This window comes from Lonchura striata, chromosome 3 (assembly GCF_050655825.1).
Source record: "Lonchura striata isolate lonStrDom1 chromosome 3, ASM5065582v1, whole genome shotgun sequence".
In the NCBI taxonomy this organism is placed as follows: domain Eukaryota; kingdom Metazoa; phylum Chordata; class Aves; order Passeriformes; family Estrildidae; genus Lonchura; species Lonchura striata.
Genome location: NC_140705.1, coordinates 105,701,729 through 105,937,630, shown reverse-complemented (window position 1 = coordinate 105,937,630; position 235,902 = coordinate 105,701,729). Strand labels below are relative to the sequence as shown.

The 235,902-nt window shown below is 39.3% G+C and overlaps 1 protein-coding gene and 4 long non-coding RNA genes across 6 annotated transcripts; 2 read left to right on the top strand and 3 right to left on the bottom strand.

Annotated features, from left to right (window-relative positions):
• Positions 1 to 513: 513 nt before the first annotated feature.
• LYPLAL1 (lysophospholipase like 1) lies at positions 514 to 26,708 on the bottom strand. The gene is made up of 5 exons (XM_021550347.4): positions 26,601 to 26,708; positions 22,431 to 22,530; positions 11,565 to 11,734; positions 1,367 to 1,482; positions 514 to 772 (listed from the first exon to the last, which is right to left on the bottom strand). The coding sequence occupies exons 1-5, from the start codon at positions 26,683 to 26,685 to the stop codon at positions 533 to 535; spliced, it is 711 nt and encodes a 236-aa protein (XP_021406022.3). The 5' UTR covers positions 26,686 to 26,708; the 3' UTR covers positions 514 to 532.
• On the top strand, positions 22,527 to 37,384 carry LOC146768051 (uncharacterized). The gene is made up of 2 exons (XR_014954027.1): positions 22,527 to 26,288; positions 27,383 to 37,384. It is a non-coding gene; the product is annotated as an uncharacterized LOC146768051 (long non-coding RNA).
• A 10,579-nt stretch (positions 37,385 to 47,963) lies between these two features.
• Positions 47,964 to 132,387, bottom strand: LOC110479103 (uncharacterized). Its single transcript, XR_014954026.1, has 3 exons — positions 120,814 to 132,387; positions 87,066 to 87,156; positions 47,964 to 84,529 (listed from the first exon to the last, which is right to left on the bottom strand). It is a non-coding gene; the product is annotated as an uncharacterized LOC110479103 (long non-coding RNA).
• LOC116183361 (uncharacterized) lies at positions 100,160 to 111,813 on the top strand. 2 transcript variants are annotated; one of them, XR_004147964.3, is made up of 3 exons: positions 100,160 to 100,203; positions 101,819 to 111,197; positions 111,616 to 111,813. It is a non-coding gene; the product is annotated as an uncharacterized LOC116183361 (long non-coding RNA). The 2 variants fall into 2 exon arrangements; XR_014954028.1 differs by having other exon boundaries at positions 101,819 to 111,478.
• A 69,329-nt stretch (positions 132,388 to 201,716) lies between the features above and the next one.
• Positions 201,717 to 218,288, bottom strand: LOC146768050 (uncharacterized). The gene is made up of 2 exons (XR_014954025.1): positions 217,408 to 218,288; positions 201,717 to 214,600 (listed from the first exon to the last, which is right to left on the bottom strand). It is a non-coding gene; the product is annotated as an uncharacterized LOC146768050 (long non-coding RNA).
• Between the last annotated feature and the right edge of the window lie 17,614 nt (positions 218,289 to 235,902).

The window sequence follows — 235,902 nt, the reverse complement described above, 5'->3', positions numbered from 1 at the left end:
CTTCGAGGCAAGTTCATTCCCACATGCTGAGAACGCAACTGAAGCCAGTACAGTCCCTGTCACTAAACTAACTTGAATAGATGTATGCATTTGTACAAGGAAAACTGTATTATTTTAATAATTGGTCTTTTTGTTGCTGCAATGTCATTAGAAACTACCATGCCACTCTATATTTTTCCATCATAGAATATCTTCCTGCTGAATCCCCCCCATCCAAAAAAAAAAATTATCTGGGAGATTCACAGCAATGCTTCCTGAATATTGCTTTGATTATTTTGGAATGCTTTTAATATTATCAGTCAGTATTTTTTGTAGACTGTGTGCTTAAAAACTGGACAAGAAAACAGAAAAAGAATATAATAAAGTGGGGTTTAGTGGTCAGCATAATTTTTCACCTCTTAGGTGAACTTTATGGAATAGAGAAGTGTCTGCCTGAAGCTGTGCTTATATAAGGGGTATTGGACACCCATATATATGTTACACATGATTTTAAAACTATGAAAAATCAGAAAATATGAGGCTGGATCTTTGTTTATTCATTTGCCTTTGGGGCTTCAACAGGCAATTTCTTTACAATCCAGGATTTTAATTTTTCTATTTCAGTTCTGTTCAGCTCATGATTGAGGTTTGGAAAAGTATGAAGTGATGTTGATACTCCCAGAGACTTTAACATCTTGTTGGTCTCTTCACCCCATGAGTAAAGAACTAGATCATCAGCAGTTCCATGGCACTGAAATAATTCTGGAAGAGCACTTTCATTTCTTTTCAAAGCCTAGATGGAAAGGAAACATTGTCAGACATACTGCCAAAAATTTAAAAGGAATATTTACAATTACACGGTGACAGTTATCACACTTACTGATCTACATTTTAGGAGTCATATTGTACTGTCTCTATAGAAGTAAACAAGGAAGTACTGGAAAAAACTGCCCTTCAAATTCCAGTACAATAACTCCTGACAAATGATAGGGTTTACTTTAAGGTCTATACCCCTTTCCAAGTAAGAGAAATGACAACATGACAGCAAATGGAGCTTGTGAGTATTATAATGCAGCACATACTTTAAAAGAATACTTATGCTTACACAGACTCTTTAACAATTAAGGACAACTAGTAAAGCATTTCATTTGTTAATCTTTTTCTACATTTCAATATTGTACTGCCAGTGCAAAAACATGCAATAAAACATTATTTAAAGACAGCTTTAAAGCCTCACTTCCCTAATATTCTGATTATCTATTTCCAGAAATGGCGTAAGTTTAGAATGTGAAACAACTGCCTCAGATGTATAAACATGTATACTGAATTTTAATCACCATGTTTTCCATGTAGATAGGTACATTTTCTAAAATTACTACACACTCACCTGGTAAACAGCAGAGTCTTTATTCAGAAAACTGGACAAGGCAAAGACTCCTGCCAGATCCTGATGAAACCTAAAGGCCAAATGCATTGCCATTCCACCTCCCATTGAAAAACCTCCTAGGATGCAACAAAAGAAACAAAGATTTTTCTGTAAGTCCTTGTAACCCAATGTACAATTTATTATCTTCAGACTTGTTTCTTTTATAAAAATACAATAAAAAACCCATCTTGAGTACCATTAAGTTTACAAAGATTTTACACTCACAGAATCATTTAGGTTGGAAAAGACCTCTAAGATCATCAAGCCCAACCTATGACCCAACACCACCTTGTCAAGTAGACCACGGAACCAAATCCCCCATTCAGTCATTTCTTGAACACCTCCAGGGACAGTGCCTCCAGCACCTCTCTGGGCAGCCCATACCAATGTTTAACAACATTTCTGTGAAGAAATTCCTTCTGACATCCAAGCTGAACCTTATGTGGCATAGCTTGAGGTTTAAATCAAAGCATGATGCAATTAGGATATTGGATAGCTGAAGCAGTGCTGAAGATTCATTACTGAGAGAGGATAAAAATGCCATTATGCCTTTACTTCAGAAGCCATTTGTGTATGGTCCTTACCAGGTAGCTGAATACTGTGGCCATACATACTCTGACATTAACAAAGTAAAACTCTGTGAACAGGTAATTCTTACTGCTTTTTGTACTCAGATTTCTCCCCTAGGCTTCACATATGAAAGATCTCTATTGTACATAATCAATGAGCATTCACATTAAACTAGCATTGAGGATATTTTTGTTGTTATACTTTGAGATATATAATAAATAGGGAACAAATGCAATGTACTCCCCCTGAGCTCTAACAGGCTCTCTGAATTAATGGTCTTCTGTGGTCCATATGTCTCTTCAACTACATGAATTCCTTACTGAAGATAATTCCTCAGAGATGATTTTTATATGACAAATGCTTATTCATTAGGAAAGAAATCCAGACTACCACATTACTTCACAAGGACACAGTACACAGGCTATTATATTGACTGAATCCAGATAATGAATAGAGTGAAGTTTCCTTTATTTTCTTATACACAATCTGGTCACTTATTTAATTTCCTTTTGATCATTCTGAAGAATGCTGTCATCCCCAAACCCCAAAAGAAGCACTTGTACTCTAAGAGACCATTCTGCATTTGCTTACAAATAAATACAGACAATGCTTTGTTAACAAATAAAACAAAGTCCATTTTAAGTATTTCAGATTACAGGAAGAAAAGCTGCATTGAAAAGTCATTACTAGTTTGTAAATGATTTAATCTTAAAATTTTGTACCCAGTTAGTCACAATCTGGCACACTGTCTGCAATTACTCACCAGCAGTCTTTGACAATGCAGTCACCTTCTGTTTAGAAGAATATTAGGTAATGGTTCTTTTATGTGGCTCATACTACTACAAGAAAATGCAATACAAAGGACAAGCTCTTTGAATTTGATTTGCATGGGAGTACCTGAAGTTTATCACCTGATACCACAACAATCTCTGAGTAAATGACATATGGTAAATGCTTCAAAACCAACAATTTGAATAAGTATGATGAAGACTATTTTTTCAATTACAAGAACCATTTTAGTATAAGTGTATGCTTGACATAACACATAAAAGACATTCTCAGTCAAGAACTTCTACTAGAATTCAAATTTTGGATGAAGGAAAAATAAGGGGCAGGTATAGATATTACACAAAACAACCATATGAAATGACAGAGCATAAACAAAACACAGAAGTACATGTATACAGATGATCTCAGCCTGAAGAATACATAACTGTACAGCATTGTTAAGCAGATTGTGTCAGGAGTGTTAGACAAAATCAAAATGACACAGCAACATTTCATCCTTAATTGACCTTGCAGAACTCTGCAAGGTCTTCACCAATCTACTTCTCTACTTGAGACCAATCTACTTCCAAGACACACAAAGACTGTGCACAGAAGTTCAGAGTTTGCCAGTAGATATTAAATTTAGAAGTATGTTCACTTTCAGTTTTCCCCTCATGCCTATTTTAATGAGAACTGTGATTAATGCTTCACAATAGTTAAACAGGGTTAGCTCAACAATGCTCACATGCCAGTTCAGGAAAGCACCTAACTCTTTGTGTTAACTTCCCTGACTCACCAAGGAGGTTTATGTGTAGACTAATAGGGGAATACACACAGAAGACTCAATTATGTAAAACACTTCCAGTTGCAGAGAAAGTTCACTCAAGGATGCATTTATGACCTCAAATCTGCTTCAGTGTAGTGCTGATTTTTAGGTAATAGCCCTCTGCAATAAAAATAAAGCTGTTTTTGACTCACCTTGGCAGCTGAGAAAGATCTGCTCAAATCACACAATCATCACACTTTCAAACTAAAGAATTTGAATCTGAAGGAAACTCCCATGCAATACTTCACTAAAATTAAAACATTCATTTCTGGAATATAATCTCTAACTAATTTCAGATAATCTCAGGCACAGGATGATGTAACACAATGTGACCAGAAACAAAATTTCTCATACCGAATTCATTCCTCATTGAATAAAACAGAAACCCTCACCACAGTTGCCATTTTTCAGTGATAAAACATTCCTTGTAAATAGCCTTAGGAGCCTTGTAAACAAAACTCCAGCTCACTTTTGTAAAAGATCTTGATTTATATTATTTTGCTTCCCATTTGTATGAAATGATAACCTGAAATGATACCCTAATAATGACACTTCAACATTATATGGGGTTCAGGAAACCAAGTATTTACCTACTGTCAAACTTCAGATTTATTTGTTTCTTTGTACTTTGTCTAACAGTGTTTGTGTTTGCATCTCAGAAAACACTAACTTTATTGTCAAGCACAAAGGTTTATTTTGTATCTCTTGACCTGTATACATAAGAGAATGCTAAAAACTGCCTTCTCCCCATGCATCACTTTAGTGGCTGCAATGAGCTATTACTGAATTCAGAAAGTTCTTTAGGTGCTCAATCTTATTCACAGAAAGAACAGCTCTCTAGCACACACAGGTTTGACATTGCCAAGTGCATCCTGAATCATACAGACTTGCCTATTTGTTATAATGATTATGGAATTAGGAAACAGAAACATCTCTTTTTCACTCTTTTCAGTAAACTTTAACATGGGGAAAAAATAGTTATGACTCATATCTAGGGAACAAATTTTGAAGAAAAAAAAGAAACAGGAGAAGCTAAACCCCAGATTTTGATGAGATTAGGATTTGGACTTGGGTGTAGGGGTGTAGTTTGGGGTGTTTGTTTTAAGCAGTATTTCCTCACTAGTTTCTCTGTATTAGTTGTTCATCTTTCCTGTATTTCTTCCCATTTTTCAGTACAGCTTTGGTAACAAAGTGACAAGAAATGAATCCTCCAGCACATAGTACCTGTGCCAGCACAGCACAAGACAAACACTCTTCTGTTGTATAAAGCTACACCAGTATAGTCAGAAATTGTCTTGGCCTGTTCTGATATTATTACAATACATTACATACTCTTGCCTCCTTTTCATTCCATTCTCACAGCGTTTTTCATTCTCAATTTCTCCTTTTTTAGCATTTCAACTTAAGAGTTGCTTTAATCAGTTTGTTATCAGGAATTTCTCCCTAAAGTTACATTCCAGTTTACTTTCCCCTCTCCCTAGGGACTTTGTGATTTACCTTCTATTAATGGCAACAGCAAAACCTTGTTCTACACATCATCTGCAAAGAAGCTGACTTTCTGTTTTGACCTCCCATTTTCATCAATGAATGGAAGTATTATATACATTTAACAGTGTTCACAAATGAATATCAGCTAAGAGTACAAATGCCAGTGGAACAGCAAATTCCCTTCTCTACAGAACTCGCTGAACACTGCTCCTGTGTTAAGTACTCAAACATGTGCTTCGTCTCAAGTGAATTTCCTCACAGCATTGATTTTCTCCTTTTAATCTCTTAATGAAACTTCATCAAACCCAAACCTGGCACACCAGCAGAACTGCAATGAATGGTTTCCACCTTTGATAGCCTTGTTATTTTGGTTGTTAATTAGTCTTTACAAGAGCAACAAACTTGAGATTCTTTACAAGAACAAAGGCAACTTCCCTTGAGTGGCTTAGTCACTTGCTCTTGTTAGGAACATGAATCAATTTGCTCCCCAACTTTCTCACCAGTCAAAACACATTTGAAATGCATATTTAAGTGGTACAACTATTACCACTTTCTTGTAAAAACAAGTGCACTATTGTTTCTAACATATCAACTCGCAGTAAAACCAGAACCAGGTACATTTTATTCTCAACTGTTACAGGTAATAGAGGAGAACCCAACATGTGTACCTAAGGGGTTGTAATTTTTTAGCATTGGAAGAAAAATAAAATCCATGTAAAGTCTCAAATCAACTTTTATTAATATGTTACTCTGCCAATCTATGGCTTGCTTCATTTACCCAGTGTGTTTTCTTGGTTGTTTCTAGAGAGGACAGCAGTGTCCTGCTGTAACACTTACCTGTCATTTTTACAGTCAGCATAACTGCACAACATGGGAAAAAGGCAGAGAACAACCTATCCTTTATGCTCACAGCATTTGTGACTCTAAACTGAATCACAGGAAGGAAAGTGGAAAATAGCTCTCTAAAGCAGAGTAGTGATGCACAGAAACAAGCTGCTGTTCTGCAGAGCTGTGAGCCTTCTGTTAGCAGAGATCTTTTAGAATTCAGAAAAGAAATGGTAAGGATTTGCCTAAATAGAGCTGAGCCTGCACTGGCACATGACAATGGAATAGCAAATGTTGTGAAGTCTCATTTTTCTACAATTCTCTTGGCACAACTGTGAAGAAAGTACAGGTTAATTTGTACCCTGTGGCATGTCTGCACAACTGTCATGCATTCTAAAAGCCCATCCATCCATTTAATTCTGCACTGAATTCAGGCATTTATTAAAGATGAATAAGGACATGTCTTCAACAGAGTTCCTAGTAAGGCTGAGAAGATCAGAACTTGATTCACTTTATAATTATTTTCTTACCGAAGTCATTATTTTATAGGCAATGACAATATCCCAATTGAATTATTTTATTAGTTTACTTCTGTGAGTCTTATTTACTCCTAATCTTCACTATAATTTGCTAAACTTGACTTTCACCATATGGGAATGTGTCATCTTTCAGAGTCTTTAGAACATTAATATTGAATTCATCAAATGCTGGGAAACAAAGTAACAAGTAATGGTCTACTCTTGGTTAAAATTAGCATTGTACTTCCTACTGAAAGACCTATGAAGGAAACAGAAAGATTAATTTGTTAATGTCTTTTTTTACTTCCTGATGTGTGAACTAGAGTAGCAGAGATCCAAAAGAGAAACATGGTCAGTTAAGATACAAAAAGAAAGCCCAAAACCAAGAGGAGCAAACATTTACTCCCAAGTATAAATGCAAGTCAAATTTACACTAATGCACTGAAGATTAGTAAAATGTTGCAGGTATTACGGGGCAGATGGACTAACAGTACTGCTTTCAGCCCAGCATCTCAGGCACAATTTAGATAAAACACAAAGCCATGTAATGGGAGGTACAGAAAGAAAATTCTCATTTGAATTGCAGAGACAAACAGCAAAATAAACCCATGAATTTACTCTGTAAGAACAAGGCAGTAAGTACCTCTGAATGGAAGACAATGTCCTCCTAATAAAGACAGAAGATACAAAATAGGATGAGTGACAGCAAAAGGCTTAGGAGCCAAAAACATAAAGTGCCAAGATTGTGGGTGAAATAGATGGCTCAACACTTCAATGATTTATTTGGAAGTTTTTATCTCCACATATTTATAGGATCTGCTCTCTGGGGTGTCAAAGCCAAGATATTTCCTCCCCATCCCATTCTCACACACACTGAGAGAGAAGGAAATGCTAATATTTACAAGAAGCACAGAGCTTTCATGTTACTTCCACCATGGTTCAGTAGCTATGTAAGAAGTCTAGCAATAAACAAAAAGTGGTTGTGTGCCTCGTGTTATTGTTACAGCACAAGGGATCAGGAATCATGCATGTGTTTTTTGGCATTTAGTCAAATCTACAGGACTGTTATGGAAAGTTTATTTTCACTGGCTGCTTACATGAGTAACTACAGGTGGCAGAAACCAACGCGCTTGGATCAGCACTTCTGCACTACACAAAAAGTGACCTGTGAAAGCAGGAAAGCAGTGCTAAATTAAGAACAAAAAAAGAACAAAAAGACTGCCTTTCACCAAAGTGTAGTTACTATAAGAGGGCCATTTCTTTCAAGAGCTTTTATTCAAGATCTTGAACAAGATTGTTGAAATCCTACACAGTTTTCACTGAAATGGACTTATTTTACAGGGTACTGTCACTATGGAAGCAGTTAATAAAACTCAAAACAACAGAACAAACAGCACAAGAAAACAAAAAGCAAAAACACCGCCACCTGAAAAACCAACTTAGCTTTAGATAGAAAAAGAAATTATTGTCCCATATTTTAAACTGTGGCTTGTTTGGAAAATCTAGCAATGAATTCAGGCATTTATAAAGAAGAAATACATCCTGTTTTTAGAGAAAGGATATTATCAAAGCTCCAAGTGTCAAAATTTGACTAAATTTATAACACTCTTTTATCTCCAAAGTCAATACAAACCTACTTACAGGACTATTTACATGGAGTGCTTTAGCCAGGAAGACCAGTAAGAGTAACTCAACAAGAATGTCTGGCTAAAAAATAAGTACCATTATCAAATTCTGGGGATGATATTTTTTTTTTTTAATAATTATGTATTGCTGCTAGTCTCCTTTTCTTCCTCCTCCAAGGTCAGAGGAAATAAAGCTTAATCAGAAGTCTACTTCCTTCAAAAGACTTCTGTTAAAAGGAAAGCAACTTATGAAACTGTTAGGAGACAGGAATGGGTAGATAAGCCATGTCACAAAATTAATACGGATGTTTTAAAAATAAGACTTCCTTTAGATCCAGCAAAGTAAATAATTTATTTCCTTAGAAGTAGATTCACAGAGCAGCTGTTAAAAGCAAGGCTGCACCAGCATTTTCCTTGATAAGGGAGAGAGGAGTGGCACTGTACAACCTGGACTCCATCCTCAGCTTTAGAGTTCTGATCTAGAAGCAGTCACTTGTGAATTTCAGAGATATCGAAGCAAACAATGCAGGCTACAAGAGAAAATGCTCTTACTGTCCCACTATCTTGAGCTTTGCAGAAAAGCCTGAATGGCTCAAGAAGGGGAATCATCCCCCAGAACAGCAGGTGCTGGGCTTCTTGTTTTCCATGTTTGAGAGCCCACTGCTGCTCCCCGTTTCTTCCCACTCGCTCACCTTTGCACAGTGCTCTCTCAGATCTTGCCTTCTTATCCCACACCTCTGAGCTGTCAGCAGCTGCCCACCTTCCTGCTTGCCTAACACCTCCCTCACCCTCATCCAACAATATCTGATACTCACCCTCAGCCTGTAATTTCTGGTCCTCTATTCCATATAAAACCATAACCTTCAATCTTGTTACGCTCCTCATACTCATTTTGTTTTCTTTCCAGTCATTAAAACTCCCACTTACTACAAAATGGCCACTCAACTCAATTCTCCTTAACCCTTTAAGGAGTATTTCATTCCCTGGAAATACCTTCATATGACCACTCTGCTCTTTGGTTTCTGTGACCCTCCCCAAAAAGGCCCCCACTGTTCTTCAGACTCCCAAGTTCTCCAGGGGCTTCTCTCAACTAATTTGTCTCTTTTTCCATAATAAGATACGTACCATTATGGGTCTCCAACATTACTCAACAGCACTGAATGCACTATGAATTCATAGCAAAATTTCACCCTGGCTTCACCTGCTATAAATGTCAATTTTTTCCCTTTAGCTCACAAAGGCTGTCTCCTCCAACTCTATGGTACCAGCAGTGACAAACTCACTGTCTGCACACCATCTGTTACCTTAGGCCTCATCTTATTGTACCAAAAGGATATTCCTGACATTTTCCAAGAGAAATCTAAAAAGCTCTGACAAAACTTAGTCATCTGACATTCTAAGCAAGTAACCAAACCTTCCATTATCTCCTGTACACCAATCTTCTAAACTCAGAAAAATTTCAAGCCACACATTTCTCCTTTTTGAGTTGACATTACATTTTGGTGTGACATACATTACATGCCGACTTTCTTTTGATAAAAAAAATCAGAGAATGGTTTGCGTTGGAAGAAACTCTAAAGATCATTTTCCAATGATCCTGATATAGGCAGGAAGTCCTCCCACTAGACCAGGTTCCTCAGGGCCCCATCCAACCTAGCCTTGAACACTTCCAGGGATGGAAATCCTCAGCTTCTCTGGGCAATCTGTTCCAGTGTCTAATCTAAACCTGCACTCTTTCAGTCTAAAGCCATTCCACTTTGTCCTATCATTACATGGCCTTGTAAAAAGTCCTTCCCCAGCTTTCTTGTGAGCCCCTTTAGATATTGGAGCGTGCTGCAAGGTCTTGCCAGAGCCTTCTGTCTGAATACTATAAATCTGCACAGTACCTTTACAAAAGTCCTAATTTCCTGTAAGAAAGACTGCCAGAAAATGGGCAATTATTTGCACGAAGTCTTAAGACAATTAATGTCACCTTTATGCATAGAGACCTTAGAGGATCTCTAAGCTTCATTCTTCACTGGTTAATCATCATTAACCAGTCATACACTGGTTAATCATCAAAAACAGCAGAGAAAAGGCACAAAGTTCTTGTGGAAGAACACTTAATCTTGTACAGCCACAAGTGATACAATTTTCCACTACCAAGTCTTTTATGCATCCGTATGAATCCCCTCTGTACTTCGGACAAAGTAACTCAGGGCTGCCTTATTTTGCTTCTTGCATAAATATTGGACTGAACCATGAGGATGCATGCTTGCAGTCTCTGTCAGGTGGGGAAACAGAGCTCTCAAGAGTGACAAAACAAGTACAGTTATTTCTGATTTATATGTGTGGAATGCAAACACACAGAGATGGGGACTTCCAAAGAATCTACGGGATGAAACACTCAGTGCATGCCAACTTCCTTACTCTGCTTATGCCTTGGAAAACAACCTTCATACTTCGCAGTCTGGCTATTTCTAACTTTGAAGGCTACAGAGAAAAGGAAAACAGCCTAGTAGCACACTGGATCTGTACATAGAGCATCTCCCAGCTCACTCAACAGCAAAGCACCTGCACTTCTCCAGCTGCTTCCAAGCCAGCAGGTATAACAACACAGGAAAGACAGATCAAAGGGATTCTGTTGACAGCCATCCAAAACAATGCACTCACTCTGCAGCCAGCGCAGTGAGCCAGAAAGGGAAAGCAAACACAGGCCTTCACAGAGCAACATGAGGCTGGACCAGGAAAACACACCAGGCTGAATGGTAGTGGCTTGGCTGTGCATTATTTTGATGGCATGACTCAGTGGGACATACATTTATAACATCCCACTTTAAGAGTTTTTTCCCCAGCCCAAAATAATTTGTGGTTTAGAGATGGGACAAGGAGCCAAAGACTTGTGAATTCTCATTCCCTCTCTGCCATAGGCTATTTCATCACCCTCAACTCCTGTGCCTCAATATCTCACCATCTATTTCAATGAACTACTGTGAAAGTTACTGGGAATATGTGGAAAGAGAAATAAAGATAGACACATATGAACTATTACAGCTAATGCTTTATTTGTTATCAAGTGTCAACCTTTAGTGCTATGTAACATGCACATTTTTCCTGCATGAATTAATTTAACCCAAAATGATTAGAACAGTAAGGAAAAGTTCATGATTATTTATATGCTACAAATCCATTCTCCAAAATGCACGTCATTTTTGGAAAGTGTATTTTTCCATCCTTGAAAAGGGCTTAAAGGAAATAGTAAAACTATGTACTTCTCAAAGTAAATCACTGCCCACTCTATTTTAAATAATGATTACAAATGACTGTTGAAAATAAAAACAGTTTTACATTTTCAGGATACTGCTTACAGTTAGCCACATTCTCCACCTGGTATGGGTTTAAGAAAGGATTCAGTATTGTTGAGGATCAGCTATGGAAAAGGTTGTTCAGCAGTTTCAAGCCATGATCATGACTATTCAGGATACAGTAAATTCAAAGAAGATAATCTCTCAACCATTAAAAAACCATCAGAATAAACACATTATAAATAAATCTCTTACCTATGAGTATCCTGTTCTTGGCAATGCCATTCTTAACCTCATCGTTGATCAGGTCTGTAAGGCCCTGGCACATGGAATCAATGCTTTCAATGTGTTCAGGACAGTCATTACAGATCTTGTACCTGTCAAACCACACATTGGAAAAGGCTCCTTTCATAGGTGTATATGGCCTAGAGTGATGGAAGGAAAGAAAACAAATGATTACCCAAGCACAGGATCAAAAGCCTTGATCATATGTAATAAATAAAAAAAAATCTCCAGCAAAGGAGAGAATAAACCTCCTTGAGGTCTAACTCCATTTATATCCAGTCATGTTGCATTTCCTTGCATTGAAGTCATGGTCCTTCAAGAATGAAGCCAACATTTGGAAGCTATGTAAAATGCAATTTCCAGCCAGTTAAATGTTAAGGTTGGTTAGGTCAGCTAAACATTTTAAATCTTAAGACGGTCAAGATTTTAAATCTTAAATCTCAATCCCAAACAAAGGGTTGAAATCCATGCTGGAATATGAAAAACTGAAGTAACTTCTAAACAAGACAGCTCTGCAGGAGCTAACTTTATGGAATTCAATTGCCTAATTCTTGACAAAACTGACAGAGCATGGATATTATGAATCTCTAGGTATTAAAAATAACCTGCCAATTTTTCTTTCTGTCAAACAAATACAGACATCCTCATCTTAGTGTGGTAGGTATCTTATAAACATAACAGAAAGAAATGCCATGGGCTTACTGGACTGGTGTACAAACAAGAGTTATGACACTCCTTGCCATAATACTGTGCTGTTGGAATGTCATTTTAAGTGCTTCAAGAGGCTGCCCAAACCCTAGATAATCAAGAAACCTTCAGTTCAAAGAAGCCTTTTCTTTGGTTTTAAATAAAGATGATTAATAGAGCCCTGGAGTCCCAAGAAAGGTGATCTAATTGCCTTGCAATGGCTCTACAATATATTACAAAACATACTGCTATGAGATCGACCATCTCAAACAAAGCCCCTTGAAACCATTATTTGCTATGTTCAACCAGGGCAAATTCTTCACTTTTACTTAAGCTTAGCTCAGATTACAATCATCATCCACAAAACAGACAGCTCTTGATACATTTCTGGATGGGAACACGCTGAAAATGTTAAAGTTGACTTCTGTGCTGTCTCTGGAATTTTTTCAATGCTAGGATTAAAGAAAGCCACAACTAACCTAAAATGAGAAAGCCACTAATTCAGTTATTCTTTTGAAGGAACAAATTCTGCCTTTCTTAACACCAGAGAGGCTTCACATATGTAAACATCTATTTCTAACCCAGTACTGCCACTAGGATGAGTGTTCAGATAGTACTATTTGGACTATTCAATCATAAAAGTAAAAAATGAGAGACCATAGGTTCTGCCTATATTGTCATGAACACAAAAAAAAAAAAAAGCCCATTACTTAAAAGTTGGCAAGGAAAATTGAAAGAGGCAACAAACAACAGCTGAAAGAGGCAACAAACAGCAACAGATAGGTACAAACAGAAACACTACAGGTTCATCTTTTTCAGCAGAGCTTCAGGGTACCTAAAATGTACTATTATTGAAAGTGTCATACAGTATGTGGTCAAGTGTCTGAAGTAATCCCTCATTTCCAGAATTCAAAACAAACTGTATACTCAAGCACCAGAATTTTAAAAATTGAGCTATTCATTTTCAAGCTAGCTCTTACTCATCTATTAAAAAGCTAACTCCAAAATTAAAGGAAATTCAGTGGAAAAATCTTGTATACCCAGCAACTTAAAGCTGCATTTCAAAATAGTATTAAAAATGATGTGCTTTCTTGACTGTCTTTATTTTGGAATTCTGTCTCCAGAAATTAATTGATCAACACGTAAGAAATAAGATTACAAATATCTAATTAGAAAAGTCAGTTTCTAAGAGCAGACATTCCAGCCAAATCTATGAAGAGCAGAATCAATGGAGTTTCCAGAAGTCACCTGGACAATATGATGTACAACAGACGAAATGCCTGGGCAAACAGCATTTAATCCATTATTTTAGCTTCTCTCAAACACTTTTACAGCAATCCTGGTTAAAATGCTTAGCAGTCAGAGTGGTTCATTTTCTAGTAAAGTGTGAAAGATTTTAGTAGTACTACAGCAGGTTGACCTGGATTCATTATTACAGCAGGTTAAACTCCAGGATTTATATGAAGTATAGATATATACACATACTAAATTACAGCAATTAAATTTACATTCCATAAATATTAAAACATGTTTCCCCAAAACTAAATGACAAGATCATGACATTTAAAACAGATCAAAATTCATCACGAGATTATAATACTTGATCAGATGTTGAAGCTCAGGACTTCTCCCTGCTGTTTTTGCAAATTCTTCATAAGACAGATGAAAGACCAATGTCTTTCAAGCCCACAGGAAAAGACCCCAAAGCAAACAGACAAGTGGATTTCAGCTGCCTCAAAAACATCCTTGCAAGCACTCTTGATTTCTCAGAAATGCATTAAAAATAACCTTTACATAAAGCTGAGAAATAAGATTCTTTTAATGGTTCACCCAACTGGTACATCTGTTTTAGTCATTCACCTTTTTCTTTAAATAATCCCTTTATTAGTTGGCACACTACAACTCAGACATTACCACGGTAAACAAATATGTTTGGCATGGAACCATCTGTACAGCTCCAAGAATACAGCACCAAATTTTTTCATACAATTAAACCACAAAAAAAAAAAGCCCCAAAAAACCTATGTTACAACGACATGAGAAGCTGGACTGAAATATGCAAAAGCAAAAAAAAAAAAATACAGAGTGGAGTGGAAACTACATCCAACAAGATCAACATGGTCAGTTAAGGACAATGTCAGACCAAATAATCAGCTTTAAGTTTGGAATTTTTTTCTCTCTCTTAAGTTTAATTAAAACTCATACCATCAGTCCATCTGTGTCTCACTTTCTTTATTCTCTTTTTAAAATTATACTAGAAATAAAGCTCTGTGTCTCTAATACTGTGTGCCATTGAAAGTGGGAATGAAAATAGAGTCCCCCAAGTTGTGTGGGCATTTTTTCTCATTTGGTTTTAAGGGGTGTGTGTGAGTATGTTTTGTTTGTTCTGGAGTTCATAAAAGATTCATATCCATATAAGAAAACAAGAATCAAGAATCTTCTCTCTGTGTAGATCCAGCTTCCAAACTTGTATCCATTTTTAAAAGACACTTGAAAGTTCAATTTGTACAAATTTCTTTCTTAACATTTAAAAGTTAGGAGAATGGACAGCAAAGGAGACATGGCTGATATCAAACATCATTTAAGAAACTGTAGGGATTAGGAGGATTAGAATCTTTAAAATACTACCTGATATCCCCAAATCACTCTAAATAATGTTTTCTGATTAGTTTAAAGCTCCTTTTTGTAAGGGCATTGCTAGAGATCAATATACCTCTTGCATGAGAGTGCAGTCTCAAGAAGATCCTATGCAATACTTCAATGTCTTGAAAGGAAAATATATCCTGTAATATCTTTGTAAGCACTTACCATCCATTTCATCTCAGACAGAAGTAATTTTGACTGTTGATTTCACTGCAAAGTTTCAAAGTAATAGTATTACAGATTTTACAAATTCAAAACGGATTAGGTTCTGCTACCCTGAGTTCTGTAGCAATGAAGAAAACATGATGAAAAATAGGTAGCAGCAACACCATCTATCTCCACCTTTCTGAAGCACAAATATATCCTCTAGACCTTCTTACTCATGTTTAGAATTGTGCCAGCTAGTCTGAAATTATCTTAACAGAAGTGAAGGGCAACCCAGTGATGCTACACAAGGTTCAAATTCAGATCTCAAACCATGGCAAATTTAATCTCCAAAATGATGCTATTAGCATCGTGATTCACATAAAACTAAAGGTGGTTTTGTTCATTACCCAATAAATCACTGTCCCTATCCCACATTTTAAGTTAGACAACAAGCCAGCAGTTCTAGCTGCATTAAATGAGACAGCACATTGATAAATGGCAAGTATTCTTCCCTGAACTCTTTCTCCTGACACATGATTGTATCACTGCCTTCATGCTCAGCACTACCATCACCTTGCATTAGCAGACACAAACCCAGACCATTGGCTTCCAGACAGAACTTCCAGAAATGTCAGACAGAACTGGAAATTTATAGTGAAGTTTGGCTTCAAGATTGAAATAAAAACAAAGAAAGATAAAAAATTATTGAAATCCTCAATTCTTCCTGCTTCCCAAACTCATCTCCTCTCAGTTAGGAGGTAGGGCCTCTCAAATTGTAATGTTGTCTTTCAGAAGACTGTGCATCCCTCTGAAAAAAGCTATAGGGCACGCTACCACAGGAGTTCCACACTGCTCTGCTGAGACTCCAGCTGGAGAACTACACCCAGTCCTAGAATCCTCAGAACAGGAAAGACATGGACCTGTTGGAGCAGGTCCAGAGGAAGGTCACAAAAATGATCAGATCACCTCTTCTCACAAAGAAAGGTTGAGAGGTGGGTTTGTCCAGACTGAAGGAGACAAAGCTCCAAGGAGACCTTATTGAAGCCTTCCAGTACTTAAAGAGACCTACAATAAAGATGGGAACACACCTTTTAGTGGGACCTGCTACAATAGGAAAAGGAGAAATGACTTTCAATTGAAATTGGTTGGATTTAGACAAGATATAAGGCAGACTGGTTTTTACAAGAAGGGTGCTGAAACATCAACACAGGTTGAATAGAGGTGGTAGATGCCCCACCTCTGGAAACATTTTAGGACAGTCTGGATGGGATTTCAAGCAACACAATCTAGTTAAGATGTCCCTGCTCATAAACTAGATGACCTTGAAAGGTCCCTTCCAATCCAAAATATTGAGTTCTAGGAGCAAGTCTTAACTCTCTTAAAGCTGATGGCAGGTTTTTCTAAAGTAAAGCAAATTACTCCCTAATCCCAAATTCTCTCATAGCATAATATCAGTGCTGAGTTTCAGTACTACATTTCAATAGAAAATTTAGGTCCAAAATATACTTTTTTATTCCCACTGTCTGCTTGAAGCAGAAAGCAAATTTTAAAAGAAATGGGGAGGAAAATAGAGAATCCAGCTAGTCAAATAAGAAGTATAAATCAGAAACTCTATTCCAAGGTACATCTTAAAACTGAGAGTCAGCATATCTTAACAATGAAGCTTTGTGGTATGATAACAGAGCATATGATGTGTCCAAAATTCAAGCAGCTTTAACTTAGAACTATACTTAAAAAAAATCACCAAAAGGAAGGCAAGAGTCATCTCCATGAGGAGCAATTTTGGCTGCTCTCCAGAAAAGGCTGTGCCTGTTCACTCAACCACATGCAAATGCTTTTGATAGAGTTGTTCTGGATGCACATTGTCTGAAATGAGAGCTGACTGAGCCAGTACAGAATGGTCACCTGAAGAAATACTATGCTGACAGCTTTTGTTACTTGAGACAAATCTTATTCATTCAAGACAAAGGAAGCTGCAATAGAGTCTGGCATAAAACTCAGTGGGATAAATTGTTTCTGTTTCTTTCTTTTTGTGGGTTTGCTGGGTTGGTTTTGTTGTTGGGGGCATTTTGTTTTTTTGGAGACAGTGGTGCAAATTCTGGGGATTGGTACTAATCAGAGAACAGCGATAATTTTATAGTTGAAAAGACCATAAAAGACCTTTAATATACATTACCAGTTCCTCAGCAACCAATAATGGCTGCCTTACAAATTCACTGAAAGAAAGCGGCAAGAGGCAAACCAGAGTCCAATCTACATCAGTTCTCCATTATGGGGTCTGAAAGGCACTCTGGGATTCAAAGTGGCATCTTTCACAAGCTGGTGGCAAAAAACACTGAGGATGGATGAATGACACTAGCTAAGCACAGAAACCTTTGAAAAGACTGTAAAGCAAGAATACAGAATGGCACATAACTTGGAAATCTACAACTGCTTGCTGGAAGGGTGATATAAAACCAATTGTCTCCAATTCTTCCGTACCGGAAAAGGGTTGAGAGAAGAAAAACAAGATGAAGGATGCCTAAGAGCACAATACAGTAAAAGAGATTAGAAATCCAAGATAATTTCCATCATGTTTTAATTTGTTTTCTGCAAGCATGACTACAGTTATCTCTGGCAAGTGTTTAGTGCAACCCATGTGTTATTTAGCATCTGATGTAAGCATTAGATATATGCAGTTTTCCTCACCTAATTCCAGAGCAGAAATAAAAGGAAAATACAAAGTTTATCCAAGCATACTTCAAGCATTATTATGCAGAATATGTTGAATTTCTATTTAAAGGAGATGAAAGAACCACCCCATGATACCAACCCAAACCTTTCCCATTTCTCCCTCAAGCTCCCACCTTTAAAAAAGACTCCTTTGTGTTAAATTTATGAATGAGGTTAGGCCTTACAAAAGTCAAGGATTAATAACGTGTGCTTGAGCCAAAAACAGTATGATAGGCACTGTGCATGCTCCCCTCCAATCCATCTCAAGTCCGAGCTGCAGTACCCCTGCTGCTTTTCCAATCCGAGGCCTCTCACAGGCAGAGGCTGCCAGAGGAGCTGAGTGGTGCCAAACTGTCTGGTGGTTTTGTGATACAGCCAGATGGGGACTATGGTGAGATGAAGCTCATTTCCACCCATGAGCTGAGCAAAGATGTGAATTTAGGAGAAAACATGGAGAAGTGGGCCTTTTAGTCCTTACCAGACACATAATGATAATGGAAATTAGAATAAATTGGCCCCCTCCACTCCAGATAACAAGTTCTGAACAGAGACTTACATCCCACAGAAAGGTTTGTTGAGTGAATGTCAAAAAGATCCATGAAATAGCCAAAGTAGCATTTATAGTTGATTTTCTGACTTGCAAAAGAGAAGGACTGTCAGAATGGAATGCAAGACAACGCAAAGAATCCTTGGCCTAGATTTTTTTCAGGGAATTATAGAAGGCAAGGTATATGTATTAAAACAAGCAGAGCCTAAGTGGTTTTAGATTTACCACGTTAGCTCCTGCAATGCCAATTTAAACTATCACTTTCTATTAAAAAAAAAGTTTAAATTGGGTGGTATTCAGTTCTGATTTAGAAACTCAATAGAAACCTAATGTTTAAGTCACAATTGTAGCAGCTGAAACAGTATTTAAAGTTGTAGGCATCCTGACCCAAATAAAAAGAGAAAAAGGAAACCCTTTCCTTTAAAACTATTAGTGTAGACGTGGCTTTAAGGATTGCATCAGCTACTAGGGCTCCAATTTGAGCTTGTTTTTTTTAAAGATATATATTAGTATTACAATTGAGAGAAAATAGAATTCTGTCATGTTTAACAAGTTTAATCTATGTGCAGAAGCACTAATCTTGACAGAAAGCTAGATACGGTTAAAACAAGTTCTCTACTCATTTTTAAGTATTCCAGTATATTAAAACCAGAAAAAAAAAATAAAACCTCCAAGCAATGTATAAAACTTTTAATTTGTAAAGCAAAATTTGCATACCCCAGGTAAATGCACTTTATTTCCAAACATATTCCAAATTCACGTGTCAGTACTCTCACTACATCACATCAAGCTTTCGAATACACATATTTTTTCCATTTTTATCTAAGCAGGCTTTTTACCATATGTGATTTTTTTAGTATTTTTGCAGATTTTTCTTTTTTACTTGTAAATTTCACTATCGACATTCTGTTATTTTTACTCAGGACACAACCAAATATGAGACTCGTTGCACTTTCCAATGTGATGGGGAATAAGTGAGACAAAATGCTGCAAACACTGCCTGTCCAGGGGGCATCAGGTGATTGTTCTCTGCACAAACCCTGAATACCACAAAAATTATTAAAGAAAAGTAAATCTCTTTTGAAAAAAGATGAGTAAAAAACCAGTTTTATAAAATGCAGTTCAGTAACATTCCATTGCTTTTACCCATAATCTTCTCTAGTGTTTGCCGAAATCAATGCTAGTGAAGCCAAAGAACATATTTCAGAATTCTTCCTGATTATATGCTGGACTGGTTTTCCAAAATAATTTTCAGATACATTGACTCTTGAATCAAAGCATGTCTGAACTTCTGATGCTGTACAAATTAAAAATATGCATGTTTAGTATAACCCAAATCCATCCTCCGCAAAAAAAAAAAAAAAATAAAAAATCAATATTGTGTTGAAAATCCACTGCTTTTCAAAACTCTGTTGAACAGACGCGAATAACGTATATCTATGGATCTATTAATTTCCATCAAAAATGTGAGGAGGTATTCCTGACCTGCAGTTAATCCTGCCAAAGCCCCCAGCTTTGCAGTTATATCATCAAACCTGCTTTCACTGGCATAACTACTTTGACAGGGAACATTCACCATGCATGTGCAAAGTTATCCTGGAAAAGACAGGAGCTCAGAGCATGAAGTACATCCACATTAACAGTATTGTGCCAGAAGAGCACATCAGCCAATCCTAGGAGGGTGTTGCCAAGCTTCAAGCTTTTCTTTGATTTCATCATCAGCACACGAACCTGTAGGCAAGTTTTGAACTGACACTGCAGTGGCAGGTTAGACAGAGGCTCTGTCTCAGCAGCCTGACTTTCAGCCAGCACATTCCTCAGCCTCTGTGTGGGCAAAGAACTTGGTTTCAGAATCTTCTCAGCAGATCTGCATGCCCATAAGCACCCAGCTATAGGTCTCATTAACAAGGAGGCTGAATTCCTCCCTTGCTGCCAGAAACATTTTGAATTCTTATTAAAATATATATGCATATAAATATACACATACATATAACCAACATATATATTCAAGTTTAATTACTTTAATGTCTGCCATTCAAGTTTGGAAGTTCTAAGCCTTGCTTTTATTTTCTGTGAAAGAAAGGAATGCAACTGTTACAAAATAATTTCAAAAAAGCATAATGTGGTTTGTTCTTGAATACCAAGACAATATGAAATAGGTCTGTAAATGCTTTGTTATTTTGGTTTCAACCAATGACATGTATCATCAAACTTCAGCACTGCTGCAAACAGTGGCAAACTGCTTAGGAGCATCTGTTTTATTTTACTGTGTCAGCTAGGGTTGTTTATCAGTAAGAGAGGGCTATACACAAGAGCTCTTTGCCAGTTAAAGACAAATAGTGTGAGTATTTTATATTCTTTGAATATACAACTTTTCTGTTCTGCTAAAAGCCACTTCTGAATCAGCTCATGCGTGACTCTACTTGGTCTAGAAAAGAACAAGAATAACCTCAATTTAAAAAGAGAGTGAAATAAACTGTTTATTTGCATATTTAATAACAACAGTATTTTCAACTCTGTTTACCAAAGTACTGAAATTCGAAGTCATAATATAAAAACAAATTCCTTCATTTGTGTCAGGAGATGCTGCTGGTTAATCATTGTTTACATCTGTAGTAACCCAAAGAAACCAGAACAAGAAAAGGACTGGACCTCAGAAGTGCAGTGGGATGGAAAAGTCAAGCACTGGCCCAGCAGATGTGGTCTCAGGTGCTCTGGCTGCATATAGCATAAGGAGAAAAATAATTTCCCAGGGGTGCAGCTCCCCCTGCATTTCCCCAGTATCTGCTGTGCTGGGAGGGAAGCAGTGGATCCCCTCAGCATGTGTGATGTGCCACTGGTAACTCTAGCATCACTTTAGCCTGTCACCAGTGAGGTAACAAGCACATTATTTACAGAAAATGGGATTCACTCCCTGCTAACCCCAAATACACTGCTTCAAAGGCTTCCACTCACAGGTTTCATTTTTCTGTAACACAGTGAATACATTCACACTGCAATCTCTCAGTTGCTTTTCCTGCCCAAGTAAATAATAAAAAATACATGGTTAAGGGAAAGTTGTTTTTTTTTTAATTTCATGTATTAATGAGTGCCAGACAAAATCTGCTATTATACTTGTTTACACCATCCAAGAATTTTTTTCTGACTTTGGAACCTCTACACCTCAAAAGTCTATGTCACAATTTCCTTTTATGTTCAGTATTAATCCACATTTATGCACAAATTCAGAAAGAAACTCAATCCCATTACCTTTCAAGGAAACATTTTCCTAACTTAGAGCCACAGACACCTCAAAAAAATTGTATTAGGAAAAATTAAACATCTCTGAAATTTAGTATTATATATTTAATATATGTTACATACATAATATATGTAATTAATTATATATTCCATACTTATTATTATCTTTGGATAGCTATGGGGGTGGGTGTCCAACTTTTAGCCACTAGGTTTGATTGCATAAACTTTCAAATTCCTGCAGGAAAAAATTTTAATCTATACTTCCATATACCACTGAACACACAGTGTCATTTAATAACAAGACTTGGGCTCACAGCAAATGTTGAAATCAATTCTCTTTGAAATAGCTGGGCCAGGATTTAAACAAGAAGTAATGTGCATTTTTGAATTCCCAGTCCTTTCTCCAGGAGCTGAGGATCTTTGACATCCTACTTGCCAAACAGACCACCCACCTTCCGTACTGAAACCTGGCACAAAATACAACACAGTACTTTAATAGTTAATATATGAGATTTATTATGGGTAGAATTATGATCTGGATCATGACTCTCTAATGCCACTACACACACATTGCAGGATTATCTTCTATTTATATGAAGGAAATGGAAAGCTACTATAAGGACAATATCCAAATTTCAAATAGAGGCTGTGACTTCTGGGAATCATTAATAGAGTCTTAACCACTTAAAATCACAGCTCCTGGACAACAATGCATCGTTGAGCTTCAGTTTTGTCAAAAAGCATATACATGAGAAAGAAAAAAGAATTATTAAGACAATTTGTACTAATATACAGAACTGTATTTTATAGCACTGGAACAAAGGAACTTAATCCTACAGTTACAATATATTAAATGGTACCTGGCAGGAGCTGTAGGGTAAATTACTTTTATATGTTGGAATGCCATGTCTTGATTCAAAATTTGTTTTATCCATGCTCTTGCTCCTTGGCCAGTATCACCTGTATCACACAGAAGAGCACAAGAATTATTCTGTGCATTTAGAGAGAAAATTATACAATGTCAATTATACTTTAGATTAACTTAATTTCAAATTATTAAGTTAATATACTAAAATGCTAAAACATAACTTTCTTGAACAACTTCAGTCCTCTTTCCAATGTACTCAAAACTTCCTAGAAAAAACTACTTAAGATATCCCACAACATAAGTTTAATCAATACTTTGCTACATTCAATGATTTAAGTATCTCCCAAGCACACACAAGGACCTACCTCTTACTTACAGTTTACCATATTTGCTCTTAAGTGATAAACAAAAATCTTGATGAACATCGTAAAAAGTGATGTAAAATAACTGTTGCTCCCCTTAAAAAGCTAGTTACTTTTACTAGAGATTTTTATGTTAACCCACTTCAGAACCTAGTAAAAAAGATCTTCACTTTTCATTATGCTAACATTGCACATAAGCTTTTCGGGAAAAAGCGAATTTGTAAAGAGGTTCATTTAAAATATCTAGCAGACTCTTAAAGAAACCTTAACCACACAGTTCTGTTTGAAAATTAGTTGAGATCCACTCCCAATTTGTTTTTTTTCCAAGTCTTACCAATGCAGGCTATGGCCCAAACCCCTGCAGACTGAAGTGCAAGGAACAGGATGAATTCTTCTGTAGATAGCATTTGCTCCTTTTAAATAAATACACATATATACACACCAGACAGTGTCTCCAGCTTGTCTTTGCACCACTAGTATCTTCAGCCATAATTTCACTGCCACCTCTCTCAAGAGCAGGCACAAATAAGTCCTCAGCATAACACAATACTTCAAGCTTAAGCAAACTGGTCCATCAAGGAATATATTTTTACAGTAGGAAGGATGTTCAACCTAAAAAATTGCGTGCTGGCTCAGCAGACTGGAATTTCACTACCGCCACTCATACTATAGGACTTCAGTCTTGCTTGAAGTTGAGTTTCCCACATATTATCAACTCAAAATGCTAATATTCTCTATTATTTTCGCTCAAGTTGTTTGGTTTGACTTTAGAACTCACTCTATTCTTTTCAATAAAATGGCCAAACCAAAAGAAAAAAAATACCACTGTCCTTAGCCAGGCTTATTGGCACATTACACGGGCTCATTTGAACAATCCCACATGAATATACCAATTCATTGTTAAAACTATTATAATTCTCCAGTGGAGAAAATCTGCCTTAAGCACTCTAACAAAATTCAGATGGTTTTTATATACAAACATAATTAATGTATCTTCAAAATTAAAACAGAAGACAAGTAGGACTCAAACCCAGCAATATTTTTCCTGTTAAGCACAATTAGCATAACTAGAACTAACTGTTCTCTGACCTAAACACTCCATGTGACAAATAAAAAACAGGGTTGCAAAACTGACACAAGTCTTACCCTGTGCTAAGTTAAACAGTAAAATCCAAGTTATCTCCTTAACTGGATGCTTCAGAAAATACCCCCACAAGCACTTTGCTTTATGCAAGTACTGTGATCTGAAGTCCAAACACACTTCTGAGTCTTTTCAGACACTCTTGACATACAAGGGTTTCCTCAAGGCCCTCGTCACCTCACTTATAAATAATGTATCTTAGGCTTGAATTAACATTTTTTCTATACACTGTTTGTTTTTTTTTTTCAGTTAGAAAGCCAAGGTCTAAGCCTTGCAAATACTTGCACAGAATGAACCCTCAGGTAAATCAACCAGCTATCCCAATGATGACAGAATTGGGACTTAGGTCTTGACAAATTTCTTAATGATGTAGGATAAATCATTATTCTATCATTTATTCCCACCTCTTCAACGTCACAAAGATCTGTAGAAACATTTATTGTTATTGAAGACAATTTGTCCATTCAATTTGTCCAGAAAACTCAGTAAGAGAAAATGTATGACCTTCTGTATCAAGAACTGTCATGGTCCAAATGCTACTCAAACATGAGCACTTGTATGCTCAGATAATGTATTTTGATTTGCTAGGAACAGAACTTGGAGGAGAGGGAGGAAAAGAGGAGACCGTGACATCAAACAAAACCCAACAAACCTCCTGAAATGTTAGTCTTTCAGGCTCTTCTGAAATTTTGGCATTATATGTTCTGAACACTACAAAAATAAGCAAATGATGGGTGATTCTGCTTTGAGTTAGTTTACGAACTGAAAAAGACTGATGGCAACTTTATTATCTTCTTCTCCATCCTCAAGTAAAATATTACTTTCTTTCCTTTCAAATATAGTTTGTATTTCCAAGTTTTCTTTCTCTGCAAAGTTAAAATTTAACATGTAACATGTAGACTGGACATTAGGAAAAACTTATTCACCCAAAGGAACAGGCTGCCCAGGAAAGTCACTGAGTCACCATCCCTGGAGGTATTTAAAAGATGTGTAGATGTGGCACTTAAGGACATGGTTGAGTGGTGGACTTGGCAGAGTTTGGTTAATGGTTGGACTCGATGTTCTAAAAGGTCTTTTCCAGTTTATGATTCTGTGCTAGTTACAACTTGCAAAGTTGTAATCCTCAGCCTAAAAAGCTATGACATACTTGCTATGTCCATTTGCTTTTCCTGCCAAGCTACCAAATGGAACCTCTACCTAAATCCAATGTATAGTACCAGGGCTGTTCTAATACTTCTCTATACCATTTTGCATTTGCATTCTGCATTTGTCATAGTTTGTCTAGAGCAAGCATTATGTACAAAATGGATTCATGCCATTTGACTGGCACTTTCCATACAAGTGCTGCACAAAGGTTTACAACTCGGGTTTACAGGCCAGCTCACAGCAACAGAACTGTGGTGACTTCTGTTTTAAATTCTATTCTGTGGAACTGCTAGAAACCAAATAAAACCACCCCATTACAAATATTATGAACAAAATAATATATATAAAAAAGGAAATTGTAGAGTATTTTAACCACATGTGGAATCAACCTCTAACCATAATCTTCCCTTACTCCTCCAACATTACAGAAAATTATTTCCTCAAGCATTAAAGCATTAGCATTAACAAGAGAGCTGAACATAAACTCTTTCACTTTCATTCTTTTACTCACAGAATTTTTAAAAAGCAAAATTCAACTAGATTATAAAAATGAAACTAATTTAGTAAGGACACACATCTTTGTAAAACTAAATAGAAGCACCAGCTAAATGCAAAAGTAAGCAAAATACCGGGAAAGTGTTGAGTTTGTTGCCATATGCACATGGGAAGTTCAGTGATATCACTTCTCAAGGCCTTGATCTAATAAAGACCTAAGATTACTGGGTTTTTTTCTTTTCTTTTAACGTAATGTGGACCTTGTTATTTAGCTCATTAGAAACAACTTGTATAAGGAATGAAACCCAGCAAAACACATGCTCTGCCCTCAGACCAGCCACTGATGTAGGTAACTCCCCTCTGCAGAGGGTGGCCATGAAGCCAGTCTGGACATGGACAGGGCCCTTCTGAACAATCAGAAGTTAGTAAATGGCTTTTAAAGGGTGCCAACAGTGCTCTCATGCCGATTCCAAAACAGCAAGAGCCACTTTAACTGTGAAAGTCATCCTCTGAATACGGCTGCCCTCTGAGAGGGGCAATTAGGGAGTAACAGGACTCGAGGAAACGCTGTGAAGTGTAAGGTCGGGTACCAGGGGAAGGATTTCCACCCAGAGGGAGGCTGGACACTGGAAGAGGCTCCCAGGGCAGAGGCCACAGCACCAGGCAGCCTGACAGACTCCAGCAAGCCTTTGGACAGCGCTCTCAGGTGCGACTCTCGGGGTGCCCTGTGCGGGGCCAGGACCTGGCGTGCCACGATCCCGATGTTCCCCTTCCAAGCGAGCACGTTCCGTGATCTCCCGGAACGCGTGCGTCCCCTCATGGAAGCCGGTTCCTGCGGGACCCTCTCCGGGCACCTTGCCGGCCGCCGCCTCCCCGCCGCGGGTAGAGCGGCGGGGACAGGGTCACCTCACACCCTGCCCAGCCCCGCCCCGCCGCCCCCTCCCGCAGCACCGCAGGGCCGGCCCTGCCCGCTTCGGCCGCTCCCGGGGCGCCCCGAGAAGGGAGGGAAGGCAGGCACCTGAGCCGTGCAGGAAGATGAGGGAGGCGGTGTGCCGGCCCGCGGGGGACACCACGCTCCGCTGCAGCGCCGCGGGCGCCGCCATGCCCGGCGCTCTCCTCCTCCTCCGGTTCCGGGCCTGCCTCCGCCCTCCTCCTCCGCTGAGGCGCCCCGGCTCTCCTGGCAGCGGGCCGGGAGCTCTGTCGCTCCGGGCGCTGCGCTGGCTTAGCAGCGCTTGTTCGCAGGCGGACTCGCTGCAGATGCCGTGTTTGGCGGTGCTCTGTGCAGGGACCGGCCCGCCCCTTGGGTGTCACGCGTGGCAGAGAGAAAACCCCGCGGGCGGGTGCCCCGGTGGACTCCCTGCCTTTATTCGAATAAAGTTGCAGGACTCCTCTGTCTGGCGTTTGTGGAGTTTCCTGTCACGCGTGAGGTGTCGGGCTGCCGCAGCCCTTCAAGGGCAAGGCCAGGCTGCGGCAGAGCCGCGGGGAGCCGGGGGATGCTGGCGGCTCCTTCGAGCCGCAGCAGGGGCCCGGGGCACCGTGAATAAGGTCCCGCAGACATCTGAAACTTGTCCGACCTCAGTCCATGTCTAAACACAGCCACCCTGATGCTCTCGCTAGCCTCTACTGCCGCAGACATCTGAAACTTGTCCGACCTCAGTCCATGTCTAAACACAGCCACCCTGATGCTCTCGCTAGTCTCTACTGACCTGCCTTACGGGTATGAGGAGTAGGAGCTTACTTTTGCACTTTTAGGTAACCTATACACGTTCAAGGTCATTTTTTTTTTTTTTTCCCTGCTAGTGCTGTGCAGATTAGCCACCTGCTTTAGCGCTTTGAGGTCTGCGACAGTGGGACAAGGATGGGCGGACGAACGGCGCTGCTGCCATTTCGCTGGCCAGGTGCAGCGCGACCCGGGGTGCGCGGATTAGTTTCGCAGTTCATCACAACGCGTTTTGGCAAGCCACAGCGGCGCACCTGCTAGTTCCTAAAAATGTAATGAAACCCTAGCCTCTTGAGGTAGCACGTTATTACCTTCAGAATGGCCCATGGGTTAAGTAGATGAAACATCAGCGTGTGTGTAGTATGAGGAGCATGCTGTGCTTGTAGTTCTGTTCAAATTACTGTCCTGACTGCTCTATTCCTGTTTATTTAGGCCACGAAACCTTAGGGCGCTGGTTATTTTGCTCCTCTAGAATGTATGCAGCTGTATTTTTAATATATCTGAAAGTGTTCTGCAGTGAGGCCAAGAAGTAAAGAGAAAGAAAAAAATCTGATAGCTGGGGAAATTAATAAATTGCATGGTGGGAAGAATGAAAGATAGATCTAAAATTTTCTATAGTGTCAGTTGTCCAGTTGAAAACTGCAAAATCTCAGCAATGTAGTGTCAAAATAAACAAGTCATTATTGATGGTGTTTAGTAGCTTAAGCCACACCTTTCTTTTACTTCCAGTACACAATTGTACTTCCACCACAATTGTGGTGTTTGAGCCATTAAGGCTCATTTATTTTATTAGCTTAGAAGGAAAATTTAGTTGTTATTATTATAGGACAGAGTCACTCATTTAATGATGCTTATGTGCAATATTTTAATTTGTCTTACCATTTTTCATGAGCAATGTCATTTTTTGAGGGTTATTGCTTGTGAAGTGTTACTAAACAAAGATCCATCAGTGATTTGTGGCTTTTGGACACACTTTTCAGCATCATTATGGGAACAAACCATGATCAGGTTTTTTTAAACTTATAAATTCATTCCCTGCCTCTGAGTTACAAACTTGGAGGTACAAGATTTCTTTGTGCCAACAAATAAAGCTTGATGCCAGGAATAAAACAAAGAATACAATATCACACCATGCAAAAATAGTACTCAAAGTTTGGAGGATTTTGTGTATTGGTTTTTGTTTGGTTTTTTCCAAGAGAAACAGGTTTGGTTTTGGTTTTTTTTTTTGTGGGTTTTTTTTTGGTCCTAAAAAAGGACAAAACAAATTTCCATTGAAACTTGTGAGAGAGTAGGAACTCTGAACAAACATAAATGGAAAAGCAGAAATTCGAATGACAGCAAATATACTGTAAAAACTTGTTATTTATACTTGAGGAAAATGTTTTCTTAAGTTGCTTTTGAAGTGTATTGATTATATTTTTATTAAAGGTATTAAATTATATTTAATGATTTATGAAATTTAATTTATTTTTTAAAACCCCCTTCAACCCCACAGCAAAAAACCTTTCATAGTGTAATGGGTCTGAATCTAGTTCTCAGTCTTGGCCAGTAGATGATTCTTTTGTTTCTGGGAGTTTTCTGTTGTTAAAGAAATAAGAGCCCCCTTCCCTGCCAGTTTTGCTTTCTACCTAAAGGAGGGGAAGGACGAAACATGCCTGGAGTAAGAACTAGAAAAGGGTTATACTTTTTCCTGGGCCAGAGCTGTAAACCCAATGAAGCAGAGAGATGTAGCCCATAGAAATCATGACTCCTAAGACCTAGCCTAACTAACTGAAAGGACTCTCCTGAATGAATTAATAGTATGTTAATAACTGTAAAAGATTATAGGCAATATGGAAATACCTTGCAAATTTTGTTAAACTAACATATGCTTAAGTTCTAATGCTTATGGTGTTTTACAAGTCTTTCACTGCTGACATGTAACATCTCCAAAAGGAATTTATTACATTTCACAGCGTTAATAAAATGTGATTCCACACTGTTAAAAACATATTCTGTTGCAATTGCTTCTCTTTTTATTTTTTTCCTGGTATTTATGAAATAAATGGATTACATTGTGACTAAATGTGAAATAAATGTGGAAATGGAAATATGTGGCCATATTTAAGTTTTCCAAAGAAAGTAAACATTAACTGTGAGCTTTTGTTTTGTTCCTTAGGATGGGCCCTTGCTCTAAGTGCTCACTGATTGGGTTCTGTACTCTCACGCTGACTCTGCTCAGAAGAAAACAGAAGACTTTAATTTACTTGAAACCATTTTTATACTTTTTCTCATTTAAAATGGCTTTGCACTTTAGAATTGACTTTTTCTGAAAGCAGGATGTTGCAGAGTAATTTTTATGTTCCGCATGTGTACATATATAACATCCAGAAACACTGATATAGCTGTATATGCAGAGCTAAGGCTCTTGCATTTGATATTGAAAAATAGTTTTCAGGTATTGTACAGTTACTGTTGGGTTTTTTTAGTAGGTGAGTTGATCCACAGATGTTTCAGTGGTGATTACAAAGAATTATATCTGATTTTTAATTGATTGTATTATAATACTTATTATATTACAATGTAATTATTATATATCTAGGTGATTTTGACAGAAACAGATATTTTGGTGTGGAAATAAAAATATCAAGTGTTTGAAATTTTTCACATCCCCCCTTTATTTCTTTCTCAATAGTGTGATGTCATCATCACTGTATCAGGAGGTGGCATAATTGAGTGAAGTTATCCTATATTTGTTTTCTTCATTATTGAGCATTAAAGTTAAATACTGAATTTGACTTCTTTGTGCATTTCTCCCCTCTCCTGCCCTTCTTCCAGGGCTCAAGGGTCTATCCCCTATTTTTTAGACCTTCATGCCAGTTACTGTGGTCTGACAGAAACTAGAAACTGTCCTCTAATTTGCAGGTGGTTTCCTATATTGGAACTCAGTGGCAGTCATTTGACATAGAATTTGTATTTTTAAGTTTATGATTTCAGTATACACCTTGGCATAGTTTATTCTGAAAAATTATTGTCAAGAGCTCTTTGCACAACTGCCATAGCAGAGGTAGGAAGTGGCACAGAAATTATTATTCAGGCACACAACCTGATCCTTGAGAGAAATACCAAAACACAACAAAATTATGAGGTGTAACCAACTTGACACATAAACAGGTAAACTGATGAAGGATCTTTCATTTCCCATGGAGCCAAATGCACAAATGGAAGACTAGTCATTCTCAAACCAAGTCAAACAGAAATGTATTTCCATTCAAACTTTTTAAATAGTTGAGTCTTTAGAAAATTATCAACTTTCAAAATACATAGATTTTGAAAATTTGTTTTCTGTCCAATCAGAAGTATGTTTTTGGGCTGCATTCTCCTGTTCCTTGGATAAAAAGACCCCTGGCTGGACTACATCAATGATATTGTGCATCATAGGTAGGATTTAGTATGGAGTTGAGTAAGGGATATCAGTCCACAAGAAAAAAGCAAGTCTGAATACTGTCTGGCAGCATGAGATCTTGACCTAATGCTTCTAGTTACTAGAACAAGGTAAACAAGTAATAAATTAACAGATCATGTTCTTCTTGGCCCAAGAGACAATCAGTATTTAGGGCCTCGTGAGATAGTTTTGCTAGCAGGAGCCAGATATTTACTGAATGCTATCTGTTTAAAACAAACAAGGGCTCTATCCCAGGGACAACAGGAGGCTGCTCCTTCCTTCAGGAATCTGAGCCTTCACCTAGCCAACAAGCTGCCAAAACCAACCCATGCTTGGCTATTTTTGTGGTGCTTGTGTGTTTCTTCTGCTTGTTCTTTGCAGGAGGTTTGCTGTTTCTGACACATTTGCATCCACTCAGCTGCTGCATCTTCAGGCACCTTCCAGGCAAGCTCCTTGGCCCATCTTGTTTAGCTCAGAGCCTGCTAGAGCCTGGAGATTCCTTGGTTCCTTGACCCAATCTCCCCAAGAATTTCACAGACATGCTCAGGGCTTACCAAAATCATATTAAAAGTGTTTTCAGCAAATAGTGAAACTACTTTCATTAATATGTGGACTAGTGGTGTCTGCCTTTTATTTAATATGTTGGTATGAATGGTTTTACATGGGTATTTCAAACACTCTTCTCCTGGGTAGTGAACTCACCTGAGAGTGGAACATATGCAGAAGACTGAAGTGCTGTGGAAGGACTTGGCTCCATGGGGAATGAAAGATCCTTCATCAGTTTAACCCGTTTATATGGAAAATTGGTTACACCTCATAATTTTGTGGTGTTTTGGTATTTCTCTCAAGGATCAGTATTCTTGCATGTATGTTACTGAGGACAACTCTCAGGTTATTCTTGCCTTAAAAGGGCATACGAACTATGAGTGGAGAAAGAAGCTGTGAAAACATGAACCTTAAAATCCAGACATGCATGAAAATACTCCCAAGACTGCTATTTTAAAACTCTTAAAATTTTTATTTCATTTTTAAAATTCTGATTTGCAAAACAGAAATTCTTGGAATAAATAGGAATATTCTAGTGAGGTTTCTGCATGGAGTTCATAAATGAATGTGCCCAGAGCACTGCTGCCCCATTTTGCTTTCATGTGTACGTGAATTGAGCATAATGAACATGCCACACTCTCAAATAACATAGCTATGCTAGAAAGCTCTCTAGTTTTCTCCACAAAAATGCAGTCTATCCAACTGAAGCATCTTGTGCCAATGTGGAATGCTTTTGCCAGTATAAATTGGAAGTCATGAAAGAGAGCTTTGCTCATATAAATATATTGGCAAGACTTAATACAGTCACAAGAAAATCTACATTTGCTTTCTTAATGCTAAAATCTGGTTTTGGTTACCTTACTGTCAATCTAGAGTAACTCTCTGGTTGATCCAAAGGTGAGTTGAATGCAACAAGAGTCTTTTGGACTCACAGTCTTGTGATGCTACTGAACATGGGAATGGCAGAAGGTGCTTTTTAAATATGCAAGTAGAAAGTAATCATGTTCACATTGGTTTTGGTTAATTTACCTTTTCTGAGCCTGAGCAGGTGAAATCTAGAAATTTATATCAACCCTGGAGACATATAACACAGAACTCCCTGACAGAACTGTTGCTTTCTTCCTGCTTTCATACCGGTGGGACTTTGTATGGCTTCCACATTTTGCCTGTTACTTGTCAAGACTGGGGTGTAGGTGTGAGCAATTTTTTGTGCCAATTTACATGATGCCATAAAGCAGTGTTTTTCTTTTTTTCAACATTTATTAGCTCAGCTCCTCAGCTGTACAGTACCACACCCTGGGGTGAAACTTAGAGAGGGATAATTCTGACAGATTTACATAGGTCTAAATCTGTAGCATTTCATTTGGGAAAATTGATATTTTGTTCACATTTCCAGTACAGTGGTGGTGACTATTTGACAAGCTCAATCACTAAGACCTTTGGAAGACTGGAAATCAGAGGGTATCCTAAAGATACAGTTCCACTTCCAGACAGTGCATTAATGGAGCCCCCATTTCTTTAAATTGAATGTGCTCTGTTTTGTATCACTGCAACAAGTTCTTCCAAAACAGTGTGCAGCTTGTTTATACAAAAATATGTATACAATACCAAGGTAGGGGGAAAGTGCAACACTGTACTCCAGGTTTTTGAGGTAATGTTTATGGTACTTTAGAGTAAAACACTTTGTTGAGTCTTTTTCATCATAGACCAAGGGTGGCAGAAGGACATGCACTATGCATCAGTACATTTTTCCTACAGATGATTTTGTGCTTGAATATGAAAGCAGGGTACAGAATGACTATGATATATACATTCTTATATTTTATTTATTTTTGTAAAATTAAATATTCCAAAAGAGTAGTTCCGTAACAAGTAGTTCTGTTAACAAGTTCTGTATGTGCGTTTTTTTTCTGTGTGCTGAGGATAAAATCTGTGGCTGGTCCTCACTCTTTTGTTTAGTTGGACTTCACATATCTTTTTCTGAATCTGCAACATTGTCCCTTTTCTGTAGTCAGTAGAGGCAGTGAGTCTTTTCTGTGGCCTGTAAAGAATCTTGGGTTCCGCTATGTCCATGAGCTCAGCTATATCCACCTGAAATCTGGACATCTCAAATTAGGTGACATTAAGCACATCCTAGGTTTCAGCTTTGGTTTTATATTGTTGGATTCCATGTCATGGGCATAGCATTATTAGCAGGTTACTGAAAATTATGTCACTCAGAAATTTAATTGGGTCCAGTTTGGATCTGTAAACACTCTTGGTTGGAGGGTGGTGCCTGAGTGGCCACAAAATAGTTAAGAGCCAGTTCTGTCATATCTGAAATGTACCTACATTTTTCAAATCAGCACCATCAAGCTAGCAATAACAAGGGTTTGTTTTGTTTCCTGAAGCAGAGGAACTATGGAATTGGAGTATGAAAAATATGAACAGGTCACAGTAGAAAGGTTATCCACGGGGTGTTGGATCTGCTCTAAGCACACCTAGCTGTAGGGCAGATTTTCCATTACATGTCTGAATGAATTCTCACACGTGAAATCTGCAAAACCAGCCACCTCTGGATAACTCCATTCCGAGTCAATTAACACAGAGAGATTTATGTAGAAAATTAAATAATTTGATTTTCAGACAATGGGAAACATTGTGGGTTATGTTTGCATAACATTATCAGTGTTTTCAGAAACAATTGCAAAGAGACCTAGGCATGCATTATATGAACAAATCTGGCAAAAGGTGTTCTGTGTTATATGGGTGCAGATTGCTAAATGTTGTCTTGAAATGTGGACTGTATTAGATACCTGTGAGTTACAATAAAATTTGATATATTAATGACATTAGAACCACATTGGTTTATAAGAACTGACTCAGAAATAATTAAATGTTCTCATTACGAAGTTCCTTGTTTGGATTCCTGTGTTTTCCATTATGCAAAATTTAACCAATATTTTCAAATTAATTGTGTATTCTTTCAGATTCAAAGGGAATTACTCAGCTGAATAAATCCTGCTGTAACTAGGTCCTATCCAAGTGAAAGCCAGTATTATGTGAGAGCAATTACTTTTCATTGTTCTTTGCCTAAACCATGGTATGTTGGGAAGTTTTGTGTGTTTGAATATGCTAATTATTGCTCCCTTTGCTCTGTGGTAGATGCTGTTTTGCTATACAAATTGGCTCAAGAATCTGAATGTTTTTGTGATGTGCTAGTTGCCATCTGCTTTGGAGATACTCCCATTCATTTTTGCTGGAGTAACAGCAATAGTGTTTTCAAATGTTGATACTATAAAAATGTAATGTGATTGGATTTGGACAGGTGCCTTAAACAGACCACCCATCATATTTACTTTGCTGCCTGTCAGAGCAGGAAATCACTTGTGTAAAATGTTAAAGTTCTTTGAACTTCCCAGATAGATAGTGAATTATTTGTGATTCATATTCAAAGAGACTTTGATAGTCCTGAAAAAGTCCTGCTTGACTAAATCCACCATTAAGATCTAAATTTTCAAAGCTTACTATTTAGTTTGGTTTGATTTTTCAGTTTCATAACTGTTTTAGCAAAATTTTAGCTCAGATGCCTTATTTTTGGTGGCAGGGGAAAAATAATCTTGTGAAAGAGTAAGATGGCACAGTATAAATTGATTAATATTATTACTCTAAGTCAAATGAAAAGCAAGCAGCTCTGTTTATACAGTGACTAGATTTGGTATAAAAGGCATATCAAAAATTCTGTATGTATATATATATATATATATATATATATATATATATATATATAAACAAGGATGTCTAATGTGGGAACAGATGCTTAGATATGGTGTGGGCACTGAGGCATAGATTTTTTTATGTCATCAACATAGTTGAAAATCACTGGGTTTTGATCCAGTAAAAACATTTTACCTCTGCCAGTCCTAGAAAAATAGCAAAGTCAGGGTTCACACCACTAATACAAACTACCTACACAATAATACACACTCATTCATGCCTTAACCTATTTAATGTCTTGGTTTTGCCTTAATGGTAAACAGAAGCAAAAACTTTGACTGGAAGTCTTAACTATTCAAGCATTAATGACTGGAGGTGACTGCTGGAAAATATCTGTAGAAATATAGGGTAGAATACAGGTGGTTGAAGGAGATTGAAATATAAAAGATCACAGTGAAACAGTGTATTATCATCGCAGACTGAAAAAATTATCTAATGTTGCATACAAAAAAATGTATTTCACAGCAGGACCATTTCTTGTAGTAACTGATATCACTATTAACAGAAATTGAATAATGGAATGGCAAACAGGAAAAAAAAAAGATTGAGTGAAAACTAACATAACAGAGAGATAGGATCTTGTTGTCTGAAAGGTTAGATGCAATTAAAAGTAATTCACTTAAATTATGGCACTGGAAGATTGGCATAAATAAAAGGAGGATTTATGATGGTCACTCCTGCAAAAATATGAGACTTGGAGTTTAATTTTTAGGTCACCTTATAAAAAGAGCAAGCTTCTTATCATATAAATTCTCAGCTATCATTCTTGAAAAAAGTGTGATGTAGAAAAGGTTTGGTCTGTGAAGATTCTCATAAGGAGCAATTGAATCTTTAAGGAACCTCAGAACTGTAAAAAGATTTTGAATTTCATATTGGCTGGTGTTGTGCCAGACAGGAAGTGAAGACTTAGGTGTGGTTGTTTTTTTTTCTGTAAAAGAGATAGTGTTGACAATTATTAATAGGAAAAATTAGGTCTCAAGAGAGGATGGCCTAATGGCAGAGCTATTAGCTACGTCCAAAAAGATGGTCTCACATCCTTGCTGAAATGTTCAAATTACATGAGAACACAGTGTGCTTTCCCAGATGGGTGAAAGAGAAACATAATCATCTCTGCCTTTAAAAATGATGACAGAAATAGCTAAGAAAATTATACCTCAATTATCTTGATCGATCTCGTAATAAACTCTGCACACAATCTATCTGTCTTTTCTAGGAAGAAGGTCAGGAAGAAAAAATAAGCCTTTTTTTAAAAAAAAAAGAAGACCCAGATGATCTTGGGGTGAAATTTTTTCATGACTGTATCTATTTATTAGAGATACTGTGGAAGCAGATGTGGCTGCTATAACATTTTAAGTGAAGCAAAAGTTCAGTACAGGATGAAGATATTTTTTGTCATGGTCTTGTATTATAATTAATAAAATCAGCAATTTGTGGTGAAGTCTCACCCAAAATATTGCAGTAACATTTTGCACAAGCAAATCCTGACTTACAATTGCTCAAATGTTGGTTTGAATTTGTAAGGATTTCTATTTAGTTTTGGTTACTAATCATCACGTGGCTTTTATATTACATGTTTTGCTATTCAAATACTAAGAATTAAAAAGTCCTGAGGCCCATAAGATGGTGCAAGCATTTACCTTGTGTTGGCAAGAATGGTGCAACTCAGATTCTGGTGTATTATGTACACATAACACAGTAACTGCAAGTGAAAATTTTCCTTGTACTTCACTTAAAGAAACACTGTAGGTTTTGAACTCTTTGTAATCTTATCATAGGTGGTTGATGGTAATTGGATGATAGGTAGAGAAGTGATCTAGAGACCTTTGGTTTGACGACAGTGCTCTTCTCATGAAACAGGTGAATTAAAAAATATTTTTGAAAAGTAAATAAGGAGTTTGAAGTACTGAAAGGATTTTACAAACCAGGTAAAATATGCAGAATGAGAATGAAATGTCCTGTTATATCTCTTTTAAATTGATATTATAGGCAGTGAGCTTGAGAAGATAGAATTCCACAGCAATGGAACATGGAAAAAAGTACATTTCTCACATCATTTTTGCTTACTTTTGTTCCATGAGATCATGTGTGAACTTAACTGTACTGACTAAATAAAGAAATTAAAGATTTAAATGTAATCTTTCTTGTTCAACAGAATGGGCTGTGTCACATTTTTGCTGAAAAGTACTGGAAACACTTATCTTTCTGACCCTGATTCAATTAGCTCAGAATGCTGAAATTAGATTGTATTGTCCTCAAATGGGCAACTGAGAGAGACAGAGTAGGGATGTTGAGTACACACAATCATTGAGTGTTATGTTTTTTAATTGAAACAATAATTAAAGTCCTGTTGGATAGATTTTGGAGTTAAATCCTCTTCTATTCCTCTCTGCCATTCCATATGGAAAATATTCAAAATACTAAGTGGGACTCTTTGGCAAAGGTTTTTTGCTGATTCTCACATTGTATGATCCTTTGTAGTTCTGAACTTCAAATTTAGAAAGACTTCAAAAATCTTGGCCACAATTAAATTATTATACTTTTGAATCAGCTGAAGTGTTCAATATTAGAGCTTTCTTGATAAAAAGGTAGGAGAGTTGCTGTTTTAGACACCCTGATTTCCAAGTTTTGCCATCACCTTTCAGCCTTTTGATATATGAAGATGGGCATGTAGACTTACTAAAGCTTTCAATTTTGCTATGTTTTATTAGGGGAAAAGCAAGAAAACTTTAGTAATGCTCAACTTTGAGTAATGCTCAAATTCTCTGCTGCCTTTTCTTGTTAAAAAGATGGGGGAGGAAGGTGGAAAGAAACATAATGGCCTGTGAGTCAAAACCACAGGTTTTGATCTACTTTATGGGGCATAAAAGTATAACTTTTTCATAGTGACATGTAAAACAACTATCAACATTTTTAATATTACAGCAAAGCCCTTGCTTCATGAAGTCACACCCTAATATTTTAGCAGAACAGGAAACTTACAGCTTGCATGTCACCATGTACCAGAACATTTGATAACACTACAAAGGGATCTGTTTTACCAAGCTGGTTCTGATCCATGAAATCTCTGACGGCAAATGGTTTCCCCCTTTTAAAATTCCTAGTGATTATTTTTTTCTCAATACTAGTGTTTTTATATTTGTTTCCTAAGGGTATCCAGGTGTTTTTGCTGGAATAATGCAATTTTGAGAGATTTCTTTTCTGCATGCCAAATTCACTGAATTAATCACCGTGGGTGAATGTGGCCCAGCACTGTCCAGCAGCAGTAATGAGATGCAGCTTCTCAGTGGATGCTTTCCAAGCTGGCAGGGGGCAGTGGGGAGTGACAGCCATCACCATCTTCTACTGGTTTAGCTACTGGACATGGGGCCAGAGCTGGAGCACCCTCAGGCCAAAACACAGCCCAAACTCCCACATCCATGGGCGGTAATCAGCAGTCTTCCAAGCAAAGCACTAATGAAACCCTGTTGCTTTTTGCCCCAAGACAGTCTGTTGAGAACAACATGAAAACTTCTTCTGAAGACTGGGAAGAAAAAACTGGGCTGAGGATTGTCCTCTGTGTAAACAGAGGGCTGTCATCCAGTGTGTTTGGGCAGTATTTGAATGTGTCAGCGCTGTGCTTCAGGGCAGAAGTTAGGAGAACTGAGAGAGCCTAGAGCTGTTGAAGGAAAAAAAAAATCAAATATAATTCCATATATTTAGTGATATTAAGGATTTAACACTCCTTTCAAAGGCTTGTCAAAATGTATGTATATTGGGCATGGGGTACATGTGATTTTTCAGCTTGTCTTTAGAGAACCACACACTCAGCAAGTGTAAATCAATGTGGCTCCAATAAAGCAAATGAAAACCAAAAGACAAGCTCAGAGACAGGAATAAGTTTCAAAACTAGTGACAGAACCACTACTTTCAGGTTTTGGATTTGGGGTTCAGAGCTAAATTTAAGTAGCACAAATCAGTTTTGAGAGGCCAAGCAGGTTTTTCAAACCAGGAAATATTCCTGACAACAGTGATCTTATTTCTGAAAGGTTGTCGTCCTTCCTGAGTGGTCAGGTGTAATATGTGCCAACATCTTCAACAGTGATAGCTCATAGTAAGAAATCAGGACTTGTTCCTGCAGACCTTGTAAGCGTGGATGTACTTAATTCCACTGTAAGTATCTGGCTTTGGCTTCATATACTTATTTTAATCAGAAGAATGAATAAAGTAACAATAATTAATAATAATAAACAGTTGCTTTTTCTCAGTTGCTTTTCTTACATATGAAGCCTGCTCATGGATGTGCCCAAGTGTTTTAATTTTCTGGTTATATTTATCTCATTTCTGTTTTTCAGTGGTTTATATTTTTATTTACAATACAAAAATACTTATAACATGGTTGCAAATTTTTATTGTCCTGTGCCACCATTTATTCCAGGTGTTTCATTATCTTAGTGAACTAGGTTCTTACTGGATTTTATTTGTGTTTATGTTTAGAATGCTTCTGCCACATTTCATGGCTGTTGGGCTTCTTGGATGGGAGGATATTTTACCACATACATCATTATCACATCTATTAGGTCATCTTAAATGTTTTTTGTCTTCACTGAAAATATACTTAACACACAACAGGTGTGGAGCCAGATGGGGAGAGAAAGCATAAAGGAAAAATACTGGTTTATCCACTTCAGTGCAAGGTCTGTCTGTCTCCATCAAACAGCACAAGCGTATATTGATGCAAAGGGAGGGCGATCACCCTCAGAGCCCACTCCCTCTGTAAATCCTCTGCAGAAGTGCTTCGCTTTGAATGTCCATATGACAGAAGAGAGTAATGTAAATTAAGGAAGTCTTCCAGCTTCAAAAATTCTGCATCGCTGTCTGCCACTGATAGCTCTTCACAACCTGTTATGTTATACTGATATTTAATATTTTCTTCATGCTTAGGTTTATGGTTTTCCTTTCACAGACACTAGGTGTAAACAAAATAAGTAGGGAGTTACCTAAGTGTTCCTGAGCTGCCTTGGGATTTCTCTGGAGTATGGGTTGTTAAATCATATTGTAATGGCTTTATAGTGAGTGCCCTGCTGTTTGGCATCAAGTTGGGCTGAATTTTGTAAGTGATCAGAAAAGAGTGAGTCCTAGTGATTCACAGATACCAGAAAGGCATCTTTAGAATCACTGTGGCCAGGTGAAATTTGTAGGAGTTTCATGTCTTCTCTTACAAGCATAGGAGCCTGAGCCAGCTCCATAATCATAATCACAACTGGGAGAAAAGGTGGAGAAGTTGGCATACTGTGTCCTGCCTTTTGTGTCTTGTTGTCTACCTGGTGCAGATGAATGTCTGCCCATAAAAGAGTAAAGAGTTGCATTTCAATTCCTGTAGGACTGGGCTCTGAATCAGGAACAGTAACATAATTCTTGTTTTTTCCCTTCCTCCTCTTTATTATTATTAAACCATTTCCTTTGTCCCTGTTTCTCATTTTTTGTGCATTTTTAGGAGACCACTATTATATTTTCCTATTTCTTTAATGTGAGTATGTCTAAAGAGCTCATTGTTGTCAGTTGAAATATTTATGTAGTTTAGCATTCAGTAATTCCATTTGCTCCTTTAATTTGATCCTTTAACTTACTTCTGCTTATTTTTACATACAGTGCCTCCAAATCCTCTGCACCAGATTTGTTTATCTTTTTAAAAAGCTTTCAGCTTTCTGCTTGTAAAACTCTTTGCATTTCATTCCTTACCTAACCACAATGGCCTATGTTGCACTTTTCCCTGTTTAGGTTGAAGTGGGAAGAATTTCAACTGCACTTTTTCCAACAGTTGCTTAGACATTTCCCACTTTTCCTCTAGTAGCTTTCCCACAGTTAGTAGAACCCCAATCAAAAGTGCTTTCTATTCTTTTTGAAGTCGGCTGCTTTATTTCTCTTATGCTTTCTGGTAATATTTTGTGACCACCTTTGACATTTCTCACCCATCATAAATGTTTGGAAAAAATGGTATATTTTGTGTATGTGTATGAGTAAATATGCACATGTATGCACACACACAACTATATTTAACCTTTTTTTTTTTCTTTCTTTCCTCAACTCAGCTTTCAAACTTCTTATATTCCACTGTTGTGTTTTGGGGTGTATTTTTTTTAACCACTGCACTGTTTTTTGGTTTGGTTTTTTTTTTGTGTGTAGCAAGAACTATTAGTGGGAAGAAGAGACATCTGATACAAGGCATCTGTCCAATCCCTGGGGATATCTGACTAATTGGACAACTTGGTGTGAGTTCTGGCACAGGCCACCAGCCCAGATGTTTTGGTGGTATGTAGGACAGTGAGAAAGGAGTGATGTTGAGCTAAGGAGGGAGAGACTGTAAACAGAAAACATTGGATTTGTTTTTCCTAAACAGATGAGTGCAGAATTGAAGCTGCATTTTAGAGCAGAAGTCAGAGAGTTACAGAAGGCTACCTGGTGGATAGCCTCAAAACCCATTCACTGAGTTACCTGTCACTGTCACACTGCCACCATCCCACAGCTTCATGTCCCAAATTTCTGGAAGTCAAAGAAGATAAGCACATTTGGTGCTTAGTATTAATAGGAACTGTAAAATCTTCAGCTGATCAACCCTTTCAAAATCCTTGGGCTTAATTAAGCTCTGTGTGGCTCCAGTTTTATGCTGGCTTGGATCCAGTAGTTTCACTGACAAAAAAGAGGATGAATCAGGCTCTTGAAGCATTGTTTAATGAACTGATTGTTTAGAAAGGCCAACTGGAGCAGGGGCACGAGGTGGCTCGAGGAAAGATTTTCTGCTCTTGTGCTTGTTCTTCAAGGCTGTGTTTCCACATCAAGGGCATGCAGTGGACAGGACGTGCAGTTTGGTCAAAGCCAAAAGCTGTGGGCTGTGGGCTAGCTCTTCAGCTGGTTTGAACTGGCACAGCTCCCTTGAAACCAAGTTTTAATTCATGGAGCAATTCCAGTCTTATATTTGTTGGGGGGAATCTGGCCACTGGTTGTAGTTCCCAAACTCATATAATATTTGTTTATTTTCTCCACCCAGATAGTGTCTCCAATGTAGCTTTTTTCCCACATGACTGCCGTGTTGCACATTTCTCTTTGAAAATCAGCCTCCAATGAGTTGTTCCTTGCTAATTTTCAGGTGTTGACCTGAGAAGTAGTGGGTTGCAAGCACGGCATTTCCAAACACCCTTTGAAAACCTGAGCAGAACTGCAGCAAGTAAATATATCTGTTATAGTAATGGGAAGGAAACATATTATAAAAAGGGGAATAGAAAGATTCTAGGACTAAGTAAATAGAATAACATGTCCCAGTGCATGAACTTGATAGAAGGGGCAGAGATAAGATTCACAGAATACAGATAGGTTCACCAGCTGTCATAAAACCAAATGATGCATAGTTTATTTTGGAACTATTTTTTTTTAATGGTGTGTGTGTGTTAAAACAAATAAACAAAATGTAGTTGTGAAATACTGTATGTCTAAGCATACCTGTGCCACATTTTGTTTCTTATGCAGCCTTTATTGCTAAATATTAACTGTGTTTTCCTGCAACTGGATAAGGACTAGGTGTTTCTGAGCAAGAGACATTTTGAAAGAGCTGCATTATAAAATGTAGAGTAATGTAGAGTTCTCTTGGAATATTATCAGATTATCAGCAGGTGTTAAAAAACCCCAATGATTTGTTTCTTTATTTGGAGTTCTGGGGTTTATTTTTCTTTTTTTTTTTTTTTTTTAGAAAGGCAATGTGGCAGTAACACTTCTTTCATAAGAGAAATAACGTCAACAGAAAGCTAAACAGCACGTGTCTGTAGAACATCTGCTCTGAGAAGCCACTTGAAAAATAACCACTCAGTAGCATGATAACAAAACATCTGTGAAGCACTGGGAGGAATATTAGCAATGGGAGGAGGCAAGGAAGGACAAGTGAGGCTGGACCCAGATCAGGGACAGACATTTACCAACTGGCAGCGCCTCTGTTACTTCTTGCATGACTTCATCTATATGTAACGTTCTGATTTTGTCAGAAGCAGGGAGGGATGTGGCAAGGGCAAAACTGAACAGGGTGGCCATTGTCTTACCAGGTGTGAGGCTGAAGCCTCAGCTTCCCTCTTCATCCAGTGGAGGTATTGGGATGGGAAGGAGAGAGCACAGCCCTGGCCAGGCTCCGGGCAGGCAGCACAGCATTTTGTGTAACCAGAACCCTGTGATCCTTGTTTGCCTTTGTTGTGCTGTACATGCTTTATTAGAAGAATGCTGTTAATATTAATATTGTATATAAACAAGCCATCTGCCTTCACTAATCTATTTGAAGATTTTTTTCTTAGCACTGGCAATTAGGTTTCAAAGCATTTATGGAACACTTCTTTGATGAATACTGGGAGGATGACACATGGCAGTGTCTTAACCATTAAGCAGACATTTGGCTTTAATTGATGTGCAGATTATGCTCCCTTTTAAAAGTGAGATAGTTAGTGTTTGTTCAATTACACCAACACAACTCCTCTGCAACTTTTAACAAAGAACACATACTACTGAGACATTTCCCACAGCATAGCATGGCCTCAAAACCCCATTGGTTCACTATAGAATAAACAGTCAGGAATTCCTGGAAATTAAAAAACAAAAACCACATGGACGGTAGGAGAAAATTAAATTAGTGACCCTAGGTAGAAGCAAGTAAGATTTTCAAGTATCCATTCTGTTTCCAATCTTATTTATTCCTTTTCTGGTATTAATCAACCTCTTAGATTTCCCTTTGGATCCGGCTTTTTCCATTACAAATGTAAGGATATTGTGGAATGAAAACTTCAATATACCATAGGTTGTATATTCTAAATAACACATGCAGAGGTTGCTACATGTGTGTAAAGAGTACAGGTAAAGAGCTGAGTATGTCTCTATTTAAAGAGGAGGTCAGATGCTGTACCAAGAGAATAGATCAGATACTGGCAAACTGATGGATCAGTTAATTATGAGATGCTCTGCCTACAGGGAGAAAAAAACAAACCCAGACCACCTTTTATAGACAGTTACAGATCCTACTTCATGAAGTAAATAATGAAATAGAAGAAAGGAGAAACTGTGACTAAAAGCCAGGCATTTGAGCCAGGTTGTTTTGTCACCCTGAACAAATTATATTTGCTCATTTTCCAAAAAAGTGGAGCAAATATCTCAGCTTCTTCAAGCTACTCTAACACCAACTAGTCAGGACTTCCCCCAGGAAAGCATTAAACATGTCTTAATGAGTCCAGTGTTTGAACACCTCCTTATTTCAGTGGATTTAACCATGGAGCAGCCTAACAAGGCACAGTTCTGTGAATCACAGCCTGAGGGCTGCATTGTAATCTGGCTATAGCCAGGGCAGATACTTACAATTTATTAAAAACCAATTCTCTTTCACCTATTTCCAGCTGGGAGAGCAAATCATAAGACAGTAAAGCAAGATTCTTTGGGGGGGAAAAAACCTTGTCTATCTGTGGAAAGCAAGTTAGCTTGATCCTTTGTTGTTTTCACAGGTTCAAGTTCAGAATATTCTTCCCAAATTTTCTCTGACATGCACAACACACCAACCACATGTTTTAAGACTTAGTTTGCAACCTGATCTGCCTAGGCAGACTTTCTGTTCCTGGGAACTACTGATTTTTTTGGCCATGTCATGGAATGGAGACTTCCAGCAAAGAGGAGAACAAGCCTTCAACCTAAACTTAAGATGTTAACTCCTGTCATCTTCTGGGTAAGGAGATGTTCCATCTCCACATGTTTTTTTTTTCTACCTCCAAATGCTTCCATCTCTCTTGCCTGCTGGTGATTGGAGAATATGGTGTTTTTGTGATGTATTTTGGTGTTTTGGATGGTGTTTTGGAGCATTTATCTGTTCTGAAGGTACAACACGTCTAGAGTCTATCTGTTCTGAAGGTACAACATGTTTAGAATAACATGTGCCTCTACAGTTTTAAAGTAAGGCCAGTTAAGTTTCAAATTGACTAAACTGACCCCTTACAAATCTCTGTTTCAACTCACATCTTGCTTCATTTCTTTTTGTCAATTCGGTCTCTTCTGCAAGCTAAATAAAATTTAGGAGTGTCCAAACAATCATCTGTACCAGTTTAAATAAGTTTTTAAGAAGTATATAAAGCTCAGCTGAGTAAGATTTTGTTTAGAGTTAGGAATGCAAATAGTAAAATATAATAAGAATTTCATGACCTTATCCCTACTTTCATCATTTCTGTGTTTCTTTCCATTCATTCTTCTAAAATGTTGTGTGTACTGGAGTGTGTACAGCACTTGACACGTTAATGAACAGATGTTCATTCAGCTTTTTGGTATGACCAGAATGTATATATATTTTTGGTAATAAAGGGATGAAAAGAAAATTTGACCTTAACTGTTAGAAAAGAGTTATTTGAAACGATCCCAAAGTTTACTAAGCTTTTTGAAATCTAAATAGCACTACTTGGTAAAGTTTGATTTTCTCCAGATTTGTTGCCTTGTCCTGTATTGATGACAAATATTGTCTTCATCACCTGCAACATTTTCAGTTCTTCACAGGGATACAGAGGGAAGAAAATCTCTAATGCTAATAAACACACAAGCCATTTATTTCAATAGTTAGTAATTGCTGTATAACGATTTACAAAAATTGCACATCCTCTGTTTAACTAAGGTTTTGCCTGTGATCATCATAATCAGTTCTGCCTGTTTGAAGAAACGCATGCTTGCACAGCTTGAAACATTTAAAACCTTTCAAGTCAGGCTTTGGCACCTCTGATGGTATGTACTGTGCTTATGACAGTTAATCATGTGAACTCAACTTTTTTTCTCTTCCCTTTAAACTTGGTAGATTTAAGGTTATCTTTTTTTCCCCTCATATTATTTCTTCAAAGTTAAGTTTCCAGTGCATGAAACTCCTTGACCTGGAAAATAAACACAGCACCACATATAGCACTGTGGGATAGCAAAAGAAATCTGACCTAACTAACAAAAGAGACACATCAAACAATGAGGGGCTGATTTTCCATGGTGCTTTTAGCAACACTTTTGGAGTACCTAACCACAGGGATGTGTCTGCAATTGTCTTCAGTGTCCAGTGCACTCCACAAAGGAGTTTTAAAAGTCTGGTCCTTGAATCTTGAGTGACCTACCTTTAATTTCCTCAAAGTAATAAAGGTTGACATATATTACAGACTTCAGTGGAAACAGCTGATGTTTATTCCCTCTGAGAAAATCAGACCCTGCAGACCAGAATCTGCTGGTGAACTGGGCTCCTCTCACAATAGTGAAGGTGTCTAATTTTATACCTGTGACTCTTCCAGTGCTGCACTACCTTTTTTGTGATTTTTACTTTCCTAATACTCATGTACAATTTTTTTTCCCTATGATCTGTGTTGCTTCTTTTTCCTTTGGCTGCATGGTTTGAGAAGAGTCTGGTTCTGTATTTTCTATGGTCAGCCTTTCACAAGGAGTGGCAGACAGAACTTAAATTCCAATTTTAGACTCCTTTCCTTCTGACCCTCTGGATTTCTTCTCTTACTTCCATGCTCCAGGCTACGGTGTCTCTCCATGGCATTCATTCCAGTTTGTTGATGTCTTTCTTGAATGGAGTAAGGGACAAAAAGAGCACTCCAAATGCACCCTCAAGAAAGCCAGGTGCATAATTTCCAAAACTATATTTATTTTGTGCTATGATACTTACAAAATCCCTCCATGTTTCGTAGAATGGGATATTCAGATGATGTTCTCAAGGCACTCTAGACACCTCCACTGGATGCAGGGGAACACAGCAGGAATGGCCATTTTAGCATGACTGATAGATACTGTGTCCTGTATTTGAGCAAGCTGCAGATGATCCATGGAAACAGAGATCCTGAAGTAACAGAGCTGCCCTGTAGCCAATGTTACACTGGTGAGCAGTATTGCTCTTATCAGTCCTTTGGCTGTCCTGTGTCAGACCCTCTGTTGGAATTATGCTTTCAAATATCAGTCAGGATCTATCTGGACCAGATATGAACTGGGAAGTGACCTCAAAGAGGAAGTTTGCATGAGCTCTGAATAATATGATCCAGGTCAGTTCTGCTCAATTACATAAAATAACCATTTCAGTGATGGAGTAGCCACTAGTCATATTAAGATATTAGAAAGATAACAGATAATATTTTCACATTAAAGAAGGCTGAAGGGTACCACAGAAGCTAAAGGACTCTTGTAACTTTGCAAGTATTTGAATAAAATTTGCATATGAATTCTCATGGCAGTTGCAAGGCATAGGTTATGGAATAATTCACATTCTTTGGAACAGGTAAGTTATGCAAGAGATAATCAGGGCCTTATGCTCAATATTAGTTTCTTCAAGGACTGCAGGGCAATATTCTCTCCTTAGACTGTGTCAGAGTGTACTTCACCATTCTGATCCACAGTATAAATGCCCACAGAATGTTTGCATCATCAATATACCTTATTTTTTCAGAGACAAAAAATTAATATAATGAAATATAGAAGTTGCTGATTTTCCCCTAAAAAAAGGCATTTGCTTAAAGAAAAGGTTTATTCCCCTATGTACACATCAGGCTCCATTATGAAGCTGGAATAGGAGAGGATGGTATAGATTGCCCCTCTTTAAATGTAGAAATTCAGTGATTTCTTAAAATCAGATTCTCATAAGGCCTCTTTTATCTTTGCTGCACCATTTTCTTCATGCGATTATGGCAACTTGTCTTAGATATTTCTCTCTCCTTTGAATAGTGCCTTCTATGGGGTCTGGCTTGATGGGCACTCCCAGTTGCCACATCAATGGAAATTCTATTGTGAACACAGACACATGTTGCTAATACATTATTACATTTTATGTTTGTGAAGTATTTCAGTTGTTCAGCAGAGAAGCAAGTTAGAAATACTGAATTTTAAGCATAGGGATTGTGGCACTTGAGGAAAGGTTTGCTTCTAACACCATTAGATTTGTTTTTCCATTCTGTTTTTATTGGGTGTAACTGATGCAAAAAAAAAAATTCAATTCAAATTTAATTTCAAAACAGCATCAAAAGGTAACATTAAGTACTGGATACATGCTTATTAATAGCTGTTCTTTGTCTCCTGCAGACATTATATCTGTATTAGAGAGATGGAATGTGGATTGTACAAATTTTAGTGAGATTGCTTGAAGTAAAAGCAACTCAAACAAGTTGATGTGTTGATGTGAAAGAATGGCATACTGCAAAAGATTGTTCATATGACCAAAATAGTGTCAGCACATGAACTGCAATCAGGTTTGGTTTAGCCCTTTCTGATGGTGAACTGTTTTTCTAGGTGATCAGAACAAAATTTTTGTGAACCAAGACCGAATGTTTGCACTAGTAGTTCTCCAGCAGAGTTATCATAAAACAGACTTGTCATTATATGAGGTTTTCTTTACATTGTCTTTGGAAAAATGAAGGGGAACAGGAAGATTGTACAACTGCTTTGCAATGAGATGTTATCCTGGACAAAAATTTGGAAGAGAAATGTGACTGTGCTTTCAGAAGGGTCTTACAGAACAGTGGCTTGTTTCCCAGTCTGCACACTCACACAGTGACTAAGTACTGTAGCACATCAAGGACATTTTCTAATGGTAAATTAACATGATTTAGGGGAATTTATAAGGAACTGGATAAATTAAGATATTTTTCATCTTGTCCCGTACCAACCTTGTAATTTTTCCTCATTTAGCTTTCCATTTTGTTAAATACCTCACACAATGCTTCCAATATAAATCTTCTTAGAAGATTTATTGTTTTTTGAGAGGAGCTGGAGAACAGCAGTGTGTCCTTTATCATACCTTTACAGTGTTGCCTGAAACCCAGCTTTGCTTATTGAATTATTCCACTTTATCACATATACTTGGACACAAATAGACTACTTTAATTCGGGAAAGATTCATGATAGACATAGCTTGCTGATTTAATAATCTCTGGGTCCTAAAAGGATGCATTTCAGGGACCAAATTTCCCTCTTTAATTCTGCTTACAGTTTAAGTTGTTGACATATATTAAGTAACTTCGAGAAGGTTTGCCTGAAAATTTACTAAAGTGGCTGAACTCATATGTAGTCAGCATTTCTTCATCACACAGACATGCACTATTCATACTGTGACATTTGACTCACATTTAGCAACCTAATTATTTTCTTGCATGGGTATATGTTAAGCCAGACGCAGGGTCTGAAGATGTTTGCTGCCTATGTACATCAAAATAAGGCCTCCTTTCTTTTCTGTGTTCCTCATTAGCCTACATTTTGAAGGGATATCTTTCATTTGCAATGCTTTACAAAGCTGTGAATTCAAGGAAGTTCTTTTTTTTAATGCTTTTCTCTAAGTAAATAGTGGCTATCCCGGTGCTAGCCACCAATAGCTGTGGGAGCTGAGCTGGTTTCTGCTGTGAAAAATGGATAGTCAATGCTGATGAAAGGAATCCCACTTATTCCAGGAGGCTAAGGTGTGCCTTGAGGTGGAGCACCTAATTCTACATTATTTATTTCTCCCAGTCTCTCCATGGGGCCACAGTTGGAGTCTTGGTTAGTATCTACGATTTTTTAGATAACTAGTTTGAGATTCCAATAATGTCAAACTCACCCCAGCTCAGGATATATTGTCCAAGTGCAAAGGTCCATAAACCACCTCTTCCTCTTAAACAGTGTTTTTCTGGTAGCTACAGCTGAGTAATTGGCCAGGCTATCTGTTTAATTTTCAGTCTTCTCCAAGGAATCTTCTTGGTGATGAGATTTTTCCAGTGAGGGATGCACAGTCCTTCTGTGTGCAAAGATTATAACAGTGGTTTACACCTGATAAATATTTCAGCTGGGAAACATCCTTAAACTTTCTGCTTTTGGCTAAATGGGGTTTTAATCCTCAGTTTGGATACACAGCAATGATAGTTGGCCATTGTCAGGATTTAACTTGGTTAATGCAGCTTCAGAAACAAAGCAAACACTAAGGCACATCTGAAAAGGGAAAGTCTCAGACCAAGCAAGGTAATTTATAATTTTTGTACATGTTATTGGTAAACACATTGGAATGGTATTTGTGTATGGACTGGATTCCTGTTTTTCAAAGTCTGGCACATCTCACTTCCACAGTTTACATACAGTTTAAATTCAATGATAACTGGTAACATATGCAGCAACTAGTGACTCTCTAATTAGTATTAAATGGATATAAACCTGAGTGGTAACTCTGGAAGGTGATCTGAGACTCTGGATCATAGAGGATGAAGGATTCTGTTCTGTTACCTGTATGGAAATGATATCACCTTAAAGCTACACAAAATACCAAAGTACCCCTTCCCCTCATGGCTCCTCAGTCCTTAGCAATCATCTGGGCTTGTTGGCAGGTCCTGGGTCCTGTTTGCTATTGGCACTTGCCCATCACAGTTAATCTAGGGGCTCCTCATGTGCATGGACTCACTGCAGTTGCATCACCTGCAGACATGATGGCTTTGCCATGGTTTTGGGATGTCAGCTTTTCCATTGTCTGCTTTTCCTCACAGATATTTCTCTTTCAAGCTTCACAGTGCCCATCCTGAATCTTGTCTCTTTTCCTTGTTCTGTACTGTAATTCTCACAAGGCTGTCCTTCTGAGAAGGCTTTTGGATAGCTGAGGCTTGACTCAGTCCCCGCTGGTTACTCAGATCACTTTCCAGCAGTTCAGGCACTTTGCTGCATCTTCTCTTCTCTGATACACCAAGAGAAAACATCTCATATTGTTCCAGGCAAGAGGATAAGGTAATACTGTTAAAAGTATTGTAGATAATGATTATGTCATAATTTTATTTTTTTTCTAAGATTAAATCTTAGAAATTGGAGGGAGGTCCTGTAATACACGCCACAGTGGCCTGTTGTTTCTGCAAATTACTTTTGTCACCTTTATTTGCTAATGTGTATGTTATATGTGATGTGTTGACCTGAGTCAACAGTCTGGATTCTCATGCAGGAATGTTTGCAATTGATCCCCTGCTTTTTAGGCTGTGTCTTCCCTAGGATTTGGGTAAAGACGTCATATTTCTTGTGAGCATTATTGTATGCCAGGGCACATATATAATGGAAGAAAAATCTAGTGTTAAATAAGGGATGAGGCTGAAATTACAGAGCATCACCTTGCAATTTCACAGAGGACATCTGAGGAAGAGAGGTGTGGCTGAGAGATTGCTATGAGGAAAACCCATATTTTCTCATGAATTTTTACTGTACACGTAGAAGTGAAGTGTCCCTTCACCCTTGATTCAACTTTTCATTTCTTGCTTTATAGTTAGATTGTAACTTCACTGTTTGAAGTTATAAGTGTGAAATTAAGGTGCCTTATTTTATGCTGTAAAAGGCTTCTGCTGCATAAATAACAGTGAAACAAGGAGAAAATACTTAATTGGAACATGTTAATAACTTGGACAAGGAAATTAGAGTTTCTGTCTGATTCCTTCTGTCATGCACTTGTCTTTTCTTTTTTGAATGGTTGCATTTATCCTTTTCTTTTGTTTGTTTCAATAGTGATCTTTCCTACCTCTTGCTGACTGGGCTTTGACCAAAGACTAATTTTCTGTATATTTTTATATGTAGAAATCTGCATGTAGAAGTTTGGAGATCCTTAAAAAAAAGATAGTTCTGAAGTGAGGTGTTATCACATGATTTTTTCCACCTCCCCATGTGTCATCTAACATCAGAAATATATTATTTGTCCCTATCACCAAAATGCTGTAGTGAAAAGATAATAAGAGAGAAATTAAAAACCAAATAAGTTGAAAGTGAACAGCATTCCCTACAAACTCTGACAGCACTTTTTGAATTTTCTCATCTCTTTGAAAAGATATCAAAATCTGCAGAGGAAAATTAAAAGCAGTTTTGGCTGAGCAATATTCATTTATCCTAGAAGTTCTGCAATTTTCTTGGAAAATTAAGGAGATTTAAAGCTAAGATTCAGCCACCTAACTTTTGACCCATGACTAATGCCTAGAGAGAAGCCTAGTCACTCTGAGCTTCATTTCCAAGCAGTCAGAAGAGATGTAGCATGGACTTGGCTGAAGGGAGGAGAGTGTAGTTTCCTCTCAGATATGCTTCAGTGTTTCATAAAGGGCCAGCTGGGATATTTGGAACAGAACCCGTCAGCGCTACCGTAATAGGAATTTAGCCAGAGGGAACACTGCATCTTCAGGCCCTTCTAGGTTATAATCTCCTGCTTCATAACACTGTTTTTTCAGACAAATAGCCTGGAATGTTGTCTAAAACACAGAACTGAATCTCAGCAGTGGTCTCCATCATATTTTTATTTGTGTGTCTCTTCTTGAAATATCACTAACCTCATCTCCATTGCTCATAGGATCTGGATTGTGTTTATGAATATGTATCTAGAATGTAACTCCTTCTAAAAGTACTTTGTGCAAAAGCTGCTTGGAGGTCTCACTTCCAAGGATCAAATTCAGAGGATTTCCAAACTATGACCACAGATTGTGTCAGTTTTCTGTAAGTAATACAGTACTTCATTATTGCCACAGGGGGTACTGTTGGCTTAATTTTGTACTTGAGTCACTGCTGCTGAAATTATTAAGTTAATGATTTATGCTCCTATGATACAACAATCTCTAGTGTTTAAATTGGTTACTATGTTTTGTTTACTGTTTATAACTACCACAGTTTTAAATGCCACTAAAACTACTTGCCAGCTTGTATGGTTTATTTTTCCCTGCAGGTTTTTACAAACCACTTATTGATATAGTGGAGGGGGAAAAAAAACTGTAGTGATTTATGCTTGAAAAAAAATCCCAAGAGCTATGAATTAACCACTGTTCTGCTATATAGAAAAAAAATAACACTCTAGCAACATTGAACAATGGATGTCAAAACCTACTTATTCTAGCACTAGCTTCTGGTTTTATCATAGTGGAAAATTTGAGTACTTTTTTCTTTCTTTTTCTTTGAGTACTATGACTGCATCAGTTTGGGACCATGAGCTCACTAGTTTTTCCCCAGGGTTCCTCCTCATCATGCCATGTTAAGTACTTGATTCACTTAAACAGACTCATGTTTTTTAAGGTGGAAAAAATGTCCTAGAATTCAGTTCTTGACAGAAGGTTAGCTCATTTAGCTCCTGGTGCACACAGAAAATTTGAGAGGCTGATTTACAGCTCCAAGGAAATCATCTGATAATGAAGTTCAGGTAGATTCTGTGCCTCTTTTGCTTTAAGGAAAAGAAGCACTCTTCTGGTTTTCGCTGGAGAAAGCACAGAGCAGTGGGGTCAGAGCTGAACTGTGTAGGGCAGGACAAGAGGTTCTACCAGGGCATTACAGCAGTTGCCTGACAGTGGGCACTTCCCTTCACCCTCTGGGTGAAATTGTGATCACAGTAAAGCAGAGAAAACTATATCTGGTATCACATATTAGATCTCCTTGTTGGCAGCTCTAGTGCCCATTTTGGGTTTGCCTCCTTTTCTTGTGCCTCTTGAGCCACTGCTTCCACTGCTTCCAGCTACTTCCTGGTAGGTTTGTAATCAAAACAAATCTAAGGGTGCAAGCTAAATGGGTTTATGGCAATATGTGAAACACACAGGAGAACCCTTACAGATAGTTGGAATCACAAATTCCACCAACCTGCTCCATCTCCATCGATACACAGACTGTGGATCCACATCTGAACAGCTTTTCATTCAGCAAAGAGGTCATACTGCTGTTCCACCCCTCAGCCTTCAGTGCTTCAGCCACTGGCCTAGCTCCTAGCAGTTTCAGACTGTCCAGACAGACAAAACTGGATGGAATTCATTAGGTGATGCTGTAAGAGACATCCCAGTAGCACTACCAGACACCCCTTTATGCCCCACACCTGGGCTGGGATTTTCCCACTGTTGGGGTCTCTGGAATCTAATACCTACCCTTACTTAGACTGCCCTAAAATGCTCAAACACAAGACAGAGTGATGAGCCAAAGGGTTTCAAGTAGAAGAGAGATATTGACAAAGGTAGAAAATCAGACACAAGTACTTTTAAGACAAAAAAGAACAGGATGCCACTTCTATACTGCAATATAATGTAAACCCAAGTACCTGTAGCAAATAAAGGCAGAACAGGGCTGAGATATTTCTGTTGCAGTTTCCCAGCAGAGGAGTGGCACAGATCCTGTGCACAGGAGACTCGGTGCATTTGGGGTCCATCTGACTCACCACCCGAAGCAGTACATCCACCTGGTGATCTGCACACACATTTGCCTGGGGCTGCTGTACATCTGGCAGCCAGAGAGCTACCTTTTCTCTGGGCTCACTTATCCAGACAAATGGGAAAAATTATCTTTTACTACCCAGAGAACATTTCCAGGCAGAAGGAGAAGGATATATTCTGGGAAACCCAAAACATTTAGTACCCCCAGCTAGTGACGCAACCTGTTAAGTGTGGCCTTTCACAAATTCATGTGATAGTTTCATTAACTGGCTGCATGTAAGCAATTTGAAGTCCTGAAATCCACAAAAGAAAAGCCTCAAGCCCTACCATAAATGAATGTAGGCTTAAGTTAAGTTTTAGGTATGTTTTCACGTGCCTGTTGTGATCTTTCTGTGGATCGAATCCATCCTTCTCAACAAGCACTGCAGGGAGAACAAAGGCATTTAATGTCATGTGGGAGGATTTCTCTGATAGAAAGAAAATTTTAGATGTGGGAGAGATAAGAGCATCTATTCACAGAGAAGATGTGGGGGGACAGGAAAGGTCAGAACACAGCTTTGGGGAACTGCACCCAATCCTGTAAACCCTTCCTGGTATGGACTGGGAGGAAATTCAGATGTGAGTAATTCCTCTGGAGATTCCTTTGAAATGCCAGGATCAATATGACCCTCCAGTGCATTTCAGCAGTGAATGGTGGGTGTCCAGGATGCCTGGATTGTGGGAGATTCTGTCTATTCATCCTATACACATACACAGAAAGTGCTGTTCTGTGGGAGCAGAAGTCCATGAGTGCTGCTGTCCAGGCTCTTGTTAGGGAATATATCTGCACAGAGAAGCTGGCAAAGGAAAATGCATGCAATACTCTTGCTTCAGTAGATATCTTTTTAACCTAGCTGAGCATCTAGTCAGAGATGAGCTGCACTTTTACTTTCAAAGACATTCCTTGTGAATGTTTCCAGCGCTGGAATTCTGTATATGTGATATTTCCTTTAATAAGGCATCCAGGAGCTGTTTTTCAAGGAGATGTGTAAATATGGGAGTCCACCATGCAAGGGAGGTCATATGTAAAAGATCTGAGAACCTGCTGGCAGAATTATCCTGTGACTTTATTTTTATAGGACTTGAACGTTTTTTTTTCCCCTCACAGTTTATAAAATAACACTAATTTGTGTGCTAATGTGTGGCCTGTGAAAGGTGTGTGAAAGGTCTGCTTAGCCTTTTGCACAGAAAAGACTCATCTGCTCTGATTTAGGTGATTCAAAACGCTCTACAATTTTCTGTGGGTGAAAATTAACTCATATAGAAAAGTATCCATGGCAAGAAAAACATGAAAAAAAAATCCTTTCTGGCATCAGGGAAACTTTTTCTTTAATACATTGGGGTGCTACAACCATGGGAAAATAAAGGAAGGCGATAAATTCAAATTATGAGCTATCTGGAAACACCTCTCCCACGTGCAACACATGACACACACCTCTGGAAGGACTAAATGAAAGATCTCAAACAGAACAAGTAAGAAAGGAGACTCATTGTAATTCTTTCCCCTTGAGGGTCTAGGGTGAAATATTGATATAAAATGTAGGCGATTGTTTCTGTCTGTGATGTAAAAGCTTGAGATGGGAACCTTGTGTTTCAGGAGTAAAAAAAAAAAAAAAAAAAAAATCTAAGCACAACAGAGTTCCATCTCCATTACTCTACTGGGAAGATGGTACTTCCTAAAGCACTCAGAGCATCAAAAGAGCAGGGTCAAAAGAAGCTGCAATCTTCTCAGATGAAATTGTGCTCCTAAAGAAAATAGGGAAAGTCAGTTTTCAAAAATTAATTACAACTTTTCATTGTTTCATGAGTTTTATTGCATCACTGCTAATCAGCCAGAAGAGAACTGTATAAAAGAGCCTCCAGTGAGGTATGAAGTGTTTGGCTGTTTTTACCAAGCAATAAAGTTGTGTAGAAACATGACAATAAAAAATTGTACATTTTTTTTATAATTCACAACTCCCTTTTTTAAAATTCTGGATGTAAATTCGGCCCTATTAGGTAAATGAATGTATAATTATCCTTTTCAATGCATAATTATGCTTTTAAAATATTTAATAATGTTCTTTGTAGTTTTTGCTGTATGAGGAAATATGAATATTAAGTTTGAAAATATTATTTTAGCAGCTTTCATTCTAATAAAATAATAATATTCTGGAATGGCAATTTCAGAGCTTCCAGTTAACTCTGAAAACCCTTTTTACATGGATCTCTTCTCTGTGACCAGTGACAGGACCTGAGAGAATGGCCTGGAGCTCAGTCAGGGGAGGTTTAGGTTGGAAATCAGGAAAAAAGTCCCTCCCACAGAGGGTGGTTGGGCACTGGAATGGTCTTCCCAGGGATGTGGGCACAGCATCAGCCTGAGAGAGTTCAAGAAGCATTTGGAAAATGCTCTCAGGCTCATGGTGTGATCCTTGGGGCTGTCCTGGGCAGGGCCAGGGGCTAATGTGGTAATCCTTGAAAGTCCCTTCCAACTCAATTCTGTTATTCTGTGCTTCTGTACATCCTATGTTCAAGAAATTTGCATAAAGAATTGTCTTTGAAGACTATATTGACTTGTAAGCTTTTTCCATTCTGTTGGGAGGAAAAATCCCAGTCAGAATGTAATTTGTTTAGCAGTTTGTATTTTCACTAAAGTTGGTGGGAATTTAATTTCTGTCTAGTATTAAATTGTTTTAAACAACATCTGTTCAGCCCTTGTGGTTTTATTCTGGAGCTGTGATCATCATTCGAGCTGAGAACAAAGGAAAATACTTTATTTTCACTTTTATTTACTGCATTAAAATGCCTTTGTCACTTACCAAGTGAGAGGTTTATGCTCTCCCACTCTGTCTCCACTCCCTTTCTCCCCTCCAAGTCAGAAGCTCCTGTTATTTTTTTCCTTACCTTAGGTGTTATCTCTAAAACCAGGTTTGAAGTAAACCCTGGCAGCCCACAAGCTCATTCAGATGTATGGCACACTGACTCTTTGAGCATATGATTTGCTACCTCTCCCTATATTGAACTCTTCACTCTTACTCATGCTTTCTGTTTCCTGCCCAGAAACCAGTTTTAAGGCTTATAATACTTGTACAGTCCTCTCTTTCTCTTTTTCTCTCTCTCTTCCTCCCTCTCTCTCTGTGGTTTTTAAAGGTTTTCTGAGAACTTCATTACCCCAGCCATTATACAGGGTTGTGCAAGAGGGAGGGGACCACAGAAGGTCATCCTCCCTCCTTGCTGTGCCTTAGGGAAACCTCTGTGCTGGAGGCAGCATATGCTCTTTTACTGGGGCTTAAATCGGAATGAAAAACGTGTTCATTTTGTATCTTGGTGTACCTCAAGCTGTCCCCCAATTCTTATGCAGTGAAACAAATCCTCTCCCATCAGAGAGCAGAATGGATTGAAGAGGTGCCTAGGTCCTTGTTCCCTTCCTCTTGCATATTTTCCTAGTAACTGGGGGGGAAAAGGACTGAGAAAAGCAGGAGATGGAAGGCAGAAGTCCCTTCAGTCACTTTCCAGACAAGGATGACAAAAACTTTGTGCTGAAGCACAGAAAGTGGAATTCATTTTAACCTCCCTAATGAGAAATGAAAAGTAAACAGTGCTTCAAGAACAGCATGACAACTATCAGTAAACAGTTAAAACTTGTATAGAGGAAACCAGGTTGCATCAAGTTACCAAATGTTTTCTATAATACTCTATTCCTCTCCTGTGGACAATTAGGAAGACTGTTCTGTATTGGAGGACTAGTGTTGACAGCACAGAGCAATGGACATTTCAATGAAAAAGTTGCTGTTTTCTTCCTCCTGAGATCCAATAAAGATTTTATACATTGGGTTTTCCCTTATTTCACTTCCATTATGATTTTAAGTACAGAATGGTGTTATTTATTTATGATACACTGTCTGTTTGCATGAATACATAACTATAAACAGGTACTTTCTTTTTCTATGGAAGCTGTGTCAATCTTTTCCAATTACCTCTTACACTGATTTTAAACGAACTACCAAGCAACTTTTAAAAATAGGCTCAAGCTATAGTTACATGACTTTGCACCAATTTTTAAGTCTGTATTTGATAATTTATCATACACAAACAAATCATTTGCCAAAGGAATGCTAATAAGGCCTTATTAGATTGTAAAATCACTTAGTCAAACTCTTCTGGCTTGTCCCCCACTAAAATTGCTATCCATGGAAATAATTTTAACTACAGAACATCTGCCCTTCTCTTGGTCTTCCATATTCTGCACATCTTCTGAGCCTGACTACTGTCCTTGGTGGCCATCATGTGCATGATCTCACTTTCAGGCCTGGGTAACCAGGTTCCCACAAGTAATCTGGCTGCTAGTTCCTGAGCTCAGTATCTGTCATTGTCCTCACGGTCAGGAAAATACAGATTTTAGTACTGAAGTTCTTTGTTGTCAAGTCTGCCCTCCCTGCCTTTCCCCAAGGGTGTCTCACTTCAGGTCAGCCAGAGGAGAGGAAGCAGAAATGTGGATATTTTCCCACCCTGCTCAGAGAGCTCAGGTTGATCACATACTTTGGATGTTGGACCTAGAAAGAGTTGTCCAAATGGACCATACAGATTTCTGGAGAGACAGCTGTAATTAGTTTAGTATTACAGCAAATCCATGGCTCCTTCCCAAGGGTAGAGTAGCCCAGGGAGCTGTTACAAGGAGCCTTCCAAAAGGTGAGCTGGTCCTCCCTGGGAAGGGCCCATCACAGGGGTCTCTGGCCCTGCTGCTTAGAGGGAAAATGTGACATACACACAACAGATCCAAATTAGGCTTGTCAGTTGTCCTACACAGTCAAGGCAGCAAGACAATAAAATAATTGCTAAAAAATCCATTTCTGCCCATCACCAAAAATTTTCCTTTCCCCAGTTTTAGAAAAATTGCAGGCAAAGATATTCCCTGGGATATAACAGTGGGAAAAATAACAAGTGCATGGAAAGCGAACCATTGCGGACAATGGTTCTGTCCTGTTATAGGTAACCCTCTAGGAATAATGTCACAGAACTATTAAGCAAAAAATTATCAAGTTTTCCAGGGTCCTGATGGTCCTCCAATAGAGTATAATTTTCAGAGTTTTTTTAAATCTAATTACCTAAATGCTGTGCTATACTTTTCAACTGGCCAAGGAATATTTGTACAAGAAATGGTTCTGATTTACCAGACCACTTACGTAGATTAAGCTGCTACCAGGAATCCAAAGCTGGACATTTGTCTCATCTATGAATTAGGTGATCAGTCAAAACTGCCAGAAGCCAAAGCTAAATCTGATCATTAATTATTACTCATTTGAAATCCAAGAAAATAGAAAGTCCCTACATAATTGAAGTTTCTGGTTGGGATCAAATTAAATTCTCCAGTGTTTTGAAAAGAGTACTTTTGGAAAACTTGCAGACTCTCCTGGTACACCATAATACAGAGATCTGCTAGCATTTTTCAGAGCACACAGATAACATAAAGAGAAAAGAATTGATTGAAATATAGATACAAACAAAACTCCAAAACAACAGAAAAAGTAGTGCTTTTTTGAATGTTCCACCTGAATTCTAAAGCCCATGGGTGGCTGTCTTGGTTCTAAAGATGTTTTTGCTACTTGAAATCCTTCAAAGAATCAGTTCTAAACTGCTTAGCAACAGCCTTCATTTCCCAAAGATAGAAATTAAAATTCATTTGGACTGACACAGAAAGAAAGAGGGAGGGGAAAAACAGGTTGCTTTTTTCATACAGCCTTAAAAAAAATTGTGTATTAATTTGACTCAGTAAAAAAAGATGCAATAAGAAGAAAACAAAAGGGAGGGAAAAGAGAAAGTAAGTATGGTTTTAATTAATAAAGTTTATGTTTTAAAAAATAGAAAACAATAGAGTGAATGATCTTGTAATTAATTAATGATCCTTTAGAAGGATTTATCATGTGCTGCCACTAAAATATATTTTAAAATATTACTCAAGGAATATATGGGAAAAGCTACAGGGTTTTAGAGACTGAATGAAAGGATTTAAAGCATTGCAGAAATTTCACCTGTAACACGGTGTGCTGAGTGTTTAATATCTTACATTGTCAATAAGACTGGTGTTCAGGCAGAGCTACAGTTGGTGTTGCAGTTGTAATTCATCACAGATGGGATTAATTTGATTATATTTATCATGCCTTTGAGATTAAGCAACAGAGGCTGGATAGGATCCTCAGCAAGTGAAATCACTGATGTTTTGAGTATGGTCTCTCACTTTGTTGGTGGGCAAGTGGGCAGACACTCTGAATGCTGGATGCTGCAGGATGAGAGGAGACAGACTCATCCTGTGTCACTGCATTGATTCAGTGCAGTGTGAGAAATGCACTTGTGTAAAGCTCTAACCACTCTCCTCCCTGTAATCTCTGAAGGGCTGCTCTGAATCACACCAGTGAATCATGGTCCTTAGCAGAGCAGGGTCTGTCTTGTCTGACTTCAGCAATGCTCTTTAAAGTCTGTCAGGAATCAATGGAGAGAGGTAGGAACCCCTGCAAAACCTTGTATGGAATTGACTGGACCAAGTAGACCAGAGGAGGAATGACTCATTTAGACTGTATGCCTAAAATTTAGGTGGCCAAGCTGGTTGAGATGATGTACAGTCACTGTGGCTGTACCAGCTGGAGGATTAATGGATCACTGCTCATTGTGCTGTCCCACCACAAGAGTGCCTTGAATATGGGAGCAGTGGTAGTGGTGGGAGGATCTGGATGTGGAATCACTATACTCCTTGGAAATCCTCCTTTAGTGGAAGATTTCCCAAGACAAGGCTTATTGGGGCAAGTTTTGTTAAAAGTCACTTTAGGAGGACAAAATGAAAGTCCTGATTTTGCATGTGTAGGATTCCCATGTCATCAGGAAGCTGACAGAGCCTTAATCCATGCCGTAGTATACACCAAGCCTTCAGTGGAAAGCTGAGACTAAGCCTCAAAATATAATCAAAACCATAAGTTGTGTCAGAAAGCTGCAGAGGCTAATCTTTCGTTTTGCTGTTTTTCTTTTACCTCTGTGATGCAAATGGACCTGTCAGTTGCTGCAGTGTGAATCTGACCCCATTTGAGGTTTATTTTTGCAAAGAATAGGAAGTCTGTTCACCAGGCTCTGAAGATGTTCAGACTCTGCTTGTCCCTTTGATCTCCAAAGTAGGCTGGGCTCACAGCCTCAGTGTGTATTGCCAAAAATTCTGTGACCCCACAACTCCTCCTATTAATAAGATGCCATCTGGTTTATAAGGGTGAGAGTAAATTCAAATTTAAAGTGAGAGGCATACCTCACAATGTGGGTAAGTTAATGCATAGTGACAAAGTGCTGTCAGTAGTGTACAGCCCAATCACATGGGCCACACATATGTAGCCATACTTTAGAAGATGGGGCCAGTTGCTTTGCATTTTATCTGGGGAATCATTATATTAATAGGAATCAACCAGAAATCAAGCAGAAAGCAGAGCTTTAAATGTAGAGTTCTTTTTTTTTTTTTCCCTCTCTTTTATGATGTTTCAAATAATCCTCATTCCTCAGTAACTTCTGTCAGCCAGAGTTGTGTGCATTTTTCAGCTATCAGTTTTTGAAGGAAAAAATGTTGGGAGCTAGTAGCATGGTTTTAATTGGGGAAACCACCCAAGAGCTCACATGTGCAGCTGACCTAGGTTATCTCGCACCCGTGAATCAAATATACCCCGCTACAACCACACTGGAAATGAGAGGCCAATTCCTCTCTCACAGCCTCCAATGTGAATCAGAAATCATTATTTTGAAGGAAGAGCAATGAGGCTGTGTAAAAGCAGCACAAATTCCTGGAGAAAACCCAGCAGAGTTACTGGTAAGAATCAACCCTCTACAAAACTGAGTCCTGGGAGTTCCAAGCATTCTCACACACCCAGATGATGTTGGAAGTAAAACAAAATCATATTCCTCAGCTTTGCTCCTGTGCTGAAAAGAGAGACAAAAAAAAAAAAAAAAAAAAAAAAAAAAAAAAAAAAGAACTAAAAGAAAATAAAACCAAGTATTCAAGTATTTTGGAATATCAGGAAGTTTTGTGTCAGTAAAAAGGGGTTTTTTAAATACATTGAATTGTAGAATTATAAAATATTAAGGGGTTAAAATGAGGGGTTAAAGATCACCTAGTCCCAGTCCCCCTGCCTTGGGCAGGAACACCTTCTACCAGACCAGGTTTCTTAAGACTTTATCCAACCTAGTTTTAAACACTGCCAAGGTTTGGGCTTCCAAAATCTCCCTGGGCAACCTGTCCAGTGTCTCACCTGGGATACACAGAACTCTTTTCTATTTTCTGTACCGGTCCCTTTTCCTACCAAATAACTGAAGGATCAATTTTATTCAAGCCTTAGATCTCAGCCTTACAAAACCTTACAAACAGGTTTCCTTGCTCCCTCTCTCAGGCAATACATTCACACTTCACCCAGTCCAACCAAAGCCAAGCAAGAATTTTCCATCAACAACTTGTACAGAAGATTCTCACAAAGCAAATGATACTTTTGCTGAGCTGCAGCATCTTGTGTTGTGAGAGGATGTCTACTCCCAGAATACAATGTGTTGAATTGAATATTAAAATTCTGCTTCTTAGCTTGTTTAGTCAAATCCACCATATTAACATGAGATACTAAAGAAATACATGCTAAGGATAGGACAACTGCCAACAGACCACATCTTTTTCATGGCTGGGCTAAATGTTAGCTTTCTGAAAATGGTGGTAGGGGAGCATTAGTCAAGTGTGAACTTTGATTAAGAAAAACATCACTTTAGATGAAAAGAAAAAAAGAAAATGTGCCATTTACAGGCAGTGTAGGTACAGGATGCAGTTGGAGATGGACGGGTACTCATTTGCAAATACACTTGCATTATTAGTATCTATTACAGAACAAAGGGTTGTGATTGCATTCAAGACTGTCAAATAATGTTCTCTGCATGTGAAAGCAGTTGATTATTCTTTCAGAAGGTGATGCTTCTTTTTCCAGCTTCCTCCTTGAATCTATATTGTTACAGTCTCTCAAGACACACAGACACCAGACAATTTCTAATCCAGTTAAGAGGAACCAAATCCACACAGGTGACTGTGTTGCTTCCACATGCTGTTTTCCATCACTTTCATTCGTGTTATGAACATTTGTGGATGAAGGAAGAAAGGAGTGAGTTGCAGATGCCCTCCCAAGCTGCAGAGTCTGAAGTTCGAGTCACTCTGGCTCCTGCAGAAGAGCGTGATCCAAAATCCAGCAAAGCGAGCAGGAGACTCTCCAGTCATCTTCCCAAAACTCCACAGCCATTTTATCATGTAACTCAAGATCTCTCTGGTGGATAGAGAAATGGCCAGAGCAGGCTCTGGGGTTGGGAACAGCCACTTTACATTCCATGTCTGTACATAATACTACTGGAAAGTGCAGGAAAATAATAGTAATTCTAATTTTGCTTCCTAACTAACAGCATTTCATTTTCCCATATCCAACCTCAGATGCTTCTGTCATGGCTTTGTTGCCCATTTGTATCCAAAGAAAAGTGCAGAAGAATGAGAGGCACACAGAGCTAGGAGTAGGTTTTCCCATGGATCTCCCCGATGTAAATGGTGGGAAGACCACATGAAAATATTTATTGCAAAAGTTTCTCTAAGGGGTTCATGCTGTAGCAATTCCAGAAAACTCAGAAAATTAGCTTTATTGCATGTACCTCCTCAGGAGATTTTCTTGTCTGAGGACATTTTATTTACAAATTAGACAGCCTGTTCTGCCATGGATTCTTAATGCAGCTCATTATCTGTGCTGAAGGCCCCATTCAAGACTCACCTGAAAGATTTCAGTTATGCTTAAAACCCGAGGAAAATGTCACCTAAAGCCCATGGGGAATGTGATGGGTTCCCTCATACCCACCACAATTATTCTTCACATGCTGTGAGATGCATCTGTAAAGTCTGAAAACAAGAATCTGTCATCTGGTTTTATTTTGTTGTTCTTGAGAATGCCAAGTTGATTCAGCAAGGTCATGCATGGTCTAAATATATGCCAATAACATTTTTGTTGTTGTGAAAATCATCTCTAGATTTATGACTATGAACAATAATCTAGTTTAAGCTCAGTTTTCTAGTTCTGCATGCTATTTTGAAAATAAAAACAGTTACAAACTTTGAGCTTTCAGACCAACCTTGAAGTTGGCATGAAAATGCACATGCTGAGCTATCAGTTTCCTAATGTTTGTACAATGAATATGTTCCCTTTTCTTAACCCTGCAATGTCCTCACATTCAAGTTGCACTTCTTGTACATCCACTCTGAAGGGTACTGTTGTGCTTGTGACATATTTACACACTCACAAAGGAGGTGGTTGTGGTTGAATCCTCCCTTTTTGCTGCATTTCACTGAAGCTCCAAAGAGCAATACTACACAAATGTAGTTCCTAGAGGCTATATTGCAGCTGGATATTTTTCAAAGCTCCTTGAAAGCCGTGAGCAAACATGTAAAAGTTACAGTGTGGAAGTTAATGGTTTTGATCTGAGTTTCAGTAATATCAATATTACTGGAATAACTTTGGTGACCACATAAATGTATGCATATTTGTCTTTAGAACTTGGTTGTAGTCCCATGTACCAGGGTCCCATACAGGCAACAGAAAGCTTTTACAGTGAGGTGTGGCAGCTGCTTAATGCTGCGCAGGAAAGCACAATTTAGCAGAGTTCTGCACCAAGCTCTGCTCTCAAACCATTTTTGCAGCTCTTCAAAGGCATTGATTTATGTGTAATTAAAACATATAAAATTAAAGGGTGATTGGAGAAAAAAAAAATTACAGCCAGCTAAAATCAAAGGATTTAAATAGAAACAAATACATAATTATTTGAAACAGTGTTTTTCATGTTCAGCAGGTTTAACAATAACATTTTTGAGAATGTGTCAGGGGCTGCTTCATGATCTCAGTCTTTGGTATGCAGATTTATGTTGTTTCCAAAAGGTGACAACTCTTCATATGGAGGGCCCTCTAATTCATCATCAGTTCAACAACCAGCTCAGACAGGCAGATTAATAGGATCATTCTAAATTTAGTTTGAATAATTTTTCTAAAGTGAGTGCATAATGGCAGCTGAAAAAATGCTAAGATTACAGTGCACTTGCAATGAAAAATAAATTAGTTTATTGTCTCATTTTAAAATGTGTCAAGTTAAAAAAAAAAAAAGTATGTTATTGCTTTAAAATTACAAAAACACAAGGGCTCTTGTAGTAGTAATCCCTGGAAATTTTTTTCCCATAATGATGCAGTGAGCAGGTGTTTTATATTCTGACCAGAATCAAATAACACAGAATCACAAAACCAAACTGAGGTTAGAAGGCACCTCTGGGGTTATTCCTCCTCAGGTGCAGGACTTTCCCTTTGCTTTTGTCAATGTCCATAGTATGTCAGACTTGGACCTGATATCAACCCTGGGTGCACAACTTGTGACCAGCCCCCAGCAGAATTCCTTGCTGGGCCCAACAGTTCCTCAAGTTTCCAGCCTACCTTGCTATCCATTTATCCAGTTTGTGTCTTTCCTGTTTGTCTGTGATGAACATGGACAAACAGCCTTGCCAAGGTGAGGCCAGTCAGCACAAACTGCTCTCCCCTCACCCATCGACACCGTGGGTGACTCAGTGTGATCCCCACATTTCAATGTTGGTGCCCCAAAAGCATCCTGCCTTTTGTATGTTTGGAAATGGTTTCCAGGAGGATTCTCTCCGTCACCTTCTTGGGGATAGTGGTGAGGTTGATTCCGATTGGTTCAAACTTCAAACCAGTTCTGACCAGTGCTGACTGGTTGCAATCGGATAAAACTGGTAAAAACCTGTTCCAACCAGTTATGGCTGGTTCTGACTGGTTCAGATTGGTTCCAGCCTGTTCAAACTGATACTGAATTATTCCGACCAGTTCTGATTGATTATGGCTGGCTGGTTCAAACCAATTCTGAACCAGTTGGAACTAGTTGGAGCTGCCCAGAACTGGTTGGAACCAGTTTGAACCAGCCTAAACCAGACAGAACCAGTCAGAACCACCTGGGATTGGTCAGAGACAGTCTGAAGCAGATAGCACCAGTAGGAACTGGTCTGAACCAGTTTTAACTGGATGGAACCAGTTTTACCTGAATGGGAGCAATTTGAACTAATCAGAAGCAGTTTGAACCTGTTTGAACTGGTTGGAACTGGTCTGAACCGGTTTGAACCATTGGTGATGTCAGCCTTGTAGTTCATGGAAAGAGCTCCACAACCCTTGAATTGCCACTGCTCAGCCATAAAATGGCCAAGAACTGAGTGTGCAGGAAGGTCCAAATATTTCGTCAGCCCCTGAGAAGATCCCTTCATCCAGGGGCTGAAGCTCATTGGCAGCAAAGGGCACTGCTCACCCTTCTCTTGATCTATGGGGAAGTGCTTCTGTTTCCAGACTCCCCTTCTGAAACATTTCCTGAGAACTAAAAATGTTTAAAAAATGTAAAAGAAAACAGCTACAGAAAAACGATATTAAAGAAAATTCCAAGCTGCAGTGAATGCCTCCAGCCAAATTTCTAAACTGGGCAGCAGAGTGAGAGGAAATGGCAACATATTTTTGCAGCATTTACACTTTTTATGCTACTGCTGGCACACACAGTTTTATGCCTGTAGAGAGAGCAAAATATTGGAGTCAAAACCTTCCCTGTAGATCTGAGAGCAGAATAATATTGAAGTTCAGGTCCTCGGTGTAGGTCTGAAGATACAGCCCTGCCCTTGAGTTGAACTGCCTGTATGAGGCTGGGAGGGGTTTCTGGGAAAGCTGGCAGTGGAGCTGGGATGAGCGAGCGAGGCTGGTGGCTCTGCAGAGGGGACAGGCAGGTCCCTGTGGGGAGGCCACAGCCAGCTGGCCAGCCCAGCCTGTGGCCAGCAGCTCTGCTGAGAACAGGGAAGGGAGTGGGAAGGTCCTGCTGGGAGGATGCTGAAGGTCCTGCTGGGAGAATCCTGGCGTTGTTCAGGACTTAGGGAGAAGAAGAGGCAGAGCAGGTTGAATGGGAAGCCCGATTAAACCCAGCATTGTTGCTTTGCAGTACTCAGAGGAAACACTTTTGTTTGTTTGTTTGTCTTAAATTTTCACCTAAGCACCCTGAGTCCCTTTGAAACTTGTTTAAAAATGAATGAAACACAGCATTAAGTGTCTAATACATAAATCAAACCATTACTGTAACTGTGGAATGATCAGTAGAGACAAACAGTCTCTCTTTAGTTTGTTACTAGCCTGGAAAAAGCATTAATTAGCACTAATGAATCACCAGAGCGATGACTGAGCCAGGTTTCCAGCATTGCCAAAACACAAGCATGATTCAATTAATGCTGAAGGTTTTAGTACATGTGTTTTTATGGAACAGTCTTTTGACACTAGTGTCTTTTTAATAATCTTTGCAAATCTCTTCCAATATTATAGCGTGCAGACTGAGCTTCCCAATTTACTGCAAACAATAAAGAGTCAGAATGCATCTGTGACCTCCTTTTGGAAGAAATATTCATCTGGGTAATGTAATTATTATGTAGATTACTCAAAGTTAATGGTATTTTCTATTTATGCTGGATTTACTGCTGTCAGAGTTGATGACTGACTTGCACTAAAGTTTAGCTATTGGCGCAAAAATTAATGTGTTATTTAATTTAATTTAAAGATTCCGAGAAACTGCTCCTAGTGTGTAAACAAAATCTTATCAACAGACCTCCACAACAACTTGTGTTTTCATTGGTAATCTCTGCAGTTCAAGAGACAGAGGCCAAGCAGTGCAATCCAACTCAACAGGGGATAATGTGGAATCATCCTGAAGAGATGTGGGAGACCAACTCTGATTCTTGCCCAATGTCCTCAGAGCAGGGGGAAAGGCAGTGCAGCCTCTGCCTTTGCTGTGCACAGTTTCATTCTCTTCCGGCAGACTCTGAGCTCAAATCAAAAGGTACTAGAAAGTACAGTACCTGGACCATGGGGTGCAGCTGCTGCTTCATTGCCATCCTGGACTTGCTTATTCCTTGATACTATCATCTATAGGGACAAGATTACTTTCCAAACCCTGAAATGCTCAAATTTTCAGATTCAATGTGAAATGGATTTCTCTCTGTCATCTGTGAAAGTGAAGGTAGATGAAAGCCTTCCTGGTTAAAGCTGGCTGAGAAAGAAAGTAAAAAACAATCTCCAAGGTGGTTATTTCCTGCTGAGTGTCAGAAGCAGACCCAGTGCCTCCCTCTGTAGCAGGAGACTCACTGAAGTTTTTTTCAACAGTCTCTGCCTTTCAAAAGAGACTCAAAATTCCTTGTTTTGACAGAACAGGCCAGTTCATGTTCCTAACCACCCACAGTGCTTGGAGTGGAGACATCTCACAGAGTCTCTAAGTATGCAGAAATGTAAGCTTAATGCCAGCACTCACCAAACATGAACTACCAATGCATGTAACCTCTTTTCTTGCCCTTCTTCCATGTTACCTTCAAGGCACTCCATCCCTTAGCTAAAACTGAAGCTGCTTCCCTCAAGGGAAGTCTGGAAGGGCACCCAAAGTACTGGACAGGCAAAGGGAATTCACTGACTGGGGGAAAGGAACAGCTCTGGCAACATGGGAGCTTTACATTTCCCCCTGATTAGTAATTTGAATGTACTGTTGAGGAAAGGGCATTTGCATTTTCTCTGGAAACACTTGACGTTGTCATTAAGACCATGAACTGATATTACTACTGCTAAGAGGACATGGAAGCAAAATTCCCTCATGCAGTGATGGTCTATTGTTATATTTTGTTATTTGGTTTGTCCCTGTTTTTCCCTCATTTATGGCTTCATCCCAAGTTATCTCCCCTTCCCTAAACATCAATCCCATCCCCACGCCTCCCAAATCCCTAGAAATTTCCTTGTCAATCCTCATATCCCCTCCCTGGCACCTTGTCTGTCACTTGACTCTCCAGCACCTCTCTCTAGAAGCTTCCACGAAGGGCACAGAGTGATTGGCCAAGGGCCAGGGGTCCCCCCTCCTCAGCTCCTGGGTATGTTGTCCTGCCTGTCAATGACTTCATGTCCCATCCCCTCTATCCCCCCGTCGGTGGATAGCCAAACCCCTCCCTTTGTTTCCACCCCCTCCGAAAAGGCGCTGCTCCACTCTCCTCGGGGGCTTTCCAGCGTTGTACCCCTGAGGCCAGGAGCTCCCCGAAGCTACCAATAAATCTTGGATTTATACAGCCTGGATTGTCTCCTCCTGATTCCCTCCCCATCACCGACAGTGCCTTGTGAGGAAAGGGCTCACAGCCCTCAGCCGCTCTCCTGCACTCCTGAGCACCGAAGGGTGGCCCCTGCAGCTGCTGTGCTGGAGCCAGCATGGAAGCACCAAGAAGACTCTTGGTGGACACTGCAGCATTCTATACCAGAAACATTTATTTGAATCTCTTCGTCCTTCATCCGCTTGAATTCTGAACTGTTGAATAAAGCAGTATAACGAAGCAAAATCAAATCTGGGACAACGCACAAACGCAGCACAATTTCACATCCCAGATGGCCATCAGCTCTGCCCATTTCCAATTGTCTCAGGCTTGCAATCATCTACTCATCTTCCCTGCTGCCAAGGCTGCCTGCTGAAAGTCTCTTTTCTTAAGAAAGGCTAAGCAATTACTCAGTGGGACTACATGAGGCTGTCAGCTCCTCCTATACCACTAACACTGGGCTTGTTGTAATCTTTTCCACCATTAGCCAAAATTTCTCAGCACTAACAACCCAGATGTAACATTAATTTTGGTCTGAAACTGAAAACAGGAGGAATTAGGCCACCCAGCTCTGAACTAAGGACAAACTTCCCAATCTATGTGTTGTCCCTATGAGAAAAGTAGGGGTCTCAGTTACAGCTGGGAACATTTTTGACATTTGGTATGTCTGCACATTCTCACTGCGAGGGACAGATTGTCAAATTCTGCTTCTAGTTACATGCATGCAGCCCAAGTGAAATCAGTAAATGATCACATCACCGGCCTCTCCACTGAAATCTAGATCTTTTATGAGCTTTGATAACAGATTTTTTTTCTGCCTACTGTCACATAAATAAAATAGGAAATCACATTTTAAAGGATTGCAAAATAACTTTATAAACACAGTGCAAACCAAGAAAACATGAGCCTTAAAACAGGTAACCAAATGCCTTCTAGTAAAACCTGTTGGCGCTGGTGTGGTGTATTTCTGACATAGCTTTAATTACATGTAAATGTTGAATTTGAGATACTTCATGTGAGGCTGAAACTTGAGAGGAAGCCTAACTTGGTAAGCAAAAAAGACTATGTTAAAGAAATTATTTACAGAACAACTCCAAGACCAGCTGAAGGTCTCTGTACAGTAATTTCACAAAGCCTACTGTTTTCTCCAGTCATCCTCTGTAATGTATAAGCTCCTTTCTGTAGCCTATGCAGAGGGCTACAAGTCTGGATGTTACAATTTTCCATTGAATCTTGTCACTATCCCTTAGCTCAGGTGTATTTTAATGAAAATCCTCCTGTTTGGCTTGGGGGACAACATGTAGAAGTATCAGAAATGATGTTTTCCCTAAAACCCAAATTGGTGTTATGCCTTCAGATGAAACTATCAACCCTCCAGAACAAATGTTTTTTTTAATAACAGGAAAAGGCACATTGCAGCCATCATGTGCACTTCCAGCACAAGTTTTCTTATCTGCAGTTCCTGTGGGCTACATTAGTGCCTCCTCTCCTTTCGACCAAATGCTCAATCTATTGTTCCATTCATCAGAGCAATTCCCCAAGACAATACTTGTGTGCTTTCAGTATGTTAGTAATCAACAATTTTCCCAATCATATTGACTCTGGGGCAGCTATCCCTCACCATGTCCCAGCTGGAGAGTGACAAATGAATGATGTTTTTTAGGAGATGAAAACATTTTATAAGATCCTCATACACAAGACAGAGAAATATTTAAAATGCACAGGACTGGCTTAAAACAGTAAAAAGCGACAGTAAAAGCAACAATTATTTGATGTTTCATCATAGTTTAAGGGCTTTCTGACAGATTAGCACTACCTGTTATAAGACCAGATAAAGTTTGAAATACCTGAAAATTAATGCAGTTTCATTTTGATTAGGACAGCAGCAAATCACTTTATCAATCTAGGCAGCTTTGTTTTTTCCTAGATATGATATAAAAGCAAATCTGTCTTATCTTTTTTCCAAGACCAACTCTCCTTGTAGAACATTTCAGGAGAGATTGTCAAGCTTGAAGCCACCTATGAAAGCTTCTGCTCTGTGATTGTCTCTCTTGGAACAACATAACTTGGTGGGTGTAGGTCATGCTTAACCAGAAGTTTGGGAAGCTGAGCTCTTAAATGGGTGCATGGAAAAGCAGTGGGGGTTGGTCTCTTCTCCCAGCTAACAAGTGACAGGATGAGAGTAAACAGCCTCCAGTTGTGCCAGGAGAGGTTTAGATTAGATATTAGGAAAATTGACTTCGCTGAATGGGTGGTCAGAGGTGGAATCAGGCAGCCCAGGATGCTGGTGTAATCACCATCCCTGGAATTGTTCAAAAAAAGGATGGATGTGGCACCTGGGGACCTGGCTTAGTGGTGACCATGGTGGTGTTGGTTAACAGGTGGACTCAATGATCTTAAAGCCCTGTTCCAACCTTACTGATTCTATAATCCTAACTACAGAAAAATAAAAAGTAGTAGCAAGATGGTTTCATTTTTCTTAAGAATGGTCAAGGGTATGAAAATAAGATCATTACTTTTTGGTGAGTGATTTTGGAAAAAGTGAGCAAATATGCCAGTGAAGATGCAGTTGGTAAAAGGCCGGGATGTGTGTATGGATCTGAGTTGTTATATGTTGCACTAACAGTCAGTATTTCACTTCCAGCAAGAGTGAGGAGCACAGCAAGGGAAATGCTCCACTCTAATTAGGCCTATGTGTGTGTGTTTATGAAAAAGTGTGATGAGGATCACATGGAAAACATCATCAGTGCTGAATCTTTTAGGTGATGTTATCTTGACTTTTCAAAACAAATGCAATAGTCCCTACTAGTTAAAGATTTTCCCCTTAGGTACCATGTTTTTATTTTTCTTGTGTTTCTGTGGGGATTTTCCCAGCTTCAGCAGGGCTTTGCAAGCACATATGAGTGAAACATTCCCATGGTCACAAAAGGGAAAGGTACCAAGTTGGTGAAGATTTCTATAATGAGATACTTTTATCCTCATTTTACACCCTTACTGCAATAAAGATAAGCTGGGGGATGAAATTTCAGATTCAAGCCCAAAGCAACAGAATCAAGAACCCATCTCATCTGCAACCTCAGGGTTTGCAGAAGTAATGTAAAGAAGTTCAAAAGGTAAATTTAGATCCAGGAGCTGCTGAAATCAAGGGATGGGTTGTCATTTCTCTGCAAGGTGACTATAAAACTACACTGTGATCTTAGTTACAATGTACATGGATACAATAACTACACTGAGGTCCAGAGTTGCTCTGGCTTTACAAGCAAAGTAACAGCCATTGAAACACGGGACACAAAGCACATTGCCCTTTTAAATCTAAAAATCTCTGCATAAAATGCATTAAAACTGCATAAAATCTGCAGTGCTATGTTGTTGCAGAAAACACTTCCTGATTGTCAGGAAACTGGTACTGCTTGTATCTGCCTGCAAGGAGGACTCCAGACTTTCTTACTTCCATATTAAAAATTAATAATTTTGTAGTTCTTCATGATAACTTAAAAATGCTTCAAATATGTAGGCCTAGGAAATGTTGACTTTCAAGTTCTTAAAATCTTTGCTGATCATAGAAGTTATCTGAGTGAAAATTAAGGGTTTAGAGAGACTGTGTAAAACACTTTTCTTCTGGAAAGTAGAGGTCTTTTCAGGAAAAGCACTATGTTAAGAAACCTTTGTACCATGGCTTTTTGTTTCATATTATGACCAAAAATTTCAAATCAAGGCATTATGTGTTGTGCATCCTGGTACCATGAGACTCTTGAGAGTAGCACCTGCAAGACACCACTTTTCATGTGTGTATGTGTACTAGGTAAAAGCAGTGAATTGCTTCCATTTCATAACTTAGTTAAATTATAGAAAAGACAAAAATTATGTTTATGTTATGATAAGCACAAGTTGTGAAAAAATGGCTAAAACCAGGGTTCATCATTTTTTCATCTGTCTTGTTGATGCTTGTCAATTCCCTGTAATGATGTGTCACAGTCAGATCCACTGAATGGCCAATTTTGTGAGTTTCAAAACAAGGAAAAATGCGCCATAAATTTTTTACGTATTCTAACTGACTGTAAATGCGATTGAATATGTGGGACTTCCTCCAGCTTTGTTCTTTGGTGGATTGCTATTAGCTTACATTCGAAGTCTTTGTTGGCCACACATTTCACATTGTTCTTCCAAATGTAATAATTTCTTTCTTTTATCTGATCTCCGACAGTCTCTCTGTTTTCATCAATATTTGACAGCAATTCCCAAAGATACAATATAGTCCATTCTAATATCCTTGTGCACACTGTCTTCTCCCTTTGAAATCCAATACCTAAGCAGTGAAATAATTTATTGTGCCTTATTTAGAATTTTATTTTTTGCATGTGTTTTGATACTGTCCCTTTGAAACGAAAGTTATTTGGAAATTTAAACCAACTGTTCTCAAAACATAGTAATGAAATATTGTTCAGTCTGCCTTCCTTTGCAAAGGGAAATGCAATGTTTATCACGTTTTCTTTCCATGCATTGTTTAAATATTTTTCACATTTTACATCCCAAGCTCTAATTTTATCTGAATGTACAAAACCCAATTTACATTAACCACCTGAAAGTTTAAAAATAATCAGTCTGTACAGATCAGTGCCATCCTGATCACTGGACCTTTAAGACTGAGGGGTCAAAATTGGAACTGATCTTTCTTCATCTGTAATTTTCTGGCAAGAGGAAAATATGCCATATGTAAAAAGCAGATAAATTAGTTTTCTGAGTAAGCATGACTATCAGCATTATCCCTGAATGCACAGATTTAACAGTGAAGATGATATCTTTTCAAGCAACCTATAGAGAAATACTGGATTTTTCATACCTGTCTGAAAGACAGGCATTAATTAAATGCAAGTTAAGAGGTTCTGTTCAAGGACAAAGTGGTAAAAGTACTTGATTAAAAAGCAGATTAAGTAATTTAGAAATGTATTGATATTTTTTAACATTAGAATTAAAATTCAGAATTCTGGATCATATTCTGTTGTAATGAATATGGAGATGCACTTACATTTGCAATAACAAAAATTGTAAATGTATTCTTTTAACTCCTAATAACAAACTTATAAATTCTTACTGCATTGAGAGAATGAGAAAAATTATTCATTAGATGCTATAATTAATAATGATTTTTAAAATGTGCTTTTCAATTGTGAGGTAAAGTATTTCTCTGTCTAAATTAAAATAATATTAATATACTAACCAGTATGTAGAATAAGCCAAAGTACTTTATTGAAGTCCAACAATAGAGGAAATATCTATGGCAGAGCTGAATAGATTAACTTTTTGCCCAAGCTAGAATAGCTCTTGAAAATTAACATTAATAAGAGTTTTTACCAAAACAATTTTCAAACAGAAATTTAATTTTAATTTAGAACTATATATGTTGCTACAATAATTTAAACAAATATCTGTTTTGAAAAAAAGAAACAAAACAAAGCCTTTCAGTAATGCCAAAGTTATATCTATCTTGATTTTAAATGTTGACACTTTTTTGTATTAAAAACCAAAAAGTTAAAGATGATCAGCTCTCAACCAAAATACATACTCCTTTTATCTAGATAAGATGTTGCTACTGACTTCAAACATTTTTTAAATTTGTATTTCATGGGAGTTTGGAGGTCTTGTTCCTTTCAAAGTAGCAGAATTTCCTTTCCAATGACAAGCCAGTTCCTGCCTACTCAATTATGCTGTCCTGGGCTTAATCTTAGTCCTTCTGCTCGGAAGAAAGCTTCCCTCTTAGGCATCAAGAATAAATTGCCTTTAGTTTTCACAAAAAATATTGAGGAAAGGGTGAAAAATATCTTGCTGCATTACAGAAGTGGTAAACTGGGCTCTCTTTTTTGGTCAGGTTTTTGCCAGATCTCTGATACTGAGTGATTCCTTCAGTCTCTAGCACCTGAGTGCTTGAGTGGTCTGCAGTTGTGAGCGTGCTGGCTGCCTGAGGCAGGATGATTTTGATTTTCTACCAAGAAATTTATATTTCTCAGGTAGCATATTCCAGCTCCATACTGACTGCCAGTATCGCTCTTCCCCATGTGCCCCCTCACCAGACCTGACCAACTGTAAGTGCTGTGTTTTGAAACTGGTTAACCTGTTTCATCTGCTCACATGTGGTATCATTTCTGCTCTGTCTTTTTGGGGCCCACAGAGCAACTGTGCTGGAATTGGATGAAAAGAGTTCTTCTGGAAGGGGAAGAAACTACTGCCTCTGCAGATCTGCTCGTTTAAAGAGGGAGGTCTCCCATTCAAGCTGCAAGGGATACCAGCAGCCTGAGCCATGGCATTTTCCATGCATTTTTCTTTCCATGAATGCTGAATATTCCTATAGCATTCCCTGAGTTATGTGACCACTGACTCAGTATTTGTCTGGGTTTGCTACCAAGAAGTAACTTCCTGCAACCTGGTTCTCCCTTGGCAGAAAGGATTAAATATTTCTGGATAAAAGTTTCCTATTCAGGTTCTGGAGCAGGTCCCTTGAAGAAGAGGAGAAGTTTTGATTTTAGGTATTTAAAGGGTTTCACAAAATTTAAATTTCTACAACAGTTCCTCTATGGAGTCAGCTGGTTTAACCATGAGCTGTGAAAACAATTACGTAAGAATTGAATTTTCAATTCATATGTTGAATAACATTGAATTTTACTAAAATTCCTGGCATTAGGGCAAAAGGAAGAAAGAGTTTCTGTGCAAAATGTACAATGAGATACAGTCCAGGAAATGTCTGCTATCCCTCCACTCACACCACAGTTTCTGGGGAGAAGGAAAGGGGGGAGAAGGCTTGGTTTATTTATAATTTACATTCTTTCCGCTCTTCTTTGGTTTCCTTTTCCTTGTGTTGTTCTTTTACCTAGTGAGCACTGTGTTGGTCCTCTTAAGCCTTTCAGAGTTTGGGACAGTCAGTTTGCTCATTTGAATCAACACTCAAGAATTGTTTGGGATTTGGCTTTAGGATTGTGCAGAAATGCTCAGTATTTTCCAAAGAAACAAGAGAATATGTGTAATTTCTACACCCATGAGTCTCAAGATGATGTGAATTAGCAAAATCTGGGAATTGAAGGTATGGCATCAGGGATAATGGCAACGAAAGGGTTAGATGGGAGAAGAAATTAATCCTGGCCCGACACTGGCACTGCTGGCAGAATCAATGGTATTGGCCATGGAAAGAGACAAGCAGAAACAGCCTGAGAAAGCAATGTTTATTCTCTTGTACTTGCTGGGCTACCCGGAATGAAGAAATATAAAACTGATTGAAAAGGAAAGAACAAACATTCCAAAACTGAAAGCACATTTTGAGCACCTTAGATTCTTGTTCAAGGGTTGAGTTTGTTCATCTTGCCTGTGTCTGAATGAGTTTGCCCACCTTTAATTTGCATCATATGTTTTTGCTTGTGTACAGTGGAAATTCTGATCTGAATTACATATTGCACAGCATTATTGCCATAAAAAAGTCTGGAAAATAATGGAGAATATCTAAAAAAAAAATCATTTTAATTGAATCAGAATTTTAACGTTAACTAGTCAATATTATAGGAATAACCATTAGAACAGCACAGTTTGGCTTGGTGTTTATTATGCATGTCCACTTAGTGATGCTTTTCTTCCTGGAATGGAAAACTTCTATAGCACTAAATAAATTTGAGACCTTGAGCTTATATTTTGGCATCTTTTTAATGAATTCACCACCCAGAAAGTTTCCAGGGTCACAATAAGACTTAAAACTTCAAAAACATGTTTCTTTGTTATTTTTTAAGCTCATACTCTGACAGTAAATTATTTACGACATCTTTTTGGATGTGAAATGTTGCATGTCTCTATAAAAATTTTGACTTTTTTTTATTCAGTTCCAAAAGATAGAAGAAGAACGTGTGTGAGGAGGCACAAAAACACAAAGAAAAGCTGTTCCAAAAATACTAAAACAATTTATTTGAGTATGGTGATGGTGTCAGGCAGTGAAGCACTAGGTGTGAACTTTCTGTTTTGTTTACATGAAAATGAATTAAAGAAACACAAAGTATACTGTAAGCTCAGCAAGCTCAGTGCTTTGTGTGCTTGTCTATGCATATGAATTTATAGTATTATAGTCCTTCACAAGCTTGATTTGTGGTACTTAACATGGAGTAGGTTTGGTTTCATGATACACTGAAAAAAAATTGTCACGTGGTGTTTTGTTGTGCCATAGGTGAAACTCCTTTTATTGTAGACCTCCAATTAATGCCTAAACAAACCTGTGTTGTAGAGTCCTTTTAGACCTTTCATTTTTGGTCTGCATTGGAATATAAAGTCATGCAAAATCTCTGTTTCTAAGGACTATAAAAAAATCTTTAGCATGTAAGAAAAATTTTCACTCACTAAATAAAAATGACATTTTGATTCTTTTTCCCCTCCCTTCCTATTCTAGGGTAAATAGAATTATGACTATTTCAAGCTCCATTTAGACCTGGCAAATGCTTAAATTACATAACATATGGAGGGTGGAGAAGGTTTTTAATCTGTTCAGAATTAAAAAAAAAAAAATAGAGAAACTTATAGGATTGCTCTATTTATGTTGTGGCAAGAGATAAGAAAGGGAATACTTACATCACCAGAAAACTTCTGAAGGAGAAGAAAGTGTCTTATGGAGAATTTCACTCAGCATTAGTTACTTACAAATTACTGCTTCTCTGCTAAAGCACTTTACATGTTTCCTAGACCTCATTAAAGGCATACTCTTACCCTGTGTCTATTCCTCAGGAAATACAGCATTCTAGGTCTGCTTCTCGAGATTATCAGTGCTCTCTAATTGAGGTGTTGGAGATAAACATGTTCAAGCCAATTGCAAACACCTCAAAAGACTTTGCACAGTCCAGGACAAACAGCTGCTGTAAACTGGCACAGCTCCACTGACCTATGGGACATCAGTGGGGTACAGCTGATGTACAGCAGGTGGACATTTGACCTCTCTTGTTGACAAAGACTAACTGTGGGCATCATGGTCAAAATATTTAGGGCAAGGAAGTCAGGTGATGTGTCCCATCCTCAGTAAAATATATATGAGAGAGCAAATCAAACCAAAATCAAACCCATAGGCAGGTCTGCTCCATCATTCTTTACTTACATGAATAGAAGAACAAAAGCATACAGTCACTATTCCTTGGAGCTTGATGTGTCTCTCTCAAATGGTTTAAGCAATTATACTTTTCATGTATCTGTCTAACACATAAATTGGTGCTTCCTGACCTGTCCAGCGCAAAGTACCCGTCTTACACACATCATCCATCTTCGTGTGAATGAATGAACTCTGCTTTCTGAGAAGTTTGGAACACTGGCTTAAACATTTTGTGGAGTGAAATCTTGGTTTTTCCTCCACAAAAGGAATAGGCCTTGCTATAAAGCATTGTAGGGACCAAGTTCTAGTCATAGACCATGTGGGTCACCAGCCCTTGAACTGCTGTGTGTGAGCACTGCTGAGCCCACCAGAGAGCCTGAGTCAGGATTTCTACCTGACCACACAGTGCACAACAACTCAATCCAAGGTAGCTTGGGCATTCTGCATAATTTTGTCCTCTGGGGTGTGGACAACTATTTTAGATGGTGCATTAGAGTTATCTCCATGGCTGCTAGATTAAGAAGTGTGTCAGAGAAACATTTCAGCTCCAAATCCCAATGAAGAGTCTTCAAATCACAGGAAAGGGACTGACAGCTGGCTGCCCAGCTCTCCAAAATCCTGACAGGAGCAACTCAGCCTGATCTTATGACAAGCTCTGGTTATGCAAGAGCATAGGAGTATTGAGGAGGGTTGGGTCCTGGGAACGGAAAGCAGAAAGGAAAGTGGGAATATATGTCTCTGAACTGCAATGCTCCTCAGTGTCTTGCTTGGTTTGTGTCCTGAGTGATCAGAGCTGTGAGAATGCCTTGGGAAACCGAGAATTGGTCAGACTTTTAAAAGAAAATAGCACAGGACATTTTAGAAATATATAACCTTTCCTAGCTGCTTCACAGAGGAAATGATTCCTAAGTATCCCTTATCTTAAAATTAAATAGGTGGCGATGGGAGAGAAACAGAACAGCTGTGTAGAGGCTGTACTGAAAGAAAACAGAAAGGATTGTGTTCTTCTACGCTGTCCTGCTGCTTTAAATATAATTTTATAGGCAATTAAAAAGTGAAGTAGTGATAATAGTCTGACAAAATTCTTCCTTATCTTTGCTCCCTGACTTTACCTATCACTGCAGGAAGACCAGTTCACAGCTTGACCATATCTTAGGTTGCAGCATATGAATCACTATTCTCCAAAAAGGTATTATTTACTTAAGAGTGATTAACAGGGATAAGAAGGGTCAGGGTGTTCCACTTCGTGCTGTTAGATGAACTAACTTGATGATAGGCATAATGCAATGAGTCTGGGAGAGCTGTACTGTGTGCCAAAATGATCCTATGCATTATCAGATCTTACCTACCCTTGTTTAAACTAAACATATTTGGCAGCTACTCAGTTACAATTTCCATATGGTGCAGTATCTTCTGAGCAGCAACTTGAATCAGCCTTTTTGAAGTGATATTTTGAGTTCTTTTCCTGCAATCCATATTTCTCTCAACAGTGAATGCTGAGTGCAATAATAAAAAAACCTAAGGAGTCTATGTGCTTTAATTAGTCTGTTCTTGTAGCTATCGTTATTATTAATGGAAGACCCATGTTGATACCCAGTGGGGAAAAACCAAACAAACAAGCCTTTGAAAGGCCATTTCATTTTAAGAAGGCAAACAAATTACATCATTTGACTTAAAAAGAAGAAAATTGATTGATCTGATTCTCCACTCACCCATGTCATTTTTCTACCAGAGTAACAGAGCTGATGTAAGTAGAACTTTCCAGGATGAAGAACAGAACAGGGGAACAGACACAGGGTGTGTATTTATGCAAGTCTTTCAACATCAGTTCTGGGATGGGAGGGTGATCAGAGTTTGGAAGACAATTCTGGAAGCTTTTCTGAGGACACTCAGTGTGAGTGCATTTGCTCAGCCCATGTAGGGTGGCTATTTTCTGAAAGAAAGACAGGGTAGAAAGAAATAGAAGAAGGGTGAAAAATAGTTTAGATCTGGAAAGGCTGGGATGTGAAACACATGTCATAGGATGACACAGTGGGATGACAGACTGGATGAATAGTGAAGGAAGGAACATAGGAAATAATGAGTTGGGGGCCCATGTTTTTGGTTGGCGTGAGCTTATACTTTATTCTCTTCCTTCCAGCCTCCTTCCCAAACTCTGCAGGACAATATCCTGATTTCAGTACAACTCCTCAAAAACCTGGAAGCATGACTGGAAAACCAGATCATTTTATCCACTCACATGGGAACTGGCTGAAATAAAATGTACAGCAAGCCATTCTCCAATGACTTGTGATGTGAGAACAGGGAGTATGGGGAATGGGCAATAGTGATGGATTCATTCCTTGGCAGATCTTCTTGGCCATTTCCTTCCACACTCTACAACCTCGGGGAATTTAACAGCTCAGCTACTCCAAGCCTCTGGAAGTTTTGTTGGAGCAGGAAAAGTTACGCCAATTTCTGTTCCTTGCTACACCAACCAGTGCTTTCATCTAGAGCACATTTTGATCCAGAAACTGTTTTTGTTAATTATCTCCTCAAAATGCTTTGATTTTTCTCATAGATTTGAAAGATGTTGCATGCTGACCCCATGATGACTTCCATTCATGAACTTTTAATATATTTTTTCTGTCTATCCATATTTTAATCTCAAAACTCATGCAGCATTTCTGCAGGTTCCTTCCAATCTCTGCCAGGTCATTGAGGAAATCCTGCTCATTAGATTTGGTCACCCACAGTGTGAGAACTTCACCTCAGAATAATCTCCAGAGCACATTTCCCTGTTCCTGCAAGGGACAGGGACTTCATTTCCTGACCACACTCAGTTAATAATTTTATCTATTCGGCCAGAAATGCTAATGCTCTTTGAATAGATCATTTCCTTTAGCTGGAAAGAATTTCTCTGGTTTAACTAGCAGTACAGGAAGCAGTTTTACATAGATTTGATTATTTATTATTTCCTATGAGTGAGCAGCATATCCTGTGATATGCTGTGATATGATTTCCTAATTAGTGTGTCAAGTGTAAATTTCATTAGAAGGAATGTCAAAGCCCTCACTTTTGGCTTAAAATACTAAGTACGAAAATAGTTTGAAGTCAGTCAGAAGTCTTTCCTCCAAAGCACCTTTGGCATTATGTTCTTGTGTGACTTAGCAATCTTTGTAAAGTATAAAAAATAGCAAAAATGAATTTATCTTGTGTTACTGTTAGAGTTCTCCTAAGATGGAATATATAGTATTGAAAATATCCCTGTGCCACTATGCTTTGCCAAAGGGATAGCCAGGAAAGAGGCCAGGACCTAGAATGCATCCCTCAAACACAACACTAATTACCACCCATCTTATGCTAATACTGGAATATACCTAATTATCTGCACCAATCTGACCTTTAGGTCAGGTGAGGATTCATGACAAAGAAGAATTAAAAATTTTGGACCCCTGCGGTGGATCACTCTGTGCTCAGATTCACTGGCTACAAAAGGAACAGGAAAAAAGTGCAGGGGGGACATGATATTGTGGTAGGGGTGAACAGAAAGAAACTGAGGTATGGTTGTGTTTAAAAGTGATAAAAGAGAAAATAATAGAGTATTTTCCTGGAATTTTCAGGCACTTCTTTGTATTTTGGACAGCTGCAATTAAAGTTGCACTCATCAGATATTTGTGGTCAATGAATTCAGCACTCTATCTTCAGAGTAAATCTCTGGATTCCTCTTCTTTACAAGGAGACCGGAACACTGTTTCTTGGAAACACTTTTAGAAAAAAGCTCTGTTTTCTCAATATTTCCTGCTGAAAAGCCATCATTTTTCACCTAGGTCTGCTCCTCCTCAGCTTTGTGGAGGGGGACTCCCCACATTTGGATTCATTTCACTCTGGGACTGGAGATGCATCTGTTCTGGTGGGCCTGGTTCATGCAATCCAAAGGCAGCCTGGGTTATGTTGGAAACTCAGGGATGTGCTCTGGGGCTGATGTGCTATTGACTGTGTCCTTCTCTGACACACACACAGAGTCAGTAACAGCAATTTTATAGAGTAATTCTTCCAGCCTTTCTTCATTTCTGTTAATTTTCTCGGAAGTCTTTGAAGCCAACAGTGTCAAGCGCTGTCTGAAGCATTCTAGGTATTATACCATTGTTGGTACTTTGCCATTTAAAGTAAGAAAGTTTCCTTTTTTTTGGCTAGTGACATGAATTGTCTGTAAATGCATCCCATACTTGCATGAGGCTTTTTGCCATTTTACCAGATGGAAATTTCATATCTAATTTAATGTCCATTAGGTCTTTTTCAGTGCCACTGCTTTCCAAGTATCTCCCTCCTATGAAGTTCATATTAACTGCCTGCCTGACCTCCCCTCCCACTATACAATTATCTACCCCTTCCTCTGCCTGAAGACCTTAAAACAAAACCTGGAATTAAATATATGCATATTTAGTGCTGTGCACTCCTGATGCTTGTGTTGGATCCACCGACACCTGGTGAGAGCAGGCTGTGCTGGGATCAACAATGGATAAACAAGAGGCTGCTGCAATCAGTGTTTCCCTACTGGCAAAAAGAGGAGGAAGGATCATGCCAGGAGTGAGGCGCAGCGGGGTCACAATTCTGTTTCCCTCAGGAGCTGACAGCGCTGAAAAAACGTGTATGGCTGCTGCAGGCGTTACTGCTCTGGCCAAGGTGGAAGCAGATTTTTTCCACTTCCTTGCACAGCACAACCACTCCATTAAATTAATAATCCAACCCTCAATGCCGCAGATGACAGAGGAGGCCTTTGAAACCTGACTGAACAAATGCTTCCAGCACGCAGTGAACTCTGGGCGCACACGGACTCCTCTCTCCATCAGGGAAATCACTCATTAGCCTGGGCTTGGATATCCTGCTGATCCGGGGGCCGGTGTGCAGCCTGTCAGCAGGAGCTTGCTGGGGACTGCTTTGTTTTGTGCCCATGCATTTTTAATTCCCTTCTGCCTGCCCCTTCATTAAGCTGCTGTTTCTTGAAGAGGGGTTCAGACCTTCCCAGGAGTGCAAGGGCCAACTTAGCTCGCAGCAGAAAGTGGGGAACATGCTCACCGCCGGCTTGGGTTCTAAACAGAGACTAGGAAAGGAAATTTATCTTCTACAAGTTATAGTGAACAAGGAAGGGGATGAAATTCATATAAGTCAGGCACAGGAGGGGTGAGCAATCCTGTTGAATAATCATCTACATAAGCTCCACTTAAGACAGATATTTACAGTGGAAGAAGGGCTGCATGGGGGTTGAAGCATAAAAAGACAATTTATTTTGCACATTTAGAAATCTAGACAGGACCATAATAAGTATTGCGAGACTGTTGAAATTACCACTTACCAAGAAAATCGTATGTGCTGATACCAGGTATTACCAAAATATGTCTTTACTTTAGAATCCAATCTTGAAGTATTTGAACCAGCAACCCAAGCTAGCATCCCACCTTAGAGGAACCTAATCATAAACCTGGGTGAAGGATCCTACAGGCTCCAGAGGGTCTGTTTCTGGGGAAAGAGCACAGGTACTACATGTGAGGCTGTGAGCCTGCACACTGAAAACCCCAGGACATGATTCTGCTGCAGGAGCTCTGCAGCTAGCACAGAGCACTGGGAATAGCTGGGTGACTTCAGGGGCTCTCTCCAACCTGGTTTTCACAGTATGGGTGAACAACCAGGATTCCTCTAAAGATGCCTCAATGCATTGCTGGGTTCAACCTCTGCAGGGCAAAACCTCAGCCTTGTCATTTAAATATTAACTGTTGTATTAAACAATAGTCATTGAACTTACACCCCTAATTTATTATTGGGGAAGGTCTTGCTTTGCCATTACTAGGGAATACATGCTGCAAGAACTCACAGTTTGACAGAAGAACAGGGAATCTGATGAATGATGAGGTTTACTTGCACATTTTTAATCCAGCCTGAATGTAAATTTCTTCAGCATCCAGGGACTGTTTGGATCCAGTTTTTCTCCAGGCCCATCTCTTCTTTTTTCAGATGACTGTTATTTTTTGAAACATAACACTGTGCAAATAAAAGTGAAGCTGTACTTGATTGTCAAGAAATGTATGGAGAACATCAGTAGTGTAGGGAATATATGCTCAGGGAATAAGCCTTCAGCAGGAATGCTAATTTAGTTATAGTTTTTTAAAGCTGACTGCAAACAGCTGGGTAGCATTAACTGTATTAGGAAAACAAGAAAGGTGGAGCAAAAATCTAGGGGACTAAGGTATGGCAGTGCCAAATATATGGAAAAGATTTGGGATATGTCAAATGTACTGCTGCTGGACCCACACTGTATAAGGGTGATATGGTATGAAGCTATCTCTGGGATTTTCTAGCACACTGAAGGACTTGTGGAGCAATGGCTGTGGCTTGTGACAGGCACTCTCTTAATAACATGGGAGAGACACAGAAACACTGGTAAAAATAGCATGTGCTGTGTTCTTCTGTAGAGTCTTCAGTCCCACTATGGATGAGATCCTGACAGTCCTTTATTCTTCTTTTACACACATGTTGCAGCTACTTAAAAAGTCTGCAGATTCAAGGCTGAGATATTAGGTTTAAACTACATGTGTTCCAGCTGCATAGCACTTACTTTGCACTTTACATTTTCCAAGAGCTGTACAAATGTTTATTAATTAGACTGAATCCCAGCAACACCACTCTCACAGTGGTTAGAGCTTTTCTCTGTTTTTTATGGATAGATGGAGGCAAAAAAACCCTCAGCATCAGACTGCAATACTTAGCCTCATGTAAGTAGATCCATGTTCATGCTGTTTCCATAGCTCAAGTGCAAGTTTCGTGGACTGTGATGTTAAGCAAAAATGCTTTGTAAGGAGCTGGTTACTAGTGTGAGTAAGATGTTCAAAGTATGGCCCTTTTGTGGTTTGCCCAAGACCACACAGTGAGTTAGGAGCAGAGCTGGGATTTTACTTCCTTTAACTGATTTTCTCACAATTGTGGTTTCATTGCAAACTTCTTGGGTTACTTTCACATTTTTTCTATTGCTCAATGTCTCTATACCTTATTTTAGATTGTTTTTTAGGCTTATTAGAGATGGGCTCGAGGTGGGACAGCAGATGTGTTGCTTCTTTACTCCCTGGGGACATGAAGGTGTGTGTACATTCCACCAATTGCCCATTTATCTACTTGTGGAAACAGAACAGCTGATGTAACAACCCATGAGAGGTGATTGAAGCAACCTTTCTTTAGAGCTAGACACCTAATCAGAAGCAATTTGTCCACTGGCATTCATGTTTTTATGTTCATGTATTTACTCTTATTATCATGTTCTTCATGTGTTTCTTCACAAGATGACCATTTAAAATGCATTTGAAATACCCATTAGGGAAAAATTCTTTTTTTGCACAGATTTGCACAGAATTTTTTTAGAAGGTTTTAGCTCTCCTCCCAAAGAAATGGCTTATAAAACTCACTAAGAAGTTCATGTTTCAAAGCATGAAATCAAAGTGTCACCAAGAAAGTACAGTGACCTGTACTATGTATTACCACTTTCAGGCCATTTCTGACTGCTTATCCCTTCACCTCTGCCAGAAGTTACCGTTCTGTCAGATCTTCTAGGTTAAATAATTAATTAGGAGTTTCTTTAAAAATAATTAAATAGAAATTTCCTTAGTCTCTGGCTTCCTCTTTTGCACTACTGTTAAAAAAAAATGTAAAAAGCCAAACTGTAATAAGTTTCATGTTATTCTTAACACCCTAACCATATCATAGAGCTGAGCTAGGAAGCAAAGGGAGACAGAGCTGAACTGGCAGGACTTGGAGCTGAGGACAGTTTCCTTTAGCAGACACAGAAACAGGGAGCAGGGATGGGGAGGAGACTGAGGAAGGCACTTGCTGTAGCTGGGTCAATAGTAGCAGATGTAGGTGGGCCAAGTGTGCCCAAATTGTATCACTAAGTATAAAATTTGTATTAAAGTTTGGTTTGGAATTTGCTTTTGGAGAGCAGTTGAAAACCCATTCTCTAAAATTAGCTTTTAGCAAGTATTCCTGTTTATAAAGTTCATTCACTAGCATGTTTATGGAAAGTGAGCCCAGAAGGGAAGGAATGCAGTAAAAGTACATTCATTTGAAAATTCAAATAAAAATATTTGCTTTGAATCAGAGGCTTTTTTCAAGCCTTCTGTGCTCTTTGTCCAGTTTCTTAGTACTTTTGTTGTCCAGCAAAACAGTCACTGTCCTGAACTATTCTCATTACTGCACAGTACATGTGAGAGAAGACTCCTGCCTGTTGTGTTGGTCTTGTTTGTGAGAATGGGAAATTGTTATTTAAAAAAAAAACACCAATAAAAACAAAACCCAAAGAGACAACATCTCCCAGTCCCAAATTCACCCCCCATTTTGGGAAGCTGAGTATCAGCAACAGCTGGGAGCTGTTACTGCTCCACAGACAGTATTGATAACACTAAATCCAAAAAAATTAATCAAGCCTTCACCAGACTGACTTAAAATAATGAGGTTCCTAAACTGACACTTTTAATTTGTCTTCTGGATTCTGAGCAGGGCTCACTAAGTAGTAATCAGTGAATAGGATTACCTTTTAATTTTCCTTTAAAGTTTATGTTCTCCGCTGCTGGCTGCTTGCTCCATCCTGCCCCTCAGGCATTGTTCAGCCATGTTGCCGTTCCCTATTTGGTCAAGGAAGGAGGGAGAAAAAACATGAAAAGAAAAGGAAGGAAATTACTGGAAAGAATAAGAAAGTGGCCCAGGAGGCAGATCAGCAGAGTAATGGAAGTGAAAATTGATGTTGTTACTTCCTCAGCTCCTTACACATCTGGTAATGCTAATCAGATCTCAAATCCTCTGAGCAGTCACTTCAGATGTTGATACACATGGGGTTGATGATAATGCACTTGGATAACTGGGAGAGTTGAGTCACAACATCACTGTTGTGTGGGATCCTCTCTTATCTCCTTGTCAAGCAGCGCCAGGTTAGGCACTGGGTCACGGTGGGATAAAGGAACCTCAAACTGCCCGTAGGTCTCCATCCTCAGGGAAAAAACAACTCTGCTGCCCTAATAGTCACTTTCTGGATTGAAAAGCACTTTGATCATTTTGATCTTAACATCATATGTTGAGAGCTGCATAGCTGCAAATGCAAAGTCATTCCTCTGATTTTATTGTATCTGCTCAGCATGGAGCCAGATTCCATGCAGTAAGAATTAACCTTGTTATCTGTATTAATTACTTCTATTTGGTTACTTAAACACACAAAGTCTATCTAACTTCTTATCTCTATTAGTTATGAAGGGAGACTGATGAAATCCCTTCACAAATTATATTAGAAACAAATGTTTTCCACCAGCTTTGATCATTTTTTTATTGGCGAGCTCTTTATTTTCATCCTTTTAAGTAAGAAAGACCACTGTGTAAGGAGGTGGACCAGAGCTGCTGATCTGAACACACTGATTTTTTGAGATCTTTGGATCCAGAAACTGATATCTAAGAAAAAATAAATACATTGTGAGGCAAGGACACCCTTTTATCTGAGCCTGTTTCAAGCTCTACAGAGACTGAGATGTGAAGGGGAGCACAGGTCACCTGATTTCTCTTTCAATGTTTTTTATGAAATAAATGTAATGGATTTTTTTTATTTCTGCTAGCTAGGCAGATCTGCAAACTACCCAGGAGACAATGTAAGAAAATTGGCCTGGCAGGGTCATTGACATCTCCAGAGATGTGTTAATCCAGTACCTTCTGCAAACACTAGAAGAGTGTCATTAAGAGTTTTAAGAAGTCAATCAAACCCTTTCCCACATTCATGTGTCTTTAGCTGCGTGTGGTAGGAAAAGGATCCAAAGGGTTTTCTCTCATGTGTTTTCTTCATGGTAATGAATTGAACTGTTCTCCAGCGTCCTAAAGCGTTCACTTTAGGGGTTTCATGGTACAGAAAATTTAGTGGGCTTTATTCTGTTGCTGTAAAATGTGCAAGAGTTACTGTTCAAAGATGTATTTAAAGTTCTCCTTGCTTCACGTAAGAGCTGGTGAAAAATCATAATTTCTGCTGGAAATAGTTTTACATTCCATATCTTGTTCAGTCACCTCCTTGTTTATCTACTAATTTATCTTCAGAAATAAAACTACTTCAGAAGATGCTATTTGGTTTGTGGATTGTTCATTTATTTAAAAAAGAAAAAAAATAACCAGTGTTTTCACATGACCACTATGAAGGATAAAAACCCCATTTTCCTCTGAGTTCCTCTTTCTCTTATTCAAAAGAGAACATCAAAGTGGGCATTTACCTCAGCAACTGTGAATTGCATATTTTAGGGTTTTACTGTCTTATATGCTATCTTTCATTCTGTGCATTTGGTGAGGATCTTAAAATGCCTTACAATATCTTCACATCATGAAAGCTATTTTGTAGACTGAAAAAGTTAAACCAAACAAAGCTCGTTTCTAGCAGAGTCAAAATTTCTGGACTAAAGTTTAGAAGCCTCCAACTGCACAAAGCCATCTTCTTTTGTATGTACCTCCTATAATATGGTACAGTCATATTGTTACACATTTATGGGCACTGATGACTCCTACTTTTTGGACAGTCTGAGTGCTCAACATTTCAGAACAACTTTATTCCTTCTGTTTCTCTATCCCAAATGACAGCTTGTAATTCTCTTTGGTGATGGTAATACAGAATTTGGACTTTCAGACTCTTGACCGCCTTGATTATATCCAGCAGATAACAGGAAGTCCTATGTCCTTCAGTGATAGAGATGGAGTCTCTTCATGGATATTTGTCAGCTACTTATGTTTCCCTACTGTGCCTTCCCTCAGATTACTCTCCAAAAACATCTGTGCAATTATGCCATGTGATTCAGAGTCTAATGGCTTACATGCCCTGATTGCCTCACTAAAAAAAAAAAAATATCTGTGATTTTTCATTGGTCATATCAGAAAGATTTTCTTCAGCTGGATGACTTTTGTGCTCCACTCTTTGTATTCAGCTTCAAGTTTCAGTCCAAATGAACCCCAAGTAACAAAAATCTCTTAGTCCCACATGGTTTCAATACAAAATCATGTTTTGTGTTCATTTCAAAATAGGCCCAGGTTAGTTCAAAAGATTCATGGACCTTGGCAAACTTTTCAAGGAGCATGATTTAAGTTTCTGTGTTTGTACTGTGTGGTTTTATTGTTTCTCATGGTCTCAGTTAGGAATATAACATGGATTCACTCTGCATCAGCTATGCTGATATCTGGCCTGCATTTGATGGTTGATGCTCATGTTTTGATTCATATCTACCACTATTCTTATATGCACAGCTGAGCACTTGTTTAATCTAAAAGATTGACTTTCCTTAGATCAATTAAGAATTTGGTTTCACTTGTAAAATAAACACATTCAGAATTACAGATGGAGAAAAAGACATCTAAGGTCAAAGAACTTAGGAACTTGGCAGATTCTCAGAGGAACTATATCAAAGAAACAAATATAAACTCTTTAAATATGTAAGGAAGGCTAGTTATTTGAGTTAGAGACAAATTTGGTTGAATTATGAGCTTTTCAGAGCCTTTGAAACAAGGAGGAAAGATGCAGAACTATCCACATCCACGTCCTCTTTCCTGATCTCAATTTCTTGGGATGCAATGGTATGACATGGGAAACAGAGGGGTAAATAATGTTTTCTTGTTTTAATATTGGCAAACTAGAGTTTACCCAGGTTTTTAATTCATGATCTTGAGTATCAGCCAGGTATTTGAGACATTTTTATTCATCCCACAGAATGTGTTTCTACTGAATATTACTGCATCACTGTAAGGATCTATGTTCTGAAATTTGGACTCTGATCCAAATTTTCTCCCTGTTTGGGGGGGCTTTAGATTTTGCTTCATAATTAGGGCTATTAGGAGAGATGCACTGATAATTATTTGCATTTCTATATTCCAAGTTGTTTCCTAAAGTGAACCAGAACTCAACATAAAGAAGCACTGGTTTGCTTTTCAATTTCTGCATTTCTGTTTTTTGATATCACGTTCCCTTCCAGTCAGAGCTCTGCTGTTTAGGTACTACTTCAGCAAGAAAATATGAGAAATAAAATCAGAGTGAAATAAATCTATCTTCATCTCATTTCTCTCTGCCATTCACAGATGTCAAGTGAATACAATAGCTCTTTGAGATGACGGACCCATGTGGGGCAGCAGCTCCAGTGACCCGAACACCACGGTGTACAATTCTGCAAAGATTCCATAGCAACTGCAGGAAAAAAATGGTAAAAGCTTGGCACAAAGGTATACTTTCAAAAGCACCCCTTTATTTATATAAGCATGTGTACACATTCCTTGAGATAGCTCAGAAGCAGGAGATTTTGAGGTCTCACTGAACAGTGTGTCAGTCATTACCCAGCATGGAGATGCATTTGCAGCATTGGCTGTAGCTCACACAAGGAGGAGGACTGGGTGTTACAGGTCTTCTCCCAATGGTGTAGCTAAAATCACCAAATCACCTCCTCCTGGTGCAGCTGGAAGCAGTGCTCCTCTCTGCCTGGTTCAGATTGCTGCTTGTGTTTTCAGTTGTAGCTGGCTGAAAATGTCCTATTTTATAATTTTTTTTTTTTTGCATCAGTAAATAGGGTTTCATCAGCAATTACATTTCTCAGAAGGAAATGCAGAGGTGCAGCTCCTCAAAAGAGGAACCCTTATCTTAAGAAGTTTCCAAACACACCTTTGCTCTCTGTTTTGGAAATTTCATAAGAACTTGTGGATCAGTTTCTGGGTCTTACTCTGTGTGTCTATTTATGCAAAGAGGCGTTTCAACCCTGATTGTGTAAAGGGCATGACCATGGACTTCCAATCAAAACCAAAATGGCAACACCTCTGAATCAAAACCTGTGTGATCTGGAGCACTTCTGGCAGCTGATCAGCCTAGGGAGAAAATGAGCAATATCAACAATTTATCTCCTTAAAGACCAGCTCAGGGCCACCTTGCAGTTTAGAAAGGGGAAAATTTGGATGCACAATTTGCTGGATAGTCTCTGAAAATCCCAAAGGCATAATCCTAACAATCTTTTTCCAGTGGAAGCCGTGGTCGCTCCAGAGCTTGTCACACCCTTTGGCAGCAGCACACAGAGGCCTGGCTCTGAGCAGACCACCCTATTTCCTGGAAGCCATTTACTGCTGCAAGTCACAGGAGACATAAAACTCTTTCTAGAGGACCTGGAAGAATGTAGACCTAACCCTATTTTTTGTCACCCTTAGCTGGGTTTGGTGAGAATTTACTTGGCTAAACTGGCAAAACTATATTTTTTCTTCCAAGAAAAAAATTCAGGGGAGAAAAAGGATTGTAGGTTTACATAAAAGTGAATTAGAAACACAAATCTATATTTTCAGCAGGATAAATACAAGCAAAATGTAGCCTGATACTTTATTAATTTTCCATTTTAATTCAAATTTTCAATATTTTCTGTTCAAATGTAGTTTAAAGCCAGTGAATATTCATTAAAACATCTTAGTGCCAGTTTATGAGTATGTTATGAACTACATTATTATTTTTTATTAATCATTTATTGGTGAACTGAAAGTTCAAGAGGTCAAATAGAGTGGGCATTTAATAGCTGTTTTTCACTAAAAAGATCATTTTTTCAGCAGATTCGGTTTGTAATGAGAATTAATTTTTGTGTTGAGTTCTTATCAGTTTGGGAACGTTTGACTCCCACAAGCTGAGGAGAGAATGTGGAGGGAACACTGACAACCAGCAGTAATTCTTTATTGCCTTCCTATGTGATGTACATTTGGTTTCCCCAGGATAACTAGTGTCATGCTTGTCAGCAGTCCATAAAACAAAGCAACCCTTCTTTACCCTTCCTTTACGTGCCTGGAGCCCCACCAGTTTCTAATATCTCAGGATCCAACAGAGTGCTTGTAGCCTTTACCATGAATGCATTTTGAGCTTCTGTGGTCCCTGTCCTCAGGGAATCTCAAAACATTTTATGTATGCTCATGATTCAGTGGACTCTATAGTATTCCCAGGAAGTAAAATAAATTAAAAAATATAAATCCCTCGATTTGGAGAAGCATGTGTCAGAGGACCCTGTTAGCTGTGCTCGTTAAAACAGTCAGCACAGATTCCAATATCCAGAGCAAGCAATGTGCAGCTCCTGCTCTCCAGCCCCCCTCCTGTGTGAGCTGTTAGTCTTCACAGATGCTGATGTGGCTTCCTTGCCTGTCCTCTGCACTAAATTACCTTTATTGGCTGTAGGATACCAGAGTGGATTTCCTCGTGTAATTGTGGGTTTACATCTTTCAGCACAGGTTACTTTTCTTCATGTCTTGGCTCTCCATCCTTATCTACCCCAGAGCAGTTTCTCAGCTAATGCTTTAATAAATTCACATTTTGGTAGATCAGAGTCCTTCTAAAGGAAAAGGTGCAAGTAGAAATAAAATGCTGAAGGTGAACATCTCAAAGACAACAGAGAAACAAAAGGAATAGATGCTATCTCTTGTAGTGACATTTCTTAAAAGGCTTCAAAAGTTTCTGGAATCTTCTCACCAAATTCATCCCATCTGAGTGCTTGCAGACATCTATTTTTAGAGTAATGCCTGAAGTCACAGGTGCTTCAGGTTTTTAGAGAGGATATTTTTACAAGGGCAGATGGAAGCCTGGATCTAACCCTGTATTTCAGGTTAGCCAAACTCTCACAGAGCAGGGATAAGAATAACTCTGGGCTACACCAAGCAGTGTCATGGGGGCATCCAGGACTTCAGCCTCCAGTCAGTGCAGTGAATGAGTTTTACTGACACAAACACAGTGAGTAATTGGGCTTTTAAGCCTTTCCAGAGAGCAGAGCTAGGGGTGCAGGTGGTGGTGTGAAGGTGGAAGCCGTGGCCATGGAGCTGTGCAGGGCTGCTCCTCCGTGCCAGAGCGCACTCCGGCGGGGCACTCGCTCCGAGCCACAGGTGTTCTGCACTGCACAAAGCCTCCACAGATCAATCACAAATGTTTCTGTAACTATAAAGAGGATTAAAAGGATTTTTTAACATAGTGGGTCGGCCCCACTGCTGGTTAGATTGCCAGCATTTAGCAGAAGAGGGGGAGGCCAGGGTAGCGGGGTGGAGCGGGGGCTCTGGGGAAGCCACACGGTTCCTTTCAGGGGGGGTTTATGATCCTAATGTGGATCTGTAGCACTTTCAACTGGAACTCATTAAGAATTCATGAAGCAGAAAATGTGAGACGCTCTGGAAATGAGGGCTTTGAAAGGCCAAATGTGAGCTGTAAATAAAATAGAGTGGGTATTCAATTTTGGCTATTAACTATCTCAGAATATTTTCTCAGATCAGCAGATCAAGCTTTCGACTAAAAACCTACTTCTAAAAACAAAAGGAGATATAAAAGGAATTCTACAAACTCCTAAGGCAGAGGGCAGATAAAGAGCATAATCAGATATTGTATGTCTCAAAAAACATGAGAGCTTATTGATTAGAAGCACTGAACAGTGCTATTCATTCTGGCTCTGAGCAGTATACCAAAGCATATGTTTATCTTTAGGCATGTTTTGAAATCCCATTGACTTCAATCACCATTGACCCCTGTTACTGAAATGGGACCCTTGGGAAGACACAGCTTTCCTAAATATTATGTGTATAAACAAGAGAATCAGGAACACCCACACTTGAGAAAGCCAGCAGCTTAAGCGGAGTGCACCAGGATCACTTAGAAGTTACCTTCTAACTTTATCTGCTACACGTTGGTGGTGCTGGAGCTATCAGTCATTCATCACTGTATTTTATGGAGGCCAAGACCTTTGTAAGACAACATTTTATCTGCTGCTCTATTCATTTGAGGCCCTCTTTAGAGAAAGGCCTCATTCCCTTCATTTGTCATTGCTGCTTTAGGACATGGACACCAAGTCATTTCAAGAGTTTGGGGGTAAGTGAAGTGTTGTACAAGCTTTGTAGTGAGGCCCCTTCAGGAACAAAAGTGCAGCTGTGTGCCAGATGAAGTAACATCACCTGGTTTGCAGCCTCGTTCCCTCCTTTTGCAGGTGCAATTTTGTGCTGGTGTTTAAATGCAGCCACAATATTTACCCTAGCTATGGTAATTTTCCATTGGAAACTTGGACTTTTCTGCCAGAAGTGATTTGAGCATAATGGTCTTTTCTCCTTTGTCTTCTGTGTTGAATTTAGTGAATATTGATGCTACTGAGATTTTTACTCAGAACTCTTCAAGGATAGCAGTCTAATCCATTATTTCAACAGTGCAATAATAAAAGAATAATTGTTTGCTAGCAACATATCAATCAAAAGTTGGGATCAAATAGTGAGGAACATTTACAGCAGATCTAGAAAAGCAAAGCCTTTCTGTGCACCAGGCCAGTCAGTGCACAACACAATTTAGTCTGAAGAAATCAAGAGTATTAAATCTGGGAATAATAAATCAAAAAAGGGAATAAAGTCTCTCCTGCTTATGGGAACACCTGTTAAAAGTAAACTGAAGTTAAACAAGCAACTCTCAGAGGAGCTGATTATTGCCCATAATTTTCAATGGTGGTTTTTCCACTTAAAAGAAACACTTAGCAGCTTTCAAGAACATGTTAAAAAATTCACTTACAATTTTAATGCAAATATTGGTCTCTCTGGTCAGACTCCTCAGTTCCTGCAAGGGGTGAGGGTTATTGAACATATGAAAAAACTTGAAAAACTCTGAGGACTGGACAGATGAAATAGGAACTAACTGGTGTTTTACTGAGATTTCATCAGCATTTCGGTAGAGCTCAACATTGTTTTAACAGAAAAATAGCTCCTGGAAAGAAGAACAGGGGCAGCTGATGCCTGAGCAAGATGATGACTCATTGAAACATGAAATTTGATTCTTTTATGCAAAATATTCTGATGTTCTTTAAAGTATATGAAAAAAATAAGAAGAATTCAAATGTCAAAAATAGTGGTTTGAGTATAAGCAAATTTACAGCACACATCAAATATGAAAATTGCTTTGCAGTTCAGGTGATTTTGCATGTATCTACTGACACATTTGGGGAGTGCTTAATATCGGTTTGTCTAGAATAAATTTGGTCTTAAATTTAAGAGGTTTCATGTCTGAGTATCTGAAATACCAAAATTTCATCACTACAATGGTTAAAAAAGTTCATTTACATCAGTTTTGCAGTGATTAACTTGTTATAACTGAGTGTTGATGTTTTAGTTTGCTGGGAGATTATAACTGCATTGGGTGAGAAAAATTTCAAGCTCAAGATTTTAAGCCCATAAAGTCATTGAAAAATATGTGTTGGGATAGAGTTTTTAAAGATAATTGGAAATCCCTTTCCAAATCACAGATATTCAATAAGGTGCCTGGAGGTGTTTATGTTATATCCTGAAAAAGACCATATTAAAATTATTATTGTCTAGATTCTGGGGGACTTTTTGCCTCTTGTAACTACACTCATCCCTGATAAATAGCCATAATGGGCCTTCTGTAAATCTGCCCCAAATAAGACCCCTTTTTCTCTCTCATTTTAACACTTAATTCTTTCCCCAACACAGAATCTGGTAATATCTTGGAAAATGTGGACTGATAAATTTCTGAATTACCAGTACTGCATTTTAAATATTTCAACTTTGTATTTTATCTTGCTCTTTTAACAGAATTTCCCTCATCACATGAGCTCCTTTCATTGTCCTAACATTACATCACAAGGTTCAGTTGCTCTGACTTTATCAGCAGGACGTTGTTTTTGTCCTCTCACACCTGCCTATATCTTTTGCTTCCCACTTGTGTATTCTGCTCTGAATTCTCCCAGATAGATTAATCTCATTCTTTATATGCTTTTCTGCATCTTGGATTTGCTCCTTCTTTGTGCTGCCCCTTCCTCTTAGGTTACTCACTGAGAATGCCATCAAGTTTGGGGTAGCTCAGCTAAAATCTTGTGTTCCTCAGCAAACTCTTTTGGCTATGAGAACAGTCTTATCAAATGGCTCACAAAGCACAAACTAAATTTCTTTTACATCTCAATTCTTGGCAGAAGGAAAAAAAAATGCAGTTACAAGAATTGTAGTTAAAGCATTTGTTTCTATATTTTTGTTATGGATGGTTATTTAACATAAGGTCTTATTGTGCCACACTTGCTGAACCTGAATATTTCTTAAAAGGCTTCACCAAAGAAAATGTTCTGCCTTCATAGGTGATAAATATTCACTTTTTTGTGTCCTGAATACTTCAGTTCTTGGTGAAAAAGTTTTAGCCTCACTAAAATTAAAAGAGGTGATCCTCACTTTGGATCAACCCAGATGGAAACTGTGCTAATTTCATGTGGCCATCCCACAGCTGGCAGAGTCCACAGAGTGCCCAGCAACCTCTCCTCTGAGGCTGGGGATGTGGCTGAGCAAACAGGGCATAGTTATGTCCTTTCTGACAGGTGACTCAGAGGCATAACCATGGTGACAGCAGTGAGGTGTCTGTATGTTCTTCCTTCTGCTGGGTTTTGAAAGAAAATTAGGATGATGTGAAAGTGTAAATACTGCCTTGTGTTTTCCAAACAGACCAGAAACAGCTGGTGCAATGTTGTTGGAAAGACTGCTGAGGTTCTTAAAAGGTTTTGTACAACCAGGGTGCTGTTCATTGTGCTCTTTATCATTCAGAGGCATTTCTTCTTACTTTCCTGGTGAATGGGGAAGTCTCTCATACAAACTGCTCCGCTGCAAGATTGCTGTGAAAGAAATGTAACAAGGGCAGAAGGAAACTGCAGGTCCTTCAAACTAATGCCAATGTGCAGGATTCTAAAGTATTGCCAGAGAAGAGACAATTCTGGCTCTACACCTTAGCTCATCTCTGAAGACTGAATGCAATGAAGGAGAATGGGATGTATTTTGGAGTCAGATACTGACATACTTGGTGTCATGGAGGGATTCTTTACTCTCCCAAGTGGAACTTCTTGCTACTTCTTTTACACATCTAAAAATGGCCTAAGTGTTAAAGCAAATATTTTGTTGGGTTTTTTAGAGAAGATCTAGCAAGGTAGGAGTCCTTGCAGCACCTGAGTTTTAAGTAGCACTCTCAGATTTTCTTGCTGGCCCAGACACCTTGCCTGAGAGTGCAATCTTCAAGGATGACAAGCTGGGGGCTTTGCTATGATCACCCCAAAAATCTGGGGTCCTGTTGCTCAGCCACACACTGAACAGGGAGAGTGGAAGCCATCAGAGTTCATAATCCCCTAGGAGCTGTGACAGTGCACAAGGGGGAGCATCCATGGTTTTTCTGGTCTCCCACCACAAATCCTGCCTTTAGCCTCTTGGTTTGAGGTGCTGTCCCAAGGAATGGAGCCACACTTTCGCTCTTTCTTCAGACTGGTGCAGGAGCAGGGTGGCAGGATGAACTGTGGGATGGCAGGCTGGGACAGTCGGTGCTGCGGGGCCCCTTCCCTGTCACCAGGAAAACATGTTTTCCAGTTCTTTCTGAAACGCAATCATCGCCCTTAGCAACTGGGTGCCTTAAAATGTATTTATTACAGCTCCAGAGAAAACAGTAGTTTGCTTTTATATATGGACACCATAGTGACATAACAGTAAACTTACAGCAATTCTCTGTGTTGCTGCCATTTACAGTGGTTGCCTCAGGAACTGCAAATAAAGTTACATGTTTTATTTGAGCATTTGAAAAGGGTCACTGTGAAGTAACTTAGACCAAAAATGCAAGCTTTGGTAGGAAAGGATAGAAAGTCTACAAAAGGCTCCATTAATAGGAGTGGTTTTGAGATTTTAAAAAAGCAAAGGTAAGTTAGAACTTATAAAAAATAATTTTGCTATGTTTCCCTGTAGCATTTGCAGTCTATCACCAAGGGTGTTATATTAGTCAGACCACCAGCAAAGAAAGGAGAAACAAAGTTGATTATGTCTTTTCAGCTTTTTGATTGTACAAAAAACTTCAACATCATTGCTGTAAAAACGAGTATGATTTTTTCAATGGTATGATTTTCAAACTTTGAATGTCATCAACTCAAAGCAAAAAAAAGATAAGAAAAGATTGCGGAGTGTAGAGTTTAACCAAAACCTTTTTTTTTCCTCCCAGCTTTCACAAATATGGTGAGTTTGTAGCTTTTCATATTTGAATGCTTCAGTGATTTGGTTGAAAGAGAGAAACCTATGAACTCAGTGAAGAACATTTAATATTTCCATAATACGGCCATTGTCCATCTGACTTCAGGATGCACTCCAGACCACATTCCATTTGGTTTGCTAGTTCTAAATCCACAGCAACTGTCCTAAATGTCAAGTCTATGGGTGTTGTTATGATCTGAAAGCAGACCTGGTTCACCAGATTTTAGGGAAGGTTTTAGTTACATCATACTCCTTGTTGCTGGACTTGCACTTCCACCAGTTGCTGCCAAGCAATTGCATTAAGTCCAAAGATTTTTTTCTGAGCAAACAAGATTTTAGCAACTCCCACAAAGCAGGATTCTAAAATAAGAGTTTTGACATTTTGAAGAAATTGATCTGTGTTCTAGACTGGATCTATTCTACAGAAGAAGATTTGCATTTGAGTAATCCAGGCTAAGAATGAATGATTTTGTAATCTTTATATATATAGAGTTAATGAATACTGCACTTTGATACATGGCTGCATTAAAAATAGCGATTACCAAGAAACAGATTTCACATATTCCAAGGAAAAAACAGCTTCTGCTGTTCTTTTGCAGGCAGAGCGTTTGTAGAATATAATTTAATGTCATTCAAAATGAAGGGAAATCTATCAACTGCAGAGGTAGAAGCTGCCTTGTACCCTATACTATGAGTTTAAAGAGATCCTAATGCTTTACAATATCCATAGCATATCATCAAACTGACTGTGTAAAGATGCATAAGATTAATTGGCCACCCACTTCTTCAAACTTCATATTGCTGATAATTAAGCATGTGGAAAGAAAAGCAAGGTTTAATGACCCTATTGGTGTAAACTGTCCCATAATTATCTGATCTAGCCACACATTAGCCTCTTCTGCAAGGACCAGATACGTGAGTTTCCTTTCTGCTCCAAGAAGGAAAGACAGGAGTTTCAGACCACCCATTGAGCTGTCTCCCTGTGATGTTTAGGGCTGTTTCCCCATTTGATGATAAAACCATAAGGTATTTGTGTTCCACTGTGAGGACATGTGGCACTATTTTAGAAAATGCTTGCGTAACTTTGACCACTGAAATATACAGAGTTAAAAATAGGCCAGCATTCCAGAAATGCCTTATTCCTCCACATCCACAATGGTTTTATCATGCAAAATTCAGAGAAATTCTGGCAAGGAAATTAATCTCTTTATTTCTTATAACTACAGAAGGAACAGGCAGGAGACATTTGGGGATGCAGATTTAATTTAACAGATATTGCACCTCCTTATGCAATATAATATTTTAAATATTCATCTCACATGGTAAAAATAAAATCCAGGGTGGGGGGTCACCTAAAAAAAGGAGATCAAGCGAAAGACAAAAATATCCATGGATGAAACATAAAACCAGAAGGTGATAAAATAATTACAGATACTCAAATTGGTGAGTTTGTTAGGAGTCACTGAAAGTTTTAGGAAATCTGCTTGAGCTTTGTTTACTTCAGGGCTTTTTATTATCTCCATGGGAAAAAGACAGAGTTGAAAAAGTATGTTGCAGCAAAGAGTCAAAAGGCTTCAGCTGTCTTTTCAACACTTGTATTTTTAATAATGGAATAAGAGAGGAAGAGGGGGTTAGGAAGAACAAAAGAAGTAAGTAAATGATTGTTTGTTTGTTTTAAAATAGAACTGGTTTTGAAGTTGTGCTTTCCTCTTCCTCTCTGCATTCATGATATAATTTTTTCCCTCTCTTCATTGTGCATTTGCGTGTGCTACATTTTGTTGTGAAAGATGCACAGCCTTTTTCTTGTCTTGATTCTAAAGGTTCCAGAGTTAATACTCAGCTTCCTAGCAGTGAATGCCACTGGAAGTATCCTAACTGCCAGAAATGTCATGGTGTGCCAGTTGTGCATCCCTTTTGCTTCTTCCTACTCTTGTGTATCTTTTTGTGTTGATGAGGGGGCAGCATCATCTCCCCTTCACAAAGCAGGTCCAAGATTCAGGCTTGATTATCCAAAAAGTCTGACTCTGAGGAACTCTATGTCCTTTCCACACCTGTATTTACAGAATCATAAAATCATAGAATAGCTCAAATTGGAAAAGGCCTTATTCCTGAAGAGTCTTTATCTTTATGAACACCATACAATGTAATGCTCATACAGTGTGATGAGCATTGCATAAAGAATTAAAAACCCAAGTCATGCTGCCTAAAGGACTCGTATGAAATATATCTGTTAGGATAGATATCTGTTAGGATGTGATTCAGAAAAGCCTTAGGTTGTGAAATTAAAATGGGAACTGAGCAGAGCAGAAAAATGAAAGGAAAAAAAAGTGGACCAAAATCACAGGTATGTTGAATAATGAACAGGAATGATATCTGGAAACATGGCACCATTTCTTCAGGTGGTGTCATTCAGAATGAGTGATTGGACTGTGAGTGTGCTTGGAGTAGACAAAGGAAAAAGGAGGTCAAATCAAGCATCATGGGCATGAAGGAAGATGGAAACAAAACTTGTGTGTGTAGAAGATTAAATAGGATGGAGATAAACACTGTGGGATTTTACAAACAAAGATAAGAAGTTTATTTTCTATGCAGTAATGGGAAAATAGTTAATAAAAGAATCCAAAGAGAAGAGTGCAGTCAGGCCAAGTCATGAATAGGATTCTACCAGCAATGTTTTAAGTGGATGGAAAGAGGATGCAGAACTATGACAATGTTTATACACCCCAGAAGATGAGACTTGCATTCCAAATGAAAACACAAGAAATTACAACTTTCTGCTTTCTGGGCAGACAGAAAAAGTGAATATTTGATACAGAAACAGAAGTTGCAAGACAGGGAGATGGTGTGCTGTGGATGTATCTGGTTTTCCAGATCTAGGAACTCATTGGAAATGCTGACTGTAGTCTCTTCACAACCAAGGAGTCCATTGCTCTCCATTGGGATGTTTCATTGGATTCCCTGTCAAAAAAAAGCCCTAAATATTGTTTTGTATAATGAAGGCAGTAATACAGACCATTATACTAAGCCAGCCTGACACAGTATCAATAATTCTTTTTTTGCTATTAATATTTGCTATTGCTATTACTATACTAAAGCATACATCCTTTTAATGAATACATCCAGAAAAATCAGGATGAATAATAATTCATATTATTCTGCTTTTGTCTGCTCCCCAGTTCATCAGAAAAAAAATCTATCACAAAAATATTTCAGTATGTAAAAAAATTCTACTTGACCACTTTTTTCTTTTTATGACACATATAGAGCAGTACCAAATAGTAAAAAGAAGTTATGGATTCCAGTAATACAGGTGTATGAGGAAATATCAAAAGAGTTCTCCCACAGTTTGCTTGAGAAAAGAGGTGAGTGTAATCTTTCCAACTGTTTGCTGGAACCATGTGATGTAGTGTTAGCACATCTAAATATCTGTGTTTGTGATTGCACATATCTGGAACAAACACAGTGTGTAAGTGTGCTAAAAAGCCTTGGGGATTTTTTCCCAGTGTTTTTAATCTATTGAGATTATTGGTTAATGGAAATAAAAATGTTTATTGAAAAGCCATGCCTTTTATTATTATTTTACTGTGCTCAAAAATGTGAACCTTAAAATTCTAGAAAATGTCAATGAGCTGACTCTTAAAAAAGAAAAAAAGGTAGAAAGGTATTATACCAAGAGAAGGATTGCCACAACATCCTGGAGTTTGCAGGAGCTATTAGAGTTGTGCCTCAGATTGTCTGAGCGTGCCTTTGCCATCCTTCCAAATGACACAAAACAAGGTCCCCTAAATTCACAGAGAAAACATTACTCAATAAATGCTTTGGAATTTCCTTTAAACTGAGAAACTACCAGCTGCACAGATGTGAAAAAGAAAGAGAAACAAAAGTATGGGACCCTATTCTGGGGGCAACTGAACATGAGATTCACAATGGATATATTTGGTATCTGTATTTTATTAATTGTATGTGTTTATTTTATAAAAACAACCTTTCTTCATGATCATAAAACTTCCTTTTGCTTTGAGTGTGTCTCATGCTTATTCAGGAAACAATAAAAATTAGCATTTTTATGGAAAAGATAAATTCCTATGAATCAATATAACAGGCAAGTCTTGAGGAGCATCTGCAATGACTAAACCAGCCCAGGTGTGTTTTATTCAAGCTCTGCCATGGTAGGAATGAAGATTTTCCCAGGTGGACATAGTTCAATGCGTCACTGGGAAGGAGCTGAGAAGGAACACAGGACTTTTGGAAATATTATATAGGAAATTTGTGATACTTCCTGATTTCCACATGAAGAAAGAAAAAAAAAAGTTAAGAAACCTCAAACAGAAGTCATAATGTAGGACAAGACCATATTTCAAGAGAGATCACAATCCCACATTATTATTGAAGTCCCTAAAGGAGGCCTAGATGGAAGGGACTGTCCACAAGGACATGCCATGATAGGACAAGGGATAGTGAGGTAGAGCTCAGCAGAGATAAATTGAAAACTACTAGTTTTGTTAACTAAGAGGAACCACTTCATTAAAGAAAAAGGAAATATTAAATAGTTCCCTATATTTAACCTTCTATAGATGAAATTATGATTAGAGTAACTTTTAGTTAGAACTCCAGCTGTGTCCAATTACACAAATGAGAAGTCAACCTTGGGAGCAATATTCATGAGATAGAGGGATCAGCAAAGGGTCTCTATGAGCACTCCTAAAATAACATGCTTTTTTTTCCCTCTATCACCTCCAGGAATCTGGAAATGTTTGGGCAACATATATTCTGCCTAAATGCCAGCCACCAAATAGAAATGAACCCTTAGAAAGTTGAAATGGGAAAGAAATTAAGGTAACTGATTACAGGAAACATAGAAGCCTTTAATTTTCTTTATTTTGGGGTGTTTTCTCTTTACTTTCAAGACTTTGGTTCACTTTCAGAATAACGGTACCAGAGACAGCATTCATTAATACGAGATTTTTTTTTTGTTTGTTTCACGGTAAACTTTTCCAGCTGTCTGTGGTGACTGTCCAGGGGGATTTAAAATTATTTTCCACATGATAATGACTAGCCAACTTTCCACTGTTCTCAGAAAAAGGAAATGTCATTTAATTGTTGCACATAAAATGGCTTCTGCTGTGGCTCTCCTAGACTGTTGATACCTCACATTTTTCATAAAGCTCTTCAGACTAACATCAGAACAGAGAAAAGATGCTGGGTGTGAAGTAAGATTCTATTATATCCTATGTGGTCCAAGCATAATGGTTGTGAAGCAATGATTGCATTATTTTACATATCTGTGCCTGACCATGTGGGGGATAATTTGTAGAGAAGACCAAAAAGAACCATCCAAGGGACCAGGCTGCAAGGAAAAATAATGGCATTTTGTTTAGCCATTTGTGTGCAGTCCAATACCAAGACTATGAAAAAAATCAGATGCTACTGTGCAAAATAAAAGATACCCTCCCTCAGGAAATGAGTGGGTCCTTTTCTGAGGAGTTATCTGCTGTCAGAAACCTGAAAGCCACTATCACAAGGCTGGTGATTTCAGAGTGTGACAGCTGTCATGAAAATTGTCACAGCCTTTGCCTGAGAGGGCAGGGAAAGGTACACCACAGCAAGCTGCAGCCCAGAAAAGCTCCCATAGAGATGCTGAATAATTCACCTTCTGTGGCCAAAACCATTACCCCAATGTTTGAGGGATGGGACAGAATGAATTCATTCTACTTCTTTCCCAAAATGAATTTCTTACCTGGATGGGTTCATCTTGCAGACTATAGCATCTCTTGAATTGTATTACCTTTGAATGAAAGGTTTTTACATAAGTTCCTTTCTACATGTCATAAACTTTCATATATTTTCATCTTTGTATTACCTGGGCTACATCCAATATCTCTGTCACCTTCAGACAGCTCTTTCTTTTAATTCACATTTCCATCGACATTTCTGGCAGGCCTACAGTGAAATATTCCGTAGCTTTCATGAATGTGAGGAATGTGGTGGTGAACCACAGGATTCCCCCACCTACAGCTCCCCCTTTCAGCTGCCAGCTGCTTGTCAGATTTTAATTAACAGGAAAGTTGCTAGGAGTTATTCATGCTGGTTCCCTCTGTTCCTCTCTGGAGAATTCCTAAGCAGCATTCAGAGCATTGAGCCTGCACTTTCTCCTCTTTAATGCTCTTCTTCCCAGCAGCCAGTGAAAAATGTAGAAAGTGATGAGTTTCTGCATCCAGAGCTCAGTTAACAGAGAATTATGTCCACCAGTTATGGATATGGCACATAGGGCCTCCCTTCTTTCCACTTCCCCCTCCTGTTTCCTACTCAAAATTAATGAAGAGGACTTCAAAAAGATTATGTCTGCTCAACTGTAGATATATTCTTAATTTTTTTTTTTTTTAATAGTATCAGGAGTATAACTGGGGTGAAAGCAAATATGGGCATGGACAAGTGAAGTTATCACTGGAGTGGAGGGAAGGCTTCTAAAAGCATTGTCTTTAGCAAAGTCACAGCAGCTCATGATGAGAGTTTATTTCTCCTCCTTCTGGGCAACCCCTGAAACACATACCTGTTACCTTTTTTTTGTTTTTTTCTGCCTGTCACTGGGATTCAGAATTGTTTGGCCAAGTAATATCTAAATGCCCCCAAATGTCTAGGATCGTATCAGGAAGTCTGAAGGACAGCACAGGAGTACAAGAAAGTGAAAACTTGTTGCAAAATATCATCATCCAGTGAATATCCTGAGCTGTAGCCTAGCCATGACATCTTACTGAGAGCAGTTGGATGCTAAATGGGAAGGTTACACTTCTCACTGTTGGCTACCAGCCTTTGAAAATTATTAAAAGTCAGCAATGTGCAGCAGTCATTCTAAGTGATCCAACAGAGACTCAGAGAACATGTCTATACTCAGTCTTAAAAGGAAATAGCAAATGGTAAACAGTTGGTTACAACAGATAGCAATTTAATAGACATATCTTTTCTTGATAAGCTGCAGATAAAATCTGATGTACTGTGGAACCCCAAGGAACTGTCCTATACTCTGAGTGTAAGTTTCCATCATAATCCCTGTTTTGATGCCCTCAACCAACCCTTCATTATATATTTCTGCAAAGAGCTCCTTCTTGTGTAATGTTTCTGCTATGTGGAATCCAGCCAGAGAAAGTCTGGAAAGAAGGGAGGGAGAAGAAAGAAGCTGGAGCTTATTCTCACAGGTGTCATTAAAAGAAAGGACTTTGTAAAGTGTGATATCTTTTTTGACACATTATCAATCTTTTTTAAGGCAGTTTTTACTGTGTCTCTGATTTGCACTTCACTTTATTTATAGTTTCTCCTGGTCATTTTTTTTTAAGAACTGGAGTGGGGAACACAGCATTGGTTCAAATTTTGCAAATGGCTTTGTGGCCCCCGCTGCCTGGGCGCCTCCATAGAGCTGATGGTCTAAGCATTTCTAGTCCTGAGAGACAGTAATGGCCCATCCTCTCCCTTCCAGATAAAAAGTGTGTCCATTTGGGTGAAACTTGTCCTATATTAAAAGAAAATGAAGCTTCTTAGTGATCCTTCAGTTCCTCCATTTTATACTTAATGGCAAGAATGAATTCCCTTCCCTCATTATTAATATCCAGGGTACTTCCTCCACAAGCACTATGAGTAGCCATCAAATAAACATGGACAGACACTGCAAAGCTTTGCAGACCTATCCTGCAAAAACTTTAAGGGCTGATATCGTGAATCCTAAATAGTCTATGAGAACCAACCATGTTTTTATAAATTCTACAGGTGTTATACTACCCTGTGACCATCAACTCCGCCAGTCTTAACCCATTTATAAATGTTTTCCCTGCTTTTTGCCTGTGCTGGAAATGATACTGCAGGAAGTCTTTAGGTGAGGGTATCTTCAATCCAGCCCTTTCATACCTATTCACTAGTAAAAAACGGTGGTTTGATTGGTAAGTTTAATGTGGAGGGTGGGTGATGGCCTTTTCTCATGGCCAGAGAGTGTGGAGTTCATCTTTGCAAGCATTATTTGCAGTAACAGCCTCATCCACACATCCCTCTGATCTACAAATTTATTGTAAATAGGCCATTGACAGCAATCTAGCAAAGCAATTGTAGGCCTAAAGCAGTGGAAAAGTAAAACACAGAAAGTGTCATGGGAATAACAGGGCCAGCTCCTGGATGAGATACCAGCATGTGTAAGAATGAGAAATGGCCTCCAGCTCTGTGGACTCAGGGCTGCAGCCACAAAGCTGCAGAGTTCCCCACTGGGGCACACAATGGCACAGGATTCCAGGAGGGCAAAGGGGATTTAGGCACACAACTCCAAAGCTGACCAGGGGACTCACCCAGGTGGCCCTCACTGGAAATCTGACTGGAGTTCTGTATGGCAGAATCTCTCCTGGTTAGGTCTGAAATTTTCATTCTGTGCAACTGCATGCCTACATTTGTTTAGAGAACAGAAGCTGGACAAACTCCAGTCTATGCCTGACGAAATTCATACACAGAGGATGATTTCAAATATTCCAAATAAACTGCTATTGGCCTGGCTTTACTTTGAGGCTACAAGCTTCCATTCATCAGCAGTCTCTTTTCACTCTTTGTTTTCTCCTTTGGAATGTTTCTGTAAAGCAGCTTATAAACTTTTGGCTTTAAATAAAAAGATGCTAGGGTTTTTTGTTGTTATTTGGATGGGATTTTTTAACATCTATTGCAACAGCAACTGCAAGGTCTCTACTTCCACCAGGATTCCCCCTGAGAATTAAAACCACAGTCAAACAAAAGAGAACAGAGAACAGAGAGGACAGAGAGGACAGAGAAATCCCCTACAAGCCTCTGAGGAGACCGACTCATCCCTTTATCAGCTTTTGGCCTCTGTGTATCCATCCCAAAGACGATTCAGAATGTTCTGAGGTTGTCCCATGCAGGAGGTAGTGGTTCTGGTGTTACAAAGGCTCTTCTGTCAGCTTCACAGCTGCCTGAAAATTGGATTTTATTTCATCAGATACTCCAGCTCTGAAAGGGGGTTTATCTTTCATCATGACATTGCATGTGTCCAGCCCGTCTGATTCATACTAATCTGGCATTCTTTCTGTTCATTAGGTCTTTAGCTAAAAAAATAAAACATAAAAATAGAAATAAACCCAAACAACAAAACCCCCAGAAAACAAGGCTAGGACTATGTATTCAAAATTCCTTGTGTACCCCTCAGTTTAGGGTACATTTTAATTATTTAGGTCTAATGGCAGCCATGCAGTGTAAGTAGTGTAAGTAGGAGCATACGACTTGTCTTATCAGATCAGACCATTGGTCCATGAAGTGTTGCACAGTGAATCCAACACCTGATTTGTGAAAGGAAGGCAAAAACAACTGAAGTATTATCCCTCTTAGCTAAGTCTACAACGATACCCCCCAGGAAAAAATTCCTCCCTTGCACCTGTGGTGATCAGATCTCTATACCCTAATTAAAAAGGGCTTCTCAGCTCAAACCATGCAAAGAAAGAATGTATGAAAATTGATAGAAAAAGGATAAAACCCAGGAAGATGCCAAGAAGCTTGGAGGGACTTTCCATTTATCAAACTTATTCACAGGTGGTTGCAGAGTTAAAGGCAACAGAAAAAAGTTTGAGCACTGCAGGTACAGTATGAGAAAATGTTCAAAGTGCTAGCACAGCACCAGCACAGTAACTCAAAATAAAATGTATGCATGGGGTCATGTGTCTCTGACCTTTACTTGTCATACAGTTTCACTGCAGACACTAACAGGGCCTCTAAAGGCCTGACTGACACAGATGTGGTTGTTCTGCTCCTATTTTAATGACAGTAAATTAATACTTGCTTCTAGATAGCAAATTAATCTGGAATGTAGTGGCCTCTTTATGATGTCATCCTAAGTGCCCATTGCATAGCTGTAAGGTCATTGTAAGGACATGTCTTTTGGGGACCTGAAAGTGTCTGCAAAATGCAGTTTTCATGGGAAGCTTAATCACTTGAGATGTTTAAAAATCAGTTCATCTTAGTTCCCTTTCAATCATCATGCAATCTGGAATTAGTATTCAAAAAATGTAAGCTTTTAGGACTGTATAATGAGCTGAGTCCTCCAACATATGCACTAATTACTTGAATAAGAGAATGTCATTCTGTAAAATAATAAATGAAGTCATCTTTTACTTATGAGAACTACCAGCAGGATTTGCTCTGCAATGCCCTTATTTGTTGAACTTTTGGAACACAGGGCTCTGTACAGAATTGTGTGGTCTCCCTTATCATTGTTGTTTTGCATCCCTTAAATTCAGAGACATTAGCAGGGTGTGGCTTTTTTTCCATTAAAGGCTGTTTTGGGTAACAGTAATCCAAAATCTATTTTGTTATGCTAACAGCTAAAGGCCTTGTAACAATAATTTCTGTTTGGCAGCATCACAGTCAATTTCATTGATGTTAAAGTTGTTTTAATTCTCTTTTTCAGGAGAGAGAAAAGATCCAGTAATTCTTCTAAGATGATTTCTCCATACTTTTCATCTTTTACCACAATAGGGATTGCCAGGGAACTGTTCAAGAAAGAAATGCAGATAAGCAATACCACCACCAGAAGGAAAGGGAAGAGGAGGAAAAGAAAGGCAGAAAATACTTGGGGATTTTTGTCAAACTCAAACAAAAGTAAGAGCAGCTGCAAACTGGCAGAAACAAACAACTGTGTAAACCAAAAAATGTTCTAGCACTTGTATGGATACAGAGGTACTGATTCACCACTTACATGATATGCAGATGACTGGTTATAAACTTTAATGTGTGTGATAATAGTAACTAAACCCAAGGTGTGTGACAGTAGTGGACTAAGCCATAGCCACACACACACAATGCAGAAATTAGTGATTATAACAATGATAATATGACCTTATCCTTATATTCTTCAACTCTTTGCTTCACCCTATTCAGCCTATCAGAGAGCAGAGCTAATGGTGTGTTTTTCAAGGTATTTTTAAGTACAAATCAGAATTTGTAAGAAATTTTCTGGAGCAACTCAGAAATAAAAAGACCTGCTGAAGAAGGAAAAGGTTGTGGAGCAGTTCCCAGCCTTGCCTTGCACATCCTGATATCCTCCTGCCCATCCAGATGCCTCATGGACAACTTCTAGCCTGGCCACCAGGTCTGCAGGCACATGACACAGTGTGCTCCTGCTGCACCTGAGACTCATCTTGAGGCAAAGGAAGGGGGAGAGGCTAGCAGTGAAGAAAGCTTACTAGCATGCTTTTAGGAAATATATAACAGGCATTCTGGGTTCACAAATCCTTTACTCGTGGGATTTGTGCTCCTAAATCTTCAAGGTGCTTCTGGAAATATTTCTTTTGAAATATGAATGCACTCATTTTGGGAAACTCACCAAAATGTTAATAAATCCTAAGTCAGTAGTCTCACACCAAAGTCGACCTTCTCTGTTACTGCTAGGAAGGAGAGTTGTTGGCATCAGTTGAATTGAAGGGGATTTCCTTTTGTTTTGCAATGTATGTGCAGACAAGCAGGCACCAAGCTACAAGTGAGTAACTTTCCCACTAATCCTCCAAGGCGTGTGACAATATGACCCTGAGCTTTTACAACTAAGAACATTATGGTATGTAAATATTATGAACATATATGGTAAGTGCTGTACTTGCTGAAAAACACAGAAAATTATTCCCGGGAATGCCTAGCTGACCCTAAAGCTACACAGATTATTCTTTTTTTGTCTTCAGCATTCATCTCTGTTCAAAACCATGATGATATATTAGATGCGAGTTCAGCAAAGCAGGAATTTTGTCTTGCTGCCTTTATTTCTCAATTAGGATCTGTTTTATTTTGGGTATAAATAATACAAATGAGAAATAAAAAAAAATATATTGTGTTGTGTTTGCCACTGCATTCTTTCCAAAAGGGAAATAAATAATCACTTGTTGAACTGAGAACATTTTAACTGCTAGCTGGAAACCAGAATGTCACTAATTGTGCAGCACACATCAAATGATGACAAAAAGCGTGACTTGTTCTCTGCAGTCACGCACCAAAGCAACTGAAGAAAATCTGTTATTATTTCTTCAAAAATGTTGTGGCATCCATTGAAGTCACTAGGATATGGGAAAAAAATAAAAGAGAAAAAAGTATATTGTTTTAAGTCTCTCGATAGAAATTTCATGGCACAATAGAACGTCACCTCTTTTTGATTAATATATATCCAGCATAAAATAAACATATTATAAATAACATTGATAAAACATATCAATGGGCACTGAAACAATGTGCAAAACCTTGGTTTATTTGCATAGAAGAGCTAGGATGAAGCAGATGAGGAAAAAAGTACAGGGGAGATTTTGCAGTGGAAGAGTCATGAGTATACTTTCAATAACAGTCTCAACAATTGCAAGGGCCATGTACCATCTGCCTGCTTAATAGGAATATATTATATTATGGAGGAACATGACAGCCTTTGAAATTATTCATCCCTTAATATGTGTATATATCTCATTAAATTCTTGCAGTTCTCACTGCGTTTTTTCTGGATTTGCAATTCAGCTTTCAATACACATAGAGACTTGGAACATGCATCCCACAGAGGAGTCCCAAGAGTGCAGATTTATCCATGGAATTATGCCAAGAATAAATTAGACTATGGACCTCAGAGGCATCACTCACAAGGGTATGAACTACTGGCTAAGTTACATAGCATCTGTACTTTGGTTATTTCCATTTACTTCTGTTTTACTTGATTAGATTCCAGCACTTGGTAAACTTATCTCTTTTTTTTAAAGAATATGTTTGCATATCAAGTAAATTTTTAGCATCCTTGCTCAACACCTGCAAAATGCTCTTAATAAAAAGGGAACTTGCAACTTTGCATGTAGTATAGGAAGAACCAAAATTCCACTACATCTTGGGAAAAAGCATTGGTTGAGGGAAGAATATGATGCAATTATCCAAGTGAGCTTTTAATTAAGATGAATTTAACTCCTGATGATCTCAGCAAATTTAAAACTCTTCCAGTTTCTTCATCATGCCATTATTGGTTTATTATCAGTTTGTTTTTATAAAAATGTTTGTGCTATTTTTTTTAATAGAGGAAAGAAAAAGACAGCAGTTGTGGAATGAAATGGGACCAAAATGGTTTTGAAGCAAGGAATGGCTCCTGCCACCATTTACTGAAGAATGAAGAGTTCAGTTTTTAAAACTGGAAATAAATGTATGTTTCACACAGACTGGAATTTTCAATATGTCTGAGCTGTCTCAGAAAACAATTAATAAACAGAAGTGATGTATCTCTGGGTCCCAAATTGCTGGTGGTGTTTTGGACCATTTGAAGATTTGTAAGGATTTGCCCTTGTGAGCAATTATGTCCTTAGAGGGAAGTCCTATAGAAATCAGAAAGGTTTTTCCTTTTAAGGTCTTTTTCCAAGCCCATTGATGCCAAGGGAAGAAAAAAAATCCTATTGACTCTGTAGGCTGAGTTCAGGCCCATGAAGCAGTCAGTTCAGTGGCAACTAATTTTTCACTTCTGACAGAATATTAGAATTGCTCAATTGGTTAAAATAATGTGCAAGTACTTCTGCAAAATTATTTCAGGTTGTATTTCACTGTTTGTTATTCTTAAGCTCATGTCATCTGTTGTTCACGGATATTCAGGCTAACTTAGAGTTTTGTCATGAAAATGTTTAAAAATACCAGAAGTTCAAAAGTTTTTGGACAAATGATCAATCATCTGGAAATTCATCACAGAAGTCCATTATACAGTAGCTGTCATCATTGCAGTCTTTTGTTTAAAGAGTATCAACCACTCAACTGGAAGCATGAACTGCATCCAAGATTTGTGTTAAAGCTAAGGTTATAAATCACCTTCTACAGAAAAGAAATATTTCTGGACACCAAATAATCAATTACATAGATTTTAAAAGCCCTAGAGGCTAAAATTTGAGTGTCAGTACTATTTTTTCTCACTAAAGCATTAATATATAGACATGTATATACAGCTACACAAACCATACAGAAAGTTAAGTATTATGTTAACAAGATGGCAAGAACTAAATTAAAGCCTACCCTCAGCATACCAAATTTCATCCAAAAGCAGCTCACACAGACAAGATGTTTGTACCTAGAAGTATATCAATTTTTGATACAGCTGTCTCAGAAGCCAGGCTGGTTGTGGCTCTGCAAAGTTAGGACCATACTCATCTACATCCAGTTGCAGGATGTGAGGCTCCAGCAGGAACAGCAGGATGGAACTGCTGGCAGTTGACAAATTGATACAGAAAAACAGCAGAAAAGGTACTTTTTTTTTAGTAGAATGACTGTGACTAATGATGGGCAGACACCACTTGTGCTGCTCTCCCAGAAGGTGGTTTCCATAATTCCCAGCTCATGGGTGCACAGGACAGCTGAGAGCCAGAGTGTCTTCAGTGGTCACATCCAAATACAGCAGAGCTCACCATGAATCAGAAACCTAAGGCTGCATGCCAGATTTGTGAGATGTAAGCAGTTTTAAAATGCAGAATTCATGCCAGATAAACCCATACTGAATGACCATGGAAAAAGCAGGAGCAGTAGGGTGTCAAAAGGATCTTGGGTGAAGATGGGGTTTGGGCTGAGTGGTTTTATAGCCATACTTGGTGAAATAGAAATGGAGTTAAACTGCATTCTTCACTCAGAGATCAGGAGGGAGTTCCACCTTTAGCTCACTCTCTTCTTCAGAGCTGCACAATAGGGTGGGTTCGTTGTTGTGGTTTTCCACACTATCCAGATGCTGCACACGTTGAAATTGGCTGGCAGGAGAATACTCGGCTCAGCACAGAGATGTCCTGACCTAAGAGAACAAATCCTGTGTTCCAGACTCCCACACACTGTGGTCCTGCACATGCTTCTCTGTTGCACAATAATCATATTAATTTACCTCTCCCCATCCCTGCTAATTAGTTCAAATTCTGTGTTCAGTGCTCAGTAATCCAAAACTGTGACTTCCACCCTGAGGGCCAAAGGAATCTTCTGATAGATTTTTCTCTCTTTGTTCCTTACAGATTATAGAGGGAATCAGAGAAGTAAGAACAAACAATAGAAGATATGCTCTCAAGTAATGGAGATCACCCCACTCTTTCTTCAGTCCTGTGTAATAGGTGTACATAAAGAGCAAAGATGTTTTCTGGTGAAAATTAATATTCCTTTGTGGGAGTCAGAATTGAATCTGAATTGACATTGATTTTAAACGCAGATGCTGGCAGAGTAAAATTAATTTTCAAACACTGAAGCTTTCCCTGGTAAAATATTTAAGGCTGCATTTTCAAGCTAGAAGGAAAAAGTGATGAAAAGTTCTTAAAACTGAAGAAACAAAATCCTTGATTTTGATCCAAAGCCCTGCAAAACAAGATCCTATATTGAAATGGCTAATCTTAGGAGAATGTAGGGGGATAAAATGGGTACTTTCCTTCCTCTCTTCCTTTCCCCCCTTTATTTGTTCAAGCTGCATGTAATATGCCATGGGGGATTTTCTGCCAAAGATGTCCTTCACAAGCATTTATCCCATACTTTATTCTTCGTGGTGCTGTAAGGAAATAGGCACTTGGCAGCAAAAGGCATGACACAGCACCAAGCAGGGCAGAGCAGAGGTTAGCCCAGGTCCTGAAAGTGTCATAGCCCTATTTCCAGCCTGGTTTATACTGTTGTGATGGCTCTCAGGACTTCAGATTTCTCTTCTGCATGTTCAGCATTGCAAACTCTTGAACAATGCATTATAGGCAAAGAATAAATGGTTCTGTACAGTCTTAAACTTCCTTTGCACATTATCTTAGGAGCAATGCCTGTGCTTGGTCAGACACATTTTGTACTGTGGATAAAGCAGCTGTGGTCCTAACTTGTTCTTCTGTGCCAGGTGAAAATCTAGCAGCCAAGGGGTAATTATATAGCTACTACTGGATATTATTATTATTATTTATTGATCATACTGTTAAAGGATCCATAGGCTTTAAATGAGAAAAGGTCCGTGGTGTCTTAAGTAGGTTCTGATAACTAAATGAGGCTTTTCAAGAAGCCTCTCGTCTGAAAAAAACCTCCAGAAATATGTCTAGTGTTCCCAATCCACTGCTATAGATGGTCTTTCCCATTTTTACATGAAGAAAGTGTCCCTTTGTGAATGAGTTCAGACCATTGTCCTTCATACCCAAAAGTAACCTTACACTTATAGAGAGCCACTGACCACTCATCTGCAGAAGGCTCTTCACAGTGAGACTGGACAGACCTTAACTTTCATCTTGGAAATTCAGGCCTTACAAGAAAAAGGAACCATAAAACACCCTGTCAGCACACAAGAGGTAATGGCAACATTTCAAAGATATCTTGCAAATTAAAGTGATGTGCAAAGATTGCACAGTTGTTTGGTGTCAGTTGTCTTATGTTAGCTAGCAGCCTGCCTTTTCTGAAGTTGCAGCTGGCACAAGGTGACATAATTAAGCCATAAAGTATTTAGACCATAATTCAATTCATGATGTAAGTTGATATAATTATTTTCATTGCTGCAGATTTCAGTAAGAACCAGACCAATGGATGAGAAATAATTTAGCACAGTATTTTTTTATGAAATCTCGAACACTAGAAGTGCTCAAGACCAGGTTGGATGGGGCCCTAAATAGCCTGGTCTAGTGGGTGCTTGGAAAAAAAGTGATCTTTAAGGTACCTATCAATGCAAGCCTTTCTATGATTTCTATGAAATCTATTGTTCACACTGAGATTTTGGAGAGAAATTTATTCTCCATTTATATTTTATTAATTTGGTTGTTACTGGTGTTACTCAATTACCACTTCAGCTCTACTATCACTTCTATCCCAGACCAGGAAGAGGAAAAGATAGTGTGTGGTGTCATGAGGCAGTTGGTGCCAGGCTAGTTTGGATGCTGAAGTGCCAGAGATTTTTACATAGTTTTGTTTCTGTTCATCTTAGTGTTGCAAAGGCTCCCATAAAATTCATTGCAAGTAGAACAGGCAAAAGTAAATTAGGAAAGAGAACCATCAAAATATGACTGTGTGGCAGAAAACAAGCATTCAGGAGAAATATGAAATATATAGACTTTCATTCAGAACTCAGAAATAATTAAAAAAAAAACCCAATCTCCAAACCTTGAAATATTTTGAATTCAGAAAGATTTTTTTCTTGCTGTCCTAAGTCTAGTGCTTTTGTTCTGAACAGGCTTTCACAGTTTAGAGGTGTCTGCCAGAGATGGAGTTCAGACAAATCTCCATGTCTGTCCCATGACCTGCGCATTTCATGGACCTGAACTCCTTAGGCTTGCTGAGTCATGAGAAGTGGAGAAAGGGAACATGAACCCATCAAGAAACTTCTGAGAAATGAGGGTGGCATGTTTTTCCAAAACATTGCAGCTTTGATTTTTTCTTGAAATAAACCCAGGGTTCTCTGGACAATTTTTATTTACCTATTTTTAATTTATTTACCTAAAACCCGAATTTTCTGCTCTAAAATGTCTCTCCTGTGTTGTGCTCTGCTGCCTGTTTTCTTCTGTGGAGAACAAAGCACTGTTACTTCTTGAAAACCTCTGCAGCTCCCTAGTGAATAACTTGAATCCCTTCATCCCACACCCATGCCATGTATAAGTTTGTTGGCTGAGACATGGAAGAAGATATTTTTGTGAAGTAATAATTTACATGAGTGAGACATTAAGCCACAATCAGCTGACAAAGGAAAGGAGCATAGTGTTTCTATGCTATGAGAGCAGTTCCATGGTTTTGGAGTGGTTTTTTGTACAATTTGTACAGTGGACATTCTCCCATATAGCTCCTACAGTAGTAAGTTTTCTATAGTAGAATGGGGTTTTTTTTTTGTTTATTATGTGTATTACACAGTGAACTGCAGAAATGCCGTATTATTTTACTGAAAACTAATCAAATGTAAATTAGCACTTAATAATTTTTATTTAATTTTGATTACCGTGTAAAACATACTTTAATTACATCAGAATAAAAACTGGAACTTGAGCAATTATTTAAACATACCCCTAGAGTTTAATACCATTTAGGGCTGGACTCCTCTCTGATGTTGTGTGGGGGCTTTTTATAGTGAAACATTTAAAATAACAGCTAATTTGTAACATACACACACACATATGAAACACATTATTTTTAGAGCATTATTTTTACTGTGTATCTTGAAATAGAGTGTGTGTGTATATTCATTTAACACAACTTGAGGTCTTGGAAAACTCGGCTCAAATTCCAATTATTATACATTACTTCTAAAGCAAAGTACAAAAAAAAAGAAGGGTGATTGTTGCTGTAAGCATTTTAATGGGCATCACTGTTGCAAATGGCAAGAGCTATGGAAGTCTTAGAAACATTTCTCCATTCCAAGGACAAAAGTTTGCATTGCTTTGGCCTGCCTTAGTCTCAGCCACCTGGAATTTCTATTGACCTACCCTAAAGTCCAGCTTTGGATGTGGTATTAAACACACTGGAGGAGGTGCCAGACTGGGATTTTTTCCCTGCTGCTTGCTTCTTGCAGCCACAGCACCATGCACCTCCTGTCACTCTTTGTCCCTTGAGACATCACTCCATGCTAGTTTTCCCTCTTGGAAAAAACTACTCATAAAGACTTGTTTTTTTTCAGACTGCCAAACATCTCCTTCAGACTTCTGCAAACCATTGTCCAGTATTTTTGCCCAGAAAGGGGAAAATATGGGCTCTGAGTTGTGCAGATTCAGATGTAATGGTTGTCTTGCTGAGATGCTGAGAAATTTCATCTCTGTCAATTAATTCAGCAATGGGATTCCAACAGTTCATTCTTTGGATTTTAAAAAAATTAAAAGGGGAAAAATTAAATCAGGCAATCAAAATATCCAATTAACATCTTGAAAAATAACCTACCTTAATTTTTTTACTATTTAGTAATGTTGATCAAATGAATGCTACAAGATAAAAATCAGGGCACTGTCTGAAGCCACAGCTTGAAAGGCAAGAAGTCAAGTTTCAGTCAGTCAAAATAAAGAAAAATGGGATATTTTCTATGAGAAACTGGTTGACCAGAGGTATAGGAAAGGTTTGTTTTCCTTACAAAAAAGAATAATCTGCTGACTGCAAAAAAAACTTCTTTTTTTTCTCCATCAGAAAACATAACAGCATGGATTTCAGTACCATAATACGATTACAACTGTAGGAAGGGAACACCAGGTCACAGACCAGGACATTCAAACATCTGCTGATGTCAGCAATTATCACAAAGAGACAAATGTTAATAACGTTCAGGTGCTCAGATGAGTTAGGTTTAGGAGGGTTTTTTTCTTATTTTTCCCTTTTTTGTTTTTTGCAATTGAAAAACAGGGAGTTTGGGAGAATTGCATTGGCTATTACAAGTACAGACTGTACTCTCTCTTGATGCTTGACCCTACATTCTTTCTTTTATATGGGATGAAGTTCATTTTCCTTGGGCTAGAATAAAATGAGAACACCATGGAAGTTTGCATGTTGGCAGAGATGAAGGGTGGGCTGAGTGGATGATCTAACTGGGCTTCTCCATCCTGATGTTCTCGCACACTGTGAAGTTTTGTGATGAGCTGTTGGTTTAATTTTACAGGACCTCCGTGGCCAGCTTGTGAAATCTGGCTAGCAAAAACATAATGGAACTTATGGCTGGGTTGGCTAAGTTATTTGTTTGTTTAGGGAAGAGTTTTTTTCAGTACATTAATCACAAAAATAAAGTTAGTCTTCATTAACACTTTAAACGTTAATCCCATCGTAGTAGCTTCAATGGATCTTTTCCAATCATCTATCCCTTCTAAAACACTGATGGTAGACTCTGAAAGTGTGAGGACTGAAAATTTTTGAAAACCTAGAAAGAGACTGAATCTGGTGTTTGGTAGTATTTTTGAAATATTCAATTATTATTTTCTGTCAGTACCACAGAATGGATTTCATAAATGATTTCCATTGGGGAAGCCTGGCTGCATAGTTTGCATATCATCACAAAGCTATTTTGAAGAATAAACTTAGGAAAAACTTTTCAGTTGAAGTTTCAATTTTATTTGGTCCTTATCAAATACTTAAAATGATTCATTGTGCCTCTGTGCCCCGGGGGAGCTTGTCTGAAAGAGCCAGAGCAGGTAGGGAAAAGTCATGTTCTATTTGTCTTCATTTGTTATATATTAGTGAACTTTGAGTTATTGCCTTTACTACATGACATTACTTCATTCCTACCACCACCAAAAAGGAAACATTATGGAAACGTGAGGAAATTTCTGGGGAATTGTATACAAACAACTTAAAATTCTGATGCCTCAAACTGCACCTGCTACCTGACGGCTTTATTTTTATGCTAGTACAGAAAGTGTGATAAATTGCTCAGAAGATCAAACTAATTAAGTAGCTGCTATTGTTAAGAATGTCTTTTACAAATGAAAAATTAAGTTGCATTTAGCACTCAACACCTATACACCAAAGCACACAGCCCAGATGAGCTAAGCTTTAAAACTGGCGTAGAAATGACCTAATGTTTTTAGGGAATTGTATGCACAATATGGCAAGAGATCAGTAACAATTGAGGAAAAAAAACCAAAACAAAAACAACACCTAAAACTACTCAACTGCTAGCAATAAAGAAGTACCAAGTTTCAAAATGTGTTAACTATTTTTGGCTTGTTTGTATCATCTGCTTTGTGCAGTTTCATGTGACAAGCTCTTATCTTGGCACCAACACTGAAATAGCATTTGGTGTGACAAAATGTGTACCTTTGTACCTTTACAACTCATGGCAGCTCTGCAAGAGAAGAGACAAAGGTGTTACCTCTGCAGAATGATAAAAACCCATGGACTGAATAGGCTGGAAGCAGGAGAATGTGCTTGCTGTATATGTGCATACATGTATTTATATTCACATATCCAAGCACACAGGCACATACATCAATCTCAGTAACAAAGTTTTGGTTTTAAAAGCATGAAGTTGGCCTCAGGAGCTAAGAAACTGAATTTGTGAGCTGTTAAATGTCAGAGCTGACCTCTGGGAGTTTGAGGAGGGATGATGTGGTGAAGGGCAGGCTTCAGGTCATGTTTTATACAAGAAGTTTAATTGTTCTGGCTAGGAAGCAAAAGTGACTCATTTACTTGAAGTGGGTCCCTATCTCCCAATGCAGATTTCTAATGGAGGAGGATACTGCTAGCAATAATGTCTTTTTAAAAATTGGACTGGTTTACTTCAGTATTTTAACTACTTCCATTCAGATTCATTTGTTTTGGACACATAATTTGATAGTGTTCCAATGATAGCAAAAAACAGTTCTTTGGTCACCCTTCGTGAACCCATACAAGTCTTTTTGTTGTGTTTAAATCAGATTTTTTTTGCCAAAGAAAATTGTAAGCTAGTGGGCTCTTTCTGAGCCTTTTATTGAAAAATGTAATAAACTATTTAACTGTATATATTGTAAAGTCATTGTGACACTGGGTTTGTGGTGTTGCTCTTTTCATTTTCACTTTTGTCTCATAAAGTTCCCTCTAGAGATGATGTGCGTGAATTTTGAGTCATGACAAATGATAACACACATATACAAATAAAAAATACAATTAATTTGTTTAGTATAATCTAATCTATTAACAAAAGTCTGTCATTCATATCAGTTCAATTTGGCTGTGTCCTTTAACCACTTTGATTTACCAAGCTCATATTTCTGAATTACCAGCCTATCCCCAGCCCTTAGTAACCTCCAGTTTCAATTTTGGAAACTTCTATTGTTTGGTGACTTAGTTTCTGTAAAATATGACTCTGAATAAAAAACTTTGCCCTAGAAAATGCAAATATATTCCCTGCTTTCTCATTCCCTTATAATTAAAATAATGTAAATAATTTATGGTTAGAAATACTTGTTTCAAGATGCTTTTATCAATCCCAAAGGGTAAACCCAATTATCACTGAAATGTGACAACCCACTGCCACTGAAACCATGGCAATATACCACTGAAATAAAAGTGAGTTTTGTTATAGAGAAAGCAAAATGCCTGGAGAGGATGGATACCCTCTTCGCACTGAGCAAACACTTCAAATCTATAGCTAAGAGCTCATTCAAGCCACTTTGAAAACTTTTCATACTTTACAGAAGATGTGACTTCTCAGATATATTATTGAAGCCAAAGTTAAAAATACATCACTGGCATTTAATATAAAAATAGTGCAATTTTTGAATTCTAAATTTTTTTAAATTTTAAAGTATTTAAAAATACTCGGTATTTTTAATCATAATAAAGCACAGTATTGGTGTGTGGCAGGGACTTCCAAAGTGTCCTACCTTCTGCCTGAAGCAGGATTACCAGCTCTTCACTGAGAAGCACTTCTCCCCTTTCCAGAAAGTGAAATAATGCTCCTGTGGCTTCACTGTCCATTTAGCGATATGACCCTCAGAATTAGTTGCTGTTATGCCTTTAATGAGGATGATTCGCAGGCTGCCTTCAAGCACAAGTCCCATGATTTCTGCTGGCACAAGGTGAAATTCCTACTTCAGTAATGATACTGTCCTTGGCAAACTTAGTGTTGACTTAGTTAAAAATTGAGAGAATTCTCTGAAAATGAGATTTGCTGATGAGTAGGATGAATAGGAAAATATAAATAGAAGATACACGAATGTATACTAAAAATTGGGCCAAGCTGCAAAAGCTGGACACACAGCCAAGTCACCCTGAAGTTTGGAACACAGACATTCAGGGCTTTTTTCAGCTCATTAAATATATAATTGGAGGCTAATCACAAAAAAATTATCTGCTGAAGTTCAGGTATTGAAAAACATCTGAAAACTGTTTTCTCTGTGAGCCCAGGTGTAGTATCAGTGCTCTTTCATACACCAGGAAGTACAGAAGGAAAACAAATACAGTATCAGAAGAACATATGTAAAAAAATTGTAGGGTGAGTGAATATACGCTTTACACGAGTTCTTCTTCTCGCATGACCCCATCTGGTGAGTTCTGTTTGTGCCTGAGAAACCAAAGCATTGGACTTTGCTGCAGTTCTTTCTTACAAATATTTTCTTTGGTTGCAGTGAAGACCACACTAGCCAAAAATCTGGACTGCAAATCCGTCTCAGGGTTAACTAAACCCACGTACTGTATCTGAAGACAGGAACACGAAACCTTACGAGAACCGTGGGTCAGTGAACTCAACCCTTTACTATAACCAGCAACAGTGGTAGACAATGTGCCTAGGAACCTAATCTGGGGCTTTCTGCTCCTTCTGGTCCTGCTGGAAGGCTGGGTCAGCCCCTCACTCTGCAGAGAGCTGATAACCTCTTCTCCCTTTCAGCTTATGTTTATTCATTCCCACTTTAAGGCCATTTGTTTCTTTGTCAGCAGTGCCATGGAGAATCAACTGCTCTACTCCCTCCAAAGTTTACAGAGTGTGCTAGTATCTCCTTCCTGCTTTTATTCTCTTAAGCCTAATTATCAATTTATTACGGTCTTTTCTCATCCCTATAATGAGTCCAAAAGCCTTTCTTTCTAAAGATATTCCAGCTTGAATAAAGGAGTTCTGCAACAAGGTTGCTAGGGTGCAATGTAGAAAATTCAAACAAAACAGAATATAGAATCAGTTTTGAGGTCCCAGTTACAGGACAAGTTCAGTTTTGGCTACCACCAGGCTCAATTCATTGTAATTTGCAGCCGACAAATTATGCCATAAAGCAGATCCAAGTCTTGAAGTGAAACTTAGCAAAGACCGCACGCTTTGCTAGCTTACTTCATATCAAACAGCGAGAAATCATAAATCTTCCCCTTTTCATTCAACAGATTCATGAACTTAAGCCAAGCACTTGAAATACACAGCCTAAGATTTTGTTTTATAATGAAAAATGAGAACAGGTGAATTTCCCATTATTGTCTTTTTGCTGTAGAAGTTTTGCATACACTGATCAGATGAGGCACCCTCTCCTCACCTCCAGATTGAATCCTTCTGGTATGCAGAGTGTTTCAAAACATAGCCAAACTGAAACTTTGCAAATTGCACTTATTTTCATTATGCACTGGGAATAAACAGATGACTCAGTATCAAACCCAGTAGAGTTTTTTTTTCCCTTTTCTTTCTACAGCAAATCAACTTTTTTGATTGTTTCTGCTAAAGGATTTTTCACAGGTTGTTTTTTAACCTATCCTGTATCATTATTTCTGAATAACTGAATTCCACATATTTCTTTCTCTTATGAGCATTTCCTTATTTATGAAAAGCACAAGCACTAATAGATCTGAATATAAATATGCCCTTAAAATGAGGGGACAAAGTTGCATTATTTTTATTGCAGTTCTTCTAAAGTTGCCAGCAGGTCTTCCTGATCTCCTGATGCCAATTAGAATTAATAATGTGAAAGGAACACCAGCAAAGTACTTAGAGAAGGATCAAGAAGAAACATTCCATTCATAGACAAAGGAGGCAATGGCTTTGTGTAACATATAATTAAATTTTAGAGCTCATTACCACCTAACACTGTGAAGACTGGAAGTTTAAATGGACTCTGTGAGTGATAGGAAACTCACTATAGTTAGAGATTCTTGTAAAGACATGCCTTGCAAAAACTGCTCCACAAGAGAAATCAATGGGTAATGATGACAGAAGGACTTGCACTACATAGTAATGAAGTCACAGAGCTTCACAGTGTTTCTTAGAAGCAGAGGGAAATCAAAGCTGGTAGAGATTTTTGCCAGACAAATATTTTGAAACTTCATTGTTTATTTAGACCTCTTGCCTCTACAAAATGGAGGTAGAAATCTTCAGTGAACAACCTCCCTAGTGAGATTTGCCAGACAGTCCCTTCCTGGTTATGCCAAAAATAGAAGATTAACATGGTTTTTATGTGTTATTTGAGCACTGTCATCTGCTGAACAAAAGTGTGAAATGGCTGAAAAAAACATATACCAACAGTTTTGATTAATTTCTGGTTCCTAGGAATTCTACTGTCAGTAACAAAGCTGTAGGTCCTTGACTGAAGAGCAATCTAAGAGGTAAAGGTTATGCTGCAAAGTGCAACAACTTCAACATTTACTGGAAAATTTCTTGGCAGCCAACGTGGCCAAAGCAGTGTGCAGAGTGGTGGCCAGAGAGTATCCAGGAGTGCCTGGATGAGACAGTGTTTCAGCAAGTCTTTCCTTTACTCTTCATTAAAGGAATTTCTATGTAGCTGCAAATAGAAGCTAGAACTGCCTTGGAGTCAATCCTCAAGGACAGACAGGACTAGGAGCATAAAGGGGCATTACAGTGTATTGCTCTTGGACCACAATGGAAATGTGGTTTGACTTTTGGGAGGGCTCAGGTTAGTTTTTATTTGGCAGAAATAGTTTAATGAAGCTTTAGATTTCAAGTAGGTCAAACCGGCTTGCTGGTAGCCCTCGCGTAAGACTGCCCAGTTCAATTTGATTTTACGGTCTATCGGAAGATATGCAGCAACTGGATGCCAATTTCTGTTCTGCAGATTCACAGCAGCCTTTACAAACTTCCCAACAGAATTTACTATCCCAGTCCAGAAAACATGGGTCCACTAGAATCCAAAGTTCTGAGTCTAAAACAACTTATTCACGTCAGTTGATTATTCCTTTTGTGTTGCTGGGTAGTGGGTGCTGAGCATCTGTTTTATATGACTGCTCCCCGTGGTTGCTTCACAATGTTGCTTTTCATAAGAATGTGGTGAGCTATCTAAAGCCTGCTTTATATGAAGTGTTTGGAAATGCATTTGCAATAATGAATGTGTAGTGGAAATTCATCAAGTCATACAGAGGCAAATACTGTGAGGCAATGAATTAACAGTAATAGCAGCATCTGATGCCGTGGGTTATTTTCATTTTAAAACAAGCTAGCTCATGTACAATACATGACACTTGCATTTTTAAACTCTTTTCCCCTTTTAGGTGCAGACAAATGAAAAATGATCATGCTCTGGAAAGGTAGTATTTTTAGGAAGACATTTTACAAATGCAATTACAGCAAGACATTGTAGCTTAGATTGCACATGGGTAAACACGTGCTTTCACACCAAGGGAAAAGTTTAGCTTGGCAGCTGAGGCTGAGAAGCATGACTCCGATCTCATTTAAAGCCAAAACTGCAGAAACTCAAGCCATTTCCAAAAATAACATCAAAATTAGAGCCTTGAACCTCCTCAGACTGGTCATGCTGAGAATGATGATCCTGGGGACCAACAAAGCTACTGAGTCCCCCATGGAAACATTTTTGTGTGCTGATTTTGTGCTTCAGCCATGGAGAAGGAAATACATTTCAGCAACTAAATACGGATAAGAACTGAATTAGTTAAAAGTATAGATTAAATTAATTCAGTTTCTAGCATTATTCTGCTGATTAAAAATTCCTATGAATTTCCAGGACTTTTTAGAATCATACTAACCAGAATACAACACCAAATACTCCTAACTGTCATTCATTAAAGAGGAAACTAGATTAGAAGGAGTTCACCTATAACTTTCTTGAAAGTTCAGAATAGGCTATTGAGCTACTTATGAAGCCTCAATTAATGTAACCTTAATTCCCTACTCTATTTCAGTGATTTTTCCTTGCAAAATCCCTCCAGTATTAGAAGGGTAGAGAATCATTGTCATCTCTACTTGCAAGATTGAAAGCTTGCAGCCTGCTTAAAGATCAATATTAATCAGAAGTGAGAAATCTAAATTTTTGAAGGATCCTAAGCTCTGCTCCTGTCTTGTGGCTTTAAATACACATGCAATGTTGGGATCTGTATCTGGGCTTTGCATTCCTTTCAGTTGAATTTAGCATAAAACTTGATGGGAGTAATTTTCCTGGGTGATGGAAAATTTCTGAGTGAATCCTACCAGCTCAGTGCCAAAAGACCTACCTGGTGAATGCCAGCAACTGAGATATCCTGAGATGTCCACTTTGGCCAGGAAGGCTCTGCAGAGATGAAATATCAGGTGCTTAAGGAGCATAACTCATGACTGTTATCTTGGTGATGCTCTTGAGCTGCCTGCCCTGATTTTCAGCTCCTTAGAATAGAATGTGCCATCTTATGTAGGAAATACATAATACCTCTTTGAGGAGGTGGAGAACAGCACACTTGTCTGAATCCAAAGGGAAGCATTAATCTCTGGTTACACTTCCTGAGATGGAACCGGCAATGACATGGAGATATCCAAGATTACTGTCAGGTTCCCAATGGTAGGAAACCAGCTCCCTGTTAAGTACCTAACTAGACAAGTCCACCTAGGACATGAGGCAGAGGGGCCAAGGCAAAGGGTACAGCAAAAGTAGAGGTCCCAGATACTTCTGCAGTATGGGTAGCCTGATATGAAAAAGAAGTTGTGTCCCTAAAGACCTTTTTCCTTCATAGGACTGCAGCCAGGATCCCAAAGGACTTGAAAAGAGGAAGTATTTTTACCTTTTTTGAGCTATGAATGTGAGAAGAATTTCCTCGTAATGCAGACCGGTGCTAGAGGCCCACTAGCTCAAAAGACCCATGCAAAAGACCATTTCTCCCTGGGGCAGGAGGGCCAGTGAGGGGCTCTGAGGGAGATGAAGTTGTTTCAGTCATGGCTTGCAGTCTGTTTCACAGCAGGAAGCAAGGATGCAACACCATTTTAAAGAGGGGTTTCAAATGAACCCCCACCCAAGCATAACTGGTGAGTCTCGAGGGTCGTGCTCCATTCGGCAGTTTTAGTGTGGGCTGTGTGCAAATAGCACTAGCTAGCACAACATTATTTAACCTTTAGTGTGTTTATTTGGCGGTAGAATAAGTTTTGATTTTCCCATTTATAGAGATTCTGCTGGGAGAAACAACATATTTCACACTAACCATTGCAGTTCCTGAGCAGAGTAATAAAGGAGAGTGATGGATCCTGCACCCTCCCACTCCCTGTTCTTTATTATGCATTTCTACATAAAACTATTTTCAGTATTTTGAGAAGGAAGTTCTGACAATCAGCACTGGTGTTTATGAAACTCCAGACCCTATCCAAGAGTCCCCTGACACAAATGTTCTTCCTCACAGAAGGAACTGTTTCCTTAGCTCTTTCACCACTTTAGAGCCATTCCCTACAACTCTTTTGTAGGCATTTTCCATCTGAATACATTTTATTTAGGTTTTTTGCTTTTAGGCAGCTATTTAGTTACTCCATTAGAAAATGAAAAAAAAAATCCCCTCAGAAACTCAGATGGATGCCTGAAGACCTTACACAGGGGGGTTTTGTTCAGGCAAGAGCAAGGCAAGATTTAGGGATCTTTTCAGAGTTTGCCCAGCGTTGCATACTTATCAATATTAATTTTTATGCTGGGAACTACTCCATCCCCCTGTGCATTCTGTTATTGTTTATCAGAGCTCCAGCACACAGCATGAGGGATAACAGTTGTTTATTCATCATTAACAAAAACTGTTTACAGTGCTCTGTGGCTGTGTGGTGCTGCTAAATGCACTACTAGATTTAACAAGGCCACTCATGTACTTAAATGTACTCCCATGCTTACATACTTTGCTGAATCAGGGCTTAAGTGAACTGCCTAAAATCACTCTAGATGTATAAAAGCCAGAACTCCTGACTCCTAGTTCTGTGCATTAACCGCAAGATTATCTTTTCCCTCCTGGGAGTCTCAAACTCAGTTCATTTCAAAATGACCACTACTGAGAGACAGATGAATGAAACGGTACACATAAAAATAACTATGATCAGAAGTTTTCCCTCAAACTAAACATTAGCACAGACCCATCTGAAGTTTCCATTTGAACATTTCCATTGCTTTAAAATTTATTTTCCATGTTCATGTACATCTCGATTCTGGCCCAAACCATAAGGTGAAGTGCCAAAATACTGTATGAAAGGATATTTTTGTGGTCCAAGTGCAAGCATTCAATGCTGAAAGTCTTGCAACAAAGCTTGTTCTAAAGGTCTGCAGCCAAGACTTGAAGATTTCAAGTGCTTAGATAGTGTAAGGCCAGATTCTTGACTTCAGTGGAAATATATCTCTTTGTGCCAGCTGAAATCCTGGCCTGAACACATATTAAGTGTCTTTCTAAACCACTATTACTCTACTACCTAAGTGTAGAAAACACCTGCTGAAATATTCCAAAGCTTGTGTGCCTTCTTGGACCTCTGTCTCAGGAAAGCTGTAAAGAAGGAAAACTTTAAACATCCAGTAGTGTCCTGCAAAGTCAAATACAAAACTGAGCAATTTCCTCACCTTGAAAAACCTCTTTGGTTTTTTGCCCTGAGTGGCTTAATAGTCATAGCACAGAATGTAGGCTACATTATGCGGTGCTGATGGCAAACATTTTGAATGAGTAAATATCCAATCTCTAAATCAATGGACACTGCATCACACAAGCAATCTTCTCCACCTATTTCCCCTCCAGTACACACAAAAAAGCCCCCAAAGTACCAGCTTTCCTTGTAAACTGGTGTGCAGTATCAATGAGCTGTGCGTGGTTACACAGCAATGAACTTGCCTGCTGTGCTGGTGTTACAGCCAGCCATGGAGAAGAGGTGGATGTACACAAGCAGGCAGAATGTCTGTGCTTGTGGTGTCTGCAGTTGCTGCTTCTGACCTGCCCTCTGCCTGAATTCATGTCATATTCAGTGTTAATACAGAATTCATGACCTCCTATGCCATTTGCATCTCAAGCATCTCTTTGAAAATGCCTCCAGGGCCATTTCTCTTTTCCCTGTTTCAGCTGAAGTGAAAGTATGTGAGAATGCATAGAATCTTCTGCTGCAAACATGAATTGTATCACCTGATATTGCTAAACATAAGGTGAATGACAGACTGGGTTTCTAACGCCACCCAAAGTGGATTCTGGCTACACCCTTAGGTTTACAGAAGCAGCTTGGCACCCACCAAACAGAAATCACAGGCATGCAGAAGGGAGCTGGTCCTAATGCTGCAAATGTGTTTATACTGGAACTCATAATAAATAAGGAATAATGTGTCTTGTGTGTGCTGAGCAAGCCTATGACACCAACAAATTGAGCTGTTTTGGAAAATGCTGCTGGGGAAACTTCAGCACTAAGCTTTAAAAGGAGTGGAGCCAGAAGTGGAAAAAAAACCCCAAGCCAAACAACAACAAATAACCCAGAACATATTTCAAATCTGTGCATAAGCTATAGGAAAACCTTAAATTAAACAGCTTGGCTTTGGGCAACACACTAATATTCACCACTTCGTAGCTTATTAAAATGGTCAGGGTTCCCAAGAAATATAAAAAATCATCAAGCACTTAACAAACACACATCTTATTGAACAAGAGTTGAAAAGTTTTCTGCATTTATAGAGGTTGAACATGAGCTATGTGAGGAGGTTAAATAACCTGCACCTATAATGGTGGACATAAAGATTATTTGAAACAAACAGCTACAACTGATTGCTTCATGAATTCTTAGTCATGATTGTAGATTTGAGAAAGCATTGAAAGGGATTCTGTAAATCAATGAATGTTGATGCTAAGGAAAGCAAGGTATTGAGTGGGAAAGTCAAACTGAGCAAGATAAAGGCAAATTCTGTGCAAGGGTCCTTTGTCCTTTTGTAGCAATGCCTCTATATTGTAATTTTATGGTCCCAGAAAGCCACAAACAGAAATAAACCCAAAACCTGTTCTTTTTTTATTTATTTATTTATTTTTAACTTACAAACATACAATAGAAGTACTGGAGGAACTTTCAAAACCTTTTTTTACTAAGGATCTGAGAAGGACATATTTGTTTGATGCTCTAAATCATAAGCATGTGTGTATAATAAACATCAAAGAGATAGAAAAAGTTGGATAAACCCAAGTAATATTTGGATGCTTTGCTGAAGTCTCTATGCCTCTTAAAACTATAGAATTGATATGGTTTGTCATCCTTCTCATTGTAATTCTACTAATTCTCAAGTGCATAAATTAAAATACTGTACTGCGTTGCCCTAAGCAGTGCTCTTCTCCTGGGACAGGTCTCTTGGGACACCCGTTTGAACTTCTGCTGCTCTCCTGGTGCATCTTTTACAGACACTCATAATTACAGCCCTCAAATCTGAGAGGAAAGAGCAGCTGGTAAATCCCAGTGCTCAATAACGTTGGAAAGGTCGTTGGGAACCACACTTTTCCCACGTAGTGTTTTCACGGGGCCATAAAAACCTGCTATGCACCGTGAGCCCTCTGCATTGTGTCACAGAGCAGGGCTGGGGACAGAGCACTTCTCCTGCACTCCCACAAATCCTGGCTGGGATTGTGCAGTTGGGTAGTGACCCCTCAGCAGCTTCAGCCTCAGTGACTGAGGTGGCTGTAATTTTACAGCCCATGCCTGGGATCAGGTAGAGACTGGGACTGTGAACACACAGTATTTCCTAGTCTGCAGGCAACATGTCTCTACTAGCAGCCCAAATCAAGGCCTTGAAAAGTGCACACTTTGAAAAGTGAGACTTTGCTTTCCAGTTGCTGTCAGCGTTGGCACATAAATAATCATCTATTAATATGAAAAATCAAGGGATTTGTAAATGATTCTGTTCACCAACCTCCTGCTATGCTAAAAATATCATTATCTGTCTTAAATGTTGCAGTCCCTAAGCACTAATATATAGATTTACTATATGCTAACATAAATTATATTTTCTACTTATATTGCAGGTTTATATCCTGATGTCTATTACAATACTGTTATATTAAAAAGAAAATTGGCAGCATACTCATTATGATTTTCCTGTCCATTGAATTCTTATGGATACACTGAATTCACTGAAGTTCCCATTCCCATTAGAGAAAAAATCATGCCAAAGAAGTTTTTAGATATATATGCAGATATTCATACTTGTGCTGAAAAAGACATGATAACACGTCATGAATAGGTTTTATATGGTTTGTGACAAGAAAAATTCACTGAAATCTGTAGCCACAGCTCAGTTTTATTATACCTACAGCTATATTCTATGTTCTTTGTTTTTAACCATTTTCTAGATGCATGACACATTATCAGCTACTTTTAGCATGAATATTTTGGAATCCAAGCTGATTTTTTATGCTGCCTACTGTATATAGACTCATGCCACATTGCCTTCCTCTTCATACTTTTTATTTCTTTCCGAATTTTAGATCAGGGGGTTTTTTTCTGGCTCTGAAATTCAAGGTCTTTCAGATGCCCATTTTTGCTTCCTGTATCTGCTTTATCATTTTCTTTAATTGCTTTAAATTTTGTCTCTAGAGTTGAAATTCAGTTTGATCTTGATCTTAATCTTAGTATGGCTTAGTAACCCAAACATTCTGACATTTGGTGTCCCATCCTAACTGTTATTTTCTGTTCTCTATAATTATTATATACTTTGTGAGTTTCATAGAAAAAAATAATTATATACTTTCTAAGATATATTTGCTTCTTTGTCAGATATTGACTGCAGAATTACTGAAAATTCCATAACTATTTAAGAAATCTTATTGTTTTTCCCCAAACTAACTGATGTTTCAATCCCTTGAATCAAATATAAGAAGGAGGAACTAAAAGAAAAACCAACCAAAGACACAAAACAAAGCTAAACCCAATTATTAATTGCCTGTAGTGCTCCCTCACTGCCCCATGATATTTTCTGATTTTCAGTGGGCTCTCCCTTGCCCTCCTTGAATGGTCTGCATTTGAGTTAGTGATGGTGGTGTTGGTAGGAGACATTGTTCACTGGTTAGTGTCTGTGTAGGGCCCCTGGCAGCATGCTTGTTTCTCATTAAGACTGACATTTCACAATCCCCAACAAAACATAATTTTCTGGAAGAACTTAGTTTAACAAGGAACTACTGTGACAAAACCACAAGGCCTGTCACTTATTCTTAGGCTATATTTTGTTTTTTGCCAATTTCCTTTCTTTCTCTAAACATCATTAGTATACAATCTTTTTCCTAGAAAATACAATTATTTCCCCTCTGAGAGGAACACATTCACACGACAAAGCAGTTGGCCACTTCAAGTAGCTTTCATGTACTAAGACCAACAGAGCTCTAGACATTCTTCCTAAGCAACAAGAATAACTTTTGTAAATCACCTTCCATTTTCTGTTTTTAAGATTAAAGAAACACCACAAGTTAAAAAAGAAATAAGGTAGAGAACATGAAGTCCTGAGTAGGCTGAAGGGCAGTCTTCCCCTTCTTGCCTAGGTCAGGCCTCTTCCCAGCTACCCTGTATTGCCTTCTCACATCTCTGTGGTTGAAATTCTTGGCTTCCACAAGTTTCTTACCTCTCTACCCCTGTGTGTTTCACCCGCATTGAGCACAGAGCACGGACAAGTTAAGGAGTCATCTATTCACTGTCAGTACTTGGGCCCTGCCCAAGGAGGAGAAAATGCAACACTAGTCAGGAGAAAAATACTATTCATCTCTTTAGAAATACAGCAAATACTGTAGGTTTAAAAATGAACTTTCTCTGAACTGTTTTACCATGAAAAGCCTTTAGATAAATAACTGAAAAGGAAAATAACAATTTTGTTCTAATTTGTCCATTCATTTCCAGTGGGTTTGAATATTGTCGAGCTGATAGCTATCATTTGGGATATAATTCCTCTTTATTATCCAAAGCACAATCATTTCAGAGACAGGCTTCCCCTGCTTGTCTCACCAAGGCCCTGCCTCTTTTTAGGAAGATAATCTATGTTGATAAAACTGCAGTCCCTGCTGAGCCTACAGAATTGAATTAGAAGTGGATATATGAGTGCTAAAGAAAAGAAAAAAACCCACAAGTCTCAAAGGATATCCATGGAAAATATGACTCGATAATTTCCATTCAAATCTAAGGAACTTTTAGAAGACAAAGAGAACAACTTAAAATGCATAAGCCTGAACTTATACACTTCCTTGCATTTGGGCATTGCCTTGACACCATACATCTGAAAGTCTTGTGGTGGTGCATCAAGCACTAGGTCACTTCTTGCATCCTAGATCACTTCTGTGATCTAGGATGCAAGATCCATTCTCTGCTCCTCACCTACAGAGAAAGGGCACGTGTTTTGAGTGTTTACAAAGCCATCCCCCCTTGGGAAAGCTGAAACTCTGAAGTGACATGGGGTAGGTTGCCAGAAACTGGGCAAGTTGAGCGAGCCCTCACTCAGAGCAAACAAGGAGTGGAAGATTTTTAAGGATATCATAGAAACCATAAGTTTCTCTGGAGACAGCTGTCAGAGGCCAGAGGAGCAGCAAGCACCTCATACCCCTGTTCTCCTCCTGAGCAGCTGCAGTTTGTGGAGGTGGTGCCATAATTCATGGCAGCCACGCTGGGTGTCACAGGCAAGACTGGTGTCTCTGCTGACATCCTGCAGTGGGTGCTGCAGGTGAGCCTTCAGACCTTAGGCTTTGAGCTTCTGAGCTTTGCATGGCAGGGGGAAACTCAGATAGACCTTCATGTCTCAAGCTGGGTGTGCAAAGCTGATTGGGGTTGAAGCAAACAAGCTACAGGTTTTGTCTAATCAACTCCATATGATATCAAAGACATGGATGGACAATAAACAAGCCATTTCCCTCCTCTCCCTCTCATTGTTATTAAAGCTACTTTGCACGGTATAATAGTCTTCAAGTAAGGGCTGTAGGGTCAGGCATTAAATCTGGTCATAAAAACCACCTGGTGCCTGAAATGGTTAATACCTCAATGAACCATGAGAAACAGATGCTTCTTTGAAAAAGGATGTGGGGACTGTGGAGATTTGTAATGCTTAAGTCAATAGGTGAAGTAAAAATCTCCAGGATCTTGAGTGCAGTCTGCTAAAACTGTAAACTTTCCATTTAGAGCATCCGCATTCTTTGTTTAATACCTAGTTTTCAAGCTGACCTTAATTCCAGGTTGAGCTTGGTAAGGGGATGGCATTCCAGGCTATGTAGTCAGCACACACTGTACTTCACACTGCCTGCTCAAGGATTAACTAAGGGCTTGGCTTTATGCAAATGTTGTCTCACGTTTTATTAACAGCAACAAGTAGTTTGTGATTTCCCTCATGTACAGATATAAGTTTTGAAGTTCAATACTTACTATTTAGTGTCACAAATTCATTTTGCAATTTTAAAAATAAGTGACCTGAATTGCACAGCACTCACAGAGTCAAAGGAATTTCCTAGTGTTGAACAGCTGTAAAAATTAAAAAAAAAAAAACCTAAAAAAAAAAGAGATAAAAACAACAACAACAACAACAAAAGGTTTAAATGTAAAATTTGAGTAGGAGGGCCTCAGGGAGAGCTCAGTTGCGAGAAAGATTTGGAAGCAATCTTTGGTTCACTAAGACATCTTCTCCCACATGCAAATATTGTTAAAATATGTGCTCTCACACCTGGCATGCTAAAAAAGATGCCTAAGAGTAACAATCCCAAAAATTAGTTGTTTACAACAACAGAACAACAGACTGCTTGAAGACACTCAAAATCAAGGGAGAGAGTGTTGTCAGCTCTTGTGGAGAGCATTCTACTTTTGTAACTGTTTTGTAGCAGAAGGCAAATGTAGTCAGCTGTGTTCAGTGAGTGTGAAAGCAGTACAGCACACAGAAAAGGGGCACTGGACAGATTCCCTGTGTGCTGAATGCTTTTCATTAATGTCAGATTATTTTATCTTCACTATGGAGCCATAATATAATCAATTACCAGTACACTAAGCAGCCTAATACACTGAATAAGATGACAGGAAAATACTGGATAAAATTAATGTTTGAATCACGATTCAGAAAGAAAAAGAGAGTAAGAACAAGACAGAGAAAGGAGGCAGGAAGGCAGGAAGACAGGAAGGCAGGCAGGAAGGAAAGACTAGCAGATTGAGTAGACAGGCCCTCTTGATTACCCTTTTTGTGACACAGAGTATATAATTCAATCCTTCATTCTTTGAAAGCTCACCTCTGGCTGGGTGCTTAGGTATTTAGTTTATACCTAAATGCTCTCAGGACTGAGACAGTCTCCCCTGCACTATGGGACACCAGACACTTTTTCTCATAGTCAGTGAAAAAGCACAGGAATAGTTCACCAGCTCTTGTAAAAGACAAGCCTTCCCACAAACTGGAGACAGACACACTCCGAAAGAGCTGAGCACATGCAAATTATACAATACAATATACATGTATCATTGTATAATTTGTATACATTATATTGTGTAATTTGTATTATACAATACAAATTATACATGAAATAAACAACCTATTGCTTTGCTGTGGATTAAATTTGCAGCAGCACTGAATGTCACGTAACCACATGAATGGGATACAGGCACTTCGGAAGAAATCCAGAATCCTTGGTGTCTGAGTTTCTTGTTTAAGGTGCTAAAATTAACAGTAAAAATGGTGGAACTTGTGCTTTTAAATATAAAAGCACTTAGAAAACTTACACTAGCCATTAAATTAAGATATTTGGGAACAGGAGGAAAACTTAGAAACATGTTGAAGCCCAAAGGAATAGTTCAGTCTCTGGAGTTCATAACCAGATGAAACACAGGAAATTACAGAGATGTAAACAAGTCTTTCAGCCAGGTTTACCACTACTTTTACTTTTCTCTTTCTATATTTCAGTCAACAGGTTAACCCATAAAAAATAAGTTGTTTCTTGGGCTTTCTTTGGTAATTGTTTTACTTTAAATAGTGCATTCAATTACCACTGACTTTATCATTTAAATTAATGGGCAGAAATGGGAACTGAAAGGCTGTGATGTTCTGGATTTGGTGTAACAACAAGCATCGATATCACAAGCTGTTGAACCTTGGCAGTTGCTTTATCATCATCTTAATGGATTTGTTTTCCTCTGTCTAGGGTACAAATTGAATTTAATCATGTGTTGGTCAGTGATATAGTGAGGGAAAAGGAATTTTTTTAGCCTACAGGCTTTGTTATCTGCTTCTTTGTGCATTCTAAAGAGTCAGAGTTGTTAAAAACAGTACTGCAAATGTTCAGCTACAAAATGCCCTTTTGTAGCCTTTGCAGATTATAGCCCTTCATACAATGTATTCAGTCCACTTGCTTCCTGTTTCCCAATCAGTTAAATTTAGAACTATTGTCTTGACCTATTAATGAGATAGAACATCTAGGAAAGTCAATGAACACTGGCACCTACCTTGTCTCCGAACTTCTCTGAAAACAGAAAAGTTTCCTAATTTTGGAGACTACTGCCTCATAAATGCTCTTTCCTTTTCCTTCTTATTCTGCAGTGTGTGATGCAAGTAATGAAATTATTATGTAAAAAGTGCATAAAACATGCCCAGAGTAAAGGATGAAAAGAATACTTTTCCTGAGTTGCCTGAAATGGCATGTTGATAAATTTCTGCTCTTTCTGCTCTTTTCCACTATGACCTGCTTCTTAAATTTTTCTATTATATTGCTGGTGAGATATGGTTATGGACCAAAAGTAAAAAAACCAAACCAAACCAAACCAAAACAAAACAAACAAACAAACAAGCAAAGACATAAAAATTATCTCCATATTCTTCAAGAGCTTTGAAGGCCTTGAACTTCCTGAGACCTTCTCTTACTTTGTTATATTATATAGTAGGTCTTAGGACCCTCAGCATCCTTGCAAGTGCATAAACACAGACTTCACAAGAAGTAGTCACGGACTTTGAAAAGTTTGCTGTCTAAATACATAAGGCAAAATGCTGAAGGAAAGGAATACTGAATGAACACTGAATAAAATGAGACTGGCATTTAGGGAGTCAGATATGCTATGTAAACATTATCTGCTTTCATCTCTCAGACCCACAAAAAAATTACCATCAGACCAACAATCAGATCTCAGGCTCTTTACCATACCCCAGACTGGAGCTCCTTGAAATTAAAATTTGTTTTCTTAAGTTATTTTTACTTACTGATTTTCAGTCTTGGGCACCTCTTTTGCTTTTTCTACTCAGCACTATTAATGCAATATTTTGCCTGAGCCTTCAGCAGGTTGTGACTCCTTCCATCTGCAGATAAACAAATACAGGTTTAGACATTATGCTTGGCTGAGAGGAATAAATGATAATAATAAATTATTAACAAGTAATAAACAAGTAACTTCTGTTACTTTCTCATGAAAGTAACAGAATCAGTGGAAATGCCTGAGCCATCTGAAATAGATGTATTCTGGTTTCCATACTTTATTTCAGTGTGGTGTCACAGTAAGAATTGAGGACAGGATCTTTAGAGGGTCCCAATCTTGTCCTCCTTGCAGGCATTCAATGTATTGCAAGTCTTCCATCAGATTTATTGCTCTACTTGCCCTCCCCATGAGTAAACCATCCACCAACCTCAGGTTTTGTTCAGTACAGAGAAATGATCTGGAAAGGGCATTCTCCTGGTTGTTACTTCTTAGACTACTGAGTCACTTTTTGCATGACAAATCAGAGAACACGGGGCCAAGAGAAAACCACTCACTTGGCTTCTTATCACTGGGGTTTTTATCCCAACTGGTGGACAAAAAAAAAAAAAAAAATTAAACACCACAAGTATCCATTCAATGGTATTAGTGACAGTATTATTGCAAGTTCTCTTTTTACCTCTGGAAAGGTAAACCACTGGCAGCTCAGAAACCCCATGTTATGTTGTTGGCATATCTTAAGTACATCTGACTAAACCTTCATCCCTATTTAAAACCTAGTCTCTACATTATAGAAGCAATTAACTATGCTCACTAATACAAAATCTTGTTTTATTGTGTTTATCCTCAGTAAAGTTTAGTGGAAGCACCAAACTCACTTCACAGGGTTACTGAGCAGTGAGCCACAACACCTAAACAAATACCAGTTGCTGAAACAAAGTGCACATGAAGGAAGACCCATTTTCAGCATGAAGCACTGCAGTGAAAAAAAAGAAAAAAAATCTGAAAATCTGCTGTAGATTATGGTTTGTGCCTGTATATGTAATATACCTGCTTTTGAAGATGTTCAAAATGAGAATAAAGAAACTCTTCTTGTTGGGAAAGAACACCAAGCAGGGCAGACATAATTTGTAATAAAAATGCTAATTTTGTTTGCTCCCCCAATGTTTTTTTCACTTTCCATTTTGCCTTCTGGAGCAAGAGAATTTTACTGAAAAAATTCTCTGAAGAAGGAAAATGTCCAAGTCACAAACATGAATATTTGTCAAAACCCAAAATTTAACTGTGCACATACAGGCTCCAGCAAATAATGGTTAGTTGCTTGTCCATGAATGGAGCAAAAAAAATTCTCAGGAGATTTAATCTGTCTGGCAAAAGCTACTCAATCCAGCTCATAGTTCTAATATTTGTCACTTGTCCAGAAGTTAAAAATATTGAAAATATTCAAAATAGTTTGGAATATTGAAAAAGTAAAAAAACATCCCCAACCCATTCTGTGAGAAAATAAGATTGCATGACTAAAATATTACTACTATGAAATAATCATTAAGAAAAAGAAAAAACTAGAACATTAACTGTCATTTTCTAATCCAAGCAAAAAATGATTAGTGATCAGTGCACAGAGATTAATAAAGCAGTACAGGGGACAAGATGGCTCAGGGAATTTGTAATGTGGTACTGCGCCTTTTTTGGTTTCAATTTCAGCTTTCCAGTTGCTGTTACCAGTGAATCCCTCATGCTTTAAAAAATGGCTTTTATGTTTTGAACCTAAGTTCTCCTGCCAAGTGGCAGACTGCCCGAAAAGTCAATAAAAGTTGGGGTCTGGTTCAGCGCTGCGCTGATCCGGAATCACGCGAGTGGAGCTCGGTTGACTTCAGGCAGGGTCCTGGAGCAGCAGAACCCAGGAGTGCAGTGCTCAGCAGCACATAACACTTGCTGGGGATATGAGTTCTCTCAGCTATAAACTGGGATGCAGCCTTGCCAAATCCTGAGATGTTATGATGAATCTCACAACATTTGATGCTTTCCTTATTGTTTCATGTCTCCCAGCTCTAGGATTAAAAGGCAATCTCAGTTTTCATTTTAAAAGTTGGTTTTGTAGAAAAGACTCACATCCTACTGAGAAATTTGGGACTCCTGTACAGCTTTGACATTCAAAAGTGGGGAATAGGATGATAGATGATATCTTTTTTTTTTCAAGGTGATTTTTTAACCTAGTGTCTTCCCTCCAAGGGTTTGCCCCCTTCTCTTTGTGGTTACCAGTGTTCGGGACGGTGAATGTGCTGGCGTCCTGCTCAGCTCAGTACGTGGCTCTGTTGACCAAGAGTCTCATCTCAGATTTCTGTAGGCAAGATGAGATGAAATTTCTTCTGTAAAACCGTGTATGAAGCAAAATGGTGTTGATCAAAACCACCAGTCCAAGCAGGGTGCCTCTAGGGTTTTCCCCTCAAACTCTGTCTAGCAAAATAGGGTGTGGAGGGAGAAGGGAAAGTCTTGAAAATCATACTCGTTTCCTGTTAACATTAATGAGTATTTACATGCATTCATAAGACTGAGAGTAGGCATTGTACTACATATTCACAACGTTTAAAAAGCGAAATAAAAATAAACCAAAGAGTTATTCATGAGGTAGTATTGTTACGAGCTGGAATACATTACACCAGCTTCTGTTTCCTGACCAATTATGACTTTCATAAGATTTGTGTTGAATTCCCTGGCCAAGTACCATCCTTGCCTTAATCAGAAAAGACATTTGAAAAAACTGATATGGAAAATCTGCATTTGACCTCGTGCCCTTGCTTCGTGTCAACAATTTCTACCACATCTGCTCTTGCACTGTGAAAATGTTGGCATATTTCTCTGAGCTCTGCTCCGACAGCTGCAGGCACTCTCTCTTTGTGCAGGATAATTCCACTCCCAAATACTCGGAGACCAGCGAGTGCAGATCTTTCATTGCTCCCTCATTTAATGCAGAGGCTCTGTAATTAGAATTCAGAGAAATTTCCACTGAAAAATCTCTTTGGTTCTGGGTTCATGGAAAAGAACTTTTTCTTGCCACAAGTGATGGTGAAACCATGCCTACAGTTGATCAATGGAAGGTGGGAAAGTGTTTGCAGGAGGAATACAGCAGTATCCATTCATTGCATTTATTATGCCATGCCCAAAAGAAAGGCAAACAAATTATCAAGTACGGACTTCCCATTATTTTTAACACCTGTTAGATAAGAATCTGATCACATAAGCTTGACTGAGTGTCCTCGCATGATTTATTGATTGAAGCACATGTAAATCTGCTGGATAATAAATTATCAGGCCAAAGATTGCAATTTATTTCCGCAGAAATAAATCTCTGAAGTCCTGCTGGAATAGCAATGCAATGCAATGCAACGCAATGCAACATACAGGAGATGCTGTAATGCAATGTACAGGATGAAGGAGGAATCTTATTTTAATTTAGCTTAAGGTAATTTACAGTATGATTCCTTACTACTATTTCTTGATGTGGGGCTAACTGAAAGCAACTTGCTTATGGAATGCAGTTTGTTTCATTGACTGTACATACCTGTCACTTGTGTGTTATGGGTGGAAGGAACATCCCTTTTGATCTTCTCCTTGACTTTGCTCAGAGAGCGTTGCATTTATTAATCCATTTTTTTAAAGTAAGGAATGCTGAATATCATCTACTAGAAGTTTCCAGCTTTTGCTGGATTGATACCTTGGAAGCAAAGGAGACTTTTTCCACTTTGCTCCCATTTCAAGCATAGAATTCCACACTAAGGTGGGAATTGGACAGGGAAGAGAAAGAAAAGAACCCATTTATTTCATTACATGGAAGTAAGGATTGTCAGAATGTATTTTACATTTCCAGTCAGGCATGAAGTTGGACCCATGACAGTCAATACTGTAAAGAATATGTGAATATTGGAATCATGTACTTCAGATTATTGTCTCTGCAAGGTTATTAAAATGTAACATAAACTAAATTAAATAAGGACTTCCATCTTTATGACCCATTCTCTTATTGGCTTGGCTTTCTGTGCTGTTTTAAAGCCTTTCTTGCAAAATTTCTTCTTGATTAGAAGTCCTCTATATTTGTGTACACAACAGTAATATCAATGTGGCATAGCTGGTTTGATACTCATGATTTAATTTGGTCTACTATAACTTATAGAATTCTTTGATTTAATATTTTTTTCAAAATGTTAGAACACTGTTTTGATCCAGGATGAGATAAGGGGGTACATTCAGTTTTGTTCTGTGATTCTTATACTCAGTAAAGGCAATCATGCAGATAAGCATTTCACAGAAATTTTAAAACACAAAATCAGAATAGACAGAGCTCCAAAAGAGATGTTATATAGGGGTTGTAACATATTAAACATAGGCTTGAAAAATTGTGAGAATATTGCTTTTCTGTTTCTTCTCTCACTCCAATGGGTCTCCAGCCTACTCCTGAATTTGGAACAGGTTTTCTCTAAATATTTTAGAATGTTTACATTCTGAATCCCTTGCTTTATGGTCTCCTAATGGGTAGATTGGTGTACCTGTATAATGCAAAGCAGGAAGCTGTAATGTCTGTAAAATACTGGGAACTTTTAATATTCATGAGTGTTTAGCAGATGTTAATACTTTCTTTCATAATGTTCAGGTACATTAGCCAACCAAAGAAGTTCTGAGTGTTGTGCATCTGTGAGTAATACAGATACATTGGTTCATGCCATGGTCACATCAGAAAATAACATCTCACAAAATATTTGTGGCAAGAGATACTTAAATTCCCATCATATCAAATGGTTCTATCAGAAAATGCTTAAAAATATATTAAATTAAAATTGTTATCAGCAGAAGTAATCCATAAAATTCTGGAGCAGTCATGACAATGAGGTAATGAGAACTGAGATTTATTTATTTTTATAGAAGCAAAATACACACTGGGATTTTTAGTAAGTACCAGATCATAACTGTACTTCATTTTAAAGGGATGGTTTTGTGAAAACAATAATTTCATAGTGAAAAAAATATTTAGATTTTGAGTTAAGGAGTTCATCTGTATGTTGTTATCAGAACTTGGGAAATCCATAACACATCAGATTAGTTAGCAAAATCTAGTATTTATTTTTCAAGTTAGCAAACTGCACATCAGTAAATTATGGACTCTGAAAATAATCATTGCTTTCTACACCACATAATCAAAATAGGTAAGGTTGGAAAGGACCAGAGTGGGTCATCTGGTCTAGCCATCAGCTTGCTCTCAGGCAGTGACCTGGGAACACCAAATGTCTGGATTTCAAGTCCAAATTCTACCTTTCCAGAGTGAACTGTTCATTCATTAGGTACTTCCTTTGAGCAGGATGCAATAGTTTCCTTGGCCATAGTTTCTTTCTCACTTGAATATTTAGATGAACAGCTAATTCATCTGCAGACTGAGGGAAATTTACAGGCTTTGGCAATATTCACATAGTAAAATAAATAATAGTTGTAATATATTTTGCTTATTTAGTGGTTACACTTATGGACATCGACAGGCTTTAGAAACATTAATTGCCTTCACAACTCCTCTGCTAAGTGGGTGATTATTATCATCCTTCTTCTACAAAAGAGGAAACTAAGGGAGTGTGAGATTAAGTGAATTCATCTCATGTCCACAGGAAATCTGTGACAAAGCCCAGACCAGAACCCAGGTCTCCAGACCCCAGCCACATGGTCTCACTCTGCCAGATTGTCCCCTACTGCTGTTTTGATGGCTCTGCTGGAGGTTTGGGAACAAGGCCAGAAACTTCTGCATCAAAAAGGAAGCAGACACAGTGAACAAATGTTCACACATTTAGCTGGACTGACATGATTCCTGTGTAAACAGATGTAATAATAATTAAGGGGTTCATTTGCCTTATGCTTAAACATAATTAAATTTACTTTGGGGGTCATAGTGACCACATGAATTTGTCAATAGTTATTGGTGTGGGCAAGTCCAAAATCCTGTTAGGGTGTGCCTTACTCTTTGAAACAAGTGATGGGTGCTAAGGCTTAACCTTGTCCTCAGGTGTCAGCTCCTGAAGGAAGTCCAGTTTACAGACAGATTCTCTTTGACCACCCAGATGTACTCAGCCCTGCCTTCTGTGTATTTAGACATGCCTCCTATGAAATAGAAGAAAAATCCTATTTCACACTCCACATTTTGGCAGCTTCTCTCAGACTCATGGATACAGCATAACAGAGTATTAAATAGTGATTTTATACAGCACTGTTAATTTTCACTAAAAGCTTGGCTCTGTGTTCTTTCTTCTCCTTTCAAGGAGCTGGTGACTTTGCCTCTGCAAAAAGTCTAAAATGAAGCCACGAGAAATGTCTGTGTTGTTCACATGCCAGCAAATCTTGTATGAGAACACAGCTGCAGCAAGGCTGGTTTCCATTCTGCACTGGTTCACGAGGGAATTGGGCTCCAAACCACCCCCTTTGCCACATCTGGGTGCCTTGAGGCACTGAAAGGAGATGTGTGGCATTTCTGATCCACAAACAACACATGGGAGTTCTTCTGAGAGATAAAGGAACAGTGTATGGCCATGTCACACTAGAACTGTGCTCCTCACCTCGTGTGTTGGTCTGGGGTACAGATCAAACAGAAGCCCAGAGTAGCTCAGAGAGCCAGAAGTAGCCAAAATATATCTTTATATGGGTTACAGATCATTCCTGATACTGCAAGACTGGTGATGTGGGCACAAGCCTGTCCTTACTCAGGGCTGTTCATAACAACATTCCAGTATAGCAGACTAAGAGCAGGAATTTGAAACATCAAGGAAGAGGTCAGTAATCCTCCAGGAAAAACAAAAACAAAATAAACCCAAAACTCAACTCATTTTCAGATTTCTATTCATGAGGCATGTGAACTTGCCTTGATGATGATGAGGATGATGATGATGATGATCACAATGATAATGTTACTTGATGGCAACTGCTGTCTCCTTCTCCAGCAAAGCTGGAATTTACTATATGCCAGTTCTGGTCATGCATTTCTTTTTCCCTGGCAGATAATGAGGATTCTTGTCATGGCATCAGCCTCAGTTGCAGTGCTGTCTATTAGTTTGTGTAGGTGGAAGTGTGTCTGGACTTCATTTTTTATCCATTACCTTCCTTGTCCTTGGTAGTTGATGGTTTATAGTTTTTTCCCTATTCTTAAAAAGCTTTTAATGCACTGGTTTTATTATTTTCATCTGCGCAACACTAGTGATATAATGATTATATCTGTTGACATCACCTTAAAAGAGAGATCACAGAATCAAAAGGAAGAGACAGAGGGCACAGCATAAGCTGTGAACCAAAAACCAAGATTATTGCACACCAAACTGAAAGTAAAAATTGTTGCAAACTGGCTGTTTATTTCCATATGTTTGTAATCTGTCACTCACAAGCAGAAATTTTATTTGATGGGAGCAGAACAGTTAGAGAATTTAGAATTTCTTTAAACTAATGCATTTAGAATTTCTTTAAACTAATGGTGTAGCCCATGTTTCTTTAAACATGGGCTACACCAGACACATTATTTCTTTGCATAGTCCAGCTGGTTAGTTAATGAGTTTAAGGCATTAACAAGTTCTAATTCAGTTAGATGCAGAGATTTGAAATATTTTTGCTTTACATATTTGGTTGCAAGCAGAAGACTGCAAAAACAACACATAAGACTTAGAAGTCAGAAGGAAAAACTGAAAAATTCATATATGTATTTTTAAAATTAAAAAAAAAATTAAAACCCACTTTTTTTTGTTTTAAGACACTCTTCTCATATTTTGTGTTCAAGACATCTTGTGTCTGCCAGGCCTTCAAGCATAAATAATCTATATAAGGCATAAATAATCTATATAAGGTATAAATAATCTATATAATCTATAAGGCTTTCTTCTTATCTGGATTAGCCATATATCAGAAAGAAGATGACTGGTTTCAAAGTCTTGGACTGATCTAAAAGTCCAGGACAAAACAGCAGAGTGGCTACTTATTCTGGGGTTGTAAAAAAATTATTCCATTTATATTTCTGAATACAAATCATGCCCCAGTCATGCAGAAAAATTATTCCTATATGCTATCAAAAAGAAATCACAAAACTTGTGATTCTTCCTAATAGTCTCCCAGAAAGACACAAACACTCACAATGCACTTTTCAAGGCTTAAGTCAGAGATGTACAATTTCTTGTACAAGGTTTCCTCTTACATAAGGTCTTTTGAAGAGTCTGTTAGCAAGGCAGCATTATTCCCCCTGTTTGACATTATAATAGCAGGGCCTTTCTGTACAGCCTGTGTTTAGAACTGAAAGGTGAACTCCTTTCCAGAACTGGCATACATTGATGTACACAAATTTTTGGCCTCCTGACAACTGTGCTTGTATGAAATATTATCCAGAAAAACACATTTACATACAGAAATAAGGTACACACTAGGACTCCCTTTTACACTCTGGGGCTTGTATATGATGGGAAGGTTGTGAAAATTAGCTCTGGGAGTGATTTTCAAAAGAAAACAAGATTTAAAACATAATAGCTACATATCTTTTGACTTTACCATAATACAATCTGCTTTGATCCATTTGTTCCTGGGACCATATGAAAGCACTGAGTCTGAGCTATGCCTGCTTACCAACAAAGACCAACTTCAGAAAAGTAGTGCTGGACACCATCAGAACTTTCTGTATGCTTCTCACCTTCTTCTTTTACTGACTGAACTCTAAGAATACCAAGAGAGAAAAATAAAACCCAGCAGTTATTCGTGACCTCACAGCTGCTGGCACAGCTTGTTTGAGTTGTTTCCAGCCAAAATCATTCTGAGCACAATTGTGAAAATTACATTAATTCAGTATGTACAGCCATTGTTATCTAATACAGTCCTGTTAAAATGTAATGAGGTCTTTACTTTTAATTAATGCTATTTTTATTAATGACTGCATGTTGGCCACTGTTGAGATCAAAGCCACATTTATTTTCAGCAGTATAAACATATAATGCAGTTACACTTTGGAACTATATAGCTTACAACTTTAACAGACAGAAAACATTATTCTTTTATAGACAGGGAAAAGGAGGTGGGAAAGATTAAGTGACTCTCTTGAATTCATGCAGAAGGACTAAAGAAGAACCATGAACCAAATCAGGTTCTCTTGAGACCCTGCCCTGTATAATAACCTTAAAACAAATCTTCCACCAGTGTCCTCAGTTACCAGTCATTGCAACAGCAAGTAGGCTATGAAAAATACTGTGGCAAATTAGATCAACTTTCTGAGTGATTGCAGTCCACAGTTACAGTGGTAGCCATTGCATAATTTTCTGCTCTCACCTTTATCCTTATAAAGATTTTTGCATCTTGTTTGCACTTCAGGGCTATTGGATGATTCTATGAAAAGTAAAATTCAGCAGTGTTTGGGGATTGACTATGATGCAGTTCAGGTCACACAGATTTTGATGAAGCTGCTATCTCTCCCCATCAGGAGGGAATTCCCCAGCAGGAATTCTTCCTCTGATCACACCATCAGGAGTTCAGAGGAGGCTTGAATTGAGTCAGCAAACAGCAGGGGCACTTCAGACCACCATTATGGGCTCTCCTCTCCTGTCAGGAATAAATTATCACTGTGCTCCCTTGACGAGTAAACTGATTGCCTTGGGATGCACAGGATGCACTTCTGTACCAGTTGCATCTCATAAAAATACTCACAAGAGAGACTACCCCTGAGTTCTGTCATGAGGACTTCATTCTCTCCTTTCAGCCCCAACCCTGTTCAGACACTGAACACAGAGGCATTTATTAATACCAGACACTGTAGGTTTCCTATCGTTTTATAAAGATGACATTCATGCTGACTGTTAGTTTAAGCTTTAAAAGAGAAGAACAATAGTGTTACTTTTCCAAAGCAAATATAACTGCTCAGTATTGTTATTATAGTTTCCATGCATGAATCAATGAAAGGTCACAGCCTCCTCAGTGCTCAAAGAGGATAGCAAGACACAGGAAAAAAATCTGGACCGATATATGTTTGCTTAGAACAATATAGGATTGTTGGTACACTCCCTGAGCACAGCTAGCAGACACTGTGCAGATGTTCTGTGGGCTTGTTCGGAATGGGCATGAACAGTGTTTAAAAGCCACTAAATAATCTTAAACAGTTGTAGCTAAGAGATGTGCACGAAGCCTGCCAGAGTTCCCAACTGCAAAGAAGTCCCTTCCAAGAGCACTTTGTCCTGGACTTACTGCCTTGGCTGTGATGGGCAGAGGGCTGGCAGGGACTGCTGCTGAGACAGGCTTTTAAAGAAGTTGTACATCTCTTTGGCTCAGGTCTAGGAGAGTTCATTGCGACTGCTTGCCTCTTTCTTAGAGAAAATTAGGAAGAATATAACTTTTTTTTTTTTTGCATCTTGAGGAAGGGAAAGAACAAAACAGATTCTCTAAGAATAAACATGGGTAAATAGGAATTTCAGGGTAGAGAAATAGAAAACAATAAGGCCAGCAGAGGAAAAAAAGTTATTTGAGCCAATAGAGAAGTATACATGTTTGTATTTGAATCTGAAACACAAGAAGATAGAAGAGTAATTAGAAACATTTACCCTTAGCAAGCTGGTATACAGTCTTTGGTCTTTTGGTCTTGGAGGTTTTTGACTTTGGGTAAAGTATTGAGTTGGTTCTGGAGTTATTTTCCTTTTTCTTTGTGAGTGGAAGGGTGCATGTCTTTGAAATCTGTGGCAGAAATTCTGTTTCTGCATAATCAGCCCATGAGCCATCTTTGCTTTTTTTGCCTTTTCCATCCCAAACACATTCAATTTCCCACAGCTTTTATTAAAGTACAAATTTTGAACGTATTTTATATAAGACTTCCAAATTGGACTACTGACAGCCATCACAATAAGGACCTGAGTTCTCCAGGATTAAGAGAGCCATGAAGGAAAGAACAAAAGTTATACTTGTGGGATTAATTTTGGCCACACTGAAGCTGTCCAGATGTCAGTGTAAAAAATGAAGGTAATGAAAAGCAGTACCCCCCTCTTGTACATTTACCACAATGATATAAGTATCCTCCATTTTACAATGTGGGGAAAAAAGCCTTTCATTGCTTGAAAATGTATTGCATAAGTACTGTACTCCACTGTTTGGAAAATACTGGGTCAAGCCAACACCAACACTTCCTATCATTCTCATATTTGGTTAATTAAATTATTTTTTTACCAGACATTAGCCAGAACACAGGATAATTGTTTTCTATTTTAAATAATGGCTTGCTGAATTCAAAGGGCCTTGTTTTAGTCTGCAAAGCCTGGCATTAAACTGGAGTAAAACAGTATCCAATTATGCCCATTACCCCTAGGCAAGTACTTTTCTTAGAGAAATCACCTGTCAACAGCACAGCATTCTGCCAGAGCAATTTTTATTTTCTTTCTGAACCAGAGGCATTTTATTTGCTGATCTATCAAAGAGAAGAAAACAATGTTTTAGTGAAGCAACACCCCTGCATAGAGGCAGAAGGTTTGTACCAGTCCAACACAATCTTCACACTATTCCAACTCAGACACGCAGACTGTGAAGCAGGCAGCTGTGGTCCAGAGGTCTAAGAAGATTATGAGAGCTAAAAAAGCGTGTTCAGCTTTATGTGCAGGAGACTGTCTTTACCTTTCTTAGCTAGCTTCCAACTCTGCTACAGGTAAGAGCCAGAAAACTTCCAAAGAACAAACCAACCCAAAACACAAACTAAAAGAAATCCTTGAGAAATAGAACTGGTGAAACGTTTCTCTTTGCAAATAAAGACACCATCTATAGGCTCTGTGCCTTTCTCTCTTGCAGTTTTTCAATTGCTCCAAAGAACCCACTTTAGGCACAGTTTCAGTTAAGTGGGCTCCACAAAGAAGCAATTCTCTGATTAAAAAAAAACAAACTATTAAATGCCGCAGTAAACATAGAAGATGGGTTGCTTTGAAACTTCTATTTGTAAAGTCTGGTGATGTTTTAACATTTTTTAATATATAATTTTATTGCAGACTGTGACCTGAGGATCACAACATTTTGAGAAAATTTAGGAATATGAGACTACATTTAAGAGAAACAACAAAATTGACTGAACATACTATCTGTGTTGCATTCAGCACAACAAAAAAAAATGAGAGAATTTCTGGAGGTCAGAGCATTAAACTGTTCTAATCTAATTCAGTAGCATGTCTTGAAAGACACATTTTCAGCAAAAGGTTATTGAAACCAAATCCTGGGGACAAGCAGCCAGCTGTTTCAGAGAGCATATGATCAAGTTTTGACATGATTAATTTTTCACAGCAGTGGCCCTTAAAAACTTTCCCATCACATTTGATAACTAATGTATATTTGCTACAGATGACTGCTTTGATCTGTGTTTATTGAAGAGGTCCCTTCAGGCTGCACAGGTAGTGTTGAACCAGCAGATCTATTTTTCTTAGCCAAAATGGCAGCTACTTAACAGTCACAAAGATTTCTTTTTACACTTTCTTTGCCAATTCAATGGTGCACAGAGGAATAAGGAAACTGGAGTCCAAGGGAAATCTTTACTCCTTCCAGGGGCTTTGCAACTCAATTTCTTGTATGACAGTGATGAATATTTTAGCTTTACTTGTTAATTAGGAGTAGCAGAAGACAGAGTAGTATTAAAGTGCCTGCTCAGCAAAGACAAGCAGACAAGCCCCCGAAGGTCTATGCACACAAGTAGATTTCTGAGTTTATGCTTGATGCATCGAGCATGTAAAGTGATAAACCACCATTGAGCAATATTGTTCTGAGCAAAAATTCTGTGAGTTATGGGCACTCCCCAAGCTCTATTTTACCACTAGCTTGGCAGATGTACCCATTCATACTGGTAGGCATCAGCACTCAGCCCCACCAGGAGAATCACCAGCCCTGACTTTATTTGAACAGTTTTGTTCCTTGAGTGTTTCTCCTGAGCATTCAAACTCCTGAAATGTCTCATAAAAGATATGCATCTGAATGCTTTCAAAGCTAATGGAAGAAAGAAAAATCATTCTTTCTTTCAAAGCGTGCCCAGAGGAGTGTATGGTGATATTCTGTCTTCATTGTTGCTCAGCATTCAGCATAAGCATCAAGGATGTTGTAAACCTGATGAAATTCAAGTACACATTTCACTCTCTGCTGGAATATGCATTACTGCCCAGTCTCAGAGGGTTTGCAGGCAAAGGATTTTTCACCTTTCTTTGAAGCTTTTCCCACATTCCTCAGAACTGAGGAGTATTCACTGTGTCAGAGAAAAGTAGCAGGAATGACATTCATTAGGATGATGAAGAGACAGAGCCTTTTCTCCTTGCTCCAATTAACACATCAGCACTGATGGAGCAACAAGCATTTCCTTTTCACCTTTCTTTGCCACTTCTGACCCTCTCACCCTCTCCAAAGTCCCTCTTCCACCCACGCTGAACACCACCTTCTAAAAGTGAAGATGCTCTCTGCAACGTGGGAGGTGAGACTTCAAATCTTGGTTAGTGAAGGAATGGACCCATCCCTTTCACAGCACAGGTAGATGAAGCTCTGACCCCAAAAGCAGCATCAGGAATGAGCACCATCTGAATTCTTTTTCCAGTGGCACCCAATCTGTTGGTGAGCATGCCCACAGCACCTCAAAATCTGCAGGGATATTGGTGAAGTTTAGCCCAATTCAGCAGGGGAGAGCTGATAAATTATCAGTGCTAATAAGGCAAAACAGCTTGTTACAATAAGCAGCAGAACTTCAAGACATAGAAAACTGTAGCTTAGTTCCCTGCAACAAGGATAAACACCCCACATTTAGGTGGCAGCTAACAAGGGACATGAGGGTCAGAATTTTTGACTGGAGACCTAAAGTAGCAGGTGAGCACTGAAGTCATATCCAAGCCCTTCCATGGATTTTGCCCCCAAGTGCAACTAAGCAAGCAGCCACCTTAAACACACCTCAGCAATCGCAGTCTGCTGTTTATCACCTCCCACAGGCACCACTTCAAACACACACATGTGAGCATATGTGTGTATAAAAGGAATACCTGGAGAAATTAAGAACATCTTAATTAAACTTAAGATGTGTGGTTCAGATAAGTTTGGCATGTGGCCACTGCATTCCAAGATTCTTGAATAGCATAATCTAATTAATTTTGTTTAAGAACACAGAGGTCATAAACATACAGTAATTTGAAACACTTAGTAGCCTGCCAGCTGGCACTGTCTCCGTTCCACTTCTTTGCACTGTAATTTCACTTCCATTTGTGCCGGGCCTGAAATCTCCTCACTCTACTAGTAGGCTGTATTATGTTACACAGTATTCAGCTGAGGTATTTTTTTAATGAACTAATTACATGTTAGTTAATAATAGAACATTTCTTTAGTAGTCAACTGCTGAATATAATTCTGAGAGGACTACTGTACGCTGGGATCCTGCAGGAATGCTTAGGAACAGATTTCAGCTCAAAGCATTATGTCTCTTCTTTAATGTGCTATAAATCCCTGAAAAGCCAGGTATTTTACCTTTTCACTGCTGGAGTGTGCACTGGAAACTGATATGTTGCCACTTTTGTTTTTGGATGAATTCTGGAAGTCATTCAAAAAATAATGGAGAGTTTTTATGGAGACCTGCCATCAGAAAATCACATTTAGATTTCTTTCTGTTTGCCATCCCCTCGTGTCCAGCCTGTCTCTGCTGCAGTGCTGTAGACTCAGCCTATGTGCTCATTTCCTAAGCAATCTCCAAGCTCTGGGAGCAGATATCTTCTGCAAAGTTCAGACCCTCTTTATGGCTCTCCTGGACGAGGTAGCATGATGTCATGTAACATGATGTTGTGCAAATCTTCCAGAATGTTTCTCACCGCTCTGCCCACCAGGGAACCATCTGGCTGGTGTGTTTAGCCAAATATCCAGAGAGCTCAGCACATTTCTAGTTACTGAGATGAGACACAGATAAGTGTCACAACTTTAGACTCCTTCTTTGTTGACTCAGAAATAATTCTCCAAGGACACATACACTTAAAGGTTTTCCTGTGACCACTGGGTTTAGTTTTGATACACCAGTGAATTACAGAGGAATTTTGATGGCCTATGGATATTATTACTTCAAAAGTATTAACATCTGAGAATGCCATAGGTCAGATTCTCCTTGCCAAAGGTGAATGACCACGGCATGATAAAGCAATATTTAAGCAACACAGATTTATAGCAAGGGAGGGTCTGGCTTGGCACATGTCATGCTCGGGCTTCACCATTCTCTCACAGCATGTGCATAACTATCACTACAATGTTAATGAAAGGCGGGCATTGAAGGGTTGTGTTCTTACATGTACATTAGTGAGCAGAGATCTCCATCAAAGATTTTCTCTGCTGGAAGACAGGGATACAGTTACAAAGCTATTCTCTGTCTGGTACTGCCAGCAGCACTGTAAATCCCCCACACTCCGTATCTAATGTATTCAGATGCAGAGGAGGCAAAGAGTCAAGCCAAGGAAAAGCAAGAGGAGCACAGGCTGGCTGAAAGGCAGCTCTCAGAGACAAAAACCAGACAGAACCCCTTACAAACCCAGCACTGAGCTCCTGAGAACCACTCAGCCTTAACCCTTAGACAGTTAGAAACTGGGAGAATTACGGAATTACCAAAGTTTATTGACAGTAAAAATATGAAGAATGGGTTTTTGAGCATGAAATGATCTCTGATGTGGAAGCATTGAGGTTTTTGAAGTGTTATACATGGGAGACATATACACATCCCATTTCCTACATTCCAGTACTGTTAGGGAAAAGAACTTTGAGCTGTAGAATCCTGAGAGTGGACAGGGATCTTCAGGGTTTTCAGCACAGCATCCTTCTTGGACTGTGTGCAGTGGCAGCAGGGTGCCCAGTGTCTTGCCCAGCCAGTTTTGCATTCTCCAAGGATGGGGATCCTACCACCATTTTGAGCAACCTGTTCCAGGGATGGAGTGTGGCTTCAGTTTTTCCTGATATTGAGCCAGAATTTCTTATATGGTAACTTGAGTCCATTGTCTCACATCCTTAGTGAAATCAAGATTGGACCATAATTTAACTAATGAATTTATTTGAACATTTGTATGTAATTTTATTGTAAATTGTAGTGGAGATAGAACTGCTATATAAAATCTTCTACTTTGTATTTAGCTGGGTCTAATACTTATTAATTGTCACTGTCATATGAGTGGTTTGAGTATAACAATGGGTGGCATGGGATCAATTCCTTTTCTTTTCCATGTTTCTGACATGGCTTATAGATCGCAGTCCAGTTCTCAATGTACTGGTCTGCATGTCAAAGCCCATCAGGATAGTTGGTGGTCACACATTTCTTGACAGTTTCCAGATTCTTAAAGATATTTAGGCATTATTCTCCCATCTTGCGAGGCCTAAGTGATTTAGACAAGTAAGAGCCTTTTTCAAATTTTCCTGACTTAAGACTCATTTGAAAGCCAAGATTTTAAGTGAAAAAGATCCTGAAATTTACCCCTTATCCTTAGAAGTCTCTCCACAATAAGGAGGCAAAAAAGGAAAGAAAGAGGCATGAGTTGTGGAAATTTATGCTGCCTTTACAGGGGTTGTGCCTTTTAAAAGAACTTCACTTGCAGAAACTGTCTCACTCAAGTCTAATAACTACATTAAAATAAATTCATGCAAGGAAATGCTGTTGGCTACAGGCCAATTCACATCAAATTTTTTAATGGATATTTAAAAAAAGCCACCAAGAAACCCCCAGACAAAACAATCCACAGATTCTCTTTCCTGAACATGAGTGCAAAGAAGAAAATAGCTCACTGGAGTTTTTTTAAGTGCTCTTTAGAAAAATGACCCTTGAATAGGGTCTTGATGAAAGGTGCACTTCAGGAACAGAACTGGGTATAACTGAGAAGTGGCTCACATACTTATGCATAGGAGCTCAAACTCCTGCCTTGCATCTGCTGAGTTTATACTGACAGTTTATTTCCAAGACAGTCATCAATATAATGTCTGAGAGTTTAATCCTTCTCCCACTAAGTCAGTACCAAGACTCCCACTGGCTTCTACTGCCTAGCTTTGAAGCCTGCATGTTCAGTGCCTACAAAATGAACTGCTACTTACCCAGGAGAAAAGCCAGGCAGAAAGTATTCAAATATAAACATTTACATTTTAAAAATTGCCTGTATTGAAGTCCATCAGAAAAGTGATTGATTATCTGTCATTTTTGAGGGTATTCTTTTTTTTCAAATATTTTTTTTCTAAATGGATATAGCTATTGAAATAGGAATCGCCTATTTTATTTTAGGTTCTAAATAAACCAGAAAATTTAATTTTATTTTCTGAGTAAAATGAAAACTTATTTTATAAAAAAGAATGGATGATTTACAAAACCCTTGCTTTGGATAACAGAAGAATAAACATAATATTCTCATTGTTTTGGAGGAAAGGTAATAAAATACCACTTGAATTACACTTGATCAATCAGATAAGTCTGCTTTAAATCTTGAAAAATGAAAACATCATTGGCATTTTCCCATGTTTTAAGTGTTGTTTTTTTGACCTGTTCTATCTGCTTGGAAGCGAACCACAAATTCCAGTTGGAGTATATTGAGAAGTTCAGAGCAAAAATAAAGCACACACTACTAACTCAGTTTTAGTTCAAGGGCAAAGAGCATAAGGGACAATGTGTTTTTCTGTGCCCTTTAAAATCTGGGTCCCTATATAATTCTGCAGAGTTGAGCTTTTGGGGATAATTTGGAATAATAATTTAAACAATTTGCCATTTATTTTCCTCCATGCAGTTCTTCCAGATTACAGAATTTTATTTTATGCAGAACATGGTGCTGACTGAGCTTGAAGGACTGAGAAAGTTGCAGATGCTAGTTCATGAAGTCTCTCTTTAAAATATATTTCTAATTCAGAAATAAAAAACTGCAATTAACAAATTGCTGTTAATCTCAGAAACCACTAGTACTTCCCTTCATTGTCTTCCTGATTTTCATGGAAAGGGACTACAGACAAAAACCTTCCTCCCTGACTGACGTCTGTGGTGCAGGGACTGGGATTCCTGTCCTGCTGAGCAACATTATACCATCAAATGCTGAGCCATATGAAGTTTTTGGCTGTGCTCTTTCATTTTTTTTCCCTAGTTCTCCAGATTCCTATGCCCTGTTCTCTAGTTCCCAGAGGTAGGCATTTCTGCAATTTCGATTCACTTCCAAATATCTTTAGAAAATGCAAAGCACTCTTGGCTTGGGTCTCATCCACAGTCCGGTGCCAAAAGCCTATCTGCATTTTTTCCCTTGTATATCCTAATTCTAAACTTAGTTTTCCTTTTACATTCTGCAGTACTATGCAATCCTGAGGGGAAATAGCTATTCAGGGTAGCATTAACCCTGTGTGAAATACAAAGTGAGAACATTTTAGCTGCCCATCATCATTCAGCTGAACAAAATAGTTCTGTGCCTGGCACTTCTTCCTTACTTCTTCTCCAAAACTGCTGAAACAAAACCCATCTTACTCTTTCTCAAACTATAGACTCATATTGTCTAGCCTGTCTAACAGCCCCCTAATCCAGCCAGAAAGCCCAAACTGTTTGAAATAACCAAATATGCATGTGGAATTTGCATTAGGCACATAATAGACCTCCTAAGCATGGTTATTACAGCGTGCTCAATTGTCCAAACATGCCTCCCACCTGTTGCTGCTTATAATGTGCTCAAGTGCCATCAAGTGCAAAAGTTATGGTGCTATTTATATGGAACCTTCCTAGACATGCACGAGGTGCAAGATATATTTACAAGACCCTTCTTTTATCTCTTCTGCTGGGCACAACGGGGTCTCATCTCCTCCCTGGGTGCACATGTGACTACAGATGCCATTACTGGAAATAAAACACTCCCACCATGCAACATTCCCAAATCTTAGTGCAGGAATTCTCTTGTGCCTTTTATCTGGAGGAGAAAGTGGGGGAAACCACCACCCAAAATTGCCCCATTGCTTTCCTGGTTTAATTGTTGTGTTGTGGATGCATGTGAGGTGAAAACAAGGAAGGAACTGCAAGTATTTGTGTGGGAGCTGTTCCAAAATCCTGCAGGAAATTTGTGTCAGCACTGGAGGCCTTCTGGAGGTGGTGGGAAGATGCACTCAAGTGTGCTCTGGATCAAACCCCTCATGCAGAAATGTGTCCTAACAGGTGAGTCACTTCTTGTGCATGGTTGCAAGGTATAACCAGTGAACTTCTAGCTCCAAGTATGCCAGCTAACATTGTCATCATTAGCTCACCAGAGCAAAGATTTTGCCCAAAATTTTGGTGCTTTTCAGTTTCAGGAGCTTCCGTTCAGGCTCTGAAGCTTAGGCCATGCCAGAGTGTCCAGTCACAAAGCAAAGCACAGACTTTTTGAGCTTTAATGCTTCAAGAACTAGGAATAATATTAAAAATAAGACTCCAAATTTGTTTCAAATTGCTCTGTAGCGTACATGAGATCTCCACCATTACAGCTTTCTCATTCTTCATTCTGGAAAGAAAGAAATCCTGTGAGGTTGTGGATGAAACTTCACAGGAGCTGCTTTCTGCAGCCTACAGGAGTTACCCATGGAAGGACTGAGATCTTTAGGTGAAATGCTGGTGGTGTTCCACAGAAAAACCTGTGTAATGGGCTTGCTTGGGCATCCACAGAGGAGAAATATAGAAACACTGAGCTCTGCACAAGGAGCTGAACCTTCTTCTTATCAAAGACTTCTCCAGCTGGGAGATGATCAGTGACATGGCATGTTACTCATCTGTTCTACTATGACCCGCACCTTCTTCTTCACACTTGTAAACTGGTGGTATTATCCTCTTTGAAAATGATGTTATCCCCTGAGCTAAGAACCTCCAAGTCCATCTGCTGATTTGGTGCCCCTGTGCTTATCTCTGTGGCCCTCTCTGTTAGCAGTATTGCAGGCACAGCTGGCTGAAACACTGCTGTATAATCTGTTTTGGAAGGAAAATTAGCTTTTCAGCTAAACCTTTTTTTTTTTTTTTTTTTTTTTTAATGGATTGTCTGCTTTCCATGGTAAATTCCAGCTTCTGGCTGAAAAGCCAAAGCATTTGCAATAAAATGCCTCGTGTGTTTCTCTGAGATGGTGCATGGCACGGGAAGGTAGGGAAATATTTCCTGACAAGTGCTGTTGATATAAACTCATATTAATGTTGATGCCTTTTCATGCAGCAAGTTGTTAGTGGAGCCACTGGAAATTACAGACAGATGGAAGATACAGGTTGCTGCATGAAGCTTGTTCAGCATGCTGAACAACACCACAAATATGTTTTTATATGCACACTTCTTTGAAGTGTGATGGATGTAGCATGTGTGAGTTGCTGTCTCATTTTTCTATTGAATTATAAAAAAAGCCTACCCACAGATCTAGCTGGGTGGTAGCTCAATTTTTCCCAGTAGCTTCTGACAGTAGTTACATTTCATTTAAAACATACGCTCACTTTTCCTGCATTCCCCAATGTAAACATGTAAGAGATGCTGGAATTCACCGAAGAAAAAAGAACTTTGCAGACCTGTACTGCAGAGGGTGGCACAGGAGGGCCAGAGAAAACACATCTGTGGGTGAAAGGCTCACACTCTGTCTTTCACAGCCAAAGAGCTATAGGTTTTTCCTCAGCTGTCCATAAAAGCACTGAGCTCAGCATTTGCTTTCTCTGAAGGAGATGAGGCTGTGCCCAGTCCCTGGCAATGACTTATAGGGTGTATGGGGAATGCAGCTGTGCCCTGCTCGCAGAGCACGGGGGAAAGGCAGTTCCACTGGCCTGCTTGCTCCTCTCCCCTGGTTACCCTGTGATCCAGGACCAGTGCTGATTGTGCCTCCACCTCCCCCTCTGAGCACCCACAGCACTTGGGCATCCTCAATGATTTTCTTACTAAAACATACATTTGACTGCCAGCACCTGAATTTTCGGTGTTTCGGTGTTTCTGGTGTCTTCTGAATGTCTTCTGCTACTGGAGAAAATGAAGATATTTCTTTTTAATGTATTTGTTTTAATTGCGAGCTCTGTGTCTCTGGGTTAATTTGTTCTGGCTGCAGTTTGAAAGAATGCCATTTGTAGAAACCACAGGAGGCTTAAAGAGTGGAGCAATTACTGCGTCCACATTCTTGGAGAAGTCTGATAACAGCGGAGACCATTCCTCCAGCTCAGTGGCAGGCGTGACTGTGCTGTGAGAGAGTGCAGCACGAAAATGACTCATGGGCCAGCAGAGTCCTCAGTGCCTGCATGCTGACATCAAAGCCTAGGAACTCAAGGCCTCCCTTGAATGAGCTCAACTGCATTTAAGGAGATTCTGGTGATCAGTCTAAAAAAAGCACGTTAGACATGTTTAAGGAAGCAAAGCGCAATTCCTTTGTTATCTCTGGCATCAGTGGAAGAATAAGGGAAGAGGTGTATTTTCCCAGGGTGTCCATCAGACCAGAGCCCTGCAGGGCTTTTCGGATGCCCATCGATGAAATTAACATCAGTCAAGAAAAGTACCAGCTGACACCCTACTTGAAAGAAGAATGATTTCTATGATTATTAATTGTGAATTAGGTTCTCACAAAGTGTTGATTTTGCCAGGTCCTGAAGGTTTGTCAAACACATCACTTGCTTTGTGACATTGGCATCTTCATACATGTAGAAATGCTCCTTAACATTTTGTTTGTTGCCTAAATATTTACTGACTCTCATGAACCTTTTCATCTACCTGTGACAAAGTCAATTTTCTGCAGCAATAGATATAGATTTACTCTGGACAGCTCTTTCTGCATTGTATTGACCATCTTCATTTTCAAAGCCCTGTACATCATTACCATCTCGCTTCTAGCCCAGTAACTTTAAACCTAAAATAAATCTAATTTTATTATCTGGTAGTAGAGAACTGTCTAATTTTCTTATTACATCTGCATTTAATATTTCAGTAACCTTAGATGCTAACAATTCTAATTTAGTTTCTCACTGACTAGTACCCATGCATAGAGGATCCTTTGGAAGTTTATTGAAGTTCTTGGAGCCCAGGTAAACTGGATTCAATTCTAATTTTGCCTCAGGTTTCCTTTATGATGATGATCCCTTCTCAATGCCTATAAAAAGTAAGTTTTCTCTTAAGTGGGTTAACTGTCCCAGTGTTGTATTTTTTCCATATTTAAAGAGGGAATAATAGTATTTCTACATTTCTATATAGAAATTGGTCTTAATTTTTGACAACAGGTATTATTAGCCAATCTGTAGCACAGTGGTGCTCTGATCCTGGCTGAGATCTTTTTATAATGATCATTAATGATTCTGCAAATAAACACCAACAAAGAACAAAAATACTATTGCTTCAGTTTCTATGAAACATTCCATTTTTGCCACAAAAGTACTTGTAACACCATCTGCTAAGAAACTTCTGCTGAGAACATTGTTCACGTTATTCTTTCTTTAAACTGGCCAAATTCTTCAGGTTTAAATGGACTCGGCTTTTTTTATAAAAGTGTGGGGTGAGCAAAAGGGGAGACACAATAACATGATGACAATACAGTGGAGTTACTATAAAACATAAGGGAGAAGATGCTGGAGGAATAGTGACTTAAGAATAGGCAGGAAAAGATGTGAATTTAAAAAGAACGCAGTTTCTTGCAAACCTTTCACAAAACAGCAGAATGATAATTTTTTGAGTGATGAAATCCCTTTCTTCAGTGCTAAATTTATGGTGAACATCTGTTGTGGCATCTGGCAAGTACTGTCACAATACTGTAGCAAGCAGCAGCATAATTCTACATATATAAATCTATGGTCCTGCTTTATTCTGCCCTTGCAGTACTGGGGATATTCCCACACTGAGTTTCAGATAAGCCCACATAAGCACTCATTTTGTAAAAGAACAGTAGAACTGATTCAGTCTAAGCAGAGGAAATCTTATTTCTCCAGAATGGGACAATTACTGAAACAGCAGATGTGATTAGCCCTGGTGCATCTTTCAGTGGCAGCTCTTTGGCACAAATATGCACTTGTTTGAAGAATACCAAATGTCCATTTGTAACTGCACTGAAAAAGTCCCATCTGTGTTTCACTCTTTCTTAGCTGGTGATGTGTAAATTTCCACCTCCAAGGCAATGCCTCTCTGCCCAGGTCAGATATATATTGAAATTATCAAAGTTTTCATTAAATCATATTTTATACTCCTCTTCCTGTTGCAGCAGTTATTCATTTGGCTTGTTTTCTTGGGGGTTGAGGGTGTGCCTTTTCCTGGGGGGGAGCAGGAAAGGGTGGCATTAATAATTTAGGGCTTTTCCTCAGATGAATTTCAGACTATGAGCTTAATGGTTTAAAATACTCCTGAGATTTTTAAATTCCAAAACCAGGAATTTAGGTAAAGCTGTAGAAATGTCTCCTCTCATCTCACCAGTCACTCATCCATCATCTGCATAAAAGCATAAACCCTTTCTGCTTCACACAAGTGAGAGAAGGAATAAGGAAGAAATAATTTCCCTTTTTTCAGATACTATTTGCTTGACTGATAGCAACAAAGTCTGACAAAAAAAAAAAAAAATCAGAAACTGAATATCAGTTACTCCTTTTGTAATTCATTTAGGAGCAGGCAGTAGTTCAACCCTAGCAAGACCTTTTGGCCCTCCCAGGAAGAGAAGGAGACAGAGGAAAAACAAACATGTGGAGATAAACAGCAGACTGTGGAGCACAACAAAAGACAAGGGCTGTGGGGAATTGCAGGATCAGAAGTGGAGGAATATGGAGAAGAACACTCGTGTCAGGGCCCCATGCTCCCAGGAAGGGCTCAAGGAGCTGGTGGCAGCTGCCCAGGGGTGCCATGCCCTGGGGACTGGGGCAGCAAAGGACAGGGGACAGGGCTCCCCCATCCCATTTTGATTCTGCTTCTTCCTCCCAGTGATGTGGACAACCAGCTCAGCTGGAGCCAGGAGAAAACTGATGGAAAGGCTCTGGTGATTTGCAGGGCTTTATTCTGAAAGGTTAGACATGACTACATCAAAAGTATTGCTCCAAGCTGGACTGGGAGAGTATCTCAGAAACAGTTTAACTGTAATTTCAGACTGTAATGTCCCCAGCAGAATAGAGAGAGACTTTCACCATGAGAAAAGAAACAAACAAACAAGCAGTCGGAGAAAAGAAGCTATTTTCCATATTTTGCTTGGAGGCAACAGACGTTTATCATACCTCTTTTGGCAGGACTAACTCTTGGCTCAGAGCAAAGCAAAACTTTCCATGGAGAGTGAATGGTGCTACTGACCCAGACACAGAGGTGTGGGAATATATGGGCTAATCCAAGCTGTCTCCAACAAGGATGCTTTACTGAGGAGGCAGCTGCTGCTTTGTAAAGGCTTTGTGGCAAGCAGATTTTTTTTTTCAATTTCTGTACAGAGGGGTTTTCCCCCATGCCTGAATCTCAAAGGAACAGCCGCCACACGATTCATAAATGACAACAGTGATCACTCTTGAAAGCTCAGCCCCAGCCTGGCTGTGGAGCCTCTGCCAGCACTCTGAGCCATGGAAGGCTTGAGGATAATGTTGGCTGAGTCAAATGGCTCTTGAGGGATTTACAGAGTGGATTATACTTGAAAAGGGAATCCTCTTTTATGTCTACCCTGGGGAAATAAATGCTAGGCACTGTTCAAGGTTGCTCTGAGTTGGACAAGTTTTCTGAAAGTGAAAGCAGAACAAAATTCTTGTTGTTCCCTCAAGGTACTCCAGCAAAGTCTCAAACCCATGACAATAGAAGTGAAAGAAACCCAAGCTGGTTATTTATTGTAATGGCACTGGGTGGAACCAAGCCTGAGTTAAGCAGAGAGTGTTCTGTTCTTGTCTGTATTCATTTTACTTTGTTAGTTGCCACTGAAGTATCTGCATGGCTTTCAGCACCACATCTATAATGTGATGAACATTTGTCCTTTCATTCCTTTCTACTTTAACCGTCTCTTTGAGGGGAAAGATATTTAGAGTAATGTAGTTTGGGCAGAATTTTACTTTAGAGACTGTAAGAAGGAGGCAGATAAAAAAAGTATTTCTCTTTCTCTTTTTAATATACCTGCTTCTCTTATGTTTGTTTTAGGGAAGAAAAGGGCAAATATCCCAGATATTGTATCTAATACAGGGCGCACACACAAATTAATTTTATCTGGGGAGTACAGCAAAATAAATAATTGGCAATGGCTCATATGTTTATTTAGAATCTAGACATATGAACATCAGCAATAAACTTATATATTTGGAAGTTACATAATTGAAAAACATGTAAAATCAAACAAACGAAGTGAGCTTCTGATTCTGAAATACTTAAAGTTTTCCTTAGTAGTCTAAAAAATAATTTTCAGTCTTAGAACAATCACTTCTCCTTTTGCTTCTGTCTGAGTTCACAAACAACAGTCTTAAATTTACTTCTAGATTTTAAAAACTGTTTTTAGAAAACTTATGCTCAAATGCATGATTTTTAAATTGCTTGGCTGTTTTTTTTTTCTTTACCTGTGTTTTTGCTTTACACATTTTTGACAACCCTAAAGTTTTTATAATCTATGTTTACAAGAAGTTCTGCAAGTTTCTTTCAACTCAGTGAAACGCAGTGATAGAAAATTTAACCAGCCCTGACACAGCTGGTTTACCTGTCTACCAATGGACACTTGCTTATGTCAGCTCAGGAGTTGTGTACTTCACCCAGATTTAGTGAAATAATTTGATGTTTTTCTTCTAACATGACACCTAACTATGTGGTTTTATCTATGTGAAGTTAAGCCCACACCTGTGTGCAAGTGTCCTCCTGAGTCAGAGGACTGCAAGTGACTTCTCAGTTGTGTGAAGAAAGTCTGGGTCTGGGAATGAGGTTTTTAACTTGCAGCCATGTTTTGTTGCCTCATTGCTATCCCACCTCCCCTCTACAGAGGCTGTTATTTTATGTTAAATATTTATGTTGTAGCGTCATACACTTAGGATGTGACTCTGATAGCCAATATGCCAGCACTCCCTGAAAAACCCTATATCCTGTACAATATTAAAAGTCTGTATTTTGTTTGGTTCAGGTTCTCACACAAGTGTGAAAAGGAATTTGAAGCTATAAATCACTGTGGGTCAGTCTTTACCTTAAGTGCTAACCACATCCCTGAATCAACAATGTGTTTTCCTTCCTTTCCACAGATGGACTGACCCTGTAGGTTATTACACCTAGAAATTCCAGCCACGCTCACTGATTGCATCACCAACCACTCTTCACTGCTGAGCTGGGGAACGTCTTCCCACATGATTTGCAATCACACAGCTCACAGCTTTTACTCTCCTAGCAGGTCTTGCTTTCAATCAGAAACCCCCAAGCCTGTTAATATAATCCTAATATTTAAGGTAAAATATTAAAACACTTTCTAATTACTTCCTTCCCATTTCCTATGGCTTTGCTTTTAATAACATGGATTTTTATTATTATTATTGCTTGGTTTCAGACTCATTAATTTTCTGTAATAGGTCTGCTCCATTTCCTTGAACTGTGAGCATGAAGGACCTGCATGTTCAGCTCAGGTGATGACTTGAAACAATATGAAAATGAGATTATATAGAAAAGGTTAAAACATCACTTGTTCAGGCAGTGTTGCTCCATGGAGTTTCATGATAGCCTGTTCTACCTCACAGGGCTACTCCACATATTTTGCAAGTAAGAGCACTGCAGTTTGTGTTTTAGAGGGAGCAATGTCAAATATTGACTCAGCTGATGGTTTCATGCAAAAGACAGGAGATGCTTCCCTCAGAAGCATCCCAAATTAGTAGTGGCTGTCTGCAGCATCTCAAGGAAAGCACATTTTTTAGAGAGAGAAGTTGAACAGGATGATGGTAAGACACATGGAAACAAGAATATCTCAAGGAAATTAACCTCCAAGGGAGTAGTGCTGGTTTGCAAGCAACTAGAAAAAGTCTCAGGAGGATTCCCCTTTGTAAACCAAGCAGGAAATCACCAGAGGCATTGTCCGAGGGCAACAGGCAGGCAGACAGGCAGCAGCTTTCCACCCACCATGCTCATGGAGGTGAGTCAGTTGTTTTCTTCCTCAGAGCTTTTGTGAGTGATTAATACGAAACATAAGCTCCTTTCATCATTGATTTATTCTCTTTCTCTGCAGCTGATTGGATAACCTCTTTCTTCAGCTGGTGTAACTGTCTCATTCCATTGATTTCAGACCTCATCTTTGAAATGTGAAGTTTCTTTTCTCCTATGGCTATGGCTGGTTTAATTATTTAACTCTTGCATTGTAATTTTAAATGTATATGTGTAGTTTTGGAGCTCTTTACAGGAGGGTATTTTATATTTCTAAGTATTTAGTCACTCCCTTTCTTACACACATAACTTTGATTAAGACACTCAGTAGCTCCTTTCTCTAGGACTGTCTAGTCCTAACTGTTCCTTGCTTTCTCCTGAGATGCTGTGATCATTCCCCCCTTTCCTTGGCTATAATATCTTTCCCACAGTACAATCACTGGCACTGTGTACAGGCTCTTGCAAACAGCTAACACAGAAAACACATTGTCTGCCTTTGCCCTTCTATCCTTTGGCTACTACAAACTGGCATTTTGCTTGCATTTTTCACCTTTTTTTTTTTTTTCTTTTTCTTCATCTTCTTTTTAGCACAGCTGTGCAGCTGGCTGCTGGCTTCAATTATTTTTCTATTTTTCCACAATAACTCCCAGGTCTTTTTCCAGAGAATGGTGCTGGATGACTATTTAATTCAACACACACAATAGCTCTTGCATCAGTCTCTTGCTTGCAGACAAATTACTTGATGTGTGCTAATATTGAACTACATTTACCACCTGCTGGCTCAGATCATCTCAAATGATCCAAAGACTCTTGACTTCAGTTCCACTGTTCCCTGCATTCTGTCCACTCCTAATGCTAGTATTATATTCCATTCCAAAGGTTTATTTTTAGGACACCTCTGCCAAATTGTTTACACATGTTAGTTCCCTTAACATTTCTTCCTTTCCAACAGCTTTTGACCCCAGGGACAAACTGAAGGTCTCTGTACATTAGTTCTGAATGGTTTATGGCCATGACAAAGTAGAAGTGTGAATATGGGGCAGGCTGAACACAGGCTCTTCCTTTTGAAAAATTAAAAATGAAGAGGGCACAATTTTCAATAGGGCTTAAAAGCAGATAAGATGGGTGAAAGCAACTGTGAATGACTCCTGAGAAAATGCTGCTCAGGGGTCTCACTGGGAATCCACTTTTTCTGAGCCGTTAGGAATTAATGATTCTGGAAATTGGTACATAAAGGCAATCAATGCACACTTCACTTCCAATGTGCAAATGTATTTGAAATTATATCAGTCCCTTTAAGTACTCTGAAAAGAATAGCATTAGTTAAATGTTTTTGTATGCCAGTGGAATATTTTTGAGGGTTCCCACATTTCCTTGTAACAGTTTAAATCAGATCTTATCAGGATGTGTCTGTAAAGGGAATGGCAGTGGGTCAAAGCAGAAGTCCTCCTGGATAAAATAGTGATGATCCCTAATCTATGGGGAACCTGATTGCAGGGCAGCTGATTTCAGTACTACATTTACATCCCTTTTGAGTGGGATTTGGCACTTTTTCAAAAGCTAAAAACCTCTGCTTTTCTTTATTTCAAAACAAAACAACCCAGGATAAAATTAGCAAAATGTCTAAAGTCTGAAGAAAGAAACACCTAGACTGGAGATATAAAACATTCAGTTAGAATGGAAAAGGATTTTCCAAAATTACCTGGCTATCTGAAAATGAAGTTTCCATTTCAGCCAAGGACAGTATTTTAAAGGGTTATGAAGAAACAGTAATTTGTGACTTCAATATCCCAGTCCCTTAGACCTTTTCTGGCAATGCTGGGAAAACATTTCCTACATACTTTCAGTCTTATCATGGAAAGTCAGACAGCTCAGGATCACATGGGTTGATAAGTTTTCAACCAAATAAGAGTCAGAAATGTAAAAGCAAAACACCCTGGGAAAGTTTCCCTAGTCTAACATTTATGAGAGAATATAGTACATTCCCCTGTCCAGTCTGTAATTAAGATGAAAGGCATATTTCCATATAATTTGGAATTCAGTGCCATGGTTTGCATTCCATGTGGACTGCATCATCTTGATTCTTCTAATGCAATGAAACAAAACAAAAAAATGAAATTGAGCTTACTAGTCAAATAGGATGCATTACTACAGTTCAGACTTTTTTAAGTCTAAAGAAACCAAACCACTTGAAATGCTACCTTTTCATAAAAATTGAAATGTACAGCCTCTGCAAATGTGTGGCTTCTTCATATAAAAACAAGTACCCTGGTTTGAAATATTTTCTTATGTTACTTTCTTTCTCTAATGCCAGATAGGCAGAGAAAGACAAAAATTCAGTAAAGATATCCTTATCCTTCATGACTCCAACCACATTTGAGCTCTCCATGGCTGTCTCTGGGTCATAACATGAATGTGTGGGATTGTCTTAACATGTCAAACACAAATTAATTCAGCATTTAACTGTGCAGTTCTGACTTACCATGCCTAGTGTCATCCAAGTAATGACCAAAAGAGCCTCTCTTTTTGAGATCAGAAATACATTATCAGTGAGAAGCACACAGAAGCCCTGACCAATAGAAAAAGATTTAAAAAATTATTCTGCTTCTGCTGCAGTTCCATGGACTTCAGTGGAGTTCGGGAAAAACTGGGCACTAAAGTGAATCATAAGTAATTTAGGAGTTCTTGAGAAGACCTTCCCCTGTGAGGTCTCTCTCTCTCTTATCTGTGCTAGAAATGGCAAAAGAACAGTCTTTCTCATGGTAAATCAGTATATCTTTTTTTTTTCTAAGCTGGGATGAAGAATAGCAGAAGACACCCCCAGGCAAACAATGCAAAAATGAAAATAATTTAAGAAATTTTTAAACCTCAAACGCAAGTTTTATGCTGAGGCCTGTACTGATACCTCTTTTTTATATAAACTTGCTTGCCCATCATTATAGGAATCTGAATCCCAAGGAGATGTATGCTCAAAGTCAGATGTCTGGTCATAGTTTTATGGGAAATACAAATGTCAGGACACATGGAGAAACCACAGAACCCTTCAAACATAGATTCTTCCATCCAGATACATCATTTCTACTGGGGTCCAGTCAAGCCAGTGGAAAAATGGAGATTTGCCAGTGCACTGATGGCCCATGATGATGAAGCTTTACCCCAGCATCCTTAACTGGGATTAAAGCAACTCTGAGAGCAGAGAGAAGGGAGAGAAATGCTCCTTGGTCTTCCTCTTGCACAGAGTGAGAACTCAGTGTGCCTTCCCTTGCCTTCACAGCAGCTGTTCTGGAGTTCTAACACTGCATTTTGGCTTGAGAATGTTCCCAGCTGAAGAGATTCACATAGTTTAATTCTTTGTTTGATAGCAATGAAAGAATTTCATTCCTGCACTCCCCCATTATTCCTTTAACTGCAGCTTCCACATCAGGGGTGGTCCAGGACAAAATATCCACTCAATATACAGGAAAGCAAAAGTGTTTGTTAAGAGCTACTGCATCACTTTCTGTTGGGTGTGTCCTGAATTTTTTTCTGATGCTGGTAGCCCACCACTGGCACCGAAGCTCTAGGGAAAGGAGAAGTGGGGGTGTGTGCAGTGCTCTGGAAATTCTGTATAACTAACACATCACCACCTCCTGGGTCCCAGAGAAGGGTCAGTGTGTGTCTGTACAGCTGCAGGAGCTGGCCAAAGAATGAAAAATTTAGCACCTTCCTGCTGAGAGAGACCAAGTGATTGCACTTCTCTTGCTGGCTGTTGTGCTCAGCAAGGGCACTCATTCCTCACTTCTTTCCTCTCCCAGCCTTCTTGTGTTTGTCAGGGCAGGAGGGATTCAAGCAAAGGGCTCCTGCATATGCCCCTGGGAACAGCCAATGGGTGGGTTCAGCTGAGTACAGCACCTGTGGGTCTCTTTGGACTTATTTCTGCTAAAGGGCTGTATAAAGGAAGAAAAGATGCAGGATTAGAGGTCAAGAGGACCAATGCTTCCATGCCAGTTGGTGCATTGCTATGTTTTGTTGAAATGTTATAACATTTCAGTGTCTGTGACAGACAAACCTGAGAAGTTTCAGGTTTCAGCTTCAGCTTGTGCAAGTATTCAGAAGTTTAGATGTTTATCTGAACCACATCTATACTACGCAAAGTAGAGATTCTGTTGGGATGGAAATCTTGTAAGAACAGATTTTCTCGTGACATTTCCAACACTCCTGCTTCCTGTCATGGCAGTGAAAACAGCCGTCCTCATGGTATTTCAACAATTCTTCTTCTAAATGGAAACCAGAGGTGGAGGGGGGTGGAAATATACGAGACCTCTCCAAAGTTTGGAAATCTGCTGCTTGAGTTTCTTTCTAGAAAAATTTAGGGTTCAGAAGCTTTTTTTCCCCCCAGACTTCTCTTTGGAATATTGAGCAGAGAAGAGGAACTGAAAGCTCTATTGAAATAAAAGGGTGAAAATAACCATCTCCCTTTTGGTATTTTAAAAACTCCAGAGATATCTGATGGAGTTTAAAGATAGCATAATTGAAACAAACAAAAGAAAACATTTTTTCACATAGCTTATACTTAACTTTGGTAGCACATGACCACAGGATATTATTGAGGCCAAAAGCTTAACAGGATTTAGGAAGTGATGGGTCATTTATATGGATAATAAAAATATTCACTGTCACTTTGGATACTGTTACATTAAAATATTTGCAAGGAATATAAACTCATCTGCCTCATTGTGTAAGCCAGTTTCTAAGTGAAGAGCATTAGGGAAAAAACTGTGTTATTATATGCTTTTTAATAATCACTCTTCTCTTGCATATAAATGTAACATATCTGATATTAGACAAGAGAAGATATCAGACTAAAAGTAACAATTGCATGGTTTTCTATTTCTTCCATAGCTCTTTCCATTCCAATTGCTTTCCATTCTCTAAATGTGTTGCATTAGAGGACCAGGACATGGAAACTGCAAGTGCCAGCACAGGAGTGGTTTCCTCTAGACATAAGCTTCTGTTTACAATAAATATAATACTTATCACAACAACTTATCAAGGGCTGTGAATTCTTATGTCTTTAACGCAGATTTTTAAAATCCCATGTATTTTTATTCAACTTAGCTCAGTGCTTTGCAGGAGACCAAATTAAATAATTATAGCAATATTACCCAGGCTTTAGTATTTCATTCTTTGAAAGGGCACTGCAAAAAAAATGCTTTTTAAACTTCACAACACACAGTGAGTTAAAGTATGATGTATTGTCCCAGGTGGATTTAAGAGAAATGAAACAGGACAATTAATAAGTTTATAGAGAGCTGTGTGGTGAATCAATAGGAAAGCATCATTGCAGCTGTGGTATTCAGAATTTCTGTACCTGTTAGTAATACATTGAATTACAATATCTCTTTTCTGTATCCATAGATGTATTTAGGTGTGAACATCTGTAACAACGATTCTCAAAGGACAAATTTATTTGACGACAAGAGCTGGTCAGAGAAACAGAATTCCTATCTCCAGTGGAAAATGCAATATTTCAAAATTGGTTTTCATTTGAAGCAGAACTAAAAATGAAAATATTTGTGTTTCCTCATGAACAAAAGTTTGTTTGAAATTCACTGAAGTGTTTCATTTTGATAGCATCAGCTTCACGTGACATTAATTCTCTTGTTAATACATTTTAAATTAACCACATTGAAGCACTATAATATAGTATATTATATTTTAATAGCTCAGGTATTGTAAGTAATAGTATATATAATTCACTAAAGAATAATTCATTGTATAACTTTAATATTAAAATTAAAATTCTAATACAATTTTAAACAATATCAAAGTATTGTTCCTTATCTACATGAAAACTTTGCATATTATGTTCCTTGGAAGTGTTCAAGGACGGTTTGGATGGGGCTCTGAACAACCTGGTCTAGTGAAAGGTGTCCCTGCCCATGGTGGAGGGGTTGGAACTAGATGATCTTTGAGGTGTCTTCCAACCCAGGCTACTCTATGATGTTCAAAATTATACTTAGATTTGTAGATACTTAGATATGATAGATACTTAGATAAGAAAAAAATGCTTAGATTTTTCATAAACAGACATTGATGGTATTGCATATTTCCTTTAAAAAATTTTAAAAGCTGTAAACAAAAACATGCATTTTCCATTAGAAATAATTTCTGCCAAAATACTTTCACCCAGCCTTTCTGAAAGTTCTAAGCAACTTTCCTAATGCAAACACAACTGATATAATCCAGTGGTGAGGAAAGCTAATGCTCTTATTGTAGTAGAAGCAGTAATGGAGAAGAATTCATTAAAGCAAGAGAAATATGGAAATGATGATTGTAGATAGCCTCAGGTTACTGTCTGGTACAATAACACAGTTTCCCTTTGCACAGTAATGAGCAAACCAGATGTATCCTGTAACTCTCCTGTAAGGAGTAGGAATAGTTAGCTCAGCAAGGTATAAAGCTGAACCTCAGTTATCTAGAAAGTTTCTGAACAAAATTACCCTCTCTCTACATCTTGCTGATAGAAGAAATCTCTTTAGATTATGTACTAACAATTGCAGCCACAATAACACTCTAAGAACATCTTGGGGCTGATTCATGTTGTTATCCCTCCAAAGTGCTGTCTGATTCTCAGATGGTTCTGTCTGAGGGCTGAACCTTTTCTGTATCTACATCTCATCTACATTGATTTATCTACTTATCTGTTTATCCATCTAGATATCCATATATTGATCTGTCTCTGTGTGTGTCTGTGTCTACACCTCCATCTGTAAATCTGTGTGCAAGATAATTATTTGTACCTGTCTCCTCTTCCTGGTGGAAGGATGCTTGGCACAGGCAGACTGGGAAAACAGGGAGCTATTTGGAAGACTCCTTCCTCAAGCCCAGCTCCTGTGGGTTTTCCTGAGGCAGGGCACGGGGTATTTTTTGTCCTGAGCACTGGTGCTGCTCTCATAGCTGGCAGTGAAGTAGCTGCTTATGTTCTGTGACTCTGCAGTGCTTTGGGAGTAACCCAAAGGGTGCCTCTGCAAGACAAGCTGCAGAGCCCACTCACCTCTGCAGACCTGCAGCCTGAGCTTGAACTAGAGGAGGAAAGAAGTGAGGGCTGCTCAGTGAAGTGGAAGGGTGGGGAGAGGCAGATTCTGGGGAGGGATTATCATTACAGGCCAGTCACCTGCTGAAGTTTCATTTCCTTGTGATCACATCTCTTTTTTAAATAAACTGAGGTAAGGGTTGATATAAATTAAAAAAATCAAAGTAATGTAGGCTATTCTATGTATAGTACTGCACTGCATCTATAGCAATTTTTACCATAGTGAGCCCAGTGCATACCTTTAATTAACTGTTTACCATGACTCTGAAGCGTTTAATTTCATATTTGCTTTGCCATATACCCCTGGCATCTGTCAGATCCTGCTGCCCTTCACATTCACTTTTCCATCTGATTTCCACTGGAGCTTTATCTTGAAGATGCTTTTCTACATCTACATTTAAACAATTTGCCCTCTGTTAGACAACTGTGTTCTCATTATGACATTTAAAGAGAAAGGTGGTGGGCAAAAGTAAATGCCACTGTGTGTTTCTGTGCTTTGAATTGTGCATTAAGACTAATCTGAAAACAATGAAATCCAAATTGGATGAGGAAAGCAACATATGAAGGTCTATATATAAAGAAATGTTTCTTTGGAGCTAAACTGAGTTTTGAAGGTAGTTTGATTGGATTAAGTCAGTTAATGACAATTCACATGGGGAAAAATGTACAGTTTTCAATCTAGTAAGAAGTCTATAAAAATCAGCAGGAATGGAGTTTGGTTTTGTGGAAATGTTATTATTTGTTTAAACATTTCAGTGTGACCACTCTATAAATTAAAAGAACTGCACCAATTCTCAAGTCTTCAAGGACTGAGAGCATTTCAAGGTTGATCTTTAATGTAGCAGTGAATAGAGACTTCACAGTTAAAGCTGAACTGAGATTTCCAGTCATGGCCAGAACTAAATCTTCTCAAGGATCATAAAAGTTCAGCATATAGTATATTCCTCTCAAAACCACATCATTGGTCTGAGTGCTGAATGTATTGCCTGAGAACTTTCTGTCACATCTTTTAGTCTTTCATGAGTTATAAATAATTTTAAGATTTTCTATGAAAATTTGTTAGCCTTTCAAAATCATCACAATTACAAATCTTTAAAAAAAAAACAGCTCCTAAACTGGAACAAAATCCATAGCACAGCTTATCTTTCCATTTAGTCAGTTAGACAACAGCACAAGTTCTCCAGGAGAACTGGATTTTATTTTTGGCTAACTGAGGACTAGCATCCCATTTTGGAAAGAGGAAGGAATGGTCCAAACTTTCTCTCTTGAAGCACTAAGAACACATAGAGTTCTTAAATGTGGTTAGCAAAGCAGGGTTTCCCCAGTCACCCAACCTGGTTTTTACCACTTGCAGTTCTGCTGCCTGTCTAAATCTGGAGCCATGTGGAATGAGATATTTGAGGCACCAAGGGTGTCTCTTGCCTATCTACAGTTTAACCTTTCAGTTTAGCTCATCCCTGGGGAGCTTGGCTTAGCTTGGAGGAGAGCCATTTTTGGAGAACTTGACAGCAGTGCCCATTGCCTTTGGGGAGGGTGCAAGAAGAGATTGTGGGGCTTCTGGCACCTTCCCATGATGGGAAGGTGAGTCAACAAATGTGTGTTGAAACAGTGTTCAGCCTGCTTGTTGAGAATATTTTTTCACCATGAGGACAGCTAGGCATAACAAGCTGCCCAGAAAGATTGTGCAGCCTCCATCTCTGTAGGGTTTGAAGATCCAATAGAATAAAGCCATAAAAAACCCAACTGTATTTAATCAATAACCCTGCTGCCTACAGGTGGCAGAACCAAATAATGTCCCTCCAACCTGAGTTATCCTATGATCCTATGTCTTCCACATCTCAGAGCTTTTTATTTTACTCTTTAAGAAAATCATTTTTGTAAACCCAATACCATACTAATCTCTTTGAATAATAAGTTGGATAGGAAGAAATTAATTTTGCCAAAATATTATTGCCCGAGAATGGACTACACTTAGGTACAATGGGAAGAAGTAGTTTTGAATATTTTGCAAGGGCTGTTACCTCACTAACCCAAAGTCTTCAGAGTTCTTCCTTCAGCTCATCTAGTCCAAAGATAATGACACAGAAGGACATGACTTAAACTGTATCTATAACAAATACAGCTAAAAGGCATGGTACATGCCTGTTATCAAATGGTCAAATGACTTTGTAAGAACAAAAAAAGTCAATCTTGAAATGTCTCTCTGTTTCTTCCTCTTCTAGCTGCCCTGTATTATTTTCATCTAACAGATTTCCCTGCTCCTTCTGCTCTGTAAGATTATACTGGCTTTGAGGAACTGTAGGCTTACTTTCATTTGTGGTAATTGGCAGCTGGTCTCAAAGATGTCACATCAGGCAAAACCAAAACACACTACTTTTGTCTACTCAGAACTCAAGTCCTGGACAGCATCTGAAAACTTTTCTTAGAAATGAAATTATTTCACTATTTTGACTTTGTTTATAATTTTTTTATAAGCATTCATTTATCTAAAAGCCAAAAGATGTTGAAATTCTTAGAAGGAAAGAACATACATTACTTTTTGTGTGCTGTACTTCCATTTCATTTTAAAAGGATATTTTCTCCTAAAGCAGGGAGCTCCCCTGCATTCATATTTCTCTCATAGATTCACATAGAATTTCTGACCACATTTTATACAGGTTTATGTATAAAAAAGGATTGCATAAAAAAGAAGAAACCATGCACTGGTTTTGTAGGCATTTTCTTTACATTCAGGCAGGATCATCCAATCTTTATCTGAAACATCAACCATCAACCTGAGAAATCCTAAAGCAGAATTTTACAGGAAAATATAGTATACTGATGGAGAGAAAGCGGTCCCAGGAGACAAAAAGCTGTAGGGTTTTTGAACTTGCAGAGAACAGAGGAGCATTCAGAAATCATTATCTGTTTTCAGTCATGAGTATCTTGTAAAACTGGAGTGTGGCATGTTATCTTCAAGCATGTGAAAATAACTATTTTCTAGTGGTTCTTTCTTCTCAGCTATGGAGAGGGCCCTTGAAAAAGCTAAAGTAAGAGATAATGAAACAATTTGCAAGGATAAAAGGAGAGTACTTGAAATGTAGCCATTCTAGCAGATAGATTTTCCCTCTGATAATGGTCAGGAAAAAATTTTTCTTAGGACTTATCCCAGAGTGCTGCTGTAGTGTTGCTGTAGGTATCCTTTGAGCTAAAATAGCCCAAACCCCAAAGGGTCAGTTAGATTACAATTTGAACAGACTGCTTTGAAATGCCACAGTTTATTTATCTAACTCTCATTTAATATGAGCTTATTGAAATAAAAGATGCTTTATTGTCACTTTCAAATGGAAAAAGAAAAGAAGACCAATTTTTCCTTAATTTTTTTGAGTAGTATCATGAAACTACACACATGTCTTAAAGGTGACCTACTGAATACTGAAGTAAGCGAGAATTTTTCCATTAAGAATGACAGACATTTGATTTGATGCCTTCTCCATATGCACAACACCAGGGAGAAGCCCTCCAGATTCTTTAAAAAACTTGTGGAACACTTCTTTTCTATGTTTTATTGCTTGGAGAGAGAGTATATCCCATAGACACACCATCCATCATTCTGAGTTACTGGAGATCTGCACTACTCTACCATCTACTCAGAGTTGTGGTTACAAGAAACAGTGGAGTCTAAGAAATTTAAAACCTGACCTTCACCTGGTATAAATTGACAGATTCTATTGAAATCAGTGCCAATTTCTCGCCTGTGATTTATTTTTTGAGGCAGAATGTTTAAGTTTAAACGGGGCATTTGAAATTCAATGTTAAGTTTCAGGAGCACCTACCCATATGAAAATGTTTGTGTAAATTAGAAATAAACAACTACGCAAACTTGCATATGTTCTCATCTGTTTGCCTTTCCATCTGTACATTTTCAAATAAACTCTTTGGGATTTGAAGATTCATTACCAGCTGAGAAAAACTGACACCCTGAAGACTGGTCTATTTAATCCAAAATCCATTATCCCAGAGAAGCTTTTTCTTTGCTTGCATCTCCACTAAAAAATTGAGTCTACGTGTCAGAATGGATGCGAGGATTTTGTTGGTGCTGGCTGGCCGGCTCCAGTTTACAGAGGGTGTTTCTAGGGAGATAGTGCCCTGTATGTCGCCAGCAGGCTCATTTGGCTTGTCTAGCAGCAATTTATTTCATTTAAAAGTACAAGATTACAGCAGGGGGTAGTAGCAGAATTTAGAGATGTGCGCGAAAGGAAGACGCTGCAGCCGAAACGATTTGGTACCCTAAGCAACACAAACAACAACAAGCAAAGAAGCAGAGCCAGGCAGGAGTTGGAGTGTCCAGGATCCTCTCCTGATGCCGAGCACAGCAGTCATGAGCAGCAGAACGGTCCTCGTGCAAGCAGGGGAGAAAAAACAACAAACCACTGCTGGGATGGGGAGAGCTTTCCCAGGGTGAGGGCTTCTGCCTACCACACCCAGCATCAAGTGTTTTGAAACCAACAACAAAGCCCTGCACAACAAAAGAACAGCTCTAACACTAGCAGTGCTAAAATAAGAAGGGTTTGGCACCTTCCTCTGAGAATCTATACAACATACAATGATGCCAAGTAACCGGTTTTCTTGGCCAAAACAACGGATGGCAAGAGCTGAGTGAATAATTTCACAGCAGAACACCTTCTGCTTATATTTCTTTCTGTTTTGTGCTTTCCAGTGGGATACTCAGCAGCCCACACCAGGTTTTCCCAACACCTTTTCTGTCTAAATGCATTTTTGTTATCTATATTAATCATTTTTACTTAAAATTTGAACTCTGCTGCTATTAGACCACCGGGAGACACTGCATCTTTTAATCCACACAGTGTGCTGCATAAGAATATCCAGAGTCATTAACATATTAAAAAGGCAGCTGATACCAAGGTCCACCTGTATCCCTTTGGAAGCCTTTTTTTGTCAGCTCAAAAGGTTAGACATTCACTTGTATGCCTGTGCATTGCAACCAAACATGGACAGATGTGATTGAGTCTGAAATGGATTAATTAAAGATGCAAATTAACATGTCCAGAACAGCAAAACAGGTACATTCTTAGATAAGTTTAACAAAGAGTTTAAATTCTTTGTAAAACCAGCATGGAATTAGACTTAAAGCTAAGCTTATGATTAAGTCTTTTATTGAATCATGGCCCATTTGCAGGAGCATTTGTGGGGAGACTTTTTTGCTTTTTAGCCAACTCTGCTTATTAAATTACAGTTCCTGCACAGCCATATTTTTATTTTCTTTATTTTGGGTTCATTTTAAAATGACAGGCCGTAAAAGATTTCATTTGTCTTTAGAAAAGTCCAAACCCAGCAGCTCTCAGGAGCTGTTGATTTATGGTGTCCTGCCTTCACAATCTTGCAATGAGCATTTGTTCTGATGATGTGATGTTTGTGATTTCATATCCTGCTGTGGAGCTTCAGTGTGAGAAGGCGTATTTTGGAACTAAGATGAACTGGAATGTTGCCTCACCTACTCATGCAGTTTCAGGTCCAATGAATTGATTTAATCTCTTGCTCTTAATAAAAAACAGTTGTTATTTTTCTTACTCTCCATTGGATTCATAGACCGCATCTACAGTGGTGTCAATAAAAAAAAATGAAAATAAGTGTGTAAGTGTAACTTACACAAATTCATTGTGCCCAAATTGGCTTTCAACAATGTTTAATTATCACAACATAAAATAATTTTAATATCTTGTCATATATATTTATCCACTAATTGCACAGAGAATCACTATCTACGTCTACAGCTATCTGCTCAGAATTCCCCTTGTTGCAGCTTGTGACCAAGCTGTCAGTGTGTTCCTCTGAGATTATATTTATCTTGTCTGTGCCCTCCCATTCCTTAGCTAAAGAGAAAAGAAAGATATTCAATCACCCTTTTCCTGATAAGACTGAATGAATGCTGTTCCCAGCCTCTTCTCATACATGAGGTGTTCCAGACCTCTTGTCATCTTGGTGACCTCCCCTTGCTACACTACTGTACATCCCTGTCTTTCTTGCAGAAAAAGCAGCAGAGAACATATTTCACACTCTTACTGAAAAGTGGAGACTATGAATGAAACAAATTGGGCAAACATTTGGTAGGACTGATTGAAGAGTAATATCTGTGGAAGTCTCTTGCACCAATTGTCAACCTCTTTTCCTATAAAATTTTATTTGTTTCAAATAAATCAGCCTCCTCTTTACCTCCACTATTAAAACAAACCAGGCAAGAAAGAATAAAACTAATAGATAGCAGCGCCACATGGAGACATTTGTGAATGGGTAATTCAAGAACAGTCAGCCTCTAAGTTCAGATGAACTCACAAAAGTTGGAATTAACATTTCTACTCTGCCTCTATTTGCCTTGCAGCAATATTGGCAGATATATTACTGTAATTAACCACTTGATCCCTGACATTTTCTGGTTTCAGGGTGTGTTGCCAAAGAAATAATGGTACCAGAGGTACAAGTCAGCAAACAAAGAGAGGTGAATCCAGGGATGAGGCAGACTGAAACACTTCCACAGAGTATGGCTGAGCCTGACTGAGCAAACAAGAGAGAAATGAGCATCCTACTGCAGAAAATGCCTCTGAGGAGCAGCAAAGGATGGGAACAAAGCTTTTGGAGGCAGGTTTTTGCCTGAGTTGTGCCTCTTGCTGAGCTACCCATGTACTGCACTACAACTCCTTAAGCTCACAGTGGAATACAATTCCCTTACTGCAGGTTCTCCTTCATCAGATGTTATCTTTGCCAAGTCTGTAACACCCTATTTGATGTGTTTAGAAGGGAAATAATAGAAATTCTACAGGTGCAGAATCTGGCACCAGCAAAGGATGAAGGTGCTGTTCTGAACACTGTCACTTCTACAGACATGCTGATGGAAACAGCAATAAAATGAGGTGTTCTGCAGGGAGAATAAGAAAAATCTACTGACAAAAGTCATATCTACACTTTGACATAGTCTGAGGTTATTTAAGATGAAACTGAATTCAGATGAAGGAAGTATTGATCATCCAGTAAGGGCTACTTCCCCACTCTGGGATCTTCCAGTCCTTCTCCTCTCTTGCTGTTTCACATTCCATGTGTTCCACCTTGTCCTTCTCTTCAGTCACACTTTTTCCAAGAATGCACTTGGCTGCATTTGACCACTAAAACTTTGGCATTCTTGGCATACTAAAATGACATTCAGAGTAGAGGAGAAAGCAACAATTAATCAAAAATTGTGCATGGTGGGAAAACATCTCATCAAATCCATGCATTCTCTGCAGTGTGGCTCCTTTCCCTACAGGCAGGAGCAGGACAGTGCTACCCCACAGACTGCAGAGGCTGCTGCCTGGAGCAGGGGCTGCCAAAGGCCAGGATGTGCATCCATTAATAATGTGTGCCCACAGCACAGATTTGTAGTGTTTTTTTTCTGTTCTCTTAGTACTCTGTCCTGGGTGTAGGAGCCTCTGACAGAAAGCAGGATATTTCTCTGGACAGCAGAGAGTAGCTGGAGTACTCACACAACTCTTCCTTCTCTGCAAAGGGTAGGCAACCCTGCAGAAAAAACTTGTGGCATCTTGACTGGCACAGAATCATGGCAGACCATGTCAAGGACACACTCAGTGCACCCAGTTATGGCTCAGTCATGATTTACTTGCCAAGCACTTTCATATTCATATTATGTGCATTGTAGAGATAATAGAGTTACTGTCACTGTTCTTTCTGCTGTGATTCTTGTAAAGCAGAATTTGAAACAGACATAGTGGACACATGAGACAGTTTTGTTTTAACAACATCTACAGCTTTCTTACCATTCTGAAATACTTTTGCCATTTGCAGTGGAGTTGCCTGCATAAAAAGTCACCAAAAACCTCTCTTGTTTTACAAGCATCACAAATTTTATACCTCAGATTTTCTAATCATATTCTCTGCTGTTGCAATCACTATTTTTGTAGGATGGTATCTGTACAGAATCATCATCAGAAAAAAATCATAATCTATTGACATGTCCTTCAATAGGAGCATGCAATGTTCTTCATTAATTACAGGATTGCACATTCATATTCAACTTCATGTTAATCTTAAATGCCATTGTTGGTGTACCTTGTTATTTAAATTCTATGTAAGCAAAGTCAGCTAATCCAGTGATGAAGACTTGGTGCCAAACAAACTTTATCAGCAAATAAAGCATTAATCATAGGCTGTAAATATCAAATGATTTCCAGATCATATTGCAAAGATTTTCAGAAAAATCACAGCACACAGTCTAGCAGCCTGTAGGAGGGAAACTGCAAACAAGAAATCATATTCTCTGTGTTTACTTAACACTCAATGAGATTATAACTGGCTTCTCTTTCACCATCTCCAAACTATTTGTTATAAATTTTTTCAGGCCAGTTTTAAAAGATGTAGGTTTTACATGCATTAATATTGGGGTAAATAAGGATATTTTTAAGTTTTAAAATTTATGAACACCTGTGGTTCTAAGGCACATATTTTACCCATGTCCATTGCACTTGATTATCCTTTTGAATGAATTAACATTTGGGGGTTTTTTTCTAGTATACTGTGTAATTAAATTGAAAAAAATTTAATAGTTATATCTTCCTATCCTCCTCTTTCCACTATGCCCTCCTTGTTCTTTTCTTCTTATATTCTTCTGTCACTTTGAAAATCTTCTTAAGACCATGTTTGCTCCAGCACAGAACTGATAAGAAAAGCAAATGTTTACATTGTAATTGGATGCTGGGCAAGCTGAACTGCAGAAAGCACCAGGAAGATAATGGCATCCTTTCTCTGAGCAAGTCCTACCTTATCATCAGAGAAATACCTTTAGTTTCAAGGGAATAAGTAACTGCCCATTTAGTTAATATTAGCTGGGATTTAGTGCTTCTAAATACAGCTGCCAATAGAGGAGATTTTCATTATAATTTGAGTTTATAACATGAAACACTGCCAAGTTTTTAATTTGTCACGAAATACAACAAAATTGCAATTAATGCTCTCTTTCTATGAGCTACAAGGTCAGTTTGACACTGTGAATAGTTAAATCATCCTTGGCAAGAGCGTTAGTCTGGCATAAATTCTATAATGAGAAATTCAGAATACTAGCATCATCTGAAATGTGAGTGCCCAGCACTTAATCTAGGACCATTTGGTTTTGCACTGAATGCCTTTATCACTGTCATTAGGGATGCACACGAGCTTAATTTATTTGTCTATGGATATTTGCTCTTTAATTGTGCCTATTAATATCTGTTCTTTTCACTAAACAGGCATTTGCAAAATCTTCTCTTCTTCTTCAGCTTTTTCAGCTCTGCTGCACGGGCGGGAGGGACTCAGTTCAGCTGGCTTCACACACCCATCAGTAAAAATGCATGAACTGTCCCTAAAGGCCTTAAACCACATTTCAGGGAAGAAAACAGAAACACAAGATCTGGCCCTTTCCCCCTTAATGGTCCTCAGATTTTCAGTGATTACCTAATTTAAGTCTTCAACACTAAGATCATCCTCTGATACTCTGGCTTAATAAAACCTTCCTCGGAGAACCAAATTAGAAGTGCCACAAGGGACAGTTCATGAAGCAGAATGCTACTGACTGTGAGTAAGGGTATTAGTATCTGGCTCTGGGCTCTTTGGGTCATTTTCTCATCTATGGCTTGTGCTCTCCTCCGGTACCTGCAGCACTTGGCTCGGTCGTGGCTCTTGCACTGCCATGGAAAGTGGATTTCTCCACTGTCTCTGGGGCATCCCTAAAGATGGAAGCATCACAGAGGCACTTGTGGTCCACCTGCTGTTCTAGGAAAGAAGTTTGCTGAGCCAAGAATAGCTGCTTTTTGCTTACCCCAAGTGACCACTGCTGCTGCAGCACTACCTGCTGTTCCATCTTCCCAGCCCCTTTCCCTCACCTGCCTCATGGAGGAGGTGATGTAGTTCTGCAGGAGCTGTGTCAGTCCTGCACAGAGGAGATGGCACAGGGAAAGGAAGGGCCAGATGGTTCCCCTTGTATCTCCACAGCTTTGTGTTGTTTGGCTCTGTTGCCATATGTGCATTAATCATTAAGAATATATGCTGATGTACTTAAAGCATTTAGTCTCAGTAAAAAGTGGGGTCCTCCAAAGTCTTCGTAGCTGTATAGTCTCTTTAGAAAATGTTTTAAAGGTCAGCATGTTTTAAAGGTTAGTCAAAGAGGCATGGAAAGAACCTGAAGGGTTTATGTCCACAAAAGAACTTAAACGTAGCTGTTATCTATACCATACCCATGTACTCTCTTGAAATAATTTATGCTATTTCCTTTGTTCTGTATTTAAAAACCATGCTGTACATATTTTTTTCTTAAGAAATAAAATCATTAAATGCATTTATATACTAATAAAAGTCCTGAAAAGAATGCTTCTCATTTTTAATTTGACTCTCAGAAAAGAGATGCATTCCCATTAAACATTGGTGTCTAGCCAATTAATTAATTCTTTAATATATTCTTTTAAGTATAAGTCTAAAAGTGTGTGGAGAATGAAGGCAGGTGCTGTCTAGGTCAGTGCTTCAGTGGTAAATTAGTAATGTTTTCCAAAGATATTCTCTGTTAGATGATGCCATTATATTGAATTTGTATGGCAAGGTTTTGGTAGTGGGGGTACTACAGCAGTGACTTCTCTGAGGAGCTGCCAGAAGCTTCCTCCGTGTCCAACAGAGCCAGTGCCTGCCAGCTCCAGGACACACCTGCTGCTGGCCAAGGCTGAGGCAATGAGTGGTGCTGGCAGCACCTCTGGGATGAAGTATTTAAGGGACGGAGGGAGGGAACAGCACAATGTCAACTACAGCAGGAGGGATGAAGGCCATGGTGAGGCAGCTGTGCCAGTGCAGTCCATGGATGCCCATGATGGAGCAGAGATCCACCTGCAGCCCATGGAGGAGCCCACACTGGAGAAGGTGGATGCCAGAATGAAGTCTGTGACTCCATGTGCAGGAGCAGGATCCTGGCAGGACCCTGCAGACCAATTGAGAGAGGAGCACATGCTGGAGCAGGTTTCCTGGTAGGACCTGTGACCCTCCTTAAGGAATCCTTGCTGGAGCAGTCCTTGAAGAACTGTAGCCCATAGAAATTTCTTCTCACATTGTGAAAGATTATCTCCTGTGGGAGCAATCCCACACTGGAGTAGGGGAAAGACTCTATTCCTTGAGGAGGAAGTTGCAGCACAAAAAATATGGCATGAACTGACCATAATTCCATCACTCCCACCTCTCTGCTGGGGGACAGGAGACAGGGAATCAGGAATAAAGTTAAGCCTGGGAAGAGGGGAAGGGTGAGGGATGTGACGTGGATCTGGCCCCTCGCCTTACCTGCTCTTCAATTCCATGGAGCAATTGGCCTCTACTAGGAGCTGGGGGCAGGAGAAAGGGAATCAGCTGGAGTAGGACCCAAAAAATCAGCATAAGATTATTTTACTCAAGGCCACTGTGGTTTTAAAGGGAAATATATTTTGCTGCTCGCCTGGTCCTTAACAAACTGCAATATAAACCTATGGGAAAGGCAATATGGTTTACAAAGTCACTATGCCATACGTCAAATGTTCTTGATGAGACAGAGGGTCTTGGGATAGATGGTCCAAAAGTGCTGGAAGCATGTTAAGGGGCTGTACATGTGTTTTATGGACCCTGATCACACATACAACTAAATGTAAAGAGATGGTGCCAGTGAATTATTGACCTCCGTGGAACAACTAGGAGCAATCACAGAGCAAAAGCAGATGTTCCATGTGTGCAAGTTCATGGGCTGAGCTATGACACCTCTCAAATGTTCTGATTTGTTTTGTGGGGCTTTTTTCTTTTTAATGTTCCTGCAGCAATATCTTATGGATATTTTTCTGCTTGAAGTCCAAAGAAATGACTTTGCTTTAGTTTTCCACTTCCTGTTTTTAGCAAAAATTTCATTTTAAAAAAATTTTAATTTTTCAAACTCTTCATGTTTATGAGTGTGTGTAACAAAGCTGAAAGACTGTGCTATCATAGTGAATATTATGAAGGTTCCTTATAAAATACGTTGATGTACTAATCCTGTTGATTTTTACATATATCCAAGTGCTATGATTAATTTGTGACTAAATAGGGTTTTCTGTTCAAAATATTTAACTATGAATCAAGCAATAATTTTAAAGTGGGGAGATATGTAAAGTATAAATGGATGGTGTCTGGAATCTCAGCATCTTGTTCTTGTGACTGCTAGTGATCCCTGTAGCAGTGACAATGAAAAGATAAGATTGTCTCCACAAAAGAACTATAAAAATTTTGGTCAGGATAAGAAATCTCCGTACCTTCTTTAGTGAAGATTTTATCACAACTCCCTGCATGGTCACATCATAAACAGAAAAAAAATCAGTGGAAGAAGTCACATAACACATGCACTCCTTGGCCAGCACACAGAGATGTGCAGAGAGAGTCTCTAGGACTAAAGGACACACTACAGCACGTGCAAGAGAACTCTCATTTTCAGGGATCATCCCTCTGTGAGTGTCTGCACAGCCAGGGAGGTCTTTAAAATATACTGGGCCATATAATAAAAGATGTCTTGATGCATTTCCAAGTAGTTACTGGTAAATGGCACCATTTCAGCCCTGTCCTGCCTGGTCCCCAACTGGAAGTGGTGGAACAGCCCTGGCTGCAAGATCCTGACCCATAGGAAGTCTCCCAGTCCTGGTGCTTTGGCCCCAGGATTCTGCTGTCCCATACTGTGCCCCAAAAGCTTTAATTGTGCCTCTTACTTTTTTAATCCAAACTCATCTAAACCAGATGTCTCCACCCTTTCAGGAGCCACTCATGCAGAGTGATTTGCCCTTGCCCTCTCTTTTCCCACCCGCAGAGAGCTCCCCGCACCTGCCTGTCAGCTTCTCACTCTGAAATGTCCATGTGGAAAATGTATGGAAAAGGCAATACTGGAGGTACTTGTGCTAATTTAACCCATCACACATTGTGATCCCACAGGTGGAAGTCAGCACTGCAGGATCAAGTAGCTTCAGGCACTTTTCAAGCTGTAGGTGCTTTTCAATCACTTTGGGTACAATTGCTGCCAAACAGCAGGAGGCAAGTTTGGTTTTACTAAGCGGTGCAATATGTGTTCCACTCTGGAGGATCTCACAGCATGATGGCAAAAATATGAATATGTTTTAAGTATCATCATCTAATTGATGCTACAAGTATATTATATATGACAGCCGTGGTGTATAATGCTACCTAAGAGCCATTCTAAGGTGGATTTTGAAGCCATCTCAAAGTATTTGAAGGTCATAAACACCAACACAGGGAGACAAATTACCTAGGGTAGTATAATATACTTAAGGAGAATTAGCATGCAATGGAACAAAGTAAAATTCAGGCTGCATATCAGGAAAATTTTCCCTAACAGAAAGTCTATTAGTCTGTGGAATAGCCTCCCAGGGGAAGTGGTGGAAGCCCCACAGCCTGAGTCATTTAAAGCTAGACTAGAAAACATTCGAGAATAATCCTGAATTGGCAGAGAATAACCCTACATTGGCAGGGAGATGGAAAAGATGACTTAATAGGTCTTTTCCATCTCTAGCTTCTATGATTCAACCAAGGTATGTTGCTGTGTGCTATGTATCAGGGCATGCCCAGCCCATTAACTCCAAGTTCCACTTCAAAGTGGAAATCTTGAAATTTTACCTTGGCTGCTGCTAACTTTGCCATTTCAGCAGACACTGAGAGCTTTGTGTTCTTAAAGAATTTGCTCATTTTTAAGGCTTGCATAGAGAATGAGAATATGAACAATAAATTTAGAACAAGTTGTGGTTTCTTTTAAGCAAGAAAGATATTTTCTGTTTCTTTTTATTTTTTTTTCCTCCTTTCCAGCATGGCACTATGAGACACAACCCTCTGACCAGGTTCCCGATCTATGTATGTATTTCCACATCTGTTGCTATCATTATCACACCTGAGTATCTGTTATACATATATATATATATATATATATATATATATATATATAGCATTGCAGGGAACAGAACTTCTGTCACAAGCAGGCTTGAACCTTGCAAATGGATAAGTGTGAGAGTCCACATTTGAGACTGCTTATTTGTGCTAGTTAAATACCTTAACTCCACGGACCAACCTCTCAGCTTGGTATAAATCACTGTGGCTGTGCTCTCTAGGGAGTGGGAGAGTTTTGACTGCAGTAGTGTGACTTCTGAAGTTGTGCTTCTGAAAGGCACTGGAAAAGATCCTCTGGCCAGGTCCAGCTTGCATCACTCACACTGCACAATGTGAATGTGATCTGCCTGGAAATGGCCTGTAGGGCACGTCCCTGCCAGGAAGACTCTGTGTTTCCAGAGAACTGGCAGATGCATCATCCCTGCTTCCCAAGCCCTGTGTGGAGTCGGGGAAGGGCCAGCAAGCTCAGCAAGCAGAACTCCTCTCTGGTAACAGCCCAGCAGTGGCACAGCTCTCTGCTGCAGAGCAGTGGGGCAAGGAAGGGGCAGAGCACCTCGTTGAATGTGCTCTGATGTTGTAAGAAATAAAGCCCTTTAACAGATGTCTCTAAGGAGATGAGCAATGCCCAGCACTTATTTCAGCTACCCCCCACAACTGGAAAGTGACAGGAGACATCCTGTGCCCTACAGCCCTGCTTGTATTAAGGTTTTTTAAGTTTGGCAAAGAAAGAACAAATTCTGATAGCAGTGCTCTATGCTGGCCTTATTTGACTCAATATAGGGCACTTGTTTTTCTTGGTGAGGCCAACTCATCATGAGAAACACTTACCCAAGTGCTGTGGGTATTACTAAAAATTCCTGACATCAAAACTGGATAGCTTCCTAGTTCAAATTAGAGTTACCTCAAAAGTGTGTCTGCAAGGCTGTCTTATGCTCTCACCCCTGTGGAATCCATGAGCTGTGTGAGTGTGAGGACACTTAGCAATTATTTACAGGACAGAGTGTGTCATGCTGGAGGAGTGAATACCCTGATGCTTCTCTAAGCTTTCAGATCTGCCTTTCACTCTTCTCAAGCCATAAGTTTAACAAGTGACATCTGGCTCTTCTTGTCTTTATAGCACACACCACTCTTCGTCCCTTTACAAGGAGGCCCCTATTTTTTTAATAGCTTGACTGAAATCACAACATTTAAAGATCCAAAACGTATTGCTTCTGACATCACATGAGAGAAAAATGTGTGAAAGGGAGGCTAGACTAAATTAAACTCCCTTTTAGGAAAAAGGTATTAGTAGAGAGGTGTGCTTAGGAAATTACTACAAGATCCTCCACGTTTTCCCTGCTTCTTTTTTCTGTCACAATCCCTTCTACTTGCCTGTCAGCTTTCATCAGACTCTATTTCTTTTTTGTAGTAGCAGCTGTCCTTATTTATGGGATGCCTGACACTATTCCAGATGCTCTGGATCTAGAGGAGGAAGAGAGTAAGAGCAACCATCCCAGGAGCTTTTAGTTGAAAATATGTATTTTGCACCTCCTATTGTGCACTGATTTCGACAGGGAGCCAGGTGAGGAGTTCAAGCTCATAAAGAAAATTCTGAAAGTCAGTATGTTTTCCAGGGAGCCAGCATACAAATTATGTCTGGCTTCCTGTTTCTTCACCAGATATTTCAATGGCTAATATGCACGGGAGTTTTTTCAACCTCCTCTAGTTTTGGCACTGACTTCAGTGGGAGAAGGGTTATTCCAGCACTGAGACCATTTGGAAAATCTCACCTTAAATAATCAAATATAAATTAGATATCCAGGATATTATCTGTCACATCCAACATCAGCTGCAAGTGGATCAAATTTAAGTCCAAAATAGGAAACAGTAATCTGGAGCACTGCTTGCTCTCAAAGCAAGCTTCAGTGCCAGCCATGGCCTCTACTCTAATTGCCAGCTCAGGAGTGGTAACACAACACCATTCAGGTCTCTGGGCTGCAGAATAAAAGCTTCTCCATGTGTTGGACTTACACTGTTCCACCTACTGATGCTGGAAAGAAGCACTCTTTAATGTTGGAGTGATAACTTGCAGCTTTTGCATACAAGGAAGCTGAACAACACCAGCATTTATATGTTAAACCATTTCCATGGACCAACCTCACTTTTGGGTGTGAAGGAACTTCTGAAGTTAGTGCAGATACAGATATTTTTAAGGTCTGGAAGTGAAAATTCTACAAAGAGATGACATCTTTCCTAAACTGACATGAGCTGCAAACATAGTGTTAACAGCACCAGACTGGTCTCTGACCACTCACCAGGGTAACACAGATCACTCATACATAATTTTAGAAAAAAACAAAGTCAGAATGAGTGTCAGACATTCCTGGAGAAATGTATCTCTGCAAAATTATTGTAAAGAAGAACATAGAGTGTCCTCATTTTTAATTTCAGTGCCTACTGCTAATTAAAAACTGTGAATGGTGGTTTCCATAATATTAATTTATTATAGCATGCCTTTATTAACATAAATATTTCATTGTTCAATGAGGACATAAAAAATAAATTGACATTTTGGCAGTCATTCAATGTTTTTGGGATCTATTTTATAAGATATTTTACTGATGAAAATGTGTCTTAAAGCCTTAGCAATATGCTTGGCTTTGGTCTTTGGCAGCAAAAAAGCAGGAATCTGAAAGCCAGAAATGTCCCCCGAGCATGCATCTATATTCCTGCTGTAGGTCTTTAGAGTTCTCCTTTTACAGACAATTGGAAAAATGTTTCAGTGGCTGTTTTCTGATACATTTTTATTTGTATTTGAACAAATCTCAAATTTCTACTGTCAGACATTCCCATGTTTTATCACATTTTTCTTAAATGATTTTCAAGAAATTACATTAACTCTTCAAGTTGACAGAGTAAATAATGTTAACATAAAAATTGAACACTGATCTCACAGATATCACTGTCTTAACTTTCCAGGGAATTTTGTGTTGACTAATGGAAAAACAGAATAGGAAAATCACTTACACTCAAAGAAAATTTTATTTTGAAGTGAACTTTATGGAAGGCATCTTGTTCAGTTGCAGAGAATATTTGAAGATATGTATGCACATTAACATTTCTTGAAACTCTCTGTATCGATATGTCTAAAAAGAAGGACACATTAGATACCATCCTAAAAGCACATTGTGAGTAAGGCTTAGCACTCTTTTAGAAGTTTAGAACAATACAGTGCTAACAATGTGTGACAAAAGATTAATTCTGCACACTGGCAATACATTAGAAATTTCATTTTCTGAGACAGTTTTCCAGTACTTACTTAGGACAATAGCTTTCTGTACAGGTGGTAAAAACTTGTCTGAAATTTGAGGTATATTTACAGAAATCAAGGAAGAGAACTAGAACTTGAGAGCCATCAGAGCAAATGCAGGAAGGGCAGTTGGTCAAAAGGCAAGAGAGTTCATCCTGATTGAATTGTGCATTGATGGAAGGATTTGGATTCTCCATCCATCCATCCATCCATCCTTCCTGTCCGTTGGTAGGCAGGTCCTATAAAGGAGGTGAACCACTTCCCAGTCTGGTCAGACATGTTGCATTTTTCTGAGCAGGGCCTACACCTGCAGTGTAAGTGTTCTTTTTGTTTGCCTATATACTTTAATGGCTACATTTTGTGGCAGAAACTGTCACCTGCAATGACCATAAAGTTTTCAGCATCTAATTGCCGAATATAATTAGGCACTATTCCTCAAAATTCTACTTCAAACATATTTTCTTTGTTGGTTTTTTCCTGTTTTTTGGGGGGTTTTTTTTAAGCAAATGTCTTAAATGAAATTGCCTAGTTCTTTTGTTTCATGCTCTGATTTCTTGTCCCTGACCTCTGCTCTTTTGGGGATGTTAGAGCTGAGAAATTTTTGCAAGACTAAATTTTCAATCTCTTTTCTACAACACAGTTAATCAGAGCCTTCAAGTTTGTTCATAACAGGAAAGGAGCTTAATGACATCACTTTAATTAACCCTGATTAATATCCTAACTAATAAAGTGTGTGGTTACTCTTACACCTCTGTTACACCTTTTTTTTTTAGTTCTGTTTCTTTCTTGGACAGTGTATTCTCTGCAGCACTGTCTTTTACTATGTTTGGAAAGAACATGTGGCATTTCTTTTTTCACTCCTGTAAGGTAAAGTATTAATGCTTCATTTTTTTACAGAAGTATGTGAAAAGGTGAGTTTGAAATACAGGGGGTGGAAGGCTAAATCTGTGTTCTGGAGTGGCTTGCACACTGTAACAGATGTTCTTGCAACAGCTGAGAAGAATCTAATAGAAATTAATAGCTAAACAAAGAGGTATTTAATGTCACCCTACATATGATTGGACAATAGGAACCTAAGCTTCAAGTCTCCAGATAGCTGCATGCATTTAAGCAAAACATTCCCAGGGATGCGTTACATACAGCTTGAATGGTAGACAGAATGATAAACAACCCCGGGTTCCCCTTTTCTAAAAGCCAAAGTAAGTAGTAATGCTCAGGTGGTCATGCCAGTGGTGCAGAGGTGAGAATGGCAGGTGACTGGATAGGCTACACAGCACAAGAAACCCATTCTGAGCAGGAAAAAGCACGTCTCCTGGAAAACACCAACTGTGCCCAGATCTTCTCAGCTTCCTTGCTGTTGCTCATTGTAGCAGCTCCTGCAGAATTCTAAGGTTTTCTTTCTTTTCCGGTGGTAGCCTGGGACAGGAGATTTTGAGGTGGGCAGAATCTATCCTTTACCTTTACCAAATAGGTTGCAAAGCACTTTATTGAGATGTCCCTGTAAAAGAGGTGATATACCTCCTCAAACTCAAAGCAGAGAGTGCCTGAGAGTAAGCTTTACTAGGCTTACTTTATGATGGCTGTTTAACTGGGTGTGTACATCAAACCTCACCCAAAAATATTTTTTTCCTTGATAACACAGTTAGGCTGGCCTTACAGTGTCAATATTTATCAGGTGTTGGATCTCGTCAGCTCAGGAAAAGGTTGTTTTATCTAAGAACTCTTCTGTTTTTGAATCTGATCACTTATTTTTATGCCAAGATGAAAAGATGAGAAAGATGTCTAGCAACTGCAGGAAATTATGCTCATGCCATTCTGTGGTGTTAAGCTTGCTGGAGAGACAGTTTCTGTTTTACACAGTCACAGAGCAGGAATGAGGGGGAAAAACGAAGAAACAGAGCTGTATGCCAAAAAAAACTTAACACTCTTCAACGTATATGATTTGATACGTCATCATCATCTGTGTCATTAAGTGCTTGTGGGAGATTGCAAATCTTCAGGCAAGTGCTAAATGCTGTTTTCTATTTTCCTCTAAGTCAGTTATAAGTATTCTCCAAAGTGTGGGAAATATAAATCTCATTTACGTATGGTAGGAAAATTTGTACTGGCTTCTGTTTCACAGAGACACAGAATTGCTGGGGCTGGAAGATACCTTGGAGTCCTCTAACTCATCCCCAGCTCCAGCAGGGTCAGCTGGAACAGGTGGCCCAGGCACATGTCCACTCAGGTTTTGAGTATCTCCATGGAGATAGTCATTTAAATAGGCTCAGGCATAAAGTAAAACAAGCCTAGACCAGTGGAAAGCAGGACACCTGGCAGGAAATAGGGCAAGCTAACAAAAGAGGGAAAACTACTGTGCACAGAAAAAACACATATCCTATTGTTGTCTGTAAAGACAAGGGCAGGCAAGGGCCTGAGAGCACCATCTGTTTCTGTGTGGAAAATGTGCCAGAGAAATATCCTTCATCTCTGAGGTGCTCTTGAGACCCTGATGGAATGAAGTATGGCACTTGAATGCAAGCCCCTGACAGAAAGCCTGGAAATGCCCAAGATCCTAGAGAAGGCAGGAATGTTCTCATCAGTGCTTCCCATTAGGATGGCATGTTGCTCTCAAGAGCTCTTGTGCCGTGCCTGCCCTCTCCCAGAGGATGTTTCCTTCTGCTTGTCTTGGGCCAGCAGCACGGGCCTCTCACAAACACAGAGCAGGGCAGCAGGCAGAGGAGGGGACAGCAGCTGAGAAGAAGATAGGGTGGTGTTGACAAGGCCTGCAAGCTCAAGGCAGGGACATTTTCCACTGCTCCCTGCATGAGGATTTGGCCGTGTAGCAGCCTAGCTCTGGAAATGAGCACCCTTGCAATGCCCTTTGCAAGCAGGAATCACAGAAATCCCACTGTACCCTGAACAGGTCCTTCAAACAGAAGCAATCGTGTTGGAGTGTTTTGGGTTTTATTTTTGTAATCTGAATGTAAAGGTCTTTTGGCAGTAATTCTTTGTGAAGGGCATTTTCTTAGGAGAAAATTATTCTTGTATTTTACTAGAAGAGAAATTATTTAAAAGTACATGATTTCACATTTCTGCAGAAATACAATCTAATGTTACAAATAACTTTATGGAAGCAATTATTTTGAGAGCAAACTCTGCATGAGGACACACAAATTGTTATGAGCACAGATCCTGAGTCATGTGAGTGAATAGCTTGTGACATTTGACTGTAAAATTGTGAGCTGACTAAATACCTAAATACTCTTATTGATTAAAGTCAATAAAATTATTGACTTTTAAATTGTACAGCCTGGTGGTTGACATTTAAATGGAATGCCAGGATCCCATTATGTCTGAAGAACATCTTCCAGCTGAAGAGGTGGCATCCATGACATGTTGCTTTCTACCTGAAAGAAAAGAAAGAACTACTAAAGGGGAAATAGAAAGGTCCTCTCTGTCAAAGTCATGAAAGAAAGGCAGTGTTTCAATGGAAAATAATAGCAAAATGGTTAAAAAAGCACTAAATTTTTTCCATCACACAGATTTCAGTAATCATGAATCACACTATTGTGCAAGAACACATCTGGCATTATTTCTTTCAGTATTGAGTGCCCACATATGTTTAAGTATGACACTGTGCTTGTCAAAGGTCCTCAATTTTTTTCTAACACATCAGTTCAGTGACAGCACAATTGTCTAAAGAATAAGCTTAATTAACAGTGGCATGTTTAATATTGTTTAGTGATTGCCTTCTATTAAAATAAGATCTTAAGAAATCGTGACAACACCAACAATCATAATTACCAGCTTAGCTGGACATACTACAATTGTTGGACCAGAAAGAGATCACTTCCAGGTGGGACAGGGGATTGCATTTCTTGCTGACTCTGGGTGAAGAAAATTGAGGTTGCATGTGTCTCAGAAACGTTACATACAAAACTGTAATGAATTTTCTGAAATAATGCTGAAACCAAATGTCTTTGCAAGTCTGTGTTTTTAGCAAGTCTGGGAAGGCATCAATGGTAAGTTCTGTAAGCATATTGTGTTACTTACCCTCTGCACAATGGCAACATAAAAAGATGGAACAGCTCTACCCTCAAAAGAGGCAATATGCAATACTTCACTAAACTGGTTCCCTGGAATTGTTCTGAAAACTTCTTAATAATCAACAGAGACAAGGGTAACTAGAGGACATACAAGCCATTTCAAGGATAATACCAATTCCTATTTTAGAATTAGTTTTAGAGTTAGTACAAGACTTCTGGGTAACTTCCACCCTGGGACTATGGGTAAAATGGAAACCTCGTGGCCACAAGTCAGCAATGAAATTAGCTTAGAGCGTGAGGGAGCAGGATGGAAATGATGAAGTCCTTTTCACAATATCTTTTATAAATGTCTATAAAACACAAATTATGAGATCAGTAGGGAATACTGGAGGCTTCTCAGTGCATGAAGACATTCAGGTTTCTGTTGGTAGCCCAGGGGAGATGGAAGGGAGTAAGAACAGAGAGGCACATAGGAATGTGTCTGTGATAGAGCTCTCTTTTCCTCAGGTTTCCCCTTTTTTCTCCATGAACCTGGAGCAAAGGCTTTTCAGGCTTTTCAGGCCTTCCAGCTTTCTGCTGTGCACGTACCCTTCCTTATCTTGTGGCCTACCACCCTCCCTGCCATCCTGTCCCTTCCTGTGTGTTTCCTTCTGCCTGGGCTGCTATCCAGTCCACAGGGCAAAGGAGAAAAGGTGTTAAATGGTCCTGATGACTGAAGACCCTTTGAATGAAGGAGAAGTGGAAGGATTGTGGGTACAGAGAAAAAGAAAAAGGGGAAAGAGGAGTCAGTATCACCAACTACTGGGGGTAGGAGTGCCAAGTCACCTTCCCTGTCCTATTGCAGCAGCCCCTGCTGTCCCCCATCCCTGTCCATGCCCCTCCTTGTGTGCAGAAGCAGCAGAATTTGAGGGAAACAGACACAGACACACAGGTTTTCAGCATAACCCTGTCTTCTTGGGCAGGCTACATCATGGTGCCACTCCTGGCAGTCACCTCCTGTGGTACAGAACATCACCTGGTGAGTTTCTTGTGTCTGGGTGTCCTTCAGGAGTGTTGCACCATCCTGTATCCAAAGAATAGCAATCCAAATATCCTGTTCCTTCACTTGTTAAGGAGAACGGATATGAGCTGTAGCTTGTCTGCTGGGCAAGTATCTCCAGTCTTCTGTTTCCTGTCTTGCTTTTCTTCTGCCAAGTCTCTTCAGACTGCTGTGCTTCTGAGTCAGGGACTGTGCGTCAGCTGCTTCAGGCTTGGGCAGCACAGGAAGAAAAAGGCATTTCAGTGCCTGAATACAGTACAGACACAGCATGTAGGTGTGCTGGAACCCTCCTTGTCACCAGTCAGAGCTGGGGTCTGTCAGCTGGAGTCCTTCCAGGTTTAGGGGATGTAGGTAAGAATTAGTCAGTCACTGAGATTACAGGGATTCAGCTCCTGTAAGAAGAGGAGAGAGCCTCTGGAAATGGATCCTGATTGCCACAACAGGGCAGTAACAGGGTGAGAACACTTGTGTGTGATGAGGTCCCATCACAGGCATCGACCCTCATGGCTGCACTTTCAAGGCAGGATTGATTGGGGGGGTGAATTTTACAACTTAATTCAATACAAGAGCAGCCCGTGCCATGTTCCAATACCTCAGGAAATAAATGATTATTGCTGCCAGATAATCAGATAAAGCAGGATGCCTTAAGTAACAAAAGATAATTGTGTGAAGCAGTAAATCATACATACACAAATAAGTTAAAATTAGATACCCATTAACAACTGTATTTGGCATCAATTAGCCAATTTCATTGTTAAGATACAATGACAGCTTTAATTTATATCCATAAAATCTTCTTTCTAACCACTGTTTATCTGGTCTCTGAGGTTTACTGACTTGACCAATGAGATGAACACATAAACTTATGTATGGTAAGCTACTGTGCATTTTCCCAAGGAAGATTTAACCCCACGTCAGTTTCTTTCATTAAAAAAAAAAAAAAGGTCCCAAACTGTGAAAATTCTGTGTAGTGATGGAAAATCCTCACTTGGAAAACTTTCAAAAGTACACCTATTCACACTGGAAATCTTTCTGGGCTGAGGATGATGGATTTCCCTGGAGACTACCAATGCTTGGCCAAAGTCTAATTCTACCAAAGAGATATAACATTAGTGCAACTCTTTCAGACTTTCTTAAGTGAAGAAATGTACCTGATGTGTTTATGTTGTGGAATTTGAGCTAAAAAAAATTAAATTTGAAAACTTCTATAACTCAATAAAAAGAAATGTCCAAAGAAGAAATTATAACATTGCAGGAAGGGATATATTGTGCACCAGCTCCACTCTGCAGGACACAGCCAGGAAAGCTCCAGAGGCTGCTATAAGGCCCATATTGTCAGAGGTTCCTGAAAGTTCCTATATTGTCCCTTCACTTTTGGAGCAGAAGAATTCAAATTTTGTTGCTTATATTAGTGTGAAATGCCTCTTGTGTACAGTGCAGTAATAACAGCCCCTGCAGAGCCACAGCTTTATTAATTGGCTGCAGACTTTTAGTACAGTTTTGTAAATGTTTTTAATAAACCTGAAGGTCTGATTCTCATTGCTGTGACAGCTCTGGTATCAAGCAGACAGAAGACATGTCTGCATACCTGCTACAGAGCCAGGGGCAATGACCCTGGCTACCCAGCTCTGAGTTGTGGCCATGCTACTGTACCAGTGCATCCATCTACTTCAGCCTCTATCAATTTTATATGTCTCTGTCTGTCTATCTATCTATCTATCTATCTATCTATCTATCTATCTATCTATCTATCTATCTGTCTGTCTATCTATTTATCTATCTATCTTTATCATCTCTATATCTAATCTATATACATGTGTGAGTACATTATCACTACCATGGTAATGGTAAAAAATTGGTTTGCAAAAGTAAGTGTGGCTGTGCCCCTGCAGTGCTGAGCTCATTTCTGTTAGATCTCTGGAAAGGTCTAGACTAAGAGGTCAAGCAAAATGCATCATTCCAATGGCTCCTTAAACACCTCAAGGCCTGAATGTTGTTTCACAGCCCAAAGAAGTGGTTTTGGACAGGCTAATTTTAGATGGGCAAATGTAAACACATGAAATCTAGCACAGCCAGGCCACTTACTTTCCTGAAAATAACCAAAGTATACGGATGACTGGTTACTGATGAGGATCCAGTTTTCCACGGCGTGAGCATGAGTCCCTAATCCTGCACTGGGTGCCCTAATGCCACTCTGGCACTGGTTCTCTGGGAGGTAATGCCAAGGCTGAGCCACCAGCAGTCAGGGTTTCCTCCAGTATCTTCCCTCCAGCCTCCCAGCCCTGACCCAGCTGCTCCACCCCAGCTCCCCAACTGCTCTGGCTGCTCGCCACCCCCTTCCCTGCAAAATGCAAGTTTGTTTTACTGGCTGTCAGTCACTTCACGACTTTAAATAGCCTCTTTAATACCTTAAACATGCAAAATAATTTGGGGACACCAAACTTTATACTTACATTGCCTTGTAGAGGAACCTAAATGAACCATTAGCCTAAATCATTAAAACAAACAACGAATAAAGGGTTAATAGAACAAGGCATTTGCACATTTTTTCTCTTCAACTTTGTCAAGAATTCCAATTTTTCAGTTGCCTGGCCAAAGTTCCTTGTATATATTGTTTTGTATTACAAATTAACTGTTAGGTGTTTAGAACTTGCAAAACAATCTATTTGAATGAGAGTCTGGCAATGTGAAATAAGATTGGAGGGGGGAGTGGGAAGTTATGAATATTATGTTTTTAAACTGGAATCTTGTTGGCTTTTCTTTAAAGTCAGATAGTCATAAATGACTTGACTGAAAGGATAAATAATATTTGTACTGCACATTTGGATACAGAATGCCACCCACAGATCAAAGATACACTCACACATTTTGGCAAGCCTAAATATTAACCTATGTTATGGTCTGAGAAGACATTTTACTCACATATGTGCTGTCCATATTTTGTAGGTATCTAGCGTCAGTTAGACAGGAATTTTTTTTGATGAAACCTCAAAAAAATAAAAATGTAAAAATGTTTGACTGCAATGAGTATTGATGATGAGTTCTGGTCATTGCTCAGGGCAGGACATTGCAAGAACTTGAACATACAGGTCAAAAGAGTCCCTGTGCTGGGATAGATTTCGCCTCTGGCAAACTTTGAGCATATGAGCAGATCCCATGTTCAACAAGTAGGACACAACTGAGCTGGAAATAAAGATGGGATGACAGCTTGCTATGCAGCCCTGTAATAATCAGAGGGGGATAAAACTTACCCTTCCATAGTATTCACAAATTATCCTTGAAATGCATTTGTACTGAATGTTGAATTCTCACCAGATATTCTTCCAGTGTGGAAACATGTAAGTGCCAATGATTGATGAAACCTACAGTTTCACAAACACCAAAGGCAAAAGGGGCTGATGTCCTGAAGACTGGAGCAGGATGGCTGGGAAAAGAGAAAAAACAACCCGAGGAGATGGGATTCCCTTTCACATGCAGTATGGATTCTTGAAGTGCTCCCAAGCTGTCCAACTGGCTGAAGATTAAAGAAGGCTGGGTGGAAGCTCAGTCTCTGCAGACTTTGCCTTGGGTATTGTTTACTTCTATCTGTGGGAGCTAAAGCCACAGCAGACACAGACACAACAGTGTCCAGTTCACTGGCGCCCATCAGATGGAATGCAATATGAAGGTGCATACTACTGCTTGTCAGTTTTAGATTTGGATAAACCACATGATGTGTGATGGCAGCAGGGAGTCTGTGTATATTTAACATATATATTTTTTATTTTATTTTATTTTATATTTTTTTAGAGCATTAGAACCAGAACCAAGACTCCTTCTGAAGCTCCTTCTGGAACTGGCACAAGAATAGTATAAGATGATTCACCTAAAACTCAGAATTCACTGAATTTTTTTTGGCAACACTTGCGAAAACTAGAGGAAAAGCTTTTCCAGTAATTGGAATATTTTCTTCTAAAAGTAATACCCTAAAAACCTTCAGTAATTCTTAGCATAGATGAACCCCCAATATTTCTTGGAATTGCAAACTTAAGGCAGAATTTTCTTAAAAACAGTAAAGAAATATTTCCAGACTACCTTTTCTTATGAAATTTCAGTAACTCTGTTCAATATTACTGTTAACCCTAACTAGAAACAGAGTTAGATGCTTCAGAGGAGAATGACAAATGGTTTCAGGGAAAAGTGTTCAATCATGCCTTAAATTTCTTGGAAGATAAAGGTGGGACATATTAGTACAAGATGAGAATGATCTATATGTTCTTCCATAATATCTCTGCATTAAAAATCAGTGCAAGAATCTGCTGAGGGGTTGCATTGTGGCACTGCATGGGCAGCATAATTTCTGTGCATAGCTATTTACCTACACTAAACTCCAACTAGCTTTCATGCAAAAAGTAAAGCATGAGGATATTTAGTGCCTAGGAGATACATTTCCATCCTATTCTAAGCATTATATTTACTACTTATTTGATTTTTTTGACAAGCTTTTATTTATCAAGTAGGGAAAAAATCATCTGCAATCTCTTTCTTGTGAACTACTATTTCTTTATCTATTATTCTTGCAAAAGCTTGCACCACAACCAAGTCACTGTACCTGCCAGGTATTGTTCTGCTTTTTTTTCCCCCCCTTATCTTATGGCTCTAGGGCAAAAGGCATGATCCAGCAATAAACCATTCAAATAATGATTTTAATTTATTTTCAACAGAGTTAGCTGCTTCCCTATATAGATCCTGGGTTACTTCACTGGTAATAAGAGCATGATCACGCTTCATTTATTCATGTAGATGAGAGCTAGCATATACAGAATTGAAGTGGCTGAAAATTGCTCAGCTGAAAAGGACTTGGGGGTTGACAGGGGCTGAACATGAGCCAGTGTGTGCCCTGGAAGCCCAGAAGACCAATGGCATCCTGGCCTGTATCAGCAATAGTGTGAGCAGCAGGACCAGGGCAGTGATCATCCCCCTGTGCTCAGCACAGGTGAGGCCACATTTCAAGTGCTGGGTCCAGTTCTGGGTGCATTGAGGGGCTGGAGCAAGTCTGGAGAAGGGCAATAGGGTTTGGGAAGATGCTGGGACACAAATTCTGTGAGGAGCAGCTGAGGCAGCTGGGAGTGTTTAGCCTGGAGAAAAGGAGTCTCAGGGAGATCTTATCCCTCTCTGCAACTGCCTGAAAGGAAGGTGTAGCCAGGTGGGGTTGGTCTCTTCTCACAGGCAACAAGTGACAGATTGAGAGGAAATGGTCTCAAGTTGTGCCAGGGGAGTTTGAGTTAGATATTAGGGAAAATTTCTTTTTGGAAATTGGAACAGGATGCCCATGGAAGTGGTGGAGTCACCATACCTGGAAACATTCAAAAATGCACGTGTGGAAGCAGCACTTCGTGATATGGTTCAGTGTGAACATGGCAGTGTTGGGTTGATTGATGGACTCAATCTTAGACCTTAATGATTCTATGATTCTATATAAGGCAAGATAATGAAACAAAAACAGCATTCCAGCTTTTGTTTTGGAGACACACAAGGTCTAAACAAGAGGAGGAAGCTGAGCAGAGACGTCATTGCAGTTTTCAACATCCTCATGAGAAGAAGCTGAGGGGCAGGTACCAGTCTCTTCACTCCTTTGTTCAGTGACAGAACCTGAGGGAATGGCCTGAAGCTCAGAGGGGAGGAGGTTTATGTTGGATATCAGGAAAAGTTTGTTCACCTAGAGGATGGTTGGACACCAGAATGGGCTTCCCAGAGAAGTGGTCACAGCACCAGGCAGCCTGACAGAGGTCAAGCATTTGGACAACACTCTCAGACACATGCTGTGTCTCTTGCATGCTGTGCAGAGCTGGGAGTTGAACTTGATGATTATTGTAGGCCCTTCCAACTCAGCTTATGCTATGATTCTATGATAAGTTTTGTTCCATGAACCTAAAACGCCCTTATTTCTTTTGGTGTGTGGGCTTTTCAAATGTTACCCCAGAGTAAGTGCAAGCCAGCATGGAGGTATTTCCAAATTACTTAACTAAGTAATTGCACAGTGCTTTCCTTTTTGAGTAGTTATTTCTTAATTACTGGATCCAGAGCAGCCTGGGAAAAAAGCCACCAATACATAAAGCAGCATGGAATTGTATTTACTTCTCTTGGGTCCAAGTTAACTCACACACAGCAATGATAGGGAGTTTAAAATTTGCTTATATGTTACCAAAAGATAACACATCAATGAATAGTAAAATACACAATCCCATCAATATGGGCACGTGAAAATAAGTATTGAATGAAGAAGGTAATGTTTTATGAGTAACTTCCAGAGCTTTAAATGCATATCACATGAGCACTAGAAAAGCTGAGACCCAAACATTTTCCTTGTTGTTACTAAGAGATGGGAATTAGGCTGTGCTCAGCCAAATAAATAAATAAATAAATAAATAAATTTTCACTCTGGTTCCTGACTAAATGAATTGCTCCTCCTATGTGCTTGGACAATCTGGTGCAGTGCCTCTAATGAGTCACTGGGATTAGTCCCACATTTGGAGAGTATCCCCACTGTCTGCACCAGGGGACTTGCTCTGCACATCTGGGAAGCGTAGCGTGCCTCCCATTAGCATGGTTTTAATTGCCAGTTGAAAGCACACAGCTCCTCTCAGAACCAGACCCGAACAAGTGTCCATAATATAAAACATGGGCAAGCAATTTGCCTCCAAAACATTAGTATGAGCTGCTAAGTAATCTATTACAGCAGAAAAACCAGAGCATTAGCACATGTTGGGAGGAGCAAGCCAAGCACACCGTACCTCTTAAATCAAAGTGAGAGGTTCCCAAGGAATGGTGTGCACATGCAACAAGGCTCATCACTTAGACCTGCCATCTCCCCAGACATATGGCTATCCATGGATTGTATGGCTCAGGCTGTAACTCATTAAATAGCATTATTTTTTCGTGACTGCTTTTTCTTTTTCTTTTTCTTTTTCTTTTTTTTTTTTTTAGGTTACTGAACATACAAAGCCACTGGGGTGAAGCTGTAATACAATATGGAGTAAAAAGTTTGTGGCAAAGTATGGTGTTCACAAACTGCTGACAGGCATTACAGATAGACCAGTCCATTTTTGTGGTTGTTGTTATTGCTGCTTCTAAGCATCAGCTAGAAATCAAAGTAGAGTTGGTCTAACCCTGGCAATATGTCCAGGACTCTTTTGATAGGCCAGTGTCATTTCTCCATCCCTGGTCCAGTTATGACCCTGAAAAAGAAATTCTCATATGTAAGGCCAGTCATGGTCAAATTGTTAATGAGGAGTTCATACCTTCAGTAGCTCCTCTTTGTCTCTTTTCTGGTCCATATTTGAAAGCTTCATACTCCATTCAGTGTATTGGATTTGTTCTTGTACAAACACCCAGTGGAGAAAATGTCAGGGTACATAATAAAGGAATATATACTGTCAGCTTTTAAAAACCTGGAAATATGAGTTAAGCCTGAAAAATCATGAGATCACTTGAGGAAATTACAAGGGCTTTTGTCATATGTTAATAATATGTTTGTGTTCATTGCATGTGATACCTTATTTTTGACATTTTAAAATTACTCTTTCAGACAACTTCTCTCCCCATGCCTCCCACAAATGCTCTGTTAAATTTATTTTTCTGTACTATTGCAAGCATGAAGCAAAGCTCCAAACAACCAGTAGGATGGTGAGGGAAAAAGGCTATTTTTACAGAAAATCTTAACCCAAGCAGGCTGCTACAGCATGGACTCTACCACAGCATCCTCTGCTCCCCACCCATGGTTCCTGCAGCACCATTGCTGGAGATCAGACACAAAATTCTCCCTGTCAGGTACTGACTTTGCTAGAATGCTGGGAAGTAGGATTTCAAAGCATGGATGAAATGACAGATTCCTGTCTTCTTCAGCAGCTGGACTGGTGTTTAGAAAAGCTCCCAAAGAAGATGAGAGAAGCTGAGAAACTGATTCCATTGTTTATGTCACAAGAGATGACTTTAAAAGCCTGCCCTTGAGATACTTCATGTTTGTGATCCACACCCTTATTCAATGGCACAGGACTTGGTACAGCCTATGGGTTATGCAAATTAATGTAGTAGAGTGCTTGAAATGAAAGCAAAGGTCCTCAGGCAATACCATGATTTCCACACCTGCAATGAGAGTCAGTATCATAAAATGCCAAATAAAACTGAGATTAGGAAACAAAGCAATACAGGTGGGGATTGATCTTCATCAATATTCATCCAGGGGCAGAAAAAATTCTTTAGGATTATACTGTGACATCTTGGACTGCAGTAACAGTGTTCTGCACTGCTTAGGGATTCATACAAAGGGGATATTTCTCTGAGGCATCATGGTCAGGTGCTGTTATTTTTCCTTCTCTCTAAAGGTAGCCCTTTAAAATCAACATATAGTGGTAGTTCTTGACCTTTCTAGGATTGGCCATGGTGGCCAGAGGTTGGGAGAGGGCCAATCCTACCTCTGTTCCCTGGCCTTGCACATCTGTTGTAAGGAGAAATCCTCTCCCAGCAATCAGGGTCCAGGGACTGTTTAACACATACAGTGCAATAAGAAGATTTCCTAATTTTTCTTACTCCTGCAGTCTTTCAATCCAGATCACAACCGAGTCCCAGTAGTTATGATATTAGAAAGCTGAACTTACTATTCTTATTCCTTTCACTTTAAAAGTTTAGTTCATATAGTCCTCTACTAAAGGTAAGTTTTGTCCCTTCAGTGTAAAAGTGATATCATGTGCTGCAGAACAAATTTCACAAAATTAAACATAAGCAAAGACTCAGACATGTAACTTCTGCATAATCCTGTACATCAGCATGTCCTGATAAGCTAAGCTGTGATCTCAGGTTTTAAACTCACTAATTTTAAAGACTAAGCATTTGATTTCTTCTTGATGAGCTCTGTGAAGATATAACTGACATCAGTTTTCTTTGCATCTTTGCAGTTGTTGCAACCTCATTATTCTTTGAATTATCTTGGCAGTCACTCATTTTTTAGGTTTAGCTGGTGCCATCTCGTCTGTAGAGTACTATTGTGGCAAGTACAACACAAAGAAAGGTCACAGCATAAAAGCAAGTCAGTCTCCATCTTATAGCATTTGTAGGACTCCTTTTATTTCATAATTGTTCGTTTTCTACTACTTGCTTTTGTTCCTTGGCAGTTGCATGATTTCATCCTGCTCATGCAGCTCATGTGAATGTCCCATGAATGCTGGAAAAGTCCCCTTTCATGCTGCCTGTTTTTACCATTTCTGCTGGAGTTCTGTAATTGGGGTGAGGTAACACACCCTCATGACTCAAACCAGCTAATCTCCAAAAGCACAATAACCAAGAAGCCTAGCATACATTGCCTTGCCTCTAGAAGCTGATATTCGGCAATGAACTATGAGAGGATTTAAGCAAAAGATTTTGCCCTCCTCCCCCCACCCTGTCTTCCTTTAGAAAATAAATGTCTGATTCATGCAAAAATAATGTATGAACCATTTGCGGTGCATTAAAAAAAAATCTGCTTGTTATTCTGAGACAATTCTGCCTTCTGCCTGGAATCACACTGCTCTGCTTCAGATAACTCAGGGGTGAGCCAAAAACACACGGCAGTATTTGCCAAGAAGTAGAAGCTAAAATTACATGAACATCAGGATCGAAATGGGGAAAATGCAGTTTCTAATAAGCTCTGGAGCATCTGCCAGGGCAGGAGCAGCATTCCTGCAGGAACTGCTTCCCAGCGGCGCTATCGCCGCTCTACGCGCTGTCACTGTCATTGAACGCTGAGCTGGCGCTCGCCAGCAATCTGTACCAGTGTGACCACAGCACTCCACTGCACCTAAAATAGAAATTAGCAGCAAAGGTGGGTTCATCCTCATGGCCTGAGGGTGGGTAACAATTGCTGGCCATCGCAAGGCCCTTGGATGGGTTATGACTCCTTTGTCCCGTGTCCCACGTGGCTGCGCCGGGGCTCTCGCAGAGATTTGCTGCTTCTCCCGTCCAGCTCTGAGCCTGACAGATGGGAACTGCACTGGCTGGACACCAATATTTGTGAAATGCCTTCTCTTTGTGAGGTGCAAGGATCTCCAGAAATATAAAGCATTAGTAATGCAAACTACTGAGTAGACGTGCTCGATCTCCTCTTGTTTTCTGTGAATAATTTCCAGCTGAATTCAGTGGGTTTTCAACATATGCTTAAGGTTAAACAGGCCTAAAGGCCATTTCTGAATTGTGATGCTTTCTAAATTAGGAGCCCCATTAATTGCTCATCTTGCAGAATGGAATTTAATTTATTTGGCATATTCTAAATCACTTTCCAGGAATAAGTTAAATTCTGATTACATGCATTCCCAACTTATATAAAACTCTTTTAGCACAGATTACTTTCTTCTTTGTAAATCCCTATTGGATTCATGAGCTTTTATTTAATTTCACTTCTCTTCATATATTTTTAAGCCTCTTAGGTCTAAGTTCATTTCTGAAGTCAAATGGGTGAAATGCTGTTGACTTTCTGGCAATTCTGAAAGTGACAATTTTCTCTATCACATAAATTACCATATTTCCTGTTATTTATTTTATGATACTGGTATTTCACTCACACAATTTTTTTCTGTAGCCATAAAATTTTCCAGCTGGGATATAATTTTCTAATCCTTCTGTAAGCCCATGTATTTTGTTTCACCTCTTAAAAAAATTTAATATTGTCAATCTCCAGTATTCTCTCCTGGAGACAGACAACCTAAAGTTTTCTTCTCAGTAAAGAAATCATTGGCATAGAACCCATTTGCACACATAACACCTTAGAATGAGGAAGGTGCTATGGTTTAAGTTATTTTCATATGAAATCATCATGTGTGAACTTCTTGTGGTTGAAAATAGAGTCTTCTTTTCCATGCAAGAAGGGAAAGTGTGGTATCCCCGGAGTTCTTCTGCAGGGCTAGGAACAGAAGCCAGTCATGGTCTCACTGAGTGGAGAAAAAAAAAAAAAGTCAAGTATTCTATTTTCTAATAGCTGAGAAAGTACAAAGCACTTATTTCCCCCCATTTTTTCCCAGTGGAGCAGTGAAGTATATACAGTCAGAAGCCAAGCAAGAACAAAACCAGAGGCATCATGTGGGTAACGTTCCATGTTGATAATGACTCATGTGATGCTATTTTACTATTGACAAATCAAAATGAGAGTAATTTCTCTTTGCTAGGTCAGTATTTCTTGTGGCTTTATCATGCAGGCCTTATTTGGCCATGAAACAAGTTTGCAATTCAATTTGCTCTGCATGGGGTAGAAGTTTACCTGAAATATTTTTTTTTTTCCACTAACAAGAAATTTTTGGCATAATCTTTCTTTTTGCTTCATTAGAAAATAAAACTATTTTGTCACTCCTCCTTAAGACTTTTACATCATCCTGAGAAAAGCTGATTTGGAAAATCTCTTAGTGGTGGTAACTTTATTAGCCTGGTAGTACAAAACCATTCGAGAGCATTCAGCTAACAATGATACAAAGATGTTATTTGTCAAGGCTGCAACTCACTCAAATAGCTGAGGCAATGAAGAGGGAAGGCAGGCAGAGCCAGGATTAGGGATGAAATGTTTTCTTGAAAGGGCTGCCTACCTCCACTGCCTCCTGGCACATTATAATAGGGAGCTGTGACCGAAGTGCTGAGTGCTGCAGCAGTGATATATTTGCATTTCACCAAATAATATTAGATACATATGGTACCCTTCACTTTGAGACTTTACCCAAATATTTCAGAAACCTTGGGCCAGGTTTTTTTTTTTCCTCAGAGAAGATACTTCACACTAGTTTTACCATGATTCCATGGAAGAATCTCCAATTGCTCCAGGAGTAAGAGAAGAGGATTAGATCTCAGCCTGCTCCTCAAATAATTTTTCTTGATGGATTAGGGAGATGCTCAAGGCTGCTTTAAATGAATTATCTCAAGTACCAGAAGCAATCTAGCCAGAACAACATGCAGTAGAATACAGGCTAATATATACTTGGAAGAAGCAAAAGTTATTCTCTTTTCTTTAATATTTTGTATCTAACACTGTGGAACATTTTGCAATTCAAATTAAATGTAGCAGTCTAAGATTATAATAAACATTTTGCTCCCTTATAACCTTGAAAATGTGGTCCAGCTTTCAGCAGCTTATCTCAAGGCAGCACTGTGCAAAACATAAAGGTAATAAAATATTCTGTTTCAGGGGATTTAAAATTCCCTTCAAGTTCATGCCCCTATTGGTAAACAATTTTAACAAAATAAATGAAACGGAATTTTGAAGAATCAAAAATATTTAATTCTGGGTTGGTTTCACTGAGTTTTTATTACTTATTTATTTGTTTGAAATTTATGTATCTGATCACTCACTGGAACACTGAATTTCAAGCTACATAAAGTATTTCCAGTAGACCGAAAAATGCACTTCTTTGTCTTATTTTTGTGTGTGATTCACACCTCATCAGAATACATCATCAGTAGCACTGAGCTGCTATTGCAGAGCCGCCCAGCTCAATACTGAGCCTCTCTCACCTCCAGCAGCTCTTTGAAGCCAAAGACAGACACAGAGGGAATTTTCGGGAGCGTGGGACAGCAGAGGGGAGAGGTTTTGGAAGAGGAAGGTGGGGAAAAGTAGGGCAGGGAGGGTGTTTCACCAGGTGGAAATGAGGAGGATCCTGCTGCTCTCACTAATTCCTTAAGGCAAGTGCTGCCTACTGAACATAACAAATAAATAACAATAGACACTGCCCTACTCAATGCCCCACAAGAATCACTGGGCCAATTCAGCTGGAAAATTTAAAAAGTCTTCTGAACCTGCAGCAAAGAAGCTAAACTCAGGAAATCTTCCCAAAATCTGTCCTTTATGGCACGACTGTAGAAATATACATTTTCTCCCCTGAGGCATTAAATTGTCCGCTGAATAGTACTGTTCACAGAAGGAAATAATCTGTTAAATGACTTGTAACAAAGCAGTATTTGGCTTGTGCAGTATTCTCAAAGATATGTAGACTTTTCATTGCAGTTAGAATATTAATATATGAAATTGTAATAATGATTTATTAATTAACTCAGACTGTCATCACAATTTTCTATAGCTAGTTTAAATGGCAGTCACACTGGAGTCTGTTTTCTCTCATGCTCTCCCTTTCAGTAAAATCAAGCAGAGACACTTTTTTGGCCATCTGAGATACTTTTATCTTTTCCTACAAGGGCCCTGGGGGAATGGAAGCAGGGAAAGAATATGGAAAGAGGATTTGTACCACATGACTTTGAGACTTTCCTTCAAACCCTGCATTTTTTCCCCTCCCTTTGCCTACTCAATAAGACATCAAGAGAGAAAGCACCCAAGAGGGGTGGAAGAGGAGACAGGGAGGAGGGACCATTGATTTAAACATTTTCCAGTATCTAAAGACACAAAACAAAATAATTATCTTTTTACGATTTTCTGAGCCAGTAATAGAGATGGATTTTTCAAACTAAAAAAACAAAGAAAGTGACTCTTCCATTTACAGCAATTATCTCCAATCACTAATTAAAATAAAACCAGGCAAGAAAGAAGTTTCAGTACACAGGGAAGCAGTGTCCCTAAAACCATACAACTGTATAGCAAAAAGTATTTGCAGAAACAGATACTAAATCAATTAATTCAATATCCTTCATAATACATATCATGTTTGCAAAGGCAGAAAACAAGAAGAGCTTATCATGTCACAGTCCATACCTAAAATATATTCTTAAAATTTTCAAAGTGTTCCTTGGAGACCCAATAGTGATTCTTGCTCTTTAAAAGTTACTGTGGATATATAGAGGCAATGAATACTGAATTATCAAATAGGACCTACTGGTCTATCTTGAAATAACTTTATAGTCTTCACTTGAGTTCAAGCTCTAATTTAACTTTGACAAGGTTTAGCAGAGGACTGAAGAATGAAGCAGGTCGATGAGAGTAGACAAGTGGGATGAGCAGGGAAAACACACATACACTCATCAGTTGCATCCATAGGTTCCTGCCTGCAAAGAAAGCAATAGCTGGAGTTTGTTTTCAGTGCTTCATCTGACTAAGGAGCAGAAAAAGCAAATATTCATTTTGGAAGAAGGTACCCAGTGTTCTTTTCCCCAGAACATTCAAAACTAGGCTTACTCAGGATTAAAATGAGAAACATCACAAAGCAAATGAGCTAATTGAAAACATTCTTAAATACATCTATAGTTGCTTTGCATTAATGAAATATCCTGAAGTATCAGGGATTGAATGGCACTGCACCATTCCATCTTTCCCCTTTAGAGGCTATGGTGCTCAAGATTGCCTCTTTTCTATGACATGGTCTAACAAACAAAATCATAGATGGCTAAAGCATCCCACGGATTTGTACTTTATCCATAACCTCTTCCCACATTATAACAATTTGTTACTCAAGTGTAAATCTGATACTCTTGGCTTGAAAACAAGGTGTTAGGCAATCTAAAAACATGAGCTCATTACTTTGGGCAAGGTGAAAAGGGTCCCTAATGTGATATACTCATTGTTGCCCCCCTGATATTAGTCTAAACTCTTGAGAGGAAACCAGTGTTTAACATGGTTTCTGTTTTCCTTTTTGTTGGCCTTTTTTCTATCTCTGACTCTTTCACACTTTGTTATGTGGCATTCTTTTTACTTTTTGGAGTTTTGTTTTTAGGGGGTTTTTTTGGTGAGTGTGTGATATGATTCAGACTTCTAGCATGCATTATCAAGCAGCCATGTCTTGTTGGGTATCTGGGATATTTGAGTGAGGAGGGGTTTTATTTCACCATTTCCCATACTCTACCTTTGCCTTCCCCTAGACTGAGTAGCCTTCTCTAGCAGCAAACATTTACAGATACAATTAAAACACCCAAAAAACAACAAGTAGGTAGAAGTACTGAACATCCTGTATCTGTATGGAGGCAGGTTGAGAGTGCAGGGCACTCTTGGTCCTTATGGCTGTCAAGTGCAGCCCTGGATGTGATGTAAAGACAACCCACAGGCCTTTTGTTTTTCAGGCTTTCCCTTTGGCAGGCACAAAGCCTTAGCTCTTCATTATCCCTGCAGTCTGTGCAGCTCCTGCTGTCTGCATGGCTCTGATCAGCCAGCACAGAGCTCACCACCGCTGGCAGGACAGAGGGAGCTGCTCTCTCTGTCCTTTGCTGTTGCTCTGCACCTTTTAATTCAGAAATGCTGCTAACAAACTTTTTCCTAAAAAAGGACGGGAAAACTCACCAAAGCTGAAATTCATACCAACTGCGAGTAAAATAACATTTCCTGAAAAAAAAATATTGGTGAAACCTCTTCAAATTCTTCTCAGGTCATCTACTAGCACTCAAGGGGTTATTTACATATGAGACAATGCAAGGCACAGTATACTTTGAGGCACTGGAACAAGTTTCCCAGAGAAGCTGTGGATTCTCCATCCCTGACAGTGTTCAAAGCCAGTCTGGATTGGGCATCAAGAAACCTGGTCTAGTGGAAGGTGTCCCTGTCCATGGCAGGGAGTTGGAACCAGATGATCTTATGATCTTGAAGGTCTCTTTCAGTCCAAAGCATTCTATGATTCATTCTCTGATTCTACATTCCACCTCCAACAATGAACAGCACAAGCTTTCTTAAATCCTCTTAAAGGTACACAGAAAGGTGCAAAATTCATGTATCTGGATAAAGCTTGTGGATTTTGATCAAACTGCTAAAGCAAAGAAGCCTTTGTTCATGCTTCCGCTTGGCTCTCAGTTCTGGGGTTTTGTTGTTGGTATTTTTGTTGTAGTTTATTCAGTTGGTTTGCTCGTTTGTTTTTTTAAAACAAGCAAGCAAAGAAATTAAACCTTGACAAAAAAAAAACCCTTGACATGAATTTTGAGTTGGAATGTATTTTTGTTTTCTTGTTTTAATTTCAACTCATCCATTTCATTATTCTCTCTGTTATACCTTTTTGCAACCAGGTCTACAAATTAAGACACCGAGGATATTTTTTTTCTTCTCATAAGATAACCAGGAAAATAAAGTCTAAAGTCATTACTGGAATCCTGTTAAGCAGGACTACTGCCCCTGCAGATTTGTTACACACAGGTTCTTTCTCACTGGGTCCCAGGCTTATCAGATAGCAAGGACAGCCACAGCTGGCCAACCTTAGGTGAGCCAGTTAGCAAGACAACTTTCTGACTGACCTCCAAGTTCTTCAAGCCCAGAATGAAGTCATCATTCTGGCAAACTGGGAGAGAGGACCCCAGTGTCAAAACCACTCAGCTCTTACTGTGATTGGAAAAGTCTGAGGTGAACTGAGAGTCAGCAAAGCCTCAGATGTCTTCCGTGGAGACCTCTCAGTGAGGAAGATTGCTGAGACAGAACTACTGCACAAGACATGACTTTTCCTAACCACTTCACTGACAGTCAGTGAACTTGGATCAGATGCTGGCAGTAGACACCCTTACACATTAATCATTTTCCAGCACCTTGAAGCAGAAAAGCATGTCACTAATAGCACACATGCCCGATATTTAGGATATTAAAAATAGGAAACACCTGTGGTAACTCTGTGGGGCTTGGCTCCTGGATGCACACTGCTGCAATAAAGAGCACTGCAAGAGTATAGGGGTTTCCTTTAAAGCCTGTGGGTTCCAGAGGTCTGACACCTCTCCTCTGAATATCTCCTGCTTAAAAATCTAGAGTCCTGGGGAGGATGGAAGGGTAAGATAAAAGAGGTGAGAGGACAGGAGCTTGAACTGTACAGCTCCCTCTTAAAGCACTAGTTTTAAAAAATGGTCTTAGCTCTGGCAAATGAGTGTCTGAGATACAGTGCAGACTATGATGGAGTATTTCAAATCCAAGAACAGCTTCTAGAAGTGTGTGGAGACTCTGTGGCTTTGCAAGAAGGAAATGGCCCAAGAGTTCAGGCTAGAAAGAGATTTGGAGAGAGGTAATTTCTGTCAGACTCAGGTTCAGACTGGGAATAGTTTGGACTCCTTCTAAGAACTGGGGAAACAAGGAGAGAAACAAAATTCAAATTAAGACCTAGACACAGGAAAAATACTGCAAATTATAGAAGGGAATTATCAAAAAAGTGTCTTTTTTTTTTTTTTTTTTGGTGAGACCCTTATGAAAGCACATTGTTTTTCAGCTGCTGTATCAGCAGAGGAGCTGAGGGATGGTCGCAGTGCAGCACCACACCACAAGATGGCAAGAATCAGAAGCTGACCTCAAACCAGAATTCAGAGAGAACAATGCAATTATGTTAGAACTTGAGAATCCAAACTACCAAAAATGTGATGTTAATAAAACTTGGGGTTGTTACAGAAGATGACTGTTCCAGGTGTTTCTCTGCTCTTTGGCCTATGGCTGTTCACACCAAATCTCACCCTTATGATACTTCATACACAGAAGTGACAAATATCCCCTGCAGTACAATGCATCCTCCTAAGCATCTCTTCTTATTTTTGAAGAAACGTGAGGAAAATTGGGGTTTTGCCACTACTTATCATTTCTTTTTACATACAATTTTCCTCATTGTTTGTTTTTCTTTTTTTTTTTTTTTTTTTTTTTGTCATACTATTTCTAGCACTCACCTGAAGTATAAATTTAATAAATTCTTATCTTTTTTAACTGCCTTCTCAAGTCCCTGGGCTTATTTACTTGCTCTGTCCCAACATTTTCCTTTTCCCCCCCAACACCAAGTGAAAGACTGCTCCTTTGGTCTTTAGGGGGATGCTGAGTTCAAGCTAAGAGCAATAATTTGTCAGACTGATATCTGAGCTGTGAAAGTTCCAAGGGACATTATAAACAGCCAGAGCACCATCACAGTTTCAGTTTAGGTCTTTGGGACAAATGTGTGCACTGCAAACACAGCAAGCCCACACAGCTTTGAGATTCTTGGTCCTGCCTCAACAGAGCAGTTGCATTGGAGCATCTCTTGCAGTTTCCTTCCAGTGGAACAGTCGGTCCTCTGATGATGGGCAGCTGTGCTGGCAGAGCCCAAACACCACAGAGGAGAGCCCAAACACCACAGAGGAGCTGCTCCCTGCCCCACGGGTTGGATTGGAGCTGAAATGGATTGACAGTGTTAGTTCACACAGTTATATGTGTTCTACAATAAACAAAGACAGGAGATACTCTGCAGCCAGCAGGTTTTGCCAGCTCAACATTTACATGCAAAATACCGTTCTTGATGAGGACGGACTATATGAACCCCCGAGGTGTTCTCCAGTCTCATTTATTCTATAAGTCTATGAAATTACATTAAAATTGAATTAACAAAAACAAGGATTCCCTAGAAATCCTTCATGTCACAAACTACTTGATTTCTTCTTAATAGCCTCACTGGGGAGGTTATTTCATTGAGAGTGAAATTTTCCCCACCTCTGCTTCCACAGGTAACAAATTCTGGCGAAACCCCCTAGAAGCAGGAACAATCTCCTGGCCTCCCTGAGGCTGATTTTGCGAGCCTGAGCAGAGGCACAGCAGTGGGAGGCTCCGGGAGGCGCTCCCCGTTCCCGTGGGATGCGGCGGTCCAGGGAGCGCCGCGGGTCGGGGCTGAGGAATCCGACGCTCCGGCCGGTGCCCTGCCCAAAACAAATACCATTTATTATTATATAATATTATGTATTTAACAAATACTTATTATTTTTATTATATAATAATAATTACTTATTATTACATAATGATAATTACTGATTATTATATAATATTATATATTTAACAAATACTTCAAACACCTCGCCCCCTTTGTCAGCATCGAGCAACTGCAGCCTTTATTGGTGTGCCAGCCTTTCCAGGTCGCCTGAAAGTTTCAAACAGCTTCATAGCCGTGGGAGTGCTAATTAAAACATTCGGCAGTTTTACTGTCCGAGCAGTGTAAATAGGATGTAAAAAGAAAATGAAAGAGCATTTACACAGATGCATACTTGTTCATTGTAGCCATAAAATCTAGCTGCAGGGACCTGGCAGGAGCAGGAGTCTCCTACTCCTCAAAACAAGTTATTCAGCAAAAAATTAGACACTAAGCTTTAGCTTGGAAGAGTTATTCTTTGTTAGCTTCATTTTTTATTCATTCCTCCAAAGCCACACTTCCCCACCTTTTTTTTTTTTTTTTTTTTTTTTGGTTTATAATACTGGTCACTCAATTTACTGCTGAAATGGGTTAAGGCATGATTTGAAACAAAATATTTGTTTCACACTCTTGAGGTCACAATCCACACAAAAAACTTTTTTTTTCCCTTCTACTCATGCAGCAGCCACTTTTAGACAGTGAATCCCAGTCACAGAGAATAAAATCCCCTGAAACATCAGCCACAGGTTATGCCTAGGATAGGGAAGGCATTCTGGGCAATCTTATTTTCCAGCGTTGGTTGATGTTTCAGTCTGGGATTTCAAGAACCCCGACTACAGTTGTTTACACTGCAAAGAAAGGAGCTTTTTGATCAGGGGAAGCTGAGTCACTACTCCCTGTTAGTTTTATCATTTTGCAGAGAGCGAGAGCTGATGCCTGATCTTTCTCTGACCTTTTATTCAAACTTTCTTTTCTGTATTCCCAGGCTGTTATATTCTGTTTAATCATGTCTCTTTGATTTTCAGAAGAATCAGATACTTTTTTGTTTGGTGTTACATGATGTCATAGACAAAAGCAGCATTAATCCCATGAGGTTACCCTCCGGTCAGAACAGTTCACTGAGAGGATGAGACTCAGTCCTAGAGCTTTTTTCTTGGTCCTGAGCTATTTCAGGACTGGGGAGAGGGAAGAAGGGGGAGAATTGGTTTTTGTTTTGTTTTGTTTTGTTTTGTTTTCCCACAGACATCATAAGACAAACAGACCATGGGTCAGGTAATGTAAGCAACATTAGACTGCAAAACCATTGCCAAAAATTGTAACTACCCAATCATTTCTGAAGGAGAAAAATTCATTTAAGTGACACATTTTAATAGCATTGAATTCAAAACACTTGCTTTGACATCCTGATGTTGTCAAGTGCCATATCCTGATTAACAAAAATATTTTCTGGTCTTTCAGATCTTCTTTCCTTATTTTGATCACAAATCAAGTTTTGTAGAAAATTTTTCCCACTACTGTTCACTGATCACATCACTGAAGTATCTCAAAATTTTAGCCCACTTCCTATAAGGAAAAAATGGGAAGCATAACCACAAATATTTATGTTAGTGTCAGTGCTTATTATTGGAAGCTTAGTCCAGTCTGCTGCAGTGCCAGTGCAAGAACATACCATCAGATATGGCAGCTAGCTCTGCCAGGAAGTTCAGAACAACATCAGCACACACAGCCTTTATAACCTGGAAAAGACAGAGTATCCTGAATGGAAAGGTGTGGGCAACATACAGAAATGTGCCCACTTGCAATTCTTCTTGTGTGAAAGCTTTGGAAAGGCATGGCAGCATTAGCAACAGGCACGAGCTGGATTTGGAGCACCTTGCTCATGGAAAAAACGAGAGCCCCAGATTTTGATGCTAATTCCTCTGCAGCAGGTGCTGCCACCAGTGATGCTCTGTAGCATCTGGGTGTTTGCTTAGCTGTCTGCTGTCTGATATTGTGCCAGGACCCAGAATTTTCCTTTAAGATGGTGGGGAAGGAGAGGGGAATTTTGGGAGAAGGGATTTAGGCCACCATACTGTAAAGCCCATTTGGCTTCCACTACTTTCTAAGGGTAGAAGGGGTAGGTGGTGAAATTACCAAGCTTATACAATTTTATTAACTGATAAGATGGGGATTTTCTTTTTGAAGGGAAGGAGTCTACAGTGATCATGATGCCACTGCAGGGTTCCCTTTCCATAGTAGGCAACCTGTGTTTCCCTAGCTGAGTTCTGTGTGCTCTTCCCATTGTTGTCCTTCCTTGTGGACCTTGCATTACTCACAATAGTGATAAGAAATAAAAGACTGCTAGATTACTAAGTTCTTCTAATAGATAGTAGATAGTAATAATTATGTATTAATGGGAAATGCAATTATCTAAGAGAAATAGGTTAGGGACAGAAGGCTCAGTAATATTTCCACTAGCCTGCCCATTTTTTCTCTTTTCCTTTAAATATGTCAGCCGAGATCCCAATGTTATTTATGTGAAAAAAGATTCTCATTGTAGTTTTACTGCTGTCATTTGTATTTAATAAATAAAGCCTTACAACAATATTGAGGGTCTATGTACTGTCTTGGGCTGCTTTATGACAAAGGCACTCAGCAGCCAGGAAAGCCTCCCATTTCTCCTGCCCAGGTGGGTAATCTCTTTTCAGGTGGGAAAATAAAGGCCCTTCTATCATTAAAAGTTTTTGAATCTAACAAGAAAATCACCCCAAAATTATTGAAATATAAGGGCAATAACAACAACAAAGACAGACAGCATCTCAGCCTAATCAAAAAATCCAAGCCTGAGGTGTGGTCAAGAGGAGAATTCAATTTCTCCCCATTCCCAGAGATGACAGCTGTAACCACAACTATATTCAAATTCCTTATTTGCTATATTTTGGTACATTTTCACCTATCAATGAAGCAGCTTCATTTTCTGGAATTTTAAGGTTTATGACGCATTTCAGTTTCTTCCTTTATGGGAAAGACACATTGCAAACATTGGGCAACGTCTTGCAAAGTCTTGTCCTAACCTAACACGACTGAGCAGTGTGGGAGGAGGAAGTAATGACTTCCCCCTGACCTGAGTAGCTGACATGAAGTCTGCCAAGAATCACAGCCTCTTTGCTCCAGGGAACACAGGAGCAAGTCTTCAGAGAGGAGGCGGGGAAGGGGGGGGGACAAAGGGGGGGCTCAGAAGTATGTCTCTGCCCCCTCCTGTGCTCCATGTGGCAGAAGAGAGAGGCTGAAACACTTAAAAAGAAGTAATAAATTCCTCCCCACCTTTTCATCCCGCCATTAGTTTGCTTGCAAAGGGTTGGGCAGTGCAGCCTTCTCGGGTTGGTACCATTTTGCAGTGCCCACAATGTGGGGGAGCATATAAAATGCAGAGTCTAGCCCATTTGGAAAAGAAAATGGGTTTCCTGTGTGGACAAAAAGACAGAGCTGTAAGGATGGAATTTCACAACAGAACAAAAATAAAGCACAGTACTGTTCCAGAATTTCTCGATTCTTATTCTAAACAGCAATAAACCCACCTCCCAAACCCCAGTCCGGACAAAATATTAGCATTCCCTCCACTCTGGTTACAGCTCACATCCCTCTTAATACCTCTTGCTCTGCCATGAACTATTTGTATAAGAAAGGCTTATGTTTGAACTGGAATTGGCACAAATAATTACCCATTGGATATTCCTTTTCTGCAGAAATCTGATCTTTTTCAGTGCTTCACAAATCACAGAATCCACTGAGGACAGAAGCCTGTGTTTTCTTCTTCTCCAAAGAGAATAAAAAATCGGCAGTAACCCTGACAGCTTCCTGTAGTGTGGCTCTCACAGCTTATTCCAGATGAGCCGAACATTAAACTTGCCATAAAAATGTTATGATGGGAGGATGTATCTCCCACAGTACTCAGAAATTATGTAGTGAGTTTTACCATCAGCACCCCCGGGTTGTAACCCTTCCCCAACTCTTCTTAGAAGTGAAAACAGTAAGACCAAACTAAAAACACATACCATAACAACGACAAATAATAAAAATAATTATCGCAGGCGGCAAAAAGGACCGAAGCAGAACCCAGCTATGGGCACCGCTGCTGTGTGCGCGGTGAACGACTCGGCCCCGCCGGGGCGCGGGGCAGGGGCGCGCTGCGGGATGCTCCGCGCCGGCCGGCAGGACGGGGCGGCGGCTGCCCCCGGCTTCCCGCAGCAGGGAGGCTGTGTTGGAAATGTGTTTGGGATGTGCTTTACCCCTGCCTGCCCCGCACGGGGCCCTCTGTGCCCCCTGTGCCCCTCTCTGTTCCCTGTGCCCCTCTGTGCTCTCTGTGCCCCACTCTGCTCCTTGTGCTCCTCTCTGTTCCCTGTGCCCCTCTGTGATCCCTGTGCCCCTCTGTGTTCCCTGTACCCCTCTGTGTTCCCTGTGCCCCTCTGTGATCCCTGTGCCCCTCTCTGTTCCCTGTGCCCCTCTGTGCTCCCTGTGTCCCCATCTGTCCCCTGTGCCCCTCTGTGATCCCTATGCCCCTCTGTGCTCCCCCTGCCCCTCTGTGATCCCTGTTTCCCTCTCTGCTCCCCGTGCCCCTCTGTGCCCCCTGTGCCCCTCTGTGCTCCCCCTGCCCCTCTGTGCTCCCCCTGCCCTCTCTGCCCCCTGTGCCCCTCTGTGCCCCCTGTGCCCCTCTGTGCTCCCTGTGCCACTCTCTGCTCCCCGTGCCCCTCTGTGCCACCTGTGCCCCTCTGTGCTCCCTATGCCCCTTTCTGCTCCCTGTGCCCTTCTCTGTGCCCCCTGTGCCCCTCTCTGTGATCCCTGTGTCCCTCTGTGCCCCCTGTGTCCCTCTGTGCTCCCTGTGCCACTCTCTGCTCCCTGTGCCCCTCTGTGATCCCTGTGTCCCTCTGTGCCTCCTCTGCCCCTCTGTGATCCCTGTGCCCTCCGTGTTCCCCGTGCCCCTCTGTGCCCCCTGTGCCCCTCTGTGTTCCCTGTGCCCCTCTGTGCTCCCCCTGCCCCTCTGTGCTCCCCCTGCCCCTCTCTGCCCCCTGTGCCCCTCTCTGTGATCCCTGTGTCCCTCTGTGCCCCCTGTGTCCCTCTGTGCCCCCTGTGCCCCTCTCTGCTCCCTGTGCCCCTCTCTGTGATCCCTGTGTCCCTCTGTGCCTCCTCTGCCCCTCTGTGATCCCTGTGCCCTCCGTGTTCCCCGTGCCCCTCTGTGCCCCCTGTGCCCCTCTGTGTTCCCTGTGCCCCTCTGTGCTCCCCCTGCCCCTCTGTGCTCCCCCTGCCCCTCTCTGCCCCCTGTGCCCCTCTCTGTGATCCCTGTGTCCCTCTGTGCCCCCTGTGTCCCTCTGTGCCCCCTGTGCCCCTCTCTGCTCCCTGTGCCCCTCTCTGTGATCCCTGTGTCCCTCTGTGCCCCCTGTGCCCCTCTGTGCTCCCTATGCCCCTTTCTGCTCCCTGTGCCCTTCTCTGCTCCCTGTGCCCCTCTGTGATCCCTGTGTCCCTCTGTGCCTCCTCTGCCCCTCTGTGATCCCTGTGCCCTCCGTGTTCCCCGTGCCCCTCTGTGCCCCCTGTGCCCCTCTGTGTTCCCTGTGCCCCTCTGTGCTCCCCCTGCCCCTCTGTGCTCCCCCTGCCCCTCTGTGCTCCCCCTGCCCCTCTCTGCCCCCTGTGCCCCTCTCTGTGATCCCTGTGTCCCTCTGTGCCCCCTGTGTCCCTCTGTGCTCCCTATGCCCCTTTCTGCTCCCTGTGCCCTTCTCTGCTCCCTGTGCCCCTCTGTGATCCCTGTGCCCCTCCGTGTTCCCTGTGTCCCTCTGTGCCCCCCGTGCCCCTCTCCGCTCCCCGTGCCCCGCTCCGCTCTCCCCGCAGCCTGGCGGAGCGGCGCTCCGAGCCTCTATTGATCGCCGGGAACATCCAGCTGCTGACATCTGTCAGGCTGCCTCTAATTTCACCAGCGATCGCCAGCAGAGGATCTGCCCCCTGCGGTTTTCTTCTCACTGAGCAGCTGCTGCTCCTTTATAGTCTATTTGGTTATGTCATCATTAGCTTTTTAAATACGGGTAAGGAACCTTAAAAATGCTTTATGCTCTCAAGAGATCTGGAATTTCTCAAAAAAAGGAAAAAAAAAACAAAAGTTCTGATGTTTCTCAAGCTTCCCTCCCTTTCCCCTTCTGAAAAGGCTCAAAAATGTGGAATGTTGTGGGAAATTACTCAGAATGTAATAAAAAAATGTACATGTAAAAAAAAAAGTCTAACTCACAGCTTCCTTGGCTGGAGTGATGTCCCAGGGCTGGATCCAGCTCAGCAATGCTCTTTGGCCTTTCCCTAGTTTTCTCTTTCCAGGACCACATCCCTCATTTAGTTTCTGCTTCCAGGACCCTCTCTCTCACCCGCACACACCACATAAATATACAGACACATACAGCTCTGACACACATTTCTTTCTGTGGCACAGGATACCCCCAAAGCTTCTTTTCCCTTTTACAAAGTTCAAGCAGTCCCTGTGCAGAGCACCTCCCTTCTCTGCTCTGGAGTCTCCAGCTAGATACAAACAGTCCAAAACAGGGTTTATTTACTGGGTCTGCTTTTTTAGCCATTTGGACACTGCAATACTCATTTTTCCTCCAAGCATGTCTTGCAAAAAGTAACAAAAACACTTCTGGAAAGTACCTGCTGTTCAGGTTGCTTTGCATTTTACAATGTTATTTTATTACTGCTCATTTTACATACACATGCTTATAGCTCACCACAATTTTTCTGACAAAAAACAATTGAAAATAAATGTACAAAAGGTCTTGGTGAAGATTTAAAAACATTAAAATATATAAAAGGGAGTTACTTCAAAGGTTTTCAAAATGAAACCAGCCCTGAATTTTATTGTTTTGGTAACAATTTTAACTTTCCTATCCAAAAGTCACTTCAAAAATTATGGTGTTCAGAGCTATACATACATGAGTCATTCCCTCCACCTCTTTTATACCCCTAAATATTTCTGCTGTTAGAATTCACCAAACTTCATGCTGTTTACACCTTTCAATAAAAAAAAAAACAGAATATTTTTATAATTAAAAGATCTATCGAAGGTGATGATTACTATTTATATGAATATTACAGATTTAACTTGCTTGGGCTGTATTGAATGACTCACCTGCAATTCAGCAGTGTAGAGATGGGCTTTCTAAAGCCAGTTAAAGGCATGAATTGAGGAATGCATTTCATGATGATACTCAATGCTGACCATGTAATAGGAAGTTGATGAGAGTTCTTGCATGCTTAAATATAGGCTTTGGTACCTTGCTTGATCATGCCAGAAATGAGTATAGCTTAGATACGTAAATAGTTTAGAAAACACTGTGTGCTTAAAATAACATTTTACCCTTTAAATGTTCTTGTCCATTTTCAAATTTTCCATCTCAGATGGTATTGCCATTGAAGGACACAGAGTTGAGAATGTTCTGTTCCTGGGGCTGCCCAGCTGGGTCGCTTCAGCTCCTGCAGGAACTCACCTCAAACCACCCAATGTGCCCATCCCACCACGGCACAGGGCCAGGGCTCGCTCTTGGTGAGGGAGATGTTCACACTGCTTAATTTCCACTCGTCTGTGATCTGGGGGATTTCAGGGCTGGTGAAGAGGGATCTCTGCAAAGATGCTTTGACCCACCATGTGCTTCTGTTTTGCCAAGGCTGCTGCAAAGGCCATCTTGCCATCCCATGTGGCCTGAAGCCTGGGAAAGGGAGCTCCTCAGCTGAACACAGCAGGAAAGGCAGGAGGTCTCCCAGCCTTGTAAGTCTTATTTTTGCATCATTTATCCAAATTTTGAAGGTACTTCTTTATGTAACACATGCTTCTGGATGCCCCCATAAGGCTTTACAAGTCTTCCACGCTGACAGGAATCCTGAAAAAGTATGGCAGCTTTTCTGTACTGAATTGTTTTCCCAGGTCAATATCCTGGCACAATCCTGTTTTCCAGGACAGGTGTTGTTCAGATAAACATCTCCCCAGTAATGCTGCAGAAACAGTGACAAAGAGAAAGAACTGCAGTGTGTCTCTGCTGTCCTATCTCTATTCGACATTGATATATTTGCAGAAGTATGGTGTTCGACACAAGCCCAAAGGGCTGTAGTTGTGTTACCAGATTGGAATGAATTATCTGAAGGCAAAAGGGAGCCAGAACCTGTTTCTGTTTTGGCAGAAACCCTCTCCTTGGCACAAGAGAGCTGTGTGTAGTCCAGAGCCAAGGAAGTTTGGGAATGGGGTGGTTCAGGGTGTCACATTGTCTGTTCTGACTAAAGAATTTGAAAGAGAGAGATGCAAATGGCTCTTTCCAGTTCTCAGTTTTTGAACCACCTCTTATAAAACATATTCAGAGTAATTTCTGCAGCAGTGACAGGTCATCAAGGTGATTAGAAACCCTCTAGTTTTGTATCTGCTGTCAAAATTCCTCCAGGAGAGGCAATCTTCCCCGGACCAGAGCCATATGGGCTGTAGTAAAAGTAAAAAAAGCAAGCGAAAAATACAAGATCAGGTGTCCCAATATAAGAGGAGCAATTTAAGATCTACCCATACATCTGATAACAACACTTCATCCACTGGCTTCCTGATTAAAATACCTCCATCATCTCCTAGAAAGCTGCAGTTCCCTTAAAAATTCCTTCCAGCCACAAAAGTCCTTTGCTCATTCTTGCTCCCAGAGCATTTGTGAAGTGGGTTTTAGGCACCCAGCTCCTTATAGCTCCTAGGGACCCTTGGAAGCCAAACTCCTTAAGGCATTTCTTCTCTAAGACACAGAAGAGTTTCCATACAGAGTAGGATTGGGTCAAACTCTGACATCTCTTCTCCCTGTTGCAATAGTCCCTTCCACAGTGCTGATGAGCACTCTGACATCTGGAGTACCAAACCACCAGTGCCATCTCTAGGAAGGTGTTTTTCCTGACAAATCTTTCTGAAGTTCCTTGAAGGCTGAGAATGTGCACTAGGGCCTCATCTGCACAAAAAGCAGCTGTGTGGCTGTGTATATTAAAAATATAGGCTATTTCTGCCCAAAAACAATTATGATCTAAGTTGCTTACAAAACCTGTTTGCATTGATAAGCTTTTGTGATTGCACAGCAAAATATTACTCCAGGAAATTGTGTCAGGTTTGACCACAGCTGACAATTTTAATTTCATTTAAGTAATATTTGCAGATCAGAAAACATGAAATTATGCAAAGAGGTACCAACAGTCTGCTACAGAGATTTTACAGAGCAGTGGCCCAAAACTATCTTTGTTGGCAACACCAAGCACAATTTGGTAATGCAAATCTAAATATGATGTTGACGGGCATTTTTCATCTGCCACAGCTTGTCACTACCAGATACACAGAAATCAAAACAACAACTCTGTATTAGCGTCCAAAAATCTCAGTGCTTTCTACAAATACCAGCTTCATCTCAGCTACATAAAATCCTCAAAGTGTCCTGGAGATAAGCCAGGAATTGAGGACAGATGTACTTGCCTTTTTCAACATTCCAAGTTTGGGAGTTCATCTGAAGGAATGACAGTAAGCAACCAAAGAAAAAGGTAATTCTATAGCTGATTGCACTGGAATGTCTTGGAAAAAGAAACTTGTGGATTCACTGAAATGTCATTTTAGCGCCAGTGAGAAAATTACATCCAGATTATTTTGCTTCAACATTAATGACACTGGAGAGACAGGCAACATTAATTGCAGTTTGTGCTGTAACCTAAGAAATTAGTGATTGCACCTGCCTTTCATAAATGGCAGCACTCTGGCTGCTATGAGATTGCCTCTAAAACAAACACAGACAAAATTTATTGAGGCTGCTTGCATGTCAGAGAGAGCTGCTGCACATGGAACAGGGAATTGAGCAGCACAGGGTGGCTAATACTGCAGCATTTGAACTTTATGGTGGATGGCAGACAATCTAATGGGTAATTAAGCAAAGGGCTGCTCTACTACTCAGCTTTAACGAGAACTGTATTTCCAAAGTATGGAAAAGTATTTAGATATGATTTGTTGAAAGAATTACAAGGAATCTCAGTGCACACATAAGGGCTAGGCTGAGATGGAAGAATAGCTGACCATTCTGTCTGAGTAAACTATTACATAACAGCTAAGCTATAATAAAACCCCGATTCCAAATCAAATAAGTCTCCCAGACTGCTTAAAATGAGTCACCAACAGCTTTATAAACATACAAAATACTTGACAAGGAAGTCTCTGATAATTTTTTAGTAATTATGTCTGTGAATTGTTCTCTGTTGACATCACTATTAGAAATGGCTTCCCATAAGCTTGCACTGCCTGTTAACATCTGCTCATTAATCACTGAGTCTTTGAATATTTCTTTCATTACAAGTTTATTAAAGAGTTCACACCATTTGTTCAAAGAGATGTCTAATTAACACACAAACAATAGCTGAAGACAATACAGTTTTGTTTTGTTTTGTATGGACTTTTATGGCTTCAAAAAACTCTGAACAAGACATGATTTCACAAGATGATCACAGATGAAGAAATACCTGAGCATCTTAGAAATATGCATGGAATAGAAAATCATTTTACAAGGGCCAAAAGAACACTTTCAAACCTTGTCTGTTATCTGAAGAAAACACTGAAATGTGATTTGGAAGCAAATGCAGAGCAAAAGCAATATTTCTTAAGACAGTGCTGCAGGGCTGATAGAGTGAAGAGATAAATTTGGCCTAAAAATGACCATGAAAAAGGAAGGATGTAATCAGGGCCCAAGGAAAGAAGATCATCCCCAGGAATATGATTTTTGATGAGAGAGTCTGACAGTTGCAGCCCAGTGTTTTGGAGGCAGGAAGGTCCTAAGTTCAATGGCAGCTAAAGTATCACCACAGGCAGTTCTCTTGACCTCTGTGATACCTCAGTCAGCTAAGCTGTAAGGCTGGCTTCCATGAAAATCCAGATGTTGCCTCTGAATTAAACTGTCCTGAGTAAATAAGTTACCAGAAGAACTGCATATCTGAAAAATGCCTTAGCCAGAGGTTACTAAAGGATATTACTAATGACAGACAAATGAGGAACATCAGAGAATGGCATATTTGTAGATACTTCAGCCAGGGGTGTTTTCTATGTAACACTTTGAGGAAAACAAATAATGAGTTTTTTGCATTAAAAAAAAAAAAATCCACAGATGCTACTATTTAATGAAAGCTAAAATTCTTTCAGGAGGAGCAAACCTATAGTAGCAGCTCTCAGTCATTTTACTAGGTTATTAAAGTACAAATGAAATCCCATGCAGTCTATCCTGCAAAACACAAACCTAGGGGCACTGATGAGCAATGCTTATGGGAAAAAAAAAAAAATCAGATAGCCAATAAACTCTTGTTCTGCCCTAGGTAGAGCACAGATAGATACCAAGCTGAAAACAGATCCCCAAATAAATGAAAGAAACACAAGCTGCAGGACAGCTATGAAAGCTTCCAGCAGGAAATGTTCCTAGTGGTAAGCTCTTTGCCCTGATATGGACACACTGGTTTGTGGTATGGGGACAGGGCTGCCTGCTGGTTTGCTTCTCTGAGAAACAGTTTAGGGGGAAAGAGTGGCAGTAGAGGAGAAGAGGTGATGGTGGCTGGATGCAAGGAATAACTGCTGTGACAGTCACACTTACCCACAGCTGAGCCCTCTCTTATGTCATAGCATGGCCATACACGGGACCTACATCCTGCACCAAACCACAGAAGGAAGAAATGCAGTCAATGGTGATTATAAGACCAAAGATAATGGGCTGGTCACTGGGTCTTATGATTATGTTTTTCAAGTCCTTCTTCTTGCACAATTTTTATTCTCATTTTTGTTTTCTTTTTGTATCTCCTTCCTTCAAAAAGCAGAGTAGCAAGAGCTTCACCTAGGATGGGTTGCTATACTGGAATGGGATGGAGTTTGGTCTTAACACTTTTCTTTGACACAAACCGCTTTGGTTTGAACATAGTGTCTAGAAATGAAGAGGGATTTTGCCATTTTTTTATTATGTGCAAAATGCTAGGAATGTTTAAAAGTAACAGTAACCAAAGTAACAGGGAATAGGAAATACGAGAGACATTTATCCCCTTAGAAACAGCTTTATTCCCCTTGCTTTTCTACAGGAGCATAGACGTTTTCTGTCTGCTTTGGCACCAGAAGCAACTTTTTCAAACATCAGGAATTTTTCTGTCTTTTACAAGGGCTGCATATACTGCATGTGAGAGCAAGAAAATGGACTTCAATTTTAAACCACTTTATCATTGCTACCAGCAGGACAGTGTAACAAATACAACATTCTTCTGAACAAGACAGGTTGCAAAAAAAAAAAATACATGATTTCACAGCACTCCAAAGTAATTTTTAAAATTTTGTTTTGCAGCTAGTTCCTGCTTGCTTGGTCCACTCATAAGGGCATCTGAAAAATGTGGAGTAGGTTAAGATGAATGTATGTGTCACTTATACTCCCTTGGTTGGGAGATAAGTACAGTTCAGCATGAGAAAAGAAGCATTTTTACTGCAATGGTTATCCAGTAAAATCAGTCACAAAGGACCTGATCTAAAGTCCATTAACATCCAGTTTTTCCACTGATTTAATAGGCTTTTAGTCAGACCTATTGCCTCTTCTACAATATCCATCTCCTCTGATCTTTGAGAAGATTAGTACAAAGCAATTGATATGCACGCTGCCATGAGGGTCATGTGCACTGATCAGCCATAGCATATGCCATAGGCAGGATTTCATGTACCTCAAGCTGACATCAGGAGCAATTTAGAGTTAGTGGAGAGTATTGAATAACAACCTTTTAAATACAGTAATTATAAGGTCTTTGAAACAAATACTGGCGTTGTGATTTGGGGAGCCTGAGGAATTTAATCAGCCATTCTTGATCTAATTGCCAGTGTGATTTTCACTCTATCAGATGTGAGTTGTAATTGGTTTTGAAAAGTTTGACATATGATAGGCTTCTGGGCTCTCCTTACTTAAATGCTTTATTTATTTTATCAGACAACTTTCTAAGCAGAATGTGTACCCTGGTCTGAAACTCTCGCCCTCTTTCCTAGGACACAGTGAAGGAGATGCTGAAATGCCTGGAAGAATAGCTCTGGAAAGCTATCAGAGCTAGTAAGGTCTGAGGTTTTGATATTTACAAAGAGCCAGAAACCACTTTCTGCTAGCATCCAGTATTTTAATTTTAATGGAAAGAAAAATGAATCTTTGTCTTAAATCCCACTGTAGAAGGACAACTTCAGGAAAATGAAAGGAAATGCTTCTTCCCAGAGTGGAATTCATTGCTGCAGGAAACGCTGGAGTCAAGTACTATGTCTGGATTTCTAAAGGACTGCAGTGGCACTACTAATAACAACTGTAATTTCAATTTATGAGCTCAATCCTGCACCAGTAGAGTCCTTGCAGGATCTGGGCTTAGATCTGCAGATTTGCTGAAGTAGGAACCTGTATTCAGAATTATCTATGCAGACAACAAAAAGGGATAAGAAAGGCTGAGCCGCCAGAGATGTTATGGGAGGCTCCAGAAAAGCAATTGAAATATCAATGGGTTTTGTTACCTGTCTCAGGTAAAAATACTCCTTTTTAAGCTGAGGAAATTGCAAGTATAATTTCGATTCAGAGGTGATGCGTCTCACAGTTTTCTCTTTCTGCTAAAGTCAGCATGCTGCAGGGACTTTGGAAAGACATGGTCACATTCTTTAGGGCCGCTTATGGGGCTGAGCCTCTTCCTCTGTGGCAGAAAAAGGGCAAGTGCTTTCTGTCAACAGAGGAGTGCAGAGAGGGGAACGTCAGGAGGCTGTAAAGAAATGTGATGCAACACGACCTGGGCTTGATCCAGGGCTCAGCAGAGCCAATGGAAAGACTCGTAAGGAGGCCTGGACCCTGCTCCAGAGGGATTGTAACCGTGCTCTGCAGAGAGCCCAGGACCCACCGTCCCTGCTGCACAGCCGCCCTTGTCCTCGTGCCAGGCCGAAATGCTGTTTGTTATTGTTATTGTCATTGTTGTTGTTATTATTGAAAGAAGTATTTTCACAGCAGTGAAGGTCAGCTACGAATGATGACTCACTTGCACCGCAGATCTACACAAATAGCATGTGCTAAGATTACCATCTGGTATAACAATCTACATCACAAGACACCACATTTCCTGTTACCCAGGGTAAGTAAATTTCAAGCATGAGGGAAAATTTTAGCAAGTTTCCCCAAGTACCTTTGCAGAAAGAATAATGTGGCTTACACAGAGGGGGGAAGAGAAAGGGAAATTATGAGGTAAATGCTATTCCCCTCCCTCCTGCCCCCTCATCTCCCAAGAAGAAAAACATATTAAGTTTGCAGTTCTCATTTCTATCGTATTTAAAAAGTCAAATCTATGTAATGAATACCTGTCTGGAGGGAGTCCAGCGGGATGCTGACAGCCAGGCTTTCTGGACACTGTGTGAAATGGAGGGTGTACGTTTCACTCTCTCTCTCCATCTCTTTTTTGCTATTTATTTAATGTCAGGACAGCGCTGCGCGTGCAGCCGCCGTGAAGGGCGCTGGGTCTCGGCGGTGCTGCCGATGCTGCCGAGGCTCTCCCCCACACCTGCTGGCTCTGAGCCTGTGCTGGGAGCACAACCGGGCCCCTGCCAACCTCAGACACCCCAAAAACTGAGGAAGGGTCCACTCCTTCCCCCTGGTGTGACTGCCAGGGGTGAGCCACCCATCGGCCCCTCTCCTTGGACATGCTAGCTGGGCAGCAGCTCTCCAAGTGAGGCACAGATGAAAATACCGAGATGAATCAAGCTGGTGCGTTTCCATGGATGACAGTAGTGTTTCCATGGATGACAGTGGCCTGATGTGGCAGCAGTTTAGAGTCTTTTCCCAGCCAGAATGGCTCTGCTGGCAAGGGGGAAAGAAGCTTTCTGTGGCAGTGCTAAGCCTACACATGCCAGGTGCTAAGGGCCACATTAACAGCCTGGCAAAATTTCCTGGTGCCACTGAGCATCACTTTTCCTCCTCTCTCCATCCAATTTGCCTTTCTCATCACCCCTGTGTGAGAAGGGGCTACTGAAAGATGAGCCCAGGGCTAAAGCCACATCCCAGGGTGGTACTTCAGCCTCATAGCCTTTGCAGGGTGCCAAATATCATATCTCCTACCTGATGTCTCTCCCTCCAGCTGTGGCACTGCATCCTTCTCCTCAAAGGTCCTGGTCACCTCCCAGGAGCTGGCTGCTGGCCAAGCTGACAAGGGAGAGGGATGGCTTCTCCTCCAAAGAGGCTCACAAAACCAGTGGCCCTTGGATTTGGCAGGAGCTGAAAGAAAGACCTGAGCCGGGAGGAGAAACAGATAAGTCTTTTCCAGACAAAACAGAGGTGAATAAAGCAAATAAATAAATATATAAATCCGGGCAAGCCACTGGATGCCAGAGGCACTGCACAAGAGTGAGGTGGCTGGGAATCCCCTTTGGGATGCTGGCAAGGATTTCTTTGGCTTCAGGGAGTTCATGATGTTTTTTGCCATGACTCAGTGCTGTTCAAAATCAGCTGCAGAGACAGGCCCCAGCAAGGATGAGGGAGATTTCATCTCCTGCATCTCCTGCTCACATTTCAGACAAAATCCAGGCACTTGGGAGGAGGCACCTTGCTTTCTGACTGTTTGCAGGCTAAGGGCTGTAGCCTGTGCTCTGGTGGAAATACCAGGAGACAGGCAGACAAAAGAGCAAGAAGCATAAAGTGAACATAAGTGCCTTTTGTCCCAGCCATGGGCACCCTTCTTGCCCTTCCCTGCCTTTCCCTGCCCTACCCAGCACATCCTTTCCAAATTTGCCATCCAAAACTCTCTGTGACTCACAGTTGTTTTAAGCCATCTCTAGGGTAGTGCTGATGCCTAGCCACCAGCACATCTCCAGCAGGAGAAGCTGGAGCTGCTCTGTCAAAGCCTGAGACCATTGGGGAGAAAATCCTTTTAAGTGGTAGGACTTGCCTTGGTTTTCTCCACAGCTTGAGCTAGCTCTGCCTCAGTGAAAGGGCAAAGATCAGGTCTTCTTCTTGCTCCATGTAGGTCTAGGGTTCCTGTCAATGCTGGCAAAACAACTGCTGTTGTCTGAAATAAAAAAGCACTAAGTAACACAAAGATCACAAATTGGAGCCTGCTTGCACACAATTTCAATCACCAGCATAACTCTGACAAAACTGGGATGAATGTATGATGTAAACTGGCAGATCTTTGCCTATCACCTTCTGAATCTCCATGAGAACTGCTGCCCTGTGGTGCCAAAAGGAGAGATCTTCCATTCTGTGTTGGCTATGTAGTGCAAACAGCCTGAAAATGCAAGAACTGTACCTCAAACCATGTAAGACACCAGCCAGCAAACCTGAGAAAAGACTCAATTGTTATAGCTGGATTCGAGCAGGCCATGTTTTTTCCACCCTGTAATCTGAGGAGCTTTAGGAGAAACTTCAGAGAGCAAAATACTCTCATGAGCTGGTAATATTCATAAAGCACAGGAGTGTTCTCTGTGACATGCAGCATTCATTGAATATATGGATATATGAATATATCTGGTGCCCCAAACCTACACCCACTTTTGCTTCTCTTTCTGCTTCATCAAGGCATGTGCTGACTTAAATCAGACCTCCCCTGAAATCACTGGACTGAACTAATGCAGCAAACAAAGACCCAGCTGAGCGTGCATCAGGACAGCTTGAGATGTGACACAGTTGTGTGTAACTTCACATCCTAGTGAAAAAAAAAGCTCTACAACCCCAATTAGTTTTATAACACTTATTTAAAGGATGATGCACTGGACATCACAGATGGGAAAAAATTTAAATCAGGATAACTGTAGGGATGTTACATTTGCTGTGAGGCTGAAAACTGGGAATGGGGGCTGCATTTTCAAAGGTATTTTCTTAGTTTGTAAAAACTTTGCTTAAACACATCTCTGAAACCTCAGCACCAAGAGTACAGATTTCATTAGTAACACTGCAAGAATAAAAATGTGACTTCAGCACTTCTGAGTTATTCTTAATATATGAGCCATGATCTGGAGAATCCAAACCTTTGATCAACTTTATGAGAAATACCTGTGACAGAAAGAAAACATTTAACGAGCCAGAGATGTCAATTATAAGCTTTCAAGCAATTTTATACCCTATATAATACATATAAACCAATACAGTTTAAAGTGTATTTTATCATTCTATAAATGTTCTAAACTATCCCTTTTAATATTTCAACTTTTTTTTTTCCATTTATTTGTTTCAAAGCATGAAAGATAAACCCTTTTCAAATGTTCACGGTCTTTCATGGTGTAAAGCAAAACAAATTAGGAACAAACCAGCAGAACAGCACAGAGATTTCAAACAAATGAAACACTTCTGAATTTTTTATTTTAATCAAAATTTGTTCAGATGAATAAGTGGCTGATGTTGCTTTTGTGGTTTTTATGATTTGCTTCTTTTTTTAATATTCTCCTTTACTGATCCTTATGCTTCAGGACCTGACCCTGAATCACCAATATTAAGGAGGAACATATCTCTGACTTTAGAAAAAACATGTTCCTTTGCCAACATCTTTGGGAGAAGATTTTAGACACCTTTACTGATTGTTGATGTCTGTTTTTAGGTGTCTCACAGTGCCTTGGTTTTTAAAGAATACTGAATTCCAGTCTCCTGAACTGCACAACCATTATGTGTCTTGAAGACAGACTTTCCAAATAACTGTTTGCTTTGATAAAACTTGATCTTTAGAAGACCTTGAGTTTTGCAAAACTGTTCCATCAGAATGCTAAGACTCTCTGATTATCAGTATAATAAGGAGTGGTAAAATAATACTACTTCAGCCATTTAAAGCTCATGTAGACCAAATTCTGCTTTTTTCCATTATCAGTACACTTTTGACTGAGAAAGAACAGGATGTTTCCCTTATGCAACTAGACAAATGTCCTGGACAGACAAAATGTTACAACTTCCAATTAAACTTAGGTACTCAAGCAGCAGGCAGGCTAAATCCAGCTGCTTTAAAAGCTTTTCATTCCTTTGCAGTCTCTGGGCCTATCTGTAATACCTTCTGCTTCCATTTTGAGAGGTTTCTTGCAAAACATATTAGCCTCCGTAAGAAATCTTCAATTCCCACGGAGAATTACATTTCAAAATGATGCTCTGTGCTAGTAAGCAATATTTTTCCTGGGCTTCCACATATGGCAATATTTATCTTCAAAGTTTTCCTCTTTGGCTTGTAGGCTGGTTTGCAAACCAGATGGTCTTGTGTGGCCTAATTGTAAGATGATTTGTTGTGTGATTCAGTAGCATTGTTTATTTGTACAGTGGTTTGATGGAATTTGTAAACTGCATAATATTGTTTTACTGTGTTTTCTTTTATGACAGAGCCACATCTTGCTCTGGCATTTGTGGCGGCGATTATAATTAAATGTAGCTCTCAAGATACTTTGATCTCTGTTTGCTTGCTGCATTAAACTAGTAACATAAAAACATAATATTTCTCATTTAAGCAGTTAAATAATGCCGGATTTGAAGGCTGAGTGAATGCACCAAATCTTATGCTAATTGAATGCTGGAAATCCAATGGCTATTCAGCAGTGTCAGCTTCATTATTTACTTGGAGATAATTATAGAATCACAAAATGGTTTGATTTGGCAGGAACCTTCAAGATTTTGGAGTTCCAACCTCCCCGCCATGGGCAGCGATGCCACTCACTAGATCAGGTTGCTCTGGGCTCATCCAGCCTGGCCATGAACACCTCTAGGGACATCCCCATCTTAACCAGCCCTTTTCACTATGGATTCTGCAGAGAAGTCTCCTTTGTTTTTTTGAGACAACAAGAATTTGTCTGTACTTGATCATTGCATATGGTTAGTTGTATTCAGGTAAATATTCCTTAGCTAGAAATATATTTAGGTTTCCAAGCCTATAAACAGATCTAAAGAGCTTTCTGGCCTTCCTGTTCTGTTTTCATCATGAAAGGTACCTTTTGTTTAATTTCTGCAAGCAGACTTGAAGAGGGATGACTGTGACTGGGAATCCAAAAAACACTTTGGAGTATGAGCTCCAAGATTGGGAGTTTGGGATGTTTCTTTCACTTATAGGAACTCAGCTTCAAGGCAACACATTCTGCTCAAAGTCACGTGTGTCTCCCAGCTATCAATGGCAAACTGATGGACAAACTTTAATGTCATACACTTTTTCAAGAGATGTCAACATAAGATACAAGCAAATCAACACCACGATCTCATGGCATTGATACAAGAAAATCAGAAAACAGGCTGCAGAATAAAGAGATAAAATAAACAAATTTGTCCTTTAGCCTCAGTTCCCTTAAAGCAAATTGAAATTTTTTGGTATGGATTAAGAACTATTTTAGTACAGAGATGCTCAGTATGTAATCTCTAGTCAGTAATTGACTACAGATTTGGAATAAATCAAAAGAAGCACAGTGTTCTAAACAAATTTCCTAATTATCCCAGCAGGAAGTATGGGTGTAATGATGATTCACATAGGAAGTGTCTGATTAACCTTTATTTTTCATGTGGACATTTGCTACTTTCATCCCTTTATACAAACACATTCTGTGGCAGACTACCTTGAAAAGATTTCAAAGGAATAAATAAGGCTTCAGAGACAGACACATACCACCGAACAGCCCAAGTGCATGAGGAAGCTGAAACTAGACTGTGATGAAGCTACTCCCACGCAGTGCCTGGCCAGCCTAGGGATGTGTCATCATCTTTTGTAGTGCCTTGAGAGAGTCACTGCTCTTGCACTTTCCTGAGCAGGTCTTTGGTAAAAAAACTTCTCCTTCTGCCTATTTGTCTCTGGAGATGCAGGGTACGATTCTTGTTCTTTGTGGTCACTTTTCTGCTGCATGAGATTCCTTCACACTTACATTTCCTCTTAGGTCAGACAGGGGTTGAACACCAAGACGTGTCTGAACACAGTTTGTCTTCTGCATCTACCTTATTTCTAAGGGACATTACAGATTTATTCTCTTGTCAAGTTGCCACTGCTCGGCAATGAATAAAGGCCTGATTGCCAGAGAGAAGTGCAGCTAAAAGCAGTTTTAAGAGGCATCTGTCATCCCTTTCCATTAGCTGGTGGAGAGTGTTGGCACTAAGGTGTTTGCCCTCTTAGTACAGATAGGAAGGGGCAGGGCTCTTCCCAGAGAGGCTTCTCACTAGGACACTTACACAGGTGGACCAGTTCAAGCTTCAATATTTTTTTTTTCTGGGAAGATCATTGTAGAGGCTGAAAAGAGTTTAGATGATTAGCTATTTATTTTTCTTTTTTTTTTTTTTTTTTCCCCACAACAAGAACCTGAAATCCTGACGTTTTCATTCTTAAATTCCAAAGAAAAAAGATGACAATTGTTTCACTTTTGAGACGTTGTTGCTGTATGCCAGAGGCATGGGGGAAAAGCCTTTCCTCTGAAAAGAGCATATTCTCCATTGAAAAGTTACAAAGAACAAAGCTTCACTCTATGGTCTGCTTTGGTAATTCTGCAGACTCAAGTAGATGTTGCTGTGTTAATTCGACACAGCTCGTGGTTTCATGTTTTTTCTTTACAGCCAGGAACACTGGAAATGTGCTTTCATGTTTGAAATGAAGGCTGATATACTCATCTGACTGTGACCCCAACAAACTAGAGTGCAAATGACTGAATTCTGCTCTCAAGCTGAGCTGTGTGTGATTGAAAAGTGTAAGGCAAATACACTTACCTGTTACACTCACAAGTCAAAGATATTTCAGCAAAGTCTGATAAAACTGTGTAGACAAATTTATCTCTGGCCTGGATTCCAATATCAAAAGGTCAGACTGAAAACTCTTTGAGAACACTATAAGCAGCAAAAAAAAGGTAGTTTTCCTCAGGCAATACAATAAATACAGCACAAGAATTGATTCCAGCATTAAAGAATGTTATTTTCGATGCTGCTGGATGAGAGAAAAATGGAAGCAACACCTTGCAAAATATACCAATTTAAATTATAATAAGATCAATTTCCTTCTCCAGAATATTTGCCATGTTCATCATATTTCTAGATTTCAAGTATAACTCAAATGTGCAATAGAAATGCCTTCTTGCAGGCTACTGTGGCAATCAGTGTTCAAACACTTCACAAACACATATGCTTTGTGTGAAGGCTCTAGTAAAATAGCAAACTGAGCCTGACTATTCTTAGACAAATTACTTTAAAGCTTGGTTGAAATAGTTGTGCTGTAGTGAAGCTGAAGTAAGAGAGCTGGGAATCAGACCAGTCAGTTCAACCCTGTTGCCTCTAAAAGTAATTTCCTGCATCCAGCAACCCAAGTTACAAACCCAAACTGTTATTGTGGAGTAACCCAGAAGAGAATCAGTCTCTGAAATTTCCTTTTTTCCTCCCTGGGGCCATACAAGCAGGACTGCTAAGAATACATGTAGTGAAGCTGTCCAGAAAGTGCAAAGTTACTTAGCAAATAGAGGGAGTGGCTTATGAATACAGAAAAAAACCCCAAAAACATTGCAGCCCAATGTAAATTTTAAAGAGGTCCTTAAATTTATAGACACTACTTTAATCTATGTATCCACAGAAATGGATCAAGCATGACTTGATTCTTCCCTTTTTCATTATGTATATTCTTGCTTGCAAGTGTGCCCTGGGTTTAAACCCAGCTGGAGATGAAGCACCATAAAACTGCTCACTCAACACCCCTCACTCACCCCCATGGAATGGGGAGGAGAATCCAAGTGACACCTCTATGTTGAGATAAGCTTAATGATTGAAAATAAAGTAAAATGCAATAATAATGGCAAATAATACTACTGGCAATAAAAGTCAAAAAACAAGTAATGCACAATACAATTGTTCACCATCTGCTGACCAATGCCAGAGCCCCTTCCTGAACCCAGACTGGCCCTTCAAGGTAAGTCCCACTAGTTTATATACTGGGAGTGATGTTCTGTGGTGTGGAACTTTGGTCAGTTATGGTCACCTGTCCTAGCTATGATCCCTCCTAGTTTCTTTTGCACACCTCCTCACTGGCAGAGCATGAGACAAGGGGAAAAAAAATCATCCTTGCCCCAGGATAAACATAACTTAGCAAAAAGCCCAGAGCATCAGTGAGTTATCAACACCATTCTCATTCTGAACCCAAAACACAGCACTTTAACAGATACTGAGAAGAAATTTGCTTGAGCTAAAAACCAGGACAATGGGATTTTCCTCTCTGCAAGCCATGACATATTTTTGCATATACATATTTATCTGAGGATAAATTTCCCCTGGCATGGGTGAGAGTCATGGATTCCTCCTACATTGCTCACAGTGCTTACAGTGGGAGAGGAGGTCTGACCAGTGAGAGAGTTGTTTGAATGAGTCTATGAGTATCTTGTGGAGATCAAAACAGAATATTTTTGCATTTACATGGATAGCCCACTGTTGAGAGTGCATTTGAGGTCCTGCTTTGTGCACAGCCTGCAGATCATCTGGTGTGCTACAGCACTGCTTTAAGGGATCAGGAACTAGAGAAACCTGGGGGTTTAATGCTTGAGATCTCCTCTCAGTCCTTGGGATACTTGCTGAGATTTTGACTATTTGATAGACACCATCTGTTACCACAAAGCAGTGGAGGAACTTTTAACACTAAAATAAGTGATAGAGGCCAGGAGAACAGCAAGGGGTGCTTAGTTACAGGAAAAGTTAATTAAGGTTTTGTTAACATCTCATTTAAATTGCCTCCTGAATGCTAATGATCTCAAAATGTACCAGTGACTTTCAGTTATTCCTAGGGAAATTCCTACCTCCCTAAAGATACCCCTTTTCTTAAAGCATGAGAAATGGGAATGGCCTGTTGTGCTATGGAAGCAGTCCAAAGCAAAAAGTACAACAAAAACGAGTCCAGTTTTCCTGTGGTGTTATGTAGGGCCTATACTTTTGCTGACAAAAACCTTCTGTTGTGTTCATCTTTCCTGCTCCTCTTTCTGTGACCCAAGCTTGTGAACATCAGCTAGCTGTATCTGACACCCAAGATCTGCAGTGATTTACCTTCAGTGTCATACATCATAGCTGGGTATCTTCTGGCTTTTTTTTTTTTTTCTTTTTGTGTGTGTGTATGTGTGTCTTATGATATGATAACAGAGGGTTTCACAGAAGAAGCAGAAGAAATAATGTATTTCAGAGTATCTCCAAATGCAACTTTCCCTCCCAACTGTTCACAAATTGATCCAGACCACCTCTTTGAGAACAGGTTACACACTGCAGAGGAATGCATAACTTGCCCATGAACTGCTGCATATTTTGTCTTGTATTTACATTTTTCCAAAGGGAAAAAAAAATACTTTTTTTTCTGGATAAAGATATTTTCTGCTTTTGATGGATGAAATTAGTCTGCATATCCTTGGAGACTGCCAACAAGTTTATACTAGGAACTGGAACAAAGCCATCAATTCATTTCATGTGGGTTCCATCAGATGGCAAAAACCCATCTCATGGTCCCACAGTGCTGGTCTCTAAACCACTGAAGAATGAGGTGACCTGTAGCACTCTCAGCTCTCTGGGAAACACCTTGATGCATAGGGACATCTTGACTGTTTCCAGCTGTCATTCCTATGAGTGGCAATTGCATTTATGTGCCTTTGATCCTGGGAGAAAAAAGAGATGACTGAGCTGTGAGACTTGCATCTGGCACACTCAGAGCAGCTCAAGTGCAAGAACTTCAGGCATATTAAACTCAAAGCTTCACAAACCCCAGCAACAACTTTGGTGATTAAGGCCTGGTTTCAAACCAGTTGCAGAGATTGGACCTAAAGGAATTTCATAAAAGTGATTCACATTTGAACCCTTCCTCACAGTCCCAGCCAATCAATTTTTGATCAAATGTTAATGTTTTGGTTGCCTCCATATCTAATTAGCTGGATCAAACAGTATGGAGAGCTCATGGTGTACTTCGTTGAACAGGAAGAGACCCTGGTCCCCTTTGCCATTTTTATCTTGTTCCTTTTCTTGTAGCAAATCATTAATTCAGGACCTCCCTCTAGGATGTGCAAACAGTGCTGAGACCCAAAGATCAACAATCACTGACCCTTCCTTCTGCCATCATCTTGGCTTGGCACTAAAACACCCCATTTATAGAAAATATTTGTTTCTTGGACCACCATATGGTTGAAGAAAGGTTTATACCCCGGGGGTTCTGTATTAGATTCCAGCAGGTTACTTCATTAAATGAGCATATCAAATTTGATTGGAAGTTCTCATCAGCTTTCTGTTCCATTTAATTTTATTTTTATACAGATGAAGAAATTACTGTTACACCCATACCCACTGACAAGCCAACTACATTACTTCACATCTACTTTATAACCACATATAATTACATAACCTCTTGGTTTATTTTCTTCCAGAACTCATGGCTCCTCATAGAATCTGTTCTGTCTGAACTAAGAGGCAGATTTTGGCCTAAAAAACAGTTTTCAAGACATTTACATGGTTTGGGTTTTTTCCTATATTGAATATTCCACATTTATTAACCACAATTTGATTCAAGCACAGTAAGGGCTTCACTGATACAGTCTGAGAGGCTGTGTTAACAAAATGAAGACAAGCCCAGCATCAAAATACTCTGTATAAATCTCATTATCATGACCGATCTTCCATCTTTTCAGCCCCATAGTGTAAAATCTCTTTAGCACACAGTGTTCCCTCCACTCTGTTCCTCTTTAGTTACAGGCACTGTGACCACTTTCTCACCTACAATTTCCAATCAGCATTCCTCCTCAAACCTT

Excerpts from the sequence above, each read along its gene's own strand:
- LYPLAL1 (XM_021550347.4), bottom strand. The coding sequence starts at position 26,685 with ATGGCGGCGCCCGCGGCGCTGCAGCGGAGCGTGGTGTCCCCCGCGGGC. Across the intron at positions 11,735-22,430 it reads TACCCTACAGCTCCTGCCAG|GCCATATACACCTATGAAAG; the intron begins GTACCATTTAAT and ends CCATCACTCTAG. Across the intron at positions 1,483-11,564 it reads CAAGAACAGGATACTCATAG|GAGGTTTTTCAATGGGAGGT; the intron begins GTAAGAGATTTA and ends GTTGCATCCTAG.